We start from the raw sequence: 288358 nt of genomic DNA, 5'->3' as shown, positions 1-288358 counted from the left end.
GGAAGAGAAAGGCAGACAGCTGAAGCATCAGGCAAAAATAAAAGCTATTCATGAAGGATGTTTTGTAGAGTGAATGAATGCAGATTTGATGAGGTTCATAAGTAACATCCTGCAGGGTCAGCAGGGAAACCCTAATTAGGCAGGATGGCCTTCCTCATTATTAGAGTTATATGCTTGATTAAAGAGGTACAATTCTTCCTCATACTGCAGGAGGCCAACAGGAAGCCTGCTGCATACATCCAACCCGTGTTTCCCTGTCCCTTGCACACACAGGCACATCCCAAGTGCTGCTGTGCAGCCTCTCTTACCCGTGTGTATCCTCATGCATGCACAGACGTGCTGCAGGACACCTCCACCTCCCTCCTCTCTTTTCCCACAAGGTGCTGCTTATCATGTGCCTGGGTTCAGAAGAAAGCAGGGATCTTGCCCTCCTCTAGATGATGAAGAGGCTATTGAGCATGCAGTGGTAAGTTGACAAACGGGGGAAAACCAGAGTAATAGTTGTATGCAAATTAATAGCTCCCACTGTTTCATAACACACGTCTCCCAGCAGATGCCACAGGTAATTATGCAACTAAGGGTAGTGCTTCTGGGAGCACTCATAAAACACAGCTTTTATCTGGCTGCTTCCAGCCCATGTCTGGTAATGTATAAATAATGTTAACAGCATCCACACAGACGGTCAAAGATTGGATGTGCACTGGGTATATGCATACCTGATGAAATACAGATTTTGCTGCAAACTTGAGATATATTAGAAGAGGGGGAAAAAAAAAGGCCCTTAAATGCACCTACCAAGGTGCTACCTATAAGTTACAAGAACTTCTTTTTAGATAAGAAAAGCTGGGTATTTAAGGACTTTCTGAGTGTCCCTTTAGGCAAGCAGCCTTCAGACTGATTCAAGATAGGTTATGAATATGGGGAGGCAGCTGCTTGACATGGGTCTGGCTCCATACAGCAAGCTGACAGCTTCATATCCCAGGACACTTCAGCAATGCGACAGCTGTGATACGCAGGGAGCTCACTGTACAACAGTGTAGTTAACAGGAAAATCCTCTGTGAGTGGGGCCAACATTATTGTAAAGATACCTGTCAGTGTGATTAGGAAAATAAGCAAGAGATCAAAATTAATTTTTGCTGCATTTTGTTTCCCACACTCTCTTCTCATTCTTCCACATGTGCTTTGTACGTGTTCCAGCCATACCGAGTTACTCCATGAATGTGCATAAGCGTAAGCTTATCCCATTTTCTTGCCCACAGATCATAAACACAGTCATGCAACTGAGAATGCACCCAGTGTATTGTGAATACCATCTAAAAATGTGGTGACAAAATGGAGAAACAGAGCAGTTTTGAGGAAGGCATACAACAAGAGCATGTCTGTGGAGGAGCTAAAACACAACTGTAAAAACATGAACCACTGATATTTCCCAAGGATAGTCACAATGGAGGGGCTGCTACAGCTACTTTGTTAGCTTTGCTTTTGTTGTTCAAGCCTGTCAAAATGAGAACAGTACCTGAGAGGAGCAATTCTGCAAAGCAGGAGAACATCTTTTTGCAAGTGAATCCCATTTGTGAAGATGGCTTTAGGTGCACTGAAAAAAATCCCATTGTAGTTTATCGACAAATGTATGCAGTATAGCATGCTCACAGTGGCTACAAAACTGAGAGAAATTCGATTATCTATAAATAATTCCTCATTATGTGTCAACGTGAGGAAGTACAGACAGATATGTGAGCTGAATAGAGGAAGGAGATCAAAGGAGCTGAGCTAAATATTCAAATGCAACAGTTTGATAGAGCAAGGGAACAGACAATCAAAAAACTACCCACAGTAATTGCTGATCCACAGAATTGATGGTGGTTATACAGTTTTACTGTTATTTTCCTGATGCTAAAAATGCTGGGTTTTAATCTGAAGTTGAAACATTGCACTGCTTTCCACCACTTTTTCAAATTTTTCTGTGGAAAGCTGTTTTGTGATGCAGCTTGTATCAATTTATATAGAAATACTGAAGAGTTATTGCAATTCTATCTTACGAAATATCAAGCTGTTTTGCCACTGAACAAAGGAAAAAAAAATCTTAAAATGGGAAATATTTTACTAACATCTATCCATAATGCTTTGTAAATAAAAACATGCCATTTGGCATATCATCAGTTTGTGTTAGTACACCGTCAGTGTCACAAACCAGAAAAAACTATCTAACTGGGAAAAAACCCCTCCCAAACATCAAAGTAAGAAAGAATGCACATTCTAAAGTAAGATTTACTAAAAAAACCCCCTCACCCTTTTGAAGTTTCTCTTTCACATGTATTTCTCCATAATAGAAGAAAAAAATGCACATTTTAACTGCCAGCATTTCATGCCTCAGCAATTCTTAACCTGGTTGGCTTTCAGAAACAAAGCCGTAAGAACTGTAGGAAGAACAGGCTTTAATTGTTGTTTTACTTTAAAAAAATTATAGTCTACTGTATTTCTTAGTATCAAATTCCTAAAAAGCACTTACCCGATCACATGGCTTTCTATAAAATTATTCACAGAATTACACAGCCACAAATACCAATATACTGAGGAGCTTAAATTTTATGTTGTGGCACAAACATTTTCTAAAATAACTTTCTAAAATAGGTTTTTACAGTATTATACCCATGATCAATACCCAGGCAATTCTATAGTTCAATTTTTTAGCAGAAGTGATCCAATAATTGAATATCCTAAAGCACATTGTGAATGGTAAGCTTTTAAGGGTGGACTAAACCCAGGGACAGTTTGTATTTATTCCAGTAAGAACTAGTAAGTGCATCATAATTTCAAATTACTTAAACCCAGGAAAACTGTGTAATGTCCATCTTCTGTGATTCAGCAGATCAGAGAAAATATTAAGAACCTCCCCCTGGGACTTACATCTGTGGATGTGCTCCTTGTAGAAGTGACATGAGGATGCCCTAGTTACTGATCTCTCAGCTACCAATAGTTTTGGCCCACAGTCTGGTTTTGTCTTGGCAGAAATCAGTAGGAACCTGTTGTTTCTTTAAAAAACCTCCCCATGGAATGCTGGAAATTGAAAGGTTCTCAGTCTAGGTCCTAACAGCCCTCAGTGTCCAACCCTGCCCTTAGGGGTGAGCAGCAGCAGTAGAGTCCCTTAGCACTGAGCTCCTCTGGGATGTAGCAAGTTCATGAATCCCCAGAAGTCCCTGAGGAGCAGCAGCTCTGAACCTCACTGGGAGTACAGTAAAGTGAGAAGCTTTATGCTTTGCATGCAGGATTTGAATTTCCAGGGCTGCTTCTTTGGCTCCTTGATAGCCCTTAAATTCAGCAGGAAGCTGTTGCCTGTGTAACCCTGCTCTCCAGGACTTTGGATGGCAGTTTCTCTCAGGCTGTGTTGAAATTAAATAGTAATAGAAAAGTAATCTCTGAAAGTGAATACCAGCTCGAGTTAGAAAAGCCCTTGCCAAAATATGCTCTCGGAGCAGGCATAGCACATATATTATTGAAAAGCTTTGTTTCTATATGGCATGCCAAGTTGGCAGAAATGCATATTTGAAATTTAGAAGTGATTGCTAGGGAGCTAGTCAAGAAGAAGGAACTAGAGAGGAAGGAATTAATAGTATTTGTTTCTCCCAAAGAATAAATCTGGAGCTAGTTTGCTTTTTTATGACAATCTTACATTATTCATCTTTCTAGGTCAGAAAATAGGAATAAATTTTATGTGACACTCTCTTGTAATCCAGCGGTACAAAATGGACTCTCACAGAAAGCTGCAGTATTTTACTCTGCTGTCCTGGCACGTAGGGAGATACATTTTAGGGCCCTTTGTGGTTTGTGTGCTGATATTGTGCCTGGCAAGATCCCTGTGTCTTCTTGAGAAGGGGAAAAATAAGACAGCACAAAAATGATACAGGAGTAAAACTAAGTAACACAGACTCTGCATCAAGGATATTATTTCCCTAGGGAAAACTGGGATGATTTTTCATCCTCTTTGGATTCTGTCATATTTTTCAAAGTATCTGTTTAGCCATAGAAGTGACTTAAAGGACAAGCACTAAGGCTATCAGAACGCACTGGAGCAAATTCTCATCCGCTGCTGAGGGAATGAGGGGACTGAAGTAGGGCTGAAACAGCTGTAATTAAAAAAAAAAAAAAACCACCACCAAACCAACACTTTTATAATAATAATAAAGAAAAAAACAAATGAGCAGCATCTGATTACTACAGAGAAGTCACTGATTTACGTGAAAAAAATTTCTGAGAAACTTCACCTGCTACCCTCCAAAGCTTTTGTTATTGTTATTCCTCCTTTCTATACAAGGAGAAATAAAATTAGGCAGCCTTTTCTACCTCACAGAAATAACTTGTTGCTCAGATTTCAAGAACTGATAATGCTTTTTTACTTAAGATGACCACAGCCAGATATCATTCCCACACTTTATCACCATGCATGACATCAAATTCTGCAAGACTAAATCCAGGTTACTGGCTCTGGAGAATTAGTGGCAGTTGTCTACATGTTCACACTGTATGCAGAATGTGGGAGAGCATTAGCAACGTGCTAGGTTAGGTAATGAATATTAAGATATTTCTGCAACATCCCACAAAAAGCCTACAGCATCACCAGGATCTAAACCCAGGTATGCAAGTCTGTGTCAAAACCAAAAAAAAATTCAAGTGAAGTTAACTCCTTTCACCACTGTCCAAGGAAGATTCATCTCATGCTGATATAGTTTCACCACAGAAGGTCAGATACATTTTGAGCTAATTAAAGAGTGAGTTGTTGCACAGGATTCAGATGTATAAAAGTAGTTGGGTGTATGTTTTCAATATAATTCTCAGTACATGCCAGCAAGACATGCCATCAGTACCCTGTCTTTCCACTCTATGGATCCACAGAAGTGAGATAAGTAAGTTCCCAGCTCAGGCATAAAATATCACTTGAATTCATTACTGGCTATGCCTGAAGAGTCTGCCAAGAGGTAAGTATTAGGCTAAAAGTTATAGGACATACTAAATCCAACACAGGATTCAACTTGTCTGACAAGTACTGTAGTAGCACTGTAGTGATCTGACTTTAGATGAGGCTCTTCACCAGAAATTGAACACAAAAAGCAATTTGTCCATGAAAGAAACAGTCACTATTTGCAAAATTGCTTAAAGAAAGCTCTGTCACTGAGGTCACTGATGCCTGACCTCACCACAGCAGGTGTTTATCTTACAACAGCAGTATCAGGATTTTTTTTTTGTTTTAGCAAGTGTAAGTCCATTTAGCTTTTGGTAGTGAGTATCCAAAACAATATACAAAGCTTCTTCACATATCAGTTTGCTTTAAATATTTGTAAAATTCTGATTTTATAAAGAGGGTGACAGGTCACCACAGCACTTAAATAAATTAATAAATAAAATAGCAATGATAAAAAGCACTGCCTGGTTCCACACCTCCAGAACTGCATGAATTACATGATTCCCATGTCAAATGGAAGGAAGAATTAAAACTGGACCCACAAAATCTCCAGTAAAGAGCTGGCTGAAACCCAAACACTTATGAATTTTATGGCCTGAGGATTATTCACCCAATTACACTTCCAATTTTTGACACACGAACGGCAGAGCTCAAGAACATGAGCCAGAAATTTTGGCAGTGCTGTGGCAGTTTGTCCTCTCTCCCCAGCTGATCAAGTTCTGCTTGTCTTGAATCAGGCTGGAGAGAGCAGCTCTGTCCCCCTGTGCACCTGAAGAAACAGACAAGCAAAATATTAAACAGCTACAGATGCTGAAAGAAAAGGAACTGTTCAGTCAGCTCTTCAGGGTTTTTTCAAAGCCTTGCTTGTAGGACAAAACTGATGAGAATATCTGAAGATTATTAAAAAAAAATTAAAAAAAGGAAAAGAAAATTTGTCTGATAGGAGCACAGCTAAAGCTTAATCTATTTATGTAACAAAACAGAGGCAAACTGCTGTTAATATGCTAGAGAGGCACAGAAATTTCTGCTAATGTATTAACAGGGGACAAGCTGCTCTTCTGGAACAGTGAGGGCTGACATCAAACTGCCAGTCTGGCAACCCTTTTTACTCAAATCCCTCACATCCCTCTAAGACAGGCACTCATCACTGTTGGTGCTCCCAAATGGCTGACACACCAGAGCAGACCACGTCCTATTTCCCTGTTTTCTTTTCAAGCTACAGCACAAAACTTCTCACTCACAGTCAGTGCAGTCAGTGCATGGGGCACGGTTTCATCACAGCAGGAAAAGCTATTCCCTACCAGGCTGGTTGAGAGAGGGCACGGAAGGGTTACATTGGTTGGTAGGAGTTGGTGCTTAGTGCCAGAGGTGCCTGGATGAGGCTGCCTGGTCCAGCCTCCCCATATTAATGGGGAGCTCCCCAGCTCAGTGGCTGCCTTGTTTTGTCCTATTCAAGTAGGCAATGCCAGCTAAGTTCACAGCACAGATTCAGCATTCAGCAGGGGAAAAGGCAAAGCCCTACGAGTTTCTACCAATGGAGTAAAACCACAGCACTGCTCTGCACCAGAGCAGCATCCTTTCCATGGGGAAACCAAACCAAACTAAAGAAATCTCCTCTTTTTAAACAAATCACACTCAAAGACTGGGCTTAATGTTAAAAGTTTTTAAAGTGCTGAGGCTCCAGGTCACAACGTTCCCTTTTCCTATGAGCAAAGTACCTTGGGAGAGCACAGAGTTTTATTGCAATTTCCATATCTCCATTCATGATCAAAAGAATAAAAAGGAGAAAGAAAAGGGATTTATTTCCCTATTACCCTTAGACTGTCCCATACTGCAGGCACTGAGTCCATTCCTTCCAACAGCAGTGTACTTCCTCAGTGCTTTTCTAATGAGCAGGAAAAAGAGAATTGCAGAAGGACTGTCTCCTAGCCAGGTTTACCAAGTCCAGGCAAATCCATCAAGATATCTGTCAATTCCCAACATGTTCCCTGCACTGCAGCTCCTCCAGAGTGGAAGATAACAGCCAGCAGGAAGATCTAAATGTTTTCAATGTCATTCTTTAGGCCTACAAGATGCAAAAAATCTTGGTGAGAATCTGTCCATGTGTCTTTGTCAAAGACATAAGCAAGGGCACTTTCCAAAGGACTGTTCTGAATGTTCTGTCAACACACCAGAGGTCACGATGAGAAAGGAGAAAGGGAGAAGCCACAGAAGAACCAGCTGTCACACAGACTGCAGTAGCCTTAGTGTGGGGAATAAAAGGGAGGCCCTTGTCACAAGTTATCCCCTCTGCCACTTCCATAGCCATACTTTGTAGGTGTGCTCCCTAACTGTGTGACTTAATTAGTAACTCTGCAAAGTACACATTAAGGGGTCTGACTGTCAGGTGCTGTGCTGTGACTCCACAGCTGTGCAGTACAGAACAGCCAGGAAACATAGACAGAGCCATGTTCTCCTACAGAAATTAAAGCATATCAATAGCTTTTTTTCCAGCATCTTTTGCAGCTGACATCCCCAATCTAAGTGCTGCCATCTGTTAACCATGTTGCATCAAAGTTCTCTTGAAGGAGGCTAAAAGAACTAAACCAAATTGTACTCAAAATAGAATAATAGATACTGAAAGGAGACCACTGCAGTGCACTGGCATCCTATATCCAAGGGACTTCATTTTCAGAGTGATGTCAATGAGCAAGGGGCTGCTATGCAACTATTCATCTTGGCAAACCCTCAAAGTGTTTCTGGTCTCATGCTCTGCATTGTTCCAGTAAGACGTTTACCTGTGTTGCCCCTGCTGAACTACATTCTTACATTTGATATGCTGCTCCACTTTTACAACATGTGCCCTGGGAGTACTTGAAAAGAGTAGATGGCCACCAAATTCAAAGCAAGGTCTAATCTGCAATTCTCCTGGGAAAAAGTGAATGGTTATCTCCCCCCTTCTATTCTCCCCTCTCTCCCACCAAGCTTTCTACTAAACACAATTACATGCAGCATTTGACAACAGAGCTGATAAATTATGTGCTGCTTGAATTGAAAATGTGAAGGATAATAGGGATAAATATCAATGCATTCACAGATGACACAAACACATTTCATCACTTTCAAGGCTTTTTGGTTGTGCTCAGGAATGACTTGCATGAACTAATTCCTCAGTGCATCGTCTTAAAAAATTCTCTAGAGAAAAAATGGACTATGCCCAAGACATAGATGACAGACAAGAGTAAAAGCAATGAAAACCCCAAAAGTCCCAAAGGGAAAATATCTTAGGGACATGAAAATCTCTCAACTGAGAAATTTAGTTGAGAATTCTCCAGTTGCACTAAAACTGGAAATTGAGTTTGGATTTCAGAAAACTACAATTTATTCCCCTCTGACTGATATTTATGTGCTGCTGGAAATACTTTCTTATGACTTATCCATAATAATTACAGGTGAACACTTCTGCAACAAGAAGAGTTTTATTGTTGGCTTCCATTAAACACAGAAGTCAAGCCATCTAAAAGTTGTGGTGGACTGCTTTCTCTTGTTCCACCACTGTTTTTGAGGGAAATAGCAATTTGGGCAATGCAGAACCTGTAGTTAAATACTCTAATGTAGCTCTGTTATCATTCTCCAGTAGTAAACCAGTAAGCTTCCCAGAAATCCTTTCAGTGTAAAAACCAGACAGAAATCTCAATTTAGATGTGGGTGTTGCTAATGGAAAACACATCCTATCAGAGAGAATGCTCCAAGATCAAACCTCTGAATTCAGACTGAGGGGTATATGGGGTTTTATCACTGCTTTGAGCTTGGTTTAGACTGCTGCACATTTCTTCCTCTTTCCTGTGTGAAGAGCCCAGAACATTACTACGCAGGCTCTCACAGATGTCCTGTGTAATTCTCAATTGTGTTAACCTTTAAAATTTAAGGGTATCAAAGAGCAGCTTTCAGTTGCTGGCTCTAGATACCTCCTGCATCTCTAAGAAATGGAACAGCAACCTGCCTAAGCACAACATTGCATTGACAGACCAGTAAGTTGTGGCTTTTCAGGATACTCTCTGCATGCAATCCACGAGGATACACATTCAGGACTGCTTTTAGAAAGTTAAACAGCCCAGGGAGGCAGCAGTGGGATGCTGCCATCAGAAAAAAAGAAAAAGACTGTGTGGTTGGCAGGACAGTTTCCATTTTCCCCCCGTGTCTGAAGTTCGTGCTTGCAACTGTTCTAGTGCCATGTAGGGGAAACACGTACCCAGCAGGGGATGGAAAGAGGTACGGAGAGAGAACCACAAAGTCAACCATCTGTCCTGAAGCCTCTCAGATGGAAATACATGTGCTCTCTCCTTAAGCTTCTCTTGCTCTCTCATGACATTGCTGTCATGGCTCTTGATCCCTCTCTAGGCTTTCTGATCACCTGGAGCACATCAGGGCCTCCCCAGGCTTTGGGGGCCTGATGTGTACCCAGGTATGTTTTGCTGCCACTTCTCCCCAGCTTCCCTCAGCTGCAGGAACAGGCTGCACAACTCCTGAAAGAGAAGCTGCTCTTCACCATGAATCACCCAGAGGCAGGAAAACAGCTGCAACTACAGAGAAGTTGCATACATCCTGTGTTTTTAACAGGATTCAGTACAGGTACCCTTTAGGCCACGGACCATAGAGTTATTTTCTTGTGGTTTGGTCTTCAAGTGGGAACACAGGACTGCCTGGCAAGAAACTGCATTGCAGAATCCTTTTAGGGATGAGAATTGGCTTCAAAAGGAACAACCATCACAAGCGCTTGATTTCACAGATACAACTAATCCTGCTGGCAGATTTTCTTTTCACAAGCTGCACTTACTGGGCTGACTCTCCTCAGCAAGGAGGCACCAGCTTAGTGTTTGTCAGCAAGGTGCATCTGCAGGGAAGCACCGGGGGCTTGGCCTCGCCTGACTCACCATGGCCTGGCAGTGGCCAAAACTGGAGAGCACCCATGGAAAACCTGGCCCATGGAAACTGCCTGCAGTTATTCCTCAGGGCCCCTCAGCAAAGCCAGAGCCATGCAGCCAGGCTCTGCTCAGTGTGGCAATAATTTATGCCATGAAATTTCCAGCAACTCTGAACATACTGCAGTGCAACTGGGGGATGGGGAGGAACTCTGTGCCTCGCTGAACAGCTCGGAGAAACGGGAGCCAAAACCAGAGCCGAGCCAAATGGTTCCCTTCTCTGCAACTCAAGCAAATATTTTGAGGTCAGGAAAAACTGAGCTTTTGCTGTCTAGAGGCAACCAGTTGCTTTCTACAAATGTGTCATTTTGTATTGAGTCCTGTGCAAATTGGAATGAGGCAATTCCATCTTAAAGAAAAATGGAAGCATCAAAAGAAATTATATACCCCTACTAGCTATGTGCTGATCCAAATTAAACCATATTTATCTCTTTGAGAGTGAAAAATGTATTATTTGTACCATTTATTTATCACATAAAAATACCATGAGGTATATTTATGGCACAAATTCTTTAATTTTGAATAAATGAAAAATATTCATAGTTTTAGAGATGGAGCTGAGCAGCATAATAAGGCATTACAGTACACTTTTCACCTGTTGACATCTCTTTTTAAGGCTAGAAATTAAAATGTTGAAAATAGAAGGCATCGATATTCTTGAAGATTATATCCAAAAGGCTCAGTAACTGTATGTAAGAGGAAAATTAATGTCATAATGAACATGAAAATCTCACATTTCTAGAGGAAAAAGCTTGGAAAGCAAATGATGTGCATGTGTTCATTACAACTTAATTAGCACAGCCTGATATTAAGGACCAGCAGTAATGCTGAATGTAAATTGAAGGGTATATCTATACTTATATGTCTATATATCTATATATATCTCTCAAGTAATTGCCAATGTGATAAGTGTTGAAATAAAGACTGCTGAAATGCTCCTGGGATTTAAATGAAGGAGTAATATCTTCATTTTAAATCTTGCTTCAAAATAACTTTTGCTATTTATTTCTGAGAAAAAAAAATCTAAACATAAGTTTGATTTAAATCTTTCCTTAAATTTCCAGTTTTTCTTCACTGAGCTAGGGAAGGGAAGAGAAAGGAGGACATTTTCTGGCAGTTCTGTATTTCTCACTTGTATTTATTAAGAAGCGAAAGGCACCTCAGTGTTCATAGGTACGATGTGCAATTAAAAGTTGTTTAATGCAGGGAATAAATTATAGATTATTTGAAGTAGGTGACACCCCACAGATGTAAAGGAAGGTAATGATCCACACTGACAAGCCTGCAATAAATCTCTTCTAACCAATGCAGAGGGCAGCAGTACAAACCATATCACCAGAAACCTTGTCCCCAGGAGTTCTGCAGCTCAGCTGTGCAGACCAAGACCACCTGCCTGTCCCTCAGCAGTTGGATCTCAGGGCTGCTGAAACTCCCCGTGCACACAGACACTTTCATTTTGACTTTGGTTTACATCTGTAAGCAAGTGAGAATTTTTCTTCTGTATTGTTCCCCACTCTGTGATAAGGGTTATTTAATCCTTATTCAGTAAATACACTGCACAATATTTGTCTGATAAATGTCAAATAGAAATGACAAGAAACTAAATGACAAAACAATCCCCCTCTGTTGTTTTGCATTAACATTCTCACTGCAAATCAGACGTCAGACAATGAAGAAATAACCACAAAGTCTTAAACAAAGCTCATGCCCATCAAAATCTCAACAGGCACTTCTTTTCCAGACTCTATATGCAGCCAGTTACCTGATTCACCTTGCTGGTCTGCTCTAGGATGTTTTGATGCCATTTCAATATTTTACTGGAGCTGGCAGTAACCTACTGCCAATGCAAGTGACCCCAGAGAGAGCTATGGTCAAAACATGGAGAAGTAAAGAGTATTTTTGGCTCTTATGAGTTAAGTAACATAGTCTGGCAGAGAGATGGTGGTAGAACTCCAACAAGGAAGATCAGAACACAATTATGCACGGCCAGAAACGTATTCAGTAATAATCCATCATGCTGTCTCTGGCTGCTTTACATGCAGAAAGATCATCTGCTTTAATCTTCCCAGTTTCCAGACCCACACAGAGCATCATATATTATGCAAAAAGGTACTCTGGGTGGCACTATCGAGCTCACCATTGCAGTAGCTCCATTGTTGAAAGGGGGTTTTTTGTGTTTCCCAAACCCTCCCTCAACCAAGTCTATGCTAGGCATCCCCTTTCAGAAAAACATTTTAAAGTATTTCTGTCTCAAAGGAGAGGTTCTTGCTACTCACTGTTTCTCCTCATATCCTGCAGCCACACAGAGATCCTTGTTCCCTCTTGCTCACACACACGCCTGTGTCCATCACTGCCTTTCCTCCTGTGCTGCAGACCCGGTGAGATCCTTCAGTGCAGAAAAGTAACCAGCAGGATGCAGACCTTTTCATTCCCTCCCACTTCAACGATTTAGTAAATTCACCCTGGGATAGCTTTTTTCTGTTTGTTTGTTTTTAAATCAATTTGTACTGGACACAGTGCATGTGTGGTAGAGAAAAACAGTGTCCTTCAGCCGCATTCAGGGAGTTTTCACCACTGAACAAAAAGCATTTTCTGCAAGCAAGTGTTCTGGATAGCACTCTGTGCTAAAAGGAGGGGCTGGAGAAAGACAGCCTGGGCTCATTACAGGCTTCTCTCTCAGCTAACTCCTGCAGCTGCTGCTGCAGAGGTCAGGGACAAATGCCTGTCTGCTCACAGCAGCCTTGGGGACAGATCCTCATGTCTGTGGACTAAATCCACAGTTCTCTAAGAGCACAAGGCATTGCACCATGCTATACCGGGTGAGGAGCTGGCCTTAGCTCTTGCTTCTTTTTGTTGTGAGCCACATGCGTTTATCTGACATAACCCTAAGATTGCTTGTGAGAGCAGAGTGCGGCTTCATTTACTTCCACAGTGTTGCCTCAGACTTTGAAGGAGAGGAGAGGAATCAGTGCCTGACTCCTCACAGGCTCGAGTCATTTCTGCCTGTGCAGAAGGGCTGTGAACTCGCCCGTGGGTGCCAGTGAACCAGTCTTCCTCAGTGGAAGTGCCTTGCCAGGGGCCAGCACAGCAGCACGGAGCCGGCTCAGGCTCCCCCCTGCCTCCTCTGACAAGGACAGCCCGACTCAGAAGCTGACTTTTCTGGTTGTTGTTGTATTAGCCGGGAGCTGAAGGCTCCCAAGGGACTGTTTATAGAAAGTGCTTTTGAATCTCTGCTTCAGCATAGATAGCTCCCATTTAAAACTGAAGATGGACCTTTTATCAAAAGATGTGACAGGCTTTCTTAAGGGTAACTGTCACAGGTGGAGGTATAAAAAGAAGAAAAACCTCGTTTTCTCTATTGTTTCAGTTTTCCTGTAAGTTTACCAAGCATTTAGAGGGTGAAATAATGTCAGATACATCTGTCTTTGGCGTTTTTAGGTATGTATCACCTTGGCATCTAAGTGCTCAGGCAATATGTGATAACATCCCGAAATACTTCCACCTCCTCAAGCTTCTCTCTCATTTTTCTTTTATTTAAACTCAAATGAGTTCAAGTAACTTCTGATTTTGCATTTATCTAGATCAGAAGTACAGAAAAAAAATAGACTTCTATAATTTAAAACTGGTAATAACAGTACAAGTAAAATTAAAATCTCTAAATCAGTATGAGTCCTGAATTAAGAACAGGGAATAAATGATCATAATTTTCTGAGTATAAGAAGATATTTCAAATGATCACATCACTGTTACTTTTCTTGTGTATCCTCTGGTCATGGAAGGGAGTATCTCAAAGCCTAGTTGTCCTTAAAATTATACCCAACAATAAGTCTACCTGCACATAAGGATCAAATGTCAATATAAAATCACCACCAAAAGGGTTATTGTGCCTGAGGAGCCACTTGACTCCTAAGCAAAAAGAAAAACTAACAAGCTGCCAGAACAAATTCAGCCCCACCATGGCCACAACAAATCAAAATCCCAGCAAATATAGCTGAGATAAGAGCATCTAGTAGAGAACTAAGTTCCATAGACCCAAAACCTCTGTTTCACGAATGCAGAACAGACTGTAGCTTGTGCTTTAATAGAGATGGAGATTTCTCTGATACTGCAAAGATGACTGTCATTCAAAAGGAGAGCAGAGCATCTTCAGCTAGTCCTGTGCAGGTGAACACATGCAAACTCTTGCAGCTCACTGGATGCTGTGTGGAGACTCAGTTGGATATATCAGCCTAAATTAGGTGTTCTGCTAATGCAACCTGACTCAGAGTATGGATCAAGCCTGCTCGCCTCAAACACACACTGAGCAGCTTAAAGCAGCCAAAACCCCAATAGCCCAGATATGAACATGCCTTTGAAACCTGAAGTGCTTGAGTTTTAAACTCAGCCTATTAGAACAGAAATGACACTTGGCACCACCTTTGATTTTCATCCAAACCAACCTGAAACACACAGATTTCAAGCAGGGTTTTGAAATGGAATTGTCCTTTAGCAACTGAGTTAGCTACATACCATACACATGTAATCACTGGGGCGGGGACATCCCCTGGTAGGTGTCTGCTTACTGTAGGTCCTTTCCTGACATATTTACTGTGACTTTTTCTTCATTAAATTCTACCATCTCCCATTTCTCAGCTGTTACTGCACAATTTGTCTGGCTTAATCCTCCTTCCCATGCTTGACAAAATGGCTGCCTTGCAGAAAGCATATAAAAAGTCATGTATTTGTGATGCTGGTAACATCTTTATTTCAAAGCTAGTCTTTAGTCAAAGAAGTGTAGGTATCCTAGTAAGCTTTAACCTCAGTTATTTATTTCTGTGTCTTGCCTAAAGCTTTTAGCCTTGGTTTATTTGCAGATCAAGTGCTTCAGTAAACTCAGAGTACCACCTGGGTGAGGAAATAAGAAGAAATTGACTTCTTCAGAGTCCCCAGTTCAGTTGCATTGCTGTTTCCCTCTTCCCAGGGACCACGTCTGCTTATGGGCTGACTCAGTCCCTACCCTCTGGGCAGAGCACTTGGCTGTGTAACAGCTGCACAACTACAAGGTACAAGTGAAACCCAAGACTGGAGTTACAGAACTAAACTTCTTATTAAAAAAATACATCACTTAACAACACCTTCTGCACAGAGGAGGCAAACTGTTTCAGTTTTCAAAGAAAGTTAAATTCCACACAGAATGATTAGAATTCAGCCCTCCAGATCTCAGAGACAAGCCAACTCATGTGCCACCCAGTGTCACAGGACAGCTGCAAAGCACTGGCTGAACCAGGGAGTGGGGAAAGGGAGTCAGGGATTTTAGACTCAAACAATCAATGCTGGTTGCTCATTCTGTCAATAAACTCACTAACAATGTGCAACAGCAAAAGCCCAAGTTAACTTTAGGTTAATTATGAATATAGCATGAAAAAGAAGTACATTTGGATGTACTGTACAAATGGGAAAACAGAGATACTGGAGTGGGCATGGGTGGTCTCCCCCTATATAAATGATACATCATAAGACCCCAATTTCAGTGCTCAAAGAGAAAGATGTAATTCCTTTAAAAGGTGTTAGATGACACTAAACCAGAAACCTAGTCCACCTCAAAACTTCAACTGTTTCTCCCCAAGGAGACAATCAGACATGAAAACCTCAAGGAGAGTGCAATAAGCACCCCTCAAATGAGCAGAAAGCGATGATATTAGTAAGAGAGTGTAATGTTATAATGAGTGCAAATTTAAAAATTGTAAGGCCAATGCATGAGCGTTTCTCTTTCAGAAGGGATCTCCCCATCTTTGTTCCCTCAAACACAGGGAAAACCAGTGATTTCTCATCAATATTTGTCTGTGGTATACTCTGTGTTTGTCTGGCCTGACAGCTCATGTGGAAAAAACCCTAAGGTGGACAAAGGGTTACTTCGGTAACGTGTTTGTATTATACTCAGTTTAATATGGGCCATTTTCTTAATTTTAAGAAAAAAGGCATGGATTAAAATATGTGAGTGTAGTGAGGAAACAGTTAATTTATGCTCCACCTCCACTGTATTCACTCAAAGCCTGGACTGCCATTCTGCCACCTTTCAGTCAGTTCTCATCACAAGGTGCATACCCTGCCTTAGATGTTTCATCTCTGGGAAAACATTTCCATCATGATAGGGGGGAATACAAAGTGAGTGTTAATAAAAACCCTGGTCAGTGTGGAGCACATGATGTTATGTCCTGTATCACAGAAAGTGAAAAGTACTTTCAGTACTTTTAGTGAAAATAACAGCCCCAAGGCTGTTATTAGCCTTCATTTTACTATTCCATATATTTATGATTTAACTAAGGTACTTCTCCTTTAGAGGTTAGGGCAAGTGAGATCAAAAGAAACCTAAACAGCACCAGAAGATCAGTAACCTTTGCATCTTTCCAGACAGCAGTAAAAGTCATACATATAGTGAAAAAACTAAACAAGCTGCAAGAACTTTTATGTTCAACTAAACGAAGGACTAGATGCATTATTCTTCTAGCTAGGTCATAAGTACATGCTATTTTACACCCTATCTGGTACACAGTTGGAGTTTGCCCTCCTCTAGGAAAAGGAGTCAAGTATCTTCTGTGTCTTGCACTATTTGTGCTGAAGGGGTCAGATGTTAAACCACTCATGCTGGAGCACTGGCTGCTTGAAGTACATTCATTATGGATATCATCTTGCCAGTGGCTAGGACTTGATAAAGGTCAGTTGACCTTCCTGAGAATACTTCAAGCAGCAGAGGCAGAAAAGAGAAACAAACCCACACAAATTCACAATTCTTTTACTAGAGCCATTTGTCAGGAGATACAATAGAGTTTGTTGGGAGGAAATGTTTCCCCTGCAGAAACTCTCAGACTCAAAGCTCTAGGAAAGCACTGTTCTGGCAAAGGATGGTTGTTTACAAAGCATAACTACCAGGCAAGGACTGCATAGGGATGTAAGGATGCATGTGTGAAATCTACTTACTACCTGGCACGGCACAAGAACCTGAGGAGAATGCCTGCGTGAGTTGAGCTCTCAGTAACAGAAGAGGGGGTGCAGCTTGCTCATCATTCTGGTAACAAAATCAGTCTTCTCTGCCTACACTTGTCCAGAGCCTGCCAAGATCAGTGCAGAGACTCCCACTGACTGGGCGAGGCTGGAACCCATGGATCCAAATGAGCATTGCACTTCAGGAGGTGCATCATTTAATGCTATGAATGCAGTATAAACAGCAAAATAAAAATCACTAACAGAGTTTGGAAACAATTGCTTTTATGCAGCAGCACGTGCCCATACCAGAATGCTTCAAGCTCTGCTTAGATGCATTCCTGGTGTCTTTATACCAAAGTGAGTTTAATTCTGTCACTGTGGCATTTGGATGTCTTGCTGAAGAGCTGAGTTTAAAGAGAGCTCACTATCTGCTGAGAACAATGTGCTTCTTATGTAAGCAGAGATTTTTGTAAAGGAAGTCTTGCTTTTTCTGCAAACAGATATTCACATGCCCATCTGCACAAAAATCCAACCACATTATGGATGGGGAAGGCAAAGGGATGTACAGCTGTGGCACCACATCTGGATACACGTGCTGCAACAGACATACAAGAGGAGGGAGGAAACCCCTCAAAGTTTCTGGAAATCTGTCCTGAACTAGCAAGAGCATTCTCTCCAGCATTGGAGACTGCATATACAAACCCAGGTAGGCAATAACACAAAGAAGTGTCTAAGAAAAAATCAGGGGCATTTCCTAATTGTCAGTGAGATATCCAGGAACCGTGAGAGTCTTTCCTATTTGACATGTCTCTTGATCATCTCCACCTTCTAGCTCTTTGTTGTGGAAAAGCTAAACTACAGTTTGGTCACTGAAGGATGACAGAGACCCAAACTATCATAATAGGAAAACACACATTACAATAGCAGCAGCAGCAGCAGCAGACTCATTGTCACATGAAGTTGAGCACTCCTCCAGCATTGAAACAAAATGTTCATTCTTTACCAGGAATGCTGTATGAAATCCTCACTGTCTTTTCCTTTTTCTGTGTATGTTGAGAGAAACTCATCAATGGTTTCAATTAAAAATCACTTCGTTTGGGAGGGCAAAGACTTAAAAACTCTATTCCATTTTGCCTTATCCACTGGGGCCAGGTTTCACTCGGTTCCAAATAACAGAGCACAGTGGAGCATTTTTAAGTGTTCTCTACCTTTTATAAATAAATCTGACAGCATTAGAGATAATCCACAGTCCCTCGAGGGTGAGATCAGTGCACAGTTGCATGTTTGTATGAGTGTACACCTACCATTAGTCTGAAAAAATCAGAATCTACTGACATAATAGGTATTTGTGATCAAGGCAGAATAAAGCTTTCTACCCAGTTCCTAAATTTTTCTGTCACCGTTAATCATCTCTGTTTGGAACAGTGTTTCTTGTTTACTATCAAACAAGTGCCTGTAGACAGGCTGAGTATTTCTCTCAGTGCTACAGTACACTCATCCCAGGATTCAAACCTGAACTGTGAGAGAGATGCTCTTCTCCCTTCTCTCTCCCTCAAAGTCTTACAAATGTGCCTTTTGTAAAGCTGTCTTTCCATGACACAGACCAGCAGGGCTCACCTAAGGACCCTATCTAAGGGTCTCCTCTTTCCTTGACACAGGCTTGAATTAACGAGCAGCACCCCCCTGCCCTGAGCAAGCACAATTAATCAGCATCTCTGGATGTTGCCAACACCTGCTCAGGTGCACTGCTAGGGTCACAGCTCTGCTCTGCATCCTGAAGGCAAGAGAGCAAAGCACAGGGCGTTACTCTGGTGAAAGCCCTGCCATTTGTCACCCTGCTCCTTGCAGGTGTTGTGCTGAAGGTATCCATCTTCCTGCTTGCACTAAACTGAGCTGATAAACAGCACACCTCTGAGAGCTGGAGGAGGACAGGGAAAGGCTAAAACTGAAACAGAGTGCAGCTGATGGTATAATGGCAGCTCTCTGGCAGATGCCTTTGGAGGTTAATTACCTTTCTAAAGAGTAACAATTCATCTTTTCACCCATACCACAATATCCTGCAATGTTAATTCTCATTTTGGAGACAGGAAAACTAATGACAGAGAAAAGGTTTAATATATATAACTCTAAAGAAAGGATAAATTTGGCATAATGGGGTACTAGACTCCATCAATAAAAACTCCTACCAAAAGATCACAACCCAGAGTATTCCCAGAACATAAATATTTTGTAGGATACACCATCATTAGCAAAACCCATCGAGCTTTTGTTTCAATAAACAGCACCTGACAGGAGCATCTACTCTGAAACAGACAATATTAAACAAAATTTGGTCTCTCATTTATTAAATGGGCAGCCTTCTGGGCTCATGTCTCAGGAGTCTTCCAAAAGCTTTAAAAAACAAAGAGACCTTTAGAAAGAGGCTCATCTCATTTGCTGCAAGACTTTCCATCTGAAATACTCTAAAGAGGTGTTATGAAAGTACTGACGTTTTGGACCTGCTGAATATCGTTTTACAAAAACTGAATGATGCTCCTGAATCCCTCAGCTATACTAAGCAACTGCATACCCACCTTACTGTCTTAGCAACAGAAAGTAACTCTGTTTTTGCTGTTAAAGTAAGTAAATGAAGGGAGGAAAACCAGCTGTGAAGGGACTCAGGTATGCAGGCTTTGGTGTAGGAGCAACACATCCTATCCATACCCTAGCTTAGCAGGGGGAAGAATGGCCAGGCCTAGGCAGGTCCTTGGGCTCCCAACAGAGCCTGCTAGCAGGAGAGATGGAAAAAGCACCTAGAAAAAAATCTCTTTCACCTTCTCTGTGAAATGCACACAGCAAAGAGCAAGTAGGTATCCCAGGGTTACTCCTGGTCTTGGCAGGGGCTGTACCAGTTATCCCAAAATGCAAGGTTCCTTCTCGATTCTGTAATTACTTAATTTACTACTCATTCTAATGCCTGGTTAAAACACCCATTAACTTCTCTTCTGCTCATACTCATCTCAAATATTTTGTGGTGTTAAAAAAAGATAAAAATGTTAGCAGCCAAAACATAAGGCACCTCATGACAAAATTTCCTCAAGTCAAAAAACCATAGGCTGAACACTATCAAGTTTTCCCCAACCTTGTGGTTTTTTGATAGGTTTGTTCTGCCCTCGCTGTGCTGCTGTTGTGCTGTACAGCTCCATGGCTAAAGGGCACTGATGTGTCTATCATAGAATTGTAGAATGGTTTGATTTGGAAGGGACCAACCTAGTTCCAACCCCTCTGCCATAGGAAGGGACACCTCCCACTAGACCAGGCTGCTCAAAGCCCCATCCAGCCTGGCCTTGAGCACTCCCAGGGATGCAGCATCCACAGCTTCTCTGGGCAGCCAGTTCCAGTGCCTCATCAGCCTCACAGCAAAGAATTTCTACCTCATATCCGACCTAAATCTACCCTTCAGTTTACAGCTGTTACCTCTTGTCCTATCATTACATGCCCTTGTAAAAAGCCTCTCTCCATTTTTCTTGTAGGTCCCCTTTAGGTACTGAAAGGCTTCTCCAAAGTCTCCCTGGAGCCTTCTTTTCTCCAGGCTGAGTAAAACCAACGTTTTCAGCTCATCTCCATGGGTGCCCCATCCCTCTGGCCATCTCTGCAGTCTCCTCTGGACTCTCTCCAACAGGTCCATGTCCTTATGCTGGGTGCCCCAGATCTGGATGAAGTACTCCAGGTGGGATCTCACCAGAACAGAGCGGGGGAAAGAATTACATCCCTTGAGCTGCTGCCCATGGTACTTTGGATGCAGCCCCAGACACAGCTGGCTTTATTGCCAGGTCACATCAAACTTCTCATCAACCTACACCCCCAAAACCACCTCCTCAGGGCTTCTCTAAATCCCTTCTCCACCCAGCCTGTATTTGTGTGTGGGATTGCCCTGACCCAGGTGCAGGACCTTGTCTTGGACTTGTTGAACTTTGTGGCCAATGAAGACTGAGGAAAAAAAGTCCTTGGGGACCTCAGACTTCGTATTCTGGCTAACCAGGTATCCCATTTCCTTCCAGAGAGTGTCCGCATTTTCTCTAGTCATCCTTTTATATTACTTTTTATAATTTTTTAATAATTTTTAAAATATTTTGTTTGTTTTTAAAGAGGCAGCTGAAAAACAAAGTCATCCTAAGAACACCTGTGAAATACTTTTTTTCAGCTAACTCTAGCCTTGCTGAAATAGTCACCACAATACCACAGGCAGAATGCTTTACCTTTTCAGATGCTGGAGCAGCAGGGATGAAATGTCCTCTAACTCATGGCTGAAAATGATAGAAAAATCAATGCAAACCTAGTGAAGAGAAGGAAGTCCCATTACAAGAAAGTAATTTTCAGGCTCTCCTGTGGTAGTAGCTCCCAGAAAGAAAGACACAGCATGTGGTGGGCAATGCTCTGCCAGCTGAAAAATGTTATGTCAAATATTCCCATTAGAAATTTATTTTAAATTAAATGTGATTTATGTACAGAAGCTGGAAAGACCTGGTGTCATGTTCAAGCACTTCCCTGGACTTTCACAGCGAGCAGATTAAGGCCAGACCTGTACCGTGAAAAAAACTGTGAGAAATGAGAGACAAAAAGGCAAAAGCCAAACATTTCAGCAGTGCCTATTGATTTTCTCTGCCTCGAGATTTGTTGGTCCCTGCTGGGGTACCTCAGCAGTGCCAGCCAATGGCAGTGCCATCCCGCCAGCCTTTACCCCACAGCCTCTCTGACCTGCTGCCTCTGCACCTCTGGCCCTGCATGACCAGGTCGTGACAGACAGAGCCAGCAGCACCACAAAGAACAAACCCCAAACTCTTGTACTGGGAAAGCTGATCCACAGCTCACGTCTTTGCAGGATGTTATACTCCACAGTTTTCTTCCTTGTGCTTTTGGCACCTCTGAAGGACATTTCAGCCTCTCACAGCAGTGAAGCTCGCCTTGGATGCTGCTTTCATAACATTTCAAAGTGGTCTGACTTCCCTCATGGACTGTGACTCAATGGGTCTCCTTGCTGATGCACTGGGGAACATCAGGAGAGCCCTCTCCAGCGTTAACTCTTTCTGATTTTGCAAATCCTCCAAAGGTAACAAATAGGAGCTTTCATCTGACTCCGCAAATGGATTAGTAAGCAGCAGCTCCCAAATATTTTAAATTCAAGTGACATTAAACTCAGGTTAAACTCAGTGCTGCAGAAAAGAAATCAATAATGTTTTTCCATGTTGATTTTTCTTTCCTCTCATTTCATTCCTCTCCTACAGCTGCTGCAGGCATTCTGACTGCAGTATCCCAGATACTATACTGCAGTTGGCAGCATAACCTTACTCATGACATGCTCAGAAACAGATGTTTTTCTTCACATCTACCCTTCCTCTCCTACCTTTGGAGCAGAATAATGAGATACTCTGCAGCTCTGGTTCAGAGCATGGTTATTAAACAGCCAGGGAAAATGATGCTGGCACAGCAAACTGAGTATCGCTGAATTACTATGAAACGTGGTGATGAGAAAATAGATCTGCTCTGAAGGAGAAAAATGGCCTGTTTTCAGTCAAGAGCTCTCTCCTGTTAAACAGCCCAGCCCATCAGCAAAGTGTTAGCTAGTGTACACAGCAATTTGTAGGCCACACAGAGGGCAGCAGTTTGTGCCTAGAAGCTGTCACACACCTCCCTGGGTGGATGTATCTACCTAAGGACTGTTCACACGATGAAGAATTTATGAGCTGTGATTATTTGGGATTTGTTGTTTGTTCTTTTTTTTTCTCCCCTGCTACTCTTTAGAGCAATATAGCAAAATAATACAGTTTTCCCTGCAGTTTCCTCTGTGCAGGATGTTGATTAAAGCTCTGTAGCTCAGAGAGAGAAAGTCTTACCAGACCCTTCCTGTGTGCTCATTCTTGAGAGGCAGAGCACTGCTTTCCAAAGACACTGGCTAATTGCTTTGCTTGGAAGTTTGTTTTGCATGCCAGAGAAAACCCCTGCATCAGAGAAGGGAAAGGCTGACTTGCACAAGCCCCTGCATATGTAGCCTGAACACACCAAAATTTTGGAAAATCCCATGTCTCCAAATCAATCACCTGCAGTAGCACCTTTTATTAATTTTATGATGTTCTGTGACAAAGGAGATTTCATTTCTTTAGGTGAAGGTTCTCCCTAATGGAAGTGGTATTAGCAGAAGCTCCATGATCCTCCTTGACAGAAGCAAGCAGAAAATGGTGGGCACCTGCTTCCTCACCATAATCACCTAGCAAGGAAAGCCCATGAGTGGAACAACATGGTCCTTCCTCTTCCTCACATGCTGGCTGTGCCATTACAGCCAGAGAAAGCTGCTCAGTGGTGACACAGCATATAGAATGCGGCTTTCAAATTCTCACCCATTCATGATGCATGGCCACAGACAATGATGATTGTGTCCTGCAGCTCAGGACGGTCCCTGGAGACTGTCTGTAGCCTCTCAGGTCTCTAGGACTATCCAAGGTAGTAAGAAGGGAAGATTTAAACTTGAGTTTAAATAAGTGAATAAACTGGAAGATTTTATCCCCACTGTCAGTCGTGCAACACCAATACATAACACAGAAGGATGTAGCTGTAGGATGCAGACATCAGGATGCTGTCTGTTTCTCTCTCACCTGTTGTGGTCTCTATCACTGTATTTTTCAAGGTCCCTCCTAGCACATGCACCTTCCCCCATGAAAGATGAAACCAGCTCTAATAACAATAGGTGACTTTATAAATGCCACATGGATGTTTGCATTAGCCCCCAAACTATCCTCCTTTCTGCATTTAAACCATAGGCTGAATAAACAAAGCCTGCCTGTATCCTAGACAACAGCTTCAATGGACTGCAGCTGCAGGCAGGAAAAGGCAGGCAGGGATGAAGCATAACTCAGACCTGCACCTAACTTAAAATGGATTTCGGCCAGCTCTCCTCAGCCTAAGCCTTATCCAATGTCTAATCAATCTGGGAGCATTTCTTTATTGGTTCATAGATGGGTCTTTTATGCAATCTGCCAAGAACACCAGGCTATGTATCTCAGTTTAAGAGATTATAAATAAATAGAAGTGCCTCTTTCTGCTCTTTTAGACAGGAAAAAAAAGTACAGAAGAAAAGAGCTAGTACTGCTATGTGGCAAGTTAGATGCAAAAAGAAGTGCCTCCAAAACTAATACCAAACAAAGCCCTAAAACTCATTCTTAACATAATCATTCAAAAGACATTATCCTTTTTTCTTATCCTCACACCAACCACCAGATCACATGGTTTATTTTGCAATTTTCTTTTTGTTTTCCTAGCATCTATATACACTGCTGCTATGTTCTTCAGATGTTCTGATCTTTCTGTATGAAAATTAAAATGTGTGTTTCTATAAGAAGAGATTTGTACATCCAGAGCCTTCTTGACTCAAAAATTAAAGTTTAAGGCATGAAATAGAATTAAGGTAACAGCAATTGCTGCCCTAAAATGGTCATTCTTATAAATGAACTTGAAGACATGAAAACAGAATCCCTTCTTAAATACAAACTTCAATTTAAGATGTCCTCAAGGGGAAAAAAAACCAGGGATACAGAACTAAAAAGACCACACTATTATTCATTTGGAAGGAAAAACTGAGAAAAAAATCCCAGCTACTCCACAGACTGGAATGTTTGAGCTGGTGTGGTAAAGGCTCCAAGTGCTACTACAGCCACTTTGCAGACAGACAGTGGAACAGTCAATGGACAGACAGAACTCTTCATAAAGGCAAATGGTCAGAAACAAAAGGCAGGTTTTCATCCCTTCCTATAACCATTAGGAGAAACACACTCTGCGCTTGTCCTCTTCTTTGATTATTTTAGAAGATGATAGGCTATAACATCAGCTTTTTTCCAGATGTCAAGTTCATCATATTTGTCATATTTAGTATTCAGTTATGTGTTTTTAATTTTTTTTTTCAGTAATGGGCACTGAATGGGTTGTGTTCTGCTGTTTAATAGCATCCTGATTAAGGAGCCAACTATCCTCTTGCCTTCATTTCTCTCATTCCTTAATCTAGATTTAGTGTGTGGGGAGTCTAAGTAAGTGCTACCACTCCCTTGATAATCAGCAATTTGTTATCACATTAGAGGTGGCCAAAGTATTCAAGCTAAGAGCTGCCACTATCGTAGATGTAAGCAGAAGGCATATTATTGAATTACAAGGAAGAGGCAATGGACAGCTATAAAGGAAAGCAAACAATATGACTTTTCTCTTCAAAATCAATTATTATTATTTTGAGGAGTGAGGGAGACAGACCACTTGCAGATGCCAAAACAGAGGCGGGGGAGTAATGGATTTACTAAAACACATTTAGACATGAGGAAGAACTACACAGAAAAATGAAGGATGTCACATGACCTAACAGGGGGAAAAAATATCCAACACCCAGATTTCCCTCTCCCTCCCTGCCAAAAAACCACCGAACTCCAGCAACAATAAAACCCAACCAAAAAAACCTGCCAAACACAAACAACCCCCCAACAGCTACCAGAACAATAACCTGGACTCATGGATTAGCTGCAGACAAGGTGCAGAGGTAGGACTGGATCTGGCCTAATGTGCTGCTATGCTGAAGCCATCTGGGGACCTGACCCAGCACCAAATTAGAAAAGGCACTTCTATGGTTCTGGTTTAGAGGCTTTAAATTGCACCAGACTCTGTGGTGTGCTAAACAGCCATTCCAGCTCAGGTGGCAGTAAATGCACACCATGTCTGAAACACTTCTAATGTGGCAGGGCACCTCTGCCAGTGGCAGAGTGAAGATCAGAGTTGCTCTGCTAGTCCATGAGGTCTTTCCTGTGGGAAGGAAGGATTCACAATGATTCATTCTGAGTGTTACTTGCTCTTCTTTTTATGTGCAGGACAACATTAAAGGGCACTAAGTTTACAAACACAACTGTTGTCGGCTCAAATCTCTGCTGGGGATGCAATACAATGTTGTGTTCCTCTGGGTTCTGCCACGGAACTCAGCCTGTCATCACGAAGGCAGCCCTCAGAGAACCCTTCTGTGACAAGGCACTAAATGCTGTAATGAAGTGGGAGACAGGGAAATACTTGACCCTGGTGCTCAGATGAGCTAAACACTGTATTTTTTCCCTTAATGTCAGAATCAACATTCACATTTCCCCATCCCATGTTTGTCTATCTGCAGGTGCCAGAATCATATTAATCTTTGTTCAAATTCTCTTGTCATTTTAAATTGAACAATGATCTTAAATCATCAGGTGCCTGGATGAACTGTGCACTGATTCAGGCATCCATTGTAAATGGTAGTTTTGTGACAATAGTTCCTCTCCTGTCTTTCTTTTTGACTTTTCACCTGACAAGATCCACTTAGCTAAGGGTTTAGGGAAATAAGGCAATGTTTTCATAGAAGCACATGCACCTGTCATTTAAAAATCCTGCCATGTGGACAGAATTGGACTTCAAAACAGGCACTAAAAGTCAATTTACACCATATGCTGCTCCAGGCAAACTTGAATCGTCAGCCTTGAAGGGAGATGTGAAAGACGAAGCCCTTGCAGTGCTGGCTGAGACCCAGGTGCCCTTCTTCCCCCCATGGTTCTCCTCACCATGGGGTCACTACCCCAGGTCAGTACTGATCCCGTTGGCCTGTGTACCTCACAGCCTTGCTCATACTCTAAGCTAAGAGATGCTACCTCTATGCAGAGCAAGGTAGTAGCTGTTGCAGCCATGCCAACTTCTTTCCCTGCTGGGAAAGCTTTGCATATTAAATTCAGGCATAAGCACAGAGCTTGGTGGCAGCTCTTGTCAGCCTTTTCCGGCATGAAGCTGGCAACCTCCCAGTGCCACTGCCTTGCTGGTGTCTCCCAGATCACAGGGGTGCCATGTGTGGTCAGGGACAGGGCACTGAGCAGCAAATTGCACAGCTCACACGGCTGTGCCACACACACTCCCCAGCTGCAATCCTGCATCAGCTGACTCTCTGCAAGGCAGCAATAATTCCCTGGAGCTGTGGAGTTATACCAATGTATTTAGGAGAAGTGTACTCCAAAAGTCCACCCTTTCACTTCTCTGTTCAAGAATGTAAAGCACCGAGGTGTAATTGTTTGTGATGGCACTTCCAGATGATTTAACACTGGATACAGTAAAACACACCAAGCTTTTCTGTAGAGGACAAACTGGCTTCGTCTTAAACACAGCATCACTTTTCTCTCCAATTTCTAGGAACACATGAGAAACAAAAGGGAAAAAAAATCCTTAGCCATTGTCTGTTTATAATGTGGAACAAAGGCAAAACAAAGCACATGTTATCCAGGAATGTGAATGAAATGCTCCAGAGAAAGACAAAACCAACTGCCTGTTGTATCCTCCTTCCCTGCAGACTGACTCAGTGCCTACTGTCCTCTGTGGACAATCAGTCAGGCAGCTCCACTCCCAGCTCTGCGAGGATCAGCTGCTCTCTACAGAGTCTGACATCTCCCACGATGAATGAGAGAGGCTTCAGCAGAAATCACTCGGGGGCATGGATGCTCAGGATGTAATGAATCTGACAGCAAGCAGCTGCACAGGCTGGATCCATATATTTTGATAGCATGTAAAACACAGGGTGAATTGCCTGGGATGTCTCATGAGGAATTTTACCAGCCAAAGTTTCATTAAGCATGAGAAAGAAAAGTAATAGGAAAAATTTAAGAAACTCAACCACAAACAACCCAAACCAAACAAAACAACCCAAACCAGAACAACAAAACCACTCAAAAAAACCCCCAAACCCATGCCACCCAGAAATAAACCTAGAATAAAATCCACTCTCCACAGATTTTTTTAAAATGCCTCCAAAATTTTGTCCAGGCACTTCAATTTTCCTCCTCCTTCCTCCTGAAACACGTTTATCATGAGATGAATTTTTTATAACCAGGACTCACAGTAATTATGAAATTATGTTTTCCCAAGTGATATGAATCTTCCAGGCTAGAACCTGGAAGAGGTGGACGCTAACATCTTAAAACCTACTAAGCCAGGCAGTTAGAAATCAATCTGGTACATGTTAGCTAAACAGCATAAATGAAGGTCTAATCCAAAGCCACTGAAATCTTTCCACGATTTTTACAGATTTGGGAACAAACTTCTGATTAACCTAAGTCCCCAATCCTGCAAATATACTTTGGCAGAGGTCTGTCTCCACAGCTCCAATGTCAATCCTGCTGCTGGGTAGTGTTTTAGAAGTCTGACTAGAGTTTATGACTGAGACAAATCTTTATTGTAACCAAGGAATTAGTAAAGACTTTGTGTGGAAGTGAAAGGAATCTGTGCCCCAGGCCCTCTTTGCCTGTCTATGGAAGAGCAGACTGCACTGCTCTTGGGTTGCTTGCGACAAGTTCAAAATGGAATTCCTTTCATTAAGCATTCGGTGCCCCTACAATTGGCAGCAAAATTAGAAGTTTCCTTTAATTTACACCTGTCCTGTGATTAATGTCTCTGTACATAATCCACACTGCACACCATCTCTACACAAGCCACATAACTTTGATTGGCAATGAATGTGTGAGCATTCCAGAACAGAAGAACCTCAAATACTTCCCTTTCATCTTCCTCACACTCACTACTATTGAACTGGATTAGACTTGAGAAAGACAGTTTTGTTCAGTTCAAAGCATCCTGTCTTGAGAGGTCTGTACACTCAGTCTTGGTATGCAGTCCCTAAAAATTGACTTATTCTTACATTTTACTCTCCTTTTCTGTATATGCCTATCTCTGTAAGATGATGGAACAGTACCTGTGGTATTCATTTCATATTCATCCTCAGCACTCATGTTCAGAAATGCAGTGCTGAGGATGGAAGACCATTCCTCTTTGCTTTTTTGACCCCATATGGAAGCTTCTCTAGAGGACTCCAATATGACATGCCAGATAGACTTATTTCAGACCCTTGCCATAAACTGTCAGTGGTAAGACCTGAAAAGCCCAGACTTGATGACCTGAAAGGCCCAGAACTGAGCTATTGTGAGTCAGGGGTCTTCACCTGTTATTTTTTGTGGATCCATAGATAACTAATACCATAAATAGGCAACACTGAGTTGCCCAAAAGGTTAATGTCAGTCATTATCTTTCAGGTCTCCTTTACAGAAGATTTCCAGGTAATTGATAAAAGCCATGAGATTGTTACAAATCTGCTTGAAACTCCCTTCCCTCCAAAAATTCTCCCTAAATTTGTCAATCTTTGCCATCCATATATGATGATACTCTTCTCTTCTGATCTAAAGTACTGGCACCAATTGTAACAAGATAATTCTTTTTGCAGCTTTTTTGTGAAAGCAGCACTTTTTGTCTTTGTTAGCCAGGCTGACAGAATTGCCTCTAGACTGGTTTTAATTTGCTTGATTACATAACTTGTCTGCATTTTATAGCATGGCTTTAGGAGAACACAGAGCCTGGGGAAAAAACCCAGAGTGGACTGCAGCTGTGAAAACTCTCTCATTGACCACTGGTGTGTCTTATCCCTCCACTGCATCTCCCTGGCAGTCCCTCATCCTTCTGGCTCCTTTAGTCCTTCGAACGTGAGCCTAGCAGCAGCATTGCCAATTAGTGGAGATTAGCAGACCTTTTACCTCACAGGTTTCAGTGAAAAAAAATAATAATAATAAAAAAAAAAATATATATATGTAAATATACCAGGGGTTAGCAGCCAGCCTGCACTTTCTTTTTCACATCTTATTTTCATGTCTTATTTTGCACCATAAATAACTACCTATACTTTTATTCTGCTGCTCAGCAACAACTTACTACATTCATTGCGGTCTTGCAGTGAGCTGTGTCAGTGCCTTTGTCCCCTTCTCCAAGTGAGATGTCCAAAAACCCGTTTTGAAAGCCTATATCACCCTTCTCTCTTGTCTTGACAGCCATCTCATTGCCCCCCACACCCCCTCGTGCATTGTGCATACACATATCTGCCTTCTTTCACAGCTCTTCAGATGAGTCCTTGACAAATTAATCAGTGCCTTGTCCTCTCTGCACAAGTGGCTGTCAACAAAGCAGGTGGTGCTGTCCCTTACAACACCTTGTCTCTTACATCTCTCTCTGAGTCTGTGTCCTGCAGTTTTGTGACAGGGGCTGCATGGCTTTATATGTATTTAATAGTACTGAAGAGAACAAACAATGCCATAGCACGTTGCTTATCTGGTCACAAAGACAGTTGCAAGAAGTAGATGAATGAACAGAAATGCATCAAAACTCAATCCTGCAAAAGTCTGAGAATGATTAACAGTCTGTTGACACAGGAAAATGTCCCCTGGGAAACAGGATTTGTGAACACAGAATTTGCGAGCGCCCACGGTCCCTGCTCAGGCAGTTTTGACTTGTAGAGTGAGGGAACTGTCACCCTTCCCTGAAATGGCCTGTAGTTTTCTAACTGAACCTTGGAAATCTGGAGATCACAAAGCTTAAGCATCTAAAAGGCCTTATGGCTACTATGGATTTCCCAGTTCAGCAGGAATTCCAGCCCTTGCTTTTCCCCCACATTCCCCAAACAGAATGAAAACAGACTAATGAAAACAAAACCATGAATTATCCCAACAGCTAAACTTTCCCTTCCCTGGTATTGTTTTTTCCAATACACTCCAAACTCCAGTCTCCAGGACTAACTTTTTAAAATGGAATTTATTAATGAGAGATTTCATTTGGAAGAGTCATTCCAATTAATACCAGCAAATATCAGCAGTTCACCTTACCCTTCCTCCCTGTTTTGATCTGCTGTTGCGTAACAGACACTTGGAGTTCAGTGAAAACTGCAGGAAAAAGAAAATAGCAATCCCTTTGATGCAGAATACCTCATCCAAACCCACACACCAAGTCCTCACAGATTCACAGTTGAAAAAAAATCCCTCCATTGAGACCACTTATCCTGTATTAGCCAACACCAGCTTATTCCAGGCATCAGAGCCATCAAAGAACTGTGTAGGAAAAACTCATCCCTAATGCTCAGCTCTGGCTGATGAATCAATATCTGTGATAAGATCAGTGTCATCCATGAATGAGATTTCTACTGTGGCAAGCATTAACAAGAAGCTGAGAAATGGTGCTGTGAACTCAGTATGTCACTGAAACACCCACACCACATCGCTGAGTGGGTGGGTGAGGAAGAGCAAGCTTCACCATCTCTTTTCCGTGAATCTGAATCCACAAGGGGCTATTCCATGAATAAAGCAACCATCCATTTAATATGCAGATTTTGCTACAGCCTTGCTGCCTATATAAAAAAGGCTTCAGCCCTCTTTCCTTGCTCAGGGGGTCTGGCTACAGCATTTCTGAGCTTCCTGATCCTGAACAGGGTGAACTGGGACCCAGCCTGCTGATCTAATGACCATGGTCTTTAGGATTATTGCCAGACACAAAGGCTTTTCAGCAATGTAAGCAAAACTAAGCTCTGGAGTGACAAAACAGGGATAGAGAGCCAGAAACAGCCCCAGACAGTCTGAGAGGCTGCTCTTGTGACCAGAGAAAAATGAAGTGCAATGGAAAGCCCTTCTGCTGTTAATATATACCAGTGGCTGCTGTCCCACACCTCAGCTCCTCCCTTAATAGCTGGAAAAACCTTACTTTATGGGGCTCCAGGTCATGGTCTTTTATGGTCTTTTTCTCCTAACTAATAAGATGCTGCCCTAGATGGCAGTTGGTTTTGGCTATGCACAGGGCCAATCACCCTGGTGCTGCTTTTACTCTGGAAGCAGCCTTCTGTTTGGGACTTTGAGAAAAGAGTGAAAAAAGAAAGCTCAGGACAGGCTGCAAAACTTTTCAGTCATATTTGAAGTCTTAGCTCCTTTTCATCTCCTGCTCAGCTAAAGCTCTGAAGTAGACACAACACAAGACACCTGAATCCACGGGGATTGATCCCAATCTACAAGAAAGGCAAGAAGGAGGTCCCCAAAACTACAGGCCTGTTTGTCTCACTTCAGTGCTTGGTAAAGTTATGGAGAAGATGATTCTGGGAGGTTTTGAGGGAAACAGTGGAAGACAACACAGCCATCAGTCACAGCCAGCACAGCTTCATGAGAGGAAAGTCGTGCTTATCAAACCTGATTTCCTTTTATGACAGGGTAAGCCATCTAGTTGATCAAGAGAAGCCAGTTGATGTCCTCTTCTTGGATTTCAGTAAAGCTTTCAATGTTGTCTCTTACAGGATCCTTCTGGACAGAATCTCCAGAGCTGGATAAACACATTATGGGGTGACAATGGGGTGACATCAGACAGGAGGCCTGTCATTAGTGGGCAGAAAGGGGCCTGGTCAGTGGAAAGTTGAAAATGATTCAGCAGTGCCCTGGCAGCCTGGAGGGCCAGCCGTGTCCTGGGGGGGCATCAGGGTGGATATTAGAAAAACTGTCTTCATGTAGAGGGTGGCTGGTCACTAGAGCAGGCTCCCCAGGGCAGTGGTCACAGGACCAAGCCTGACACAGTTCAAGTGTTGGGACAACACTCTCAGAGACAAGGTGTGACTCTTGGGCATGGTGCTGTGCAGGGCCAGGAGTTGGACCCCTTCCAACTCAGCATATTCTGTGATTTTGTAATAATTCTTGAGCTCAATGAGACAGATTTACCAGAGTAGCTATTGCTAATCAGGGAGGGGAGTGGAGGGTATTTCCCAGGATAGCAGTGCTTTTCCTACAAATAGGAACCCAATCCTTGCCATACATATACCCCCGCCTGCCCTTTATGTTGTCTCTGAGAGTCTTGGTACTGACTTATACAAGCAGCTTTCACTTCACTCTTTCAGCAGTTCTTGCAGTTCAGGAGGTTTGAAATCAGCCACAGTGTTAGACAGGAACAAATGCAAATGCCTAGGGCCAGACCTGTTTAGATTTCAGCAAAAATATAAATCACCTCTGATTCTGTTTTCATTTCCTGCCTTAAGCTAGTCATTAAAACATTGAAAACAATCTGGGGGTAATCATTTTCTTCTAATCCAGCTCCTTTCCCCCATAATCAGCACTCCAGGAGAACATACGGGCTTCCTCTGTCACTTGGCCTCTGATTTAGACCACAGTAAATCTCCTGAAGTCAACAGAATTCCCCAGGAGCCACACTTGCCTTTGTTGCATGTGAGCAACCGCTGAAATTAAATGAGCACCTGCGTCGCAAAGGGGTCGCCTTGTAGGACTGTTCCTTGAGGTGGGGAGGATGTGTCAGTGATGAGGAGGTGCAAACAGTTCCACCCCACAGCCCCAACGAGCTGATGGCTGGCAGAGATGACAATCCACTTCCCTCAGTAGGCGCTTAAACTCTCAAGTGGCCACCAAGTGCTTCAGAAAACTGAACACATCTAGTTTGGGAGAAGGAACTTCAGGAGGCTCTTTCAATTTTCAAGTGTGTGTCTGTTTGGATAGGGAAGGTTAAACATTTTTCATGGTATGTTAAGCAAGGAAGAAATTATCAGGAGACCAACAAAGACAGAAAGCTTTGCAGAAGTTCACTGTAGGTTTAAAATGCAGGTTAGTCAGAGCTGTCCCCAAGAAGAGCTTTCTCAGCTAGTGTTCATTAGTAGTGTTAATTCAGGTTTCAGCTGCACAGTCAATCAGTTCAAATAGTCTCTGGCTGGGATTTCTGCTAAGATCCTCATTCAGAGTCAATTCGTACTCTGCTTTCCTATTACAATAGGTTTATTTATACTCATCCCCTACTGTCAGCAGACCCCAGCCAGATAAAAGAAGCTAACAGGGTACAACCTTTCCTCCCATCTGCATTCCCCATGCTACAATCACTGAAGTTTTAGAAAAGTTGCATTTAGAGTTTTCTCCTGTCAAACTTTCTAGAGAAAAAAACCCAAAGCCCACTGTCTTCTCCACTTGTAAAATGTGTACAGAGATAGTATGAATATTACACTGCCAGTCCTCAGCATTTCCAAATCAATCAGCTCCACTCAGAACCACAACATTCTCTGAAGCTGATACCTACAACTTTCTATTACTGATCCTCACATTTTTAAACCTTCCAGGATAAAAGGAAGAACAGCATCCTGGAACTGCTTATGTCTAATTAGGTGAAAGGAAGTTAATGAAATCTGAAATTTGCTTCAACTGCGACAACAGAAAAGCAGTTCCTAGGAAAACACAGAGCAAATCTAGAGATTCTTTGTGATAAAACTGGAAAAAGGTAAGCCAGAAAAGGTAGAGTTTAGTTTTCTTCATGAAAATCTGGACCTGGGATGTCTCCCCTTATTCCCACTGATTGGTTGGATGAATATATACCTTGTTTATCCCATGGCTGTTAGAACTGTGCAAGTGCCTGAGGGAAACAGAACTACTGCTCCTTGTTGCAGGAGTTACCAGAACTTAGATCCAGTTTTGCATGTGTAAGAAATGCCATACACTCCACTGGTCTCCAGCAGCAGGATAGCAACAGGGATGAGAAACAGCTCTCAGCATCCTATGACCAACAGCAGGATGAGCTCAGGGAATCTCTCACTGACCCTTGGACTGTACTGAGGGTTTGTCATGGGAACTGGACACATCCCAACAGATCCCATCCCTCAGGAGAAAACAGGGCTGAAAAGACAGCCATCAGCCATCTTCCCAATTAGGTTCTTCCAAATGCACGACCTTGCTGTCCAGACCCAGTAAGAGGCTGTTCTTTATGGTAACCCTTCAAATTGCGTGGGAACCTGGGAGTCCTACACAGCTCTTCACAGCTCCCCACCCCATCAAATCAGATCAGGTTTGGGGCACTTTCAGATGGGTCAGAAAGTTGAGAAACTATAATCACAAGCTTACAGGCAGTAAAACCACACATGTTATTATTCATGGCTGAATTTCAGGACTAGGCATCCTGTATCTGCTGATGGCTACTGAAGGTGTAAGGGGCAGACAGGCAGCAAAATGGCATGGGTGGGATGCCTTAGCCCAAACCCAATGGAGCAAAGGGCATGGTCTAGCCAAGGACCACTGGGCACAGTTTTTCACTTAGCAAAGTGCTGAGTGGTGCCTTTGCTATCTGTCTGGGGCAGAGAGGACACCAAATTGCACCATCTGAACCATGTGGTATCAGAGGCAACAAGCAGAACAGGTTAAAGGTGTATAATCTCCTGAGCAGGACTTTAGGAGGTGTAAATTCACAGAGATCCTTTGAACTCAATCAATGCTTATTGAGATAAGCAGTAGAGCCAAGCTCCTCTCTCTAGAAGAAGGCCCTGATTACCACTTTTCCCTCAAGGGAAACCAGTTTTACAAATGTTTACATACCTGAGTTACTGTGACAGAGATTTTGTAATCTGTGAACAAAAGCTGATTTACTCAATCGCCGTGCCCCTATTGACCTTATTGAAACATCCTCCTGGTGAAAATCAATTTTTCATTTTTAAACCAGAATATTTAACTATCATCCACATTGATTTAAACCTATTTCAAGTTGCAGTGATGTTACACTCAGAAAAAATGAGAGGCAGAAGTTATCCCTTCTGCAGTAAGCATTCTCACACTGTGCAAGCATTTCTGACTGGGCAGCTTTCCCACTGAAGGGCTTTTCCTCAGGAAGGCAAACCAAATATTTGCTGGATAGCATATGTATTATCCTAGGGGATATTTAGCTTCAAAATGATGCTTTTCCATCTCTCTTGGGTAATAATTACAGTTATGGTAAGATATTATTGAAATTCCCCCTCTTTTTTTTCTTTTTATTTTTCCTTTTGGCATTATGTGTAGGGCTTAGGGATGCATGTGGATGAAAGATTTCTGGGCAGTTGCAAGCCTCCAGCAGTGAGCTGGTGGAACTGCCTCCCACAGCTCTGCTACTCCTGTGAGCTGAAGCAAGCCAGTGCCCTTCACCCCTGGAGCTCACCTGCCTCAGAGCAGTGAACCAGGCAGCAGCAGAGAGGTGCCTCTGCCCTGTCAGCCCCTGCCTGCACAAGCTGCAGTCACTGGATATGGTCTGAGTACACCCTCAAGCTCTCTGCAGGCAGGAGGACACAGAGACCCCTTTCCAGTGCATTTAGTTCAAAAAGAGTTGTCTTTAACACCTAGATGAGTTTTTTATTACAAGCTATTTGTTATGCTTTTTAATGATGCACCAAATGCTCCAGCATCCATACTTTCTACCACATTAAGCAGGAAGTCACTGTGCTGAAACATAGTAAAGTAGTGACAAAGAAATATATAGATTTCCACTTCAGGGAAAAAAAATTAAAAATCTGTACTGGCATGTATTTTCCTTCTCTTCTTTCATGTAATGATTTTACACTTACTGACTGCATGTGTTCACATCAGATAGGAAAAAAAAATCCCCACCCAAATCTAAAAGGGAAGATTCCTTTGTCCCTTATTAACGGAATGAATGTGTAAAATCCACGTGGACAAAGTCAGCCCACTGCATTCCCACATATCTGCAACTTTATTGGCTTGTCAGCTAAAAACCAGGCAAAAGCTCTCAACCAAGGAGTCTGCTGATGAGTGCCTTGGAGATACTACAAGGGAAAATGAGACCTCTCGTCTTTATGCATTTCTAGCTAAATATGCAATATCTTATCTATCACAGGTACCAGAGGAAGGGCGACTGGCTTCCCAGGATAAAAACTTCTTTAATATTAGTGAGCATCCAGGAAAGGAATTGTTTTCTCAGTGTGAGAAATGAGACAACTCTTAAAAAGATTAGTTTATTGAAAACAGAAAAATTGAAAAATTATAGAAATCAGAAAAATATAAAAATTTGGGATCCTATGGCTCAGTAGATGGCATGCCCCAGGAGCGCAGGGATTTGAGATCTTCTGGCTGAGACAGCACTAGACCTCAGGTAGAGAAAAAGAACTTGCAGTGCTGGGCTGACTTTAAAAAAATTACTAAAAGCCCCTTAAAAGGGGTAAGGCTTGAATGCCCCAGCACCGATGCCTCCCACAGCCAGTGTGGAGAGAGCAAGAGGGGAAAAGAGAAGAAAAGAGAGCCCGCCTCTCAGCTTCTTCCTTTTTATAGTTTTTGCTCCGCCCCCAGTCCGCCCCCAGCCCGCCCCTTCGGTCCAAAGCGATTGGTGCTTTCCCTTTGATGGATCATCTCTGTCCACCAATGGCTCATCGTTGTCGGGGGGGGGGGGGGGGGGTGGTATCGGTCGAGATAAGGGAATACAATACCTTCATTAAAATTCAGGTATTCAGGTTGCCATGGAACTTGCCTGCAGAGTAATGGCCGTGGCTAAAAATAGCTGCTGGCTATTAAGACTGGGTGGGGTTTTGGCCTTGGAATCAAAATGCAAGTGAAACACCTACAAAAAGTATTAAAATACATCCAACACACCTCAAAACACTTGTAAAAGTATACAGTAAACACAGGAAAGGTAACTCTTATGGTGTACCAGTGATTTGACGCTTGAAAAGGGGCAAGTTTGTGATTTTTAACTGGGAAAATTTTAACTGGGAAGGGTGCAACTCTATTAATAAACTACTTTAAACAAATGGAAGCACTGATAATGGAACTGGATTTTTGTACCTGGGCTGATGGGTTAATTGTAACATTCAATTTAAAAATAATTAACTCAAAATTAATTAATTAAAGCACGTAATATGCAAAGACCAAGCACAAATAGGGATTTCGTATGACATCAGTAAATTCTACGGCTGTGTGTTGATACAGAAAGGCTGGCTGCTTGTCTAAATACAGGGATATTAAAAGCAGGGATCACAGTGTAAGATGTGTATGAGAATAAGCAGAACACATCAGAGGGAGGAGTGTATCTATCATCACATAAAAATACAGGAAAATAAAAGCAATAAAAGTTGGCAAAGCTGCTGCTTTGGTTTTACCACTTTGGAGCCATCATCTGCCAAAAGTCAGTTGAAGGAAAATGGTAGTAATTGCTGACCTCAAGATTCTCTGAATTTGCTCACTCTGGACTTTGCAAAAGATCATTCCCACCAAGTTCATGGAACAGTAGTATTGGGTATTCCCAGCTTTGAACAAACCAATGGCTGATTGACATAACCCTTAAGAATGAATGAGGCAATCAGGAGAGCTGCTCTTTGCCAGAAAATAGCATCTTTTGTTCACCCTCCAAAACCTAGCAACAGAACTGGCAATTCATGAGCATCCCCTCTTTTGCCAGTTCTCTGCCTTACTACATCAGCAACTCCCTCACCTCCCACAATGAAAGTAGAAAATTAATTTTTAACACACACTTATTAAATCACCATTAAAAACTACTGCTGAACTACTATTTTAGGCATCTTTTCCATAGTCCTCTTTTAAAAGAAAAAAAAAAAGTCAAATTTTAACAGCTAACCAAAATAATACAGAAGAATCTAAGGATCTTTTGCCCATTTCAGTCGGAGGGAATTAACTAACATATTCATTAACCTCTCTGTTCTCTAATTTTTGTGTAGTTGAAGACCCAGCCACAAAATAAAAGGATAAATAGCAGCTGGTGTTAACAGACTTTGTAGCCACTGTGGGCAAAGAAGTACTAGTAGTCCCCCAAGGAAACTGCTGTTATCACTCAGCCACGTATTTAGAGTGAGGTGTTCCAGAATTTGTCCAAAACCATTTGAATTGCCAGATAATTTTTTCAAGCAAAACTGTGTTTTCTCTTAACTCCTCTGAGACCTTTATGTGTCTGTATTTAAGAATCCATTAGCAGGACAAACAAAATAGGAAAATAAGTATTTTGACAGTAAGAAAGAACAGTGAAAGACATGTTCTCCATACAGTCAACAGAAAATCTCAAAGTGAACAGAAGCCTTACTCTGCAACCCACTGATGTCCCTCCCTCCCTTGCAGGTCCTCACATTTTTCTGCATGGAGCTTTCCCCAGATTTCCCAGCTGCACCAGAACAGTGGCTCTCATGAGACCCAGCACAGGCCAGCTCTGATTTTTTACAATACAACCAAATCCTCATTAATAAAGCCAGTAAAAAGAAAGACACTGAGCACTCTTCAAGTATCCAGTTCTTCGAGGCAGTTCTGTTTTAGGAGATTAATATGCAATCTGCTAAATTTTTTTTTTTTTTTTTTTAGAATCAATATTTACTTAAGAACAATAGCTCTTCCAAGGCCTTTAAGTTTATAATACCAGTTTGATGCTAATCTCTCTTAATGAAAACAAATTACTTCCCACAAAAGATCGGTCTTTTGGGCATGATTCTGATTTTGTTTGCACTGCTTTACTCCAGCAGCTGCAGCTAATGGGGTCTCTACTGATTTACACCCATGGTCAGAATCAGCTGCTTTCCATTCCCGGCAAACACAGCACATGTGGTGTTGCTGGAGCCCAAGTGATTTGGAATACAGCTGAGAGTACTCTCAGAGTCTTTCAGTGTTTTTGGACTTTTAGATCATGCTGCTTCTGCTCACATAAGACAGAAAATGAAAGCACAGCGTACTTGTGTAGCATAACTAAGCAACAAGGCACAGCAGGGAGACCCAGTTATCTGGTGCTAATCATACCCCAGGGATGTGAAGCTTATGAATTAAGGGCCATTTTAACATTTATCATATTTCTCTTCATTTAAAGGTAAAAATAAATTATTTCTATAAGCTGCTTTGATCCCTGGAAAATGTCTCCTGACGTTAAATCCACTCCGTCTGGCTCTCAGAGATTACTGTATCACACACCTGCCACTCAAAACACTCAGTCCAGAGCACTGGGTGGTCCACATCACCAACCCATTTAGTCCAGAGTCACCTCCTCCCAGACCTGGCCTCTGTATGTCACTTCTGCAAGTCCATGAGTCCTGGGCTCACCCCAGGGGGCAGCCAGAGAGCTCCGGGTGCTGGGGTGCAGGACTGATGGAAGGCTGCCTTCATGCCCGCAAGTACTCCAAGTTTAAATGTCTCCAAGTACATGAAATTAATTAAAATGACAATATGTAATTTATGACAGTCTGCTAAAAGCTGCCTTTCAGCTCTGTTGGAGATGGGAGCAGTCCAGAATTCCTGTAACAGGATACATACTGGCATGTCTCTCCCTCACCAAAGTAGAGCAAACAAAAATGTGCACAAGAGAGTACAAATGTAACCTGGGCTCTTTTGGGCTCAGCTCAATTAGGGCCATCCTATCTTCTTATCACAAATGCCAGGATCACAGGAACTCGGGGAGATGATGGCCTCACTCAGTTCAATGGCAGCATCAACAAAGTAGCATCACACACACAATGGCTGCAGGTGACAGCATCAAGCCTGAAACACTCAATTAGTGCCACTGTGTAGAACTTGTACTTAGCCATTCTGTAGGTGCACATATCTTTTGAAAACTATTTCAGTTTTTAGTTTATCCTGTCTCAAGGCAGGGGCTAAGTGTGCTAGTTAACACCTATGTTCACCTACTAGACTGTTTTATGTATTTTGGTTTATTCAGTCTGTTCTAGTCAGAGCAGTAAGGTGGCACGAAAAAGCACAGAGACAACGCCAGCGCTGTGTGTAAGATCAGTGATCAAGGTTCTTGAGTGGCTGGACACAAGCTGCAGCAGATGGCAGCTCTGTGGAATGGAAGTTTAATCTTTGAGCTCAGATATTAGAGACAGGACTCCCTACTGTTGGGCACAGGCCTACACATGCAGCCAAAAGGCTTTGTTGCACAAGCAGTGCCAGAAGGCAATTATCACAATTAGGTCATCTTTTTGACCAACTTTAAATGGACTAATAGCAGGGGTTATTATCACTTGGATCTTGTTCCAGCAATGATCTAGATCCTCCTGCACAGTAAGGATTCAGCACAAGCTGTGCAAGCACAGAGATAATTTTTGTCTAATTTTTCATAGTACTGAACTAAGGGAGAGGAACAGGGGACTGCAGCTGAGGAACAAAGGCACAATCCCAGTCCCAGGAGTGACCAAGGCTCACAAACCAACAGCAGAGCTATCTGCAATGGCTCTTTGTTTTCATGACTGTATAAGTAATGGTAATACCAGCAGTTCATGGCTGCTGCTTCATCTCCTTGCACAATTTCTTATGGCATGTGGAATAAGGCAAGGGAATACAGCAGTGCATAATTATCCTTCTCAATTCAAACTCTGCCCTCCTAGGCAAGAGCTGAATCTCAGTGTTGGGAGGTTGGCTTTTTCATTAGCAGTGGATACCCTGGAAGTGAAGACACCCAGAAGCAGAAAACTGGGCTCATTTGAATCAAGAGGGAAAATGAGCTGCTGCACTTAGAACATGCTAAAAAAAAGGACTAAAAGAATGCATTTGCACATTACTTAACACCAGGAGGAAATAAGATTTCCATTTGGAGAATGACACAGGAAAAAAGTTAAACACGTTTCCCAGGGGAACTAAGAGAATGGATCCTGTTGCACCTGCAGTGCCCCATGCAGTAGTAACCACTAGAGATTTGTCAACGCCATCTGTGCCCTCATCCTTGTGTCACCGCTTTCAGCTCTCTCTCCAGCACACCACAGCTCCTGCTCATCACCACGGGGCGCTCCAAAAAGGGTTAATGCTTTCTGGAGCCTCAGGACACAAAGTTCAGCTCGCTCCTCTCCAGGAAGTTCCTCCACCACTGCTGCACACAGGGCTCTTAGCGGGCCCCTCCTTTAGGCTGATAGTGCAATGGAACTTGCTAATTCATTGACTGTCATTAAATCAGGCTGAATGGAGGATCAGCCAGTAAATCAAGAGGAAGATCTTGTTAGTGCCTAGGTATGGTCTTTGGTTTTTTAGATGATGCAATTCCACTTCATGGAGACACAAATTGCATAGTGTGAATCATTAATATCCAATTTGGGGAAGCTACTGGAATGTAACTGCTGAGTAGGCAAATGAAAATATAAAGCTATCAGCAGTATACTAATTCTGTAGTGCTCCACACAGAATGAGGAGCAGCAGTTTATAGAAACAAAACTCCCTTGCCTAGAGGGCCAGCCTTCCTTTTGCCTAGATTAATTCCTAAGAAAAGCCTAATACTATCTGGCACTTTTCAGATTAAAGTAATTTGCTTATTTGGAAGACTGAAGACAGTTTCCTAGTAGTGTCAAGTGAAAAGACACCCTGAGGAACTGAGGTACCAAGTAAGTACCACACTGCTCCACACATCACTTTATAGTTTTCTTGAGAGCACCATCACTTGAATGCCACTGTTCACTATCTCAGATACCACTCATGTTTTGCAAGGTAAAGAAAAGACATAACAGTATACACAGAAAAATATCCTTCTCTTTATGAATCCTCTTCTCTTTATTGCTCCTGGATATTAGTAGTCTTGTGCCAGTGTAGCAAAGATTATTTTTTGACTGAGATTGATGTAATATGAACAGGTATTCCTGCATAGTCAGAGAACAACCAGAAATGCTGAGAGAAGGCTTGCTTTGATTACTTTTCATGCATCTGTACAAGCGATAGGTCAGGCAATGTCTTACTGAACATGAAAATTAAAGACTCTCCAAGGAAATATGAACTGAAATGCAATTGGGCTTTTTACTTTTAATATCCTAGTGTTTTCCATCTGTTATTTGATGTCCTGAATTATTATTTAAAGCCTGTTTGACAAACAGAGCTGAATCGAAGAAAAATTAGAAGTTAAAATGAACACAAATTCTCACAGAAGTCTCATCTGTACGTCTTCATCTACATTGATACTATGCAGTGCTTCACAAAGCTGAGGTTGTCATAAAAAAAGCATCAACCTTAGAAGAAACTTTTGCTTAAAAAAATTTCCTGATGTTTCAGGAGGACTCATTATCCTGTTTTATTTCTCATCAAAAAACATTGCAGAAGGCAGCTGTTTCCTTCTAAATTTTTACCATGCTGTACTTCAAGGATATTTCAGGAGCACTTTTTGTGGGTTTAAAAGTATCTTCTAAATACAGACACTTTTCTCACAGTCTCTCCAGACTAGATGCATGGCTTTAAGATCCCTTGGTTCACCTGAAGAAGTGGTTCCTCTCAATATCTCACACAAATGAGCCTGATATTTTTGTGCTAAGGTCTCTTTGGCACACATGTATTTCTTCCAGTACCTTTTGAGTAAATAGTTTTCTTATGCAAAAGGTGCCTGGAAAGTCTGACACAATATTGCACAAGGTTTGGAGCCAGCCTCCTCCTCTCCGAGCGCAGCACCACTCAGTTGAGAATCTACTTTCTTCTAGCTTCTTGTTTCAGGAAAATGTAACTCAAGTTAATTTGAAATTAATACTTGGGTACTTCATACTTCACTGCAAAGTATCAGGCTCCTCAAGAGAGCTGCCACATGATGATTTTCACTTGAGATGGGTACATTCTAGCAGAGCTTGGCAGCCATCCCAAAGACTGCTTTTCATGCAGTGTTGCCATTAGCCATCACACAACAAAAGGATAAAGGATCCTGCTCTGGCACATAAGATTTTCAATTTGGAAAAGCCTCAGTAACAGCTATTTAGCAATAGTGTTAATGGCCCCCAAAATAAATATCAATACTGAACTGTGGAGCTGGAAGCAGAACAGAAGCCACCAATCCTATATCATGAGATTAATGCCCCCTCTGAAAGGAACTGCACATTTTTCTTTCTTCATCTATTGTCTGTCTTTTATGTTGGCTTAAAAAATAGTAAGCCCACACATTACTTTGAGGCAAAGTAAAGCTGCAAAGAAATAAGAAAACCAGCTATTACTTTTTTGTGTGTGCATGAAATGGAATCTAACTTACAAAACCACGCACAGGAGATGACCTTGTTTGTCTTACTCGTTTCTCCAACTTTGTTTCACTTAAGGAGTATGAAAATCAAATTCTTTTTGCCTGATAACAAATAACCAACACCAGAAACCCTATGAGGGTTGTGAGTGTCAGGGGAAATTGATAGTGGACTGAATGAATTTCCCCAGTGGAACAGCACATCAATGACTCATTCAAATTGTCACCTGAGACCCCTAAAATTCAGTCCAGTGTCAAACACTCTCACTCCTCCTCAAGTAAGCTTGTTTATAGTTAGGTCCTCATTCCCTTTCTATTAACTTCAGGCTGACAGCCCACCAGACATAATCCAGTTAGTAACAGTAGAGGTCCATCACCCTCATGTGGGTTTGCCCTTCTCATGCAAGTCCTATAATTTACACAGAAATTACACTGTTGTCTTTTCCTCACTATCACTACCACCAGCCAGATATGAGCAAAGTTATATGTGAAAAAAAGAGCAAACAAGGGGTGTAGAAAAAAAATAGTCAACTGCATTTGGCCAAGAGATTTCAAATCAGCCCCTATACAGACCAGACTGTTAGCAGACTTAAATCCTATTGCACACCATGAAACCAGCTACTGATTTTAGCAGTATCCTTGTCAGTGAGCTTTAGAGGTTTAAATGAGATCTGTTTCCCAGAGCTGCCAGGATTTGAATTAGCAGTGACTATAAACTCCAGCCTCAGAGATTTACATCTCATGGCAAATGAGAGGCAGAGTCTGTGCTCCAGGCTGAGCCCTTGTGCATCCCTGAAGCGCAGTTTTGCCTTCAGGAGGACACTGAGAAACATGGAAGCAGAGGCAGAGCAGGAGCTCTGTGAATTACACACACTGAGCTGTGTTCGGCTCGTTCTGGAATTGCTGAGCTGTGCTGGGAGGAACCTCTGTGGCCACACCTCCATAAGGCACATCTCATTTTCCTTGGTGATTGGACTTCCCCCTTCTCCACAGTTTGCCATACACAAGAGATCAGTTTCTGCCCCCTGAGGCAGGACACAGACCTTGTCTCTGTGAGCATGCCAGTCAGTAAGCAGCTAAAATGAGCTCCTTTCATTCCCAGATGACCATGCCCATTCAATGACACAACCATAATTTTCATAAAAAGCAGCAGACTTTAGTCCAGTCAGGGGAGAAAACTATAACATAGAAACTAAGCTCTCTTTTAGGAATAATCTCAGTATTCTGTAGTTGCTCAAATCCCCAGAAAAGCTCACCCTACTGCTTTCATTTTCTATTTGCTCACTGTGCATGCCAGCTATAGCCAGGAACACACTCACTACTCAATCTACTGCTTGTGGTTCAGGATCAAGTGCTACATTTTCCATCTACCTATTTATGTACTCAACCAGCTTTTAAATTTTTCTCAGTTATTCCCATGCTTGGAACTCAGGGACATTTTTGGTTGTGCTCCCAGCCCAAAGGAAATGTCTAGATTATGGAAAGGCATTAGCATGCTTTGAAATTCAGACTCTTTGAGCCATACATCAACCACAACAAATTTTCTTTGCTTTTCAGTTTTCTGCCACAATGACTTTAATGCTCTTTTGACACTCTGATGGAATAGATATTTGCCAGAGTGTTGCCACTGGGGATGGATACAGCCTCCAATGTAAATTGTGGGGAAGAGAAGGCGGCTGTGTAGGCAGATGCAGGCTTCAAAGTATGTCGATCACTGTTGGACCAATGTACCTGCTACTGCACTGGGAGGCCTAAAATCAGCTTCATCCCCCTTCTGCTGTTTTAACATTTTAAGATATATCCTTCTGATGAGCTTCTGATGCTACAGAGTGCTGCAGACTAATATTCGGTGCTATTTCTGCAGTCCTTGTAAAAAAATGATGAATTTTCAGTTAGCCAAGGAAGAGCCATTTCAAAGGCCTTCTCATATATAACCTCTGAATCCTAAGCCCAGTGTTACCTTTCCTTTCACCTGTAAAGGCAGATGCAAATAGCACTGTGGAAGGCTGCTAGTAAACCTTAGATATCTTCATCTTGGTTCTTGTGAGATCCCAGGGCTGCACCCCAAGAAGAGCTTAATGCAAGACGTGTGTACCGTACAAATGCACAGCATCTAATTATTCTGGAATTGCTGGAATCTAATTATAGTAGCACTTCTCTTGTTAATACTTCCTGACCCTGTAGGTTATTTTCCCTGGGATACTGCTTACAAATTCCCTTCCTCCTCACCACTGTCCTGTTATGCTGACAAGAGCTGAGAAAAGCTCCTGCTGTGTTCAGAATGCTAATAATTGAGTGAGTTATCAATCAAAAGAGATGGAGACAAAAGTAATCAGCATAATCAGAATATCTCTATGATACAGCAAGGAGGCATTCTGAACTCTGCCTGAATGAATGGGCCAAGCTAAGAGCTAGCTAGTGCCTGAGAATTACACTAATGTGATGTGACATTTGCTTAAAGCCAAGTCCTTCTGTTAATGAGTTTCTGAGTTCTCACAGCAAAGTCACAGCTATTGTTCAAGGTTCAGAAAATCTGCAGATGGCAGGTCAGAATAATAACAAAAGTGAAAAGAAACAACAGCGAAGTGCCAGGGAAAAGGAAATCAGAGGAAGTGAAGTAAAACTTTCTAGGGGTTTTGCATTCAAAAGACCATAGGAGTGTGTCTCTGCAGACATATCTCAAGCAAGCTGACTCAGTCATCTGGACCAACACTTCACTTCAAACATGTCATCTGTCCCCATGCCTTGCTGCTTAGCTGGATCAGGCAGCAATTCATTTCTGTGTGCAGCAAGGGGAGATTCATACCCTCCAACATTAGTCATTTAACCAAGTCATCTTTTAACAGGAGCCATCAGTCATTTAGAGAGCATCACCTCAATTTGGGCAGTGCAAAGATCTTCAGGACTCAGACTTCCAAGGCGTCAAGCAAATGAAAATGTTGATTTACCTATTCATTGGCTTCCTTAAACACTGTGTTTTGTTGTCTCAGATTACACACATTACACTGTACCAGTCTCTCTCTAATGCAGCAATTTTCTCCTTCAAGACAGTTGCATTCATGTTTAGGTACCTAAAAATAAAACAAAATAGTTAATTCAGGTCTATGTTAGCTTAGTTGATTCAGTAAAAATGGCTGTCAAAAACACATCATTCCTAGGCTGGCTCTTAAAAACTTTAGCAATCCCTGAGCTCTGCTGCTGCCTCTCCCCAGTGTCCACGCTGGCCATGGCTGACTGGGTTGCTGTCCCACAACCTGCAGAGCCTCTCAGGCTTCCACCAGAGTGTCTCCTGTGTCAGGAATGAGGGAGGGGAGAGCAGAAATAGTCCTTGATGATCTCAGTCCACTCGTTGCTATCACCAACTGCTGCCTCAGGATAATTTGACAATAGTTTGACAGCCCTTTACTTGTTAAATGTGCAAAATGGATTTTAAAGCCATTTTCGTTATTAATACACACCCTTCCTCTCAACTTTATTTGAAGCATATAACTAAGAAAAGGATCCTTACATACTCTCTAGCATCTCTAGACAGCTTAAGGGTTTACCTAGACACTCTCAAGGTATCTGAAATCCTTTTCTATTCAATATGATCTATTGCTGAAGAGAGAGTTTCTGTACTAATTTTCAATTTTCAACTTCTTTCCCTCTTTAGCTTATTTATATGCTTTGATTAGTCCAAGATCTCTCCCTCTGATATAATGACACCATAAAGAGAGAGGGAAAAAAAAAGAAGAAAAGAGTAATGTGTGTGCGCCTGCAAGTGTACAATACACACAAATAAATGTAAAGAAACATTGCCATGAGTAGGCATAGAATTTAGATTAAATTCAGAGATGAATAGTGGAAAAAATTTAAACTGGATGTGTCCTGCTTTAGCCATGCCTTGTAACCATCAGGTTAATTTGCTTAATTTGTGGTTTCCAATTCTCTGCTCTGACTTTTGGAAGGGGTCCAGCAGCCATGCACCTCCCTCCCCCCCCCCAAGCATTTTAGACTTGGCTGACTTGCAGAACATGACAGATTACTCCATTTTGCAAGGCAATACTGAGGAAATGTCTTTCTAGACTCCGAAACGTCTTTAACACTAGGGCTTGTCTTCAGCCAAGCAAGTTAAGATCCTTCTAGTTACACATGTCTACATTTATTCTTCTTCTCCTTTCCTGTAATGAAAGAAGGACTAGGAAACAGCATTTCACTTTTAAGGAAAATCTGCCTTTTATATTAGGTGGATTAACTAATTGAATTAGTTATTCACACAGCACTTTAAAGATATAAGAACTTCAGGAGGCTTGAAATTATAAAATGCAATATAAAGGTGAAACCAGTTGCATTCAGTTTAGCACTTGCCAAATACTTCTGTCAAAAATAGGAGGCACACGTGCTGTCTCATCTGTCCCATCAAAACGAAGGCTGGCCTAAAGTCCTGCAAATGCATATCTTCATGGCAATCATTCCACTTGGGATTGCCTCACCTAAGGGAGGGTGCAACCAGTGCAAAGGGAATTGTGGCCCTGTGTTGTGTGTCCAAGGCCATGAACTGAGCTGTGCAGGAGGGGCCTGAAGAGCTCCCTGAATCCCCCTTGACAGTAAAAATTTCTGTTGTTGCTTTCAACATGCAGTGTCTCGGGCAGCTCAGGGATTTTTGATTGTCACCAAGGGCACTCATGGAAAACAAACAGAATGGTCCTTTTCTGGGCAAAGTTAACTGAAAAAAGCAAAATATGAAAAAGCCAAATGAAAACTCCTTAAAACATAACAGTTCACATTTAGGACTAAACCAGATTTCATTTTTGAAGTAATTCAGAGTGAGATAGTAAAGAAGAATCATTTTGTGACTTAGTTTCTCAAGCTGTGCTTCAGACATTTGTGCCTTTTCAGTATCCAAACCATGACTTTTAATATTTCCAAGTCACTGCATAACTTTTCGATAATTTCAAGTCTAAACTATTAGACTTACAGCATTTAAACTCTAAGTCTCAGATTTTGACTATCAAGTACAGTCTTCAAAGTACTATTCCCATATCCCATTCAGTGGATAGCTTAAAAAAGAACTTGCATTAGCTTCCAAGAGCTTCGAATTACTTGGGCAATTTCTGGACTAACAGGAAAAAGGCAAAATTTGTCAGACTAATGATTCATTGCGAATAATTCCCCTAATTCTGCCAGAAATAGAGTGGCAAAAACCCCCCAAACCCTCAAGCCAAACGCAGAAAGCTTATGTGCTGCCCAAATCATGCTCTGATGCGTGACACTATTTATCTGATAGTTTTCATGGACACTAAATGAATTTAGGAGTGGAAAGGAAAAAAGAAATGAGGTGACTTCTGACAAGTTTTGGAAGTTAAAAAAAACCAAAAAACAAGAGGAAAAACAACTCTCTAGTGTGTATGTGTAAAGGAATACCTGTCTTACTTCAGAATTAACAACACCAAAAGAGTTTAAAAATAAAAACGTCTTCCTGTTTGTCATGGTTTGACACTGGCCAAATATGCCAGGCACTCACAAAAGCCATTTGCTCACCCTCTCTTGCTCTCACAGCTAGGCAGAGGAGAGGGAAAAAAGATTAATGAAGGGCTCATGAGTTGAGATGAGGACTGAGAGAAGACACTCTAAGGGCAAAACAGGTTCAAATTTAAATGTATAAAGTAAATTTATGATTAACAGAGTCAGAGGACGATAATGAGAAGTAAAATAAGGCTTTAAACCACCTTTTTCCCCCCCCCAGCCCCTCCCTCCTTCCCCCTGCAGCGCAGGTAGACAGGGCATGGGGGCTTTGGTCAGTTCGTCACTCGAGATCCTCCGTTTGCTCAGGGAGAGAAGTCTTTCCTTTGCTATGCCGTGGGGTCCCTCCCCACTGTGTGTGTGCAGTTTTGATTTTCTTCTTAAATATGTCATCACAGAGGTGTTAACAACCTCTCTACTTGGGCCAGCAGCATGTCCATCTTCAGAGCCATCAGAGGTTTGCTCTGTTGGACGTGGTGGAAGCTTCTAGCCGCTTCTCACAGAAGCTACTTCTGTGGCCATCCCCCACTACCAAAAGATCAGGCCATGCCAAATCAACACACTGTTACATTTTGCATGTGAGAAGAAACAATCCGTGACATTCTTAATTCACATTCTGAAATTGAAGAACATATGCATTCATCCTATTTTGTTTCATATACCTAATTGCCCATCTAGGTTAGAAAACAGATCATGTTGAATGAGATGTGTTCATTGGAGTGTTTTAAAGCAGAAGCTTGATTCACATAGATTTTCACAGGCTGTACTTCCAAGAAGGAGATGTTTTCCTATTTACACACTGAGTGTGAGTCCCGAGGTCACATGAAACACGCCAGTAGTTGGCATTCCCAGAGGGTTAAACCACTATTAACATTCACAGCTCAGCCTAACACAAAATGCTAAGCACAATGTAACAATTAAAAGAGTCTAGGAACCACAAAACATCATTAAACCAGAACAAGCATTAAATTCCCACGTTTTCTGCTTTTATTTTTATGTTACTTGCCTTCAAAGTTGAAAAGTGTGGTAGCTCTTTGAAGTCCTAACAGTCATAATTAAAAAATTCTCTGCTCCCTTTTCTAATTGCTTTGTCTGTTCATGAAAAGTCAATTAAAAATCCCACAGATCACATTTCCAGCATTTCCAGCTTATCTGGCCAGCCCAGGGAAATTGTTTGGATATTGTGTCACTCTCTTTCATTATTTACCCACCATCCATTGTTCAAAACAAACACACTAATAAGCCCAAAAATTCAAAGAAGCCACAACTGTGGCTCAATCAATCTTTCTGTCCTTATCATTCCACCTCAGCTTTTATGTATCATTAAATCTTCCACACCTTTAACATGTAGGCTCACTATTACAGAGCAACTATATCACCAAAGTAATGCTTCTGAAAGGAAAGCATTACAACAGCTATTCCCTCTAAGTTTGTTTGTTTTTTTCTAATGTAAAGCCAGAAATTTTGGAGGAAACCAGAATTTTCACCTCAATACTTTCTAACAGTCAAAACAGTATAATTGTTTTTTAAAGGTTTTGCGTAAAACAGCAGTATCTCCACGTAGAAGTGATGGAAGAATTCAAACCTGGATGCTTATAATAATCCTATCATTGTTTTATTCCATTTTTTTTTTTCCTGGGAGATACACAGTCATGAAAAAAACCCATCCCAAAGCAACTTTTAAAACTTTGCTTTTGCACATAGAACTGTTGATTTCATGACTGTTAATTGGCAAATAAATGTTTTAAGAAGAGGTTAAAGCATTGCTAAAAAACATCTTTTTGATGAGCTCTTCCTTCCACTTTGCTTCCCATTGTAATTGGAACCAACCTGATCCAGGCAACAAAAAGAAATCAGTCTCTATCCAAAGTTAATGATTTATGGCTCCATCTACTATGAAATATTAAATAAACTTTCCAAAGCTTTAAGAGACAAGGCCTAATGAAATAGCTCATCTGAACATTTCCTTGGTGAAAAAAAAATATTCTAGATCATCCGCAAATGTAGTGAACAAAACCAGATATTTTCAAAATGAAACCTACAGAATTTCTGATTTTAACTTCATAATTTTATCAATTTCATTTGGAATATAATAAACACCACAAAATCACAGAACAAAATATTATGTTTCATGATGAATGAAGTTTGGACTTTTTTTTCAATATGAAATATTAAAGCATTTTTAATGTGATTTTCATTTGAAAAAATTTCATCTATTATTCAAAAAGATACACAATGAATTTTCTCAGATTCCCATAGCCTCAAGTGAACTTCAACACTCCCAGAGTACAAGTAAATAAATAAGGAAAATGTGACTGAAAAGAGAAGCCAGACAATTCTTTTCCCACCAAAACGAGCAGCAAAGTTTAAAACATTTTTAGGATGCAGGAAGCAAATAGGCACTATCTCTGCTTTCAGATGTAATTGAGTTGTAGTGGAAGAAGAGGAGAAGAACTTTCCTTGACACACTTAAAATAATAAACTTCTTTAAAAAGGAGAGTTGGCATGTTGCTTTCAATATTAAAATTGATCTGTTTCAGGAAAAGACTAAAACACAACACAACTACACACATACTAGCTTTCATAGCTTCCACCCCACTGAAGTAACTTCGCATCTTTTGGGAAGATGGGTGCTCGTGGTTTGGGCTTTATGCTGAGAAGAGCTTTTCCACAAGGGCCTCTCAGGATGAACGTGCTCCATGAGGCAAAGAGGAGGCTGAAGCCCCAGTGCTGCTGTTTCAGTCTGCAAAGGAGAGGCAGGTTTTGCTGCAGGTGAAACCTCTTGAAGGAAGCCAGGCTTCCCAGGGTGCTCTCTGACCACCTGATTTTGGCACAGCTGAGTACCTTCAATTAAAACAAGGACAATTAAAACACCCACTTAGGATATGGCCAAGTTCCTCCTCCACCTAGATCTGACACCAGGGCATCTGCTGCCTCTCAGCAACTCTGTGACACTGGTGTCAAAACAGAGATGCTAGTGTGAAGAGGCAAGAATGTGATAATCAATTTGAGTTACTGCCTAGAGCTTGTAATTTCTGCTCCTGATCTTGCAGAGAAATCCATGACGTTGGACTTCACACCTTAAGGAGAGCATATTGCACGAGGGGCAAATTAATTTTCAGTAGGGGCTTCCATACTGCACTGACAAGCTGCATTTTCAAGCCAGCCTGTTCTCTCTGAGTTGTACATTTTATTACCCTGTTGTTGTTGTTGTACTCCCACAGACAATCTAGAAAATAAGGGGGGAATTTCCTACAGCCTCTGCTATATTTGGAGCTCATGTGTGCTGGAGACATCAGCTGTTAGCTGAGGCCGCCTAATTTTGTGCTGCATAATGACCTTACACCAGAGGGATGGGATCCACTCAGAATTCCTTGTAGTGCTCTTGGAGATTTCATTTGCTTGTAAATTCAGGCAAGCAGTGGATGTGCTGGATGCCAAAGTGCTCTGTGCCACTGTGGATCTGTGCTACAACAAACAGCAGAGGTATCCCATTTCTGCCTTCCTGGGCTCACTTGAAAGACAGAAATCAAGTGTGGGCTTGCCATTATCTCCCCCAGCTCTCCCCCCAGTCATTAAACAAATGTGACTTTTAGCCACAAAATAGACACAAAACACAGGTGTAGCAGTTTTGCAGTTTCTAAAAAAGCAGTTTTGCAGCCAGGACTTGGAATAGCCTCCCTTGCTTATGAGCATGGCAGAGCAACTAAGCCAGCTGTTTTGATAATGAGTTTTAGTTTCCTACAAAACCCAGTCTGCTGGGCTGGCCAAACCCACGTGTCACCTATCTCTGATGTTCAGCTTTCCTTCATGGCTTTTCCATGTGCAGTTACTTCCCCTAGGTTTGCAAGGTGTGGATTCACACAAAAACACACAAATTAATGCAATGCTCTTTTTCAGCTATTTAAGGGCATTTTCACCTGTGTTTTCACCAACATCTGTGACACCACCAACCCCTCCCTACAAACTGAAGAACAAAGGGGGAGTTTTCTGCTCCTCCCGTGCCAAGGGATGGACAGGAGAAAGCAGAGGTTTTTAATCCTAATGTGCTACACACTCCCTCTTGCACAGGGTGAGCAGCAACTGCAGCAAGCTCTGCCCTGCAACTCTGTGTCCCAAACAAGCTGCTTAGACCACGCAGAACAGGCAGGTGGGAAGGGCGCCCACAGTTCCTGGAAAAGGGATTCCTTTTTAGGGCAGCAAAATAAATGCCCTCCAGCTCACCTCATCTCCTTGTGGAACACACACAGCACTAGTGCCATGGTACAGCCGTGTTCACAACAGCACAGGGCAAACGCAGCTGGGGCTGCCTGGGGTGTGGGTTTGATGCCTTCAGAGAGGTGGGACCTTCTCTCCTGCCCCTCTCCAAGCCTTGTGGCACTGCACAAAGCAGTCTGCTCTGAAAGCCTATCGCAGAGGTAGTGCTGTGTTGAGCTAAGAGATGTAGGGTCCCAGCTCCCACTTATCGCAGACCTTAGGGACAACTAGAAACTTCAGCAGCTGTCTCTGAGGGAGATAGAACACTGCATGTTGCTTTTCCCTGTCAGTCACCAAGAGACAGGAGGAGCTGGAAGGCAGAAGCTTTTTCCTACCCATAGAAAAATACATTCTACATAGAAAAATACATTTACCTGTACCCATTTTACTTCCAATCTTGCTCCATTGCCCATGGGTCAAGAGCCCTCATGCTGATTTCTTAGGAATTTTTAGAAACCAGTCCTATTAGTGTCTTAGGGACACCAAATCCTATGTACTTCTGCTACACGAAGATCTTCAGAGAAGCAACTGTACTTGCTAGTGGTGGTTGCGCCTTCAGCTTCCCCATTATCAGGTAGGAGACCAATTAGCACAGACTTTTGTATTCTCTAAAATACATAGGATTCATAGATCACAGCAGTTTATTCTATTAGATGCCAGAATTTCAACCTTCACATTTCAGCCTAGAGGACAGGCTTTAAGAAGCCACATCAAAGATACAGGACAGCTTTATTTGTTACTGTAGTTCAGATTTGGAGAAAAGAGAGCTTTGTTTGTTCCAAAATGGCATCCACAGAAAAACCACAATAGACCAGGCATGTTCTTGAAGACAGATGCAGGGACAGATAAGGATATATTCATATCAAAGAATCAAAAATAGCCTCTTATGAAGTCAGTAAAGATGGTATCTGTCAGAGAAGAACAGTCTGGCTTTTGTGCTGAAGAGATGAGTAAGGAATTTGTAGACCAGGCAAATGAGGAAGAAATAGCAGTGAGTCCAAGTGGGAGCTGCTATTATGGAAATAGTCTCTTCATGAGTCCCCAGTCAAGGTCCTAAGAACATCTGCTTTGTGTCTCCTGAGCTTAACAAACCCATCAGTGATTGCTGCCTTGCAGGCAGGAGCAGCCACAAAACCTAAAGCAAGGGGGTGAGAGGAGAGCAAGGAAGCAGCAGGAGTGAGACTGGCCCAGAAATGCTTCCCCAGTGGGAGGCCCTGAGCAGACAGCCCTGGGGGGTATGTGCTGTCCTGGGGGGGCCAACAGAGAAAAGGGTTTGGAGGGAGCCTGTGCAGTCACATCACTGTCTCATACTCTAGAGGATGTGCCAGCCCAGCCTTCCTGGAGAGGAAAAACTGCTGCTTTCTGCAGAGAGAATAAAAACCCCTGTGCAATTTTCAAGTCTTAAAACTCTGACCCCGTCCTAGACATGACTGGAAAGTTCATGGTATCCATGTCTTTTTAAACCTTAGCTGTTCTCTGGAAACAATGATCTGTCTCATGGGTACCACAAACAGCCATGGCTTGTGTCATACAACCCTTTGTCCAAAATAAGTTGAAGGACATAAATAATTTCAGCCAATGAACACCTGCCAAGTTATATCTGGTGTGGTGTTGGCACTAATCTGAACTGTTTTTTTAACTGGTGACCTGCAGGTGAAAATCTCTGCATTTCCCTGTGCTGAGCTATCCACTTGCTCAGATTCAATATTTTATGTTCCCTGTGGTGTTGGTGTTCATGCAATATTTAATGGATGTGTACAGTGCTTTGCAGATCACAGCATATCGTGTATTTCTGCAGAAGTAATGTAAACCATGACCACATGAAAGATCTGATGCCATGCTTGTAAAATGCATGCTTTTATTGCATATTAAAATGAACCCTATGGAATTAGTTATAAAACAACATCCCTTAGTGCAGACAGGCCAAGACAGTGCTGCAACTCTAGTTTTCATTTAGTGGTGTTTAAATCTGAGTGCTGTGGAGTCACCATCCCTAAACTGGTAGGTTTTGACTTGACATTTTGCTTAAATCTTACAAGAAAGACTTGTAAGGGGGTACAACAGCCATTGCTTGTTCACAAGAAGGGGGTAGCAATGAGAGTTGTGCTATGGTTACATTTTTATCACAAACCCAGGCTGTGGTTCCCATTCAAATTAGTAGGAATTCAGCAAAAATCTCTCCAAAAGCAATTTTATGATGTTGTGATTATTCTTTCATGTTCTTATTCCCTTTGTGATTATGATCATCACTGGCTCCAGGCAGCTGAAAAAGGATTTGTTCAACATCATCTGTTGGAACCACTTTTGGAGGAAAGGCAAGACTTTGATTACCTTTTTTCATTTTATTGTATTGAAAAGCATGTGCTTCTAAAAAAAGTTTAGATTTTTGCCCAAACCAATTTTTTTTTCCAGCCAGACCTTTCAAAATTTTGCATCTGACCAAACCAAAGTAGAAGATTTATCCAGTGAAATTAAAGTAAAAAGTCTGTTAGTATGTGCAAAAAGATCCCACCTTTTCTTTTTTTTACCATAGAGACCAAAAAACCCCTAATATACATCCTGGACACATTTAATTCCTTTCTATGGGGTACTGTGAAAAAAGATAATCCTACTGTATCTATGTTTGTGCTTGTTTTTGCATTTCCCTGTTTTTAATTAGCCATAAAAATTACATGTGTTTTTGTAACAAGAAGAGTTTGGTTTTGGCTTCCAGAAGAGACTATCATCAGGACTACCATTATGACTATCATTGTGAAATATGAAAAAAGACAATTTGTTTTTATTTTCTTATAAATCGATTAAGCAGCCGGGTAATGGAAATGAACAGCTCCATGGATGAGGCATGACATTACAGGACATCACAGAGATGGGATGTCAAGAATTTGGGAGAAGCACCACGGATCAGTCACTCCTGGGGGGTGTGTTGGTAAGGCTGACAAAATGTTGCCAACAAATGCTGCTTGTACGATGTGGCTGTTCAGGGATGAAGTCCAGGGGTTAAGGAATGACAAGGAATAGAAGGGAAGAGATACAGCTCCTTTACTGTTCACCCCAGTAAATCCACCCTTCATATTTCTCCCCAAACCAACAGAGTAGCTGTAATTGCAATTATTTTTAATTTTTCACCTTAGTTCAGTTACACCAAAAAGCTGTTCTCTGTTCAGCACTGACAGGTGCTTGCTTCAGTGAAATAGCACATTGTAGGCAGGAGGGCAACCCGGGCAGAACGAATTGCACTGCTTCTCTGATCTGAGGTGACAAAATCCTTTCTTCCATCAGGTTTTAATCCTCTATGGGTAACATTTTACTTACTTTCTCTGTGCAGAGAAAATGTGATGCAACATTAATTTTCCCTGCTGCTTTATCTGTGGGCAGATTCCCATTTTCCAACTGCAAAGAAGCAAACAAAAGAAAAAACAGTGAACATCCAATAAACCGTTGGAGTTAAAAACTTGGTGGCAGAAAGAAAGGAGGGAATCAAAATCTTTATCCCAAAAAACCCTATGACTGCTGGAAAAAACCCTCACCAGACAAAAAACTCACTGGCTTGATAGAATCACAGGAAGGAATGCCCACAGCATGTACGCTGTAACAAACCCAGGGTTTATACAGTACAGGAACATTCACAGCACACTTAGTGAAAATGTGTACATTGCACTTGGCCACAGTATTTGCTGCTGCACATGACAGGGAACTAATCTACCTCTTGTAACAGCGAGTGCTAAACACAGAGGAAGATTTTTTCACCCAGAGCAACTGTAGTAGGTAATAACACAGCAGAAGTATGAATGCTGATGCAAATCCTAACTGTAAGAACCTATTTGCAGTCTGCAACAGAGAGTGAAGTACAGAAGAGCTAACAAGGGCCATTACGAGGATGTCATGCTAACCTTCTTCCAATCTTCTCACAAACCATTCTCAGCCAGCTGTCTCATCTGGCAAGCACAACCAGAGTTCAGCTCCTGCTTTCAGTGTGCTGACATGAGATTTTGGTTTCCTGGAAGGATCTTCTGAGGATCTGTGAAGCAAGTAAGCACATAATCCCCCAGGACCTTCCCCCAGCCATTCAAGCAACCTGAGCAAGATGATGGGGTGTGTGTAAGGAGTCAGACAGCAGCTCTGTCTATTATAGAATAAACAACCAGCAGCTTTGCTGCCAGGGATCCCAGCAGCACCTGCGTTGGGACTGGCAGCAGGGAGAACAAGACTGCCTTGGACAGAGTTTAGGAGTGTGTCAGCTCCCATCCACTGAAGGCCAGTCCAGTGAGATAAACCTTTAATAACTTCTCAGAGAAGCTATGTCTTCAGACAGCAAGGACCCACGGAAGCATACCCATAGGATAATGGCTATTTGATGAGTATTAGCAATGATTCCATTTGATGCTAAATAAAACTTAGGCCTCTGAGGACAAACCATGGTCATATAAATGTGGAAAGCAAGATCTCTTTCCCCTTGCAGTAAAGGATCATGTAATTAATGCAAGCACAAATTAAAATTTAAATAATTGATAATATTATTACTAAAGAGCTATATATAGCAATGTCAAGAGGCCTAGAAAATCTGGCAGTAATTGAATTAAGCATGTCTAAGGAGCAGCACTAAGCAATCTTCCCACACACATACCCCAAACAAACAATGCCTGGCCCAGAGACATCCCTAGCACAGGAATGGTGTGGGAGGGAACAGAATAATGTTAATAAGGAATAGGGCCACACGGCCTGAAGCCGTTCATCAGAAGAGCCACAAGCAGCTCAGCTGCATGAAGTGAAGGTAGTGATTTGTGCCACGCAAAGCAGTGGAACAGCTGAGGACTGTAATGAGAGCAAAGGACATTTTATAACATTCTGAGTGGAATGGGAACTTCAGCTATGGGTTTGAAATGAGCATCAGAGCACCCTGTCCATTACTGTAGGGCTTTAATACATGAATAGTCAGGTAGTGCTGACAACTGGCCTACACAGAAACAAGGTGGCATTAATGACTAAATCCTTTGGAGGAAGGGAAAACATAGCAATGGCCAGAGAGAGATAATCAACAGGATGATAAGTGATAACAGGTGATAAGTCTGTTAATGAGAGGTCAAACAGCAGCTGTCAAAGTAGAAAAATTCAATATGCCTTCTCCTGTTTCAAAACCACAGCAGTACTGGCCAAAAGCTAAGAACATTCCAAGACCCCCAAAGCTCTTGTGTCTCTCGGAACACTCCTCCCTTGTTCAAGAATTACTTTCCCCTGCTTTGTATCCAACGGCTACTTTCCCCTGCTTTGTATCCAACATGCTTAATTCAATCCAACTTATGTAACATCATAAGTCTGACAGTGAAAGGTTTTTCCCTTGATGCAAGGTTCTTTCCCTGTCTGGCATTCATAAGTGATTACAGATGGAATGAAAGCTCTTGGGAATGGGGAGAGGTACAAAAAATTCTCTCATTGGTGATCATCATGAACAATTTACATGGGAACTTAGAGCAGTGCTGCTCAAACCCAAGCTCCTGTCACTATTAAAAAGAATTACTATTTAATGAGCTTCTGTTTTCTTTAATGGTGTAAGATTAAGGCTGCTTGCCACCAGGTGAATACTAATAGACAATTTTTAAGCAAATGAGGCCCTCATTCCCTTAATTTTAATAAATGATGGAATAAAACATGCTTTCTTATTTTCCACTTTGTTAAGCAGAAGCTTCACTACAGACTCCTTGCTTCAGCAATTGAAAGCATTTGGGCTTACTTTGTACCTTTCCCTTTAAGGTTTTATTTAGAGAAAAAATTTTATGATAAAAATTGAAAAGAAACATTATGGCACAACAATTAACTGCACAGAAAGCTCATTTCAGTTTAATATTCTACTGCAGTGTGTGAACTGAGGGAGAGCAAGAGAAATCAGTCCCGCTCAAAGCAAACGGGAAGCTGACAGGTGAAGCTTGGTGGTGTGGTTCATGAGCAAGTTACTGTGAGAAAAGCTGGAGGGGAGATTTCCAGCACATTAGCTGAACCATGGGAACTGCCTGTGCTCATGCCACCTCGAGAGGTAAATGTGTAGCTTGCCCCCAGGTGAAAATGGATCTTGCCATTTCCAACACAAAGCGCATCACTGGCTTGAAAGAAGCACCTGAAGGCAAATAATGAGGCAAAACAGCAGAAGATTATGAGGGATTCCTCCCAAGGCCTGTCGATAGCAGAAGGTATGAATATACTTGTTTAGAAATCTAATATGTGGACTAATGATTATTCTGAAGTAGGAACCGGACTTTAAGCACTGGATGGGTGCAGAGAGGATCTCTGAAAGCCACATAGGAATTGCAGCCTAGGGAAGATGGAATCAGGATGCAAAGGGAAATAGAACATACTCAGCTGATGGATTGGACAAAAAAAACTTTGCAGCAGCAGTTTTGGGAATAATATATTTGTTGAGAACAAAGCTAATGGCGTTGTAGCAAACAAAAATACAAAGAGAAGGGCAGAACTTAGAAGAAAGCATGTCAATTATTAGGAGGCACACAGCAGGCCATATCTTTTAAGATCTTACAGAATAAGAACCTGCAGATTCTAGAAGTAACCAATGTCAAATTATGTCTAATTAAGTTTAAATAAAAGGCAGGACTGGTATTTTTCACAGTAAAATATAGTAAGGAAGGCTTAAAAGAGGGCAATTAAGAATTCTCTACTAGCCATCATCAGCTAGAGCTGCTGGAGAAGACACCCAACAAGGGATGGTAGATTTTAATTTGGACTGATTGAATCATATATATCAGAGTGGGCTGTCTCAATCATCTACACAGGTACTGTAAGTGAAATTATATTTGTAGAGGAGAAAAAGAGTGAACGAAAGCCAGAACCTGCTGAAATCTCTGTGAAAGTTTGAATGGGTTAAGCAGTACTTCCATATTGTGCAAAACCCTAAGCACAACTACAATCAACTCTTAACCACCCTGAGCCTAAATGCCATCTTAGAAAGCAGAATTTGTACAACTGCAGCTAAATTAATTGGGCTGACAGAAAACATATGATGAGATTTTTTTTCAAAATCGAGTGTAATTACAATTCCCTTTAACCCATTTCTTCCTCACAGTTGCGTTACATAATTGCACAATTTCAAAGTCAAAACATAATAATAATTTATCATCAGTAAAAACACTCAGATGTTCTTTCAAATGCAAGTATTACAGAAACAATTACATTTTGCTTTAAAAGCAGGAACACTCAGTGCTCTGCTCATTACTGGTGCTCAGAATACAACAATCATGTTATTCAGGATACTTATTGTCCACATAGGTGCCTGGCAAATTGCTCTGAACATTTTCTAGTGCAGTTATGGACAGATTGCTTAAAGGTTGCATCCAATAAATGGAACAGCATTGTGACATGGTTTGTACTATTTATAAGAAAATATAAGCAGCTTTAAATCCCCTCCATCTAAGGGTGTAGAAAGTCTTGAGACTATGCAGTGGTTATCAACAGGTAGCTACATTTTTCCTTTAATAGTAAAGCTAAAAGGAACAAGCCATGAATGAATGACTAGGGAACAATTAAAATTACTGACATTTTTAATTTTACAGCACTGGTTGGTAACTTACAGCGTTTTTAATTAAAGGTGTTGTTTTTCTTGTTTAATTCTTCTCTGTATTAGTGCTTTAATTTAGCTGGCTGCTAAACTGCATCTGCAGGCGTGCAGAAGAGGTTGTACAGAGTGGGAAATAGCAGGGGGAATGGACAGGATTTTTGTGGGACTGCAAGCTTAAAACCTTAAAAAGTTCAGAAGCTTTCTCTCCAATTTGCAGGTCACAGAAGCCAAGAGATCCAACAGAGGTAGGACATGGATTTAGCTAGTTTATTTGAGCTTGGCTTGTGTCCATATGCTTTTCTTCTCCTTCAATACTGCATAGGGACAGCCACCACCATCTAGAAGAATTATCAGACTTGGCTCTAATGACCCTACATTCTGATTTTCGGAGAGGAACCTATTGATTCAGTTGCAACTCCAGTGGAAGATGTAATAGAAGACCAGCATGATTTTTCTAGTTGAGATTTTTTTTGTGCCCTTGGGATCCATTAGTATTTACTAATAAGTCAAAGCTATGTAAATACACAGGGTGTAGTTTCCCCTCAAATTCCATAGGTACTTTGATATGGAAGGCTGCTTGGGTAGTGTTCTGACTGTCTGCCTTAGGTTTTTGAAGGAAATACCCTTGCACAGACATAATGTGACAGATCCTTGCCCTGCTCCCTTCAAGTTTAACTGGAGACTACAGTAGTTGCCTTTATATAAACACACAAAATTAGAAGTGGAGTGGTCATTCAGCTTTACAGCACTGCAGATAACAATGGGAGAATCAGTTCAAGAGGAAGAAGCACAGAACAGCACAACACTGCTCACTCTACATCAATGAACAAGTGCAGTGCAGTGAGACTCCAGCCTCGTTTTTGCTTACAGAGTCCTTCAGAACTGAACCCAGACCCACACAACCTGAGAGACTGGGACACAAAGTTAATTTGACACTTGACTTTTTTTCCCCCTACAGTTTTGCATTTTGTCTGAAGGTTCAGAGCTTGTCCTACTAATTTTTCTCAGTGTTTCAAAAATCCTTCAGAATATCTGCAAGCAAAACTTTACAGCAGGTTTAGAAGCTTCCCTTAATTTCCAGAGCTGATTGGGAGGGAAGCTGACCCTGCAGGTATTAACTGGCAATTTGGATTAAAATGCCTCATTTAAAGAAATTACTCCACGGATGAATGGTTACCTTGCAGGAAGACAAAAGTAAACTGAAGGACCATTGAGCTGGCATATGTTTGTGTCCTGAAATAGAAGATCCCTGGGAATAATTGCAAAAAATAGCCAAAATAAACCTGCTTTGCAAAAGCAGCAGGATGATCAACAGTCATATCTGTGGTTTAATTCCAGTTTACATAGGGACCAGAGTCTTTCCTCCTTACTGGAGAGAGCTGTGAGAGCCTGTGCTTTTCTTTTAAATTCACAGACTTCAGGAGGAAGGCTTGAGACCATTTTAACAGGAAGATTAAAAGTGAAACAAAAAAGGAATAATATTCAGATGGTTTGATTTTCCTTATTCTAACTCAGTTTCCCCTTTGCACTGCAAAAGTGAGGTACACAATGAGGGAGTGACAATAGCCAGACTATTTTTCAACAAGTTTACAGCTTAAGTACACAAGGCACATAAAATGGAAAAGGGAATGCTTCATTTCCGTTTTGAAGGATGGTCATACAGGGACTAGGAGATTTAGTGATTTGTTCAGAAAGAGCCTGTGCTGTAGAGCAGGAAAACACTCCAGAAATCTCATGCTCATCCTCTCTTTCTCGATGATTAATAATACTACCCTGTTAAAAATTTAAAAATTGCTTGTCAAGGGCACCAGCTCAATATCCTGGCTTCCATCTATTTTTAACATGCATGTGAAAGGAAATGGTTTCAACACTGAAATGAGGATGAAATCCTTCACCAAGAAGGGTTGGTGGGAAGTAATTACAGAGCTATCTTTTGTTAGGATGGTCACATCCACACTTGCAGGGCTCATGGGTTGAGGAAAGCCCTATAATGTCATTTTGGATCTGCATCTTACCTGCTCTGCTCCCCAAAAGTAGCTTCTAAGGACGGTAGTTGCTCAGAGATCCTATTCATGGGGAAGGGTATCTTGGTATGGCATAACCCATGGGTGTGCTGTCAAAAATCTGTGCGTGGTCTAACTCTGCTGCAACGTGTTACAGACAGTCCTGCAACTTTTGCAACAAATGCTTCTCAAAGCAGTAACATGGCTGTAGGCACATATCTCTGTGCCCTCAGTTAAATAAAAGAAAAAAAAGGTGCCTTGTTTCTAACACAAATCTCTTGTAAACTACAATTTCCCGTGCCTTTTTTCTAACACAAATCTCTTTTAAACTACAATTTCTCATGCCTGCTGAAAAGGCATCTATTGGTTCATTTAGAAGGTCCAATCAGGTGCAGAAAATGGAAAAAATTTCCCAGGTTTCCCAACACAATTAATCCCTAGTGAATCTTCCTGATTAGCTTTCTTTTTGGCAGGTAATTAAGACCTTTAGCAAATTACTCATGTGCTCAGGTTATAAATGTCATTTATTTTATAAGCCCTATTCCAAAACCAGCAAATAATTCTAAAGAGATGCCATGGAGAGGGCGGATGGTGAGGAGGCAGTAGAATAGAAAAAGGCTGACAGCTTCTGAAGGGAAAGTGCAGGGAGTGCTACAGACAGGAAACCAAAGAGACAGGAGGGAAGGACAGCCAGCCAGGGAAAGAAAAACTGCAGAGCAAGGGAGGGATAGAGTGGAGGAAACTGCAGAAGAGAGAAAACATGACATGGAAATGGAGTAAATAATAAGACAACAAGGTTATTCCCAGTAGCCCTGCCCATAGTAGCCATCAAAACAAAAGGGGTTGCTTCAAGCTCTACAATTTCACATTAGTCTTTCCTGTAACCATCATGCCCATTTTAAACACAAGGCTCTATTTCCCTTTTCCCCACCCTCACTTTGACTTTTCCATCAAGTTTTTCATCCAAGTGATGCTTCTCCAGTTTAGGAGTGCTTCTTTATGGCACTCACAGGGGCCTCAGTCTCACTGCTTCGAAATGCTACTGGGAGACAAACTGCAGTAAGTAGGAAAGAAAGACAAGAGAGAGCTCAAAGGCTCATGGGTTTTTTTCCATCCCTGTACATAATCTGTCTTTTTTTAAATAATGCATTAATCCATTAAAAAGGGATTTAAGCCCTTGCTCTTTTTAAAGCAGTTTACACAACTGACTTTTTTTTTCTCTGACCATTTCACTGCTCTGTTTATGGTTCTTTCACTACCTCGAACTTTTTAAATAAAACACTTGAGTTCCAGAAAAGGGGGTTTTATCTCCTTAATGAATAAAATGTCTCTAATCCGCTTTACAAAACTCAAAATAAAGCCTATAAATGTATTGTGGGTGTTTGATGATGTTTGTCTGCTTTATTAGTCATGTAATACAGCACTGCAATGTTTTTTTCACCTTGGATTTTAAAGTACTCTCCTTGGACCTTAACTGCTTGTTGATGGGTTTGGGATTGCAGTGCTTCTCCCCCTCCTTCCTGCCTGCCAGACTCCACCAAGCTGGAAGCTTTGCCAAGTGCTTTGAGACCAGTGTTTTCAGCAGGGAGGTAGCATCAAACCCGGGGGTGTGTCCCACTGAGCATTACTGCTGTGCCCAACAGCATCACAGAATATTCCGAGCTGAAAGGGACCACAAGGATCATCGAGTCCAATTCTTAAGTACCACAAATTTACAGATCCTGGAAGACCCCAAAGCAGGCATGTCTTGAGCTGCAGCTCAATGCTTACAGCCAGCTTTGCACTTCACCAGCCCTTGGCTTACCAGTGCCAAGCCGTGTCACAAAGCGTATGCCATAAAATCTAAGTCAATGCTGGCTGCCTGAAGTCCCCGAGGGCTCACCCAGCCACCACTCTCTGGTGTCCCAAGCTTGGCCCCTGGTGGTGGCAGCGAGGAACTTGCTGTGGGATCTCCACACTTCCCAAGGGCTCCTGCACCTCTGCACGATGAACCAACACATTCCTCTTAACTTGCAGCAGCCTGGGTACTGGGTATGATGCTTCTTGCTGTTTAATCTTAAACTTTACACCCTGTAAGTCAGAGTCACTATTTTAAAATATTTTTCTTTTAAAAAGTAAACAGCAAAAAAATTGTGATCTTTCATGCAGGTTGGAAAGATAGACTGGATCCCCACCAACCTTACATACATTATTTTTCCCTCGGAAAACAGATAAAAGATGTGCTATAAAAAAGAAAACCCAGGCAATAGATTAGAAATATTCAGTGCCAAAACCAGCTAACTTTGCCTTCAGGGAAGGTTGTATTTCAGCAGTTTCGCAGTGTGCTCCAACTGCTCTGCATGTGCCCACCCCTTACCTGCTGGGCAGCCGGCCCCAGCTTGCTCCAGAACTGCTCAAGTCCCACTTGGTGAGAAAAAACCCCTGTGTACTGCTGGAGCCAGGACCTAACTAACAGGGCTGCATTATCATTGTAGCAGGTATTTTGAAAGCCAGCCTGAAGCCTTAAAGAAATGTTGACTTCTATCTTGAGGGTAGAAGGAATACACAGTAAGTACCACCAAATGAATTATTAATTGCTTAGGTAAAAGAAGGAGGCTAATTCCATCCTGAACTCTACCAGGATCCCTCAGGATTCTCTATAAAATACTGGTAAGATGCACACCTGATTTTGGAGACCTGATATATTCGCAGAGTCAAGCAAAGTGAAATTTAACTGTAAAAATATTGTTTCAAGAAGAATTCTATGCTGTGAGATGCAATAATTGCTATTTATTTTACTGCCTACATGGAAGAGGTGCTTCCATGATACAAAACAAGCAGGAGCAACATTTTGGTCAACCAGAAATGAGGGAACTGCCAGGAAAACCTAAACTAAGCAAAATGGAGAAAGAGGTTATACTTTGCTAGTGCCTGTAAAACCAACCAGGCAATGAGATATTCTTAAGTTTAGTTTTAGTCTTAACATGCATTTCATCAAGCTGCCAGAGAAATCCTGAGTTTTTCTTCTCCCTCTTTGATTTACTCTCCTCTGCAGAATCACTGTGTAAATCTCCAGTTTCAGCTGCCTTGGAGACAAAGTCACACGACTGAGAAATGGTATATTGCCTAAGAAAGGTAGTGCATCATGAAAGCAAACATGTCTAATACCGTGCTGACGATGTGATTCCAGATTACAAATGTGCAGTGATCGTAGGCCAAAGTTTACTGGCAGATCCTGCCCACAGCCAGCTCTCCCAAATTGCCCTAGAGCTGACCCACAGCCTCAGCAGTGCAGTACTATCCATGAGTTTGAAAAGAGAAGACCATGATCCTTTTCTCATTCTCTTCCTCACAAATTAAAAGGCCCTCAATTTGCTACACTCAGGTTTAGTAGATTTTTCACGTTTGCTGACAACAATTTCCACCTTCAGAAAACCAAAGATGAAAGGACAGTTCTGAGTGTGGCAGCTGATTGCACTCAGGCCATCTGCATGCTCTTCCTACCATTTTTACCCCTTCCTTGCTGGGTGTGAGCTTGCTAAAGCTCCTTCAGCTTGAGGTTGACACCTGGTAAGTGCTATACAAGTGTAAAAATGATTTTATTTGGTCCAGAAAAGAAGCAAGCACATATTCTGCAAGTCAGTGGTAGTTCTCCTGCTTTGTGAAGTCATAGAACACTTCAGGATCCTCTGTGCTGGCTTCCAGTGTGTAAGGATTGCAATGAAAAGCCAGACCTTTTAACTAGCAGTAAAATTCAACTCAGTTAAAGGAGGACCCCAGGCAGCAGCAGTGCCTTCTGAAAGCCATCATCAGAGAATTACTGTGCTTTCAGGTATGGCTCAGGCACTCTTTGCTGATTGTGGAGAATTATTTGCATGCTCTTCAGTGTACCTATAGCATTTATTAAGCAATTATTACCAGTTGCTTAGAGAGACCACAAAGGATCCACCCATGAGTTGCCTTAGAGCAGACTGATATTCCAAGATGACACACTGGACACTTGGTCTGACTGCTGTATTTTATGGAAATGACAGATTGCTAATCTGGGAAAAGGAAAATCTCACCTAATAAAATAACAGACTTTTCTTTCTCCTCTGCAGTCATCTTTCTTAGGCCATGAAGTGGGTCTGATAATTCCTGTAGTTCCCAGCCCATTTTGAGAGTATAAAAATCAAAGATGTTTATACTCACAAATATACTTCTGTTAAGAGTCAGGGTAAAAAGCATATGTCTATAAAGAGGCCCAACTTTGCTTCAAAAATCTTCAAAAAGTTCATAGTGTTCATCTACAGCACTTGTTTCAAGTATCAACAAATGCAGTTCCAAGAGTACAATCTCCTTATCACCAGCTTGGGAAAGTGAATGTAGTATGCACTTGCCTTGCCTTTGGCTTTCCTCAGGAAGGATCCTTGCACTAATTGTGAACACACAGTATCCAGACATGCTTGATCAAGCAATGGGAAGGTTACTGGTCTCATTCACATTTTTCAGGAGTGCAGTTGGTTTGCTAGTGCCTGTTATGAGCACCAGTAGAAGGTTCCCTGGATTCACTGCTCACACAGCTACATGTACTGTGCGTGTTGCTGCTGTACTGGGAGAGACACAAGCCAGTGAATTGATGTCAGTCATGAGCTCTGCAAGTCTCTACACTGCCCAAAGCTGCTTATTTGCAAAACCACAGGAATTTTTCCAGTTACAGATGTGAGGTGATGCCTGGTCTGCCAGCTATGGCTCTGAGCTCCTCTGCTTGGTTACCTGCTGGTAAATAGGACTTTGGGTTCTGCAGTTGTTGAACATGCTGCTGTATTTAGCAGCAGTACTAAAGGCAGACAGTTTCCTGTACTGAATATATATATATATATATATATATATAGTAAATAGATACATTACTTCAGAACAAAAATATTAGTACATCACAGAATCCAGTTTTGCCTAGATGGATTCTGGTAGTAGTGAGAAAGTACTGTGCAAAACATTTGTTTCCAGGATTCCAGTTCAGCATCTGTACTATAGAACTGTATCACCTGTCATTTTCCATGAGAGATTCTGCATCATAAAAGCTTGGAACAACCATCTAAAATGACATTATCAAAGGAAGTGAAACTTCTGACTGATGGCCATCAATAGTGGTGACAAGAAAGAAGAGTGGAGAGATTTGTCTTTGCATGGACTTGAGAGCTAATCTAAGTTATAATGATTGATAGTCATCATCTGAGCACTGAGGAGCTGTGTTTCCAGAACTCGGTGGTATAAAGGGCCTCTCCATCCCTGATCTACAGTATGGATGAAAGCTACATACTACAGGAGGAGAAGAGAGACCTCACAGTAGTTAACACATGCTAGATTTTACCCCTGTTTTATATATGTGCATTAATAGACACGTATCTACATTCATTTCTTGCCACAGAATGATGGCCATGATTATCAGCTATCAGCCTTGTAGGTATAATACAGGAATGGAAGAGCAGAAGCTGAGTTTTACCAAATTCCTCTTTAGCAAACAGCAAATGACTTTGTTTTTTTCCTGGGCACATCGACTTTATTGACTGAGACTGAAACCTGACCTAGACAATGCCGTTCTCCTTGAGAAACTCAAATCACTACAACCCCACATTTTTAACTCCTGCATCACAGTATTAGACATTATTAGTTTGCAGAACCTCATGCTTTTTGAAAATGTTGCATTAGTAGTTAGTTTCAAAATGCCTTGCAGGGGGATATAAATAGATTGGGGCATTCACTGTGCAATGAACTCTGGGATGAAACTGAACAAGTCAAAATGCCTGATTCGGAATCTAGAATGGAGTAACTAACACCAGGCACAAGTATAAACTGGGAGAAGAGTGGCTGGACAGCAGCCATGTAGAAAGGGACCTCAAATTCAAATACCTTAGAGATTACTACTCAGTCAGAAGTGACTCAGGTACATGGGGATGTGAATTGTCTGACGATCAGCAAACTTACCTGTATTGAAGGAACTGAAAACATGACAGCTTCCCTTGTTTGTCCTACAACTCACTAGAGGCACTGAGAGATGATGACCAGGTATCATCAATTGCACAATTATCAATACTATACCACAGGTGCAGCAGAGTGAATCAAAGGTGCTGGCTTAGTGGACAAGATAAGAAAAGAACTGTACTTTATGCCCTTAGCACCCCAAATGATACTTCTCCTAAGGGTGTAACTACAACACTTGAATTCAGAATGAGATTTCCTTGTTAGAGATGTGATTTAAAGTGATTGACTTACTGTTCCTAAATGCTTAAGCAGTAAATCTCTTAAAGCCAGTACTAACAGCTGTTATCTCTACCGCTCCACAGCACAGGGATAGAAATACCCACCACACAAAGGAGTGTCCCCTGCTCTGCATGACAGGCATTGAGCTTGTTGTCAGAGTGATCCTGAAGAATAAGGTGTGTTCCTTCCATTTGCTTCTAAGGGTACTGGTTGCTCCTGAGGAGCAGGGAAGGGGATGTGTGGGATGTTGTCTGTAACACATAACAATGTGCAAGAGTAATATGCTGCTCTGCTTACTGGACAGAACAAAATACACAACTTCTTCACCCGAGGTTTTGCAGCAGCGTCAGCTCCAGACGACATTCTGGTCAGAGGGGACAGTGCAGCCCCACACCTCCCTAAGGACTAAGCCAGGACTCTTCACAGAGACAGCAGCAGCAAGAAACTCTCTTACAGAAGCAGCATTTTGACAAGTGATGTAGTATGGCACAAGGTCAGTCATCTGTGTTAGCATGTGAATCAAAGAGAATTTTTAATCATCTGCTCATACGTACTGATGCCTGAGAAACTTAACAAAGACACAAAGCAGTACAATTAGCTGAGGAAAGAAAATAATGAGAGCTTAGTTGCATTTAAATGAGAGTTTAGTTGTATTTCAAACCATAACCATGGTGCAGGGCACTGGGCTCTGTCTCCAGCTGTTGTGAGGCTTTGCTCCAGCAGGTGTCCCTGTGACACCGGACCTGGCGTCAGCTTCCTCACAAGACACCTGGGAGTCTTGTGGCATTTTCCTGTGAGTCACCCCAGCTGTAACACGGCTGAAGGCATTGCAGAAGAGCTGGGAGTAGACAGAGTGTTTTTCACCTTATAAAGTCTACTTTCAGTAATTACCTCCAGGCTTGGAGCAACAAGGGCTCTTCACTCAGTACAGCCTAACAATAATTAATTAACGAAAAAGCTTAAATCGCCTGCCTGCAAAATATGTGCCATGATAACACATTTAACTGCAATGATAGTGCCTGGGGAATGCTTATGTCCAGTAGAGTACCCCACATGTCAGCTAGGGTACAATTCCTATTCCCCTGTTTGGTAAGGAAAGCTGCTTGGAAAGGACCAGGCTGCACTGGTCCAGGGAGCTGTTCCATGCTGGCCCCCCCTGTGCCTCGCCCAACAGCAGACAAATTACAAAATCCTGAATCTATCGAATTCTCTGATCATCAAGTGTATTCCATCTAAATCGGACAAAACTGCAGTTGCTGAGTCCATAATTTGTACACGTACCCCAGTGTGTACATGCCTGCTTCTTGTTTGGAGTAGCTACCTCCTTTTTGGCTGTGCTAGTCACAGTGCATTTCATCAGCAAAGCAGCAGCAAATAGAGCTCATGAAGTTGGGCATATATCCATGGTCAGGCTGCAAACATCAGGACCAGGCTGGCTGATGGCTCTTCTTGGCCTCTGCTTCCTGCTAGGTCGATTTAAGAACAGCAAGACCTGCCTTCCTGCAGGCTGCAAGGCTGGATTTGGGCACTGACAGTGCAGAAAGCAGGCTGAGATCGATGCTGCCTCCGGAGACGCTTGCTGCCAGCACTGCTGGGATGCTGCCTCAGCAAGCATAAGCCATGCTTATGGAACCATAATGTGCCAAGTTCTGGCTGCATCAAATTTGCTGTGTGTGCCCCAAATACAGGGATCTAAAGAAATGGTAAGCAGTCTGTTCATAATAGATGTGACATGCTTATTTCTTTAATGTTGAGGAAGAAATCTCACAGACAGGGAAACAAATTGGGAACAACAACAAAAACAACATGGAAAAGGAACCAGGAATGTAAGGCTAAATGCAGAACAACCCATCCATACAAGCTCTTGGGCCTCAGCTGCTCTTATATGCCTAATGATCATTTATGCCAGCTGAAGTTTTGGCCCATGGTACTGAAAAGTGTTAGGAAAAATAATAAAATGAAGACATTTAACCTAGTACATTTTACAAATAAGGCAAAGGATTTAATCTAGCTGGATGTTCACAGAATTTTAACATTTAGATTTTACACAAACAGACCATTGTTGAGAACCAGCTATACTCAAGGGACTCCCCCTCGCCCCACTTCCCCTTCATCCTTTGGGTAGATAACACAAAGTTTAATTTATTTATTTGGGAGGAACCATTTTAAGGTCCCAGGATGCTGGGGTCACAGGATAAGGGGTTCCTGTGCTTTCCATGAGGCCTGGTGCCATGTGACCCAATGAAATGAGAAAATTCTTTAGCTGTCTGAGCTGCTGTGCAGTATTCTCTATGAACTCTGACAAACACCCACAAGAGAAGCAAAAGGGAAGGTTTTGCTGTCTGTCTCAGGCACTTCACAGCCCCTGGCAAATTGCAGCAATCATCAGCTCCTACTTTATTGGTATTCAGGACCTGTCCCCATTCCCCCAGCCTCTGAGGCTGGATACAACCTGCCATTTAGCCACCACAGTGGAGCATGTTTCTCAAGCCATTACAGTGAGCTCTCAAGGCAAAGGGAGAGTCACCTCATGAATACTAACTTAGCTCTGTCATATTGACCCATCTGTGTTCCTGTAACCCAAGAAGAAAAAAACCCTTACCCTCCAGGCATCTATTCACCACGTCACGTTTTCTTTTTGAAAGCCTTTCAAGGTAAGACATCCAATTTACTGCCACTTCTTTCTCTGCAACCTGATAAGAACTGATAAAATTACTGGGCACAAAGGCTCTCATGAGATATTCCTATTTCTCAGCACACACAGGAGTTATGCAAGAACAAACAATTCTCAGCAAAAGTGTCACATCGTGGGGGACATCACGATCGTTTGGGAAGCAATGAAAAAAGGAAAGCTGCATTTGATAAAACCTCATGCAATACCTCATGCAATAAAGGGCTCTACAGGAATCTGGTCAAAGCCACCTGCACCTGATTCACAATGTTCTGTCAGTCTAAATTTAAGCAGATAGAGTATTTTTTCCCTCAAAGACATCAAAACAATTGGCAAAGCACTAGCTGTCACAATACTCCCAGGAAAAATGCATTATCTCCACCTTAACACAGAGGGAAACTCTGGTAATGAAAGGTTCAAGCTATCAAAGACTCAGGGTGTAAGGCATAAAGGTGGTATCCTGAATCTATCCTCTTCTGCCCTCTAAAGATTTTTTTTTCTTTTTTAACTCATTTTTGAACAAAGTAACTCCATCCATGCCTGGGGACTCTGAAAAAGTCTGTTTTTAGTGTGTCTACTTTTGCTGTTCAGAAGCTAGAAACATTAAATGCTCTGCAAAACACAATGTGGATGGCAAGACATTTCCCACATTCACTTGCAGTGGGCACAAATAATGGTTGAAGGGAGACAAAGTGTTGGATTTGAATTTTTTTTTACCCAAAATTAAGTAAAATACTGGATGCTTTCATCAAGCTAGTCATCACATTCAAAGGGCTGTGATGCTGAAACCTGGCATGCCTGCATTTCCTTCTCAAAAAGTCCTCACAGCCCAAAGGTGGGGCTCTGTTGTGAAGCTGACTCCAGGAGGGTAATTTCAAAGAAATTCCATTTTCCCTTTGACTGTTGGGGATGGTTTGTGTCCCTAGAGCTCAGCATACCTCCAAAAGGTCACAGGTGAGAGCTGGCAGAACAGTGTGGGTCAGCCTGGCACTGCTGGAGCTGGTAATTGGTCTGAGTGGAGCTGGTGCTCCACCTGGGCTCCAGCAGCCCAGGAACACAGCCCCAGGGTGATTGGAATGTTTTATTAACACTTAGGAGCTTTCTACTCACCCAGTGCCTTACAGCTTTGGTTAAATTAAAATGTCATACTCATAGGCCATAATATAGTCTGGATTCTGAAGGTCTTTTTAGCACAGGGGATATTATTTACATGGTTTTGCTGCTGAAGATGCATGGAAAGCATGCCTGAAAATTGAGTGCATTGGCAATGTTAATAAAATGATTACTTTTGGTTTTCCCACAACTGGTAAGGATTTTATATTAGTTTTCCTGCAGACATATAACTTATTCTATGCACACTGCTTTAAATCAGCTTGGTTAAGATGAAAGATGGGCTTTAAACTCAGCCCAACTTGATGTATGGTTTCTGGCAAAAAACCCCCAAACTTCTGCTTGCTCTAGTTATATTGGTTGACCCAGGTTTGATCACTCCTGAGCAGTTTGGTCATCAGTAAAAGAAAAGGAGTTACGGAATCTGAATAATTTCTTCGAAGTTTGGATGTGGGACCCTTACTCAGATCCATCTCTAATTCCTGGAGACTGCTTGATGTATCCTCTCACTGAAATATACGGTAAACATTAAATGAATTTTGTAACTCGTTAAAGTCTTGATAAAAAGCAATGAGAAAAGTCTTGTTTTTTAAAAGGAAAGGATGGGTATCACTTTACATTGGAACTGCTCTCCTAAGCAAGCCTGGTGTGACTTTCCAAAGGCATCCTCCTGTTTCCAGGCAACCAGGGCTGTGCTCCTGCCTCTTAAATTGTAACCGTCATTGCACTTTGCTTATTAATTCTTCAGCAAATGGAGGAAAGTTTCCATTCTCTTTGATGGCTAATGTACTTTATGGTTCATGAAACAGCCCTGGATTTGGTAGTTTCTATTTAGAAGAAGCTCAGACCTAAGTGAAAGAGCCATCCAGGACTTGGAGGTCATAGGAGGATAACAAAGTTCTGCTTGCTGCAACTATGAGACCTGGGAAAACATTTTCAGATTTTTTTTTTCCATGAAGAAAAATACATGTCCAAGTATTTGGATTGACTAAAGAGCTTTGCTAATGTTTAATCAGATGGCTTCTGGAAGGAACTCTGCTGCAAAAAAAACCCCACGCCACTTTGAAATGAAGACGTTTGGTTTGATGGCTCCAAGATGAGTGGTTTAATTCTTTTTCTATCTTAAAGCATTTCCTGCTTTGAAGGTAACAGAAATTTTAGCTTAAATCTGGCAATGTATTTAATTTGAAGAAAATGTTTAACTCATTCTGAATGTTCATACATACATATGTTATTTAATATTAATTTAAAGCCAACAAGAGAGAGCTAGTTTGGGTCTTACACAAATACCTGTAATTCCCATGCTGGAAACACTCTTCTACTTTTATTTTAGGCAATTAATTTTTGCTTTCTTCTCATGACAACACCATTGCACTGTATGAAATAAGGGAATTTGAATAAAGAAGTACCATTATTTTGCAGGAGGGAAGGAAGGAGACCAACATTTGGAACAGATGCCCAGATGCCCCATTTAGATGATCTATTAAAGTACTTTCAGTTTTGCAGTAGAGCAGCTAAGAGCTAAGTGACTTCATTACAGCCCAGCATTATGAGTAACTGGAACAGGGACCCAGTCTCCAGAGCCCCCTTTGGTGCCTATAAGGTGTTGTGCAAAACTTACCTTAGAAATCACCTGTTCTTATTTATCGGGATGCATAAAGACTTCAACTTTTATTGCAATTTGGGAGCAATGCAGAATGTTTTACGATCAAAACTAAAACTGCATGTTTGGTCTAATTTCTTATAATCACAGCTTCTTTGTGCTTTATATCATTAAATAACCTTGATTTTCTGGGATGAGAATGGGGGGCAAACTATACTGTACACAGAGATTTTTTTGGATGGTTTTCTAACCTTGGAATGATTGAGAGCTACAGAAAGAAGTGGCACAAAAACTTAGGGCAGGCAAATACATTTTAAGTTCCATGTCTCACTTGGCTCCACCTCTCGCTCACAAGCAATGAAGATTCAAGGAAGACACTGAGAAGGGGCAGCTCAGGACAGCACTGAGTCTGCTAATTGATGATACCAGTTTTCAGCAGACTTTAAATCCACAGACAGAGAAATGTAAATGGACTAACAAAGAATAAATGTAGAACCAACTCATCATCTGGTGTACATCAGAGTATTCCTAATGAAGTAGAGTACATACAGGGGTTTTGCCTTGCAAAATATCAGAAGTGGAAACCTAGTCTCAAATGAGGAGCTGCATGTTCTGAGATAGAGAACATTTGCTGAAGAGATTTACAGCAGGAAAAGACATTCTGTTTTAATCTAATACAAAGATCCAGTTAAGCCATTTTTCAGTGACATTACAGTTTGATAATTACTGAGTTGTGCTTTGCACATGCTTACATGAAAAACAAAATAAAACCTAATTTTAGAGTCCTCAATCAAGCCTGCAGTGAGTCCTAAATCTTGATGAGTGGCTCCAGTTATTATCTTCTATTTTTAAAATATTTTGATTGATTTTCCTATTCTAAAGAACTAAACTGTAAACCATTTCTGCTGGTTCCAAAGCTTTTTTCTTTTAATCAGTAAGAAACAAATGAGCTCTAATACAAAGACACAAAGAAAAGAAAAAAAAAAAAAAAATCACTCAGTAAAACCAAGTTCTCCCAGTTACTGGAAATTTCTGCCTGGAGAAAGCAGTTCCCATTGTCAAATTGCTCGATATGAATCTTTATCTGAAATAATGCTACCTCTCCAACACTGCTCACTCATATCCTTTTAGGCTATCATATCTGTCACAGTAATAGCTGACAGCCTTGGCCAGCAAGGCACGTGGAACTGGTCCCAAGGTGTATTTATACCTCTTGTGGCCAGCACATGGGTATAAGCCTGGGACCTGCAGAACAGTCCCCTGCATTGCTGAACATCCTGGCAAAACTGGGCTTGTCCTCTGCAGTAGCTGTGGGACTGCTGTGCCCTGCTGAGAACACCCCCAATGAACAGAGACCCACCTGCAGGCAGGAAAAAACACAGCAGGAAGTGGTCTAGTACTCGTTGTTGATGTCTTTGGTTCCTCAGTGAAAACCAGTCTTAATGACCTTGGCCACAGGTGTGATAGGGGACAAATCACATCCCCAGTGTGAAGCAGGCGGTGCTCCCCAGCTGGGCAAGCAGAGAGGCACTCACCAGACCTGCTCTGGCTGCTCCTCAACACACACATTTTGAGGGACAGCAAGGCTGGAAGGAAGACGGGCACCTCCAAGAAGGAGCTCAGGGGTGGAAGTTGTCTGGAATCTTGTGAGTCCCAGTGGAAATGGTGCTGAGAATATTTCTCTCTCAGGCTGATTTTTTTTTTTTCTTTTTAATACCATTAGCAGCTGTTTTAACACTTCCTAGGCTTTGCACAGGTGCCAGGCAGAGACCCACTACTTCAGCTGCAGTCTCTGTCACCATTCACTAGCACAGCTCCTGGCCTTTGCTATTTTGTCATTCTAGCCAATATAACAAGAAGTTGCCTGTAAGGGAAAGGTAAAGATTACCAAATCAGGCCATCTTTAATGCTAACGTCTCTGTGGAGCACTACAGAAGTTTGGCTGCCACCTGGCAATCAGACACTATCTGGGAGCATGAAGAAAGCTTTAGGTTCTTGTTCGCTCTGTTGTGGGACACGTTGTCCTGGTACAACCCAGTGCTTGTAGTGGGAGAGACCAAAGGAAGAAATACATAAATCACTGAGCACTTGGCTTTCCCCTGTCCCAAGGGAACGCCTCACCTGTCTGCCATGGCAGCAGTACATGTACAGCCCCAGCTGTACACCTCACACTGTTTCCCTCCCACATTTACTGTGGCATGGAGGCTCCCCATGCCTTATCTCACCAAAGGATGATAGATTTGGGCTCTGTATTTTGTAGCAAGTCCTAAAGGCACAGAAATCTTTAGCTGCCTATCATCACTAGAAAGCTTAAGTGTCCCTAGAGTGTTTGGGGCAGGAAGGAAGGAATCACAAAAAACCTCCACAAAACCCATTAAACTGAAGCACTGAAGCTAGTTTTCATCTCATTTTGAGATTTTCACTTGGGCTATTTCAATTTGTAAACCTCCAATTTTTTAAAAAAGTACCAATAACTCCACATTCCCTTTTCACAGTGTCAGCTAAATACCTGACAGATGTTAAACATTATTTGCGTTTTGGCTTTCTACTTTGCCTAGTTTATTCCAGCATACGAAACCTCAAGGACATTAAACATCATAAAAATAAACAGCACCAGTAGCAAACCTGTCATTCTCAAGAAGAACATTTACCTCATTAAACTACAGAATTTCCAAAACCACTGAAATGCAATTTTTATACAAAGAGCAGGACCTTCTCCATTAATGAAAAGGGATGTGGAGAACCTTCTCTCCTAGATCATTAATGTCAGTCAATCTGCCATGGATTTGCATCAGAGACAATGAGGAAAAACATGACCTCTTCTCAGAAAAATCTCATCAGTGCAAGAACACAGTTCTGGGACACTCACACCTCCTGCAGCAAATCAGGTTATGCACTGTTGGAACTTGTAACCAGCATGGTCACAGCAAGGGTGACAGGGCTTTGCAGCACCACAGGAACAGAGGCACATTAGTGTTTCTATGTGTTTGACCATTATTTGCTCTTAGCCTCAGAAAACAGGGATACAGGAGTAATGTGCACAAGTTAACTACCTGGAACCAGTAGGAGAGAAGAAGCTATGCTTGCCTTCTCTTCCTCTGGCTAAGCTGTACAGCTGTGAATTGATAATGAAGCCCTTAAAATTAAAGAGCAGCTGGATTCGATTCTGGAACAATCCCCATACCCAGAAACACAGAATCACCTTGCCTGTAAGTAGGAGGTAGATAAAAAAACCCAGACAAATCTTGGGACTAAATGCAAGGGGGAAGAGCTGGCTGGCTTACATCAACGGATGGAGAGCCATCTGAGGGAACAGCTTCTTTTCCTTGGAGTTCAGTGTGGTTTTGCAATCTGTTAGTGCGCCTGCATGTGCCAAAATGCTCTGTTAATGTTACTCCAAACAGGATACACATTGCCTGAAACATTAAGCCTCGTGCAAGATCACCATCCTACGTGCTCATGCTCGAGTCAGAGAGAAAGAGAATGATGCTCTTTGGGTGGCAGCATACAAAATGAGCTCGTCAGGCTCACCATAACAAACAAACATGCCTACTGAGGATTGGATCCTGTCATTAAAATTGCAGACATGCTCTGGGACAAATCCTTAACTGCTTGTTGCTTCCTGATGATTCCTTGTGTGAGACAAGCTCCAATCCGTGTTGCAGCATGAATCATAATTCACTATGCAGTTTATCCTCTGAAGCTTGTTTTTTTAACTCCACACATCCTTGCTTTTACCCTCTCCTAGAAGTTTAAGGGCTTTTCATTCCTTAGGGTTAAGATGAAGGTTTGAGCTCCCAAACTCATTGCAGACATTATTAGTTCAACAGCAAGAAATGAAATGCAGCTTAATTTACCTATTCATAGATTTAAACTCATTCTGCTTCCTTCATAGAATAAGCTGAGCAAAGAGCCAAGCAACAGTCATTGAAAAATACCTTAATTTGTGATAATGTGAAAAATATAATGAGCTGTAGAAGCTGTGTCTGGAGGTTCCCTGAGACTAGGAACATTCAGCATTGTGTCCCTCCCAAAAGGCTAAATAGTGAGGCCAAGGACCATGTGGTTTTCTCTCCATACAACAGATCACCTCCTTAGTCCTTCTGGAACCAGAAAGTGACTTGAGAAACCACTATCAAACAACAGTTCGATCCAAGAGCGTCAGACCCTTGACCTGGAGTAGTAAATAACATAAAGAAGACACCTCTGTGTCAAGATTCCCTCATGATAACACAAGGACAGCCTGCATGCATTTTATTTCTCTTTCTCTTGAGGAGTAGGGCACTAGCTCTTGTTGAAGTTGCTGGTGTTCCTACATGCTGCAGACTTGCTCAAGGTTAGGTTTCAATTCCTACTGCTGGCACAATCTCTTCCTGTCCCTGTTGGCTCTGTTTCCATCTCCTCTCTTGCTCTAGCTGCAGCGTCTTGCGCTCTGACATCACAGACTCAGCTTTCTCACCCACCACTGTATTTTCCTACTCCCTTTTCTAGAAGTTAGGAGGATGATGTTGAACCATGCTGCCTTTTGGCTCTGAAGCAAGAATTATCCCATTTAGTGTCTTACAGTGACTCTCTGACTTTGTTTGGGACTGGTCTTCTGACTCCCACAGGAACTTTCCCTTGTTATTTTCTGCATCTTTCCTGTCCCCTCAATGTGCTCTGTGGGAAACCTGAAGAGTTACTTCCACCTGAGCAAACACGTAGCTTTTTGGGCAAGACCGAAGACACCACAAGTCTGTGAAAAGTCATGAGCTTAACACTGAGGGCCTGCTTTACTGAGAATGCACAGACTTTCTGCCTTGGTCCTTTACTATCCCCCCCATTTTGCCACATTCCGAGGAAGAGAATTCCCTCTATATCAAAAGTTCCCATGTGACACTTACGTGGCTGTCCCATCCCTCCCCTTATGCAGCGACAGAAATGCTGCCTCTCGTCACCTTGTGTCCTTTACTTGGCCCCATGTCCCTGCTGACTCTGTGTGCAAAGGGAAGGGCACATTCCTGCAACTCTGTCCCTTTAGAAGCCAACACATGGGTGCAGAGGGAAGGGCTGGAAGCCTTTCCCCACAGCCTTTCCCCACTGCCATAACCACATGTGTTCCTTCTTGAGTCACAGACAAGTGAAAAGAGGACAATGACCCCAACTCTTCCTTAGACCTCCTCACTGCAATACATGTTTTGTTTGAGGTTGAGAAGGACCCTCAGGGTTTGGAACAGGTTTTCTCAGGTACCCTGATAGGTTTGCAAGAAATGACTCTAATAGCATTCAGTGAGGTAAAAATACAGAGAAAAAATAGCAAAGAAATTAATTTTACTCTGGACCTCCATGATGTGCACCTCTGACTGTAATTAAAACCAGCAGCTGATGCTTTCTGCCCACTCCTCTTCTAACAGCATCTCTCCCCAAAACCACGCACAGCCCTACAGCCTCAGCACAGGGCTTGCAGCCCAGATGTCTGCTCTGCTCCCCGCCTCAGGGAAGTGCCAAACCCATATTTGACTCAGGCCTGTTGATTTATGTTAAACACCTCAAGAGGAACATGGTTAATGGCGAAAAAAGAAATAGGGCCAAACTACAGCTGAGAGTGCAAATGAGAACAAGCACAAAACATGAGAAGCAGAGTTAAAACAGCACAGACAGAAATGGAGAGGAAGGAGGTAACAGCCAGGACACCTGACCAGAGTGCCAGCAGGCAAGGGAGGGTTGGCACCTGCCAGCTGGGTAGCAGCAGCACTTCCAGTTCCCACAAGTGGAAGAGGGTAGCTGAAATACATGTCCAGGGGCTGGTTGAGGAGCTCACCTGCACAAATTACTTTCTTCTCTGCAGTTCTCTTCCAATTTTCAAGGGAGTGCAGAGCTCTTTGTTACTGCACACTGGTAATATCACCACATACCCTTCCTCACCGAGTGTCTGCTTAGCCTCACCTCCTCTAGGCCACAATTTATTTACTTGATGTGGGGTCAGGTCTTACAGCTCTCTGCGATTGATGAGCTCCATTCAGCTGCACAAATTGAGCTAAGGAATTTACCTTTTTATGTGTAAATAGTCCAGCAAACCAATTCTCTGTTCTAGTCTGAGGATTAGATTTCATATGGTCAGCATCTGGGACTACATGTAGCATAAAGAAATCTATCAACAATTGCAAGAAATGCTGCGAAAGAGTGCTATACCATGATCAAGGGTGTGAAAGAAGGGCAGAATATACCTGCTAATAGAGGAATAGTTACAAGACATTATGCTTCTACTCTGGTCACTTTACATTTTGCATAGTTGGTGAAAATCCCACCTTTCAAGGAACAGTAAATTTTTCGCTGAGATTTCTCAAGTTCAGCCATTATTTTACAGTGCTCTGAGGTGTGTTTGTGACAATAGTCACTATCTATGACAATTAAACAACATTTCTTATTAAGCATTACAGTGAAGTGAGTAGAAGGGAGGTAATAAATGAGATATACATATGGGGAGTAAAAGCAGAAACCAGGAAAAACAAGGGGAGGGAAAACATAGCGCCAAAGACTTCAGTTTTGAAAGCTTGCTTACTCTCTCTCTCTGAGACACTGGGATTTGTTTGGGTACCCCTCTGTGTTGTGCCAGGCTCAGCTAAAGTAGATCCCATTCATTTCTGTCTATGCCTTACTCCTGTTTCCTAGGCAGTTTTTCAGCAATGCACACAGTTCACTAACAAACCTGACACTGCCAGGGCATTTGAAAACCTACCCACTGTATAACAAATAGCTGTTCTGCTTCCAGAAAGGCCAAACAGGCCTGTGATTGCAATTGTTATGCAATTACTGTGATTGCAGCTTTGCTGGACATTTTGCTGAAATGTCGCTGATAATCAGTGAGGAACAGAACTGACTTTTGACAAGCGCCAATATCATCCATTTAGGACTTACAGTCTGTCTCTATCAACAAGGCAGGTAACGTTCTGTGCTCGTATTCTGCCACCTGTGGTATTTATTCATTCCCAGTCTGAACCAGAAAGACAAATCTGTTCCAGCAATGCTGTAGAGCAACCAAACCTTTAAGGAAGAAATAGCCTGGCTGTAGGCCAGAGTCCTCTAATTAGCCCATACAGAGTACACACTAAAAAAGCCACCTAATTAGACACATGGCCAAACGAAAGCTCACACTGCTCAACACCACACAAAAACTCCATCTTTCTCTGCTTACACTCAGCACATTCATAAAAGATGCAAAATACATTCAATTTCGGAATATAAGTGGAAAATCTCTGTAAGGCGAGTAGGTATTTGAAAGATGTGTGTAAAAGAAGAAGAAAGAGAGATGGGTTTATCACATCCTTGAGAGTCTCTCTTCAGCAAGCACTTTGCAAAATGTCTCTGCATGTTTGGCAGCTCTTGTACTTGAGGGGTGGGAAGAAAACACGGAGTCCCTGGTGGTCCACCTGCTTCCTTTTAGGTACTGCTGCCTCAGGCTCTGGGATTGGTAATTACTTTATGCAGTCAGCACCAGTTGTCACCTGTTTCATGGTTTTCTCCTTCATGACTGGTGATTTGTACCTGTCAACATAACAGGCATCAGCAGGTGCAGCCACAGTGGGTGCCAAACTGAACCTGGAACTGTGACAATGATTCCAGCAGCTCATTTCGGGGACTCGATGGTCTCATTTTTTCTAACTGCCTTGAAAATGTGCCCTATTCCCAAACTGAACAAATCTGCTGTTGTGGAAGTTTTTATGCACTGAGTATGAGACATACATTTCTTTAACCATCAATGACCCTGCTAGGGGTTCTAAAGTCCTCAGCAGAGGAAGACCCACACAATTACATCAACTATTGTGATGGATACTTTCATCAAGGGCATCAGTAAAAACTTAAGGCTTAAAGATGAAGTGTTTACTCACTTTCATTTGAAACTCAAGCCAAGACTGGAATTGAGGTTTCAAATGCTTAAAAGATAGTGGTCACCACACTCTGGTGCTTCTTCCCATCATGACACAAAGCAATTCTTACATGAGTGAAAAGTTTCACTGCATTTCATACGTCCACCTGGTCTTACAGATAGGATCTAAGGAAGAAGAAATACAGTAGCATTCATGTATAGTTCCCAAACATCTATTGAAATATATTATTAAAAGGCCATTAAAAAAATACAATGTAATGAGCTTTCTCATTTTCACAGAAGGTAATGATCTGGATATTTGACTCTTTTTCTCCTATTTCATACTACTTGGATCCTTTGTAAATAATTTTTTTAACACTTTCATTGCCACCCTGTCATTAGAACCTTGCAAAAACACCAGGAAAAAAAAAAAAAGCAAGCTGAAATTCCAACCTAGTAGCTGGACTGCAGGAGATAAATCTTTAAGTGAACACTAATTATTTTGTAACTTGCAACAGAATTTATTAAGAACGTGAAAACACCATGCTAACCAGTATAATTGCTCAAGGTTTTATCGTTACATGTACAACACAAACCCCATCATGTCTCATGCAGAGTACTCAGCCACCTTTTTCCAGTCTGTTCTTCAGTGCCATTGCTCTCTACAGTGTGGATACAGAGATGCTGTTAGCAAGAATTTTGCCTGCTTCTTTATAAGCCTGTGAGATACTTTTCTCTCTCATGAAGATAGTAGCAGAGTTCTATAAACTATGAACACCTGTGACCTTGCAAAGCCTTGTTTATGGTACAGTAGAAAAATATTTTGACAATGGATGTTTTAGGATTTTAGCCAATCACCCCAGGGGGTGGCTGATCCTTTGTCCAATTAGACTATGAAGAAAAAAGTCTATAAAAGAGTTTGTAAAATAATTAAATCAATCAATCTTGCTGCACAGTTCCTGCCTGCTGGATCTCTCTCCTCTCCTCCCTATGGCTGTGGGATACAGTAATACTACAGCACTGGAAATCTGGCAATCCAGAAGTACTGCAAATGCCTTTTGCACAAGGATGAATGTTCCCCAAGATAAGGAAAAATGGTATGCAGTAACTACCTGAATTATGATTTCCAGAAGCTTTGAGATATCACAAGAGGCAATGCAAACCAGGAGCCTTGAAGTTTCTTGTTTCTCTAGCACCTATGGCGTGACAACAAAGTTCACAATGCTAAAGAAAATTCCAGCTACAAAAAGGCCTTTGCCTTTATTAATCTCTTAAGCTTCCCAAATTTGTCTACTCCTACTCCTTTATTACTGCACTTTAATTTTTGCCTCTGCTCGTACTCTGAAGCCTCTTGGAAAGGCGGACTCTATTTATTTATTTAAACACATTGTCTAGATCCAAGGTAGCTGTAAAGTAAACTTGGCTACTGCCAGAGATGGATCTGTTTCAAAATCTGAGGCTTGTGTGTTTTTTCCCCTTGAAACACTTAACAATATAGCTGGTAGTGACATTCGGGCTGACAAGCTAAGAAGTATAACAACCACCTCATTTTGTAGGTTAGAGGATTTGAAACAAGCATTTCAGAGCATTAAGAGATTACTGCTCACAGAGAGGAAGACCTGTCCCACACTCTCCTCCATTTTAGCTGATTCCTTCTCACTTAAGTGTTCCAGGGTGTAGGATCAGTAGGACACTGGTTCTTTGACTGCAAAAATTACTACCGAAAATCTTTGCTGTGCCTGAACCACATTCAATCATAGCCATAGAACTTAAAATTAGACATTGCAGGTTTAAACAACTGGATACATTATTTTCTAAACCATTTTGCAACTTTGTGCCGAGGCTTCCAGTTTGTCTGCTCTAGTAACATCACTGGATTTACTTTAGAGAAAAACTGTGGCAGGAAGACCAGCCTGCAGCCTCTGTAAGTCTGCAACTGGCTTCACTTAATGACTCATAAACACATAAACGCTGACTATTTTCCAAGCACCACCAAACAGAATGTCATGAAACCCTTCCCCTTTATTCTCAGTGTTCCTGAAGCACAGTGCTACATGAAAATTCCACTGTCTCAGAGGCTTGCTGCTCAACCCAGGCAAATCATTTACCTACCTGCAGGCTTGGGAGGGCAGCGATTTTCTTAGATAGGACATAGACATATGACACCTCTTTGAAAGAAGATGCCATCAGAATACAATCATGATTACTTTCTTTTTAATGGCATGTATTTTTAGGTGGTGTAAAGCAACAGGTTAGCTCCAGGACTCATCAAAGGCCTTTTTACAGTACATTTTCACTGAACTCTGATTCTTTTTCAAGAGGCTCCCCTATGAATGCTGCATGAAAGCTAAAAGAGAAAGACAAGGCTGATGCAGCTCCTTTTTTCCTTTTTCTCTGCCTAGCACAGAATCTCTAATCACAGTTTTTAAACATCTGTGGCTGAATTCAGTGTTACTGAAAAAGCAATGGTAATGAGAAGAGTCACAGCCAAAGTGTGTGGGATATGTCTGTGTAAGGTCCTGTTGCACTCAGCCTTATCTGACTTACCACAATTCTTGATTTCTGCTCCTATTGAGAATGCCATGGCTTACCTTTCCAGAGCACTTGACACGATCATACTGAAGGACTTTTTCATCCTATTGATTATCCTTTGGCTGTTGTTATACAACTGCTCTATGTTAGCTTTGAGAACTTGCTGTTTGAAGTCACATAATTATTTGGGCTTAGGGTTTCTTGTTCTTGCTTTCTGCATTTGCTCAGTTTCTGTCCCAGGTGTGTCTTAGTCCCTGACTGATGTCCTATGGCACAGTCACTGTTGTCAGTAGATATGAACCTCTCATGTCCTTAAGCCACTCCCATTCTGAAGACAAAGACTGTAGTAGAGAAATTCAAGGCTCTTGCCCCATGTCCTACTTAATGCCATTAAAATGTCAAAGTTTCTGACTCCTATACTTCATCATTCCAACCTCTGCTCAAGAGAGACATGTTGATTAGATCTATTTGAGAGCTTCTTAATTTCAAACTATCTTAATTCATCTGATCTCTCAACCTTCTTATGTGTTCCACTTCGACAGCCTTTGAGTGAGCTGTTTCTCCATGTGGCACTCTGAGGGCTGGGGCTCAAACAGAGGCTGCCCTAGAAGAAAATCAGTAAGTGACAGAAAGCAATCCACCAGCAGTGGCAAAGTAAAGAGGGAAAAGAAATATCAAAGATGCAGCCTCCAAGTGCATTAGAGCCCCTGTTCTGTCACTGCCTTGCCCCATCTGCTTGTACATTGGCACCTCCTTATTGCTCTTTGGCAACTGAGGAGACAAAGTGGTAGGAGAATAGGTCTGCTCCACTTCCTTATACTTGGAAAACCATAAACCCATGATGGTTACTAAGGCACTTAAAAGTAATAAAACTAAATATACTTGGTTAAGATGGCTATGCAACTTTGTCTAGAAATTTATTTTTAAAAGCCCCACTTTCTTCGTGGGACTGATGTGCAAATATTGTAGCAGTAGACCTCAAAGCAGAAACTTCAATAAAGGGTGGATGGGGTGTCAAGTGTTGCCCTTTTTTCACACTAGAACATTGAGCTGTCAACAGAAAGAGTGATCTGAGTTCTAGAAAAGATTCTCAGTGGTGCAGCTTTCCCTGCAAATGAGTTCTCTGAAGGATAGCGTAAGAGCCACTCTGGCATGTGAGGTTTCCTTTCCCTTACTTCGAGATGTTGTAAATCATTAACTGTCCCTGAAATGTTGCTACAGTTGCTAGGCAGAGGCAGTTAATTTATAAAACTTCCATGTTGCCAGGAAATCCAGATTTAGGCATTTAGAAGAAAACCATTTAGAGCAAAGAGGGTGGAATGCAAAGAGGAAAGAGAAAATCTAAAATATACTTAACACTATGTTTTTCTCCCAAAAAATAATTATGCCTAGTGAATTTTTTTAGAATCTTTATATTATCACATATGGTACATACTTAATTGGAGGCAGCTGAACTGACAGGAATAATAATATTCCAAAGTTGCTGGGTATTCTGATGTGACATCAGTAGATTTTTTTTTCCCATTTAATAGATCATTCTTATTTTTTCCATGCCATATTTTTGCAGACTATTTATCCTACTTTTTATTTTTCTATCTAACAATGTTCCTGGCAAGTTTTTCCAAGTAGCAGGCTAGCTGATTTACTTTGCAATGTGCCATGTTGGGCAGTACACCCAGCAGCTGATGCTGTACTGCATTCATTGCTTGCACCTTGAAAAATTACACAGATCTGAAAATCACTCCTTTTACTGGGCTGCTGAATTGCAGGTGTGTCTGTCATCATACACCCCTGAGATATGGAAAGCAGAGAATTAATCTAAGAATTTGAGTGAGAAGCTGCCCTATCTTTAGAGGAGAAAAGTCAGTTTCCCTGGATGCATGCTCTAAGTCTTTGCTTCTCATTTCTGAGATGCACAAACTTTTGTTTGACAAATTTTGATTTATTTTCTTCCCCCCTTTCTTCTATTATCGTTAAGAGTGCAATGTACAGCCAAATTAGACTTCAGGACTCAGAAATTAGATGTCTCTCTCAATATGCCTTCTTTTTCACTTCCCTGCTTTTTATCCTATACCATTACAATTGCATGCTTGACAGCTTTTTCATGTTGATTTTACTGAATGTGTTTGTAAAAGAAAAACAATTATTTTATGTTAAATATAATAATTGGAAGGGGGAAGGTCCCCAACGATACCCTTCACCCCACTAAATATGGAAATAAGTTATTTGTAAATGTGCTGACAATTACTTTTCCCAGAGAAAATATTATTCTTTAATTCTCTAATGACAAAATACTCCATGAGGCCTTTTGCTGTGACTTTTATCTGACTACAAATTCTGATGACTGGATCTTTACTGCACTTCAATAAAATAGGTGCAGGTCTTTGTGCATAGCACCAGCCAGTGTTATTTTAAACTCATCATTTAAAATGGCCTTTCAATTGCTGGAGCTGCAGTTGTTTTGAGGCATCCACATTCTGGAGGGCTTCTCATGCTTCCTATGGTGGCAGCAGTCACTGGAAAATAGAAGTTGCTTTAAAATAGTTTAAAAATAATTAAAGGATCATTTAACTTACATTAAGGCCAATGCCAACTCACTCGGTACAGATTTTATATGTCAGCACCTCTCGTCCCACAGGCATGGACAAACAGATGAACATAACTGGAATAGAAATGCAGAAAGACTCCTGATGTGTTGACTGTTGATCCACTGTGTTCCCTCTGCATCACCAGTCTGATATACAGATCTGCTGTATACTTCATACTTTTAGCCCTTCTAGGCCTAAAAACAGTATATCGAAAAAAACCTGCTTTTTCTGGACAAACTTAGAAATACTAAAAAAAAAAAAAAATTAAGTCAAAATCAGAAATATTTTGGCCCAGAATCAAAATATTTTGTTTTGGGAAAGTTTCACCTAAGACACTGCACACCTGCCAGAGACGTTCTATCCACCAGGATGGCCACTGTCCCTCCTTGTGTCCTACACTTGCCATTCACAAGGGCCATCCCTTCTCACAAGATTAAGTGAGCTGCTATGACAAGTCCTACCCATGGGACACAGTGGAAGGCAGATGTAGGGAAGGAGAACACCTCAACACAGAGAGCTGTTGCCCCCACCTTCCTTCTGCTGTCCCTCCTTTAGAAAAATATACATAAAGTGTTAACAGACTGGTTTTCCTGTGACGGGCAAGAAAATACATGTCCAAAAAATATTTCGCTTCAAGAATTTCCCCATTATCCTGCCTCCATCCCAGTCCTGATTAAATTCACACACACAAAGTAGCACTCTTTATATTATCAGGTATTTTCTATGAGCCATTTTTATTCCTTTTATCTTCCTACTTTTCCTCAGGAGCAGAGATTGTTGAACTGCTATTAAATATTATTTCTGGATGGAAAATAGGAAGAAAGGTTGATTTTCATTCCAGCTGAGCAAAACCTTTTAATTTGCAGAACCTCCCAAGCCACTCTAATCAATTAGAGAATACATTTATATTTTGTTTTGATCATCAACTAATTTTGATTCTTCCAGTTTGTTGATTAAGCTCTGATTAAGTATCTGCCTGTGACAACATCCAGCCTTTAAGTGGTGTCATATTGTGAAGAATCCATTCAAAATACACATTTTCTAACTTTTTATGACACCAATTTTGAAAGCAATAGCATAAAGAACAGTAAAGAAAGAGAGTGATCAACAGCTAGCAAACAAATCCTATTCACAACCAAAAGCTTATTTCCATGTGTTGTGAATATTTCTACTTGTCTATGGTAAATCAAGGGGTTCAGCTCAGGGATTACTGAATGGAGAAATGAGCAACAGCCTGGCATACTAATAGGGAAAACCTCCACAGGGCACTCCACCTTTTCTGTACTACAGACCAAAACAGATTTTTTTCAAACAATGGCGCTGTGAAGAAAATTCTCACTGAACTAGCACTTTAGTTAGATATATTTTCATCAAAGAACATTCTGATTAAGCAAGCTTATCTCTATAAAATGGCTGTATTTTAAAGGAAGACAAATTAGTTAGGACATCACAAGGACTGATCCATGACTTGCCCTATACCATGAAAGAAATATTAAGAACTCTAGTTTCTTTTTTCCCTCTCTACTTTAATCTCATCTTCATTCAGTTGCATTCCTGATTTGTGACCTCTTTTTTGCCTCTGCATTTTCTTTTTTTTTTTCTCACCAGAAAAGAAATAGGAAGGATGGAAGCATGAGGAATGTCTTATGACTAGGTCCAGAAGCAGCTCTGGACTCAGCAGGGCCCTGGCTGTCATCCTGCTTCCCATGATACACGGAAGACCAGCAGCACCAGACCCAGGATCCCATTGGAAGCGTTCCCTTTTCCTCACCGCTCTTTTCTGCCTTGGAAGATAATGCTCAAATTTTGGGAGATGGTGAGGGCCAGAAATGTGACACCAGAGACCTGAGTTGGGGTGAACAGATGTGATCTTTCAGCAAAGTGGAATAGATACCAGAGGGCAGTAGGGCAGGAGATTAGGTGCTAGCTTGGAATACGGTCCCACACATAAATACAGGGCCGAGCTCTTGAAAGCATTTCTTGATAGTGCCAAAAGGATGGGACGGACACACAGCGGTTGTACAGGACAGGAATATGCTGCTGCCAGGCTGTGAAGTCACAGCTGTATTGGATTTCTGCCTGAGGGGGGAGGAAGGTACAGCGAGGGGATCTTGAAAAATGCAAATGTACTTTAGATTTAGAGGAACTCTGCTCTCAAATAGCAGGGCCACACTACCACAGAAATACCTCAGGAAGAAGAGTCGATGATTGTTAAAATCATCAGACTGCAATGCTTTCTTGGTATACTCTTTGATCATAGGGGTATAGACACCCAGCTCCCAACACAGCCCAACAGACTCCTCTTTCCTGCTTCTTCCACAGTTGTCAGTTTTTCCTGTCAATTCACTCACTCAAAGACAGGTCTCACCTACCACATAACTGGAATGAGCCCTGGGTTCCACACATTAGTCCCTCTATTTGATAGAATTGAAAAAAAGAAAATGGGAAAGCTAAAGAAAGCTGATGTTAAGGGAAGACGGGTATTTTTTCTTGTAGGGTACAGGGTTAGAAACTTATTCTTTATTGAGGTAAAATAGGTTTTGAACACCTCTGATTAGCTGCACCTTCCCATTTTACAATAGTAAAATTAAAAACCAGCAATGCAAACAAAACTCACATGAAGAGTCATCATAGGAGCAGTGTGACACACCTGATGTATGCACATCTCCTCCACAGAACAGCATATTCCTAGGGGACCTCTCTTTAGTCTTGTATCTTCCCATAATCTATCATTTCTGAATAAATGTAAACCCAAGACATATTTAAAGCATTCACTGTTTTGAGCTGGCGGTAGGACCTGCGAATTTACCTCTCTGTCTCTGCTCTAATTATTAACATTCTGAGTTGCTTCACAATTAACAACTCTTCCAGGTGATTTGTTGGGAGGCATAAATACGAAAAAGTATTAGCTTTATAAATAGCAAGATAAAATATAAATAGCAATAGATCATGGTTTTGTCATATTAATAGAAAGTGAAAAAAATTCTTATCTCAAGTTTTCTGATTATTTTTCTCCTAAAAAATCTTAGACCTATGTGCAAAATATTTACATTTGTCCCTACTAATGGAAAGCCATAATTCTTCTATAGTTGCACAGTCTGGAGAAGAGATCTGGTCTATTAAGCAAGTGATCTTGCTTGAAATACTACCAATTCTGTGTCAACCCAGGCTAACAAATCCATCCATATTACACACAACCAAAACTCCCATCTGCTCAGGCAGTGAGCAAAAGCCACATGCATGCTCTGTGAGATGCTGCCTCCTTGGTGTCAAGGATGCTGTCTTGATGCCAAGTTACACTATTTGTTTTATGCTGCAGATACCACCGTGAGAAGTTCAGCCATGCCCACCCAAGAGCACTCTACATCCATGTTTCTCATGGGGTTTAACATGGTGCTATAAATAATCCCTGTGTCTGATGGTTCTCATATCCCTCATATCCAAGCCCTTAAATCCCTAGTACGGATCTGGATGCACCATGCCTACAGCAAGTCTATCTCAAAGGAGAAAAATACTTTTTCCAGGGCATCCCAGTTGTGACTACCACCCATCCCTACTTATGACTATGGAATAGCTGATTCCAGACAGACTGAATGAAAAAGAAGACCTGTAAAGAGTTTCCCATTCAAGAACTGTTGCTTAAATGTAAACTGCAGTTCAAGAGAGGCTGGATTGTGTTTTCCACTATTGGTTGGATTGTCCAGTCTTTTACAGTAAAAAAACTTGGCTTTCAGGAACTAAACTTGGCCTTCTGCAACTAAATCATTTTGCTCTAAAGGCTGCCTAGAGACTTTTACACATCCTCAGGTAGCAATGACAGATTTCAGTCTGCTGCAGTTAAAATATTTCACTTCAAACATGCTTTTAGACAGAATGCCAATATCTGTCATAATCAACTTCAAGCTCATGCTGAGTATCCTTCTAGTCTTTGCTAGTCCTCCTGAGGACTAGGTTAGACAGTTCTCACAAGAAAGAGTTTCCATTTAAATGTATCAACCTTTCAAATCTCAACCAGTAGCTAGTGTATAAGAGAATAGAGACAGTAAACCCGTTGGTTCTGTGAGTGTATTCACATCAGTGAGGCCACTCTGGGTGTGCTTTCCTCTTAGTTAGAAGCTGTGGATCTGCAAAACAACAAAGCCTTAACTATCAGTCCAATTAAATATTAATGAACAACATTCAGTCCAAATATGACACACCACACTGAATAATCAATTCCTTGTGCCAGTCTTGATGATGACAAACTTTATGTTTCTGTTAAGACATTTTTGTATGTTCTGCTACATCCCATATTTTATGTTAAATTATATATGTTTTACAGGCTAGGTAAGAAATCTAGTGAAATTACATAAGGCTGATCTCACTGCAAAAGACCAGGTATCTTCTCAATTATAAGTAGTTTGCCTATAAAACCATTATAAATAGGCTAGAGCTAGGATTTTTTTTATGTCTTTACATGTAGCATATTAGAAGTTCATAGTGTCATTCGGATGCAACTTTTATCCTGAGGCCATTGAAACAGGGAACATCCAATGGAACAATCAGAGAAGTCTTCAGAAAAGACAGAGGTTTGAGGGAAACACTGGATCCCTTTAGGGATACAGGCATGACAGCTTTAATAGTGGGAAGCTGTCTAGCTGATCTCAAGTTGTACTGTGGAGACTCCTCTTTCTACACATATCCAGGGGAACATGTCAGAAAGTGCCTCCACAGGCCTAATTCTATGATGTGGATTTTGACACACATACTGTTCATAGCCATGGAAGTAAAAGCTCCATAAAATCGAAGGAAGCAGAGTGTAAATTGAATCTAAATGGGCTCCAGCACAGTAAAAACATAAGCATTTCTTAAAATCAAGTTTTCTTTTCAATCCCCTCAGTAGTTTGTACTTGCATTTTACTATGCAATTTTGCTGACCAAGCAGTCTTAAAATAAGGCAGTTGAACAGAGCAGCTTCCCATCTTCTAAAGATGAAACAGAATAGAAATTGGAGATGACTATCAGTTACTCACCTTTGCTGTAATTATGGTGTTTGGCCAGTAGCTTTTATTGAGGTAGGTTAGAATTTATTGCTCATCCGAGATAACTGCTTCTTCTACATGAACTTTCTGAGGTTGCACTGGCCATTCAAAGGCATAGCAAATTTCCCAGGTGCCCATTTAAGAATATAAAGAAATCAAAAACTGAGTATTTCATGGAACTGTAAAAAAACCCAGGCTTTTAATCCGCTATAAAATAGAATACTGGTTCTACCCTGAATGGTGTGAAAAGAAGCTTCTCCATAATTCCATCGCAGAAGCAACTTAAAAGTTGTAAAGAAAAAAGAAGCAAATGTACGAAAGAAGAAAATGTCTGATTCTCTTACTGCGACACAGAAATATGGCAGTATTGTTAAGAAAAGATGGTAATTCCAAGCATTACATAAGGAAAGCAAAATTTGACTACCAATCAGTGGAGAAAACAGAAAATGAGTATCTTAATTCACCACCATTCCTCGCATGATTTCACTAGAACTGTACTTACCACTTCAGCAGAAGTGGCTGCTGTGCACACAGCAGATGCCAAGTCTACTTCTTGTTTCATGGAACGTGAAAGAATTATTGGAAGAACTGACAAAGTACTTCCACAGAACAGTTTGAGAAAGAGCACAAGACGACCCAGTGAAAGTCCAAATCTAATCACTAAATCATCCTGAACCCGCTAGAAATATGCAGAAGTCTCTCAAGAGCAACCACGAGTTATTTTCTAAGTACAAACTGAAGGCAAACTTCAAAAATTAAAAACAAACAATAAGCATAAGAGCACATAGAAATGAAGATCTTACGGTGGTTTTGGTGAATAAATGCTCTTAGGCTTGGTTTAATTCTGACTCAGTCACTTTCTGGGTTTTAGCAGATTCTACAGTCCCCTCTATGCACCAGCAGAAGTGTCTCCGACACGTTGTACTTTTGTCAGGTTGTCTGTCCCTGTTCCTTCTCAGCACTCTGCACTGTGCCACACATGCTCCTGTGCTCTGGGAGCTGCTCTCCCAACAGCATGTTCAATAGCTCAAAGGCCAGAAGAGTCTCCCTTCCTTTCCAAGGAGTCTCTCATCTCACAGGCATTTCCCTTCTGAAGAACAAAACATATAGATAAATAAAGTACATATTGAGCACCATGATATGGAAAAAACAGTTCAATATAAGTACATTTTTCTGTATATTTTTCCACGTTTGCTTTTATCTTAGAGGTTCTTTAAATTTCTAAATAATTTAATTAATTTGTGATGATTTTAATTAAACAACAAAACTCCATATATATATCTATATATTTCTATACCTATATATATATATCTATATATCAGTAATCATTACAAATGAAGTACAGATACTGAAGAACCCATCATTTTTTGTGTACTGGTACTTTACTCCCTGCTAATGGCAGGCTCATGCAGAGATGTAGGATGGGAAGGAAACTTAACCAAATAGATAATTATTAGTACTTAAACTTTTCTTATATTTGCCACAGAGACCAGATTTGACATCTTTATATCTTAATTAAACACCAATTTAGGAAAAAAAAAAGAAAGGATTTATTATCCTCCCTAACCAATCTGATCATGGTTTCTAACATTGAAATTTGCTTTGGTTCACCACCACCAGTGGAATTGTTCCAGAATTATATAAAACATTGTATTGGTAGAAAATACAGATTTCATATAGCAACTGTGATTGAGTACAAACACTAAATGTTTAGGAGGAAATGCTTTTCTTAAAAAATGTTTAGTAAGATGTCCTCTGGAAAGAAAGCCTTTTCATTCACCTTCTTAGCACCTCTGCCCAGCCACTGCTGTTCTTCCAGGCTGTGTAAAGATCCATACCTGGACAGACAAGACATTCAAACCAGTGCCATCACTGAGAGCAAGGCAGGCATGCTTTGGTCATCGGGCTTTATTTGGCAGATGACAGCTTAACAATTAACACAGGCACACATTAGAACCACGTGCAGAAATGCTGCCTCTCTAGTGATGGAGACTTGCTTGGAGTAGTGTGGCAGGAGAGAAGGCTTAGGAAGCAGGGAGAGGGAAAGGAAAATGGGCTTCAAGCTTGTTTCTGCTGCTGTGTAATAACAGCACACACTGCTACTACTGAGTAAGGCTGTTCAACATGAAAATCACTGTTAGATTGCAAGGTTAAAACCCCTGTCTCTGAGGCAGTAATGTTGTAACAACTGTTCTCAGGACACAGGGAAGTCACTGCTCACAGGAGGAGGTACTATATTTTTAGAGCAACTGGTATAGTTGGAAAGAATAAATACATTTTCCCTTGTACCATGTACCTTATTACTTCTCAGATGGAATAGTGTCCTTTCTCATTCTCTCCTTCTCTTATTTCCAGCTTTTAGGCTGTCATTTTAATGTACTTATCCTTCCTCTCCCTAAAGCAGGGCTCTTGGCCTTAAGTCTCCAAAATATTGTCTTATAGTCATCTAACAATTAAATAAGCTACCAGATTTAGAATGCAGTTACTATAACCCATTACTTTTAGAACATCTATAAGACTTGCATGATTACCTCCAGATATCCCTTCCAATCTCAACTATTTTATGATTCTGTGGTTACAATTTATAATCTTAAAAATTCATGAATCAAGACATGGTCTGCTGAGAAAAGAGAGAATGATAACAGATCTAAACAATTCATTTGCTTTGCCATTCCTTTTTAGGGCTCTTGACACTACTGTTGAGGAGGAAGGAGCAGATGCCTGGCAATCAGAAAGAAGTCAGTTAGTCATCTTGGTTTCATACTCAGTCCTTAAAGGTTTTCCAAATTTTCTCTCCTTTAAAAAACCAAAGCATCTCAGAGAAATACATTTTCATATGGGGGGTTGGCAGAAGGGATGGCTCAGTTGAATTAAGCTGAGAAGTCATGCACGGGGTTTCAGTGAAAACAAATCAAGCCCTTAATTGATGCAAACTTATTTGGGGATCACTAAATATGTAATGACCAGAATCAGATTATTTTGGACCACGGCCATGTTGCTCCCTACTGTTGGTGCAGTCCTTTGAGCAGATTGCTGAATTACTGCCGTTCACAGCAAACACTGAAAAACAACTTCTCCCTTTAATGTTCATATGCTCAGGAATCTCCCAACCCCCAGCACAGGGCAAGCAATGAGAACTAGTTGTTTATCAGGGGTTTTGATGGGGGAAAAATGCAGTGCCTCTTCTGTTTTCTGTTTTTTTTTTTTTCTGGATTAAACTTAAAAAGCAGAGCTTTTCCATTGTTGTTTGTTTTTCTCTTAGAGGAGTCATTAAAACTGATTGCTCTGGCTGATTTACAAGAACTCAGGTTAAAACAATAAAGAACTAAAATGCTTACTGAGACGATAATGCAATTTGCTTTTCTAGTTATATCATTGCAGGTGGGCACAGCTCTAAGTCTGAGCATTCCCATAGAAAATATCCTCCAAGCATCATGTTAATAGACAATAGAAAACAGTCAGAACAGTTTTCACAGAAAGGATAATTCCTGGAGGCAGAATATTTGCTAGCGAAATGAAATAAATTAACTTTTAAAATTAACACTGTGTGACTTATGCAGATATTTAACTAACCCCTTCACCTCCAGTTAAAAATAGTTTGCTGCTTACAGGAAGTACAAACTACATTAACCCTTTATGCCATCAGATAATTTTATTACTCAAAAGTCGCAAATTATAAAGGAAAAGAAACCATGTGATCTGAGAATTTCTATCCCATTCCTCAACTTAATACAAATGTGCATAATTGCAACCCTTTTCAAACTGATAATACTTTATTGTCAATCAAATCCACGCACATCTCTCCAAGAAATACTCCAAAAAAATACCTTATTACTTTAAAGCCAATGATCCAGCAATCAGCAGATGCCTGATGGGAAGTTGGCAGAGAATACTTTACCTGCTTGACTAGAGCTGTGTAGCCTGTGACAAAATTTATTGTTACAGATGTATCTCAACACTCGAATAGGAAAGCCACCCAGCTGTGGATATTTGGTGTAGTCTTTCCCCTTTCTTTAGCCTCTTATTGCTAAATCCTAGGAAGGAGCAAGAAAGACTCAAATGGATCAGCTGGTGCATCCACCCGCCCCAAATCAACTAAAGCATTTCTGACAGAGAGTTCTGTAACCACCCTAAAAACCTCCAGTGAGTACACCTCCCCAGCCTCTATATGCAATCTATTCTAGTTCTTAATGATCTTTGTCACTGGAGCATTCTTTCTACAAAGCTCCTTCTAAATCTGCTTTTGTTCCAGTTTAAGCATATTACTTTTTGTCTCACAACTTGAAGAGAACAGTTTGTTCCTCTTCCTCCTTGCAGAAACTTTTAAAATATTTAAAGCCTCCTGTATGTCTCAGTTGTCTTTTCTTTGGGCTAAAATCCAGTTCCTTCCATTTTTCCTCACAGGCCAATATGATATCAGACAAAGCAGGTAAGAGGACAAGACAGAGAATATGAGGCTGCATTCTCTACCACTACCTGGGATTTCAGTCTGAGGAAGTTAAAGCAGAGTTAAAGAAGAGTCAAGGCACTTTCCATACAGAAATTGAATTATGCTCACATCTGAAAACTTCTTCTACTTTGGCACTTCCAGGAGTCTTATCAAACAAACAAACCAGCTACCCTTCAGCAAAGTGGCAAAGACAGAGTCCAGAAAGGCTACAGGCAGCTACGACTACCTCTGAAACAAACTATGAAAGAGCATCAGGAAAAGTTTTTTCTCATTTCTTCTAATCAACCCAAAGATTCACATTTACATGGTAGAAAATATTTCTATTAGGAGAGTTTCTTCTTACGATATGGCAAATATTGTCCAAGTCACCAGGGCTGCTGGGCTGATCTCAGCAATCACTGGGTCCATCCGAGGTCTTTTCCTGCTCAGTGTGTAGGAGAGTGTTAACACTTTTTCTGACATTTGCTGAGATAAGCTCCAGGTTATCCAGCATACTTGGTGCTATTAAAGTCATGCCTGTATTCCTGATTGCTTTAAAATTCATCCTGGGCATTCCTCATTGAGAAAGCAGCACAACAGTACTGCACATTTGCAAATAAACAATTATTGTGGAAGATCAGTTTTCAAAATAGGAGAAACCTTTTACATCCATTTTAATATGAAAGCAGACTGCATTACCAGGTTTTTGGTCACCTACTTTGTATGTATTAGAAGTGTTACTGATGAATTCAGTACGTCCTACAGTACCTGTGCCTCAGAAAGGCAGGGGCAAACAGAAGCAGAGCTGTACCTCTGACAGTGAAGCTGTGCAGAGGCACTTTGTTTAGCAATACAGTGCATCCTAAAGAATATGGGCTGCATGCTTGCTCACAGAGAGCTGGACAGTATTTAATGCCCACTACAAATGGAGGATGCAATTCCTCACTAAGAAAGCAATCTCAAAATTAAATCTGAAGTTGGATGTACGTGGCCAAGGCCCCTTATGTTTCTTTGCTGAGGGTCCTGAGGAAGGAGACCATTACCATGATGTACTCAAAGCAGTGTAGAGGAAAAAAGCATAGCTTCACAACATCTGATAGAGATTAGAAATGTTTGGTTGCATTCACAGATCAAACAAGTTATGAAATCCATAGCTATTTAGATGACTACTGAATTTGGAAAAAAAAAAAATCAAATGTACCCTATTTTTCTCCCAATAAATTGAAAATAGGTTAATTTCTCTAACTTTTCTATGTATTTACTCTACAAGGGAAGGTTAGAAGATAATTTTTAATGGATGTAAAACAGTGAATATGTAGGAGAGCAGCTAAGCCTCATAAGAATCCTTCTGATAATTGGGCTTGCTTTAATTATACAGATGAGAAGCCAGCAAATAGCATTTCATATGCAGTCTTTGAGAAAAGAAATGCAGTGCACAGTCCTATATACTAGAATTTTAGTATCAAAGGAAACATATTAATCCTTGCAGCCCCAGTCTATTTATTCTGATTTTTATGACTGAAAAAATATTGATCTGTGACAGCCAGTGAAACTAGTAAAGAATAAAAACCCTAGTTTTAAATCACAGAGGATGCGTTGCATCTCTGTTGCAGCTATCCAGCTGGGGATACACTGGATTCCTTCTCTAGGTAGGGGAGAGGACTCTGAAGCAGAGAGCCAACAAAGAATTTCCTTAAGGTCACCCTGAGGCAGGGACAGAGCCATGCTGCCTGAGTTTCAAGCCTGTGTTCCTTTGACTACTAACATCAGGAACATTGACATCAGAGCAGTTTGCTACTGCGCCAGGTGACACCACTCTAGGATCAGTACAGGCAGTTCACACAACCTAACGAGAGCGAGCAGATTAATTTATGTCATCAGTATATGTCAAAGTGTAAATAAAGCAGCTGCAGGATAAATATGAAGCAAAACCTCACATTCCACATTGGCCTTAAGCGTCTTGCTTTATAAGCAATGCTTAATTCAGTGTTACGAAGATTGGGGTAATTACCTTTGGGGCAGAGATGTCTGTCACAGCGAGTCCTTGCTCGACCCTTGACGGATGACACTGACAGGCAGTTGGCATTTCAGGACAGTCCATGCAGCACTTTCAGGCTGTACAAGTGGAAGAAAAAAAAGAAAAAAGAAAGTAATTACAATCGCCAGAGACACAAAGCTCCTTCTGCCTTCATCCTTATTCTGTGAGCATTCCCCCTTCACCTTCCACATTATTAACCATGTTTTTAACAGTGGAATAGAAGCTAGCAGAGAAGCCACTCATCTAAGGCAGATGGGAAATGTCAGGTTGAAATCACAGGTTGGAGTGTGAAAATACAAAAGAACTCATGGCCTTTACAATTTTTTGGTTTGATTTGTGAATAAAATGTGGATACCTATGGGAAACATTCATTCTCCAAATGGCTTTGGCTAGTATAACTCTAAATAAATATATAAGCATGCCATTTGTCACTTAAAAATTTGGTAGTTGCATTCACATTATAATTGCTAAGTGATATTTGTGTTCAAAACAACACATTAATCATAAGAGACATGACCTTTAGAAAGATAACATTCTTGCTCTTTTTATTTGTTTGCTTTTACCTTGGGACAAGATACTGCATAAGTTAAGGTAGGTCACACTTAATACAAATGGAAGAAAGGAGAGAGTCATTTAAAACATGCCACCTATAATTTTATCTAGGAAAAATTTAGTTATATAGAATTTTTCCTATAAGGTTATACTGCAAATCTCTAAGCCAACTAGAACTCAATCCAGCTACTGCCATAAAAGACAATTAAAAATGCCTCTATAAATATAAAGGGGGGGGGGGGGCTAAGGAGAATCTTCATCCTATACTGGATGCAAGGGGAAACACAGTGACAAAGGATGGGAGTAAGGCTGGGGTACTTAATGTCTTCTTTTCCTCAGTCCTTAAGAGTAAAACCTGTTGTTGTCCAGGTACTCAGCTGCCTGAACTGGAAGACAGAGATGAGGTGCAATCTGAAGCCCCTCTAATCCAAGGGGAAATGGCTAGTGCCTGCTACAAGTGTTGGGATGAGAGGAAATGACCTCAAATTGCATTAGAGGAAGGTTAGGTGGGATATTAGGAAAAATCTCTTCACCAAATGGGTTATCAAGCATTGAAACAGGCTGTCCAAGGAAGTGGTTGGGAGCTATTTAAAAGGTTTGTACATGTGGTGCTTAGGGACATGGTTTAGTGGTGGTCAGAATATCTGAGATGAAAAAAAAAAAAAGTATACAAATTAAAAACAATAACTTTCATAACAAGTTTTTTTCCATGTTGTTTCAAGTTTTTTACCTTCAAAAACAAAAAAAGAGACACCACTGAAGCTGTAAAGACATTAAAGACTGCATAGCTCCAATATATCTACAGAAAGTTCTTTCTGTTTTACTCCCTTCAAGACTCTATATCATAGAGGTCATTTCAATGAAAGTCATAATGAAAAAGCCTGAAGAAAATATGCACTCTTTTACACTTGTGCACATGCATGAACATATCTATAATTCATTAAAACTTATGAGAAAAGGGATCAGAAAGGAAAAAAAAAATGAAGTTCATTCATATCAACCATCCAAGCTTTTTGGTGTGAAGGGGCTTAGATCAGTACCCTGCATTTGCAAATTCCATCCCCCATAATACAATTACGTGATCTGTCAGAAACGAAATTGAATGTCATGAAATACCGCACAACTCCATAAATAATTAGCGTTTCCATTTTCCAAAGCAAATTGATAAAACTGGTATTTGGCTTAGTTTTCGCACTCCAAAAACTGCTGTTAGGCTTGTGTTGTTAATTCAATCTTCCACCACTGGACTGATAAAAGCAGAGATTTTCAAATTGAACCCTTTTGCCAGCAAGAAGGGCAGGTTAGATTTAGAGGAGTTACAGGAGGTTCAGAGTCAACGAAAATGCCTTTTAGGAAAAACAAATAGGATGAGAATTTTTAAATTTACTTTTTTTTTTTAAGACTCTTCTCAAACTAGCAACTCTGGTTTTTTAATTCACTGAGAGGAATCCAATGGTTGTGTGGAATAAGCCATGAAACTTTCTGCCCATATATTTCAGCAGTCCTGAATTGGGCGTCATTTGCACCAAAGGCATTCTGCATTTTTGTGATACAGATATAATCCTCCAGAGAAACCCCAAAGGAGTACAGACCTCAGTGATCAATTGATTCTGAAAGCAGATCTTGTCCTTGCATTTGAAAGCTGTAATTCTATGACAGATACCCATCTGTGCATCTCAGTCACACATCAACCACATCAACTTAGCTTAAGGTCAGATATTTCTGAAAAGCAGATATTCGCTTCCTTAGTAATTAAAAATAGAAGCAAGCCTAAGCAGATGAAGATACATATTTAGGCAGTACTCAGCAAATACTACTTTAGAGTACATGCAGGAATCAAAGGATGGTTTGGGTTGGGAGGGACCTTAAAGATCATCTGGTTCCAACACCCTGCCATGGGCAGGGACATCTTCCCCTAGACCAGGAATCTTAAGTGACTCCTCTGACTATTAAGCCTTGAGATTCTGGCAAGATCGCTGATGATGTCAGCTGAGCAAGGCTGGCTGCTTGTTAGAAACACAACAGTTTAAAACAAGGCAATTGTCAATTTTGGCCCAGCCTTTGTTTCTGGAGAATGACATATAAATTAAGAATAGAACTGCTCAAAAATCAAAACCATCCTGCAGGGAATATCATACTCATTCATATGGAAGAAATGAGTCTTGGCTTATTTCAGTCTTGTTTGCCAGGAAAGCAATTCAAAAATCACCCAGATTAAACCTTTATCAATTTCAGCTGTCTACATTTCTATTAGTACATTGAATTGTTTTGGGACACAGACTAATGAGAATATGACAGCTATAATTTGAGTTTGATTTTGTACAATTTGCAGGTGCTTCCAAAGAATCCAAACACTGATTTGGACATTCAGAGAGAAAAAAAAAGAGAAAAATAAATAAAGAAATACACACTTAAAAATGCATGTAAGGTAGTCAGATTACTGGGTTTCCCTCTAACAGACTAATTTAGGTTTGGACTCTAGATCTTTTTATTTATCTTTCACATGGCATATGAAAATGGCAACAAAAGGTAGTTTCCTCTCTACTGGAAATTGAATGAAGATTTTTATTACTGTTTTCGTTAATAATCATGTATGACATTCTGTCAAGAAGTAAAAAAAGACACAGACATATATTCTAAGAAGTCATCCAGCTAATATATCAATATGCTATTATTAATATACAGCATCAGACACAAGTTTAAATATTTCACACAGTGTGAAATTTTAACCTTACTTTTCTAACAGAATATGCTAAAACCAAGCAGATCTCATCTCCTTGAGTGCAGAAAAGACAAGTGAACACACCAGAAATAGCAGGTATTAGTGCCTGGGCCACGTGTTGTTCAGGAAGAGGCACTGTGGTGTTGACTGCAGTATTTACATGCCTATGTAGGTTACACTGGTCTAAAATAGAAATGCTCACGCAAGTAAGAGAATTCATATCCTGAGAAAGGTGACACAGAAATGTCTGTCTGTGATTTATTGATTTTTAATGCCGAGTAAGGTCAGCTCAGCAGCAAGCAGATATCCTGTATTAACTATGCCTTTCTCTTAGGAATACACAAGGAAATTTCTGGTAACCAGATAGAAAGAATAACTTGTTAGGTTCACAGAAACTGTGGATTAATATGGTCACTACAGAACCATATTTTCATGATTAAAAACACATTTTCAAATATTTCTTCAAGCTATAGAGATCACCTGAATATGTATGAATATGGAACAGAGTCCATACTGCCCTCATTCTAACTTGCACACTTGATTAACCCAGAAGAGTTCACAAATATGTCCCATTTCCCTGTCATTATATCTCTCTGTCAGTCTTAGCAATGGCTTTTAAAAAAATACAGCAGGGAAAAAAACCCCACAAACCCAACCTAACAGGAAATACTGTGGTTACACCTTTCTATAGCCTGTACTCCTACTGTCTGCTGACAGCACAATGCAGACCAGATTCCCTTGCAATATCTGAACCTTGGCTGTCTGTCTTGTTAATTGACCACCAGGAATGACATGTAGGGTTCCTGAAGATTAGTTTGGAAGCTGGGCAAGAAGCCAAGAAAGTTGTGTGGCAGCCACACCAAAACCCTGCCATGTCACAGCCCTTCTACTTTTCCAGAGATTTGGTACGAGTTAAAAGAGTACGAGGAGTACAGAGTGAGGTTCAAGAGCAGTTCAGATGTAGCAGCAATGGTCTACGTGCACCATGACACGTAACTCATCCTTTGAGTGCTGTTACTAGTTTTCAAAAGAAGCAATGAAACACTGCTGGTTCCAAACACCGAAAAGGAGTATAAAACCCAGTGTGCCATGAGAACCAAAGCACCATCCAGGGGATCAGCAGATCTAAATGACTTTTTGATGGTAATAATTGCTGACTGACCTTTCCCATTAACTAACTCACATGTCTACAGCAGACACTGGAATATTCATCGTGCCCTAGCAAGAGGTTAAGTGGACAAACTCATCCTTTAGAAAGAATTAATAGTCGCCATTTATAAATACAACTGTTTTTCAGAAAGATACTTTTCCACAATGTTCTTGAGGTCTCTATCAGCTCAGATCTGAACAATACCACTGAAAAAGCCGTATACTTATGTGGCAAAACCACCCCAGAAATGGGACTTGAGTAGAACTGGACAGAATTACCATGCAACTGAGACACTAGGCTGTGGCTCATTCAGTGGTTCCAACAGTAATCTGGGACTCTGAAGAATTGGGGTCCACTCTCCTGCTTTGTAGCACATAACCAGTGGAGTCTGATGAGGTGACTTTCTGCAGCTGTGCCTAAACTTCTAGTCTGCAACATGGGAGTATTGTTCCTTACTTCTCAGAATGGAAAAAAGATACATTAGGCAATTCATTCTGTATGCAGTGGGACAAATAAAGCTTCTGGGTGTATACATTTTCCCCTGTACCTCACTTGCTACAGGGTATCCATCTTTTTTTTTGTGTGTCTCCATGACATCTATGCCGGAAAAAACCAGGATGTGTAATACCTAGTTCAAATAACAGTTGGCCAGCCAATGCCTCCTTCCTGACTTGCACACCAGCTGCTTCCAGCCATATGTACAACAACTCAATTCTGCCAACTTGACCCTTAGTAAACAATGATTTATGGTTTTCTACTCTATCTAGCTTTCATTTTTTTTAAATCAAAGTGCAAGATTCACACTGTGACATTATTACCCTTTGAAGCTAATATTCTCTCAAAATATTGTCCCTTAAATCAGGAAAAGGATGAATCTGATACCTCCTGGATCTGCAGAGTGGGAAGGTTAGTCACAAACAGGCAAGAGTATGGGGATACAAATGGAAAATAAAAGAAGGATGCACTGCTTATAAGGAGATTTGAAATAGGAGAGCATTATCCATCTCAGGTATCAAGATATGTACTGATCATTCTGGCCTGAGGTTACAGTGAAAGAAAAAGGTTTCTCAGTCAGGTAGAGTATTTCCCTTGTGGGCTTAGTCTGAGGTGTCCCATTCACCTTTTCATCATTTCATCATCTTGGTTCTTTTGGGACCATAATGGAGGACACATTTAAAATCTGCAAGGAATCTAAGGATCTCATGAACTTATATAACTTTGAAATGCACAAGGCCTTTTCTTCTCTTCTAAGAAAACATAATTCCAGCCAGTTTAATTGTGACAATGTGGACTTTGGCACCTCAGGTTGAAATTCTGGAAACCTCCTTTACACATCCAGACTGAGGGCATATGGGTCATACCAAAAGGACTTCTTTTGGAATGGCTTGTGGGCATGGAAAATTGGCTGAAGAGTCCTAGGACAAAAAGAATTTGGATCCTGCATGAAGACTTGCAGTGGGAATTCAGTTTAAGCATGTGCTCCTAGGCAAATGACAGCTTTCCTAGTATTGCCATTATGCATCTTTTTCAGTCCACTGCAAGAAAAAAAAAAAGATACTGAAGCTGGTTTTAATTGCATTACATAAAATACATGATTACTTAATTTATTTAAATACAGCTGTCAGCGCTCATGTTCTTACTCTTTCTGAGATCCTGAAAGAGACAAAAAAGTCTCTAACACACTGAAATAAAGGTCAGCACTTTATTATATCACTTTGTCTTTGCACTGCTCTTTCACCCACAATATCCCTTAAGGATGTTCTTTACTAATGTTTATCTGCTACCCAGTCAATAATAAGAAGACTGTGTAGATATAACACGATCGTCTTCTCACCATTGCTTAAGCTGCTACTGCTAATCTAAAGTGAACGCAGAAATTCACCATTTTCAACACAAAGCCAGGTTTTTAGATACCACTAAGCACACAATTTAAGTGAGCTACAGTTACAAGACCCTATACTAGAGATCATATAGAAACTAGAAATACCACAATGGGTAGATCAGAACATTTGCTTGCTGGAAATACTTGGCTTCTTCACAGAATCACAGAAGGGCTGGCAGGGAACTATGGAAATCATCCAGGCCAATCTCCTTTACTCAAAGACTGCAGGTTGCTCCAGACTGAGTCCACTGAGGTTCTGAATAACTCTGAGGAGGGAGACTCTGCAACCTCCCTGGGCAACCTGTCCCAGTGTCTGGTCATGCCTACAGCAGAAAGTTTTTTAAATGTTTAAATTTCCTGTGGTTAGCTATCTGCATTCTCAGTTCAGAACTGTGTCCATGTGAGTCTTGTCATTTTATGTTGTAAAAAGTCTTTTAAGCCAATTAAGACACAGCCAACATGTGCAACATAATGATAGAAGACAACCAGCATCCTGGGATCAGCATTAGAGTAAGTTTTCTGAGCCATACTTTGGTGAATGATTTTAGTGGGTTGACACAAGAACTGCAGAAGGTAAGCTGATTTGTTTTGTGGTGTGTTTGTGGCAGTTTTTATTTAGAGGCATAAAAAGAAGTTGCTGGCAGAAGCAAATTAGGTTTGATTAATGTCTACATTTGTCTAGTACATACAAAAGCCACAGGACCTTCAAACCATATTACAGCTGTTCTTGGGCAGCTCTGCAGAGAGTCGTGCTGTAGTCAGAAACAGCATGACTTAAATGCACTAGAAAAGGGTTACATCATTTCATAAAGATGCTTCACTTAGGCTTGTTCATTTTATATTTTAAATCAATTGTACTTCATGCTGGAAAATACATCAGGACCCAAGTGCTCTTTTTAAAACAGCAGTGAATTTCTTAAGAGCAAGGAAAGACAAATCATTGACTTTAATGAAAAACAACCTTGAATCTGATCTGGAAAATAATTCCCTATGAAAAAATAATTGTGCTGATCCTACCAAACAATTACACAGGTGCTTCGCCTTATTCATAGCAAGCCCCTAGATAGCAACCTCTGTCCTCACTATACAGAAACAATTCCAGGTGGTCTCAGTACCCACAGATTGCCATAACCCACTGTCCCAGTGTGCCTGCACACTCATAAGAATGGACTGAGTGCTTCTGTCATCCTTGGAAGACATGGTGCCATCATCTAAATAACTTCAGTGTATATGTCTCATATGTTTCCTCTCAGAACACCATAAACAAGAATAAAAAATAATCTACTGCCAAGACAAGTCTCCCTTCACTTTTTTTCTTTTATGTACTTTTCCACAAAGGGATAGGAGAAGCACATGAGTATTAGAAATCCAAGAACTTAACCACTTTGAAGTGTCTTGGGAGGAGGCCAGATAGCATAACTAATTTAAACCTCTGTGGTCTATTCAGACTCCCTACTGATCTCAGAAACCTGTGTTATTTTCAGCTATTGCCCGTCTTTGAAACATTAAGCTCTGAACTCTGAAACATCTTTTCATGTTCTTGGAAAACACATAGTATCAATGCTACAAAAATTTAAGTAATTGATCTTCATCATGTTGACATTAATAATTTTATATAAAAGCAGTCATTATTTTTCTTTGCTTAACACTTCTCTCATTTCTTCTGTTCTTCACTGAGACACTCAATGTTTTAAGCCATATCACCTCACCCTCTTCTCCTTTGTCTTTTCTCCTCCTTTCTTTTGCAAGACAGGTGCATTTTAATAAATCTTTTAATTTCTATACATAATCTCGTAACTGTGATCTTTCCCATAGTAGTTTACTGGTCCTAAACTCCTTCCATTTTGGTGTTCATAGCTTTCTGATACAGAAATACCCTGGGAAAAATGCAGTTTTCCAGACAGAGCCATACCGGAGCCAAGTCAACATAAATGATTAATTCCTATTCCATAATGCATGTATCCACAGTACTACTCAAATTCTTTCTGGCCATTGGTGCTGCTTTGTTTCAAATTTCAATTCCTCCTCCTTTATCTAATAACTCCCCATCTGCACAACTGGTTTACAGATTTCTTGTGTCACTGTTAATTATTTGGATTATTTTTTCTAAAGCTGTTTTCCTTCATTTTTCTGAGCTGAAAATCACTTTCGTGAATTCTAACCTTTCTATCACCTTTCTAGCATCTTTAGCCTTACCTTCTAAAAAGGAAAATAGCCTTTCTGTAAACTCTTCAAGCACTGAGTCTGATTTAATTCCATTTGCACCTGTTCCTCACGCAGCCATGCATGATCAATACCACCAGACAATTGTATGACCACAAATTATATCTAGTGTGGACCTGTCATGTGGATAATTGCTCTCCAGCTCAATCATTTTTGATCTCACACTGCTATCAGTAAACTTTTTTGAATATGCATCCCATATATTTGTATTTATAAATAATATAAATGTGCTACTTTACTAGCATATTATTTACATTATAAAAACATACATAAAAAATGAAAATGAAAAGTTAATGGGGTAAAAGTGAAATAGACACTATTTTAAAAAATATTATACTAATGGTACATAAAATATTCTCTTCCACACCCCAATAGCTGGGAGTGCACTTTGGAGTGCCCTGCCCTAGCCCTTGTCCAGGATACATTTCCATGTACATTTCTGAAGAAGTGAGAAAACAATGCTCAATATCCCCTCTGTTTAAACAATACTAAGAGTTTGTGACAAACTGAGGAAAAAGAGACCATTGCTCAATCTAGCCTCACTTATCTAGCAATACTGCAGGATTGTTATTTCTGGTTTTAGCTTTACATTAATTGTCTTCTGCAGCTGAAAAGAGGTCTTTGTAGTTCCTCATGTGAATGAATTAAATGAATTGGGATGCCAAACTCGACATTTTTGTTGTTCTTTTCAGCACATCATAACCTTGATTACTTATAAATGAAGTGAATATGATCTAGATGAAGATGAATAATCATTGCTAATAGAAGAAATGAGGTGTTGTGTTCAGGAAGTTTCTATTTTAATTATGTTTCCCTTCAATAAGTCCACAATAATTCAAACTACAACATATGAGACACTTTGGTATATTTCATTTTTTATAGCAGCTCCCATTTTGGAGAAGCTCAGTTTTAAAAAGATTTGTTCTGAGGCTTTTTTGGTTGGGTCTTTTTGTTGGTTTGCTGGCTTTTTTTTAAATCTGACATAGGCCAGGACTGTTAAAGAAGGATAATAACAAACTAATCTCTTTGCAGTAAACATGATCAACACTGTATCTAAAAATATAATGAACTGAGGTGGCAATAATTCCAGACTTTCTACCAGCTTAAGCATTAATATTTTTACACTATAGACTGTATTTTATTTTCAGCCAATGTTTATTTTGAATGAAATGCTGTTCACAGATCACCACTGATATCAGACCAGAACTTCAGAGCTACGACACTTATACTTCTTAGTTTATCCCTAACAACCATAGCATTTCATAAGAAATGCACATTATAGTTACCAGACATAAACAGCATCCAAAAAGATGACAGCTTCCCTGTTCAGTGTATTTACTGAATACCATTATACAGTGATATCCCATTTTGGTTTAACTACTGATTTTCGATTGTTACAATTAGTGTACATCTCAATTCATATAGATATAACTTCTCTCGGGCGGGGGAACCAAACCACCAAATCCACCACCACTAAACCAAAAAAGGTATGCTAGAAACTTGAATAAAAGACAAACACAGTCCAAATCATAAAATAAAGAAGACCAGTACTGTTTTAATTAAACCAGTATTAAAAGCATTTTGTGATGCATTTCATTCTGAAGAAAATACCTGTCAGGCATCCATAAATCTTCCTTTCAGTGCTGAAAGGAAAGGAAGCACAAAATATGTTTTGTTCACCTGCTCTTCATGAGACTTTTCTTCTTTTCATAGATCAAAAGCCTTAGTTGGATTGTTTGTCTTTCTGTTTTGCTGCCACTGCAAACGTCCTTCTGTGCTCCTGATAGCCTTCAATTAATTTCTCTGGGTTAGATAAATATTACTCTTGAAGTTGTCTCATAAAGCTGTAGACTTTTTTGTGTGTCTCCCTGTATACACCTTTTATTGCCTGTTGTGCCTGTCATACTAAGGAATTAATTCCTGTGGGCTCACCCAGGATATAAATCCAGAGAAGACCACAAAATTACATTGGGACTATTGTCTGAACAGGTGAGTCTACTCCCAGGACAGGAGCCTTTTTCTAAAGAATGGAGGAGTAATTCAGATCAAGGCTTGATATAAATCAACATGGGTAACAATGGCCCCTGGAAAGTGGAAGTGTTGGCAAACTCACTGACCTTCAGCCCCTTGTTGAGACATTTACTCTCCAATATCAGCATGGAAGCATGCAGCTAAAATTCAATTCCTTTTCAACTTGGACAAGCTTTGAATCTCTTTTTAAGTGGGTGAAGTGAATTTCTCTAAGTGGTTTTGGTAGTGGAGGTGAACAATCTTTGAGCCTGTTCTAGTTTGAACATCAAGGGAAATAGGATACAGACACAGACAGACCCCAAATTCTTCATAGGTGTTACTGCCCAAGCTGGTACAAGTCTGTTGATCTGGCAAATTCCCTGATGAATTTGCAGGACTTGTAGTGTACAAGCTGACCTGACCTGGTGCTTATTGAGAGACTACAAATACAGGGCGTCATTTTTTGTGCGTGTGTAAAACATTAGCATAATGTAATTCAGGAGATTCACACATTAAACAGGCTGGGTGTATGAAACAAGGTTACTGCTTTCCAGAGAAATCGATGGGAATTTTGCCACTGACTTCAGCAGAAGCAGGACTTCATCCAAAGCACATAATTCCATGTCTATCAGTGTGTACACTCATGGTGGCTTTCGACTGACAGAGTTTGGAGCTCTGGCAGCATGCCAGGTGGGACTGCTCTGCTGCCTGAAGTGACGTGAGCTGGCTACTTCACTAAACACATGCAAAATTTGTTGGGGTTTCTTTTAACACACACCAGTTATGTGCCCTGCAAGTCATTTGTTTGCTGTTAGCTCGGGGCAGGCTTCCCACATAACATTTTTAAAGAACTACCCCAATAATAAAAGGTGTTGAAAAGAGACCTAATATTCTGTAGCCAATTTCTCAGACAAATCTGCTAACAGGAGGCCACTGCGTGCTCAGGAATACACCTCATGCTCTGTGAGAATGAACACAAACACCAAATCGATGATGGAGAAATAGCATTGGCAAATCTACAAACTCATCTGTCTACATTCATGTATCAATCACAACCGTGGTATAAATATTCTGAGCATGAATCTGTCACCACAATTTCTAGATGATTCATTTCTTTTTGATGGGCTGAGCCACAGTTCTGGAATTGAACATCCCTGAACTTTAGGATATTAAAAATTCACATCAATGTTTTTATAATATAGGACACTAATTTTTCTTCAGTTGCAAATTTATGCTTTGGAGCATTAGATATATTCTGAATACCTGCCAATGTCTGCTCTGCTTTCTTTCTTACTATAAATGAATATTTAGATTGCCACAATGTGGTGATGTGATGTTTTTATTTTATTTTTGTATGTTCCTTGTACCCTAATGGTTCATCCCTACCTTTCCCACTTCTATTCCCAGTTGGTCAGCCCCAGATCCAAGCCACTCCCCCGGTGCTCCCAAAAATGGTTATCCCCTCCCCTTGTTCTGGCACCTTCCCTATCAACCACCAAAACCCCTCCCGGAGTTCTGGACTGTTCTGTGCCTGTCACCAAAGCCCTCCCTAATTACCCTTATATGTTCCCCATCAATCCCCCCAGACCCTGCCCCTTCTTGGAAATCCCCTAAACCTCGATGCCCCATTGGGGCATGTGACCCCTTTCCCTCCACCCCTTGAGACTACTGGTCCACATGAATGTCTATCCCTGTCCATATCCCTCCCCAAAGACCCTATTGGTCCCCTGTAAAGCCATCCCCCTTGTATCGCCTCCCTTTATAAGTTGTTGCACAGATTTGATGTGGACTTGTGGTCCTTGGACTTCCTTTGGGCAGTCGACCTGAAACGGTATCCAAAGGCAAGCCTCCCCGCAACTTTCTATCCTCTCCCTCTTTGGGGCTGCTGACAACCACAGCACCTGGAGCTTCAGCTCCCCTGGGCAGAGGTGAACTCCGGAGGAGCAGCTTTAAAGCCTCGAGCCTTCGGCTGCTCCCCACTCCTGCCGCACACCGCAGGTGCTGGCCGGGCTGAAGAGAGCGGTCACTGCGACACCCCAAGGCAGCCTTTGGACTGTAGCATGATGCTTTGTTACTTGTTAAAAGGAATGCTCCTATCTACAGAGAACAGTGGAGGAAAAGGTTTTCCATCAGGGACAAAGATGAGCTGCTTTCAGTAAAAAGTATTTGTTTATAGGGCTTACAAGGTAAAATACTTCCATTTTTGACAAGTCACCAATTATTTGCATGACAATAAGTAGGGGTGGGCACAAGCTAATTCTTAAGTGTAAATGAAAAGTGCATATACAAAAGCAGCATTGAAATAAGCCCACACTCTGAAAGTGGACTTAGATGATGGACTAATTCTCTCTCCCTTTTTTTTTTTTAAATGCAGTTTTCAGAAGGAAAACTCTGCCTGCATAAGCTACAAAAAACGTGGAATGCTTTCATCACTGTACCCAGGAAACCAAAGAAATACATATTTTACTCAAAAAGTAGATATCAGTTCAAATATTCCAGTCTTGCCTGGTCAGTGGGAATCATGAGTTTCTCTGAAACATTTTTTAAAGTGTATACTCTTCCACCAAAAAACAGCTATGCTTTTTTTTGAAAATAAAAATACCGTCAAAGGATAAGTTTAAAGGGATGATCACTTCTGCTGCTTAGAAACATTGGTTAACGTTGTTCCAGAAAGCTGAATTCCAGCTACTGTGCTTGGTATTGAAACTCCAGACATCATCAGCCTGAAAGAGATGTGAAGAGCTAAAAACCTCAGGCTTCCTTGGAGAGGAAGATCCAGCCTGTCCACCACAAGACACAAGGTGCAGCAAAGCCAGCTGGAACTGTGCCTCATTTGTAAGGCTCGTGTAACTCTGGCACCAAAGAATCTCCACCATTCTCCAGAATGTTAACCATGCTCTTTGCATCTGACATGAACCATTGTTTCATGTTCCCCTAAGTGTCATGGTTTGCACATGAGAGATTTAGAGCTGAAGTAAAATTACAAATTAATTATCTTTCAAATTGAGCTTGTCTTCCCCAGGTTAGATTCCGTATACATCTGAGGAGAACTGTGGTTGGAATGGTAATATAAACCATATTGCCAAAATCCTTAACTTCACTAGGTCTGATAATTCAAAGTGAAAAATGCTTCTTCATGCCCTTCCAATTTACACGGGGATTTTGTAATCACCTTCAGTTTATTTAAAAGTGCTTCTTGCTGCAGTGAGCATTAAAAGATAAATTCTAAAGAAAAAGTATATGAGAGGAAATGATTATTGAAGCATTAAGAGGCAGTGGTAAGGCTGGTAATTAAATTTGCTCAGTACCTCATCGGCCTCCCCAAAAAGCAAAGTCCAGTGCTCTCAGGAGATATGTAGGCACTTAAGCACATCAGAATTGCATCTTCCATCTCATGAACATTTACCTCCTTCTAAATGTCACTCTTGGAGGGGGTAACCAGAAAAAATGTCACAGAAGATAACATCCCTCGTGGACATGAGGCAATAAAACCATCACTAGCTCCAGGTGGAAAATCATTATTTAGAACATCAAAGAAGCCCTTCACATACTTCATCTGTGAAACAGTTGCCAAGTGTCTCCAAAAGTCAGCAACTGTTCAGTGTGCAATGGTGGATTTTTTGGTTTTTTTACATTATTTTAAAAAATCCATTGCTTAAAGGAAAACAGGGAAAAGAAAAAGATTGGGGAGCCCCAAATTCTGTTTTTTTAATCTCTTGTTTGAGAGAATATTTAATTTTCTGATTAAATTTCCTTACATTTCAAAGAGCTCATTACCCCAAAAGGGTGATTTTGGAATGATAATAAAAATTAAGATTGGTATTCATTGAAGATGTGAAGCACCACCTGAATACTCAGCAGCACCCCTAACACTAAGCACAGATGAGCTGTACACCACATTCGGTGGCCCTGGGAAGCTGTTGGAAAGAGGTTAGAAATAGATAGAAACTTTCCAAAGCAGTTACAGTTCAAGTCAGTTTTACCAAGTGTTCAAATGGAAGTCTCTGAATTGAAAAGTTCTGCACATCTCAGAATGAGAAATGAAACTAGATTTTTGTGTCTGCTTCAAACCTAGTGGTATCCCAGTGGGAGGCTTGTCAAAAAAACTGATTAGGATAAATGCTCATAAATCATGACTAACCTGGTTGAATTAGCTCTTCCCTGCAGGCTTGTAAAAAGACAGAATTTTATCTGCTTCTCAGAGAGCCAGCCTAGGAGGCATATGATACCGGCTTTATAAATCTGTGCTGAAGCATGGGACAGAATAATGACAGTAGGATAATTATCACCATAAAATTAGAAATGCAAACTTCCCTCCCTCCTTGCTGTAAGAGAAATAGTTGACTTTTTCTCTTACGTTTGTCAAAGATTTTAAACTCTGCACCTGATAAAGTACCATTGGGCAAGAGCTCTGTAGATGAGCAGAGCAAGGTAACTACGCCTTTAAAGGGAAAAAGATGGTTGTGAAATAGTTGCCATTTGGATATAGTTATATATTTAATTAATTAGTGTTACTTGCAAGTTGTAGATAAAATGAGAAAAGGTGAGGAGGTATTTAGGATGAGATGCATCCCCAAGTGCTAAAGGTGCTGGCTGGTGTCACTACAATGGTACTTTCTATTATCTTTGAAAGGTCATGGTGATCAGAGGAAGCTCCCTAGGACAGGAAGAAATCAAATGTCATTCCTATCTTGAAGAAGGGCAAGGAGAAGGATCTGGGGAACTATAGGTGGTCAACCAGAACTCAATCCCTGATGGAGTGAATAATCCTGGAAACTACTTTTAAACATGTAAGACCAAGAAAGTGATTTGGAGTAGTCAGCATGGATTTCTGAAAGGGAATTAATTAGAAAAGCAAGGTATCTGGTATCCTTCTTAAAGGCTGCTGTAGAAATAAAGGGAGAAAAAAGGGAATACTTTACATTAACTGAAAGAACCCTCAACCTAACAGTAGTGTAAGTAGACAAGTCAAACGTGGAAGAAAATATAATTAAACCACACAAAGTAAGTGCCATCAGAGTAATCACAAGGGTGGTTCATCAATGGCAAAATTATGCAGAGTACAGGAGCTCTTTTGCCTTACGCATGTAATCCAAACCAAAATTAACGTAATTTAATTAATCTTTGTTTTGAACAATATCTCTCTCGCCCAAAAACAACCACTGAAGGCTATCAACACTAAAGCACCATGACCATGATACTGATGTAATTATCCCAGTGCCACAATATGGATGGGAGATACATTCCTTTAGTAGCTGCCCTTGTCAACAGCATGGATGGAGCAGAGTCCTCATAGCAATAGCACGGTCTGTTACTCTCTTCTTCATCCCAAAGAAGGCTCACTGACTCCTTAATAGCCTCAGAACAAGTAAGAACAGGATGAGATTAACAGAAAAGAGTGTAACATGGAACCTGCTCCTGCTCCCATTATGGAGCAATTTTTTTTTTTTTTTTTGGTTGGTCTAAAAGCATTTTGAGGAGAAGGGAAGGACAAGGAAGGCTTGTGGAGTGACCTCTGCTTTTTCAGGCAGAGAATATGATTTGCACACATCATTCTAGCAAGAGAAGTCATAAAGATTAAATTGTGGCACTTGAATATTTTTCAGTAAAATACTACTCCCAGCAGTGCAGGACCAATTAAACTAGAGTTGCATGGATGAATTTGCTAAGTCCTTCTAAGACCATTCTTAGTGGCATGAAGCCAGTACTTATCTCCTGAGACTAAGTCCTAATTTTCAAAGTGAAATGCATTTTTTATTTGTAGACAGTGACCAAATCACCTGCTGTAAAGTCAAGCTGTGGAAGAAACCAAGACCCTTTTGTGAGGAACTGAGTAATACAATTTGAAAGTACTAGGGTGTGAGCAGAGCTATGAGGACTTTACCTACCCCTTCCAAAGTCAGTAGCAAAATTCATGCCTGCTTCAGTGGTCAGAGGCATTGGTTCTCAAGTCACAGAAGATAGTGAAGTGTAAGCCATGCAAGAACTTCAAAAATTTTTTTTCCATTAGGGTTTTTTAGTCTTCCATTTGTCCTCATTTACAGCTCATAGGACCATTATAAATCCAGTGTTAAAAAGGCAATAAAAATATGATATTTTGCAAATTCTGAAGCAACAGAAATAAAACGGGTTCTATTCTAAAAAATGTTACCATTATATTTTCTGAATAGATGTGGTCAAGAATGGAGGCACTATAGTGAGACAGAAAGTGACTCCAAAAATGTAATAGCTTATTAGAAGCTAAAGATGTAATAAAAGTATGGTATTTAATCTTAATTACAGAACTTGTTTTAAACATATTTTCTTCCCATTTGATCAAAAGCATCCATAGAAAAGAAATGAATTATGATATAACCCAAAACAGCCAATTATAACAACTAAGCTGCAGTCATTTAGTTCAGTATCACAGCTTTTTGAAAGCTCTCCCCAGCCTAGATCTAGATTACATTTGAAATGTAAAGTTTTTTGATTAAAGCGGGTGATTGTTAACCTCCCACTGCTATACCGCTATCAGTGAGTGTTCATCTTATTTTGGATGCCAAAAGAAAGGGAGCTGCTGATGCCTCTCAAAATCTGCAGAAAATGGCACCTTTTTAAAAATACAATTAGATAGGGAAGAGAAAGAATAAGAGACTGGAGGTACATTTATAAGTGACAAGAGAAATAAAATAAAAAAGTAATTTTATATTAGAAACAGTAAGGATGAAGTCATAGGCTTTCTTTGAGGTTAACTCCCTCAAGTCTCATAAAACACAGGCTTAACATATTGCCTGGGTTACACAGAACCCCATGCCCAAACCAAACCCAGCTCAAGGGCAGAGCCAAGACCACTTTTACATCTTCAGCACAAAAACCTTATTCTTGGCAACTATTTTCTGCAGGAATGCTACAGGCTAAAAGCAAGAGGCAAATTACAGGCATGTATTCCTTCAGCTTCCCCCTCCACCCGCGCACCTGCGATCAGTAACAAGGCTAACGCTGCTCACATGCTGCAGAAGCCACGAGTTCTGTTTGCACAAGCCCTCCCAGCTGGGGAACAGCTCCTCAGCCTCCTCACTGGCCAGGGACCGTGTTTGTCACCTTTCACCCTCACGCTGTTGGACACTCTGCGTTTGCTGTTCACTGTGCAAAGCCACGGTGCAGCTGAAGAACACCACACATTAAATTCACATGGATTAAACAATGGGGGCATCCCACAACACTGCTTCTTAGGGAGCTACAAGGAGCGTTCTCTAAACTGACAGATACACAGTTGAGAGTTCACGAAACATTTTTCTACACAGAGTGTAACAGAAGCATGGAGTGAACAACCACAGACATCTGAATCAAGTAACTCCTTCCCACCAGAACTGACACTTAGCTATACTGCTGATTAAAAGCTAGAGAAAATACGAGTTAAAACAGCTCTCTGTATCCTAGAAAGCAAACAGCCGTCAGCTGGCTCACTGTTTTTTTGGTTTTTTTTTTAAACAGCTAATTCCCAGAGACTTCATAGTTACAGATCACTTACATAATTGAGTTCAAAATATCTATTTCCAAGCATATATATAAATAATAAAGCACTTCTTGGAAAAAGGAGGTCTTTGAAAAGAGGAGTTACCAGAGTACAATGGTTGACAGGAGCCAGCAGTTTGTCCCTGAAAGAGAGGAGATTCAAGGCTCTCGTACTTTAAAGCAATGATATTCAGTTGTACTTTAGGATAAACAGAGATATAAAAGTTGCTTATTCATACTAGGAAGCCAAATCACAGAAGATTAAGGTAATTGGTTACCCCTGATAAATTATGTAGTCCAGAACAGTTCAGATTTGCTGGCATGATGCCAGATAGTATTTATTTGTGTGAGATTTTGAGACACAGGAATTTTGGTGGATATAACAGACTCTCATGCTTTGCCCTGTTTATCTGGTTGAATTTAATTAATTAGGCTTGCATATCAGTGATATGCTCTGTATTTATTCCCCTTGCAAATGTAACTCACTTATATACAGACAATGTAAAATGTGCAGAGCTCAACAACTTGGCTTATTCTTTATCTTTTGGCTTTAATATCTTTTGGCTACTGCTCTTTTCCAGACAAAATTGCCCTGCAATGTATTTATTTAGGAACTAAGTGGCATGAAAGGGGTCATAAAATTGCTTTCAATTTGGTCAATGTGTATTCTCCTTCACCCAGGAAATTCCCTCTGCAAATACTTCTATATGGAGCTATGCCCTTATTTCAATTCTGCTCTCCTCTCAGATGGGGATGGTTCCTGTATGAGAGGCACACCTGGCTGGGGAGGCAGCAGAGCTCTTCCTGGAGTCATCTCCTCATGACAAAGGCCCACTGATAACACTAAGCCACTGTTAACCATAAAACCAGCTGGGCCTTCAGCCTTTTGGGCCCTTCACTGATTAAACATAGCCATAATTTTTTTGGTCGCATCTGGATCATGACTTGTTCAGATCATCCAGTATCTTCAAGATGCTAAAGCAACACAGGCACATACATTCATGTAGTAAATTAAGTAGCTGGTGAAAAGTTGAGAACAGTGTGAAAATGGTGAAATCTGATGCTGTGATTTAGCCCCAGCCAGCAGCCAAGCCCCATGCAGCTGCTCCCTTACTCCATCACCAGTGGGATCAGGGAGAGAATCAGGAGCATAAAAGCCAGAAAACTCAGGGGCTGAGATAAGGACAGTTTAATAGGGAAAGCAAAAGATGAGCAGACAAGCAAAGCAAAATAAGGAATTCATTTCACCACTTTCCATGAGCAGACAGGTGTTTAGCCATCCTCAGGGAAGCTGGGTTTCACCACACTTAATGGTGACTTAGGAAGACAAACAGCATCACTCTCAATATGTTCCCCCTTCCTCTTTCTTCTCCCTCCTTTATATATTGATCATGATGTCACATGGTCTGGAAGATCCCTTTGGTCAGTTGGGGTCAGCTGTCCCTGCTGTGTCTCCTCCCAGCCTCCCAAGCACTCCCAGTCTCCTCACCACCATGGTCATATGAACAGCAGAAAAGGCCTTGGCTCTGTGTAAGCCCTACTCAGCAACAACCAAAACATCTCTTTACTAAAACCTGGTGTTCAGCACAAATCCAAAACACAGCCCTATACCAGCCACCACAAAGAAAATCAACTCTACCCCAGTCAAATCCAGCACACCTGAATACACACCCACAGTTACTTCAAACAAGCATTTAAAGATAGTCATGTGAAAAAGTAATCATTAAGGACTAAATAGATAAATGCCATTATTCAAAGCAGATTAATTAATGTGAAGTGATTTTGGCCACCCAGTGTATATTTCCTACTTTACCATTCACATTCTGAAAATATCAGGTACACAGCTGCTGTTTGGGTGGTCAGATATTTGTAACTTACTTCAGGGCAAATCTTAGTGTCCATAATGTTCATTGGCTACACTACATTGCTGTAAGAAACCCTGCCCTTGGCACTAGGGCCTATTTGTTTTCCTGATATTTCAACATCCCTTGACTCTATCATGTGGTCATGTGGTATTTCACAAGGGACTGCATTAGGCTAGCATTCTTTATCTCAAATAATTTCATGCTATGCTGCCATTTTTCTGGTTGAAGTTGTTAGAGATCTATTTAATAAATATTTTGGGAACACAGGAAGTTTACTGCTGCTGTTTAATAGTCTAATACTTTCCTTCCTTAACACAGTTTGGAAACCATAAATTCATTCCTTTCAGTCACTCTTCTCCAGGCATTCTCCAGTGGCACTGAGTTGCAATTTCATCAGAGATGGAAGTGTACCTCAGAGACTAAAAAGTGCTGAGGTTAGCAGAGCAAATTTATCATGAAAAGCCCTTTTTCCGTGTGATGCCAGGCAAACTTTATGTTAGCCACATGGCTGCTGGAGCAATGCAGCTGGCTTTATTTAACAGCAAGCATTCAAAAATCAGCATGTCAGCACTCTTCTTTCTTTCCAGCTCCCCATCCTTCAGGGGAGCCTTTACATCAGTCTGAAAAGTAGGGTTTTCTGAGTGATGAAACTCTAGCAGTACATTGTATCAATTTGCAGTAGTACAGTAGATCTGGAGCAAAGCTATCGACTCTGACTTAGAACCACAGGATGCCATGTTAGTCAAAAATACCACATAGATACTGCACAAAAGAGAAGCACTACAGAAGTGAGAGAAGCAGATGAACATGAATCCCTCAAGCAACATCTGTATCCCAAGCCTGCTCATTCACAGACCACAGCAGAAAATGTGGTAGTAGTCCCTGAACACATTATTCACCAAGCTGAGTTTGCCCTGCTCATTGGTAGTGATTTCTGCTACAAATTGCTTGTCATGGTGTCTAAATGGTGTTGCTGTCCTAGTGGCGAGATATTGTGAACCTTATCATCAAATCCAGTTACACACCAGAACTATGCTTGCATATAGTTGGCCTTTTGTCCTTCGTGTTTGAAAAGTGGTTGCTGACCCTAATCTGTTGCATATGGTTCAGCAAAACAAGCTTAATATATCAGTTAGTCCAGTGAAAACTACCAGTGTTTGTATTACAATTGGCTGCTTACAGAAACTACTGATTTTCCTGTCTAAAAACAGTACCAGCCTCTAGAGGAATTACTCTTGCTACAGCTGAACACATTCCTGAACATACAAAGCCTCCCGAACATGACTTTATTTCTTTAGCGTAAAGCAGAGACCCCTCATGCCCTGCACAGCTGCTTCTGAGCAGTTCATGATCTGTGACCCTGCAGCTGCCCCAAAGTTCTACATAATTTTCCATACAATAGGTAACAAAAAATTTTCTTTCAAAAACCACTACTCAACACACAGGTGAAATAATATGTGTCAGTTTTCTCCAAAAGGAAATGTATAAACAACTGAAATTCTCTTCATAGTCACCTATTTTGGCCAGAAGCCTAATGGTTAAGCTCAGTCCATATACTGTCCTGCTGATCGCTGTAGCAAACAGCATATGGAGGTGGATGCACTTAATCAAGCCACCCAGCAATTTGACAAGGCCATAAGGAAATACTTGGAAAGATGGAAGAATGTGAAAATACAGTATGTTGGCACTATTGAACTCATACCCACACAAATACAGTGTGTCTGTAAATTTTGGGAAGCCTAGAATTTTGCTGGATTATGGCTGCTTTTATCCTAGAGAAAAAAAGTCAACGTTGAAGATGAGGCCCTGAAAAACATGAGTCCTAAGTATCTCAAATTTTAAAAAGCAACTTCTGATTGTGGAAAATTAGAAGCAGAACTATATTACATCTGAAGAAAGTACCTTTGTATTTAGGCTGAGGGCCATCATTCATGTGTATGGATTTTAACTGTCCTTTTTGCTTCATCAATATGTTTAAAAAGGCAGGATTTTCCATTGAGATCCTTTGTAGATAACACATTGTTCTTCTCCCACTCAAAAATATTTTTTGTTTTTTAATGCTTTTTCCCTTCTAACCACCAATGAATCAGAAATCTGACCTCCTCCATTACCACAAACAACTGACTTCACATTACTCTACCTGAAACTGGCAAGACTTTCATTCAAGCAAATAACTCCCCAAGGAAGAACTTTAACTCCAGGCAATGATGGTGGCACATAAGTTCAAAAATCTTACATGATTTTGGAAGTTCTGCTTCATGTTTCAACTGTCTCAAAGAAGCAATAAGCAAATACCAATCATTTACCTACATAACATTCTTTTTCACTGTTTCTCTACATAAACGGGGTTTATACCCAAGCAGTTGTAACAGGTGCAAGAGACTTTCTGCCATGTCTGTGCACAAAGAAGTCAGATTACTCCTGTGCTGAACCAGTTTCTGTAGCAAAACACGTTTGTGTGAACAAAATGCATGCATTTATTAGTGATTGTACATTAAAGAAATTTTCATCTGCCTTAGGTACTATCTATGTTTTTAAAAACTCCCTCATCACAGATCTCAACAGACCTCAGGGTCTACTAAGCGCCTAGATTACGAAAACAAAGAGAAAGAAAAAAAAAATCAGGGGCTTGTGTCCCAGATTTATTTCCTGGCTTTCAATGTCTTTGTTGCAGTTTCAGACATGCTATGCTCTTCCAATTGCTACTAGCATTATGGCTGTAGTTAGAAATGTCCACAGCTCTATAATCTCATTACATGGCTAACTTTGTGGAGCTAAAATGCAGGTTAAGCCACTACCTCATCTGTCTTCCACCTGAGGAACTTCTATAAGGACAATTAAGAAAATGGGAGTCCCAAAATATCATGAGATTCTCACCCATGAGGATATTAAACCCATGCAAATAACTTTCTATTCCAAATACATACTGAATATATACTTTATTTCAGAAGAACATCACGTTGCCATTGGCTAGTTTTAATTTCTGGTTTATCTTTCAGAATAATTCACTCTGCAAAAAAATGGCATGAAAAAAGGTCCATTGCCTCAGAGGTTTTACCAGTCTGGAAAAAGCCATTGCAAAGTAAAACATTAATTACAAAACAGATTAGGAACTGCTGTTTCCTTAGGAACATGCAAACAGAAACCTCAGTTGCTTTTACAGTGCCACAGCACCAGGTTAAGCAGGTTCTTGGGGAGCTGCACTACCCTCTTTGGCAACCACGGACCATATTCACACAAAACCACTCCAGAATGCAAATGTCCTCATCCTACAGAACACTCAAACGTCCTCCTTCCCCCAAACCATGCAAAGGCATCAGAAAGTAAAGATTTCAAATAGAACTTATTTTGCCAGTAAAATTTAGAAGCTAATCACAGAAACTACTAAAAAGCAGCAAAGAATCATGGCTGCTGCATGTGGTGGGAAGCCTCTTCTGTTTTGATAAATCTGTCTCCCATTGGAACAAGGCTGCAACCCTGGCTGCTAAAACACTTGAGCAAAATGGCACTGCTGTTTTCTGTACACTCCACAGGAGCAAACATGAATCTAACTCACAGCATGTCCTACTGTGGCCATGTACATGGCATTCGTAAGGCACACAAATCTCTGGAGAGCTTACAGGTACATCAGGTTAAACACTGGAAGCGTTAGTTCACATCCCAATTTTAACTAAACTCAAGTTCTCACTGGCATTTGCCATACAGAGTCCTATCCAGACTGGCACAACAATCTGTTATAAGCTTAGTGTAAGAAATGTAGGGATGTTGCAGACCTGGAGAGATGTGCGCAAATTCTGTGGACTAAATTAAATTCTAATTTATTACTACTTGGGACCTGTTACAGCTGTGGTCATTTCTGCATTAAAAAAGGTCACTGAGAAGTGGAGCACAAGCACTGAAATGAAGGGTTTTGCTTTACTTTTGTACAGTACAGGATTAAACTATTCCTTTTTAAACACTTCACCCACTTTAATCCTCCAATTTACAAACATTCCAACTTTCAGGTCCACTCCACAATCAGTGTTTGAAAATATGTCCATAGAAATAAAAAAATAGGAGGCTAGAATTACAAGCCAAGCCTGCCTCTTCTCAGTGGTCCTTGCCTGATGGAGAAGCACATATTGTCAAAAAGGTTCATTATGCCATAATTATTCAGTCCCATTGACATCCTCCCTGCCTCTCTAATAATAGTAAGAACTAATAAGGCAAAATATTTGATACTTACTTTTATGCTTCTAGAAGCTGTTTGGTTTTTTCCCTCCCTGTGAAATGCTGACTTTTGTTTTGACAGTAATGACTGTAAATTTGCACGTCAGACCAACACAACACCCAGATCTGTGTCTCTTACATGAGGTTTCAGCAGCAGCACCTTGCCTTTTGCAGTGTCCAAATTACTGTCCCCTCCCCAGCACCTCAGCAAACTGTGCCTCACAGCCACCCTAGCCCAAACTTACAGAGAATAAGGAATGCAAATTATAAAGGAACTGCTCCTTCTGGACAGGATGTCAGCATAGTTACTAATGTGAATTTACTTTTAAATGCAGTAACTTGTTATGCATTATCAAAACTCAGGTGATACCACATCCTTGATTTCAAAGGACAAATCTGCTTAAAAAGTGAGGCCATAACATGACCCCAAGTTTTTGACAGCTCTGTCCCCTCACTTAAATTAATCCTTTGAAACTGAAACTACCACTCTGACTCAGCTTTTCAATTATGCTTATTCACATCCTCTCCGGCTTAATAGACTTTTTGTCTTAAAATTTAATTAAAATTTTTAAAAAAACTGTTGATTTTATAAACATCCATTTATCTCCCATAATAAAAGCACATAAAGGTTAGTATCAGACAGTGTCTTAGATGTATACAACCGCATTTATATGGGCAGAGAGCAGAAAATCTCATATTTGACTTTATTTTCTGTGATGCAATTATGGACTGGACTTTGTTCACAGAAGCAGTGTTGTTTTTGGAACTTCATCTGAACAGCAAGAGTCAGACACTCAGTGGTTTGACAGCTCCCCCATAACAGCCATATGCCAGTTTTAGCCTGGTGGTGACAAAGACTCTCTGTTTAAGCCTTAGGCATCTATGAATACAAAGCAGATGCGTGTAGCTGCACCAGACACAAAGTCCGTCTGGAGCATAGCTTCCAAAAGGCAGCAGAAGCACTATCTAACAGTGCAAATTTACTGCATAAAATGAAAAGACAGGTCAAGTAAGACAGCAAATAACTAGGAGAGGAAATCTGGTTATTTATGGAAGTTGCAGTAAGGTAGAAAGTAATTTTTCTTCAGATCACCACATCAAGTCCAGTCCTTAAGAACATCCGGTGGGAAGATCATGTGATGGCTCAATCCTCTAACAGTGGTGACACTCCCAAACATGTTTTGAAACAAGTCAGTGGGATAACATGACAAAGCAATCTCTGCCTTTATGTCTCAAAGGCCAGCTCTTCCATACAAACTCCCTGCTTTCAAGGGTATATCCTATCTTGTACTTCAGGGCTGAGGGTGGTGAAATGGGGAAATTGTCCCTGTTTCTCATAGATCACACTATGTTAAAAGCTTTCTGAGATAAGTGAAAAGAGACTGAATGCAGTCTGTAAGTCTCAGGAGGAAGGTTAAAGTCTGGTAGATCGTAAGCAGACTTTAGTAACCATGAAACTAGAGTGAAAGGGTTCCTTGCTGCTGCCTGTGCTCAGAGAAGGATCAGTCCATCTCTCATCTGTGGATGTGGACTCTAGCAATTCCATTTGGACACAATACTGTGCCATATGCTCTATGATGACCTTGCTTGAGCAGGGAGGTTGGACCAGGTGACCTGCTGTGGTCCCTTCCAACCTGACCCATTCTCTGTTACACTAATCTGCAGTAGGGCAGGTTCTGGGAGTGAAACACTGTTCCTGATCAGCAGAACTGAACATGAAATTTCTGCATAATCATAAGCCTCCCTCTCTTACCACCATGCCTTACATATTCCTTAAGAATTTTGGTTTTAATAGCATGGCATGTCACTCAAATTGTACCACTTATCTCAATTTTTAAACATCCAGTATGAGTTCCCATAATGAAGACACTGTGAGAGACAAACCCTTCAAAAACCCTGAGGGGATGTATGAATGAATACTGACTATGTAACTTGCTGTATTTCTGAGCTAAAATTCCTCTAGACTCAAGTTTTGAGCCAAAAAACAGACACCGTCAGTAGGGGTTTTTAGCAATGATTACAGGAGTTTGGTTCCTCACCAGAGAAGCCAGCACAGGACAGGACTTTCTGCCAAAGGACTGGTCTGAATATCTGTTTTGAATCCACCAGTAGCTGGTCACAGGGAGAGTAAATAAACCCAGCAGTTGTTTGCTACTGCTTTTGATAGAGACACAAGTTCAAGATGCATTAGCCATCACACCAATTCCATCTGTGCTCTGCTGTTTGGCAAAATCAACCAGTAATTTATCATCCTTCCAAAAGAACACGGCAAAAATGATAGAGTGATCCTTACTAAGTATGAGAGGTAACATCGTCAACTAGAAATGGGGAAATTTCAGTAAGCGTTTTATGGAACCCACTATGCTGCTGGACAAAGGAGATCTCTTAGTTCCCATCTTCATTCTGTGAAGCTCAATAAATATTAAGACTAAATAGGGCTAAAAACCTGCCTGTACATCAGACAATTATTCAATTACAAACTGATATTTTCTTTAAATCGCTTAATCAATCTCAATTATCAGTTCCCAGAGCTGCTAACAAACCTCTGATTTAATAGTGGCAAATGACAGAACTAGTATGATACCATATTCTGTGTTGTACTGAAAGTGGATGGAAAGTATATTTCAGGGAATTACATCTTACCTCTACAAACAAACAAACAAACAATGAAAAAGCCCTTTGTACAGCAAAGCTTAAAAGCACTGAACCATTTCCTGATGGAGTTGCTTTTCTAAGCTATGCATTGTCATGATCACAGAGTCTGCTCCAAATCACCAAGGTCTGAAGTAATTCTAACTTACATGTCTTTACAAATGTAAAGAAATAAGGATTTTCAGAACTACTTAAAAGCTGGCAACCAACCTAGTTACTCCACTTCTCTGTCTCCAATAGGCTGCTATCAGAACTGTCAGGTCTTGAAAATCTGAGGCAGGCAATTGCAGATTAGGCAGTTTCTTCCCAACATCTCAACTAAGGATTGTCCTGTTCCCTAAGGCATAAGAAAAATACATCTGCTTTTCAAATTTCCAGCTTTATTAATCCAACTAATTGGCTGAAGAAAGCTGCAAAGGACATAACCTAGATCACGCTGTTAAATCCTGAAGTCTCGGGGGAAATGCACTGCAGTTCATTGCAATTCCTTTTGGATATCATTTTATGATAATATAATGGATGTACATGCAGGGATGAAGTACTTTGAAGAGCTCAGATATAAGCCTGACCCTATGGAAAAACAATTACCAGAATCATGGCCTAAATACTAACAGATAGAAGAAGTTCAACACACCAAATTTTCTCTCATTTATGCAATCAGGTAGAAAACGATCTTTCCTGAGACTGCAGGGTTTTCCCCCAGGTGCTCTTTTATAATTTTTTTATCCTTGAAAATTCTCAAAGAGAAAGTCTAACACAAGATTACCAAGATACTGATTATGAAAAGATGGTGTGTGGGAGCAAGGGCATGCTCTGTTTTTAAATAGAGCTCCATTTGCTTGTTTTGTGCCTAGAGGGGAATAAAAATGAAAGCTAGTAAACAAACAAAAGAGAACTTCCCCCCCTGCTATTATTTCGTTTTAGCCAAGCTGATGAGATGAGTCCAGCCAGGCTCTGCTCATCCACCTTTTCTCATCCATATTTGTTGTGGGAATACTGATCAACCAGGAGAGGCTTTGAACTTTGCATGTAACACTTTCATCTAAAGCTTCCACTGTGGCTTTAAAGAATAAAAAAACCACACATATATTTAAAGGAAGAAAAAAAAAAAGGGCTATTGCAACAATCTACTTTTCTTTTACCCCTTTGTGTAAACAGCACCACAATCTTTTCACCATTTAAGTAAAAACCGATCTATACCTGAAGGATTTCCTGACTCTTGGGATGAAAGAATTTAAACTGATTTGAGAAAAGACAAGGACCATCCAGAAGAAAAGAAGTTGGAAACAACAGAAGAAACAATGCTGAGGAAACTCCTGAGCAGACAACCAGCAGGATTGTCCTGGGAGGCAATTTGCACTCAGAACACCAAAAGTGACTGTAATTGGATGATCTTGGGAATTATGAGTGCTCTCTCTCTAGCAAAAGCTTCTCAGTGAAGCAGGATATTTTTCTGTCCTGCTGACAGATAATTCAGGTAATATGGAAGTTACTCCTGAATTACCACAAGGGTGTGATAATGAGAATGCAACCACAAAACATTATATAGCTTGAAAATTAATCTGACCCCTGCAGCTGACATGGGCTACCACACAAACATGTACAGCTTCACTCCTTGCATTTACACACACAGACTGATGGCAGAGAACAGCACACCACTCTGCCTTGAGAACACCAAAGTGGAAAACACAAATAAATACTGCATATCTATCAGAAATCCTGATGCAAATACGAATTTACTTGATGATGTTATTGATACCTTGCTGAATTCTGAAGTCATGAACTAAGGGCCAGCATTAATAAGTGCTCACACACATAAATAAAAAGGCAAATTTGCTATGAAGCATTCTGTATGCGCTGGTATTCTGAGAAAATGATCAAGAAAGAAAAAAACATCATGAGGACAGCCTTGCCTTTTGTTAGCAAATAGAACCTTATGTTTTTCAATTGGATTTGGTTTGGTTTACAAAATATAAGAACATATCTAATGAAAACAAATTATGACGAAATTTTCTGATTTCCCAGGTATTGGACATGGGGTTTTTATTTCTTAATTTTCATTTATTCATTAATAATATTTAGTGGATATGTTGAACTTTTGCAAAAGAAATGACCTGAAAAGAGGAAAGCCTTAGGAAAATCTAAAAGAAAGTTTTCACTAGTGGAAAATATTACTTTACTGCTAAAACTTGTTTCTCTTTATTAAAGGGTTACATCGGATCCATGACACATTTGCCACATGTTCTGCTTACTGAACAATGGATCCTATAATGGCACGCTGAGAAATGGAACTTGAATCACCTTTATTGTAATTCTGACTTTTTTTCCAGAGTCCTGAGTGACTTTGGGCAAGTTTTCACTTATTTTTAGGCCTCAGTTTTCCCCATCTGCAAATAAGAAAAGTTATATCTCTTCTCTTTTCCAAGCACCCCCAGATCACTTAGCTATTCAGATGACATTTCATTAAGTATTATTACCACTACTCTCAGTTTTCAATATAGCTAAGCCAAAAAAGTGAGATAGAGCTGACATTTCAGTAGCAAACTCATTTTATAACAAATTCTGCTAAAACATTTAAGTACATGACATAGATGAAAGCATGTGGTGGAACAAATTGATAGCAAATATACAGACTAGAAATTATATTTGGACTAATCAGTATCCATTTTTATATTTACTCTGCAAACTTTTCAATAAATGCATTTTACAAGTTCAAATATGTATGAAGTTGAAATTCATACATGCAACTATTCACTCAAAGTATCAAACAATATAATGGATTGGGGGAAAAAAAAAAATCCCATTTTAGAAAACTGATATAAAACACCCAGGGCTAAGAAACCTGGGACCATGAGATGAAGGTAAGTAATTCCATAAGAAAAAAAGGTCAGTATTATGGCACTGGTTTGGGAAAGAACGGAGGACATTAATTATTTACCATTCTAATGTAAATGCAGTAATAGAGAAAACTGATCTTGGAAAATCCACACATGGGAAATCCAATGACGCACAAAGAGACAGAAATTTAAAATATAAATTATATATTCATATTATATAAAAATATAATATATAAAAATTATATATTTATATTATTTACTGGTATATATATTATATACACTGGGTAAACTGTTTCATGACACTGATCTTTTACTAGTCTGAAAGACCATAGCATGACATTCTAGGAAAAACAATTCTCCACACTTGTGTTACTACTTGTATATCCCAATTAATGTGAAATAAATTATATTCCTTTGGCATAAACCATCCAAGATGACAGTCACAAATAATTTTGGAAGAAAGACTATCCACTTTATTTGACTAATAACAGAATTACTATTGATTTATAAATTACATGTTGTCTGCATAACTATTGTGATTTTTATTAAATGCACCTTTACAGGGAAAAAATATGAACTCATGTTTTCATTAATTATTTGAAGTTAGACATAAAAGCAGTCAGAGAGTTCATTAATATCTGGTTTTTGACTTGCTGGACAGTGGGGAAAGTGGGAAGGAAGTAAAGGCGTGCACAGTTACAGCTCTGACAGAGTTACTCAGCCAGGAGAGTGAGTGCCATTAATGACGGGATCTCCCGTTGAGCCACACGAGCATCCTGAAGACTCGGTACATGTTTGTACTTTAATAACCTGCAGTCTCTGCTGCACTCCTACAACAGAGCCTTAGGGCAGCTCCAAGCAAGTTGAAAACAAAAGCTCCTGTGCTGGACTGTACCCAGGCTCATTAACCTTGCCTCTGAGCAGGGTTAATTAGATCAGACTGGGCCTCAAGCTAACACAGAGACTGTTCCGCACTGTGCCATTTCCACATACCCTTGTGATTCAGCTGCATCAGTGCGAATGCAACTTCCGAAGGTAACAAATTTGATTATTTTTTGCCTCATAAGATGGTTCTTCTTACTGGTGGAAAACCACCATCTGAAAAATAAATCTCTCAATTTAAGATTTTTTTTTTAAAAGATCACCAGTTTTCTCAACAGATTTTAGGTCCTATAGTTCACTAAATACATACTGCCCCTTTCTATTCGGTAGCCAAGCTCTGTCAGGTTGCTCACAATAGGGATGATACCACCTCTATTTCCTAAAAGGAAGGGACAACTGTACAGAAATTGTTGGAAAGACAAGTGCATTAAATATTACAAGTATCCACATGGCAGCTGCAGGGGCTACAGCAGCCCTACAAATAAGGAAAATGGTTCTTCAGATTAGTGGTTTAGTTACATTCTAGACAAGAGAATTATTTAATAGGAGGGAGTTAATTACAAGTGGCTGTATTGGTAGACAATTCTAGCCTCAGAGAGGGGATTAAATGCATTCATTGAGTGTGTCTATGTCCATTTGTAGACATTTGCTACTATTATCTGAAGAAGTTAAAATAACAGTTGCAGTTTATTTTCTCCACTGTAATCGAAGGACAGAATTTACTTTATTTTTTCATTCCACGAGGATCTCTTGGACTTGAAAATTTAATTGCTGCACTTTGATAGACAACATTCAAATCTTTTTAATCTTTATTCTGTCAGTAAATTTTCCTGCAGCAAATTTCCTCATAATTACAGTTTTGATTAAAGTAAGCATTTCCATAGTTTTGATGGCTTTGTAAATCACAGTTACTGACTGCTTCTCTTAAGGTGAACAGGAACTCACTTTGTAATGAAGTTTTACTATGCAAAATTACTGAGCAATAATGTAATTAATATTTGTCTTAAGTCATCTCTCATGCTTTAATATAAATACACAGCCAGGTATCGAACAACAAGCCTTATACAGTCCCACATGGAAAGGAACCAGGTAGTGACTTCACTTTTGTTTTAACCCTGTAACCTGGAAGATGTGAAATTTGGAGTTGCTAAGTAATATAGTGATAAAAATATGAGCTAAGAACCTCAAAAGCAACCAGAAGTTACTGCTTTTTGAAAAAGGGTTGAGAGAGGATGAATACCTTACTTTTCTTTCACTCTCATATAAACCCTGCCCTCCCACACGTGCTTATTTGCAAGCATGTGACCTTGCTCTCAATATTCCAGCTATCATCAATTTGGAACTGAGAAATTCTCTTTGAAATTGTCACACAGACACAGATTAGAGAAGTAACATACAATCACATTAAACTGAGGGGAGAATGCAACAATTCTTGCAGATTTAATTGAAAAAACTCTAAGTAAGAGAGTAGCAAAATTCCCTGGGATTCTCTGGAAGTTCATTTCCACAGTGAGACCCAAGAGAGACTTATCTGATTTCCTCCTGAGTAAAGTCCTATAGAGCCTACAGAACTAAAGCAAATAACCAGTGGAATAAATCAAAAGTGGTGAAGTGTCCATGTATTGACACCTGAAGTGGTGAACAGTAATCTCCCAAGAAAATTGACTCAGCTCTTTTTAAGAGTAGCTGGGCAATATTGTAAGGATAGAGGTCTAATTGTGTAACCTAATGCTTTCCTTTTGAGTTAAAAAATATAATCTGTCAGTATAATAATGCTTTTGCAGGTCTGAAACCCAAGAAAACTGTACTTAAATACTATGCAAAGAGAATTTATTGTGCATATAAACTGCTACTTTTTTTGGGACAAGATCTGCAAAAAGTGAAGATCCAAACTTGTACCTCAAGCTACAGAGATTATATTGCTCTGGATCAAAGGCAAAAGCAGGCCACCCATGGCAGCAGGGCACTACAGGGAAGTCATAATTCCTAACTTCTTAAAGTTTGCTAAGTAAGTTTGCCAAGTGCCAAACTTTGGATGTTGTTTTAAAATTTGCCAAGTACCTTATTCTACCTTAATGATCTAAAGTTTACAAATAAAATTTTGTTATTGAACCTCCTGAGAACTTTGTTGTTACTCCCATACATTGCCCAGAGAAATTAAAACAACCTTCCCCTAAAACTCGTTGAGTGGACCAGGGCATGAGATAACACCACAAAAACCAAACCACAAGCCTCAAAATATATGCCCAAACATGTAAATACTTGCAAATACATTTAAAAAGGCAAATTATTATTTAAGCACAAGATCACTGTAATATTCATATATTCAAATATTAGTACTTGCCATTTGTACATAAAACTACAATATTAATGACCTTTAGCCATGTCAAATCCAGAAAATCACCACTCTAAAGTGCAATGCCTATTTTTGCTTCCAGAAGTGCTATGTTGGGGTTTTGGGCCTTTGAAGACTCTTATTCTGGAACTGCTCAGTATTTCTTAAAGTAGCTAATTATATCTGACTCACTAAAATTTCTTCTCAGCGCTCACATACCTTGGACTATTCTTACTGCTCTCCTCTGGTCCCACTCTGCTGGGTCCAGAATTTTCTAAGTGTGGTGTATAAAACTAGACACAGAACATGATCAGAGGCATTATTAGGGCTGAGTGACATGCAAAAGTTTTCTTTGCATATCTCAGACTTATTTTTTAATAGGGCACACATTTTATATCCCACCAGGATATTTGGGGCCAGTGCATTTGGTAGCAATACGAGGACAATGACGGGCTCCTTATATACAGAGCTTCTGCCTGGCCCATTTCCTGTCCTGTGTTTGGAAGAGGGAGCCTCTTATTGAAGTACTGCAGTTTGCATTCAGCCTTTTTCAATCCTTTTTATTTCAGATGATTCCAACATTTGGCCAAGATTATCTTATATACTTTCAGAGTGCTCAAGGCTTTTCCCTAAAGCTTGTTACCATTTGCAGATGTATTAAGTGCACTCTTTATTTCATCATCCATGATATTAACAAAAAACCCCACAAAATAATAACAGACTCAGGGTGCTGAAGGAAATACAAAACATTTCTCTTCCTACCTGTGTATGTTGATGCTGTAAGCTAAAATCTGTCATAGAGTTAGTAAACAACAAAAACACAGGATAATGTAAAGCTAATTTAATCTTTCAAAAGGCAAAACCCCACAATAGTGCTAAAAAGCACAAATGACTCAGTCTTCCAGATACAAGATTGTTGCTTTTAAACAATTATTAATCTTGCCTGAATTACACAGCATGGGATTCAACCTGTGCATTGCTATTAATTCCACAGAGAGAAGTCTTTTATGCGTAAAAACATGGCATTTATGGTGCCGGACCTTTCCCTTAAGATGATTCAGAAACTGCTCCCTGACCACTAATCAAAAATGTCTGACATTCCTGTTCTGACTGACAAACGTTAGAGCCTGATGTTACCCACAAAATCATCCAGAAATACATCTGCACTCTTTTCAAAAGGTGAACAGTTGAGACATCAGGGCACAGAATTTGTCTCTAAGTAGGTTTGTTTTGGGGAGATGGAGAACAGGGAGAACAAACTATACCATTCCTTTCAGGAGGAAGGGCACTGGGAATAAAAAATTAGGAAGCTTCTCCTGCCTGTTCTCGTGACACAAGATCAGTGCATGTACATGTATCAATTTAATTTTCAAGGCAGGCACTTTTTGCAGGCAGCAAATCTTTTGTAATTAAATCAAAGGGAAAAAACAAAAGAAGAGAGAAGTTAAGTCTCAAAATTCTTATCATTTGCTAGGCAATTGAGGATAGAAATGACTTTTCTTTCTCCTTAACATAATCTGTTGCTTGTCTACTGTGACTATATGAGAATTCAGCGTACACAGCTTAACTAATTCAACCTCAGTCTATAGGGACATTTAAGAGTGTTAAACTATTAGAGCAGAGACTCATCAAACAGAACAGGGATTAGCATCCTTCCTGGATATTTAACACTTTTGAAATACTTCTTTTACCTATATAGATTGCAAAATTTATGATTCAGATGGAATAGGATGAAATTATAGACACTGCTATAATTAATTTTCTGGTGGCATTAAGAAAACCATTGCATTGTTTGCAAGAGATACAAGGTTAATGCCACAAAACAGACGACCTCTATTTTTCTCCTGTGAAGAAATATGATAGAATCATAGGATCAAAAAATATCTCAAGTTGGAAGGGATCCATTAGAATCATGAAGTTCAACTTTGTGATCCTCACAGGACTACCTAAAACTAAGCCATATGATTAAAGAGCATAGTCCAAACACTCCTAGAACTCTGATGGGACTGGTGCCATGACCACTTCCCCAGCGAGCCCAGGAAGGACATTGACTTCTTGGAGGGAGTTCAGAGGAGGCCACCAAGATGATTTGAGGGATGGAGCACCTCTCATGTGAGGAAAGGCTAAAAGAACTTGGATTGTTTACCCTAGAAAAGGAAAGGCTTTGGAGTGACCTAATTGTGACCTTTCAGTACCTGAAGGGAGCCTGCAAGAAAGATGGAGAGAGACTTTTTTATAAGGGCATGTAGTGACAGGTCTGCATATTCCAGAAAATTACTATTGCCTTTATAAACCCATGTTGTACTGGGAGCCTCTGGCTCTTTCTGGGAGCAGTGAGAGCTGTGTGCTAAACCAGAGCTGTCTGTCACACATTTGCAGATGACCTACTTGACAGAGGTGCCAGAAACACCAGGGGCTGCACTCTCATGCCAGCAGTTTTTGCACGTGCAGGATGAAGACTGTCACCCAGTGCCTGCTGTCACCATCACACAGGACCTTTTAAACTGTCCCCTCTCCCTCTGCTCCTGTAGTGCTCCAGAGTGCCCTCAGCCCTGAGCCTGCCACTGGGGACCACCAGTCACAAGGCAGCGGGGTCGTACCTGACTCTGCCTCCCAGGGCCCGGGCTCTGGCCTAGGCTGTGGGGATTGATTTTATCAGCCGTGTGGCCATCTGACAGCCCAGCTCTGGCCTAGGCTGTGGGGACTGATTTTATCAGCAGTATGGCTTGTGACAGCCCAGCTCTGGCCTAGGCTGTGGGGATTGATTTTACCAGCAGTGTGGCTTGTGACAGCCCAGCTCTGGCCTAGGCTGTGGGGATTGATTTTATCAGCAGTATGGCTTGTGACAGCCCAGCTCTGGCCTAGGCTGTGGGGATTGATTTTACCAGCAGTGTGGCCATGCGACAGCCCAGCTGGAGGCCCTGAAGGCTCTGCCCGGGAGCCAGGCTCTGCCTGCTGTGGGAGAGCCTGGGACAAACTGCACAGCTTAGCAGGCGAAGAACAGCACGACAGGAATAAGCAGAGATGAATGCACATGACAAGAGACCGTAAATGCAGAACCAAAATAGAGAGCAGCAATTGCTATAGCCTAAAATGCCATCATTAGTCCCAGCCAGGAAGCTCTAACAGCTATAAGGATAGATTCAGACAAAAGATAAAATCAACTGAACGAGGAAAAAGCAACCAAAAAGGCCCCACCAAAAACTAGCGAGCAATATAAGATCACTTGGGAACCTGTTGGTGCCATTTTCAGGTAGTCATTTGCTAAAAACAACAGAGAAAGAAGAGGTGCAGTATCTCTGGAGCACAGATGTGGCTCAGCCTGCCTAAGCCCTGGATCCTGCAGTGCCACACAGCCAGCCCAGGCGCACCACAATGGCCACAGCCACAGGACACTGTGTCACTTGTTACTGCAGGCCGCTGCAGCGCCGAGACATTCACCTCCCGAGGCAAACGACCTCACACAACCATGTGGAACAATATCACCATCTCCATTTTGGTATTAAATAGAAAAATTCTTCATCAAAAATCCTCTAATTCACCAGAGCAATAAACCATACAAGTTGCTGTGAAAAAAATCCCTGAACTCTAGTTCAAAGGAAAATCTCAAGTAATTCAGTTGCAAACAGAAAGTATCAGTCGTTCAATTTGCTGGTCCCAAAGTAGGCCAAGTTAAGAGTTCAGAGCAATTCCTTTACTTTCAGTCAAAAATTATTCCTGAAGGAGAATATTTAATGCATAGTATAAAGTGTTTGATTTTTATCAGGAGCTTTAGGAATTTGGCTGCAACAGTTTGCTATGAGATGACTTTGAACAACGCTATGGAAAACCATCTCAGAATCTTAAAGGAGCACTTAGCCTTTCCCTGAGACGGTCCTTTAAAATGAAAAACTCCTGCCTGAAGATCGATTAAATGACCACTTAATTAGATAGGGGAGTTCTATTGACAATATCTGACAGCACTGGGAAAAAAAATGCATGTCTTTAGGGAATTTGAAAAAATGAAATACCTTGTGTTTCCAAGATCCATCTGTGGCAGGAAATGGTGTTAAGTGCAGCTTTAGGAAGTAAGGTGTTTTAGACTACAATGAAATTCACAATGTAGTCTGCCTTTATCAGTAATAATTAAATGAAAAATAGCCTCCCAATACATGTTCATATTAGTCTAAAAAAAAAAAAAAAATACTACTGCATTAAAATTCCACATCCTATTTTCATCCAAATTAAAGAGCCGAATGCACTCTTCTGGCTTAGCATGCATAAGGGATAGGCTGTCTTATGCACTCTAAAAGCTTTCCAAATCTTCTCAGGTTAAGATTCAGGATTTCAGCCTGCACTTCTATTCTTATCAGGATAAAGTAAGAAGAAGAGCACAATCCTTTTCATAGAGTATCATTTGAAACGGAAAAAAAAAAAAGAAGGGAGAACAAAACCCCCAGTATTTTTAAAAGCTAATAGTTAAAAAACCAAACAAACCCCTAACTACAAAACAGTTCTTGGACTCTCCTACTCCCAAATTATATAATAAATATGCTTTACAATTACTGATCTGCATGACCTTTCAAACCACACCCAAAACACTTCTCAGAGTATCAAAGCTTTCTTGATATCATCATATAAATGGCAGATTTCCTGGTAAAAGGAATCAGCACTTTTGAAGGTATATGTACAATAGTGTGTGGGGAGCAAGAGAAAGTGTAGTTAGGAAATGCCAGCTTCAGCTGCTGGCTACTGAGCTGTCAGTTCACAGTGCTCCTGCAGCAGGGATGCACTAGACTGGAAGGGGCGAGTGCTCCATTACAGATAACCCAGCAGGGCATCACAGGAACATCAGTAACATGTGTCTTTCTAAAACACAAGTGGTCAGACTGGACTGTGTCTTCCAGAGCACACTGAGGGGCACGGGCAAGTGCCTTGCAGCTCCATTTCTTTCAGCTGTCCAGGAGGACAGCATGTCCCTGTAGAGCAAGCTCAGATTGCTCTGGGATATGGCATCCTGAGCTGTCAGGGGGCTCTTTGAATAACTCTTCATAATCTTTCCTCAGGTGGTTTTGTCAACTCAGTTGCTGCTCTGAGTATTTCAGAAGAATAGAATGAATGTCTCCCCAACCTGAGCCACAGTTGGTGACAGGGCAGTTTTCTGATTTGAACCTAACTGGACCTTCTCTTCTAGCTGAAAGTAATAGAAATCCCATGCAGTATTCTACATAGAAAATTAGTGAAACAAAATGAAACAAAAGAAACTTCAAAAAACTTCTGTGAAAGTAAGTTTCATCCTTTCTGGTGTGTTTTTTTTTTTTTTTCTTTTAAGAGGCACTGGTAAAAAAAAAATAAGCCATCTTAATTATTGTCTAACTGCTTAAAATTGCATCATCTCCTGAAAAAAACACCTCATGACATGCTCAGTTCCGTTTGGCACAATGGAAGTGCAGAAGAAAAGAGACCTCATTAAATGCACCCCTTGGTTTAGGCAGATGGGAGTGTGCTCAATAGCATTTCAGCCCTGATCTCACTAGTTCCTGCAGAACAGATGCAATATGTAATTTACTATAGATGATGACATTTGAGACAATTCAAAAATCACTGATAAGATGAAATTATATCAAGCTAGATACAGCCATCTGCTAGGATTTCAAGGATTCACCTGATAGTCACTTTTCTCATTATTTGAGCTTCAGGATACAGAGGATTTCCTACATATACATTTGAGAGGGTGGCATGTGAAACTGCATTTCTCAGGGATCCACAAATGTGTTTTGTTCCATTGTTGGAACAGACCTATAGCCATTTTGCAAGTCTAGACACTCAGCCATGAAAACGTCTTTTGTGGTTAGGGAGTTCTACCATATTATTTATAACTCATACTAGAACAGTATGAGAAGGTCCTCCAGGAACTTCTCCAGTGTGAGTCTATCTATTCTGAATAAGACCATCTGCATCCTTTGTCCTTGCTGTGCTTTATTGTCAATAGGCAAAACAAGGAGGGCTACTACACAGTACCAAATGACATTATTCAGAGCTTTTTAGAACGTATTATACATGGAAGTCCAATAGATGACTAATTCTATGCACAGTATGTTGTATTCTCCTTCATGAGTATTGCAAACTTCTCTCAGAGAGGCAGCCCTGAGCACAAAGAGGCTCCTGCCCAAAACACCAAACTGCTAAAAATTGCCTCGGGACACAAAACTTTCAAATACAATGTTCAACACAAATACAATTATTCAACAATAAACATTTAAGTAGCGAAAACATGGATCTTCTGGCTGACAAATCTGCAAATAATCTCTTTTGCCCACTATATCCTCCTTTGTACTGAGCAGCCTCCAGCATAGAGGATTCACCAGATTGCCAGGACTGCAGCAAGGCCTACGCAGTTCACTCTTTCACCAGTGCCACTTGCAATACAGAAATACAGAATACACTTTAAAATGATTTATTATCAGTACTGAATCACCATGCCTAGTTTTCTGTATTTACACCTCTGCAAAGTAATCGAAAAACTGAACTTCTCAAAATGGATCATAGCTGAAAAATGTTTTTCATGAGAGTTTTGTCTTTTCTCCTTATCAAAAGGTACAGGATGATTAATTTCCCCATTTTCTAGTTACTTTTTGTATGAAGAAGGTATCTGACTCTAGGAGCTAGCAGACAGAAAAGGATAACAAGATGCAATGGCTGGAAAGTAGTGCTAGAAACAGTCAGCTACACTAAGGATTTTTTTGCCCAGGAGGTAATGGAATTACCAACTGCAGTTACTCATCAATGGGTGTAGAGGATTCCCAATGAATTTCACTCTTTTAAACTGGGAATTTACGTTTCTCTAAAACCCTTTGGTGTGTTGAGTGGGTTTAGTGTGTAACTGGATGAAAAAAACCCGTCAATTGCAGGGTTCGCAGTAGGTCATCAGAAACTTACCTTATCTGGAAAAAGCAGCTATGAAATTTCAAGCTGAAATTATTAAATTGTTAAGGTGGTCTGACTGAAGTGTACTTATACTGTCAATAGAGATAAAGCCTGAAATGCATAATTTTATCCCTCTGCTAAATTTCTTAGGTAACTTCAGTGAAAGCAGAGCTACTCTCCTTGTGCAGCCCTGTGCACACACTGTCACATTGGGGGATGGAACACAAATGACACCAAGAGCTGCTGGCAGAAGCACTCTAGCCCATTCGTTCCTTCAGGAATGCAACAAACAATGTTTTTAAAACACAGCTTTAACGTCATCATAGCCAATGAATATTTACATTGCTCAATTTGAATTTTGCTTCAGTTCAGCACATATTAAAACCACTACATTCACAGACCGAAAATCCGAAGTCATCATTATATAAAACATCCATAGCAGCATCTCAATCCTTACGTTTATTACAGGGAGCAAACAAATCCTAAATGATTTATAATTTTTTGATTCAGTTTTAATGATTCCTTTATATGAGGTCTCAGTTTCAGATCTGATAACAATTAGAAACTTGTGTACACCCTATCAGTTTTGCCCAAAATATTTTTTGATGTGAAGATGATTGACATCATTAAACATGATCTGGCCTCAAAGTCAAGCAGTCTGAAATATCAGGAAGCTAAAATGTTGTTATTAATTTTCACATGGAAGCAATTTGAATGGCAATCTCCATATAGATTCAGTGGACCTTGGTGTTGATAGATAGTTGATGTATCAACCTTGGTGTTGATAGATAAGCAGATGCCATAACACTGGATCCTGCACGACCTTCAAATGCTTCATTAAGTGACCAGGAAAACAAAAAAGTACAAGCTTCTCTTACAGCTGCAACTCCACACTATCATTTATTATTCTAATGTTGGATGAATGCAGAAAGCATCAGCCTAACTCTGGCTTGGTTTTGAACCATTGGTGCAGGGACTATCTTGTGCACATCTGTAGCTCAAACAAAAAGCACAGCTCCTTGATTAATCTTAGCACACAGAGAACTTCCCAATTTCACAGTACTTTCAGTGTACCTCAGTGCTTTCTCAAGCCTACAGTGAAAAATGTCTTAACATCATGCACAACATCACTGCATTTTCATACCTTTCTTTCATACTCTAAGAATATTTAATACTAGTACTGTTTGATTACTTTTAGAGTAAGTCCTCTAAAAACTTAAAAATGAGCACTTGAAGAATTCACGTACTCATCTTCCCCTTTAATTACATCTTCAAGCTAAAAAGGCTGCCTTTGTATACATACATTTTGCAATATTCTTATATAAATGTTTAAATAGTTGCTGAAATTCAAAGATGCTTGCAATTATTTCAGTCCATAGCTTTAGAGACAAACAGGAACAGCAACTTCACACTTTTTAAAAACATTCTGGATAGTAAACAGGCTCTTTCATGTAAGGTTTGTGCATGCAACTTGTACTTCAGTCTTCACTGAGTAGCAGAAGCATTTTAAAATGTCAGATTCTAATAAAAAAATTAAAATGTACCTTCTTGCATATTCAGTTCTTGGCAGATGTCACAAGAGTAAGTGGACCAGGTTAGTAGTTAAATTTCAAAAATTGCAACACTTTCCCTTACCTCAGTGTTTTTTCTAAACATCTCCTGTCCGGCCTAAGAGTATGTGAAAACATTAAAGGCTATGTCACAATATTAGCAAGCTCAACAGCAAGGCTTGTGAAATAACTGCCAAATTCAAACATCTCTAGAAGTGGATAATGGATTTAGTTCAGGACCTTTCTCATCCAATTTTAAAATTATAGTTTTCAGATACTTAACTATGGCAGTATGCTTGCATACATGGGATAATTCTTTAATTTAAAAGTACTGTACTGACTAGAAGTGCTAACGACTTGATAGAAGAAAGTTCTCAGTATCAGCAGTACTGCCTAGCCTTAAAGGAAGTTGTTATATGCTGTTTAAATTACAGCTGAAATAACTGTAGCTCACGTTGTACAAAGCATTTTCTAAAACCTCTGCTTTGATGCATTGGGACTCTAATACTGAGTATATATATCCACATATACTTCATTCTTTGCACCTTACCTTTACCTCTAGGATTGCTACTTAAAACATGTAAAATTGGCCAGCAATTTCCAAATCGATAGAGAGGAAAAAGGAAGGTGGACTGCAGTTTGATTTTACAACATTCTTTCCATTCCTCTAAGAATTGCATGGCACATAGCACTGTGTGTGTGAGACATTACTTTCTCTCATTGCCTCAGACCTTTTTTTGCAGGCTTGTCTCTCAGCTGGGGCCGATCAGACTTCAGTGCAGCAACACATTTCATACTGGCCAAAGGTCTGGCTTTCAGCTTCTTTCCTAAAGCTTTCACACACTGTTTTTTCCTTTGGGTGGTTGCTACTCCTGGTCAAAATACATTTTTAAACATTTTTATGTCTTTTTGAATAAGTTTTACATCCTGTACCTACCCAGACATCTATGCAATTCCACTCCCCTCACGGTTGCTTAGCCCAAGGCAACACATAATCCTGAACAAACAGTACAGCTTGCCTAAGGTACCAAGCCACAGGCAGAGCCAGAGCAACCAGCCTTTACCTCCACTTTTGGGGGAGAGTACAAGAGAAAGGACAAGACAAAAGAATTGCTGAGTACAGAATAAAGTTCCTCAAAGCAGCAATTTCCTTCCAACTAGGTCCCAGCTGAACAGCATGGAAGAGGAATCAAGCTCAAGGCTCCACAGGACAGGAAAGCCGGGAGGTGATTCCAGCTCAGCTGCAGGTCCTTGGCCCCTCACCAGCAACAGAGCACAACCTCCAGAGCAGCTCGCTCTCCTCGTGCACTGGCAATCACTGGTTAATGCATGTAAGCGGTAGGGGAAACGTGTTGTAAGCACTAAAATCAGCTAATGGGATCCTGACTACCTGCTGGGAATGGGCTTAACAAAGGACACGGCACTCGAGAGTAATCACTTTTCACAGAACTAATGGCTGGCTTCCAGACCTCGAATCCATAGCACAGCTGCTTCTCAGTTCACTTCCTCTTCTACAGATGTTTCCACAAAGGCATGCTGGAATTAGAATGAAATGGTAGTGACCTTTCTTCCTATTGCTTTTGACACCATTACGTGTCACTTAATCTGCTTTCACATTCAGTCTTCCTACACACACCCTCCTAATACCAGACACTGTAAACTGTGGTATCTGCACCGACTGATGAATACATGATTGGTATTTTGGGTTCATTTCTGTCCTGAGGGTTTTAGTGTCATAATTAAGTTCAGCACAAGGTGACGGGAAAATAGTTTCCATGCAAGTAATCATGCTTTTCCTAACTGAAAAGAGCTACAGGCACTCTAAATTAATTTCCTCACATCTCTTATTCAAATCAGTTGACATCTGAATTGTTTCCATGTACAGTATTCAACTGCATGTTGTCTGGATAAGATTTTTTTTTTCTTCTTTTCTAAAAAGGTAGTATTATGTGTTTCTGCTGTGTTTAGTAATATACTGGATAAGCCTCAAAGCAACTTGAAATACGTTAGCTTAAAGCTAAGTAGGAATTTCACTATAACGAACCCTGGTTTATTCTGATCCCAAGACTTCCAACAGTAATGGAAATCTTCAAACTATTATCAAATCATTATAGTTATTGAAGAACAAAACTATTGCCCCAACTCATTCCAAGTAAAATTGATTGGTTGTAGCAGAACTGTGGTTCTCCTGTGCTTTTGGAGGAGTTCCTGGATCAATAGTATCACGCAAGGCAGAAGAGACACACTGCTGGGAGTTTGACATGGCCTCCAGCTATTGCATTTCATGGGCTGCACTAAGCCCTGCAACTTTGATTGCTCTATTTGTAATACATCACAATGTTATCACTACATTTTTGACTCCCCCTGGAGCCTGACCCTATGTTTAGGACAGGATAACAGCCAGAGAAATTTCTTCCCTAAATAGTTGTCTAACATTTAAATGAATAAATTGCAGACAGAATTTCCCAAATGCTGCATTTCTCAGTATTACCAAGCACCAAAACTTTATTACACTTTTGTGCTGGTGATGTTCTTCCATTTTTGAGGTATAAGGACAGCTACTCCTCTCAAAAGTCCTGTTTCTCAACATGATGTAGGACATTTTAATTCTCTGGAACATATCAGTGCAAGTTAGAATGGAAAATTTCAACAAAGCACATTTGTGTTTAACAATCAGCAGAGAAATCACACCAGGCACCTTCCCTACTCATTTATCAAAGCATACACAATTCCTGTTTCATGACAGATGAAGCGATAAATATTGAGTAAAAAATTCATCTGTATCCAGTACATTTTAATAAATAAAATGCATCAAAATATCATGGCAGGTGTGTGGTGTTCTGACAACATTTTCATTATAATTTTTTCACCATTTATTTCCTCAGCTGAAATCTAAAGAGAGCCTTGGAAATCAAAACCCACAGTGATAATTTGGTCAGCCACAATCCTAAGGTTTCCTTTTATTTAATGACATGTAGCAGAAAAGCACATGCTGGACATAATCACAGACACTTGAAGACATGTGTCTGGCCCACCTCATTCCTGGAGCAGGGAGGAAAAGATCCGTGTTAAGCCTGGGTTGTTTCTTGCCTTGAAACACAGTGAGCCTAAGGGGGTTCAGCTTAGGCTCACAGTAAACAAATCCTCCAAGGGACAGACAAAAATTGGTACCATTTTCACAAAGCTACAGCTCTCTGGGAGGCAGCTGTAGCTCAGCAAGAAAACTGCCTGTGTCCATCACAGCATGTCCATTGAGAACTGAAGGGCTGGCAGGTCAGACTGTTACACTGAGCCCTTCGAGCCTGTAGCTATTGTTTCAGATTGTCCTGGCTATTTGTAAGTGTTTGGGCAAACATTCCACATTTTAAAGGGTTTATGAGGGTGAACTGCCAGTAAGAATAGAAAGACTGTGCAGCTACAAAAGGCACCAAGGCATCTGTATCAGCCTAAGGAAGCTATACATTGTGTCTGATCTAATTTTACATATTGCCAGTACATTAATTTATGAACAGGCTCATGACTATCCCTGGGCAAGGAGGAAAGGTATGTTTTTAGTTGTGATTTGGACCTACCTAAAGAGCTTTTGTGGTGGCTGTGGGTGTCACGAAACAGCTACCATGTGTAGGGAAACCATATGAAACTGTTCCTTCAGACACTGATGACCCTGTCATCAGCTATACCGTAATCTATAAGCAGTTATTAGTTTGTTTTATCCTGCACTCAAGGGCCTTATTTTGTTAGGCCATAAATTCAAGTCTGTCGTAACTGCTGGGGATCTTTTTGGTGACACCAAAGGGCCTTGGATTTATCCTTCTGTGGAAAAGTTTAAACTTACTAAAACAGCACTGGTGGTGTTCCCCTGGGCTTCCAGGTGATGAAATCCATTTTGCATAAATTCTTTCTCAGTCTCATATGAAATTATTTCATATGGAAATGGTGGAAAATAACAAGTTTTCAATGAATACGGTATTCCTGTTGCCTCTACAAACTTTTAGCCAGAGATAGTGTAAAAGATAAGGGAAGAGGTGAAAGAACCAGATTTTTCAAAGGGGAATCAGATAATCAGTGTTTTACTCCATCAGATGTGAATGCAAAAGTCTTATCTGTAGAGCTAAGTGGCATAAATATCACAAAGAAAGTAAATATCTTAAAATTACTTTGTATAACATTGTTATCAGAATTGTTTCCTATAAGCATAAAAAACCAGCAGTAGCAACAAAGATTAGCACTCTCCCTATACACCTTTCAAAAGCTCCTTAAAAATCTTGTTATGAATAGACACTGAGTACTGAAATGAAATGCTCTCTTTCTAGATGGGTGTTGTCAACAGCATTCCCTGATCAAACAGATAGTTCTTCCTCCCTTAACCAGAAAACCGCTACTCTAGCAAGAAAAATGCTGCCGTTAAGGCAAGTAAGGACAACCCCCATTCACTCGGTGTTCCCCTCAGACAGGGCAGTGCTTCCAGGGTTAGCCCTTCATGTAACAGAGCCTGTTGTTTCTGCCTGTCTATATAATACCTAAAACTAAAGCCCCAGTCTGTGCAGAAGTCAGAGATAACAGAGATGAGGCTATTTGAGTGTTGCCATAGGAGCAGGTTGGACTCTCTTGTCTGACAAAATGCACGTGTACACCTGTGTAGTTCATAGCAGAGGTGAGCACGTGTGCAGTTCCTTAGTGATAATTGGAGTACAAGGGCCACTAATTACAACGAACCTGGTGGCACATGCAGAGTAACAGAAACACAGCATGGACCTAATGACTTCTTCCATTCAGCTGTGAAACATTTAATCCACTACCCAGATGCAGAGGTAGAGAAGGAATTGGACTGCATTTTAAGATATGATGGAGATTCCATACAGGAAGCTTCCAAAGCAATGTAAGGCAAAGACAAATTCACATTTGGTTAGTTTCCTCGTGTCTAGCACATTCTTGTTAAGTTCTTACCTAAAAGGAAGCATTTATTTTTGAGACTAAATAAAAAGAACAAAAGAAAGAAATTGGAAAACTCGTTTTTCTTGCTTTGGTTTTTTGCTCTTTGGGCAGGCACAATGCCCCTTTACATTCAAAATCCAATCACCTTTCCTATGTTGATGAGCAGCCAGTATTTGCCAGTATTTTTCTTGCTGTTGATAGTAAATATATATATATATATAATTTTTTTTTTAATTTTTTTTTTTTTTGTGGATCAAAACAATTCTAAGTCTTCTCACAGTCATGGTTTTCTTTGGCTATGCCATGCCTATGTGAACTTCACTGAAAACATTGAAAAATGTAGGAAAATAATCAGTAATCAGCCTTTTCTTTATGGAATAGGATGGATTGCTTTTCCTGTGCAGACCCTTCAGCGGTGAGTTCAGATCACTGGGATTTCACATTCTTCAGTGGGACCTCCCTTTGACAAGGCAGTCTTGTTTCTGATCCCACTGGAACAATTATGCCTGAGGCATCAGTACTGACACCTTTTAATCTCAGCAATCTGTACCAACATCCTCTGCTTCTGGTTCATGAAAGGGTATTTTGCAATATTGGACTTTGCTACAGTTTCATGAGTAAAGGGTGAAGAACTTGGACTACTCTCATATAGACTGTTCTTGAGAAGAAAACAGTAGAAATTAATTTATTGGCAGATCTAAAATTACAGAATCTTCTTTGGCATTCCTCATGCCGTATGAAATTAATAAGCACTGAAGGCCCAACTGAAGCAAATTTTTCACCAAAAACATAAGATTATGAAAACTTATCCTCGGACAGTACTTTTGGGTGTCATGCATCAATGTCACAGAAACCGTACACCTGGGAAAATAGCTAAAATACAGTACAAAAACCATACACACCTCTTGGGGTTCTACTTCAGGCAGTTATTAGAAAGTGAAGACCAAGCTTGGGATCACATTTATCCATTGCACCAGGAGGAATTTCAGCTGTGTGTAAAAAGGCTTTAAAAGGAAAGAATGGCTTTAGAGAGATGGATTTATTTATCTTGATCACGGCATATCTACATATTGGCTTGTGCTTATTTAACAGTGAGACTCTGCAGTCGCTATCTAAGCATAAATGAAGTTATGATGATACAGCTTCCTTCTTCTCCATGTGGGCTATTTATCTTACTGGGAGTGAGCCTGGCTTTATTGCTATGCACTCATTTTGATTTCGAGCAGCACATATGAAGTACATTTATGCAGCCTATGGCTTATTTTTAGGGAGAAAATAATTAAAAAATAAAACATGGTCATCTTTCAGTTGATTGTAAGAAGAATTGCTCAGCATTCAATGCTCATACATAAGAAACTGAACCAAAGAAAATGCTTTTTAGTCTTGAGATTTTTAAGTCTACCTGCTCCAAAACAAGCACGTGTAGGCTCCAAAATTCACTCTGTGTTAATCTCTTGTGGCTTTAGAATGTATTTTTTCCTCTTGCATGTGACTGGTACCACCTTTATTTCAAGTTAACAGAAGCAAAGATGTCAAGGTCATGCTTTTCCAGTTTGCTGAAGAAATCTAATGCTGTGACTATCTAGGCCAGCTGCTAGTGGAACTGGACTTTTAAATATCTTATAAAAGCATCACTGCATATCTAGTTTAATTCCGCCCTGCAATTTAAAAGTCTAATGCAGGCAACTACATGAAAGAATTTCTCATTCAATCAGCCTCACCTTGTTCATATACAGAAAAGCATCACATTTCTTTAAAGCGATAGGGGAGGTAAGGCCAATGACAAAAGGCTTTTATTCCTTCTGAAAGGGGAAAATGGAGCAATAAGCAAGAGAGAAAGTGTCTCTCTGTCCAAAGAATGAGACCTGACCTGCAAATGGCAAGTGAGCATTTATACCTTGTATGTGTCTGAAGATGATTTAGGATGATACAGAGGAAAGAATCAAAGGACAAACAAAACAGAGGACTCTATTTCGACTTTTATTGCTATAAACACTACCAGCAATGGCACTATGCCTGTCAATGGATTGAGCCTGATACAGCTGCTGGCTACCAAGGCAATTTCAGGGCATTCCACAGCTCAGCTGAAGAGCTTTAAAAAACTGCAGCAAAAAAAGACGATTGAGAACAAGTATACCCCCATGTAGTCCATTACCATCTTCTTTCAGCTTGATTGCTCTCATAGCTTATATTAATCACATTGCCTACAGTCATTGTGAAAAGAACAATTAGGTTATGAAAATAAACAGTCAAGTGAAGGCTTAGCTCCATTAGTCTTTGGTTCTGCCAGACACACTGCCACTTAGGGTCACAAATTAATTGTCTGTTGCTTTCTTCCCCAGGAGGTCACTTCCGCTGAAGAATTTCATGGTACTAAAATATGTATCCAAGAGATTGTAAGAGTCTTTGTGTCCCCATATAGCTTAGAGGAAATAAAGAAACAGCTGTATGGACTATCTAAATCCAATTCCCACTGGAGAAATACCGATGTTAAAACAGAAGATCTACATCTTTGACAGTTTCAGGAAAGGAACACAAATTATTTGCTATAGCATTGAAAGCACTCACAATGTTTTTCCTATAAGCAATAGGCACTGAAAGAGAGCACCTGCTGTGTCACTGCACATCTTAAGTACAAGCATAAAAGACCAAAGCAAGTGGTGTGGGATATTACCATTGCAGACTGAGTGTTTCATGGATTAAGAAAGGTTTTATGTGTTGCTTAAAGAACATTGTGGTTTGCATTAAGTGGAAGGTCATGCATGGAGCATGGTGCCATGTAAACACACAGGCAAAAAGCAGAGACAGCTGAAACAAAGATGATACAGAGAAATATCAGTGGCAGGGGAGGGGGTAGGAAATACAGGCATGACAGTGCATTTAAGCTGAGAAGTAGTTGGAGAACTTTTTCCAAGGTCTGAATTTGAGAAACAGTGAAAATGAAGTGCCAGCAAGCAAGTACAACAACTAAGGATTAGGAATCAGGACTGCAGCAATTGCAGATCACTAAAACTACAGACGAAATGTTCCATCAGAAAGTGTCATTCCAGAACAGATTTGATACATCTTGACAGCACTGTATGGAGAAAATCCAGTCTGTTTTCAGCTAAGAGGACTTTATTTTCTGTACAAATCTCTGCCTCTGTGCAACACCCAGAGAATGCCCAACACAGGAGAATACCCAACACAACAGACCACTGGAAAAGGGTACATGTTAACATTAATCCATTCTCTCAATGAGCTAACTCTCATCTTTGTTTAACAAGGCTACCTAACACAATCAACAAATGATGGAATAGAGCAACTGTTCTAGAACAGCAACATAGAGATGTCACTGCTGAATTCCCAGTCAACACAAAGACTGCTCTGCAAAACTGCATGAAACAGCTTTGAATGCAAAAAACATTATAGAAATATAAATGGTGCCGGTAATGTATAAATTTGCAGGGTCAGTGAGATTTTAAAGAACTCAGTTAAACTAATGAATGTTCCTGCAGGGAAAATAGAGTTCACAAACATAAGACACTTCTGGATGTAGCCAGAGAACCTCTCTACCAATGGAATTCTGATATTGACCATCTCCCTTCTCGAAAGCATGCCTTGAACAGAGTTCATTCCAAATTAACATTCAGGAACACAGGGAAGGAAAAATTAAACCAGTAAAGCTCAAGCTTAATCAAACAATTTTAAAAGAATTGAAGATCAATTCAGTAGGGAGAACTCAGCATGAACGGTAGTCAGCAGAATACACACACATTTGTATTAGTGGTGGAAGTGAAAATGCTTCCTACAATTATCAGCATTTGTTTGCACAAAACATTGATATTATTATCAAATATAGGCTGAAACACATTTCCTCATAAAGCTTCTTATATGATATCAAAGATTGAAAGCTGAAAAGTAATAGTTTTCATGGAGCGAAGTGCCATTTCCACATTTTAAGATCCACAAAAAGAACACTTACCCTTGACTTAGCTTTGACAATGTTCAACTTCATACGTTGCCTCTTTGCTGAGAATTTTGGGAATAGTCTTTAACTGAACTCCACTCGTCATTGTCCCACAGTGTAAAACCTCTGCCAGTAGGAGATTGTTTGAAAATACTGCTTCCCAATCACCTTTTTAGTACAATCAAAAATGTGTAATTGTGATATGGAAAGAAATGAGAAGGCTACAGTGCAAGGCCAAAGCTCTTAGGCATTAACTGATGCCTGGAATTGCATTCCTTCCAGCTACACTTGTCTCCACTTACGCTCAGTCCTGAATTCCATAGTACTAAGATCTCCACTTAGAATAATCCCATCAACATGAACGGGATTTTCCAACAAGATATATTTCCTGGAGGTTGCCCTCTAAACAGAACTCAAATAAAGTAGCAGTCCTCTTCATTGTCAAGATAAATCTTTGATCTGAAAATTCTGTAATTTGACTTCAGGCCACTGATGTCCTTATCAGAGGTATCTTTTGTAATGTTTTGTAATTTGCCTTCCCAAAGCATTCCCCAAGTGCTGCACCTTTGAGAGTTCTGATGGAGAAATCCATATCAATAAAGGATGAAAACCCCTTATCTGTTCACCAAATAAAACGTCATCCAAGTAGTAATTAGAAATTCTTCAATCTCAGACTTTTTTATTAATTACAAATTAATGGCATCTTCACTTCTTCACAGTTACAATTTCTCTACCACTTCAGTGACAGTAAAGAAAGAGTTTCAATATGTGAAGGTTTTGGTGGAGTGGTTGAACACTATTTAGCTATAGGTAACTTGACGAGTCAACTGGAACCTTAATTTTCTAGCTTCAGGTGTGTACATACCACCAAGCTACTCCCAGCCATCTACTTCATCTTCCATGAATCTCAAGTTAACTCTTTCACTCTTCACCATGTTTATGGGCTATTTTTATCCCCAAGCTAAAGCAGAACCAAAATAAAACAAGCCACAGCACTTACTAAATTGTGAGTGTTTTGCTTATCAAGCCTCTACAGTCATGCCAAAGTTTCACAGATAGTCCAATCATACCAAAACTAGGAATATTTTTAATTGAAATCAGTCTCCTAAAAGAGGTTGTACTCAGAGCTTGAAAAGCTTATCTGGAAACATAGGTGGCATCAGTGGTGCATACTGTCTCCTAAGCTATTCCATTTATTTATCAGGAGCCAAGTAATTTGATTTCAGCAATACAAATTTCACACTGCATAAGACAAGCAGTTTTAGAATTAAAACTGGTTTAGAGGAATGCAAGGATTATAGGAAACCTGCACGTGGAAGCTTACAAAGGATCAGAATTTCACTCTGGGATTAGCATTTCTTCTCCCACATGTTTGCTCTAACTGAGAGTAGCTGCATGTCAAAGCAGAGTCTAAATCCAACCTTGAAGCATCATGACCTGAACATTTATATTTTTACACAGAAACCTGAGAGCTGTGGGAAAAAAAAAAAAACCAAAACAACCAAGTGAGATTTTGACAGAATCTGACTTCGAAATTAATTCAGAGCATATAATTTCCTGTACTTTTTCATAATTTTTTCAAGGACAATGAGCTTCCCTGCAGGGTTAACAGGATCTGCCCTTAAAAATAATTTTGTCAGCAGAGAGTATACAATTTTGGCTGCTGCTTAGGATGAGTTCAGTGCTAATGCACAGACCTCATGGAGAACATTCTTAACGTTATTTACATTATTATGGTCGTGGACACAGAAAATTCTAAAAGCACTCCTGAAGACACTTTGAAAGGCATTTTTACGGGGTTTACTAGGACAGAGCAACACACCATAAAAACATCCCTTTAATATATTGCGGGGTAGGCTAGAAAGTATATTTCACATCTGTAATCAGATGGGATCACATGTATTAGTGTCAATTAAGCATGTTTCTTTGCCCAAAAGCCCTTAATCTGCCATGCTTTTCAGACACAAACCCTCAAACTTAAATTAAGATTGTAAAAGATGTAAGATCAGTGAAACTGGTATTTTTGACAAAATGGTCCTGTGCATGTTTTATTTTAAAAACACTGCTATTTTTGGTGGTGGGAATTGTGATTAATTATTTTCTTCTCAGATTACGTCATTACACAGCATTCGAGTTTTGTGGAGATCAGGATAAACTAACTGAGGAAGACAAAAGAAATCAGTTGTCAGTTTTTCTATTTTTTCTGACTTTAATGTGTTTTGATGGCTCTATACAAGCTGAGTACTGCATCACAGACAAAACCACAGCAAAATGTGAGGCTGTGTCAGTTCATGCATCGTTTGCAGCTCTAGGCTCTGCTTTGTTTTCATAGTAGGACCCCTTTTTAGCCAGCAAAGGAAGTGAGCAGAGCTCATGCATGTGATGGAAATAAAATCACCTTCAAAATCCCAAGCTGTGTTTTATGAAATGCAAAATGAGCAACACTGCATTGTAACAGAGCAAAGACACACAAAACACCTCAATGTTTGCTATTTTGGGGCATTTTGTTCCATACTTACTGGGCTCCACTCATCTCTATCAAGGGCAGAAGAGATGCTAAAAGTCTAGGATGACTCTCTGATGGAAAATGCATTTCTCTTATCCCTTCCACCTCGAGCCACGGCATATAGATTGTATTGTGGAGTCTCACACAGGTTCCTGGTGCCACCCTGCATATGTGCCTGCAGAGAAATCAGAGGAACTCTGGAGGGTCTACACAGTGGGGAATGCTAACAGCATTAGACCAAGGATTGTCCTCTTAAGGCAAATGACATGGTCACAGCCCACAGATTCAACCTGTTTGGCCTTCATGCCTCCACCAAACCTGAGCAGTCTACAAAACATGTATGTTTAAGTTTAATTAGCTCAGTTTTAATAGAACCTCATTTATATTCCAGTGGTGTTTTGTCCTTTGTATGGCTGTCATCAAGCAGTCAAGACTGAGGGAAATGTTTTGTATACTATTGAACAGATTATCAGCTATGGCAATGACACCTGGGCAAGCAAGGCAGGGAAGGTAGAAAAGCAGCAAAAAACAGTAAAAGGGGAGGAGCAGATGCAGTTAGTACAGCTCACCAGGCCCTTCAAAATCTCCTCCAGATACATGTGCTCTAGGGGCTCTGAGGGTGAAAGTACTAATGTTGATTTAATAGATAGAATATATCTACAGGATGGCAGGTGCTGTGCAGTTCAAGTCATGGGGGACTAGCATGGAAAGGATGCTGCAGAAAAAGCCACCAGAACAGAGGAATTGTCTTGTCTGAATTGGAAGGTAACAGAAATGTTTCAAATCACCTGCAAACTTAGAAACATATATGCATATCTCTCTGCTCTAGGAGAAGCTGAGAAAAGTAACTGAAGCAATGCAGGCTGATGTGGGCATTACTCACAAGATACCCTCACAATTATGACTACAGAAAGCCAGTTAGTCTGACAATTCTCGCAGAAAATCATTCTTCAGGGTTAATTCCTGTTTATTATAAACATGCACTGCCATTTCAAGAAACTGCCAATTCCAGGCATAACATTTGTTCTTTCAAAGGAGGGAGAGTACAAAGTAATTGTTCAAAAAAAGTTATTTCCATGTCATCAGGTTTGTATTGTTGTTGTACTACTGTAAGCAAACAACGTAAAATTACGGGCTATTTTACTGCAACTTTTTTACCTTCCCTTTCACAGTCACCAAAATAAAAACAAAAACCTCCTTCCGTTGTCAGTTCATAAATGTATGATTTTATGAGTAAAATGTCAGCTCAGAGCAAAATGATGCAGTTGCAATGAAACCACTACATTGCCATGAAAAGCTTACTAGACAATCATAAAAGTAAAAACGGCTTCACATAAAGCCAAAAGTGTTTAATTTGCTTAGGGTTTTTTGGTTATCTAAATGGAAAAAGACCAATTTGATCAGATGAGACCATGTCAAACACACATTGGTCAGCTCCTAGAGGATGTTTTTACATCAAGAGCATATGAGAGCAATCTATGATGAGTGTTTTCTTCATGTGAAACAAAATTAAAGATGAAAACAGCAAGGAAGTGTTATTTTCTTTTAAACTTGTAGCTCTCCTGGCTTCTCTCTGCTGCTGCCCATTCCCAGACTAAGTGCACCAGTTTTGTGCTCTTCCTGTGTCCAGATGGGCTGTCTCATCCCACACATCCTGCCTGCCGCACAGTTGCAGCAGGCACAATTACCATCACTGCCACTCAGCTGCCGCTCTATTCCAGTGCCCTGCCCAGTTGCCCAGGCTGGCAGGGCCAGCACTCACAGGGACACTCAAAGAACCCCAGCAGCCCCCGTGGAAGGACACACCCTCAGGGACTTCCGCAAATTCTGACAAGCCTCTGCTGAATGTGTAGAAGATGATGTTTTTCATCCTTGGCATCAGGCCACGTGCAAGCACAGCCATGATGGTAAATTAGCCTCCTGCCAAATTTTTAGTCTCTGTTTCAAAACACTGGGGATTCTCAATTAAACTGTTGTAAGAAACTATGCAGCACAACAACATATTTCACCCTATCTTATTTAAGCAATACAGTTGAATCATATTTATTTACATTAAGTTGGAAATTTAAGTTGAGGAATGTGTCTAACAGGAGTTGTCGACCTGTACACACAAAGTCTACAATGCAACTAAACTCATCATCTCATAAGAGGAATTACTTGGGAGCTGCAAGTACCCAGAATTTCTACCAGATTTTGTGTTAGAAAGCAGAGTAGAAATGTCAGTCACTCACAACCACCTATATATATATTGAAAGTTATAGAAAGAATTCATATTTTGTCAAAGTGGATCCTTTGGTCTTGGAGAACAGCACTAGTACATTCTGCAAGTAAGATACCAAGGTACAGTGTCCCAGGTTTGAATTAAGTGTGTAATCTGTCAGCAAAAAATAGTGTCAAGAGGCCACTTTAAATTTATTATTTTTATTATAGTTTTGAAAAGTGCCATTAATGCAAACCTAGTTTTGTGATGACTCCCTTTACTAAATATATTTTTTAAAAGATATTTTTCTTTGTGAAGAGGTATAATGGTCTGGGTTAAATTAGATTTTTCCAACAAGAGAAAAACAATGTTATGGCTCAAGTACTGTGTTTTCAAAACAAGTAAGAACAGAGATTGTCTATGTATATTTGCAACTGTATGTTGGTGCATAAGAGACAAATTGAAAAAATAAAGAGAAATAAACTTTTCTTTTACTGTTCAATTTCTGAAATTCTGGGCTATAAAGTTATCCAGTTTACAGTATTTAATTACTTTTCCCTCCCAAATTGAAAACTTTTGAATCATTAACCTCTTCCCTCCTCTGCAGTGCTCCAACATACACCTGCACAGTTATGTTAGTAAGAGTCAGAAGTGGATTCTGCAAGGAACCAGGCTCTTCACCCCCAGTGGCCTTGGGAACAGGCATTCCTGTCGGCAGGTTAATCCCACCTCACCACAGCATTGGACACACTGAATTCCTGCAGAGACCCAGGTGGAATCTCTGGATTTGCAAGTGGCAGGCTATATGACTTCATGGGACACCTGTTTGAGCTAATTAGTCTATTCTGGGTCTGCATATGTTAATTTAAATAACTAAATCCACAGAGTCTTAAAGCCTACAATGCCTTACACCATGTAAACGAGTCTAACAGTTCTGTAATTCCATTCACTTCTTAAATTCTGCTTACTGTCAGGCATCTGTCTGCCATCCTTTTCCTGTCCTCACTTTAATTCATCTCTTAACAGGCAAAACCATTTCCTTCGTCCATTACGGAGTTCTTGGTGTCAGTGTTTCTAAGGAAGTAATTCCTGTTGATACACCATGGCAATTTTGCTGTACCTCTCCCCCAAACACATGTTCATTGTACTGGATGGACAATGTTTTGAAGAAACCAAAGCAACACAACTTCAAAGGAAGCTACTATTGTTCATCATTTACAGAACAAATACCACTTGAGTCTGTAAAAACAAGCCTATGGAATCAAAGTGGACCAGATGCTGACTTCATCAGTTGATCTTTAAGACTCTTTTCACCATTCTTCGGGTTTATCCCCATAAAAGTGCCAAGATCTTTCCTTTGAAGTCTAGTGCTGAGACTGGAAATGCAGCAATACTTAACTTCCTTTCAGGAGTGACTCAGAGGGCCCTTCCCTCTACAGCGTGTGTAGGTTTTGGCTGACATTGCTATTGATGGCACAGTTTTCTAATCTAGGGAATCACAATTTAATTAACAAAAGTAAACCAGCCTCTGGGTGGCAATCACATTCCACCTTCTTCATGAACAGGTGACTTTAAAGACAAATTTCCTGTCTCATGGTTCATTGTGCAGGAAAGTTCTTTCAATGCCAAGATTTGGACACAAACCTTTTGAGATGCAAGTCAATGAAGTATTAAACTGAGTTACTGAAACATGTGAAAAACAACTTTTTACAAATATTAAGCAGACTTTGGGTGCTCTGGATTGATTTCTAAGTACAAATGCCTTGACTGGCTTTGAGTTTGTACCAAAAGCTGACGGTTCCAGAAATAAATTTATATACATTTGATTATAAATAGGTTTTTTTGCTTTTTCATAAGCTGCTCTATGAAGCTAAACATGTTTGTCTTGTCCTACCAGGTCATGTAGAATAGCAGAATCCACCTTATATATCCTAACACTTGCCAGCATAATCTGCACATTCCGCTAACCTTGCTATCTTTAATTACACACAGTATCTGGATTTCTGCTTACTGCACTAGTAAGGGTATCTCTAAGTACTTCTGCTACAGCATTTTTCACTGAGGGGAACTATATTGAGCTCACAAGGGCCATTTAGTGGCATTCACATATTTGCATGAAGGCAACTTGATGAGGCCCATTGGTTAATGGGTGTCCTACCACACACATAAAAGATGGTAGTTTGCTGACCATGACCCCTCAAGTGCTTTGTCCATAAATTTCTACAGTTGCCCTGCACTTTGGTCAGCATAAATAAATAAAATCATGGGAAGTTTTTATTTTTAAAGCAGTTTATGAAGGTATTGCTGTCAAATCCCTCCCACTGGTGAGTAAGGAGGAGACAGGTCATTCGGCAGATGCACAATGCCTTTGAGGAGCTGTTGTCACATTTTTATGCATTGCACATAAAACCTGAAGCAAAAGGCATTGCTGAACTGCTAGGTGATGTTAATTGAGGGTATTCCAGATGGGAAAATTGCACCCCACCAGTGCTCAGTGCTAAAGCACCACCGGCCCAATAGTCCTTCAATTTTTGAAAAGCATGTTTGCCTTCCCTTGCCAATAGCCCCACTTAGGCATAAATGACCAGCACAGCAAGCCCAGCACTGACCAGAGGAGCAGAGAATAACCTTTGACTTGTACTGATTCAACAAAACCAAGATTAATTAGATTTACAATAGAAATTACTGTGATTAGTTCAAAAGTATGTAAACTGATATTCCCTCTGTGGCTGACAGAAGCAGAGCTGGACTTTTCCTGAGGCTACACCACAATCTATTACCTGGCTACATATAGGAATATTATATGTTATCTGTTCCCGTTTTGCTACACCACATCACAATCTTCTATTTCTTCTGCTGCTACTGGCTGTGGCGAGTGGGACTTCCCTGGGAAGAGTGGGAAACAAAAGAGAAAGTAGGTTTGCCTACTTTTTATTTTCTAACAGCGAGAATAATATTGTCAGCAGACGTGTGAAGGTTTTAGGGTGTGCATTCCCTAAAATCCAGGGGGTTTACTCTTTATAACCTCTGATATAGCAACAAAAACACCACCACAGAAACAAGATATCTTTAGCTACTGGTTCCTCACTATGTGCCATAAGAGTCCAATACTGAGGTGGATGGGCATTTTTCTTTTCAAAAAACAAATTAATAATAATTTTTATGGGAAAGCTTTAAGAGCTGCAGTGGCACAGAAGAGTCTCCTTGCTGGTCACTGCAGTGCCAATGCACTGAAAGTCAACATCTACCGAAACAAAAGAGTAAAGTGGTAATATGGGAGAGAGATCAAATCATACATAGTCAAGTTTAAAGAGCAAATATTAATTGTACTGTAAGTAGTTGTAACAATTTGCCCATGGAAGTGAACCTAGAACTTCTCATGTTTAGAGGCAGGTAGGAGAACTGTTTAGAGATTTAGTTGTTATTAAGGTACTCATTTGTAAGCACCATCTCGTTGGATACCATACGTTTAAGAGTAAATGTCAGGCACACCTTAGGCCAAATCTGTTTGGTGTTTTCCTTAGTATAATTGCAAGGAACTGAATTATCAAAATCATGGTGTCACTGAACACACAAACTCACAAACCAGACTTTCTAGAAATGAAGGATGATCAAAATATTCCCTTGGCTTTTCAGAACCTAGGGTCATATCTGCCCTTTTGCAGGCTTTGGGAGTCACTCAGCTTTTCCATGCCTTAGGACACTGTCTCTAGAAAGCAAAAACTGGAGTGATAAAATGACAAATAGACATGAACATCAAGATGTTCAGATCATTGGGGAATTGTGGATACAATATTGCTGCTAGCAAGAATTTTCTTGCTTCTTTCTAAGCCTGTGGGATACTTTTCTCTGTCATGAAGAGATCAGCAGAAGTTCTGTAAACCATGAACACCTGCGACCTTGTAGAACTGTTTATGGTGCAGTAGAAAAATATTTTGACAATGGATGTTTAGGATTTCCAGCCAATCCACCCAGGGGGTGGCTGATGCTTTGTCCAATTAGACTATGAAGAAAAAAAGTCTATAAAAGAGTTTGTAAAATAATTAAATAAATCAATCTTGCTGCACAATTCCTGCCTGTTGGATCTCTCCTCTCCTCCCTATGGCTGCGGGATACGGTAATAGGGCATCTAAGTAGACCTTTAGAAAATTCACATATTCCACTGCCTGGTGCAGTAGGAGAGTAAATGGGGCACTCTGCAGTTTGACCTGTGCCAAAGTGTTTTTTGTTGACTTTGGACACACTGAACTTGTAAAGCTTAGGAGCTGCTTAATCATACAGTTGAACACCTTTCCCACCTTCCATGTTTATGTTGGATTAACCATATATATTGAAGTACAATCCTTCATAGTGTCAAGACTATATTGAAATGCTGGAGGGCTAAAAGGCAACAAAACAAAATCTGAGAAGAACATTTGTTTTGCACAAAGTAATTTGTTAGTATATTGAGAGTTCTTTTCAGCAACATAAAACTCTGCCTTTTGGACACCACATGGAACTGCAAGAAAATGCCAGGAGAAAATTCTAAGAGTTATCATAAATAAAGCACTTGTCATATTGCCCATAAGTGCAGAGGTCTCTCTACTTTGTTATGCTCCAGTAATGGGCATAATGGTTTTATTTCCATAAAACCCAGATCCTATTATACTGTAGCTGCTTCTTCTTAAGCTCTTAAAATTACACTGGCTTCCTGAACTATCATGTTCAGAGCTGTCTGAAAAAAATTCCAAACCAAAACACAAACATTTGTTATCTTTTTATGAAGTGAATTATTTGCATAATGCATTTAGACTGGGAACAAAAAAATATTTAGAGTAAAAGACATTTCTTCCTGCAGAATTGAACTCATTGGAGTGTCTAACCAAGGAAAAAATGCATTTCTGCTGCTGCTTAATGGACATTACCAACAGGCGGTACAGATACCACGGTTCCCTAAATGATGAAGAATTTAAAATAAGTCACCTTCATAAAGTTATGTTCAGGAAAGAGATTGTTTGGGAAAAAAAATCTTTTTTTTTTCCTGAGGGAGATTTTCATATGGTCTCATTAACAGGAGAAGAAAATAAAATATATTCTATTTCCATAATTCATCTCCTCACATTGCAGTCCAGCCAAGCAGCACTGTGGAACTCAGATAAGAAATAGCATGAGCTGAGGCTGTTGGAATATCCTCCTTAGGGCCTACATCACTACATTTTAAGAATATAGGAAGCATGTTATTTACTGAATATTCCAAAGCACACATTATGTTTGTACAGCACAAGAACTAGAGGCTCTATATCAACAGTTCATTCAGCTTAAAATATTTTGAGTAGTTCCCCCTTACCTTGTGTCAGGAGATGTATCTGATACAGTAAGTGGCCCATGAAATCACTGTCTTCCTTTTAAACACTCATGCATATTTGCAGCAATTTTTCCCAACTGTATTCCCTTCCCAGACTTCTCTAGAATGGCTCAAGAGTTCAAACTATAATTAGCTGTATTCATTTTGAACTCTGTAGCTCCTCTGCTCATCGAATAATCCTTCACAGAGCAAGGAAGTACCTAATGAGAATGAGAGATTGCTGATGACAACTCTTGGACAGTTGCCATCCTAGAGTAGTGGAGCAGGAATTGGGTCAAAAAATTTCTCATTCCCTTGTGATCCAGTGATACAGAAAGGAGGAAACCCCATTGGAGTCACTGAAATCCGGTGAAACTTCAAACTGCAAGGTTTCATTATCACATTCTGGTGAGGGTAAGGTGGAAGAAGATGAAAGCATAATAATGAATATACAGACTACAAGTACCGGGGCAGAGATCTGATAACTCCTCCTCTGCATAGCACAGAATGCATTGCTGTCCTCTCCAGCTCTTCAACAGCTTGCTCAGCAAAGACCTTCTCCTACTATTTTTTGTTTGTTTGTTTTTATAAGAATTCAAAGGACACAGTAGATACACCATTCTTTTTATATCGTGCTATGGAACATGGGCATTTATTGTTTACTGCCACAGAGAGAGCTAAGGATCTGTCTGCCCTGTGAAAGCATTGAAACAAACCCAAAATACAGCTGAACAGTGGCAGAGATGCAAGGACACCACAGCTTGAACTGACTAGAGCTAACTGAATAAAAGACTGTATTTCAAAACCAGCGCAGTATACTGATTGGTCTTAAAACCTCAAGGCTCTCTCAGAGTCTCTGTGGAGTTATTTCAATAAGCTCAGGGCTCTTTTCCAAGTAAGGTATTCAAATCACAAGAAAAGGCTAAGAACAACTATGGCAGTAGGCACTGACATCTTGTCAAGGGCTCTGACCAGTCAGAATAGGAACAGATTGCTTTCTCACCGCTGCAGACAGATTCTGGGAAGGTGAGGGGGAGACTGGCCTAGAAAAGCATTTGTTGTGTGAATGGTTTGAGGGTCACAGTCACTATCACAGCTGAGATGGCAGGGATACACAGCACAAAAACTGAGGAAAGCAAGCAGAATGCAAAAAAAACCCTACCAAAATAACCCAATCAAAACAAAAAACACAACCAAAAAAAAAAAAAACAAAAACCAACCACCACCAAACCAAAAAATCCCAGCCCAGAACAAACAAACAAAATCCAAAAAAATAAAAACCAACACAAATGCCAGCTTCCTGGCTTGCCTGTATCTTGTTACACAAAAGTCAAAGTATATTTCTACTGGGTGAGGTATGGGGAGCAGTGTGGCAGAGCTACGCACCCCTTTCTGTGTAAGTTGTTGTAGTCGTAACAGGGTTTCCACCAGGAATTCAGTAGAAGTCATTACCTCACACAACTGTAGTAGCACCTTCTGCATCATGACAAAAACAAAACAAAAAACCTATATCCCTGAGCATCCACACTCACTGTCAGCTCCTGCTGATCACTGAGCTCCCTGCTCTCCCTTCCCTCTACCCTCCTTTCCAGCTGGATTACATGGCAGCAAATTTGCAATTTCATTTCCTATATTTTTTATACGTTGTAAAATCCTATGGATGGAATATTCTGTTGGCCTTAAAACTTCTATTATTTGTTATTCATTATTTAAATGATCCCATTTTCTTATAATAAAGCAGCAAGTATTGGTCCAGCCCCAGGAATGTCACACATCCTGATCCCAGTGTGTTTAAAAGCAGGAAAGGCATCCCTAGATTTCACAAAGCAAGGAGATGATGTCATTCAGTTTGTAGGACTGAAACACTCAGGACACAGAAGGTTTTAACAAGTCTAAGCACTGCTTAGGCTTTTTTAAAATCACATTTTCACAACACTTTTGTGATTTAGTAGCCCAGCTTCTAAATCTCACTGAAGCTCATGGAGACATATAAAATATTAACAACTTACAAACCAAACTAAAACATTAGATGCTAGATAAATGAGCTATCTATATTCCTTTAATTGTCAAAACCATTTTAAATTAACACACTGCTGTTAAGGCTTCCAAGATCATTAATAGTAAGCTCCCACTCATTTCCAGACTCTGAATTTAAATTCTTGGAATTTAACCTACATTTTCACTTGTCTTTGAAACACACAGTACCAGAATTATATCACACACTTCTAGGCTGTGAAACACCTTTTAGTGCAGTTTTGCTTTACATATTTGCTATGTGATAATGGAGACAGGGTTTATTGGTTTAGTGAGTCTTACACTCAGTGGTTACTTACACTTAGTGGTTGAGATTAACAGAATCACAGAATCAATTATGTTGGAATTGACTTCTGAGATCATCAAGTCCAACCTATGACCTAATACCACCATGACAACCAGACCATGGCACTGAGTGCCACAGCCAGTCTTTCCTTAAACACCTCAAGAATGGTGACTCCACCACCTCCCTGGGCAGCCCACTCCCATTTCTCATCACCCTTTCTGTGAAGAATGTCATACCTGAGTATTAGAACTACCTAGTTTAGAGATCTCTACTGAGCTCTTGATCTTTAGATGTGTCCTCTTTAAATTTTTAAAACTTGCATGTGAAAGCATTTTATAAAATGCTTCCTCAATAGCCTCAAATGCAAGCACATAAAGAAATTAGATACGAAAAAATTTCCTTTGTTATTTTGAGAAACAGACTGAAGTTTTACGCAAACTCACTACAATAAATATTCCATGGAAAAAATGTCATGTGCTAACTTTGATTTTCATTATGTCTGTAAGGTTTGTATTATGTTTGCAAGGGACTGAGATTTTTTGAGTTTGGTAACGTTGTTGCTTCTCATTCCAGCCGTGATCCTAATACATGTTTAATGCCCAAGTCCAATCCCTCAGCCCAGCAAACATCATTACTGTCTGAGATTAGGTTCAAGTTACCGTATAATCAGGCTTGTGCTCAGCTCAGAAACAGTGACACAGCAGAAACCAGCAGGGCACAGCTTGGAATGCTTTTCAGCTGCTGCGACAGCAAGTGCTTCTCGTGTGCCAGGGCAAAGACAAACAGCAGCACTCAAACCAAGTGGTGGGAAAGCTGGGAAAGTTTGTACGAAGGATGCTGAACACCAAAGCAAAAGCTTTGCTGGAAGACGGAAAAGAATAAAGTTCCCTGAATGCAGGAGGCTAATACAGGAATATAGAGGCAGGCTGCTGATGGGAAGTGTCTGGCTACACTAGCAACAAATGCTGAGTGGTGTATCACACAAGAGTCATTGAAATGGCAGCTTGGCCTCTTCATCTGGATACAGCTTTTTCCTGGATAACTTCTGACCTTCTTTCTAGTTTCACTTTGGAGTAAGGCTGGGCCCTGTCTTGCAAATGGTGCAAAATGGCAATTCATTTCATCACGACATTCCAAAATATGACTGGTGATGCTGAAAGCCAGCACTGTGCACATCAATCACAGACCTTTAGTAAGAGGAGAGGAATCACCTCCCAGCAAGAGGTCTGAATAAATTTCTAACTGATTATTATTGCATCTTAGTTGCTTGCCCTTAGAGAAAACCACAGAAAATGTTTCCATTCTTCTTCTACATAGGCGGAAGTTTTATAACCCTTGAAAATGCTTCAGAAGAAAAAGTTTCTCCTTCATTGGTAACTGAATCTCCAAATAAATCTACAGTACTCACAGTCAGCTGCTGTGAGTGGAAAGAAAATGATGCCTATTTCAGCCTGGAGAAATCCTGGAAATAGGAGGATATCCAAATGGTAGATATAATGGTTTGTACTCTAAGCAAATTCAAATCAAATGTATTTGAGGATAAAACCAAAAGCTGAAAATTCACAGTGCTCAGAGATCTCATTTACTAGGGAGTTCAGACATCAATTAAAAAAGGCCAAGTTAAAAAACCTCTTCCAGCTGGGCTTTGGTGTGGAGGTGCCAGCTGACCATTTAAGCAAGGCAGGGCACAGAGAGCTCATGCTGTTAGGTGCTCTCTAATCAAGAGGGATGGGAACACCCTTGCTGTCAAAAGGGAAGCATGAAGACTAGATGCTGCATGAGGAAAAGTAACACAAAACATTCTCATCTCAATCAGAAATGTTCATTGTAGTTTTCAAAAAACTTTCCCCTATGAAATGTTGTAAATGTTGTCTCATAACATGCTCTCTTGTTTAGGGTATTGTGTTACTACCATGCAAGAGAACAGACAAGTAAGAATATACACTGTAGGTTGCAATAACCACATTGTCAATGACTTTGGTTGGTTTTTTTAATAAATAGCCTCCAACTACCACAGTGAAATCCTGTTTGGGGTTGTTGAGATTTTATTCTACCTTTTTAGGCCTAAAAATCTCATTTAATTAAGGCCTAGAAATCTTTCTTTCCAATTCCAAAGTGGAAAAGTACTGAATTCCCCTCCACTAAATTAGAAACCCTAGTCACAGCTGAGACCTGAGAAGCATTTAATACTCTGTCCTGCAGGGTACTGTACATTCATCTTAATATTGTCCCACAGACAAAAAATACTGAAATCTGTATGTTTGCATCAGGTGATGCCAGCAAAAGCAGTTGGGCATCATTCAGGAGCATCGTGCAAGTCACCAATCCAGGAAGGAATATAATCATGGAGCAGCAACACAAACCTCATTCACACTCCACAGGTTCCAACAAGATATTGATTGTTTAGGGTGGACAAGACCTCTAAGGTTATTGAATCCAAAATCTTCAGTTTTTCCATGCTAAAATAAAACCCCACAGCTCAGGGGTTCAGATTCTACAAATCTATCACTGGAGATGTGACTGCTAGATGCAGACACTGGAAAGAAGCCCCTTTTGCAGTTCACAGAGAGTTAGAAGGTACATAAATAAGATAAAAACAATGAAGTCACCATGAATATTGTGATACTCTATCACAATAGAGTAGTCTATTTGCATAATTAAATACAGAAGTCTGTGGAATCTTTCTGTTTAAGGACTGCTTTTAACTGTGCCCAAAAATATAGGTTAAGAAATAACAAGACAAACTTCACACTTTCATACTTCCTTTGAAAACCACATGTATATAGTTAAAAAAAATCCCATAGAAAAGATAAGGCTTTGGTACCAGTTATTTAAGCATCACAGATTCATGATAGTATATGTTTGGACAAGAATGAAAAATTGAAAATGCTTAGAATATAACCAGTAGAGAATATTTACCTATGCAATGAAAGAAATTATTTCAATATATTACACAGAGCCTTATCAAGAAAGAAAGCAGCTAAAACATTAGTCAAAAATATTTTAAAGAAGTATTTCAAAAAATTTCATTGCATAGGACTAGGAATGCTCCTAGGAAATGGGGATGTGGCAGATGGGCTCAAGTTCACTGTACATTTAGAGAAATAGTTGCTAAGAATAAGATGTCCCTTAACTCTGATGACATTGACCATTACTGTGGAAGTCCCCAAATAGAACAAGTAATTTGCATCAAATTATTTTTCTATTTGTACTTGGCCTTAAGTAGTTCGAAATATTCTAATATGTCACAATTTAATTATTTGAAGACCCATTCCTACAAATAATCTTCCATGATGGGATTATTGAGGAACCCTTCATCTTGAGTATATAAAGCAAAAATCAAGCATTGCCATTTAACTTGGATTGTGCGTTGTATTTTTTTATATATTTATAAGCATAATCACTAAAATTTGTGTCTTCTGATTAAAGACTCATCTGTATAAATTCATAATGTGATTTTGGAAAATATTCTTCATGTGCATATATCTGATGCTCTGTACAGATACACTAAAATATTCATAGAAAGCAAACAGAAGAATGGTCTGGACTAAATGTTGAGCTTTTTTCTTTGGTACTCTTTTATTCCAGTGGCTGCAAGTGAAGTTTTCTGGGGTATTTGCTTAGATTTATACTTTGCCAGCAAAAGCCAATGCCCCATCATGGCAGGACAGCAGCTCTGCTGGGACAGTGCAGTATATTCACTAAAGCCCATCATCCCAGGTTATGAGTGGAGCCAAACTCTTTTACCTGAGGCATTCTATCAAGTTTTCCTGTGATCACTGTAGGTGATTATTGCACAAGAAAGGGTCAAACCCCTATTGAAAAGATATGGTGAAACAGGGTTTGTTTCTAATAAGAATTCAAACCAGGCTGCATGCGATCCCTTCAGCCACCTTGCACAGGACCAGTGTTCTGAGTACTAGCAAGAGGTGATGGTGCCTTTCAGCATTCTCACTGTGCAAACATGCAGATCTAACTGTCTCTTTGTTCTCTACAGTGGCAAACAAAATGGGCATCTGTAAATACCCTTTTAAAATGTCCAGACTAGCACTATACCTAAATATTGTCCCCTACATTACATGAAATTTAGTTGACTTTTCCCTGAAATTGTCCTTATCACCAATCACACCACAGCTGAATCTACTGAGCGTTATGCCTAACATCATGTGCAAAGAGACTGTCAGCTTCCCATCATTATGGATATAGATATGTGGATAGAAAGACTGTAATCCTCCACAATGAAAATTGCATTTGATTTTTCCAATGAATCTAGGAGAATCTTTCTGTCAATGCTGTGACTGAAAGCCATCCCAGTGAAAGCCTGACAGTCCCACCATGAATTTTATTTCATTCTTATCCCAATCAAAAGAATTAGCCTAGAAATATCTCAGGTCAGATCCTTATTAAGACAAGGAAACATTGCAAATATAGCTAAGCAGAACCAGCCCTCCAGGCTGTTGTCACCATGCTCATCAGACAGACACTCTTGTTGCACAGAATTTGGGCTGCATCGTTTTTTGGAGCAGCAAAGGAACCTTCTGAACCTTTGTTCTTACACCTGACCCTCCTTAGAGAGGAGCTTTTGCTTACCTGCTGCAACTCGTTCTGCCATGTGTCTCGCTAAAGTTGGTACTGAGTCGCCACAGATATAAGGATACGCTTTCCTGTAAATCAGGGTGTCAGGTAAAGCCCACAGGCAAACAGTGCTCTAGGAAATCAGCAAAGGTTTAAGATGACACTGTGATACAAATGAAAATCTAGACAGAATTTTTTAAACCAAGCCCCCCCTGCCCCTTGCACCTTAGATTTTAGGTAATATTTCTTCTTTGCTCACTGCTAAGCCCATCTGCTTATATATGCAATCTTTCTGTAAGTCCCTTGTTTAAGAGATCCTCTGTTCCCGCTGCAATCATTTCCATGGCAACTAATTTTCATGTCGCAAATAGAAAGCAATACAGGTTCAAGAGGTGAAAATCAGAGGCATATTGAGATAAACTTTTAAAAAGCTAGAATCGTGCACCAGAAAAATATGGGAAAAAAGAAAGGAACAAATTATGTCCGTTTAAATCCACCACTTGCTATATCATCAGTTAAGTTTGCTGTGATACAGGATTGCTTTTTGCCAGCTAAAGTGTGCAATCCATGGTGTGACTATAGTGTAAGATGTAAACTTGCAAATGCCTGAATGTGAAACATTTGGGCACAGATATGGTAGCCAGGAGGGCGACTTTCCTGCAGAGGTTCAGATGTGAACGTGGCCCCATGGAGCACCGAGCCTCAGGCTCTGGTCAGTCCTGCTGTGGTCACTGGACATGGTGGTGACAATGCTTCTCACAGCACCTCAGCAAATATTCACTCTTTTTCTCTGACCACCTCAAAGGAATACAGGTGTAGCAACTTCTTCATTGCTGAACCCTGGATGCCCAGAAGTATAACAACCTCGCTTCAAAGGAAAAATTACTTTCTGTATGGTTTACCCTTGAGCAGATTTAGTATAGGGCATGATTATTGAGCTCTCCTGCTGCAGGTTTATTTTTTCAGAGAAATTCTCTCCCTAAAAACCAACAATGCTGAATAACCTACCCAAAAATCTCTGGAGGTAGTCAAAACTTCACTAGACAAAGGCCCTGAGCAACCAGAACCTGAACCCTTGCTGAGCAGGAGGTTGGATTGCAGCTCTCTGGGCAGCTCTCCGGGCAGCTCTCCTAAGAGACAAGTTTTTGCAATTCTATGAATTTCAGTGTGCTGGTGCCTCATTGAGCACAAATCCTATTTGCACACTGAGATGCAGGACCAAAACAAAAGAAACAGAGCTGAAACTCATTCCCCAGTGCTACATCAGTGCAGCAACTATAAAGCAGGTGTTCAGTAGCAACTTCTGTTCCAGAAATTATAACATATGCTTCTCTTATGTGATTAATATTGGTATTTCCCTATCTTGAGTATATCACATTAGTTCACTTTGGGTCTATATTGGACCAAGGCAACTTTATTATACATTAGGTATTTTACATTATACATTAGATATTTGCTTCACTTTTTTTTTTTAGAGAGAAGGCCAGAAAGTTGTATGTGATCACATGTCCAGGGCAATACCATCTTTCTAGAAAATTCATCATATTCAGATATTTGTGTCCTCTGTTATATAAGGAGAATAAATTTACAGAAACAAATCATCAGTAAACCTTAAACTGGAAACTAGAACAAACTGACATGTTGTCCTGGGTTGCAGTGTATTCCATTACCCTCCTCATGAGCCGTTGAAATCAGGTGGGGCAGTGTTTCCTTGCCTCCTTCCCCCAGACTATCTTTCTGTTAATGGCCCATCAATGTCCTGCCGCATGACTCAGAGATAACTCCCTCCGGACTATCTTCTGTTAATGAGCCTAATCAACACTTGGCCTCATGACTCATTACCCCATTGTGAGATGCTCCACCCAGAGGGAGGAACCAAGCATCCCAGCGTGGATATAAGCTGAGGCTGAACACCAGAGACACCGGCTTCCCACTGGATTTCCAGAGGACAGGAGCTACACAGCCACCACTGAACTTTCTGAGGAAGAGCAGACCCTTTTTTCTACAGGATCACTGCTTCAGAGGACTGCAGCCACCATTCTACCAGACTGCTACTGCCACCCTGCCTAACAGGGACTCAGGTTGTATCTTGACTCTGTCAGTTTGAACCAGTGTTTTCTTTTAGTTTTTTCTTTCCTTTTCTTTAACTTCTCCATTAAATTGTTATTCTGACTTGGTGCCTCCCACTGGTTTGTTTTCAAACTAGTACACATGTTGCTGACCTCAAGAACTGCTGATGTAGCAAGCAGGAAGAGATGTTTGACAGAAGAACCATCAGGAACAACAATCATAAAGAACTTGAATGGTCTGAAGGAAATATTTCTTTGCACTACTTTCATGTGCAGTAGGCAGCTCAAATGACCTCCTGGTGGCTTAATGTGTTTAAGTCACACCGACTGCTTTAAGCTCACATATTTAATTATCAATGGAATGCTCTTCTGGCATACAGGCTAATTATGCACTTGTGGGCCTCTTACCACAGGATTGTTATTTTAAGTCACAGAATCAGTTGGGAAAAAGCTTAGGGAGATAAGAAATTACGACTGACCACAATCTATGTGAGAGGGAACTAAATCCTGAATTAGTCATATAGACCCAAGAGTCAACACTTGCTAAAATTATTATGAGATCAGTATTCATTTACCAGCAACTAGAAGAGTCAGACCTCAGAAAAGTATCAGAGATGCAGGGGAAGGAAAGTTGTAAAACATGAGCTAATGCAACAGTCTTTCTCCTCATTCCTGACTGCCCTCAGAAAGCAAAGATTGCCATGTGGAAGCAAAGAAGCAAAACTGCAAACCCATGGAACACCAAAAACTCAACAAATTCAGATAAGGCAATCTCCTGCAAGTATAAATGTCAGAAGCCAGCATAATGATCCACATTAGAATCTAGTATTTAATTTCTTGAGAAGTCAAGGTGGATTTCATAGTAAGAGCTGTGGCTTGGCCGTTAAGCCACAGAAACTGTAAGACTGCAATGTGCCTCAAGGCAGAAGCATTTCTCAGCTGTCACTGTCGTGTACTTCCTCCACAACCTGTCACACAAGCAAGCTGCTTATGTAAAATGGCATTAGGACACAACATTTGACTAAACACATCACCTAAGTGAATCCATTTAAATCCAAATTTAACACCTCTCTTAAATACACAAAACCAAATCTAATAAAGGGCTGAATGGAGGTTTTGGCAACTCAAATTTGAAAAATGCATAGAGGAAGACGTTAACTTCTCATTTTATCTCAAATTAAGGAGCCTAATTTTCACTGCAGCACAGAAGAGCATGAAATAGAGCAGCGAAGACATCTTTTTAAAGCATAACTCCATGCAAACTTGGGAGGAAGGTGGAAGTGGCACTGTAGGAAATGCAGTCACTGCACACCTTTAGATATAGTACCAATTAAAGTCTAAAAAGAAAAGAAAAAAACCATCTAGCAGCACTGATTCATTCAGTACTGAGAAACTGCATGAGAAGTCTTTAATCTCCAAATAGCTGTGACCAAAACTCATTAGGTGATGACAATCCTTAGTAAAGAACAGAAAAATCTTAGTCTTGCTATTACCAGAGAAAGCGTCAGATCAGAGAGGATCAAACCAGCATCTTAAAATGGCTCGTCCCCAAAGTCTGAGCAGAAATAAATTGGAAAAGCATTTAGAAGAACTACTTTTTGAATGCATTTTGATATCAGGATCATTGAACCCAAGCACTTCCTTTAAAGTAATTAAAAGCAAAATTAATAGCACATTTAAAAAAAAGCATTTAAACTTGAGTTGCTGAAATATTGTTGAATATTTCTGAATCATCTTCAGGAAAATAAACGGCTAAAATTTGCTGCAAGTGATAAAAATGAGATCAAGAAAAGAGGTTACTTTGCAGATCTAGCATTTCTGAAAATCTAGTTGTTGAATTACTTGTTTTTCAAATAAATTGGGTAGGCTTTGGGGGTTTTGTTGCATTTTTTGTTTGTTTGCGGTTTGTTTGTTTGTTTTGGCATGGTTTTTTGGCTTTGTTTTTATTTTCATTGAGGGAAAGTCAGAGAAGGCAGAAAATCTGTTTGCCTTCAAGTACCAGACCTGGTAATGGGCAATTGCTTTGTACCCTCTGCAAAGGCCTATGCTGTAAACCACTGTGGTTTTATGGGGGAGAAAAGTCAGAGCAGAGTCTACTTTACTGATGGTTGTCTTGTCATCATTGAAAAATCTCATCTTGGACTATATTATTTAACTCAATAATTGAATTATTATGAATTTGTAACTGTTATGGAAAACAACCAGCAAAATTAAATTCCAACAATAACTTGCACATTAATTCAGTGCTGAGTTTCAGGAGACCAAAGAATTGTAGCTATTGAAATAGATTTCTCCAACACCTTGAATGTGAGCTTTTGCTACTGATTCCGTCTCAGGAAAGGTTCAAAGTCCTGTTTTGACTGCTTGACTGACTATATTGTGATTCATTGGCTCCATACACTCAAGAAGATGTCAAAAACTGATGTTGAATGTAAAATTCTGGGCACATCTTACTTTACTTTTCTCTTTATGCATCCTTCTTTGCTTTGCAAGAAAAGGTTCAAGTGTTTTCCCTTGACTGGAATGAGGGAATGGTTATGGAAAAGACAGCATAAAAGGATGGACACAAAATGTTTCCAAAAGCATCCAGGAAGCAATATTAATTAATTTGGCTACTTGTACCTTGGCATCTTCTGTTCAACATATGCCAGCTTGAAGAAATGCTTGCCAAGCCTATATTCCATTTTACCCACTGCTCAAAAAAAGTTTAATATGTAGCAAGTCTTCTCCCATAAGAAAAGTGTCATGAATATCTTAAAAAAAAATCAATTTTTAAAAGAATATCAAAACCAAACCCATTGATTTAAAAACCAGTTTGTGTGTTACAACATCTAAATATCATTTAGATTATTTCTTACTAGCTGACAAAAAAGAAAAATGTGAACAGTTTAAAAAGCCACATTCAATTATTTTCTCCTTGACCATGAAACTCAAAATACCACATTTTTATCTGTTGACAGAATTTAGAAAAGATTAAAATATTGCTTTGTGTGTTTGGGGTGTTTTAGGATATATGAAATTCTCTAATTATTTTCAGTTTGAGACAATCTGATTCAGATGAGCCTGTCCCTCAGTAACAGATACAGTCCCTGCCCTGCCTTTTCATGAGATGGCATAACTGGGAAAAAGATTTGATTGAAAACATAGTGACCAAAGAAGAATTCTTCAGAGCAGTCTTCCCTTTCTGCACCTTCTTGAATAAAAGCAAGCATGGATATTCTCTCACTTATCCAGCCAGACACCCCCTCTGTAGGCACGTGTGCATGCCCTAAGTAACACCCTCCCTGTCAAACTAGATTGCGCAGGTAACTTTCCAGTTCACAGTACTTTCTACAGGGTTCAGTTCCAATTCAGCTCTGAGCAATTCTGCTTGCTTTTGAGACCCAGGAAACAATGCTGACCTTGTATCTACAGCCATTTCTCATTTTAATTAGTACATTTTTATATGAGACATCTGTGGCAATCTTATTTCTCCGTATTTTGTTCTTCAGTTCACAGTATATGTTCTGTGCACAGAACTTGAGCACTACAGGTGGGAAATGAGACACACTGAGCTATTGAGAGTGCAGACAGACACGCAGACCTCGTTACTACTGCTCTTAATCCTCTATTTTTGTTCTAATGACTGTGACATTTAAAAGGACATGGGAAGCAATTTGGTTGATGCACAGCCTCTAACTGCACATCGATATTCTGCTGGTTGGGAGACCTTGGTTTAACTTGCAGGACTTTGTTCACCTTTGGGTCACTGTAACCCATACAATGAACCAAATGCACAAAAGCCCCAGAGTCATAACCATGCTCTGCTTTTTCTTGTTGTTGTGCCCATGACCCCAACAGCAGTGAGAATAACCTCTGCTACAAACATCTATTATGTGTATTCTGCGTGCTTAAAATAGTATCTTGACCAGTCAATAAATCATACTTGACACAGAGGAGAAATAAAAAGTAGAGGGAATTTACAGAAACATCACATCTTCCTCTTTAGAGGTAGACAATGAGCGGGATTCAGTTTGATACCTCCATACAGGGCAATTAATACGTAAAACCAGAGTGGCTGAGCCAAGCAAAAGGTCACGTGCCCTTGGAAATAAGATGATGGTGAAAGAGGACAATAAAATAAAAGAAGCCAGGTGAAAGACATCAAAACATCATTGTAAAGCAGAATGCAAGGAGCAGAAGTAAAACCCTGATGGCCACACAATGCCACCTAGCACACAATGTAGGGGGTAATCCTGGCACTGCATTCTGACACCTGCTGTGGTAAATTTCAGCACAGCAAAAGCTAGATTTGCTTAAAGATATATAACCTGAGAGGGAAATAAAAACAATTTAAAAACACCACAGCAGCCTTGAGCTGCTGTAGTCCCGTAAGGTAGATTAGCACAGCAATACAAGCTCACACCCTGTCCTTTGGTGAGACTGTTGTATGCTCCCTTGTGAATGAAACAGAGAAACAACTGAGGTCTTAAAACAAAGTCCTTAAATGAAGGCCTTAATTGCATTTCAGAATACATTTTATGTCAGGAGTCAGTGGACAGTCTAATGAGCCTTGTGAGACCTTAATATGGTTTGTGTAGAAAGCAGCATTTATGACAGAATCATTTGTTGGCAGTTTCTCTGAAAAGGCTGTCACAAACAGGCAGGTTTATCAACTCCATGGCTTGGTAACCCACCTACCTGCTGACCTGGAGTCTTGAGAGCTTACACTTGGATGGGCACTGATATTGGCACTGGAAGAAAGGCGGCATCTCCTAGGAGGTTACAAGATGGCACTCTTGTGAAATGAGATGGAACAACTAGAAAAGCTCTATGCTATTAGGCTATAAGACAAGATCACAAGAAAAATAATGGGATGAGCTAAAACTGTCCAGTGGAGAATAAACTGTCTTCTCAGAAGGTATTAAAGCAAAGCTTAGAGACTTTTCAGAAAACTGAGGAATATGGGAATGAAGATTTGTCAATTGGAAGGGAAAAAAAAAAGGGCAAAACAAAACTCTTGTGGACAAACAGCTACAAACAAGGCTGAATTTGTACACCATGTATGACACTGATTTCATTTTTAGTGGAAACTGAGTTTATAAGAAACCCAAGGTATCTTCCACTCCAAATTGGATGAAAATCCAATAAACAGATATGCACATGGCATTTATAGTTCCATGTATATTTGAAATGCAGCCAGACAAAAAAAAATTCAGTTCAGGTAAAACACTATATATGAATAAGTATAAAAATAAATCCAGATTCAAGAGCATAAATCACTGTCAACCTAGACAGGAAAGAAACACCCTGAAATGTGAAATGTGAAAAATACATATGCAATTTATTTTAGATACTTCCATAGGTTTCTTTTTCTGTATTTATTTTTCATTTACTTGTATACCTTTTAGCATACTGGCTGCTCTACTATGTAGTCATTTACATCGGGGTATCTGCTCCCATATTCAGTTACCTGAACAGCTGTACTTAAGATACTTCATCTTCCTTTAATGTAAAACAAATTAAACAAAAGCTTTTGATGTAAAGACAAGACATTACTACATATAACTAGTGTTTCTATTATAAACATTAAACAGATCTTTATTATTGCAGACTAGCAAGTAGGGATTTTTCTACTAGCATCATCTGCTATGCCCTTCTGTTAGTTCTTTTTATACTGTGAGCCCAAGTATTATCCCAATAACTACTTTCTTATGGAAGAACCCTGACTAGTGCTGTAGAAGACACCAAAACTTCTGTAGAATTTTTAAGTCAGAGTTTAGATCTTACAATGGGAAAATCAGTCTTAGTTTGGTTCTCTGCATTCTTTAGTGTTTAGTCAGTGTGGAGACCTGCTTTTGTTGGGGTTTTGTTTGGTTGGTTTTCATTTCTTCAGGATTTTGGGTTTTTTTTAGGGTTTTTTGGGGTGTTTTGGGTTGGATGTGTTGTTGTTGGGGTGTTTGTGTCTGAGGTGTTTTTCAGTTTGGGTTTTTTTACTTATATCAAGATATCTCTGTGAACCTGCTGCCACACAAGCCAATATAAAGCAATTTAGGCTGGAATTAGATTTCATTACAGTAATTTGTGCTAAGGTGATGTTTCTTTCCTGACAAACAGGTGTGTCTGCAAGATGCACAGCATTTGCCATCAACTGGGTAGCTCCATGTTGCCCTTGGTGCATCTGGGAGGTGAGCAGGTCTTTTGCCCAACAAGCAAAGGAGAAGTTTTGTGCTGTTCTGCTGTAGCTGATATTGAGGCTCAGTAGCCAGACTCCTGCACCTTGTTTGAGAAGAAAGCAGCATACAGTAAGACCTTGCATGTGAATCATGAATCCCTCCCTTAGCTTATCAGAGTGGTATCAGTTCTTGCTTGGCAACTGATGCCATTTTGCTGCTATCTGTCAGCAGGTGCTTGAGTAGTGAAGGAGCAGCGTGGTTTATCACTCTGTATGGACACTGGTAATAAAGTGAGCTAACGTATCCACCAAAGTCCAGCCTCCAAAATGGATCAAATGGCATAATTGAGAGAGGATTTACAAGCCACAGAAGACACGCTTTTAGGCACTTTACTGAGCCTTATCTAGGCTGCTGCAGTAATATTTTTATGCCAAGCCCTTTATTGCAGACTGTTTCAATGCCCTTAATTTAAAGAAGCATCTTCCTGCTTCCTATTGGCATAACTCAGCTAGTCAAGTGGCTGAGAGCTAGGTACAATTCCAGCATTAAGCACAGGCCACTCAGAACAGCTACTCACCAGCAAACCCTATAGAGATTTATCGCCTGTCCATCTGCTCCTGGACCAGTGCAGGACCAGATCCCTGTGATTCCTCTGATTTTTATTCAAGAATGTTTGCTTCTTTAGAGGTGAAATGCCTCAATACATGCTCCAACAGCAACAGCCACAAGCAACTTTTTTTTGACAGAACACATTATTAGTTGCAAAATCCTAATTGAAAGAATATCTGCCCTATTCTCTTATTTTTCCAGATGTGTAAAACTTGCTACGTGTTTCCTCGTCACCATTTAAGTTCCCTAAAAAAGCTATTCCCAGTGGAAGTTTCTAGTAAAAAGCTATTTTACACCATGCTTAAAGAACAGGGAACGTGACATACAAGTTCCCTGTAGGGTGGCATCCACCTGGTGTTCCCAAGGCCACTGGAAGGAGAGAGGCAGCAGCCCAGCCATTTTAACCTACATTTCTTCCTTGCTCCACAGCATCCAGGTAGTGGGAACAGTTTGCAACATTGACTGCTGCTTCCCACACGTCAAAAGAGTTCCCTTTCCTCCTCAGGTCCTAGACAAGACGAGTATACCCAACACATCACAAAATAATTGATATATAAGGGTACAGAGATGTCTCAAGGACGCCTGACACAGGATCATACAAAGAATAAAACCATGCCTTAGCTGCAGATACAAATGAGCCTTTTCATAAAAGAGACAAGCAACACAGAGATTATTTATCAACCAGATAGGTAGGGAACAAGGAGAACTAGGGGAGAAAAGGACATGTGAGGTCGAGTAGTATTGCCGCTCTGAAGTTCCTTCTCCTTTCTGACTTTTCTGTCTATTTTTAAAGACATACTTTTATTAGGTAGTAAGGTCATGGTACAGCTCACATAAAACTTGTAGAACTTGCAAACAAGGACACAGTGCCTGCTGCTTCACATAAACTGAAGGTTAATTGGGACTGAGGTGAAGCAATGCAACAGTGCTAATAAAGAGGTTTGTGTTTTTTCTACATTTTATTTTTAAGTCCACATGCAAAAAGATCCTCACAAGCACCAAAATTATGGTTATGGCTCTGCAAGTATGAAAGTTTTTATACAGAATTTTATACAGAAAATACCTGTATTTTCTTAAAATAGTAAACTTAGGAGTGCTGAAACTTTAGAAAGGTATATCACATTTTACTGGAAAATAGGAAAAATAGAACCAGAGGAAAGAAAGGGAGTGTAACCAGAGTGTAGCCAAAAAGAGAAAATGGCACTTTTTTTAAACACTCTCATTAATTCTGAACATTTTCTTTCTGCAATAAATAAATATAATAAATAAATAATTTGTATGTTTCTCTAGTAAAGAAATCCAAACATTTGTAGTTTCTAAAATAAGTTACTGGAGTTGCACAATCATAGAAGGCCCGGTCTCCATCTCAGTAGATTTCATGCTGACAGAATTGCCTCTGACCCTGATTGGGCACATGAAACAGGCAGTAAGTTATTTACTTTTGTCTTATTTAGATAAAGGGATGACAATGGTTGGCTAAGAGGACTTTTATCACCATATTCTGAAAAATCTGCCTTTTTAATCACATTTTTCAACAAGTCTCACTTACACGGTATTTTTCCCCCTTTGTCCTTGAGCCCAATGCAGTTAATGGTTTGTTCCTCATATCTGTAGCTGCATTACTGAATGAGCTATGTGAGTGAAAGCACCTGTTGGATGGTCACCCTACATCAGCATAACTCATGGAATTGTGGCTGGATAAAACAGTGCAACTTTGGGGATGCAACTGACTCCTGAAACGATGGCAGCTGGCCAAGATGAAAACCACCAGATAAATTGCTTCACAAGTTCAACACCAAGTAGTATTTGATCATTTAGTTACACTGTTTCCCATTATTTACCTCATATCAGCAACTGAGCTCTTAGGAAGGGCGTGCTGAGTGACTTCCGACGTGGAATTGCAAAGCAGAAAGAACAAAAAGAGGACAGCAACAATCACTATTGCCTTCCCCTCCTGCCCCTGATTTCACCAGGATCAATACCTTGCTTAATAGGGGCTGCTTTAACAAAAGAGTATACAATCAGAAGACTAGGAAACAATCTTATTTAGGGATCAATGGCCTGTATTTCTGATTCTGAAAGAAAAATATTTGAATATAACTCAGTAACCAAAAGAGCAAAGACATATGCCATAATAAAGTAAGAGGGAAAACAAAGCATTTGAAGAAAAGTTGTGTTGTACATATATTTCACTTTCAGTTCACTCTCTTTTTTCTCTCTCATCTCCCCACTGACAAGACTTTGATATTAATGGCAAAATATGTGCTTCACTAAGACAATCCTTTTCTGGCTTTTCAATCAGTTCCATCTATGAGTCATGCCAAGTTCAGATTTTCGGTAATACTGAGGAGGATCCAGGGGAAAATCTTACCCATTATATTAATTAATCAGGTCAAAGTATTAATGCAATTTTTCCAAGGTGTTTCAGGAAGACTGCTGGTGAGAAATGCACTTTTGCCACTAGACTAGTATTAACAGTGCTGAACCAGTCACACCTTCATATTTCTGATTTCCTGCTGTTGCAGAAGCCAACCTCAAAACAAAATTTGTAATTTGTGACTGGTGAAGAAACAACAATGCAATGCAGTATTATGTCAATTAGTATGTTTCCCCAGCAATCCAGATTAGAATTCAGTGATTCTATACTCCTGCCACCTTTGCTACCTTTACTCAGTCTAGTGTAATAACAACATATGCATTTAAAGTGTTATCTGTCAACTCACATCTCTCAGAAGCAGAAGAACTTGTTGGTTTGCTGCAGCCTCACCTCAAATCAAGGATACCATGTCCTTCTAGGGGACAGAGTATAGTCATTACATAACTTCATCTTGAAGGCTTTCTCGTCCCTAATCCTTTCACTCCAAAACAGAGTAAAGGAAAACTTAAGAGCTGAGCTATAAATGTTTGCAAGGTCCTCTAATACATGGAAGCATCTAAGACTGTTTCAGATCACAAATATGATGTCAGTGACTGAAGGAAACTTCTGATGCAGCAATGCTGAAGGTTTGCAGCCTCCTGTAGCAGCACTATACAAATTTAGCAAGACAGGGAAAGAGTCCTCATTCTGGAGGCCTTACAATCTAAAATGCAAATGGGGAAATTACTAGCCACAGGACACACAGGCAGCCAATGCTGAAATCCAGATTAAAATTCAGTGCTCTCAGTGCCCAGTTTAATCTATCGCTTTGTCAGAAAGACACATGAGACCGCTCCGCTAAAATCTGTGCAGTGGGACTGTCTGATTCAACACAGAAGCCTTTGCTTTGAGGATAATTGCAGAATTGCTTTGTTTTGTCTTCCTATGTAAATCTGCCATATGGGCCTCGAGCTACTGTAATGAGAGAAAAAGTTGAGGAGTTTGATAATTCTTGGTTTTAGAAAGAGATTAAGGTCTGGCAGCTGGCACGTATGAAGCAGAAAAATTCAATCTAGCATGCCCAGCTGCACTGTGGAAGTAAGATGAGCCAAAACAGTCTCTCTGCAGACAGGGAAAGCTTGCTCAAGAATTGCCAAAAGTGCTCAGGTACAGAATGTCACATAAAATTAAGAAAAGGGAGCAGCAAAATCAAAGAGCCTTTCAAAAAGGTGGAAGCAGGTTGAGACATGAAAAGCACAATAATGGCTCCTGTAACAAAAATGTGGGTACATAAAAGAAGATTATCTTAGTAAGGAAATTATCTCTTTGAATGACTATGGATAGTCATTAGGAATTCATTAGATAGTGTAAGAAAATATACTCCATAGCTTTGCTGTCTAAGCAATCTTCATAACTGCACACACTGTACAGTGCTCACAGTGTAACTCTTTTTGACTTGTGACATCTAAGAAATTCAGCCAGGTAGAGCTCCAGAAAGGAAGCAATACCTTCTGATCCTCAAAAATACTACATATTGCAGGAGAAGACACAACAAACCAGCCTTCAAGACCATAAAATCAAGATGGGAAGACATGAAAGACTTGGGATGATAACAATGGCGAGATTATGTAAAAAATATAATGAAAATATGCATATTTAGACATACCTTATAGATTATGTAAATATGTTTATATACACTTGTATACCTGCACGTAGTGACCTAAACTGTTTGTTTACTTGATTCTAGTCCCACATGGCTGAAATGGCCACGATGCCTGTATAGTTAACTCTGCATTAAAATACAGTGAAAACAGTAAACATGGATTCTCATACTGTAACTATTATGCCAAGGTCTGAACTCACTAAAATTGAGCCACAGAATACAAATGGAGATCAAACACAGAGTATCTCAAACAATGACACCTTGATCAATTACCAAGGCATTCAGTAATAGAAAATGAGAGAGTTCTTGACTCATTGCCCACCCAAGTGGTAATTTATAATTAAAAAAGGATTTTACCACATGTAGAACATGGTGCAGAACAAGAATCAATATTCATATAAAATGAGGTAACTAACTAGCTTAGTGACAAAACCTTTTTCTCAATATACTACAAAGCTGTTAGGTTTGGGTTTTTTTTAATTTTGTATGCTTCTTCATTTCTTAACTTTAAACTGAGATTCTGTGTTCTGTTCTATATTTTTATGACTGAAAGTAAGACACCATTTAGTGTCATACATCATTTGGGCAGTAGGTACCACTGTGCTTTCAGAGTTCTAGACAGACAAAATGAAAAACGCAATCAGACCTCACGCTAATAGAAAATCTATTGGCTTGTGAGACTTGTTAGTATTGCTTTAAACAAAACTATTTAAAATTAATTTCAATTCCTAATTAAATGATTGCTGGAACAGAAAGCAATGAAGTACAAAGGTTGCTATGACAATATTTATGCTCCCACTCAGGGAAGATCCATCTTTAAACTTACAAATAAGTTTTGCCACATAAAAATGGTTTGATGAAAACCTGTAATTTTTGCTTAGTGAAAAAGAAGCTAATCCTTCAACTGGTATGAAGCCTCTACATTAAAAGTCTGAGCTAATAGTGTAAGGTTGCTAATAAGTTTATTTGCATGTATTTATTGGCATCACTGATGTATGCAACTGCACAAATTCCACCTGAAAATATCCCTACAACTGTTTAAGTGTTGGGGTCTCCCTATAAATTATGACCCTTTAGTAGAATATGTTTTCCCTATAAAGTCAGTCCATGGCTTCAGTTTTATGGGTTTTCACAGCAAACACTTTCATAACTTGAAAGAGGATAGTGTGGATACAGATATATGTACATAAACATGCTAATATTCAAACACATACAGATATATACAAAAGCACAGCATATACACACACACTATTGACAAAAGCAATTGGGAAGGTGCAAAAAGATCCCTTTTCACTGATTTTTTTTTTCCAAATTGTGTGTTGCCTTTAAAAAGGCATTGCAATATTCCTTGATGTGTTTGAACTAATTGCTCCTGACAGAATTTGATCCTTTTCCTTTTCTCATACAAGTCATTCCTGGAACATTATTTCTGCTCATGTACTTCGCTGACTTTTTCCACTTTGAAGAGTTATTAACAACAGCTATTCACCTATAATCCAAACCACTGTTTGCCCAGATGAAAAAGGGAATTGCAGACTGTAGAAATTTTAGGAAAGAATGCATTCTGGCCTCAAGGAACCATGAAGACATATGAAAAATCCATTGCATAGGCTGGAAAAATCAGTCCCTGGCTGCATTACAGATGCAGGGCCCAGGAACTCTGATGTTTTTGCACAGCCAAAAAGGCTAGGCAAAAAGTAATTCCTTCTTTTCTGGGTTGTCCTGAACAAAAAAAGCTGTAGTCCATTCAAGATTTCAATAGATTCCCGATCCCTTAAAGGAATAAACAATTTGGTTGAAATAAAGGATTTTTCCATCCTGCTGCTCTTTTGGAAATGGTATGGTTAACTATTATTCCCCGCTTAACACATGGCTATGGAGCAAACCTTGCCCTGAAATGAACACAGTGTTCTTCAACACATCTCATACACATGAAGGGTAGATACATAAAGCAAAGCCTTTTAAACAAAGCTGTAAAATTAAACAAATATGTCTCAACTTTACAGACAACTTGCTAAACTGAAAAAAAGAGCTCCGAAAACTTTCTTTGATGAAATTTTCAGTTATTGCTCTCTCTGCTGCTCTTTGTGGATGAGTTTCATTCTGTTCTAGTGTAATCCATTAAAGTTAGAGGAGGGAAGTACTGGTTCATTAAGCAGCTGAGGAGGTGACAGTACTGAATTGGAGCTTCCAAATCACGTTTGTGTGCCTGTTAAATTGAAAATTCTGTTGCCAAATGAAAATAACAATCGTTACACAGGAGAACAAAGAACAAGAGAAGATTCTAAGACTTTGAACCACCTTCCAGAGATGCAAGCAACTTTCTTTGTCTCCTGAACACTGGTCTGGGAAGGATCTCCACCTGGGCTTACTTGATATTGTATTTCAATTGCTTTGCTTGTAAATATAACCCTGACAGAAGAGAACATTAAGCACTGAAGACACTGAAATTTACAGATTGATTTGCTCTAATGAATCTCTTTTTTCAAGAGAAGGTAGGGGTGGAAAACCCCATAGTTTTTAAACTTTTTTAAACTGGTGTAAAGGATTTCTCAAGGGGGCTTGCTCAATTAAGTCTCTGAGGAATAAGCTTTCTCATTATATTGCTTTGTGGGAAGCATCCAGGTGCATGTAGAAAGAATCCAAGATCAGTTCTGATGGTACACCTGAAATGCAAGTATCTGGTTATGTTACAGTACTCCAACTCCATAGATATGCTATATTCTCTATTCCTGGCTGGAATGGTATTTAGTGAGAGGAATCACATTATTCAAAGGGTCTTTTCCCATAGAAAAGTTTATGAAGCTTCCATATTAATTTATGAAATCATTAATAGCCATTTCTCTGCAGGTTTTTTTGTTCCTTGTACCCACCATCACGAAACTCTATGGCAAGGGAATAGCTCACTGAAATTTGGAATTCACTCAACCAGCTCTTTTCTGTTCTGTTCACTGGTGGACTACAGCAACAACAAAAGAGAAATGTGACGTTCCTTCAGTTTGCTCTTCGGTTTGGCAGCAGCCTGCTGGGCTCTCTAGTGCTATTCCCACCTGTGTGCCAGGCTGCAGCACACATGAAGCAAAAAATGTATTTCCCAAGGAGTAAATGCTCAGTGTTTCACTGGCAAACCATGTGTTTCTCAAAGATAGCGTAGCACATGCTGCATAGCTTCTTTGTAAGCACAGGTTACAACACAGACTCACCAAGTGGATTTTGGGATAGGACTATTTCTTATACTCTCATAGTTTGCTCAGTTCAGTCATGAAAGGGATTTTTAAAGTGCATGTAATATTACAGCAGTGTACTCCCCACAACTTTTATTGATGCTCTTTGTTGTGGTTTAATAAACCCTGTCAGCAAGGAAGCCCCACACAGCTCCTGCTCACTCCCCCTGTGGGGATGGGGGAGGAATCGGAAGAGTAACAGAAAACTTGTGGGTGGAGATAAAGACAGTTTAATAGTGAAAGCAAAAGCTGTGCACCCAAACAAAGCAGAATAAGGAATTCATTCACCACTTCCCGTGGGCAGGCTGGTGTTCAGCCACCCCTGGGAGAGCAGGGCTCCATCATGCGGGTACTTGGGAAGACAAACACCATCACTCTGAACATCAACCCTCTTCCTTCCTTCCTCTTCCCCAGGTGTATATGCTCAGCATGACACCACATGTTACGGAATATCCCTTTGGTCAGTTGGGATCAGCTGTCCTGGCTGTGTCCCCTCCCAATTCCTTGTGCACCCCCAGCCTCCTCACTGGTCGGGTGAGGAGCAGAATGGCCTCAGCTCTGTGTTAGTTCCACTCAGCAATAGCGAAAACAACTCTGTATTATCAACACAGAATCCCAAACTGAGCTCCTATCAGCTACTGTGAAGCACTTAACCCTATCGTAGCCAAACCCAGCACACATTTTCTTCTAAAAATGTTGACAAGCTTATGCCTTTTTTTTGTTTGTGTAAAGCTTGCAAGAATCCAGTGACTTCATTCAGAGGAGTTGCCAAACACCTGTATTTCCTCTAGAAAACAGTAGGAACTGCAGGAAAGGAGTGTGTCTTCTGAAAAAAATTCTCCTCTGCACAATGCAATAGCTGCTTTGATAATGCCAAGTGACACTAAACCCCAGTGACTTAGGTGCTTAGAGAATCTTCTCTATGCAGGTGGATCAGCGGGAGGCAAAGAAGCCCTCCAACAGTTTTTGTTCTATCCCTTTTCCATGTTAGTTAAGCAGCTTACATATTTCAGCTTCCAGATCTACAAATAATATTCAAAGCCAACATGTAAAGGAAAGGGTTGTTTAGGTGCCTTTCCACAAAGATTAAATTAAAAATTCTCCATCAAAAAAATACAGAGCCTCTAACCCTCACCACTAACCTAAGGTTAGTAGAAAAGCTTAGTTAAACACATGCAGTAATTTTCTTAATCAGCCAGCACTTCAGAAAGACAGATGCTTCTGTTTATGTTGGTCTATTATCAAGTCCTTTGGTGTCTGAATAATTCTTACCCCTATCCTGAAACTTCATTTACATAAATTTCTTCTGTATTATTCTGCCTTTTGTGACAGATAGTACAAGTATTTTTTTTGGTATTTGGCACGGTATTTTGTGCATTTCCTGTATCTTTTATCCAACTGGAGTGATCAAAAATTAGGAATAATTACACCTCATGTATGAAAATCAAAAGCTGTATAAGAACTAATTCTAGTCTTGAAACTTGTGCAGGAAACCCACTGCTGTATCCGGTTTTTATTTACCAAATGTCATCTGTTAGAGCTTTCTAGAGAGGCTTATGCAAACAATGTAAATCCCAGGCTGGCTGAGGCTGCCAGGGACCTCTGGAGGTCATCTGTTCCCGCACTCCACTCAAGCAGGGCCAACTAAAGCTGGCTGCACATGTCCAGAACGCTTCTGAATATTGCCAAGCATGAAACCTCCCCACCCTCTCCGGACAGCCTGTGCCAGTGCTCAGTCACCCTCACAGCAAAGGGCTTCCTGGTGTTCAGACAAAATCTCCTGTTTCAGTCTGCACCCATGGCCTCTGGTGCCATCACTGGGCACCACTAAAAACCTCTCATTCCTCTTTGCACCTTCCCTCCAGGTATTTATATACTCCGAGATTTGCCTGAGCTTTCTCTTCTCCAGGCTGAACGATCCCAGGTGTCCCAGCCTTTCCTCATGGGACAGATGCTGCAGTCCCTTAATAACCTTCGTGGCCCTTCATTGTGCTCTCCAGTATGTCCACAGCTCTTGTGCTGAGCAGTCCAGAACTGAACACAGCACTGTAGGTGAGGACACTGGTGCAGAGCAGAGAGGATGGAGCAACTCAGTGCTGTTACTTGTCATGTATCTCTAAGTTATACAATACCAGAACAGCTAGGGCAGAAATATGAAAGCTTCAACTTTGAAATCATGCATCTGATTCCAACAATACTGCCTAACAACAACATCCTTAAGAAAAAAAAACAGTAAAACAAGACAGATCTTGTTCCATAACATGTAGATGCCATATGTAAGAGTCTTTCATATTTACATTCTTGTGTCTAGTTAAACTAATTAATTACCCCAAGTCTCTCTTACTGGTTGAATGAAAGACTGAGAACTCAATTACTATAGTTTTGATTTTAATTTTTCTTAATGATTCTGGGCATCAAATAGACCAAGGTTTGACTCTATTGGCTCCACACACATAAAAAAGGCTTTCCTTCATATCCTTAAGTGCATTTCACACAAAGCATCATTGTGATTAGTCAAAAACTAAACATGATTTTAGAAACTTTCATGGCAATAGCAATGGTTTATTTTTTGACTATGCTCTCTTGAGCAACAGGATGCTGAATGCCATCCTTTTCATCTTCTGTGGCAAAGCTTTTCTATAATGTTCTAGTGAAAGTGTGAAAAAATGCAAAAACTTCTGGAAGAAAAGAATTAGTCTTGAGAGGAAGACTTTTTCTGTTCTCCACATCCCATTATTTTATTTATTTCACTTACTAAAAATACAACCCACAGCCACTCTTCAATAAAGCAGTAAATCAGGAGAGATGTGCAAAATTTAGCTGAGTCTAGATTTAGATAAATTACTCCAGCCTACTTCCAGATTGTCCTGGGTTGCAGTGTATTCTATTACCATCCTCAGGAGCCGTTGAAACCAGGTGGGGCAGTGTTTCCTTGCCTCCTCCCCCCAGACTATCTTTCTGTTAATTGCCCATCATTGTCCTGCCGCCTGACTCAGAGATAACTCCCTCCGGACTATTCTCCTGTTAATGAGCCTAATCAACACTTGGCCTCATGACTCGTTACCCCATTGTGAGATGCTCCGCCCAGAGGGAGGAGCCAAGCATCCCATCGTGGATATAATCTGAGGCTGAACACCAGAGACACCGGCTTCCCACTGGATTTCCAGAGGACAGGAGCTACACAGCCACCATTGGACTTCCTGAGGAAGAGCAGACTGTTTTACTACAGGATCACCGCTTCAGAGGACTGCAGCCACCATTCTACCACCCTGCCTAACAGGGTGTCAGGTTGTACCTTGACTCTGTCAGTTTGACAGTGTTTTCTTTTACCTTTTTTTTCCCCTTTTCTTTAATTTCCATTAAATTGTTATTCTGACTTAGTGCCTCCCACTGGTTTGTTTTCAAACTAGTACACAGATTGAACCACCATGACCCTCTTAGTGTAATACCAGCTCACTGTGTATCTGTTTTAGCAAAAATCTCACTAGGCATCCAACATGCAAGCAAGTTTTCCCCTTCCATTGAGTGGCTATTTAAGAAACACAAATAACAATAGAACTGCAATCCATTTCTGCCTATTTTCTGAATCATGAGTAAAGTGAAATAAATATAAAACAGAGTGACTAGGCTGCACGTAACAAAGATTACACAATGCAAGACGTATCGATGTTCCTTGGCCACTATTTCTGAAGTGCTCCAAAACAATTAATCCTAGAGAACAGGTTCCCAATCTCCCTGAAATCAAGCACTTTCTTCTACTAACACATTATCAAACCACAAAATGTGGGCTCATCAAATTAACTACTAGCGGTATTAATCTGGTAAAGAGCTTGCAAGTCTTGCTGCACTGACAGGCTTCTGTCACAATTATCAGATAAAACAAGAACTACTTATACAGGTATTACTATCAGGGTCGAGTGGGTGTTTTGTGACCAAAACTTAACTGAATCAACCCCATTTTCTCTTTCATCTTTCAGAGAGTTCTGGGTACAGCCATCACTAGCCTACTTCACAGTCCTCACTAGAAACAGTGGTATTCTACAACGTAACAAAGGACTCTTGCAATATTTGAGCTTAAGGACAAATAAACTTGTGGAAAATATTAGTTTTTTCTGCTATATAAGCTAATACAAACTTCTGTGTCTCTGTTGAGAACCATTATAGAATCATAACTCATAACACACATTTTTATATTCACAGTAAAGAGTACATTCTAGAATCTTCTTGTTTAAAAGGTACTGCAAACATGTAAGACATTGTTACATGGCTCACGAGCCTTCATATTCTACCAGTGCCTAATACTGCCTTCTATTCATCTCTACATGCAGTACAGAAAATACAAAAGAAACAAATTCCTTCCAGCCTCCAGCTTTAAAAACTAATTCACATTAAAATATGACACTGACTTGTAGTGGGATAAACCAGGTGAAGCAAACTGCTCTAGCCAGTCTTTGACAGACAGCTTCAATCAGCCTACTTATCCTCCATGTGGAAGGTGCAATCCAGGCTGCTGCCAGCTGCTTCCCTAAAAGGTTCTTCCTCATTCTGTACATCAATATTGCTACAGCAACAACTCATTCAGTAGAAGTCCACTGTGAAACATGTTGAAGACAGATAAGGATACGAGAAATGTGCTTCTTGCCTGTACTTGTACCATTCTGTTCCTTCTCACAGGTAGCACAGAGGAACTGCTGTTCTGGTCTGAAACTCAGGCAGAGGCAGCAGAGGTGACTTGGGATCAGCTTGCAACAGCTGGAGATGGCACAGATCCACCCTGCCTGGGAGCATAGCAGGTAAAGGTAAAGCCTGACCAGTAAAGGTCAGGCCACACAGGAGCCCGTATTTGCCAAAATAGGCAAGGCTTCCTCTCCTGATCAAAAGGAAGCTGTCACAATCCCATAAGGGCCCTAAAGGACATATAAGCCTTCATTTTTATTGTTTTGGGGTTTGTTTTGGTTTTTTTATTGTATTACAGAACCTTTTCGGCTGAGACCTTTCCTTTAAAGGAAAAAACCAAACAAGTCCCCACAAAAAACCCCCAACAAAAACCAAAATACCCCAGACAAACAGAAAACTGAACCAACCAAAAAAAATACACACTAAAGTAGCTCTCACCATATAAAATACATGATGTATAAACTGCAGTGCCTATAAATTATGCTCCAGCACAACAGAGATCAAAGGTTGCTGCAAGGAAGTCCAATTGAGCCTGCTTAGAGTTCATGTCAGTACTCAGAATTACTCAGAGAAAGCCTAGACACTCTCCACTGACACCCTCCCATTTTCACAATATGACTTTATATATCTTTACTCTCCCTACAGTCATCCTCTGACACGTTGTCTGCAACTGTCGTCTTAAAACACATGTAAACATGACACATATATATATAAAAAGTTGTTAGGGATGTAAGCAGCAGTGTGGGATGACATCCTATCAGGGCTCATCACTGACATCCTGGGGGACATCCATCTCCCCTCACTCCCAGCAGTGTAGGTCCTATGGCAGAGCTCATCACTGCAGAATCCCTCTGTGGTTAATGAGGAAAAACAGGCTGGTTTTGGTGATTCATTAAGGACTTGAGGATGGTAAGTTACATACCCTAAAATCACCCATTTCGTTCTTCTCAGTATACCAACTGCAAACTTTCAGGACAGACAGTATCTTCTTTGTACCATGCCAGGCACAAAAGAGCTTTTTGACATGGTGGTAGTAAATAACAATGACGAAGAGTGTCAGCTACAGTACCAAGGAAGCAGTGAGAAGCCATACTGACAACCTGGATAAAAAATACCACTAAATCAGAAGACCACTTCCTTGTGGCAATGAGTCAAAACTAACTGGGTGTTCCCAGCTGAACTTTTGTGGAGATCAAACTGTGCTGAAAGACACCATGTGAGTCAGCCAATAATTCCTCCAAATATATTTTGGAGCATCCTATCTTCTTTAATATCCTCACTAAAAATTCTATCATTTTATTTCCTCAATCATAATAATTTTTCTCTCAAAAAAAAAGAAATTATGATTCACCCTTTTCTCCCCAAGTAACTTCTGATTGTATGAATTTTTATTCTGCTTCAGAATTTTTTTCCCTTAGAGACAAAGAAACCTTAAAAACACAGCTTTACTGACTTTATAGTATTTTACTTTGCATTTTCATCTTCTCTTTTTTGATAGTTTTTTTTTTGTTTTAGCAGAAATATCTCTTCAAAGATTTTGCCCCCAACTGTACAAACTCATCAGTACCTGCAAATAAGCTGAGGCATTTAAAGAATTGAGAGTTTTTTTAAAGGAAGGCAATAATTTATCCTGATAGCAATTATCATCTTCCATTAATGAAATATTTCAGGGTTGTAATATACAGCTTTAGATGCAATAATCTGTAAAATCCTTAGATGGCATAGATTTGCTTAATGCCACTGAAATAAATGAACCTGCACAATTTTCTACCAGTAAAATCTTGGGACTTAAATTTTTTGCAGTGAGCTTGCTGGTCAACAGCAACAGTTGTTGGAATTAAAAATTCTCTGCATCAGTTCTCCATGGTATCAGAATATAATCAGCAACTCTAAAGCAGCGTAAAAAGCAGAATCTAAAATAACTGTCAGGACACTGGCTTCCTGCATTATTCATACCAATATCAAAGGATAGAGTCTAACAAAAAAAATACCTAAAGACTAGCACTGTAAAACTGTGTCTCATGTATCCTCTTTCAGCTCTTTCCCATTTTTCATGAATGGAATATCACAATCTTTTAAAATATGTTCAGGGAAATTATAACATAGCTGACTCATATTCTGAGATACACATTTACTGGCTGTACCTTGTCATAAGCCTAAAGACTGTAAATGATTGGTCTTCAAGAAAACTCCTTCTCTGACAAATTCTTAGCACTGACAAACCAGTGGATTTCTTTTTCTAGATCAATTCTGAGCTTTATTCTTTTTCCTTTTGATATTCTTGAAAATAAAAGGCAACATTGCTTTGGTGGGACTTGAGTGTTTTCTGTATTACAGAGTGATGCATTGGTACAAGATCAGATTTCCCAAGAATGTAAATCACCATTCCCCATTCCAATGGATCTTGCAGTTACAAATATCTCTGTGTTGTAAGGTAGTCATTAAGCACATGATGCATAGACAGCTTTTTTTGCTTTGCTTGGGCAGGGGTTGTGGGAAGGGATGGCGGGGGCGTGGGGTATGGGTGTGTAATTTTTCCTGCAATCTGGAATGTCAATTGGTTCTATTTTTTGTTCTATTTGATATCTATAGAGCTTTTTTGTGTTCTACCTGTGGAAATATACAGTCTAGACTTCTGCTGGTATTCTCTCTCCCTTCTTTTCCTCACTTGTCCAGTTTTCACCAGTTTCCTAAATGTACCACATCCTACAGTGTGAAACAGAAGCTCTCTCTGCTCTCTTCATTTTATGCCAGACTTATCCCCAGCAGCTTTCTGTTGTTCTTCCTATATGTTCCAAGATTTCTTATTAGCCACAGCCAGGACATTCTGCTGTTATGTCACTGCATTCCCTTCTAAGTCTTAAATTTCTCACCTGGACTGAGCACACACACAAGAGACTCACTGTGTTGAGCAAAGAGATGAGGTTTTTTCTAACTTCATGTTATTGTCCAACTGATATAAAAAAAATTTTGCCTACCTACCTGTTTTGAGGACTCTAACAAATGTATGCAATGTCACACAGGAACATCCAACAGAGATATTTGGGTCAGGCTTGCAATGCTGAAAGGGCGAGCAAACTGTTAGAAAAGAATAGAAGATTCAAGCCTTTCTTACTGCATTAGGAAGAAATCCTTTACTGTGTGGGTGGTAAAGCACTGGAGCAGGCTGCCTTGAGAGCTTGTGGATGCCTCATCCCTGGGAGTGTTCCAAGGCCAGGCTGGACAGGGCTTTGAGGAACATGGTCAAGTGGGAGGTGTCCCTGCCCATGGCGCAGGGAAGGGAGGGGGAGCATTAGATGATCTTTAAGGTCCCTTCTAACCCAAACCATTCTATGATTCTATGATGGGAGCTGCTCTACCTGCTTGCCTCCCATAACTTCCAGGTGGCCTTTCAGCCAAGGAATACTGCTTCAGCCTGTTTTGTATCTGGGTGCAGTCAGAGGGCTGAGTAATGAATCAAATCAAATCTCAAGCTGTATCTGGCACATTCCTAGCCTGTGACTGAAAGCAGCAGTGAGAACTCCTGCAGTGATACATTTTCCTATCAAAGTCTACTGTATGCTGTATTGTGTATTCCATTAGATGTTCAGTTACAAACTATTCCCCTGGACTTTTTACGAAATGGGGGGATTAAAAAAATGTAATCACAGAATGACCTGAACACACTGCACATACCACTCACTCCCCTCCTTCCTGATCTGATAAGGACCTAGAATTCTTTGAAGTTCTGATGAATTTTAAACCCACTAAAGCTTTCTGGAAAGCTCTAAGACCAACTAACACATGCCCTGGGCACCACCTAAGACGGGACATTTTGCATACTTTATTTTGCTTTCAGAAATATGACTACACATACAGAAAAACCCGGGCAGTGCCTGTCTGTCTGGAACTTGATTATTCACCAATATCAATAGGAGAACTGCAAACTTCAAGATTCCTTTAAGATTATGCAGCCTCCCCGAAGGAAACTTGGCAAAGTGTCACTAGTTTCAGGGACTAGAAGGTTTGGGATATCCCAGTGCTAAGATAAAGCCTGAAGTGTTTTCCTAGAGGCTGATAACAAAGATGCTCCCAATTCTGCATAGCTTCCCCAAGCAGACGTGACTCTGAACCACCAGATAAAGCAGCACTCCAAGGCTGTAACATCCTTCACATTAAGATGCAGTGATGAGCAGGTGGAGCAGAAGACCCAAAGCAGAATCCACGGTGTAACCCATCAAGCATTGCAGAATCTGAATCCGGTCAAACTCCCTACAAAATGGTATCTAATCCTAGATCACACAGTATCAATGAATTTTAAATGCTAATATTTTGCCAGCATGGAGCTGATGAAACAGGCATATTTTAATGAAATGGATGCTGCAATGCTCACGCAAAAGAGGACTTGCTATTCCTGTTTCTCAGAGTTTTGCGTACAAAGAATTTTAATACATATGCATAATGCCCTCCATATTCAACTTCTAGACAAAATATACTTTCAAAAATTCAGTACATGTATTTTATCCAAGTGATCTACTCCAGATAATAGAACTGAGGCCAGGAACAGTCTAATTTCCAGTTGTAAAGTGTTATTAGTATTTCTGAACTACCTCAGATAATACACTAAGCAACATTCTAAATAACAATTCAGTCGTAAAATTTTACCTTACATACATGCACAACTTGGTTTTGGATGAAAATTGGTTTGAGGGAAGCAAAGAATTTTACCTGTAGGAAGCTGGTGCATGGTACAGCTGCTAGGAGGGAGAGTGTCAGTACCACAGCACTTCTCCCTCTGCTATACAGGACAATTAGAAATAACGATACTGATTTTGAGTAAGTCCATAGTCCTGTCCCATTACACTGTCTTGCATCATTGCAGGAGAGATCTGATAAATGTCTTGCACTGTTTCACACAATATCCAAAGTGGCAGAAGACTGTTATGGAAACTGAACACGGTCAAAACATAGCTGAATTATCTATCACCTGTTTCCTTACCACATCAGTGCAGTAGCAAGGATATGAGGCAGAACCAGTTCTATCATGGTTCTTTTCCTAAGAACTCACAAGAAAAATTACCAACCACCACACACCTTGCTTTGATACTGTAAAGATGTGCATATTTGGGCTCCCTTTGACGTTGCAAAGCCTTTGAACTAAAGGTAGTGTAGCCCTTGAACACAGATGAGAAGCAGGCAGTACATGCTAAGACAGAGGGAACTGTGCTAAGAGTTTGCACTTTTTTTGTTTCTAGATTTTCAGCTACAAGTAAGTGTATTAGATAGAAAATAATGAGTTGTTATTTCTTCACTTCAAATTCAATGCTGATATTAATTTAACCCTTTTTCAGCAGTAAAGGTGGAATACATCATCTCCAGAGACCCCCTTGCAACATTAACTGCTCTGCAAGTCTAATTCACTGCTTTGTAATAAATACTGATATTTTTCCCCAGGTCAGTATATTTAACTAAAATTGTTACATTACACATTTTATACTGAAGAGACATATAAAAACCAAAAAGAAAGCAATATTTCACACCTTATGTTTCTGCAGTTCAGGCAATTTTCTCCTTAATTCATGGCAAATTATTTTCTACTCATTATCATGCCTGTTTTTCCACTACCCAGTACTGCTGTGGTTCTGATTACCTTACCACATTTCTTTGATGCTGTCTATCAAAACTAAGATTTTTAAAGATGTGTGCCCATACTGCTAAAAAAAGGACAACTTTGCTAACTTAAGCATCAGACTTAAAAACCCAAGTTGCTAAAAAAATTGATGGAGCTGCCCAAACCAAAGTATTCTAAATTAATGATGTAAGGCATTAGCAAGTAAGTCGGAGCCAGAAGAAGCAATAGGAAGACTTATCCCCTCTCTACAAGAGCCTTAGCAGTCAGGCCCCTTTGAAATTTTCTTTTCTTTTGTGTAAGATGTAGTTCTTGGGAGTTCAAATACAAGAGGTTATGTTTAGCCAGGGGAATGAAATGGCACTACCTCAAAGCCATCCACAGCCCAGGTGGGATTCTTAGACTGAAATCTCTAATGCTTACTGTGTGGATAAATACAAAATGACATGACATCCTCCAGATCAATTTTTAACGTATTTTTATGTTAAACCCTTTTTAGAAAAATGGGAGTAAAAATAATTTTCTATACCTCAAGTCAAATAAGTGCTCAAATAACCTTGCTTATTTCTGAGATCTTTAAAAGGAAGATCGTTGTATATTCCTCATTCTTACTGATGTCTACTGTCCTTGCAATTAAAAAAAGAGATCACTGAGCATCATGAATAGCAAAGTTTTCCTGTGATCTTCCTGAAAAGACTTGAGAGGAAAGCACACTTTTGCCTGTTCTGATGCACACAGTTGCTCAGGCAAAGCTCAGAACCTAAAACATCACATGAAGTAACGAACAGATATCTTAAAAACATGTCTCTTTTTTGGTTTCACAGCTGATCTTTGCAGATGACACAAATGGCCAGTCGTAGTTTGGACCATACTTAGATTTCTTATGTTTCCATGCTGAAGTGCAACACACCCTTTTTCTGCACAGGCTGAGCACAATACACGTATCACAACATGCTCCCCTGAAAACAATCTGGTATAGCTTTACATTACTTAAAATCTTTTTTTAAAATGCTATTTAAAAGACTAAATCCCTCCAAGGTGTCTCATTCAGTAGCTTATTACTACTGTTACTACTTATTAAGTTTCAGATTCAATCTCTTTTTATATCACCACATTCACACGATATAAGAAAAGAGGCTAAGAATTGAGTTTCAAAGGCTGAAACAGTCTATATTCAATTTTTTTTGGTAAGAATTCTCTAGAGTAACTGGCTGTCTTGTGAGGGCAAAGAGGAGAAAGGCAGGTGATGCAAGATTGCACATAATTCACAGGGGAAATTCAAGAATCTTAACGTCCATTTTAGTTCTCCCTGAAAATGCTGAATGATGCTGCTGATGCTCAGCACTGGGCTTCTGACACCCAAAGGGAAGTTCCAGCCAGCCACATTTTCTGCCAAAGACAGCACTGGGATATGAAACATAGTCAAAAGCAAGAAACATGATCACACTGCCTCTTCCTCTGATGGCACTCCCATCAGAACATGTGGGTAGCTATCTGGAGCTAGGTGACTTGTTCCAGGAGTTTGGTGTTAGTCTTTAACTAGTTCATGTTCACAAAATTACACTCTTTCCTTGAGCTAACCAGCACATAAATGAGTGAGATGAGAATAAGAGCTTGTGAGGGGCACTTCTGGTTTTAACAATTTTTTTCCTTCTTTTAAAAACTCCATTCACTTTCACTAAGTTCCACAGAACATTTTGCCATTCCTCAGTACTTTTTATACTGCCAAAGCACTATACATTGAACTAATTGCTTTGCAACCAGAAAGGTCAACTAAGGACTGGGCTCCCAAAAGCCAGTTCATTTTGGTTTTTTTAAAATGTAATTCATGTGATTGGAAATTTTCCTTTGTAAATTTATTCTTAATAGACCTCTTATTGCATACTCCTCATGAATTACTATTAATTGTTCCTCTAAGCTGCTCCAGACATCAGACAAGCTGTTTTCATTCTGTTCTGAGTCTAATAGACTAGGGAAAGCTGTGATTTACAGTGTTCAGCTACACTGAAACCATTAGTCTGAAGAAGTTATCCATCTGCACTATTTCTGCTAATATTTGTTTGTGCTGCAAAAGTAACAGATGAATTCTATCCTCAGTGTGAGCCTCTCTGCTGTTACCTACTGTCCCTCTCAACTCTGTACACTACTGTCCTCAAACTTTCTTTTCAGAGCTTCTTTCATTTTTTACCTCATTAAACTTGCTGAATATGGCAGCACCAGTATGAAAAAAACTAATAGGAGCTCCCATACAAGCTACTAACAACTGCAGTAAAGGAAAAAAGTCCAGATACACACCAATATTCTGGTGTTAGCTTCTGTACAAACATAAGCAAGGGAAGCATAAATTCCACAGGAATTGAAGAATTAAATTATCCCCAGGCTACATGACAGTGAAGGCTATTCTGTGTCAAAAGAAGACTGCCATGAAAACATGAACTGCAAGAAAAGTTCTCATCACATTTTCTGTTGTAAGGAAAGTCTTCAGGAAAGGTGGGAGCCAGTGAAAGCTGAATGCTGATGTAAAGAGGTTTATTGATTAAGTGAAGTGTGAAGATTCATTAATACCATCCTCGTACAATATTTGTGTTTTAAAACAAATGGCTCAATGACAGTTTCCCTTAGAGACACAGAACTGCATGCATTAAAACTACATGATATAGGGAATTGATTTTGCCAAGCTTTTCCATGATTTTTGGCCATTTTGTCAGCCATATCCTTCTGGTATCTACATCTTCAAATGTTCATGAAAATAACTTGCCACATGAACTCTCCCCCTTTGCATGTAGGGTGTATGGGCATGGGGGTTTTATATGAAAGGGAAGAAAATCCCTCATAGCAGCAACATGTTTTTGGTTTTAATCTAGGTGTAATACCCCTGTTTTTCCATGCTGCTTCCTCATAAGACACTTAAAAACATATCAGAAACTTTTAAAGTTATTTCAGTCATGAATATCTTCCACAGTACAGTCATGCTTACGAATTTTATAGAACTGCTGTGATCTGACTGCAGAATTCATTTTTGATTAATCAGACCCAAGGTTTTAATAATGAAACAGCAGGTGGGGTAACTACAAAATTAAAACTTATCAGCCTCACAGTAATACAGTCATAAATATAAGAGTTGAAAACAGCTCATTTGCATTTTTGAAAAACATTCTCAACAACTTACTCTGCATTTCTGTTCCCAGAAGAGGGCGATGTTTCTGCCAGCTGGGAGGTACTGCGGGCTCCTGCTGCCTTTCATGGCTTTCAAGGGAAGGCTCATCCTATCTCACACGGCTGAGGGTTATCTTTCCCTTGGGAAGCGGCCACTGCCTTTCTAGAAGCAATTTCTGCAACTGTGGGAGCTTGTTCAGAGACCGCACACTTGCTTTGATCAGCTGCTAAGCATTGGGTATTTCCCATTTGAGGAGAGTATCTGTAAAAAAATGGTAGAAGAGGGTTGTCATAACGTTGCCATTTGAATGATAACCTTTTGCTCCCATGAACACCTCGGAGCCACTTCTGCCCTTTCAATTAGCAGCAGTTCAACATTTGGGATATACAGAGTTGTCTTTTTTTTTTTTTTTTTAAAGCAATCTCTTCCATGTATTTTCAGGATTTTGTAAAAAATAAAAATTAAGTCTTTTAAGTCTTCAAATCCATCCTCACTGTAATTTATACTGCTCAGGCTTAAACGGCCACCAGATTGACATTGTGTAACAGTAGCTGACAGCAATTAAACTGGGGGCTAAAAAGCTGTGCTAATGACAACAGAATCAGTCTAGGTATTGCATCAAAGTTTAAGATGTTTTCAGAACAGTGACTTTTTTTTTCCTAGCTGAAGGAAAACTTCTGCTTCAAACAGTCATTGCAGAAACATTTCCAGGTCTAAACTGCTGCATCACAAATGAAGGCACTATGATTTATTCCTAGAATTTGTTCTCTTCTACCTTTTTCTCATTATACATAATGCCAACCCAGAGAAAAACGCAAGCAGAGTCCAGAAAGGACTCTGTTGAATACTTTTCCTTTTATAGAAGAATACCTACTACATATATACATACACACATAGATATAAATACCCTCCTCTGAGATTTCCTCCTGAACTAACCAACTTTTAATGGAAATTATTATTCAAAACCAAAATAACCTATTCTATGGACAGACTATTAGTTGATCCATAGCAGGGCTGAATTTCACATATATCAACTCTCTGCTTTCACCCTCAGGGTTTCAGGAAAATAAACAAAAGCTTTTGACAGCAAATTGTTTACAACACTGCCTTATATAAAAGTTAAACAACTAGAACATTGGACAGATAAGATTCTTTAAAAAAACAGAAGAAACAATTTATTTGCTGAAGAAAGCTAAGTACTAGGAGGAAAATGTACTGAAGCAGAGACAATAAAAGGATAATGGAAAAGTTAGGCAGGGTGAAGTAACACCCCGAAGTCATGAGATTAGAGATAGAAAAGACTTGGCAATGCTCTTTGTAAGTATTCAGAATTGGGACTGAAGTCAGCATGGATCAGCTGATTCCATATAACACAGCAGCACAGAAAAAGATCTGTTCCTTACAATATCTTGAGTACTCCTTCCATAATCCAATTAAAAAAAAAAAAAAAACCACCAAAATGAAAATAAAACGAAAACAAACTGAAGCAAAAGAGAAAGCAGAATGAGCTTCAAAGTAAAGGACCACAAGCAATAGAACCAACCCATGCACTTTCAGGAATCAAAAGTTAATGATTCAATGTGTTTACGTGGCTTGCTCTAATCCCATAAAGCTGATGATGAATGATCGACAGTTTGTCAAGGGCCTAGACAGCCCCTGTTCTGAGCAATGGAAAAGCACGGGAGCAGTCACCATGCCAGGATATTCCTTTTATGGTATGAGAAGGTTTATGTAATTGGTGGACTCTGAGCTTCTAAGAACTTTCTCTTAGAAGGGAAGAGTTAGAATTCTTTGCAAATTCACCCTAAAATATTCTTCAGAGTTAGAGGGATTATATATATGATTGACCAGACCAGCAAAAAACCCAGGCTCTCTCTTTTTTCAGGAGACAGAGCCACTGCATTGACCCTAAGACCCTGCTGTAAGTACTCATTAACTCAGCATGGAGCTCATGTGTCCCATCAGCATCCTGGCTTGTCTGCCCTCCACCATTTCATCACCATGACTACTAATTTACTGAGATTAAACAGATTACTCCAACCTGCATCATACCAGTGCTCTGACCAACTGCAATTGCCCTGCCAAATCTGATCCAGCTGTAGACAAGCCAGAATCACAGATATAATAGAAAACACGTGTAAATTCTGTTAAAAAGGGAGGAGAAAAACAATCAGGAAAGGCAGGGATAGTTAAGAAAGTTTTGTCTACTTTTCTTCAATCACAACACTTCTATATAGGATAACTGATCCAAGAACCTCTCTAAAGGGGTCTGTAGGTAGTTAACACCTGTAATTAACACAGGTGTAGGTAGTTAACACCCGTAATACTGGTAGGTGCCATGGATGGGCACAGCTTAGGCTTCATTGAAGAGCAGTTCATTGTGTATATATTACACAGGTGTTTACACAGCTGTTTCATATACTGGGATCATGAGAGTGGCTATAAACTAATGTAAGGTAAAACAAGACAGCAAAACCAGACAGCAAAATCTTCAGGTGGGACTGAGGCTTGTGAAGGAGCAGCTTGTGGTTTGTCACGAGTGCAGCCATGCAAAAGAATCTGCCAACAGAGGTGGAAAACAGAAATGCACCCAATTTTCCCATTTCATGCATTTTTGAGGAACTGAGAAGTTACATCTGAAGGATGTAAAAGGTCCTGCATAAAGAGGACCAAATGAATCCAAATCTCTGTCTAAGTAAGAAAGTTCATTTCATTTTGAAGAATTCTGTTTAGTTCTAATGAGTTCTGGATGTAGAGATGGGAGAAGTGACTGCCAGATAGAATTTATTTCACACTGTCTGAACTCTTTTTCCCCAGAGAGCCACATGATTCTTACTACAAAGGGAAAGAATATTAAGAAATGGAAGGAGTTTCATCTGTCCATTGTATCATCCTCATTCAGTGTAACTATTCTCTTTTACTTTGAACCAGGAAGAGAATTATGAAGGAGTTTTTGTTAAAAAAATTTTTAAAAAGAAAAAAAAGAAATATGTATATTCATTCATAGCATAACCAAGATAGATGGTGTTTGAAGGTAAAAACCAACCAATGCCTGACTAGGAATGCCCATGTAATCCATCATTCAGCCTTTATCATTTCACCCACATTCTTTCAATATTGTCTTCAGAGACTGCGAATAACCCAACATTATTGATTAAAAGGATAAGGTAACTCCGAGATGAGAAAACAGTATGTAAACACCAACTCATTTCACACAGATTATACACATGGCAGTAGCTGCCAATAGATTTAGGCTATGCAAGAGTCACAGAGAACAAATCTAAAGCCCCCGTTGGATTTGAATTGCTGATGAATGCCTGAGAAGCTCTCCTTTGGTAGAAAAAAGTCAGTCTGCTTAAATGTTTCCTATCCTTTCTAAAGTAACAATCAACCTAATTTGGGAAGCATCTGACCAGACCTATCATGGAGGGGTTTTCAGCCACTGGGAGCTGGCAGAAGGGGGTTTTACCCCTCGTGTACCAACACAAAGAAGCCCGGAGGTCAACGCTGAAACCCCTCTGGAAGGCGGCACTCAGTGCCCAACACACAATGAAAATGGGGCGGAGCTCCTCACCCTGAAGGGGCTGTATCTTCCTGTCACTGTTCAGCAGGCACACAGGCAAAGAAGTAAAGAGAGGAGACTGTCTGTGCGCCTTCCACACAGGTTTGTTCCAATGAAACGACAAGGACGAAGAGGCCAATTGGTGGGAGGGTCCAGGGATCTTATACTGGGTACAGAATAGGTGAGGAAAGGGATCTCAGCCAATGGGATAGAGACAAACAGGTGGGATTGACAGGAAGGGAACCAATGGGAATAACACATAGGAGGGACTCAGGGAAGGATCCAATGGGGTGTCAAGGAACACGGAACTTTCTAGAACTAATACATATTCAAGAAGGAAAATTAATATCCATAACTTCATACCTAAAACAAGAAGACGAAATATTAACCAAACAGGGGAAAACATGCAAAAGGCAAAATAAGGGAATCATGGGTTCTCACCATGACTGAAAGTTACATGCTATACTTGGGTTGCTGACCACCAGAGCTGGCTGTCTGAGTTGTCCTCAGGACAAAGAGTAGGTGCAGCCACCTGCACCGCTACACTGTCAGAGGGTACAGAAAGATACAGAGCAGCAGTGCCACAGGAGATTCTGATTTACAGGAAAGCATGAAGAGGTGCCAGAGGAGACTGTACAAAATTGCAGGCAGCACTGGAAAATTTTTGCCTGTTCACAGGAAGAGAGCACTCTGGCGTTGAATGACAGAAGTATTTTTTTCAAAATAACATGGAGAATCTATTATAGATCTGGAAATTAAATTCAGACCTCCTCAGGCCCAGCCCTGAATCTAAAGCTCTGTTGCTTCACATGTTTGGTATCTTTCAGGACTGAACATTTCCAATGCCTCCAGTTTCCATGTTAAAACAGAGATGTAGCTTAGAATAAAATTTTGAGTACCTCACATTCTATCAAAGGCCATTGTCAACATAGTTCCTTTATATCCAGATGGATACATCCCCGTGAAATATACAGAACATTTATGTCATATTTATGTCACTACCCTTCTCAAGACAAACTGTGTCTTTCTGGCTTCTCCAGAACATAAAAGGTATTTGTCAAAATCACTTAAAACACACCACACACACCATGTTTGGTAACTACTGGCAGGTTTACACATCCAAGTGCTACCCTGGCAGTTCTAGCTGGGCCACAGGCCCAGAGAAAACACCTACAGCATTCAAAGATACTGCACTAGACACCCTGAGAACCATGTTCCATTTGTTCAAGGAGGGGAAAGATAGAGGGAATTATATTTACATCCCCATAAATAACAATTGCACTAAGTGTTCTGAGTACAACATGAATGGAAAGATCAAAAAAGAGAATTAACTCAAAACTAACAGCATTTCACTATTGAGCATTGCCAAGGGAACACCACAGCCTTGCAGGCAGGTTCACAGTTCACCCTTTGACTCAGGTGGATTTGGCACCACAGCTTGCAGCAAAGTACATAAGAAAAAATGCACCCGTGACCCTCAAGACCAGTGTCATTTTATAAGCAGAAAGGTGTCTGTGGATATCACATTACAGATGCTGTAAGAAGTCTTTTATATCCTGCAGCTGAATAGTCAAGCCTAATCACACATTTGACCTTTACAAATATACAAACAGGATGGCAGGAGAGATTATTTTAATCAGATCTGAATGCATATGAGAGGCCAACATACAAATTATATGGATTATGCAATTATAGTTCTATCTAACATTTCAGCAGAAACCAACAGATTCATGTTGCAATTGCCATGAAGCACCGTAGCACTCAGATTATAATTTAAAATACATTTTATGAAACACACAGACTTCCATTGGCTAAAAAACTGCCATCTCAGATTGGCTTTTATAGATAGGACAGCACATGTCCTACTGCTGTGTGTCAAAGAGAACTTCACAGGCCCACTGATCTTCGCTGCACAGAGAGGGTACATTTGCAATTATTTTTGTTGCAAGATTTTTCCCCATCTCTGGGCAGGGTGGGGAGCAGGAGCTCCAAAAAATGGTATAGAAAAAAAATACACATTCTCAATCCAGTGGAGTAACACAGAAAAAACATAGAAAAAGTGCTTGTTGAGCTAGCTCTACCATCACAAACCGTGATCTCAGCCCTCATGAAAGCCTCCATATTCATGTTAGGAAGCAGAATAGGTGACTACTGGATATGCTCAAGGGTGACCTTGGTGCATGAAGGACAACGTTGAAGAAAAGAAACTAAATGAAAAGCAAGATGGCAATCCCTGCCCAGAAACAACCAATGAAATAAATAATTGAACCAGATGATGATTCTGTTGATTCCATGGCCTCCAAGAGCATTATAACAAACCATTAACCGTGGAAGGTAGTTCCCACAGGGATGGAGAGTCACTGGGCAGTAACAAATCAGAGAAAACAGAGGACAGGATTAGATTTTAGTCTTCAGGCTGATCTCTTGGCTGTGCTGGAAAAGGCTGAAACCCCTGGTGGGTGAAAGCTGGAAAGGCAGCCCATTTATGGGCTGGCAGGTCAGGTAAGAGAAGTAAATGTATAGCTACATTGAGTTAAATGCACATTGAGTTAAACTACATTGAGGCTTTTACTTTCTTACTTTAATCAGGGCCCTACACGCCTACCTAAAATCCTCCACCATGTTCCTGGAGATACACCTTCCACATTTTTTTCTGTGCTTACCCTAACATGCAATATTCCTGTGGGATCACTAAAAGTAGCATAAACCACATATTACCTGTTGTTCCAGACCACAAATGCTGATTTTACTGCTTTGCTTCTGCTTTTGATCAAGCTAAACCTGAGTTCACTTTTGACCCCTGCCTCATTTCCAGTCCATTTTAATGATTCAATAGCACAAAGCCCAGTAATTTTTCTTTATTTTTTAGGCACACAGAAATTAAATTACTTTCTGTAGCAACACTGTGTAAGTGCTGCTAATATTCTGGGAGACACAAACTGGCAATTAAATAGATTTTTATAAAACCGCCATTTTGTTAGATGAAAAGGTGGCTAAAAGAATAAGGAGAACATAATTTCAAATGCAGGTTAAGGGAAATGTAACTGAAACACCTTTTTTCTTTTTTATTTGTTTCTTTTTCTTTTAGACTTTCTATATTGAAATACTGACTTATTGTACTAGTGGAAGAGGAAGTGTATTAGCTGTAGATACCACACGCATTGGATCTGAAATGAAATAAAAGGGGTTTAAAAGGATAAAAAGGAAACATACATTACTCGGGGAAAAAGCCACTGATGGATAACTGTTATTGAACCAGAAAGAAATAATGAGGCCATGGCTAGCAAGTGAAAAAGATGGGTTTAAGAATGATAATTTAAAAGACAGTGACACATTGCATCCGGATCCTTCTCTTCTTTCTCTGAGAATGCAAAAGACATAATAAACAAGAAAGGAGGAATTCAAGTATGTGATTCTAAGAAGAAACATGAAGTAAATTGCAGTGTGAGACCTGGTCTAACCAGGAAACTGACAGAACTGCTTAACTTCCAGGATAAAATATATAGAAGGGATAGATTCCTACAGACAGAAAAGGGTGCAGAGATACATTGCAGAAGGAGGAGCAGTACATGTCAGAAGAAAGGAAAGATATATGCATGCTAACTGCAGGAGCACTGCCAATTTGTACTGAATTGAAAGATACATGGTTGGAATATTAGAGGAAATTGCAGTAGAGCTCCAGGGCAAGATAAGAAGCCAGACGTGGCAATGTTTAGTAGGGGAAATGAAAGAAAAGTTAGAACAGTGTTCAAGAAGGGTTTGTATGATGTGTATCCCAGAGAGGATAAAGATTGCAGAATGATATTGAAAGAAAACGTTTTTCCTGTGATGCTGAGAACATGTTCATAGCCACTTCCTGCTTGACATTAAAAAATGAACAGAAATCACATGCTTAGCAGGTAGCTGACCAAAATGTGATGAAAGCCAACAGAGTTTGAAGACATAGTTACAAGATGGCACTGCAAATTTATTTCATTCCCTTAAAGCAAATATTTCAGGCATATAGAAAATTGAGAGATCTGTCTGAATCAAATCCCTTTTAGAAGAAAATGCTCAGAATACATTTACATTTCAATTGAATCAGCACTCAGGAGCAAAACAAAGTAGAGAAACCCCAGGGCAATGTTAGGAAGGGAAAAAAGAGTTGCAGGGACTTTCTAGCTCTGAAAAAAAAAAAAAAGAAAAAAAAAAATCCACATTCTGTGTGTTCTGTCAGTCTTTATTGGGAAATGGGACCTCAGATACTGGAAACACCAGTGGCAAAGACAGAGGAGACCACAGAACAATAATGCTATTGTGTAGGGTCAGGGGAGCACAGTGGTGGTGATAGTGGTTGTCTTTTCAAGTATGAAACACATTCTTTCTCAAAAAGATCCAATCTGACTCTGAACTCACTCTGATACCAGAAAGGTTTGTATCCGTCAGTCTAGGCCATACTACCCCTGTTAGCAGGGCCCAATTAATATTTTTCCACTTCTAGATTGATCTATAACCTGACAAGTTATTTGAGGATGCCACAGTTTTATTTGAGAAGTCGGACTAACACTTCATTACTGGGTGGTTTGTCAGACCTTTTGTTTGGTATTTTTCCCCTCCCTTCAACACATTCAGCCAAAATAGGACAGACAAAATAGACAGGGCAAGCACCAGAGAACAAAGCTTCTCCATTTCTTTTGATCTACTCCACATATGAATTTCCCAATTCATATGTGGTAACAAGATTTAGAATATCTGATATTTAGTTACTGACCAAAACATACACCAGTCCATTAACACTGTCCTTTTGTGGTCATATAGTGCAGTTTTAAGTCTGGACTTTGCTATTGAGGAGCAACAATGTCAAATATTTTAATTTAATAAAAATAGCATATATTTACTTTCTTGTCAAATCAAGAATGGTTTCCCCTTCACATGTTAGAAAAAAATTTGACTTAATTTTTTCTTGCCTATCTTTCTGCAAAGCTGCTTAAAAAGCTGTCATCTGTGATCAGCAGTGATGCTAGCTATATTCTTATGCCACAGTTTAAAAAGAAAAGCAAGTCCTCAGCCTGGAGCAGTCCACCTACCAAGTTGCCTTGGAATCAGGAATCTTAAAAAGCCTGAAAGTTTCACCTTTCAAGGAGCAATGAGAACAAGTGCCAGAACCCCCTAGTTTGTCATGTTCTCTGTTGCTTGTCAACCTGCCAGGCAGCTTGCCAAAGGCTGAGGCAGGAGAGCCAGCTAGAAACCCAGCAGGGATCTGTCAGAGCCCTACCTCAGCTTTGCTGAGATGAAAATGTCTGTGCAAGCCATTCTGATTTCAGCATGCCAGCAAGTTCTAATGCACAGGTATTGGTTACTTTGAAAGAATGGACTATATCTGAAGTTATAATTTCCGATATTCCTATGAAGAAAGTATTTCCAAGAATTTTCCTGGTCAGCCTTACTCAGTCGAAGTCACAGACAAATCTTCTTCCCCAGGTTACCTTCAGATATGGAAACCTGCACTGCATTGTGTGAACAGATGCATCTCCTGTGTAAGCCAAACATCCTTTTCCTCCATCGTATTTTCCATAGAAGAGGCTCTGAAGTCAACCCAAGTAACTCTGAAATTACTAATGCTGCAGGATTTGGTTCTGTAAGAGGGCTGGCCACTCATGAACAATCAACTAAGCTCATGAGCTACACCACTAATCACTCAAAGTTGGTCTGAGCCAGGGAATGCAACCTCACCCTCATGATGAAAGGCAGCTCAGAGGAGATGGGAGAACCAGGGAGCTCAGGGAGTATTGTAAAGAATGACCATCAGTTATCAAAGCAACCTGGAATTATCTTGGTGCAAGGAGGGCTTGGTGTAATCTTTGGTTTTAGGTGCACTGCTGCACCAGTGGGCCACTAGTTGTGCACCAGCCTTTCCTGAGATAAGCACTTGCTCTTTTCACAACTAGAAAGAAGAAACTTAATGAAATTAAGTGAGACCACCATAGAGCAAGAAGTTTTTTAGTTGATTTCTATTTCTTTCAAATAGCACAAAGCTATTGGGGAAAAAAGGATGTGAAGTTAAAACACACTTTATTTTGCCAAGAGGCAGTAATGATGCAAAATGTTATTCTATACTTCTGAGCAGGCACTAAGCATATTAAATTTCTCAGATATTTGACCAAATTTACAGTTTCAGTACTCCTGAACAGAGCCTCTGTTTTTCCATTACACTAACTAGCATATACTCAACATGCCAGAATCAGCATTCACCAAAAAAAGACTTAAAAAAAAAAAAAAAATTGAAAAACATGAATTTTTAAGAAGATGAAAACCTATACAGAGATAAATGTTCTTAACAATTCCAAAGATATGTGACAGCATGAAGTGGAGCGGGTTGATGAAGAAACATTGTAATTATAAAACCCTGTAATCTGGAACAGGATTCCTGTGATGGTGTAATTCTGCTAGTTTTAACATTACATTATGTAGCTATGGTATCTGATTAGGCAATTTACATGGAGTGATTTGACAGGAATTTTAAAACATCCTTACTGCTTTATATATCTATTAGAAAGGAACATTTCTATTTTACTGTCTATGCAATGAGGCAAGGAATCTTATATCTTTCAGAATATGAATCCAGCAGACTAGAATTTAATTACAAAGTACTTGCTACAGAGTAGAGACTCAGGTGAGATTTTTCTTCAAAGTCCTCCAAATAAATGATTTTTAAATTGGAGGGATTCACTCTTTTAAATGCCTAGATTTTACTAAATCAGTCCTCAGACTGCTCAAGATTTTCTGTTTGTTTAAAGCTCTGGTCTCCAATTTCCATTTACTTTGGCCTTCCTTTATGTACTAGTTTGAAAACAAACCAGTGGGAGGCACTAAGTCAGAATAACAATTTAATGGAAATTAAAGAAAAGGGGAAAAAAAGGTAAAGGAAAACACTGTCAAACTGACAGAGTCAAGATACAACCTGAGTCCCTGTTAGGCAGGGTGGTGGTAGCAGTCTGGTAGAATGGTGGCTGCAGTCCTCCTGAAGCAGTGGTCCTGTAGAAAAGGTCTGCTCTTCCTCAGAAAGTCCAGTGGTGGCTGTGTAGCTCCTGTCCTCTGGAAATCCAGTGGGAAGCCGGTGTCTCTGGTGTTCAGCCTCAGATTATATCCACGATGGGATGCTTGGTTCCTCCCTCTGGGCGGAGCATCTCACAATGGGGTAACGAGTCATGAGGCCAAGTGTTGATTAGGCTCATTAACAGGAGAATAGTCCGGAGGGAGTTATCTCTGAGTCAGGCGGCAGGACAATGATGGGCAATTAACAGAAAGATAGTCTGGGGGGAGGAGGCAAGGAAACACTGCCCCACCTGGTTTCAACGGCTCCTGAGGATGGTAATAGAATACACTGCAACCCAGGACACTTTAACACCACTATAATAACCTATTTTGTTTTTCCATTGCTGATTCTCCTTCACAATCTGCCAGAGTCCTATTTTTCATTAGAGGCTCCTTCTCCAACACTCCATAGCTGTGCTCCTTATTTGTTTTATCTTTTTGCTTTTCTCTAACCAATCTTACACATGTACAATATTCACAACTACTTCTAAACCTGCATCTCACAGTTCTATTATCTATTTCTGACTTTCTTCTTCAAACTAATGTTTATCCTTCCTATACAGATATCTCCTCTAAGGGAGCACAGGTACTTTCAAAGGGTTGATGTCATCTGCTTGTGTACAGGTCTGCCTCATGCACTGTTTATATATTGAGTGGGAAATTCAAGCAGAGCAGTTAGGATAGGAAGAATTATCTTGTCATTTCCCTATCAGCTGTTGCCCAACACCTTAGACTAGATTCCTAGATTTAAAATGAACCCTATCCAAAAGTACATTTACGCTAGCAAATTAAACAGTGCCAGGAAAGAGGCCATCAGTGTTAAGAAGCATTGAAACTTGCTTTGACTGTTATATTTTTAAGTCTCAAATGGTTTTTTCATGTAGCAAATCACACCCCACTAAACAATTCCCTGGAGACAGCAGATAACAAGGATCATTCCCAGAAAAAAACATGTCAGCTTGAATTTTGCCCACCTGTTCCTTATGCTGGAGGGTGAAACAGTTTCATAATGCAGACGTTTTTTTCCATGCCAGCTGCCCTCACTGTCTGAAAATGGTCCAAAGCACATCTAATTTAACTGTAGAGATGTAACCAGTAAGGCCACTAGTATGCACTATCAATCCTGACATTTTAAATGACTGTGGAGTTTACTCAGGGGCAGGACAGAGAGAAATACAAGAGTAATTTAGAACAAAATAGCTAAGTGGGTCTTTAATTATTGAATCCTCAGGCAATGTCATTTGGGATCAATCAATGAGGGAGTTTGCACTGAACATCACATTAAGATCTCCAAGAGCTTTATCTCCAATGTTAATTTCCTTTATACAGTTTAACCATTAAAAGTTTATTTTTAAATGTTTACATGTGGAACCAGGAGATAGCCACAAAAAGAGCAAACATGACTGATGCATGTGAAACTTTCTACCTGAACTTTGCATGGGAATTTAGCATTCATGAGACAGCTGCCGTACATCTTTATTGCTGCTGGCATACTGATAGCACAGTGCTATTTCACACTGACAATGCAGCACTTCAGCAATCCAGTATTCAGAGAGGTTGCATGGATTCAGGTCAGGACTGTAAATCCTATCTCCCAGGAGTTCCATGCTGAGCAGCTGACATTTCAGCAACTTCCCCCTTCACCAACAGAGAGTTTAAATAATAAGCCCAGCAAACAAACCTTGCAGAACAACTACTATGTCCTTCCCTTATTTCATAAGAACTCGATGAAATACAGAGATCTGATGAACACACACAGCCTTCCAGGCAAACTAAAAGTGCATACACCAAGAGTTTGACACTCTTGTTCCAAACCAGTAATATGTAGGCATGGAAAGACCTCAGAGGAAAAATACATTCCATGGTGTTTCTGCACAGCAGTTCCACAAGTCTCCAACACTAGACCTAGAAGGGTCAAACCCAGTTATTTACAACCCACTTTGCAATGCTTCAGAAAACTCAGGTTTCCTACAGCATCTAGGTTTCAAGTTTTTTGAAGCATTTAAGGCTTCCAAAACATTTTTCCAGTATTTAATTATATTAATAACTGGATTTCCAGCTGTGAAAAGTGATCCATACCCCATGATCTGGCACTATGCAAGACCTGAACTAGGCAGTGAGGAACCCTGGACTCCTTACAGGGTCCTTACAATGATCCTTCTGCTGAATCACATTCAGTCACTGTAGTATCACTATTTTAAATTTTGTTGGTAAATAGAGGTAATTTTTTTCTTTTCCCGAATTTGACATCTCAAAAGGTATGGTCCCAGCTGAACAAGAATCACATGCCTGCATTTTATCTTAGCACAGTTTATATACCACACTATTGAAAAGCAAACCTTATGACAAGGAAGAGGAATGTCTTCACTCCTCTCTCATCACAGTTAAAACAGTTTCATCTTTTTCCCTTAGAGAGGTTCTCATATCATTCTTATTTCTATAACATTAAATTGTTCTCAAGTAATAAAAGAGATGAAGCTACTGTCTGTTTGCACATTCATTTAGCCTCACCTTTCCCCAAAATGAAAATCCTGACTTCCGACTGCAGAAGAAGAAAAAAAGAAAAAAATAAGTCACAGTTGCTTTTCCCTTAAACATCTTTGACCAATGTCCAAAACCCACTAACAGATAGTTCCACCTCTAGCTGCATCCAAAACCCACTTTCTTATTAATTCAAAAGGCATATGTTGAGAGATTGCTTCAGGAAAGACTACGGAGAGGAGGGTCACCCTCTCTGCTCAGATCCTTCCGTATCAAAACCTTCATGTGAGGTCGAAGTAATGAGCTTTTTAAACTACTTTGGCAACTGAGGCTGAAAAATAAATAGCTAAGGCAACGTGAAACAGGTGTGGACAAGCAATTCCCCCTTTTGTACAATTTTATACCAATGTGGAGCCCTCCCTCTATAAAATAAGCCCTCAGTGTTGTGAAGTACCTTGCAGGTGGCAGTCACAGAAAATGGACCCAGAGCTGTATGCAATGGCACAGGTAAGAATGTGTTGGGACTTCTACCAAAGGTCAAAGAACTCAGGCGCAAACTTGAGGGAACCAGAGAGGGAAATTTCACCAGCCTCCCTGGCTGATGTCCTCTCCATGACAGAGCCAGGCTACTTACGGAGCAAAGCTCCCACTTAGTCCCTTGGAGACTCATGACACCTTCTCAAATGAAGTTTTGAACAGCACATTCAGATGCTTATCTTTCAAAAACCTAATACTCTAGATCTTGTCAATGAAACCCATAGGGAAATACCAAATATTAATTAAAAGAGGAAAAAAACAATGGAACTATCCTAGAAAGAACTGAAAAAAATTCTTCATTTTTTCCATTCAAAAAGAGATTTGCCTAATTCAAATGAATACCAAACTAATTACATTCAAGGCTTTAACTAGATTTTGAATTTTTATCATTGCTAACTGATAATGACTTAGGAGAGCAATAAAATTTACATCTACTACTACCTGTGTTTGAGAAACCCAGATAATTAACAATGAAGTGAACACATCATTTAAATGAGGAACTATGGAAAAATTATTCTAAAATAATGAACAAGCCTAAGCCTTGGAAAATTGAAACTGTTAAGAGTCACCCAAAAGCTGAGGTAACTATACATGATTTACATTAATCAATGGCTAAGAGCAGAATTCAAGGAAACCCTCAGGAGGTTTGTGAGAACAGGCACCAACAAACAACTTGTTCGTGTTTATCTGAGTGATTCACTCCGAATTTGCACACACCATGTAATAAGGCCCTTTTGGATGGCAGAACCATGAAAGATACCACCACTGTTCTGACAGTTTCAGGTGGTATAACAATGTAGGATGGGCATAACTACCTAGGATGAAAACAAGATGCTTCAGAGCATGATCTACTAGTAATTAACAGTTTCCTTCAGCAGCTACATAATTAAGATTAAAATAGCCCTCTGAGGGATCTCTAAAACTTTATAGCATAAATAGTTAAAAGAATTTTATGTTTAAACGTATGCTAAGAGCAGGAAGAATTGTATTAATTCTTAATATAGTTTGATTAAATGCCTGATCTTCAGTAATGTTTTACAAAACGTGGATCTGCTTTAAAATCCAGCATGATACACAGGTTCTAAAGAAGTAGAATTCCAGAGATAGGAGACTGTATTGGCAGCTGGAACTAGCCAGGAACAGAAGCATACAGGATAAATCAGCATGTCCTCAGGCTGCTGATTTTTCAGTGAATTAGAGGGAAACTTTCTATTCGTACATTTTGGGCTTTGGGCAGTTTGCCATTAAAAACAAAACCAGTGAATCAGTAAAATTTATGTCCCACAATCTGCATGATATTCATGCTAAATCTGTCCTCTCTCATCATGCCAGCTCCTTTAACACTGCTGCAGGTGTCAACATTGTACATGACTGGCACAACTAAAGACAAACTGGCATTTGTTTCTGTTTTTGACACAGGATCCACTGCTAGACAACAAGAAAAGCATTCAAGCAGTAAATAAGTCCTGATTGCTTGACTTACACCAAAAATATGAGAAACCATAAAAGCTCAACTTAAAATTTCATATTCCTTTTCTAACTAAAACTTTCACGGTGCCTTCAGAGTTATTCTGAACTGTTTTCAGCATAAACTAGCATGAGGGAAGGATTCCCTTTTGGTCAAAACGCTCCAAACTGAAACCTCATCGTGTTCCCACTTTCTCCACAATTTATGTTAGTTAGGAAGGACCTTCAGCTAGTCATTTACTCACACGGCACTTGTCACCTTGAGTTTGGGTTTTCTTGATCTTTTAAACCTGTGTAATGCTGACTTCATCATACATATCTAATTAATGATGCGTTACTACAATCACCTCTCCATAGAAAAGAATGTGTCGCTTTCAAGTCTTGGGATATTGGGAAGGCCTCTGGTAGATGAAATTCTTCCGCTTTCGTTTTGTTCCTTTTTGTTTCTTCTATGATTCAGTTTGAAGGGGCAGAACAAGGAGCAAGCGACATTCTGCTTGAGTACTGTTATTCATCCTCTACTGGCTGGAACTCTGCCCACCAACCAACATGTTAACAAGTGTCTCCATCATTACATGGGCAGTTATTGCTTACATTAGTAAAACATAAGGCACCAGATTTTATTCATTTATAGAAAACTTGCCACAGTAAGATGCCATTTCTTGTTTGGGACTTCTACAAGGCACTCTAAGAAAATTTTTAACTTCATTGCATCAACAAAGCATTTTTCATTCTTTCCTAAACAACTCACTGTAGAATCAAAAAGATTAAAGATTGCTTTTTTTCTTTGAAGCTAGCATGTAGCAATGAATAAAGATACAAACAACTGTAGAAAGGAAAAATGCAGAGAGAATAAAAGAGTAGAGGTCTATGCCAAGAATGTCAGTATGAAATAAGACTTCAAATATCAGTAGAATTCCAAGTCGTATTCTCCTTCCAAAATTTATTACCAAGTATAGTAAGTGGTAAGCAATGAAAATACTGAGAAATGTCAAAGCTGGATAACACCTTTTTGTCTCCCTGTGGGCTTTTTATTTTTTTTTAATTGAAATCCACCACAACACTGGATTCCTAGAAAATAAGGTCAAAAGCAAAAGAAAGAACTGTTCTTTTAGCCCATTACATTTATTTCAAGACCTGCTTTAGGCCTAATATAGCTTACCAAAACAGAACCAAATGTTTAAAGTTGGGGGGGTTTGTCAGATTTTTCGGCATCTGCTTCCTTCATATGCAATGATTACAAACAATTTAACCCAGGACTGCTATTTAAACTGGCTTTCAAGTCTACTGGCTTTACAGTACACTTGATGTAACAAGACAAATTGCGAGCATCCTCCCACAGTTAGCATTAGAAATGGAAAATGCCCATCCTCATCAATATTTGTACTATATGAGGAGGGAGTTTTTGAATCACTACCCTTTGAGCTATGCCTATATTCCAAATGTAATTGTCAGATAGAAGAGAGAAAGCCCATGAGATCTCACTAAAACCAAAGATTGCTTTAGAGTGCTATTATACAAGTTGACTCTAGAAATGCAGCCCATTTCCTAAACCAGTTAAATACTTGACACCAAAAGACAGAAAAAGTAAATCAAGCCCCATGTCTAAAACTAAATATTGCAGAGCATATATATATGTCAAATTTAAAAAAAGAAAGAAAAGCTGATTTTAATTGTTTCCATTAAAAGAATTTTGCAAATGAGCACAGAAAAGTGACTTGTTTTTGTTGCAGATTCCTCTACAATGCAGTGGAAAGAAACAGTTAATCACTCCCCTCTCAGTACCCTGGCAATTTTCAGAATTTTAAGGATGTAAATAACAAGGTTCTGGATGTAAATAACAAGGCTTAATACATCAGCTTCCCTAATTCTCCATCTTATGGAGTTAGGATTTTATTACATCTCCCCAAAAAAACCCCACAGATATGAATTTAAGAAATTCTTTTTAGAAGCTATTGTGTTAGTAAGCCCATTCTAGGTAAGATGCTCTGGTGCTTTATTCGCTGGTTGTAATTATGTATGTAATGTATTATATTATGTAATTATGTAAATATTGCAGCACTACTGAAACTGAAGGAACTGTTAATTCACAGTCTCAGATGAAATTGCACTGCTTTACACTTCTAAATAATCACCCAGCCTAGAGCAGATAATTTTACCTGTGCAATTCCAACACTGTAATATTGAGACAGTGAGAGCACAGAACTCCTTAGATCTATCTCACAAATTTAGTCTTACAGTATCCACTTTTATAATTTCATCCCCAGCCTGGATACTTAACTCCTAACAATTTCATCAGCAGAGCTTTTCCTGTTTTAACACAATGACCTGTTTACAGTCATACATACAGTCACCAAGATAGTCATTTTTAATAAATTCCCTTAGTTTAACACATACATTGGGCATTTTGCTTGCAGCAAAAACACTATACAACTCAGCACCATTTGCCTATGGGGTCACAAAAGACAACTCATGATGCTGACAGAGCTCAACAATCTCCAGCCTAGAGATGTCCAGGACCCTATTTCATTTCTGTTTATGCTAAATCTGCCTGTCTGGGAGTAGTTACAGTTATCACTCCCTTAACAGAGTAAATGCTAAAATGTGTATTCATTTTACCATTAGGTTTCAGTGATGAAAGAGATTCTTTAAAAGTAGCAGCTATCCCGCTGCTTCTTCACCCCATTATATCAGGTTTATGACTGTAGCATTATTGACATCAAAATGGGCAATCAGACACTACCTTCTTCATCTACCAATAGTTGCTTTAATTAGAACTCAGTATATTAATAATAATTACCTGGTAATGATGTTCATCACCTATATGCCATCATTTTCAAAGCAGTGCATACATACCACATTAAGCAATTAATTCGCAGAACAACTTTATGTGACACGCAAATTCTATCTCCATTTAAAAGACAGGAGAGCTGTAGCTAAATGATACTCCCATGAAACATCATTTAGAAGTAAGATTAGACCATGAATATGACATGTATACTCATGCTTTCATCTTCTGCCAATACAACACAGCTTTCAAGGTAAGATTTATAATATAACTGTGCTAAAAGAGGTATAATTTGCAAGAAAAATAAAACAGAAAATTAACAGATAATGTAGCTCAGCATATTATACTTTCAAATCATGATGGAAACCTTGGGCTATGTTTCAGACTTTTACACAGCAGAAATAAACCACCACCATGATTTCCCAAGTATTCATTACAATATTCACTCCCAAAGTGACAAGTTCCATGGAAACCACCACACTGAATTTAGTTTTCATTTTCACTCCTTAGTCATTCTAGTATTAGAGACCTAATTTCTGAGCATATAGGGATTTTTAAGGTGTCTGAAAAAGAACACCAAAATATCATCACTACTAGAAATGATAAACTTGTTCTGTGAATCTGTATTACCTGTGGGATACTTTGATACTTTTTGGCTAGTTTTAAGGGAAGAGGAACAGGGATCTGAGTGAGGCTAGGATAACTTAGTTACCATAGCAATACCCTTCCAGGAACAAGACTTTGTTTGAAGCTGTTCCAGGTTCTGTTCTTTTTTACCAGATGCTCCTCCAGCAGTGCCAGACTGAACAAATTTTGGTTTCCTAAGTGTCAAATATTTGACAGATGATTCAGTATTTCCATACTAGAATTGATGGCCAGGTTTAATCTCATCTTTTGCCTCTATGTACAGGAGGCAAACAGCTGGGATTAGCTCTATTTGTCATGTCTGTACCATGCAGAAATAATTGACTTGCTGTAGTTTCTTGGTTCAGGATTGAGGGTTTCCCATCTGCTTCATTTACATGCTGCTTCATTTGTGGATGGATTCCACAGTTAGGCAAACTAAGACAAGGGTTCACAATTTGGTTTTGCTTTTTTCCCCCTCTCATCCCAATATTATACAACGTGCTTTAAAGTTGAGTTCTACTATTTGTGCATCTCAAGTCACCACAAAGGAGTCCTGTGACTTTGAGCTTGATTCTCCTGTCACATATTCAGGCTGCCATGACCAATAACTCCAGCAATCTTCATTACCAGCAGTAACCATAACTACCTTGTTTTCCTCTCTAGTATTTCCATAACCTTAAAATATTAAGAAAAATGCTTCTGGCTAGGAAGGAAAACTAGGAAAGTTTTCACAAGGAAAACTATAAAGAAAAGGAAGCGGGAAGCTGGACACAAATTTCTTCTAAACACCTGTAAGCAATGTCAGGCGTTTCTCTACATAAGTTCTCTTGAAACAAGTAAGCTGTGGTGTTTAGTTGGCTTTTAGAGAAGAAAGCCGCCACAAGCTCTGTACCTTTCAGATCAATTTACCTTTTACTACTTTACCTGGCAGACTATTAAAAGGCAACAGTGCCAGCTAAATTATCAAAGCATGTTATAAGCCCTGTTCTTCATGCAGTTAAGAACACTGCTGGACAGGCCTTTAACTGCTCTTGTCCTTATGTTAGACACTTCTAACCCAGCTGTGTGGAGCAAGGTGACTACAGGATGGGAATTGTACTGAAGACAGTTAATGTCCTTCAAAGACTTGTTGAGCTTAGGAATAAGGTTATGGCTACAGCCCTTATATTCCTTGCTTGAAGTCTCTGGCTGAAATAGCTCATCTCTTGCAGGAGAGGCTGACAACAGCGCTCAAGCCTTTGGGAGGCCTTTTGCACTATGACTGTTGCAGCTGTGTCTTTTCTTGAGTGAAATAAACTGTGCTCTAACAAGACTTCAGTCATATGATCTATACCCAAATATTGCATGACCAAGGCAAGTGCAGTACTAATGATCACATTAATGAAATACAATGAAGAGACGCTACAGAAAAATCACAATTCATTTGAAAATACATGTTTTTAATACAAATCTTAATTCATAAATATAAATGTAGCTATAGAAATGCAAAGATGCCCAGCCTGTAAAATGAGAAACAAGACAATGCCAGGTAGGTGACCATTAAAGAGAAACAGTAAGTTGATGTACCCACATCTATAACACCTGATCCTGACTACTCCAACACTTAATTTCATCATATTTCCTTCACTGAAGCTTGCTAAAGCAATACTCCACAACACACCAGAAAACCAACTGTTCAGTAGGACTGATTTGTGGCAATACCATCACCTTTCTCACCGCTTACTTTGCCATCTTTCTCCAGAGCATTCAAAATGCAAATGATTGAAGAGGGAGAAGGAGAAGTGGAGGATGGGTGAGGTGAAGAACAACCAAATCCTTTGTCTTCAGAATAGACAAAAGAAACATTTCACATAAAAACAGATAGAAACTTTACAAGGAAGGCAGTTTTTGATTGTTGCTTTGGGTTTTTTTCCCTGTCAGGTAATCTGCACAGTATCACAGACACTGTGATAAAACAAAATACTTGTCCAATGAAAAAATAAACTCCCATAACACTTTATTCATAACTTTCTTTCTTACATTGAACCAGGCTTATCACAGTGATACACAACAGTTGGAAATAGACTTCATTGTTTGAGTCATCAGGCAAACAATACAACAAAAAGCAGAAATTTACAAGAAACTCAGCAAGAGCTTCTTTTAACTCAATTCAACAACTTGTAACAACAGCTCAAACCACAAGAGGAATACAAATTAAATCCCAGAAGGAAAGCCAGCAGGAAATGTTGGTACAATTATTTGCTATGTGGGCCTTGAAAGAGCCCTCTCCCAAGTCAGATGCACACCCCAGTGAAACACTACAAATAGTCCTTAACATTTCTAGGTCAGCATGGCCTTTCCATGCTACTTGAGCTTGGAGCAGTCTCAAGTATGTGTGAAGAGCTGGGTGTCAGCTTATCAGTAATAGTCCATGCCTGATACAATCTCCATAACAGACTGTAGAAGACCTACAAAGAGATTTTATGTATTGCCTAGAGACTCTAAAATATGATAAGTAGAAGAAATTGCAAGTTGCAGATTAGTTAATGCTATTAAAATGGACAGTCATCCTAAGGGATAGTTTCACACTGAAATGTTTAGCAAGTTTGTTTCTTTTCAGCTGAAGCGAGATCTAGCAAAACCCTGCGTGACATTAGGATAATTGGGATGTAGGAAACTTTCATTAGAATGACAATCCAAGAATGCTTTGTTAAAACACAAAACTCTATTTGCATTTCCTGCTCATAACAGTATTGAACACAAACCAGATGTTACTTTCATATTCAAAATTTGGAGACTTTGTTTGAAGTAGTCACACATTAGGATAAAAGTTCAAAAAATAAATGAAGAAACACAAAAAAAATTCTCTCCACCACCTGACAAAACAAAAAAAAGGTCCTATTTGGAATTCATGCTAGGAAACACTTGCAATGAAGTTACGTGGTATAGAGGACTTGTTAGTCTGAGTACCCAAACTCTGTTGGTACTTCAAAGAGAACCGAAGCAGGAAAGACTACAATGGACCACCTGGCTGCTCAAGTTGTTGTCTTGGGGTGACTGTATGATACTGTATTCCCTACTGTCTGCCCTATGCCAGAGATGACCACTGTGCCTTTCTGTGTCTTTAAAACTGGGTCCGAGAGGAAGAAAAAAAAAGCCAGGCGAATTCTTCAGAGCAGTTTGTGCCCAAGGACCCTTCACTCCCCTGCATTCTTGCGGCAGCAGAGCGGAGGAAGCACCTTCCTGCTTTTTTCCCAGCTCTCAGCTCCTTTTCTCAGGAGAGAGATGGAGAGTGTGGGGAGAGATAAGATAGAATTGGGTTGCGGGCTGTGGGACGCACATGCAGAGACACATGGCAGCACAAAGGAGCCCATGGCGGCACAAAGGAGCCCATGGCGGCACAAAGGAGCCCATGGAGGCACAAAGGAGCCCATGGCAGCACAAAGGAGCCCATGGCAGCACAAAGGAGCACATGGCAGCACAAAGGAGCACATGGCGGCACAAAGGAGCACATGGCGGCACAAAGGAGCACACGGCGGCACAAAGGAGCTCACGGAGGCACAAAGGAGCACATGGCAGCACAAAGGAGCACATGGAGGCAGACAGAGGTTTGTCTCCACCAGACCCTGGGAGGAGGAGGTGTCACACGGCAGAGCCCTACGGAGAGGAGCCTGCTGGGAGCTGACAGACCAGTGAACAGCCAGTGATCATCCCACAGAAGGACATTGAGAAAGCGTGCTGCTGATGTGGCAACATGGGATAGGTCACATAGTGAGAATTACCATGTAAGGACATACTGTGCCTTGAAAATATGTATAAAACCAGCTCGTTTCTTTTGAATAAACTATTCAGACTCCCTGCCGGTTTGGGTCCGTGTCTCCATCACTCACAGGAGAGTTAAAATTCTTTGCTTTTCTTTTGCTGGCCTGGTAGCTGAGGCAAGAACTCTTCTGGAACTGTTCAGAACACCAGAACCTCGCTGGGAGGCCTTTCCACAGAGGCCCAGAGGGGCCCACACTGAACCCCAGCTCTGGAGAGGAGAAAGCCACACCCACAAAGGACTCTGAAATCTACCCAAGTTCTCTCCACAGCAAGAGGTTTTATTAACTAGCATTATTCTTTTTTTCCCCCATGCCTGTGCACACTTTACTTTTTAAATAAATAGGTTTTTTTCACTTTCCTCTGAGGAAAATTCTTTCCGAACCTGGTGGGGGAGGGATGGCTGTAACCTACCTTCTATCAGAGGACATTTATTTCGGACGTTGCTCTGAATTTGTCTCAAACTGGGACACCTTCCTTCACTGGCCTCGCCCATGGGTAGCTCAGAGGGGTCAGACAGATTTTCCTGATGCACCAGCACGGGCAATGCCCCCAAACCCACAGAGCCCCAAGGCAGGGAGTGGGGGAGCTCCGGTGCCCGCACTGAGGGGCAGCGCGGCTGGGACTTGCAGCTGGTTGGCGCCCTCACAGAACAACAACCTGAGGAAATTTAAGAGCCCCAGCCAAGATATCCCAGAGAGAAAAAAGCAAACAAACAAAACCCTCAGCAGCAAATTTGCTTTAATTCTACCGGTATGGACAGTGCTACTCCTGGGTACCACCTCCAGTTCTCCCAAGGCATTGCGAACTCCCAGCTATTACAAAGCCTCAATCACCCTCACTCAAGAGCTCGCATTGCTGCTGCTAACTAACGCCGCTGCTCGGTGAACTAAAGCGGAGCCCCCAGAGCATCGCCCATCGCGCGGCCGAGAGAGCACATGGCGCTGCGGGAGCACCGCCCTCTGCCACCGCCCAAACATGCAGCCTGTGGGCAGGGACTGGCACAGACTGGCCCTGCTAAGCCTGTGCCCACGCCCATGCCATGGCCTCGCACAGGACTCACCAAATAGATCCTGCGGCCACTGCCTGTCCCGGCCCGGAGGGGGGAGAGGAAGCGTTGGCCCTGGTGGCGTTTAAATAACCCGCCAGCGTCGTGTGCCCCGCGCCGCCATTGCTGCCCAGGGTACAGCTTGTGAGGGTCTCCTTGTCTGGTTACTGGCAGAAAATGCTAAAAAGTCACTAAACCACTAAACAGTAAAAAGGTTTTAAGCTGACCGCGCCAGCGTGTTTGGTGTGGTTGGTAATAGAGCTCTCTGCCCTCAGCCTTTCAGCACCTGCTGGCAGAAGAGCTCCGGTTTCCTAGCGTTGGGTGGTGGAGCAGCGTTGCGTGAGGAGATGATGGCATGCATTCTCTGGAGCGGGATGAACTGCCTGGCATTCCGTCATGTAAACGCCAAGCCAGCCTGTTTGTCAAAAGCTAAAGTGTGTGCAAGAGGCTGACTGGCTGAAGGGGAACAAAACTATTTCACATAAAAGAGAGGAAAGAGAGCTGCTCCAAAACTGTCTGAAGGCAAAGAGGATCTCACTGCCAACCCTCATCCAGAGATTAAGTAGAGCTTGACAACACCTTAAGTTGTTATGAATAACCATCTGACCATAAAAGCTCATAGCATTCACCCATTAAATGTTCCTGTAAAATAGGAAATAACAAAGTACAGAACTCGCTTTTTCTACACCTCCCATTGTGCTGCTGGCAGGGCAGCTCAGGCTTCACCAGCCGCACTTGGGGCTGAGGGCACTGACATGGTGGTGTTTCCCTGGCACTTACATTTTTGATCTTCTGTCGCTATTTCCCTTGAAGGAGAAGTCCCTTACCATGGAAGCATGTGGCATGTTTTAGGTATTAAAGGAACAAGATTTAGGGCCATGTGCTTGAGGACTTCCATTTTATGTAACGTTTTCCCGATATTAAGGCATCACTCCGTCATAAACCCTTTTATCTAACCTTGTTGATACTTATGTTTCCCTACATAGAATTGCACAAGCTCTCAAGTTTGGCTGTGCTACGCACACTCCGTGGTGTGATGGCCTAGGTCTGCCTGGTGCCTGGGTTATGCTCAGAAACTGCCAGTGCTCATAGAGGCTTTTGCTGCCCATTCCATTTGCTGGGCAGATTCTGTGGCACGCAGACTGCACTGGCTTAGGAGCTCGGAATTGAGAGGGGCTTTCTGACTGGCAGGGTCCTGGCTCCAAAGCTTTTTGTTAAAAATGCCAACGATGTCTGTTGTAGACAAGTCCAAGCACCATCACGCAGCAGAGGAGACACACTGCCTTGTGCCCAAACATGCTGTGTTTTCACACAAATGAAGCAGTAGTAATAGAGTCATGGGGCTAATAACATCCCTATAAAAGCAGTGGCTTTCCTAAATAAAGCTCCCAGGTGAGCCTGGTGTAATATATGACTCAGTCTGTAGAAAAGGGTAGAAAACAAACCTTAATACCTGCTCATGATCTGATGCAGAGACAATTCCCATTTGGCTCCATATCTGTGCTTGGCTTTATGCTAAGTGGATTAGCAAAACACCAACCAAACACATCTGAATTTCATGCTCTTTGGCTTTTCCTGTCAGCTTACTAACACATGTTCTCCACAGAATTCAGATTTTCCTCTTCTGTGAAAAACATAATACATCAAGTGCAGATTACTGTGTGTACCTTGCCAAAATCCTACCTGTAACTGAAGCCAAACTACAATGCTGCAGAGGTTAGTAGAAATAATATGCAAAAGCCAAACAGAATATCTAAGTAAATAAATAAAAAAGTCTTCCTGATCTCCCATGGGTACCCTGGAAGAAACATGGGGGCCTGAGATTAACATGGTATAAACACAGTGCTAATAAAGTCCTCTACTACAGTTCAAGTACAGCAGGAAGCTAAACATTAGCAGGACAAACTAAGGGGACAAAGATTTTCTTAAAGAGGGCATTGCTTATGAAACAAAGCTAGTAACCCACTTGTCCTACACTGTCCTTTCCACACCTTTATCTTTTCAATTAAGTCGCTTTAATTATATGCATCTGCTGGATTTGAATGTCATTATTTATCCACAGTCCATCTCTCCAAATACAAACCATCAGGCTCATCTTTGTGACAACACTTTCTCCAGAAGTTTTGGGGATGGTCCAGCCTGCCTAGCAGCACAGTGAGCCAGGCCTTTCCCCTCAGAGTAGAGTGGTCCTCCAGCCTCCTTCTATTCTCCTACAATGAAAGGATGGATAAGGAGGTAGTCACCTGTACTTGAACTTGGCACCTGTTCTCCACCCTACAGAACACACATGCAGGGAGTGGGTGATGGATGAGCCAGCACTGTGCAGATCAATAGATGTCCCAGTCTCACGTCCCAGCACTCAGATGCCTTACAGAAGCACCAGTCCCAGGAACTTCTGGACACTGAGTGCTTCTAACCAACATCTTTGCTATTCTATGCTATGGTCTGTTTGACCATTGCATTTGTTTCTTGGTTTAGGAAAGAACCAAGGGAATTAGATTTGAACACCTGGGTTGACAGCCTTTTCCACAGTAGACCTAACATTTCTCAGCTAGAAAAAGTGCTGCTGCTTCAAGAGGTTTTTTAACTATTCCTAAGCAATGTGTATGTAGTTTATTAGTATTTGTACTGAGAGTTCTTAAATCTTTGTGTGGAAATAGTATCTTCTTCCTGCAGCTTTGCATTCAAACTACAGTGTACTGAACTTGGGTTTGGTCACTATATTCAGCAAAAAGACATTCAGCTGCTACAGAAGTACTAATAAGGATTGACCACTGGGCTGACATCTAAATGAATCAGTGTATTACACGAGATTGTTTTACTGGCACAAACATTAGTCAGAGATTACTTTCTTGTAATTCCCTGGTATTCCTAGAGGATGATTGATATCCAGTGTCATCTCACTTAAACTTGTGTTTTCCTTGCTCTCCCATGTTTGAGGGACTACATGCTATGTACCACAACAGAATCTGCTAATAGCTGATTTTGGACCTATGGGCTCACTTAAATAGAATTACAAAAGCAAACTAATTGACATAACTTGAAAGAAACTCTCTATGGCAACATTTGAAAAATTTTGAAGTATTCTTCTTTTGGATAACATGCTATCTTTAGAAGACCAGATTTCTTGGAGAGGAAGAAGAGAGAGAGCAGCCATCAGACTTCAAAACATTTCTAGTATTTGGGATGAGGGATTGCATTAGGAAGCCTGATGATCATGAAATGCTTCATGAATATTGTTTCCTCTTCTCTTGTAATCCATGCTCGTTTCTTTCAAAAAGCTTTCCCTTCAGCCATTTACAGTAACATAGTGGCACCGAAAAAAAAGCTCAATTAGAGGTTGCCTATTCCTGAATTGCTTTCATATGTTTGTGTTCATCATGGGCATCACTAAACACCTTTTTTCTCCCTTGCCTCATTACTGTTATCTCTTCATTCTTCCTTCTGTCTTTTTCTTACTAATTAGACACCTTTCACCTCCCAAGTTACAGAGCTAAAGTGTTGTTTAACAGCATCTCCTAATTAACTCTGGATTATATCCATGGCCATTCCACATAGTTTGTAGAGTACCTGGGACAAGGTAAAGGGGCTCCCAGGCTCAGAAAGTATGTGTGAATCTTGGACGATGCTCTTTTTGCTCAGAAGGGCAGAATCAACAGTGGCAGCATGCAAAGGGGCCCATGCAGAAGCCAGAAACTGTCCTGTGTGCCAGAAAAGGGATTAAAAAACCCTCCCAATTGTGCTCTTACTCTAGTCTTGTCAGGGTTCAACTTTAGATCCTGCCAACTGTTTTGGGATAAGAGGGAGAACTCAGTCACAGTTTCTTCCTAGGCACTAGAGGAATTAATACAATCTTTAATAATCTATGCAAAATAAGGCTCTGAGGTTTTATCCAGCACGCATGCTAAGCACTGAGTCTGGATCAGGACTCATGTTCCTGAACTGTACATTAATCTGCTCTTCTGTATGGTCATCGTTTTTAATAGTTAATGGGGTTTTGCTGCTCATTTAGAGAATAAACCTTTCTGTTTGCTGTCTTCTTCTCCATTGCTTCTCTAAAGCTGTGTTGTACCTCAGCCTTTCAGTCAGGTAGCCTGGAGGGCTGAGTTTTTGAATGCCAGCTGCACACTGGGTTTTCTTTTAGGGTGGCTCTGTAACCCTTAATTGTGTCTGAAAGACTGTATTGATTCCCATGTGCTTTTTTAAGGTATCATACGGATTAAGAGTGGCTCTCATTTTTCATTCACTTGCTTCCAATTGGGAAAGCCTGCACAAATATTTTTCATTCATTTATGCTGAGATCATGTCTATGAGGAAAATACGTGCTTCATGCACAACTCACCCTAATTTCAGCTGACATAGCCCCTTCCCCGGGTGTTTCACAAACTGCAGCCTCATGCAGTTAGAAGACACTTTACCAAAGCAAGACAAAGAGTCATTCACACACAAATATAAATATATGGAAACTTTAAAGAATTCTGTAGAACCTAATTAAAAAAAAAATTATTATTACGGGCTCATTTGATAGATGAACAAACCAAGTACACAGGATAAAAATGATGCCACAACACACATTCTTACATTTCTTAGTAAGACTGACATGGTCTTAGTAAGAAAAAAATCCTAATTTCTTAACCCACTCCACTAACTGAGAGATCAAGAAATCCCAGGCTTAGATGTGGATGAATCATTCTACAGATACAAGCCTTTTGAATTAAGTCTTCCTTAATTTACATCAGTAAGTTCAACTTTGAATTGCTACTCTTAGGGATATAGATTTAGGTTTGGAGGTATCTGCTTGCATTAGTTCAAGTGAGTGCTGGCTGGAAAGCAACATGAAAATCCCAGAGGAATAAACATCATCCACTGATTAGTCCCAACAGTAGTGTAGTTGTGGGAACTTGTTTGCACTAGTGGGGTTCAAAGCCAGCATTTTCCTTCAGTTCAACTCACAGTCCTTCCACCAGCTCACAGTCTCTCCATGATCACTCCCCTGGAATGGACAAAAAGGGAAGTGCCATCAGATACAGCCCAATTTTAAGTCAAAACAAATCTGTTCCCCCCAGAGAACTGCATCACACGAGAATTAGCCTATGTAAACCCCCATGAGCTTTCTCTCTTTCCCATTAAAAGTAAACCTACCTCTTCACTCTGAATTCCTGTCTTAAATCACTTCCTCATCATTATTTTCACCATTATCACTTTGCAGTTCTTACAGCATTGACTTATTTTGGTGCCCATCATGCCCAGGTGCAAGAGCTGCTCTGTTGTACTGATAAAATGTCACTGGTGGTAGCCTGGCAGTGAAACAGAATAGAGAGGGCCTTTAAAGTCATTCCTGGGTCACTTCCAGGGATTAAATGGTATTTTATGGCTCTTTTCCTTGATATTACCTACAAGCCTATAGATTGTCAAGATTTTTCAATAAAACCATTCTGGACTGGAAAATAAACTGAAACCCCGATTGCTCATCCCCCTAGGATAATGAACCGTTCTGCTGGCTGAGCTGACTTCACTGGAGTTCAGCCAGACAGAGAGAGATAAAAGGCTTGTATCCCTCTGCTAATAGTTCTGTCCACTTCTACCTTCATACTGCTTGAAGAAGCAGAGGACTGCCTCTCACAGTGGTAGATTAGAGCTAATGAAAGAAATGGAGAAAAAATAAAAAGGTTAAGCAAGCAACAACTGAAAAATATAATTGTATTGATAATGAAAATAATTACATTAGTAATTGTACCTTGCACTGCTTTTTCACTTTTCGTATTATTAACTTTATCTATGCTTTAATCGGATTAATGATATCATCTACATATTTTAAATGCCAAAAAGACTTTAATAAAATAGTCCCAGAGGAACTAATTGGTGGAAAAAAACCCATCCACAGTTCATAAAAGTACCAGAATACACTGAAGGCACAAACGGAAATACACATTCAAGAGAAAAGCAAGGCAAATGAGTTAAGAAAACCAATTCCTTTTACAGAGGGAAATACATTTTTTAATGAACTGCAAATCTAAGTATTTCTAATCTTCTACAGCCTTTGTTGTCAGAGAGATCAGGTTCTGAAATCATGTCTGCTTTGCATTACAAATGCAAACGGTGCTTTCCAATAGAGATAGTGCCAGACAGCACAGCTTCTCCCCAGTCCTTGAGTGTCATCAGTGGAGGTGCCCACGAGCAAAGCTGGGATCGCACGTCCCTGGCATGGCTTGAGGTGGGACTGCGGTGCTGCTTCACTGCGGCACAACTGAGGCCAGGCACTTCTCCACAGCTACAGCAGGCGCAGTCTCAGTAACTGAAGAGGCATTTTCTTGCAGATAAAAACAAACCTGAATTACACAAGCAGAATGAGGGAGCACTTCTACAGGAAGCACAGAACGAAAGAGTAGTCCAAAGTGTCCAGGGCTTGTGGTGAGAGAGGAAGAGATGCCCTGTGCATAGTAAACACTGGATTTATGGAAATGAATCCCAATCACTTGAGGGGGAAAATGAGTTTTAAATTATGTTTCCATATCTGTTCCCCAAAGGTTTCAAATGGCTTTTTCAAAGGAAATGGCTTGCCTTTGAATTTTCTTCCTAAAGTCATTTGGTGTTAGATTTAGCTACTCATTACATATGAAATTCAAGATAAGGAGGTCAGCTTCTGGTGGTGGTCAGCTTCAGCTTCTTCTCTGCGGCAGCAAGTGGGGTTCCTGAAAAGAAATAGAGCTTTATTAGAAGGATGGTGCTAGGAAATTTAGCTTTTTGCTGACATAAACAGAAAAATATGTAAGATGAACTTTAAAACAAAGACATTCAAAAGCTCATTTTCCCTTTGTCCTTAAAAACATCCTGCCAGATTCATAAAAATCCATTTTAGTTTATGCTTCCTACATTACTAAAAGGAAATAGTAGTTCTAAGCTCTATCACATGGGAGCTTGCATAAAAGAGAAATTTGACTTTGCCAGAGTAACATCTTCTGTCTGCTCTGCATAATGCATTCAGTTCAGCTGCACGCCGCTCTTTCTCCTGGCAGTCAACATATGCAACAGTGTGTTTATGCAAGTTTGACCTTCCTTTTCTTCCCTGTCTCATTTCTGTTTTCATGAGCACCGTGAGCTGACAAAGTGAAGTACATTTTTAAGGTCTCTCTATTTTGAACAGCCTTGAAAAGAAGACATCTCTTTCTCTACCACAAAGCTGTTAAAAATAGACCAGAAGTATTCCTTCCCAGCACAATCATAACCCAACAGTTAAAGCCCTTCATTTGTTGTTCATGCAGGTGAATAGAATCCAACACACTTGTGCTGTGCCCAGCAAAGCCGCTGTGAAATGCAAAGTAAATTAATAAACCTGCCCTCCCTGCCAGCTGGGTAAGTGATGGCTCTGGATGGACCCTAAGCCTTGAAAGTTTTAAGGGCAACAGTTACCATAAACCCCTACAAAATTATAACCAAGGTTGGCTTACTAATTTTCCTTCTTTTCCTATTTAAAAGAAGAAAATAGTTGCTCTAAACACAGCTGATGCCATGCTCCCACGTGTTTAGCCACCCTGTGGCCCATTTGATTTTAATCTAATTTGATTTTATCAGGGTTTCAAATTTTTTTTTCTTTAATCTACACCTGAATGTCCCCTTCCCCTAATAAAGTTACTCCCATTAATTAACCCCCAAATTAGAATTAATTAATTTCCACCAAGTACATTAGTGTAATACTGGCTTCACAGTTCTTTTCAAAGGCATCTTTAGTGCAACTCAATTAAATTAGCTAAATAAATAATGGAGGTTTTTTTTCTGACTATTGAGCCAAAAATTAGCTGATAATCAGTTATGAAAGGAAAAGCCCAGCTGTAGCTTTTCTAAAAATCAACATGAAATAATGAGAAAGGTTTAATTTCTATGTTCACAGAAACATAGTTAAATGTTAATGTTTCCTAAAGACAAAAATACATGGAAAAAAGATCACATTCCCTGCAGACTGACTCATATAGGGATTGGCCCATTTGATCAAATCAGTTGGTTTTCAAATCGTATCATTTCTTCAAAACATATTTCAAAGATGGATGGAATAGTCAATACTACAAAAAATATAGGACATTACAAATGCCAAGGCCACTTTATCCTAACTGTAGGTTATTGATTTAATTGAACCTCCAAACCCAGCAGTGCTAGTTTCATAACACTGTCAGTTGTGGGAACCTGTTATCAGTAGCTTCTGGCTTTGCCACATTTCAGCATCATATTTTGCATAAGCTTTACTTATACCAAGAAAAATTCTTCTGTCATTTATCAAGAAGATTCTGGGGAGAAAGCTCATAGGTTAATCTGTAACACAAATATCTTAAACTTGCCTAATTGGGAAATTTAATATCCCTATAGTTTGACAAGTAAACTTAAAATATTGTGACCTATTAAGGAATAGGAGAGCTGTTTCCACTGGACAACATACTTAAAACCACCTCAGTTTCTGACCTGTATTGGTATGTGCTTTCATGAGAGAATGTTTAGTTGCCTACTTGTACTTTGTTGGTATGAGCTGTGGATTCTGGTCTGAGGGGTGTAATGGCACCTCTATCATTAGTGTTGCATTTGTGCCAAAAAGCATTAAGTGTTTATAGTGAGACAAAGAGCTGAAGAGGTCTTATGGTTTAAAAGGATACAGTCTGCTCAGGAGAACAGCATTTTAACTCTGCCAAAACTAACCCCTCATGGGGATCGTTGGGCAACGAATGAAAAGCAGTACTTACCGGAGGCCCTTCTCAAAGTGCATTCCATTCTTTGTGTAAGGGATATCCAGTTCTGTTTTGGAAAATGGTTACTTGAAAAGGAGCCAAATGGCTGATCTATGTCTTAGAAATTGGATAGAAACAATCTTTGCATCTTTTAGTATTGCACCTTTATCCTAACCTTCAATTCCCTATATGTAAAATAAAAGCAGACTTATCTCATGGAGGTGGTGTGAAAATAAAGACATCAGTTTATGTTAAGTGATTCCATAAGTATAAAAAAGACACATCAGAGACAATAGACACATCAGAGTTACTCAGATTCCATAGTAAAAAAAAGAAAAACAACCAACAAAAAACTCAACCAACCACAAACAATTGACTCTGAGGGCATTAGTAAATTTTTCATCCACAGAGAGTCAGAGTGGTGCAGCAAATAAGGCACTGAGGTCACCCAATGAATGAGAAAGATGTAAAAAAAAATTAAATAGCTAGCTACAGAGTGAGTGTAGGTCACGAGAAAGAAGGTCAAGAGCAGGGAATGAGGCAGGAATCTGGTGGAAGAATAAAGCACGTTGACTTAAACTGGGAGTTAAATGGATGCAGTGATAATTCTGATACTCCCTCATCTCTTAGTAAATTCATTTTACATTATTTTCTTTGCCCTATCATAATAATGTCAGCAGGGCTGTTTTCCGTTCCGCAGATTTGCTTTGTACAAGAAACACATTCTATGCAAGCAGTTTTTAACAAATAGGTCAAAGAAAGTATAATAACAAAGTTGGAATCAACAAACGCTACAATTATATTGTACTTCAAGAATAATAAATCACTCTTAGAAAGGCTTCAGCATATATATTTTATTTTTTCAACTCATGAATCTACTGTTCTTGCAGCACTCTGCTCACCAGTTTTCTTTGTTCATGGAGAGTGTGAATAGGAAACAAAAAGATAGAAAACCATAGCTGAATTATTCATGGTAATGATTTCACACCTAAACATTATGTGAAAAACACTAACTATGCTGTTAAAATAAAAGGTAGCTTGACTTACTAAATGATTCTGAGAATGTTTCACTTCTGAAAAGGTTTTCTGTACTTATTACTTGATGCAATGTGATTGAGTATTGCAAAAGTTTAATTCCGAGGTCTTGGGTGTTGGAAGGCATTTCCAGGCAGTGGATTTGCATTTATATTCCCTTAGAGGATGTGGACAGACATGCAGAGATCCTTAAAAAGAACGCAGCCTAATGACAGGTAATCTGAATCTCCCCTGGAAAATTTTGGGGAAGTTATAAACCCAGGAAAAGAACTGGAAAGCACTAGCTTGGAAGAGCCGGCATGAGGCAGTGATTTAAAGGACCTGCGCTTAAAATCCAGTCTGGGGCCCAGCCTCATAAGCACATGGCCCACCTGAAATTGGATAAAACAAAACATGTGGATTTTAGCAACAGAATGGCAGTTTCACATGAGTAATCTTAATAACAGCTGTGAAAAAGTTAGTTCTAATTCTAATTGCACTGGGAGCTTAAAAGATGAGTGGGCTTACAGGATACAATCACATCCCGAGAGGCTGTCTGTATACAGCAGAGAGCATTTTGGGGGTTTTTTATGGTTGTCCAGACCTCTATGTTTCTCTTAACACAGCTCTTTCTACAGAAAAGGACATCCCTGCTTTGTTAGTGGTGGTGATCAAAATGTCCTGCAAGTGCAGTCTTGCTCCTTGTTCCCAGTTCTTAAGGTAGGGTGGGTACCATGGTATGAAGCTGAAACTAATGAGGGGGTCCCTCCAGGTGGGACTTTGGTGTCTGTGTAGCACCACAGCTCCTCACCAGCTCTTTCACACCATGCAGTCAGGAGGCTGAAGTTCTATCGCTGTCCTGGTGGCATCTGGAACCAAACCAACACCACAGACTCAGGGCTGAAATGAATGCAATGCCAGTTCTATGGTCTTCTCTGTTTTATCTTCTTTCCCTTTAATGAATCCTGGAAAATAGCTCATATGGTGTCTTTTGGCTTTTAGCAAAATGTTGTAGCTGAACTATTTTCTCCCTCAAAAAAAATTACGTTTTCAATGGCAAATTTTAACTAATTGCTGGTTTTGCTGTTGCTTCAGAGTCTTGTTTTTTGTTTGATCAGTTCAAATATTTATCTGTGAGTGCCACTCAGGAAGCAATTTAGCCCATCATCTCTTCTACAGTTAAGTGCCACAAATGTGGTTTTAAGCCAGAGGTTACCACCACAGAGTAAGTAACAAGCACAAGTGGCCATTTGGCTCAGGCTGAGCTCTTCCTGGGATGTTGGCTCTTGCTCAAGGAGCAATAATTTGGCATCCCATGAAAAGGGCAGCCTTATCTTACAAGTACAGGACAGAGACGTGTACTTAGAACTCTACCTTTCCTGCTTCAGGCCTGGAGACTGACTCTAACCTCCAGGTACAGGCACAGAACTCAGATGACTACAGACTTCTCAATTCTGTAGATAAGATTCTTCTGCTGCCTTAACATTTGACCCATCTTCTGTTGTAGACCATCCCTCCTCGCCTTTCCTGTCCCAAGAAACTGTGTCCACATCCCACAGCTGTGCTTCCCTCATTCTCAAATGTCTCTGCTGATATTCACAGGAGAAAGAAGGAAGTTCATTTCAGCCAAAGGACTCCTGCTGCTCCTGGGAGGGTCCACCACCTGTGAGACCTGACACCCTCACTAGCATCCCTTGTAAGAGTAGGTTAGATACGGGGCAACTCTTCAGGCTAAAATAGCTGATAGTTTGCAAGCTCCCACCCTTCTTCTCCTACCTCTGTGCAACCTCCCCTCAATGCAGGGCACAGAACCTTCTGGGAATTTTGCTGGACATATATGTGGGCCTTGTGTTTGTGTGAGGTTTGGATCCATGCTCAAGAGCAAACCTTCAGCCTTTTAAGCAATTAGACTATAGCTTATGTTCCTGTATACTAAAACCTGAAGGCTGTTTTCCTTTAGTTGTTACTCAGGCTGCCTCTCCTAACACTGGGAGCTTGCCTTAGTGAGAAACATCTGAGGGAAAATAAACTTGGTACTTAGCTCACAGATAGGGCTGAAGGACAGCAGAAGAGTGATGCAAAACCATCTCATTGGAAAAATAACACCATTTGAACAATAGCAACCTCTATAGGCTCCCCTAATTTATGGTAGGTAGATATACATGTGCCATTTGAGTTTGGAAAAAAATTCCTTCAGTCTGAAGCAGGAGGAATTTAGCACTTGCAGTGAAATATACCATCAATTTTGTTGTGATTGAAAATGAAAGAACATTTCCTCTTTATGTTTCCTTTCTGTCTTCTTTGTTGTTATTGTTTTTTAATAAAATGTTCAACATGCATGAAAGTGAAAAGAAAAGAAACAAGACCTGCATTTTAGTCTTTCCTTCCTGCTACGTTTAAAAGAGAAAAAAAAATTAAATTTCATCAGACAGACTCCAGTCCTTTTTTCTTTGCCTTATTGTGTACAGCATGTTTGTGTAAAGGAAAAAGAAATCTTTTCTGAGACCTTTCAGCTGAAAATTTGGGCATGTAAATGGAAAGCTGTGAGTTTTGTTTTAAATTTGACATCACAAAACGAGATGTATACATACCGTATTTGACATGAGAGAGAATAAAATGAGTCAGGCCTCACTGTGGCTTCCCATTCAGTGATCTAGGAGAGGAAACAAAGGTGACTTCCGAGCTGCAGGCAATGTCACGCTGTAGGGAGCAGTTCCATGGCAGCAGCTTAACTACACCTGTGACAAAACGCAGAGTGCAGGGTTGTTTTGCTTGAGAGGGGATCAATAACTCAGACTTTGATTACTTAAAAAGAATGCGGGGGTGGGGGGAAAAGGTGAAAAAGCTAACTGAAATTTGGAGAATTTTTCCATGGCAAGACAGGAATGAAGTTTGCCCAGCAACAGAGGCAGTGACTGTAGTGCCCTGCAGCGGGAGGGTGAGGCTCATGTAATCACCATGACTCAAATTTCTCCTTCAGAGGCTGGGTTTCATACTCTCCCCAGAACTATCTCTAACATGCCAAACATATAGGTAGATATAGGCAGGATCACCAGGAATGCCTGAGGTACTTCTGCTGCAGCCTCAGTACTGAGGGAACATCCCAGGGCCTGAAAAGCCGTGCTGAGGTAGCTGTAGAGCGGACAATAGACACATCAGAGATACTCAGTAAATATGTATTGAAGTAGCAGATCAGATCTTCTAGTTGTAGATCAGAAGCCTGAAAGCCTTTTGAACTCCAGAAGGAGAAAATAAGAGATGCTCTGTGATGTTTGCTGCTTCTTGTTTTCTGAAGAAGTACAGATCTCAACACATGCTGAGCCAGCCCAATCTCACGTTATAAATGATCTACTCATGCAGGGCTCTGAATGCATGTCCAGATTTGGGAAAGACAGAAAGTGGGGCCCTTGGTTATTTATAAAACTCCAAGGAAGCTTTACAGACAGGACTGCCTGCAGGACATTAGCCCAAGGCTTGGTATTCCCTGAGCACATCCATTCAATCCCCCTGCAGCTGGGACTCAGCTCTACTTGGGGTGAATGGAAGGCAATTAGTATTTTCATATCATCTTAAGTCAGGTGCTCAGAATTGATGGATGCTTGTCTGGGGATTCATATTCCTTGAGAGAAGTTATTTTAACCAGGACGAAAAGACAGAAATTTGGTGAGGCTCAATTATTTGCCAAATGATTTGTTTACTTTCAGATGTGTGTGATAACCTTTGCAGTAGGTGCATATGAGAACATGACATTTTAGATTAAGAGGAGCATCATTGTGTTTAGCTGAAATGCCTCTTGGCAGGCACTGAAACGAGTGGCTGCATATTTACATGCAAAATGTCATTTATATAAATCAAATCTTGAACACAAATACCTGGAGATATTGTTTTTCTGTTTGCAAAAGTTCATCATGATATTTTGTGTGTTTTGGAGTGTAAGGCATAAATTAATCATTTGAAGCAGCATTCAGGAGTTGTAGACAGTCACTGCTCCTATCTTGGGCAGCAGGCAGAGAAATGGCAAAATCTGTTCCTCAAACCATGGATGATTTTAAGATTTTATGCCAGAATGTCTACCGTGTGAGAATGTCTTGCAAATAGGGACTCTAAGCTAGTTAGAAATAAACTAGTTAATACCTTAAAAAATAGCTGATCACTCTTGAGAGCTAAAAAACAGAAAAGAAAAAAAAGGAATATCTTAAGTCAAAGAAAATTATGTAAGAAATAATTAAGTACAGTGCTACTTAAATTCCTCACCTGAGATGAGACCCTCTGCTATGATCTGTTCTGTACAAATCTCTTAGGGTTAACACAGAGGAAAAGAGATAGATTTGAGTCAGGGAAGGACTAAAGAGGATGTTTTTTGTAAAGTATGTGGATGCTTGAAGGTGAAGCTGGTGGCCTGGTATTTACAATTTGTGAATTTTTAGTGGAGTTGTCTCCACTGGCTCCATTAGTTGACTCTAGACATTTGATTTGATGCCTGTTTACTCTGAAAAGGTTTTATAGCTGCTATTTGAGGAACATTCCATATGGATTCCATGCCTATGACAGCATCTGCTCCTCAGCTGAGCAGAACTTGAAATTTAGCAGTGTCTTCTTCACGTGAACATTTCAGGTTTTGTTTCTCCCTGAGTCATTCATTGAAAATGGACTCCACCAAAGTACTGTGCACTACTGAGCACAGCAAGGTACAGAACAGGATCTCTTTTGTCTTATGTCTGTAATTTAAAAAGTCACCTGTGGGTTTCAGAGGTAAACCACTGTTGAAATTTGTAGTTATCCTTAATATAAATATAAGCTCCTTCAGATGACCACAGTAACACTTCCCTATCCTGAATAGTATGAAAGGGAGGACAACAATCCTTTGGAATTCATCCCAAAATGGAACTGACTACTAAACTGTTATCAGGAAAAAGGAAAATTAGCTTTCTCCTTCCATGGAGGCTCCTCTTAACTGCCAAAAAAATACAGTGGAATAAAATACTTTCGTATCAAAGTCTCTAGAAGTGACTGCAGTGACTGCAAGAGAAGTGGCTTGCTCTGTGGAACTCTGTCCTTTCAGTCTGAAATGTCACAGGTGCTCAAATGATTTCAGTCCAAGTTAAGAGGCTTTATCCTCCTAAAAATTGCTTCCTGTGAAATACTCAACAATTTCAAACTGGATCCAGACGTTAGGAGATGTTTAATCCTCCCTGTCACCTTTTAATGAGGAAAAATGGAGAACTGGGATGCATTTGAACAGGTGGCAAAGAGTTACTACAGTCTTAATTTCCACTCTCTGAGAAAGCCCATAGGCCTGATATGAGTGAGTTTCAATTGAATTTCCACAGTGGAGTCAGTTGTTATTTTATCCATCTGACATACGGTGAGATTGTCTTGTCACGGTTGTTTCAGTCACGGACATCCACTCTTCACTCTGCTCCATTTGGTTTCACAAAATGTCTGGTTTCTGCAGCAAGGCTGGTTTTGCTTTTATTTCTTGAGCTAAATTGCCTCTTACTGCCTTAAGCAATTTTACTTGGAGAAGCTAGGCACACAGGGATAAGGGATACCTCTGTTTGCAGGATGCTTTCCTCATACAAAAGATTCAAATCTGAGACTAGGTGATTTTTATGACATTTTTACATCCTTTTTTGTGTGCTTGTTCTGTTAGCTACAATGTGATTTTTATCAACAGATTGGGGATCTCCCTGTGCTATGTTTTGTGGGGAGAAATAACAGCTTTCATTGACCCAACTGATACAGCTGGGGAAAAAGAAAATGTTTGCTTGGGCCCATCACCTCTTTTCAGATCTGAAAAATAATTTGCATGCTTTCAGGAAGAGTCCTAAAGAGAAAGCTTGCAGCTGTCTCTTATCACACACTGTTCCCAGCTTCAGAACGTATGAACAAATGTATTGGGAGTGATGAATAATAAATTATCTTTATCTCAACACAAAATTCTTTTAGTCCACAAAGTCTCGAGACACTTCACAAAAAGTAATAAACTTCCTATAAAGAATAAGGACCAATGTGCTGCCACCTCCACAAGGGGAAGTGGCAAATCAAATATACACAGGCACTCTACAGAGGACAGATACACGCTGTCACGCAGAGCGCTTGTGCACTGAAGCATGCATAAAAGATAGGAAGAGTTTTCAGGGTTTTTCCTCATATCCACAAGCACTTGTCTGTTGATGAAAAGCAAACTGGAAATGAAAGATAACCAAGGAGAAAGGTTGCATTATCATGATTTCTAAACTGAAGACATAATTAGATTTAAAAAACACAGTAGCCCATATTTTAGGTGAACTTCAAAAATATAGTGGGACTGACCAGCTTGGAATTTGCCCAGAACACCAATTCTGAGACACTTGCCTGTTGGGAAACCACCCAGTCCTTTCTCTATATTTAGAAGCACAGGAGATGCAGGAGGGCAGTGTCCTCTCAGGCCAGGTTCTGGGCATTTGCTAAGTGCCAGCTCAGGAGCCTGCACGCAGGAATTTCCTGAAAATGTTACTGCACTGCAGTGCCATGTACTTGTCATGCAAATTTTCCTTTGAGCTTTGTTCTGCAGTTCCTTTTGTCTTTGGGGCAGCTGATGTGAACTGGGTTGAAGATACAACCCTTTGTGCCCTGTGGCTGAGGAATTGGCTGTCTTCACGCCCCAGCCTGCTTTTACACAATTGCCACCATGGCAGAATTTTAGAGAAAAATGCTGTTAAGGTGTGAGAAAACCTATGAGCTAAAGGCACGCAGGCTAAGAAAAGCAAAACAATAGGCTCAACAGTATTTGCTGAGATGGGGTTACTTAAAGCTCAAGGATTCAAGAGGAAAACACTGACATGAAAAGCTGTAAAATCCTAGGGAAAGAAAAGCAAAGAATAAGAAGACAGCAAATCTGCAACATCAAAGATCAGCCTACACCAAGAAGCAGAGGCAGACCCTTCCCTCACTTGACTTATGACCCTGTTCAGCAGAGACTCACCCAGAATCACAGGAATATACATGGCCATGTAGCATAATAGTCCCAGGTACCCACTGCATGTATGCACCAAAAAATAAATGTGGACTCTGAAGTTTTTTTCTTGCTTGCAGACTCAAGTCATACCCAAGCAAAAGCAACCAGAGGCAAAAGGCTAGCGAAGAAATGAGCCTTTTCAAGAAGGATATCTATTTCCATCCCTCTTACTCTCACTAATTCCCTAGTATTCATTCTCTCTGGGAATCCCAGACTATCACTGAACTCTGCGTTCATGGCAGCTGGTCATGGTAAGGCAAGAATGCTGCTGGAGATACATTAGTCAAGCCTTTCCTTTCACCTTCCTCTTGGCTAAAGGAGCAGGAAAAAAGAGCAGACATAGGTGAGGAATCCAGCAAGATGAGGTAGTTCAGAGTAGAAGTAAAACTTAGTACTAGTGCCTTTGGTATGATGGTTGTGAAGGCTTGTGTGCTTGTGTTGATCCAAATAGACTACAGCCATATTTCTGTTTCTGAAAGGAAAAGCAGGAAACAAGGTGCTCCCTGAAGAAGGAAAACAAATGCTTTTGTTCCCTTCCAGAGGTTCTTCCCCCCAGAAATTCAGTAGTGCTGTATGATTTCCATCTAACCCGGGCAGTAGGAGCTCAGGCATTTGTTGCCATCACCTACAGGCTTCCAGTGGCTCAAATAGGAATTAACTGCATAAGCAGGGCTGTGGAGAAAACCTGTGCTTTAGAAAATTGACACCACTACCTTCTGCAGTACAGGAGAAACCTGGCTGACAGCCCAAACTGGTAATCCTTCAAGCAATGCAGATTTTCTAGTTCAAAGTAAGTGTTCCTTTATTCCCATTTTCATGCTTTAAAAGCCTCCCTTTTAAAATCAGGGTTAAATCACAAACAAACAAATGCTAATAGAAAAGATCACATGCATAACCCCTACAGTGTATTTACCTATGTAAATAACATGTAATTTTCACTATTTAATTACTGTTTCATGTCCCATTTCCTGCTGTAGTCTATATTTAAATTGCATATTTGCCTCTACCTACTTTCTCATAATGTGTCTTGATATGAATATTCATACCACCATTGAGTGGTTGATTACTTCTGTGCTAACCTTGAAAATACTTCCCTTGCAGCACAACGAAGAGCTGGGTGCTGTGGTTGTATAACAGCAAAGAAAAGAAAATGCAATAAATAATGCTCAGGCTGTTTGGGATCAGACTGTATTCTCCTTTGTTTTTTCCTCAGCAGGTATTTTTTCCTCTTCTTATAAATTAAGCCAAGTTACTCCTGACTATAGTTCCCTGAATTATAACTCTGAATTTCCATTGAAAAGGAGCAGTGCAAGTAATAGGCAATGCAGAATTTCTGCCCATGGTACAGCCTTTTCAGATGGGAGAGAAAAACATTTTCTCTTGCAGCTGGATGCACATTTCTTTTTAATCATGTGAAATTTGAAAGAGCATTTTTACTGCTCTAAATAAAAAAACAGTCTGGAGGAGTTAACTGAGGAAAAAAGCAGGGAGAAAGACCAACAGAATTAAGCCTGACAAAATAACCTGGAACTAGTCTGAATTTGAACTTATATCCGTTATGACTGGTTTATATAGTGAAACTTTGATGTTCAACTTATATTTCAAAACAAAGGCTTTTTTCTCTTTTTAGGTAAACAGAACAATTTAATTTGGAAAACGAATGAAGAGACATTTTTCAACACTTCTCTGTTCCATAATTCAAGATATAGGGGGAGAAAGAGGATAATTGTCCCTGATGTCTTTTGCAGTTTAATCCCTAGGATGGAATGGACCATGGCGTGGCAAAGCCCGTTTCCCCCACACAGACTGTGGAGAAAGTTTAGAGTCACTCTGGGCCTGTCAAACACAGCCAGATGTTTCCTGGGCTGGGTGACTCCCCATATCCAGGACCTTTACTTGTGACAGAAAGACAGTTTTGCAGGTGGTGGGAAAGGGAATTATCTTATGACAATGTCATATGGACTCCTGGCTATGGACAAAACAGTCTGCCACTCTTCTAGCCCTCATCTACCTGCTTTTGAGTGAAACCTGCACACCTCAAGTTTCCCCATGCTGCTCAGTTAATCTCTTTGAGGCTGGTTTAAAGATGCCTCCAAAGCAGCTGCTGCTCAGCCTTGGAGCACTGAGCTCACAGCCAGGTGACTTGTCCTGCTTTTTTTTTTGAGAAGAACACATTGCTTTAGTCTACACTGCTTATACCTTCACCTCTAAGGGTGTCTCCTAAGTATCTTCACACCTAAGGCATCATTCCCTGACAGCTTTGCAGTTATGACTCAGTGACTCCAGAGATTTCCAGCCTACAGAAGAGTGAAAACTGGTCTGAGGTATGAATTTACTTCTGTGAGAAGCCAGGGGGTGTCTCCTGCTGAGACACGATTTTATTTCATGGCCTCTGCTGGTTAATCATGCACTATGGAGTGGTTAAAGAAGTGAGTTGCAGCTGCTGAGATAATGCAAAAATTTTAGGCTGATATGGATCTTCACCTAATTAACGTGCAGTGACTGAGGGTTTCCCAGCTCTGTTGTCTCTCCTCTTTGCTGTCACCCTTACTGCCTGTAGGAGGCTCTTTAGATCTGCCCAGTGATGCAGCCCCACAGAGGCCAAATACATTCATTCATATTGAGAACACAAATGGACACAGTCAGCATGGCAAGATTTTGATACGGCAGCCTTCCTCTGGATCCTAATTATGAGATTTGCTACAGCACTGGTTAAGGACCAGGCTAAAATGTAGCCCCACTATGCCACACACAGGGTTTTTGTGGAAGGAAGGGTTCCAGGGGACAGCACTCCATATTGCCAGGTGACAAAGGAGCACTCACAGTCAGAGCCCGCTGTTGAAAATCAGATTTAATCACTTCATTTTATAGACAGGTGAGAGCATTCTTTATTGAGAATCACTTCTTTCCCACACAATACTTTTAAAAGAGTTCTACTAGGACATAAAAATGTAAAAATACTATTGCCAAAGTTATTAAAATTAGATTCTTATGTAATGTCATTTTTAATCTATGCAGGCTGCGTCTTGCTCTTTTACACAGTTCAAAGTTGAGATGGACAAACTTCAAGTAACTCTATAAGGAACAGCAGGAAACTATAAGATCCCAGAAGTGTTCTGAGCTTTAAATAAGTTTCATCTTTAATGATTCTGTTCTGCCTCCAAATAAACTGAAAAATGATAGAATCTAAAGCTTATTTAGGAAGTTGCCATAGTAACAATTAACTACCTCTAAGCCCTTCAGCTTTATTTTATCTTTTTTTCACTGAGGTGCCCTAAATTACTTGAATCCTGAATTGCTACAGTAATATATCCATGTCTTTGAACTAAGTGACATGGTTTTGCTAGAACCCTCATTATGTGGATATTGATTGAATTTCTAATTGAGACTAGACATCATCTTGCTGACAGCATCACTGCAAGAAACCATGTAAGAGCAAGGAGGATTAACAGAAAAAAAACAGAAAAAAAATAAGAATGTTGTGTCTCTAGGGAAGCAGCTGGGATGATCAAACTGAGGAAACAGTGAATGAAGTAGAACTTTAATGATTGAGTTTATAGGGACAACAAACCTCCTCTAGATGCAGTGCCATTTATTTCAGCTATTACCCTCTTACACTCTATTAAATAAAAAAAATATCAGAGGAACCCAAAGAGACTGATTTTGACCTGTGAATTAAATAATTATTCATGATAATGTAAAGGGCCTATTAACCCTAATTATTCTAATTTAGGTGCATTTTCCACTTACTTTGTCCTGACATGAGCAGTCCTGATACTATAAATTGTTTTGTGGAATGTTGTGTCCTATATTTTCCTTTATTACTTTGTCTGTTGTCATTTGACTTTATCCACAAAAGACAAGCATTTGCCCCTATTTCTTAGATGAGACTCAAGTCTGTAGCATTAACATGTGCTCCTATTCTCATATCTCTTCTACATTCACCTCTTTCATATCACTCCTGCTTGATTTCTGCATAGCCCTTATTTATTTATTGTTCCAGAAAAAGGAGTTCATTGTCATCTTGTGGGATTTTTCACCATAAAGACAGCACGTTTCTAAGTTCCCCAGTGAAAGTGGGACAAAATACCTATCCATGGCATTTTTCAAAAAGGAAGTAGTTTTTCTTAGATCAGATAACTATGAGCAGTAACTGATAAAAATCGAACTTTAAAGGAAGTGGAGCAAAATAATTCCCAATTTCACTTGGTATGCCTTTACTAATGTCCGTCCTAAGGCAACAAGGAAAAAGCAGATGACTTTACTATTGCTTTGATGAAAACAATATTCATCTGGATTACCCTTAAACTTGTCCTGTGGTTTAATAATCACTTTAACTGCAGACAGCATAAAAGGAATAGCTCAATACTGGTTTTGTATTATTTTCTCCATTTCTGAAAAGAATCTCTGCAAGTCTGCTGAATGCTTTTTTGATAATAAAAGAACAATATCCTAAAGCAAAGATGTTAGCTTCATCCCTATATCTGACAGGAAGAAACACAATCATGCAATGCAAATAAAATCTGGAACAAAAGGGTAAGATGTGGTCATTTCTGAACCAGAGAAAATGATTCAGCAGCCGTAGATTTTTTTGTCTGCACTGCAGTTCTCAGAATTTTCATAATTTACATGACTAAGAGATGTTTGGCTGCTCAACCTTGTATTTCACAGGGAAATAGCATCTGGGTATTTGGACTGTTATACTGACCTTGGAGAGCTTCCTGTATATATTTTTCTGTTGCAAAAATACCTATTGGTATCACATAAAGCAAAATAGCAGTAACACCAGTCTTCAGAACATTATATAGCATGAAGTAGACCCAGTTCCTGGGCCATGCACTGTTCACCCTCAGCATAGGACAGGACAATCACACAGTTCTTCCACAGCCTGGCGGAATGAGTGGAGTTTTCAGCCACAGCTACACTGTATCTTGAAAGGTATCAATTTGAACACTACAAAAAGGTATCTATCACCCTCACACATTCCAGCCAAATTGCCCTTCTCCCTTATAAGCCAGCTACTGGTTTCTATCTCCTCTTATTGTTTTGCTAAAATTGTTCTAACAGACTGTGCCTGCTAGGACAGGATAGCTGGAGGTGGCTGGCTGCGACACATCTTGAATTACAGGTAAGATGGATGAGTGGAGGAGGGAGAGCCACTGGGGCTGGGGACAGTGTCAGTGTGGCACTGGCTGTGGCCATTACTCACTGACTAGCAGCAGGCTGCCTTACTGACAAGGGGTTGAAGTGGGCTGGCAGGGATAGAGAGTACAAGCACTGTCTCCTCAGTGGGTGCTCAAGGCATGCTCAAGGAAATGTGGGGCTGAAAGCGGCTCTGAACAAACTGACCCCATGGCAGCCGGCAGGTGAGTGAGTGAGTGAGTGAGTGAGTGAGTGAGTGCCCGCCCTCTCTCAGCAGCACTGGGACAAACATCGCTTCTGCGAGGACAAGTCAAATGGGAACAGCTGGAAAGGCAGCTTTAATATACACTACACCTATTCAGCAGCAATTTTCAGAAACAGTTTCTAAAAATACCTCCCCTTCTCCCTGTTTTTCTTCACAGAATGGACATGCTGTATTTTCTGAAGACGTCTCACTTTGGAAGCAACTTCTTACTGTGGGTACTAACCTCACAAGCAGCCACCATGTCTTTAGGCCTTGGTTCTTGATGCCCTCTAATGCTCTGTCCTTCTTCTCCTCTGCTCCTCTGGCTTGATGGGAGGGCTGTTTGCCAGTCCTTTCCTCTGTGTGGCAGCAGAACAAACAAGCATCACAGCCCCAGAAACTGCCCACACCTTATTTTCAAGGAAGGCTGTGGCAACTCGCAGCAAGGGTGTGTCTCCCTGACTCTGCCTCTGTCTGCTCTGCCTTTCCTGGACAAGCTGGATGTGGCCTCCACAATGTGCCCGTCACCACATGTGATGCTCAACACAGAACCTGAATGTACAAACATAACACATGCTTTTTTTATACATATGCTTCATTCGTTCAGCCTTTTTTATTCAGACACATTGATTCATGCATTTACTTTCCTTGGAGATATTAATACCAGCTCATACATAGAGAGTGAGAAAGGAAGTGGCAATAGCATTGAAATTGGCCTGTAACAGATGTTCACAAAGATAGTCATAATGTCTGCCTGCCATACGTCTTTGTTTCTTGGGTGATGGGAGTGGTAGAGAAATGGAGGAGAAAGAGAGAGAAGGATTGTCAACCTGAGGTGTACGTCTGGAAATGAAACAATTTTGTACATTCACTGCTTCTGTCTGGAGAGGACACATCTTAAAACTATGAATTACACTCTGAACCTGAGGAGAAAAAGCTGTACCTTTGATTCCTTGCAGAAATGTGCTGAGGTTTTTGTACAGTGAGCAGAAAGCAGAGTGTGCTTTCAAAAGTAGCTGGAGTCAGTTACAAAAAGAACCAACTGTTAGAGTCCAGCTGGAGCCTGGTGCTGAAAGGCAAAATGCTCAGTAAAAACCTAGTTTGTATCTTCAATGAAAACAGTCAATTTTAGACAAATACACAGGTATAATCTTTTGTTATCTGTGAAATTACATTTGCATAATACCAAGGAAAGCATTTATACTTACTAGACATAAGAGATGCAGTAAATGAATGACTAGTTGTCAAAAATCCCAAGTGATGGCTGGGATCATTGAAGTATGGATTTACTTTCTCTTTTCCTTCCCCCTTGCTCCGTTTACTTCTGCAGTTCTCAAATCCCAAAATAATGGGACAATACCATCAACAGATGCCTGGTATCTACACTGCAAAGATTTTTTTGCTCTCTAAGTTTAATTATGAATGTCCAATATATGTGAGCCTTGTGAGGAAGTTCCTCTTCTATGTGATTTTGCAACCTCTTTAAAAAATGAAGTATTACAGTGGGAAGAGATATATTCATGATTCATTAAAACTTTGGGCACAGATTCGGTAGAACACTTCTCAGATTTGGGCTATATGCCCCTCCCTGTTCAAAATGTATCCATTCAGACATATGCTTCAAGATCATAAAATTCAAAAGGAATTAAAAACCTGCCAGAATACTTTCCGAAGAAGGCATTCTTTGGGAGTATTGTGCTGGGGACTCTCAAAATAAAAATGCCTGGCTGTCACTTAGTGTGGTATTTGTAGCTTCACATCCCTCAAAACGATCTACAAGGTGTCCCACTTAAGGTCCATAGTTTTTGGAGCAGAACTTTAGTAACCAAGTGTTTAAGAACATTTTTAACTTAAATAACGGGTCTCACAGGAGTCAAAGCATCACCAAATACTAAAAATTAATGACAGGGTATAGGCATTAATAGCTGCTTAAGAATTTTGCTGTGTCCAAGTCTGAGTGTGAGGAATTGTATTGCTAACCAGGCAGGGAAGTTTGTTTTTGTAGCAATTTGCTTGGAAATTGTCTTTTTAAATAGAGTTCTCTGGCTGAATCAGTAAGTATTTGACTTAGTACCTAAAACTGCATACCTTAAGAGGGTACTTAATCTGCTTTTAACAGCTAGGAATTTCAGTATTTGAACAGCCATTCTGCAAACTGTAGCCCTTTGCTTTACCTCAGAGCTTGCAGCTCAATATGCTGACATGGAGATAACATGCTGCTCACATGTACATCTCCATCACTTACCTTCATTTCCAAAGGCATCCCCAGCTGAAGCACATTATCATGCTGTGCTCATGAGTTAATGATCTGAGCTAGGTTTGAAGCAGTCACTCCCACTTAGGCACAGCCCAGAGCATTTCTTCAAAAATTCATTATAAGAATCCGCATGCCATTTTCCATGTGCTTTAAATCAAGGCTTGCACACATCTGAGCTCATCCCAGAAGGGGGCTCAAGTAATCTTTCGACACTGACATCACATCCCTGTGCACACTGCACAAGTTGCTTAGTAATTTCTTGTTCATATTTTCACACATATAGATTTCTATTCACATCCCTAGTGACTGTGTATATATTGGGCTAGACAGATTGCCAGACTCACCTGGGAGGGCATGATTTATGTTTGTATGGATAGCCTTCCTCCAAGGCAACAGTAGTTCCCAAGACATTACAGATATTAATCTCAAAAAGATGTTGCTCCTCTCCCTGGGGAATCCTGTTTTCCATACTTCTTTGCATGGTAAACCCTACTATCTATTAAAAGTGGGGAGAAGCCCAAGGGAGTGAGTGAAAACTGATCCACGATGGACTTGCTGGATTATTTTCTCTTTTCTTATGGTTAGCCTCCACAGTAGATGCTACCAACTTCAATTTAATTCACTATTCTGATTTTCATGCTCCTTAGTTACACATAGATGGTAAATAAATGCTTCACAGTGAATCAATTGAGTATATTGGGACTTGAACTACACATATTGCTAGATATAGATAAATAGTAAGTCAAAACTGATGTAAGTCAGTAGAACAAATATAGTGGCAAGATACTGTTTTTAACTACATAAAAAACCAGATCCTAAATCATATTGTATCTTTAGTTATTTGTCTTGGGTTGCATTGAGGGAACAGTTTGGAGACAGAAAGTTTCTCTCTTTTCCTGGTTTACCTCCCACAGTTCTCTATATTGGTGAATGACTTGGAATTTATATTAACAGCTGCATGGCAGATAATCACTTGAAGAGGAGATGGAGGCTGGCAAATTTTCTAGAACAACAAAGGTAAAAAGATTTCCAGCTCAGCACACTCATGAGATTCTTATATTGTACCTGGGAATCTTGGAAAAGATAAAACAAAATCCAAAGCAGAGTCTTGCTACGGTTTCTGCTGAAAGGCAAGTAATTTTTAAAAATCGTGTAGTGTTTACGTGTAGCGTTGGTTACCTAAGAGCCCCTTTACAGACATTCCTTTCTGGTGCTGCCTTACAAGGGTATTATGGTTGCTGTTGGAAGAAGTCAGGTAAAATTCCACTGTTCAATGTATTACGGTTGATAATTTCTCCTTTTTTTTATAAACAATAATTATTTTAATATGCATATGTATTCATCATGGACCTTTTTCACCCCTCCTATTTGTATTCCTTAGTGTCAAATACAGTTTAGAATTATGCTTCTAACTCTCCCTATTACAGAGCACTCCAGTTTCCTCTTTTTAAATTTGATTTTGGCAAGCTGACTATACTTCAAACTCACTTTCCTTTTGATGTTGTACACTGTACAAAATGGGCCATTCCATAAAGTTTGGGTTTAGAAGGTTTCACAGTTTGCACAAAGTAATCCAGACAGAACAAAGAAGTAACCATACAGAATTCTGATGGCACACTCATGAGTGGATTTTCCCCTGTGGGGAGGTTCATATTTCATACAAATTCAGAGGTTCCAGTAGTATTTGAGATATCAGCAAATCAGAACTTTGCCAGAAATCAATCAATTTCACTGTGAATAACAACAGAACTGGAAGCAGCTCCCATAAGGCAGAGAAAGTGAAGAAAAAAACCAGGGGAGTGAGATAATGTTAATTGGATCCTTGACATGTTACCACTTCCTGCTGAGCCAAGTTTCAGATAAGACATTTGAATGTGGATAAAATGTGATAAGCTAGTTTTGGATGAGTTCTACAGAAATTACGTTTCCTCATCTACCTACATATCGTTACTCTTTACCATTAAAAACACTCAGTCTAGATGTATCTACAATTTAAATATTTGAGAGCTTACTACGGACTGAAGTGTTACATAGCCTCAGATTTCTCACCTCTGCCATAAGCTTCTTGAGGAACCTGAAGAAGGAGCTGTTAAAAGCTGCAGTGGGTTGTGTCAATGTGTGAAGATATCCACGTACATTATTAAATACACCTCTGAAGTACATCTTCTCCTACCCAGAGAAATTCAGTGGTGAGAGGGAGGGGAACCTCATGAGAAATCATTCAGAGGATCTGAGGCAGGGTGAATATCAAAGGAATCATCTGGAGATCAGTGCAATCATTTGTAAAAGATAACCACTTTCTGTGAATATTTACAACTTTGGAAAAACACTATATAGATTATAGATCAAGGAGAACTTCTGTTCTGAACAGTAAGAATAATGAAGGTCAGGACCTATTATATATTATGAGATATCATCATGTATTAAATCACAGCCTCCTTAAATCTCTTAAAGCAAAACTCAAACTGTTTTGTTTGACAAAACCTCTATCTTTTCCCCCTCAACTTTATTATCTCCATTCTCCTCAGATGGTCCAGTGGTAGGATAAAATAATACATGATGCAATGACTAAAAGATTGATCCAGACAAATGAAAAAATCAAATACAGAGCATTCTTTTTTAAATTATGAGAGCTTTTAAACATTTTCTGCAAGAAGATTCAAAAGAGATTATTTGGTCCATGGCTTTTCCGCCATGGCCAAGCTGAATATCATCATCAAAACTTTGCTCTAGCTCAGCCAGAATTGATAAACTTGTTTAGGGCACTGGCAGGTGAAAACCTCTGGCCTCTCTTATATAGCAAGTCCAGTTTGATATCATACACTCCCTTTTTGGTCTTAAAATCTACTAATATGTTTTCAACCATGTCAAGTGCAGTAACTTTTTGTACAAAATGGAATCTCTGTCACCTTTATTCTCTTGCCAATGTGTACTGCTAGCTACAATTTAGTCTGGCACGTGAAGGATCTAGAGGACTAACTTATCACTCCTTTTTAGACTGCTGTGTGTTAATTCCAAGAGACTGCCCTCTAGCCAGCCCTTGCATTTCGTTCACTACATCTTGCATATAAATATTTTACTGAGCTCCAGTATAAAAGTTTGATAGAATTTGAACTGAGGAAGCATGGATGAGACAAGGATATTCAAGCTTATATTTGTAAAATAAAAATGGTTTTTATCTTGGCTCTCTTACTCAAGCAATTGAGACGAAAGTGTATTTGGTGCTCTGAGTTTTGCAGGGAGAGGGATTTTATATTCTCATAATAATCATGAAACACATGTTTGGATATTAAGGGAGATCGTTAAACTGTTCTGAGCCATAACTTTAGGAAGTCACACCTTCAGAGCATCCTTTCACTAATACTGGAGTGTTTAGAGGCCATTTTTTTTGTATAAAATTATACTAATTAACTAAATGTCTCTGTGATAAGGTTTCTCTCATTTCACAGTGAGCAGAACAGTGGAAGGAGCTAGAAAAGATGGTTTAGAAGTAAATTGGTTATGAAATTCAGGGTATTTTGTTGATAGAAAGGAAACAAATTATGAGCTCGTAGGTAGATAAATATACTCCAAGCTTGAAAATATGGATTACTGAACTGAAAAATTATATCTTCTTGACTATAATTGCATAGCCCCTAAAAATAGCAAAAAGTGTATTTGGAGTGTGGTGTTCCAAGAGTTTGAAAATTAACGATGAAGAAGTGATGTAATTTGGGACCAATATGTTCCAAGATATCAAAATGTGAGACATGTCAGGATTTTTCTAAATAGAAACTGAAAAATGCTGCCCGCCTTGTAGTTACCATCTCTAAAATAGCCAATGCTATAAATAGCAATACAAGTTTATGTGCTATGTCTCCCTTTTAGTAGAAGTTCTAGGTATTGGCCTTGACACCATGCCCATACTTCTGTCACTTAACTTTGGAGTTTTTTTCCATTTCCAGAAACAAGATGCCTGTAGTGCAAAATTTGCCCATAATAATCCCTTAAAACATGGTTTATTTTTATCCTATAAAGTAACTTTAAAAATTCAAGTCACTATACTTCCCAAACTGCTCAATGCTGTTAACATTCTTCTTTTAGCTTTGCATCATATACAATAAGCATTTCATTTGCCTAATGAAAAACATATTTAAACTAATGAGTACACAGTGTTTTTATTTACATATGCAATTAAAATTTACCACTATTAATAGCTGACAGAGGGGAAGAGAAAGTGTGATTTATTCCAGTAAGAGCATACTCTTTCAAGAGGACAGCACTTCACAGGCAGCATTAAAGACAGAGTTTTAAAATTGTCATCAGTGTGGAAATAAACAAAATTCTGGTGTGTCCTAGTCCCTGTGGTCCATTCCTGAAGATGAAGCCAGCAGCTCTTTATGCCTCCCGAGATGCACCAGAATTAATCATCCCTTTACAGACCCCCAGCCCACACTTCTCCCCCATTCCTAGGGCTCCCTGGAGGAGCGTGGGTGGGTTCTCCCAGCTGGACCGATCCTGCAGTTTGTTCTGTGAGAGCAGAGCCACGGGCACCAGTCAGACTGGGCGCTCCTCAGAGCCTGGTGGGAGCTCGGCTGAGTAAAGGAGTGTGCTGCTCTGCAGATCTGCAGGAGAGGAAAATAACACCAAATGTACACAGAGCGAGGGAGGAGAAGCAGGGTCACTTGCTGCAAATGGCACAGGAGGGAGAAACCTGGAGGTGGGGCTGCCTGCAGCAGGCAGTGGCTATCTGACACTGACACAGAGCTGGCCACAGTGAAATGAGATTAATCAAAAGGAGTCAGAGATACAGAGATCTTTAGCCCACCCCATTCTTCTTAGAAACAGAGTTCAAAGACAAGCATCAGACATCAGCTATCACAGAATGGACAAACATGACAAAGGGTGCTAAATCTTCCACCTTTCTGCCATTATCTCTCACAGATGTTACAGAGCTTGTCAGGAGAAAGCAGATTTCTGCTTCGAGCTGCACCACGTGCAAATATGCTCTTGCTGAACAGTGCTGCTACTACAGCACACTCTGTTCTAGCAAGCAAGAATTTTATCAGCAGCACTATAAAGGCACTCAAATTCAATCCATCCTTATTGATATGAACTGATACACATTTTTCTAAACATTTTGTGAATGGTGTAATCATAGCTACGACATGGAAAATATTAGTAATGTACATGAAAACAATCTTACTGCAGCTTTACAAGCAGCAATAATTTTGCTTTGATTTGAAACTTTGGGTTGAGTTGCCCATTTTTTAATTTAAAGGAGGACATATGAAGAGACAGCAGAGAAAAGATGAAGCTTTAATAATAACACATCTACTGAAAAGTAGGATTTTTTTTTTTTAAAAACTGGCATTTTTGATCAAAACCTTTTCAAGTGGAAAGTGAAACCACAGCTGAAAAACCCTGACTGCAGAAGCATTACCTGCTTATCGCAGCTGAATGTTGGTTCTCTTGCAGATGGCTGGCTGCAGTCACTCCATATTTATGGCATGTGCTCCTGTGTGTGGTGGGAGAAGGGCTGGCAGTGCTGGTACCAGGGCTGATCGAAGTGATCATTGCTACTTTGCTTACACAGACAGATACTCACATGCTGCAGGGCAAAAATGGGTTGAAAGGCTGAAAGGATGTGGAAACTGCAAGCCATAATGTCTAAAGGTGAGCTGTTATTGCAGTGACTTTCCCAGGTGGAGAGCTTTGAAAAAAGGCTAATACACTGAGAGGTGCCTCTGCAGTTCTGAGGCAGAGGTGTTCAATGACATTAGGCATAGTTTTGCACTCACAATCCTGGTGCAAATAGCTGGACATAACCATGGCTAACCACTCCAGACCCCCAGCTGGATCACAGAGCACAACCACTGGGTGCTCAAACACACAGTGTGGGTGCAGATTTAGTGCCTGTGACCCTGCCGTGTCTCCAGATGGGGCTGCTACAAATGGAGCTGTACACTGGGTGGAAATGCAGGATTTTCTGCAGAAACTTGTCAGTTGTGAAGTTCATTTTAAGAGCTGAATCAGTTATTTACTACCTATATTGTGCTAACACTCAGCTCCGAGGTGCTGTTGCTGTTTACAGCATACAAGGAAACAAAAGGAATATCCAATACCAAGAGGAGATTCACTTTTGAGTTACACAGGCTGTAAGGAAACAGGCAGATGATAGAAAACAGGCAAGCAAATCTGTAAACATAGACCACAGGAATTACGAAGTGCTGTGTGCATTATAAAATCAATGCTGTTATTCACAATGCTGGAAGACAGATTCAGGAGCCTACACTTAGGTAACAATTTCTCCCTTTCTTCCTGTTCTGTCTTTTTATTCATGGCCATAATGTATGTGTTGGGGGGAGAAAAATCAAGAGGATGGCTATGTAAAAATACTGTACTGTGTAAAAGATGCTGTAAATCTCTGATTTGTTTGTCTCTTTCCAATTGTGCAGAACCATGAAGCATGAGCAGGGTTGTCAGCGCCCACAGAGTCAATATTGCTGTGAAAGACTAAATTGTATTCTTTTCCACCTTCTGCTACATTAACAAAATTGCTTGCTAAGTTCTGATTCTAGGACATTTGCAATTTGTAGTAGCTGATGATGATGCATGAAGCAGAAAGAATGTGTTGATTTTTAAACTGGATTCAGTTGTTACAGGAGGAATATTTTGAAATTATTATTTACAAACTCTTAAGAATCATAGTGGAGTGCCCTAACTATATTAATTATGGAATATCAAGATGTTACTTTAAGAGAGTTAATTGTCTAACTAATAGCTGCATTACAAAAGCAGTTATTAGATTGTTCTAGAATCTCTTGCCCCCTCCCCCAGCAATTAATTAGTCAAAATTAAATAAATGGTAATGTTATGGTTAAATGACTCAGGTTCTACATGGCTGTAGGTGATACAGCTGCAGTGCCTTAAGTTCTACTGACAGCCTGAGCTCTCAGAAGAAACATTAAGCAGCAACTGAGTACATGTTTTATGCCTAATGATCACTGAGTTCCATTAAAACATATGTGTACTGGGAAGAAACACATCGTATGAATTAATACGAAATGGCTTTCAAAAAGAAAAGAGCTACTCAGCCCTGTCCTTCCTTTTCTTTAAGCTTAAGGATTCTTGTTAGTGTTTTCCCCTCCTCCCCCCAGAAATTCCTTGATGGTTTTGCCTTTAAAATTCAGCATAGTTTCACAAGACTCTTTTCCAGAACAGCACGTAGAATGTATTGCTGAAACGGAAGGATATTGCACACAAAAATAAACTGGCCGAATAATGTAGCTGCTCTGAATTATTCACAGCTATCTAGCAAGCATTGTTTGCAATGGAGCAACTAAGTAAACAGGATGGAAAATGAGTTTTGGCATGATTCTAGGAATTAGCATTCTCCATTTCTATGGTAACATTGATAAAAAGTTGTTGCTAATAATAATGAAATACACGCAGAATGAAAATAAGTAAGCTAAATAGAAGTCATCTATTGTAAGCCTAAGTGTTTTTCCCTTTCTACTGGGAAACACGTGTACAAGCTTGCACACATCTCAACTTTGGTACAGCACAACTAATGTGTGTATTATTAGCTCAGTTTGCCAGCAAGTAAAGACAGATGTTTGATGAATGCGTATTGACCTAGGGTAGCTATAGGAAGACTATTAACAGAGAAAAACCTGTGAAGAGATTGTGTTTGTTTCACAGGCATTTTGTAGAATCATAGATTCGTTACCAACCACTAATGAATCCAGGGTGTATTAAAATTTTTGGTAGTTTTTCTCTGACAAGCATGCCCAATGATAAAAATACACAGAAAGAACTTTCTCAGCTGAGAAAATGTGCCTAGCACATTTATAGTCTTAGGTAGAAAACAATTTTCTTTACCTCCAGCTATTGATATAATGTATTATATAATTCTTATCAGTACACATATACATATTTATATCTTTTTATAGTTTTATAGATCTGTGTCTAGAAAAAAATATTTTTTGCCTTACCAGGGTTTCTCAAATCTCAGTTGCAGTGGAAGGAAAATAACAAAAAACCATAACGCAAATCTCACCATCCCTTCCCTTAGCAGAAAACTTGTGAAGGTTCCTGATGATACAGAGGAGAGAAGTCTGATCCCATCACCAAATAAATCAAAATCCATTACAGGGAAACAAGGAAGAGAAGGAGGGATGAAGAATTATAAAACCTCATCTGTTAAGCTTTGCCTCAAATACGATCTGAATGTGCAGCAAAGCTCTACCAGCTTTACATAAGCAGGGCTTCTCATTCATTTTCACAGGGTTCTGTATTTTTAAGTTCTAGAGAAAAGGAAAAAACACTGAAAGTTGTCAAATATTTTCAGCTTCTGGGTGGAACTGAATTCCTGATCTGAAAGACAGATTTAGCAAGGTTTCCGGGGCACACTGAAAAATACAAATAATTTAGAGACAGTGTGTGGGAGATGAAGCGTCTAAGTGAACCAGCAGCATCAAGAGCAGCCAGGGGAGAGAATTGTCTAAATCATCTGCAGAAAAGAGTAATACACCTCCTGCATGTGTGCTAGGGGAGGTATAAACAGCTTTTTGCCGAAGAAAAATACATTTGGATCAAAGATACAGTGTGAAACATAATAAAAGCTGCTGAAAGCAGCTCCAGCCAGTGCTGTTAGTGAGTGAGTGTGTGTCAGCCTGTGCTCCTCAGGTGCCCACTGCACCTCCGTGTGCTGGCTTGTGTTTTTGCTCCTCTTCCTTTGGGGGTCAGACCCCAACCTTCACCTTAGATGTCCTCAGGTCTATACCAGAGTTCACACTTGCACTCTGGATAACAGAGTTTGAAAACTCTGTCCACAGTAATTTTTTGTTGGATAGAGGACTAAAATCAGGAGGCTCCTTTGAGAGTTCCAGCCAGGAGAGTGGCTGGACTACCACTGTAGCTCCCAGTGGAAAGCAGCCTGCTTGCCTTGCAAACCAGACATCCCACAGAGCTGCTCGATTCATGGTGGAAAGTGAAACATTGCATAATATGCACTCATTTTGCACAGTTGCAAACAAGCCATGAGTTTATTTAATTCTGCTGGCTATTCCAGTAGGTAGCTATTAGCAGGAATCACATCTGATGGTCATCCAGGTCACACCAGAGTGGACCTGCACCAGGGGCACCACCTGTCTGGACATCCCGGAGCAGTGAGGGCCTGCGGAAAGAGGTTGTGAGCCCTTGGACCAGATTGGTTTTCTCTAACAAAAGGACATACACGCACCAGTGATAGCACAACCTGGGGAGGAGCGAAGGCAAGGAGCAAGGTGAGGGTCTTTCTTATCAAAGGCTTGAGCCCAGCAGTTTAGACCTTAGAGATTAAGAAACATCAAAGACTAAAGCCATTGGAGACCAAAGTACAGCACTGGAGTCTTGATATTGTCACTTGACTAATCTGTTAAGTGTTTGCTTTTTCAGTTGTTATCATTTAGATTGTCATGAACTGCTTAACTAACAGGTGCCTGCCTGGAGTTTGGAGGTTTGCCTTGTTTCTCACTCTAGCAGAACATCTCAGCCATCACGGCTATCCCCCAGTTCCCTTATCACACCAGCTGTGACAGTAGAACATTGGAGAAGCTTTATTTCCTTCTGACCCCTATCATTGAAAACCAGCCAGTTAACACAAGTGGTAAGAAAATGCTGGCAGCTCTGGGCTGCCTTGAGCTGGCCGTCCTGGCCCAGGCATGTCAGTGGGTGTCAAAGCCTTGCGAGGATAAAACTTGCAGCAAAAGCAACTAATTAAACATGTTTAGTCAGGGTATCAGCCTCTGTCACTTCCCACCACATATCAGTGCCATGTACTTAATTTCTCACAGTTGTAAAAGGAAACCTTTCTACTTTTTTCCTGAGAATGCCATTTCCTAAGGAAGATGTCAGGAAAGGCTCGGGAACCCATGGCAATAAATATCTGAATTGTTTGCAACCAGTATTACTATGGGATTAAGCTCATTTGGGGAACGAAACACAAAACTGAAATAACAATCTTTAATTTGTTCAGGGAAAACATTTCAAGAGACCATCCAAAATGCTCTTTGGTGAGGGATATGCAACATCATTTAGATGCCATGTATTTCACACCAGTTATTTTGGAAATTCAAGCTGTAATTTTCTCTAGTCATAGCTGTATACAAATTAAGATAATTAAAAAATTATAATGCATAAAATATGGGTCTTTCAGGAATGAAGAAAACTAATTTGAAAGGTAATTTTCATAAAAATTAAATAAAGAACAGATTAGAAGATGTGCAATCCATGAAATATTAAAAGGTTTAATTTAGGTACTTGCTATAGGACTTCAACTTCAAAAAATAATAAAAAAAGGTAATTTCAAAGATTGACTGGCCTCAAAGGGTGAGAGACAAACATTTGGAATATTAGTTCTGACAGATTTTTCATTTTGTTGTTTCTGCTTCATCCTTTTTCAAAATGCTAATTATTTGTTTCTTTACAGAATATTTTAGTTTGTTCTTAGAATTCTGTATGAAGAGAGGATTGTATTGAGTTCATTTACACCCTAAACATGAAAAGACAAAATCCCCTGCCTTTTAGTGTCACTCTATAAGTAAGGCAAACTCTATTCACACGACAAGTCCTAGCTGGTGCCTTAACTGCTCAATATCCTTAGTGAATCTGGCTAATTAACAAAAACCAAAGCCATGTCATAACCTCAGCACTATTTTTGTAAAGTACTGAACAAAACCAGACTAACAGGATTGTTAGGTAAAGGTAAAGCAGGATCTGTCACTTACCACTTCTGCATTTTTTCCCCAGGACTTCTGAATTTGCTTCTTTGTACAAGGTGACTACTTTTGTCCATGTTTGCACATCTGTCTACATACTGATCTATAAAAAGTGTTTCTATTTCTATAGATAACAATCACACTTTAATACTTTACTAGTACAGTAATTTTTCTCCAGAGTAGAGCTGTTTATTCCAATTATTTACTCTCCTAAGCGCACCTTTCTCAGGTGATTCTTACTAAATGCACTTTTTTCATCACTTCTCAGCTGTACTTCTCTTGACATGTGAACTCCTAAACCTCATGCATTAAAAAAATTCTATTATTACATCAGTACTTTATTTATAAGCACAGACTGAAACTGGTACAGGATTTCCTTTTCTCTTCCTGTAACCAGTGCAGCCAAGTCTAGATTAATGCTGGGACTTCAGCATAGAAACACAGCCACAAATCCTAACATCCTAAGTATTTTCTCTTTTTAATCAATTTTGCCTTTAGCCAAAATTCAGGTAATGTAGAAATAAACCTGTCAGATGTAATTTCACTTCTCCGGTCCCTCTGCTGGAGAGCATGGAGCCATGCTGTTCATAAGTGTGGGTATAACTGCTGGGAAGCCTCTAGCCAAAGTCCCTTTTCCAGTGTATCTCTCCTTCCATGTTTTAATTTAAAAAGAAAGTATTAAACTAATCATTTAGATGTAGAACTCTTCCTCGTACTCAGAGGGAAAGCAAAGATTTCATTGCTTGGCTCTCGCAGCACCCTCTGGTCATCCCATTAAACACAGGTCCCAGAACGGGACATTTTTAAGCATGCATTGATTCACTTTACCAGAACAATTCTTTGCCATGATTGCTTCTCTCATATCATTTATCTCTTCAGCTAAAAATCAGTTATTCACCAGCTGAGATTTATTGGGCCTGACCTCTGCTGGAGCCAACACCAGCAGTATTACAGAGAACCCTTGAACAGTTACAGGCCAAACCACTGGGTAGATGGAAACCCAGAGAACTGGAATGGCGTGCCAAAGAGTTAGAGAAAACTGCTGGAGAGATTTATGAATAAAACCTGGGATTCAAGGAAGGGATCAGTTCACACTTTTATCAGGCTACTCACATGAGGAAAGAAAAAACCCTGCTCTTCTAGGTGCATGCATGACTTGATCTGACAGGGTTGTTTGCAGTTCTGCCTGGGATGTTTTTTGTGTAAGAGCAACCACAGGACCAAAATCCATGACTGTGATTGTCACAGCAAGCGCTGCTTGCGGAGCCTCCCGCCCCGGCACTTGCGGGCTCTGGGCCGTCACGGCAAGCCCTGGTGCTCCTTACAGAGACTGCCCTTCATCCGGAGTACAGCAGAGGGGGAACAGGCAAAAACCACGTGAAAAACATCACAAACCTTTTGAACTGGTTTTTCCTTGAAGTGTGTGCCTAGCAGTGATTTGTAAAAACGCTGAAGAGGCTGGTACCGCAGCGCGGTCTCTTGCTGCTGTACCTTGCACTTTGGCACGTACGTCCTGCACTTTGCCAACAGCCCTTTCACACAGCTTAATCCTTATCCAGGCCAATCTTAACATGAGGATTTACAGGACAGACACGTAGGATTTCTCAGTTAGGGCTATGTCATATACACAGATTTTCCCAGGGGTCCCTTTGAGTCTCCTTTATGAGTACAGTACAAGGCAAAGATGCAATGGCAACAACCAGAGTTTGGCCCAGTTTATTCACCCTTAAAGAAAAGCAAGAAGCTACAGAGTGCACTGAATGACAAGAAAATGTTTGTTTACTGGACTAAAGCCTGGAGATCCTTCCCTGGTACAGATAATAGAAGCAGTTTTGTGGTGTGCCAGCCAAGAAAAACATCCGTTGCTCAGCATGGCATCCAGCTAAACTAATCTTTGTTTTCCACGGGAGATGTTTTTTCAATAATTTCTAAGAGCTAAAGGACTTCATTAAGAATCATGCAAGCATTGATCCAGATGTTAAACCTCTCTGTACAACGGGAAGCCCTCTCAGAAAGCAGTAAAGGATAATTGGTCCATTATTATCTGGTCTTGAGAAAAGAGAGCAATATCGCCTATTTAATGTTACTATACAGAGGAATTTATTTCATTGTGTACATGCTGTTCGAACACATTTAATTATAATGGTTTTGTGTAATTAAAGTTCAGGTAAACATTAAATTTCAACCTCTTGTAGCCCTGAAATTCATTACTGTTGCTAAATCTTATCCAAAGAAAAGCTTAACACATGAGAAGTGAAACAGAGCTCCTTTTTAAATAACCAAAGCCAAGCAAAAGTAGTATTTCTCAGTTGTTCCTTGTAGACTTTTCTTTAGTTCTTATTTGTATATTAGTTTTCTATCAGCTTTAATCTTGGCAAATGATAATATTGTAAAAATAATTCTTAGGCTGATAAACACAAGCACACAATGTTCAACAGGGCTCCAGCAGAGACTGAAGGCAGTGTGAGACCATGATTTCTTGCACACTGAATTGTGATGTGTCTGGCAGCCACTCACCACCGGTGGGATCCTTCCCTTACGGTGAGAGATCCTTAGACGGAGGCATCCTTCTCTTAAATAGAGAAGGTTGTCCACTGATCACATTAAAAGTCCCTGATCCCTTGCTGAATGTTGCCTTTTCAGAAATCAGGGCATCCCTTCAGTGTGAGGGCCTGGACACTCACTCCTTGGAGCTCAAGATTTTGTCTGAAGATGTCCTTAAAAACCATAAGGGATGGCATGGCCAGAGTCCAATAACTAGATTTGATACTGTCTGTAATTAGACTTTCATCTTCACTGCTTCTTTATTAAAAAAGCAGAAGGATAATACATTTAAAATTAATGAATGAGAAGATTAAGGGACTGAACTAATGTAAAGAAAACAAAATTGTTTTTGTAATTTGTAAAACGTGCCAGACTCTAACAGGCAGTTTAGAAATGCTTATTAACACAGGCAGAGAGAGACAGGAGGGAAAAAGGTACAGATCTAGAAAGGCTATAGATGTAATTATGGGTGTCCTCAGAGTCTGACATATTAGGCAATTTTGAAACAAATTCGTAATGAAAATCCTTTTAATGAAACATATTAATGAAATCCACATTGATATTATTGTTGGGATGTAGGCAGAAATTCACTTAAAAGAATTACTTCCATGCCAATCAGTTTTTCCAATTTAATTTGGAGCAGCCTGAATTTACCGAAAAGTACAAAATTGATTTATTTCTAAAGATCACATCTTGTAGAAAATGGCATTGTTCTGTTTGTGGAGGGAATTTGCCATCATTTCTCTCTGTTCTTGCAGGTCTTGGATCAATGCAACTTCAAGCAAGAGCCTTGACTCTGGCCTTTTTCCTGGAGAGCTCTCTGGAGGCTGGGCTGTGCCCGATGCAGGGTCTGGTGAGGGGCAGTGCTGTCTCTAGCTGTGGGACAAAACTCAGGCTGCAATCAGGGGTATGCTATTCCTTCACAGCAACAGACAACAGAAGCACATTTAAAATTTCTGTAGTTAATCTGGCCTTTTAGATTACTTTTGAAAGTGTTTTTTAGGTGAAGGCAAAGCAAATGCAGAAGAAGTCTAAAAAAAAAAAATGTTCTGTTAGGTTTTGGGTTGGGGAAAAAATTCTTTGTTCCTTGTGGTTAGACCATCATCACCATTAAACTTGAACTCTAACCCGCTTCTGATTCATGCAAAATAAATGGTAATTGCTCATAACTATAAAAATCTAAAGGAAACCCATTAACACTTCTCCCATGTCATGTCTAACAGGAAGAAATAGTATTGGGAAGACCTTCATACATCAGCAGTGCCACAGTAGATTCAGGGAGCTATATCACTCAAAAAACAACTCATGCAAATACCATGAAATGACCACGACAGCCTTCAAAAGTGTCTGAGTGATGAACTCAAGTATCTGAACTCAAGCTATCAAACACCTCACTGATGCCAACACCCAGGTAGAGGCTATTTATGTCAATGGCAAGCTGTCAGCACATTCCTGTGTTGCAGTAACAGGAGGTACCCTCCTGAGCCTTATGAGAAAGAATCATTTTCCAGCCCCCACCTTTAAAATGAAAACCCAAACCAGAAACCAAGCTGTGCCCTCTTTGCACCTGTAGATCTGCTACAGAATTAACACAGGAACCATTAGCTAAAGCAGTAAAAAACTCTCTAAATAATCCAACTCTATATTGAAAACTGTTTTTTTTGCAGATGACATAGATCCTGGAAGCAGTTAAAAAGCATTTACTAGAATATGCATTTGCAAGCAGTATTTCCTAGCTTTCAGAAGTATTCTTGATTATAGTTCTGTCCTCTATAGTAGGAAGTGGGTATGTTATAAATTGCTAGGGCAGGGTTATAAATATTATGTTTTACTATTCAATACAACTCACTTCTACTTCAGGCTGCACACTTACACACATGTTCATTTTTAGCCTGCAAGCAGTCATCCAGAGACACCCCCTGCCTTAGCTTATCAACTGAGGCTTAAGTTTGATTCACCTGCCAGTGCCCTACTGCCACTTGTGGCTTTTTTGGTTATTACAATAGGCTTTCCAGTTTCTACAAAAAAGAAAAAAATTCACGTGGCACATATTTTGAAAGAGAAAAGCACATTTGTTACCATAAGGAATACAAAAAAACCCTCCTCCACTTCAGACATATAAACTGAATTTCTATTAGAACATTTTCTTCACCTGACATACGGAGCTGCAGCCAGAAGGGATATTGATTGCTCTGTACAAATGCTCTGGTGTTGGTTTTAACAATACTGTCAGCCTGCTTCACCAATCCTGCTAATACATTTAGCAAAACCCCATCTGTAGTCTGTCATTTACACAACCACTACACATTCACTATTTTAAATTCTCATTCCATCACATTTATACGGTTACTTCCATAGCCCCCCTCACTGCACACAGATTGCCACATCCATTTGAATTTCTGAAGCAGGCAGAAAAAGCCTGAGGCAAGGATTTTAGTGGAGCAACACACACACCCCCTATAAAGGGCTTTCCCTTTTATTGGAAACCCAGCTTCACCCCTCCATCTCCAGTAGCTTTTAAACACAGCTTTTGCTGAGCAACAGAGCTCTGCCATTCCTGCTTTAAAGCTGAACATTTGGCTGTGCCAAACCAACCCATGTTCAGAGCCAGTCCCTCGGTGGGGCCATGGCCTGCCAAGCGAAGGGACACAGACTCTGCCTACCTCTCCTGCTGCCTCCTGTCACTCCCATCCTGCAGCCTTTTCTTCCTGTGCCACATGACAGGAACAGTGACAGTTTCAGAGAATTATTTCCTCTGCACAATTCTTTTGGGAAGCATATGTGTAATCAACGTTTAAAGTGGGAATTATTTAAAACAATCGTTGTGAGGGTTGAGGATTCAGTAATTATTCTGTGCGATTAGTCCCCAGGTAGTGTGAGACTACATTCCCTGGTGATCTGAGCTATGGAAACATTATGAGTGCCTGAGAGAAAATAGTTCTCCCTAAAAGAGGTTGGCTACAAAATGCAATCACTTTGCAAAGGGAAGGAAAAGGACTACAGGTAAAAGACAGACCAAGGAATTTGAAATTATTTTCCTATCTTCTTTTGAGTCCTCTGTCTCTCCAAGGAGAAGCAGACACCTGCCATGAGGTGAAGAAAGTGCTTTTGCTATGGGAGCCATTGATAAGAGCACAGAAACTGCTATACAGTTTGACATTATCAAATCAGAACAGAATGGTTTCATGCTCCTGAATACTGCTACCATTTCCTCTTCAGTGGGCAGCCATCACTTCACAGACTATTTTCCGTATTTTCCATGTGAAAACTTCATTCTAAACATCTCAGCAAAGAAAGGCTTCTTCTTGGAAAAGACTGTCTAAAATTTTGTTTGAATTGTTAAATTAAAATGTGCTCTCCTCCTGCTCTGCCTCACTATTTATGACAAAGCAAACATTTTTTCCCTGGGAGCTGAAGTCAACAAATGGTAAATCTTCCTTGCCCCACTGAAGAAATATGGCAAGTGGAATTTAAGAGTGTCATGAGAGCCACTAGCTCTGTGCCTTCTAGGATGACACAGCGTGTTCAGTGTGACGCCTGCCAGTCAAATGCATGGCATCTGCCCCCTGAGAGCAGGCCCAGCACAGCTCTTTGAATCCCTAATCCCTTCTGAAAGCAATTTCTGGTCTCCTGTTTGTTCTAATTGAAATTGGCAGCAGAGGTGAAGCATCTCCCCCTGGGACCTTGTCCCTCCCAGACTGTATCCTCCCATCAGAAACCGGAGCTAAGCCTCAGAGAGCAGCAGAAAGGTGCTGCCTTCCCGTGTGGGGATGATGAAGTGTCACAGATGAATCAAGTGACATGTGGGTGGCTGTTTGGGAAAATGCATTTTGTGTAAAGTGTAGATGCCTGTACTTGGATGAGTCGTGCCCTGTTGTTTCCAAATCAGTAATTTGAAAGAGTTGCTTGCACGCAGGACTGACAACATCAGCTCCTGAGGTCTAGACAAACTCTGAACACAGTGTGGGACTTGCTATTAACTTTATGCATTTTTTTTAGCACTCCATCAGGAATCTCATTCCCCAGCAACAGCCAAAGAAGATTGGTGGAGAGGACTGCAAGGAGCAGGGTCCCATAGCAGGACCCCCTCTGCACCACATTTAAGGGAGACAAGAAAGATCCAGAGGTTCTTTAAAGAATATTGGTCACTAGGTGGGAAAAAAATATGTTTCCCAGAGGAATACATCATTTGAATACCCTGAAACTGTCTAATTGACCTTGAGAAGAAGTAATACTGGAGTTAATTAGGATTGTATTAAAACTTTAACCCTGACAGTTTCATCTGTTGCTTCAACTTTCAAGACTTTTATGTTTGAATTACTTCCAAAAGCGTGCAGGTGATGGCCTGTACTTTGTCACAGTTCACAGGGTAGGCAGAAACTTAAACAGAACCATGTTCTTGCAAGAACATTATTTTATCTGAAGTGCAACTAACAGGAAGGTCATACTCTACCCTTTTTCCTCCCCTCTCTCCCTTAAACACCTTATTTGCTACAGCTACAGAGATTTAGAAAGAAAAATCAGGGCATCATATAATGATTCATAGCCAAGCACAGCAGAAGCATTAATCATTTTTAACTCTAAAAGCATATAAACTTCCAAGGATGATCAGTCAATGCAACACGTTTATATTTTAGGTGGAAATCAGATTTAGAAATGGAACATCCTGAACCTCTGACCAGAGAACAAAGTATATGAAATGCCACAGAGCCGTTTTCAAAGAGCCCAAATGCATGGCTTCTACTCATGTAAAGAGACAGCCTTTCATATAGGCAATCCTATTATTTGCAATTCAGTTCATGGTTCAAGAAAATATCAGGAAAGATGAGTCAGAGGAGCAGAACAGAGCCACACATGCTGGGTCTGCCTGTCTCTCTTAACAAGAGAAGTAAAGGAGGGATGCTGATGCTTGACAGAAGAGTTGAAAACTTGGAAGAGACCTTGTGTGATTCATTCTTCTGTCTGAATAGACCTTGGTGATCTTTCTGATGATTCTCACATATGTTCCTAGTGGGTCTTCTGGAATTAGAAATGTTGAAAAAGAAAGTACTGAGCGTAAGCTCTGTCCTGGGATACATGGCAAAAAGAGAACATCCCTAGGAAAAAGAAAACCCAGCAGTGACAAATACCAAGTGCAATACTCAGCAGAGGACAAGGCACACTATATGATTTTTTTAATATGTGTAGTAGCGATTTATAAATGAGTCTGGCTTTCATTGTCTGCAGTGGATGATGCAGTGATAAAGGCAAGTGCCCACACTACCACTGGGCACTGGGAATTCAGTGTGTCCCTTTTGACATTCTGTATCTCCCTCTGTATTCCTTACAAGAAAATGAAATGCCTTCATTTTCTCCATATCCTCTTTCACAAAAAAACCAAAAATAATTTTAGTCTGACAAAAGGAAAGCCTTGACCCACAACACAACCTGAATTTCTGTGTAAAGTAGGAACTATCAAAGCTATTATATACTTATGGATTTCCCAGGGATACAAAATTCTGTAACTAGTATTAGGGGAGAGGGAAACAGAACAAGTAATGGCAACACCCTTTCAACAACAAAAAAAAGTGATTAAAAGAAAAGCTTAGATTATCTTTATATCAGTAGGTTTCTGATAAAAAACCCACCCAAAATTTACAATTACCTGCCATTTGTGTTATTTATCTTCAAACAATGTGAAGAAATAGATTGAAAAAGCAAACTATTTTTTTTTCCCCTTTTTTTCCCTTTTAGGTTTACTATATCAGTAAGCTAACATACCATGAGTCATAATTGAACTCTAAGGCTGTTGTATCTATTTAGTTGTCACAACAGCAGCAGTATCTTCTGGGAACAAGGCAATAGGAAAAGAATTTCAGAGATAAGAAAAGATTTATTATACTGTTGATGCGACTGTTTTGCATGAAATACTAGAAACTGAACTAGGAACAATGGAATTTAAAAGAAGTTTGAAAAGGAGTAGCAGAGAAGTGGCTCAGAAGCCTTAGGAGCATATTATATTGTTGAAAGTGTTTGTTGGTACTCCTGAAGAAAAGATTTACTGGGAGAATTGATACCCTGTAAACTGGGGGCAAGGCGAAGTCTCCAAGTTTTCTGAGCACTCCCCACTAGCTAGAAATCTTGCTTTTTGCTTTCAGCTCTGCACAGTGACAAACACAGAGGGCAGCATCTCAGTAGAGCAGCATCTTCTCTACTCCAGAGATGGACCAATTGCTCGGCATGCAGAGCAGGGGCCCGCCCACCCACAGCATTCCCCACACTTTCCATCATCTATGGAAAGTCAGCTTGCTTCTGTTACCGAGGAGAAACTCTTACAGGATAACAAAAAGCCACTAATACAAGATAAGAACTGTTAGTGGGAAATCATTTGTTGAGGCTGAGAACTGCCTTGGCAGCCCTGTCCTGCCAGTGTGGCCTCTGGGGAGAGCTGGTTCTGCTTTGCATTCTAGATAACACTACAATTTATCACTTTTCCTTCCGAGATGCAGTTCATTTATCCCTGCATGGTAACCTGTCATCTGTGCTCCTTTTTCATTTACAAGAAATAAAAATATGGTAAGATGGTAAATATACCATCTTCTAGGATGTCACTCCATACTTATTAATAATACATGACCAAATGTGAGAATTATTTAAAGGAAAATCAGAAATTTAGCATAACCTTTATCATAAAACTTGCTAGAGAAAAGGTCAGGATGGTTGGTGCATGTAATGTCCAGGAACCTCTATGTAGCAAAGGAATTTAGGACAAATCATGCCATTTGTAGGGTTGCAAAATAGCCAAACCCAAAAAATCTAGCTCTGACAGCGTGTTATTTCCAACAAGGTCTCTTGTTGGAAGCAGGTTTTGTGGTACAACTGTGGGTCAGGCTAGGGATATATGGAAGAGTTATAGACCCTTTTTAGCTCAGAACCACAGACCAAACTGTAGGTCATTATTACTTTGCAGTCCAGGGCATTTTAAACTTCTCTGATGATTCTAGGAATTAAAGTTTCTAAGATTTAGCCAATGACCTGCATAAGTGCCATCGATAGTCATTAATTCCAATTAAAATTAATCCCACTCAAACAGTGGTGTAGCAAGACAGGATGGCAAGAATGCCAGAAAGAATACCATTTATCAAACAACTAAATCAAAACAAAGTGACATAAAAATTACTTCACCAGTTGCACTTCATATGCCTGAAAGGTGCACACTCAAATATAATTTTCTGCATTTATATGGAAATCAAGATTGCCTCCAACTGAACGGGTTATTGCATTCTGCTTTAATATACTGACCCTTGGCTTTGTGCTGTTATGAGCTTTGTCCCAGACAAGCCTGCGGCGGTGGAAGTCGGCTCTCGAGGCAGAAAACTCCTAAATATCTCCACTTGGGCACCAACTGGTAAAAAAAAAGGCTCCAGAAACTTGCAAAGAGGAGGTTTCCATCAGAGAGAAGGTGGCTGAGGTACCTGTGTGTGAGAGGAGGGATAGGAAAGTACTCTGGGAATACCTTGGGTGTCAAGGAGCCCCGCCAGGGATGCCAGCAGCACAGGGGCATTCCAGAATTCCAGCAGCACGTCGGCATTCCGGCATTTCCCCAGCATTCCAGCACCCCCCTGCTCAGCAACCAGGTCTGTGGGCAAGCAGCCACACAGCTCAGCTGATCAACAGCCTCCTGTACACAGCCACCTTTCTCCTGGGATTCAAAGTGAGAGTCCTTGTTGTGCTTGCCAAGAGAAGTCTCCCTCTGATTGCTAAAAGCTCAGATGAGCTACTTCAAAAGAAAATAAGCATTTGTTGTTCCCTCTCTAGCAAAAGTGTATCCTGGAACCTCAGGTTTATTATAGACTCTGGTATTTGTGCTCCAGCTCCTAATAACACCCACGGTAAATGGGCATTAACATACAGAAGAACACGAGCAAAGCAGCCAGAAAGCTGAGCAGTATGCTCAGGAACAGTGCCATCAAGAGCTTTCTGCTGTTAGCAGGTATCTCTTGAGTGATTTCCCAGAATTCTTGCTTGGAATTCATCAGTCTGTGATGCCCTAGAGAGTAGAGGTGCTAGGAGGGCTGAGTACATGCTGGCAAGCACAGCAGAGGTGAGGAGGACAGAGAGCCCAGCCCTTCCCCAGCTCAGCTGGCACAGGCAGTAGCAACATAAGCCAAGAGAGAGCTTGACAAGGAGCTGTTGAACCCAAATCGCCTGAAAAATTTGCTCCTTTAGCCTCACTCTAGAGCATCACAGGTAGTAAGTATCTTTAGTGAGGCTTAATGAGACTTAAAAATCTCATTATCTTCTTTTTTAATTCCCCATTATTTAAGCTTCTTATTGTGATCCTGATCTCTGCTATGATTTGTTAACCCACACCTTTTCTCTTCCTAATCCAACCATGAAACAAAACCCAGGCCCATCTGTTGGGGTTTCCCTCTCTGAGGCTTAACACTCAGGGAACAATTCCTGTGCTCAAACACACTTAGAGGGGGGTCTCCCATGCAGGGAAGCTGTTCTAGCACGTGGGAATAAGCTTAATTTTTCATCTGCAGAAGTCCTATCAACTGTAGAGTTAAGCCGTGCTTGAATATCATAGCTGAATATAGATTATGGAGCCCTCACTGCACAGTTACAAATAAAGGATCTTCAGCACAAATCTTAGAAGTTTTCTTAAATCAGTTTACAAAGGAAACAATGCTGTGTGTGGCCCACAAGCAATGATTTTCTCAGCTTTAGCAAAAGTTGCTGAGTATCTCCCTGTATCTACCTTGGCTGTTGCCTCCCCCCCACCCCTACGTACATGCCTTTGGAAGATACCTGCCTAAGTCAGAGGAGAGTGCCAGCAGCACGCTGCTGGTGCACTGAAATATGCTTTTATTTCTGACTGTTCAAATTGCATCTGCAGGAAGCAGCTGGACAAAAATAACTCGAGGTGTACGAGGCATTTGGAAATGAACTGACATGTTGATTAGTAAATCTTGCAAGCCTGTGCCAACTGGGTTGTGATTATTTTTTTTAATAACATCTACAGTGTTAATGAACTAAGTAGCAATTCCTCCCATTGTTAACCTTCTCCTTGCAGCTACACAACACCGTGAATGCAGCTGCAGTTATGGGGTGTCCATATATAGCAGGACAGCTACAACAGCTCCTGAAATGTTGTCACATCCCAGAAGGGCTCGAGCCTTTCAGCAGCAGCCACATCACGTCAGGCTGTAGGCACTTTTTAGCTCTACCCACTGCTGAACGAGGGCTGAGAGGGCAGAAGATCTCCGTGTAAAAGCCAACCCAGTCTGTCAGTGCCTGGTGTGGAGCTGTCCCTCTCCCATCACTGACTGAGGAACCTGAAGGAGTGAGGTGCAGCTTGCCAAGCTACACCTATGAAATCATAAAGAGGCTTCCCAGAGCATGCTATCCATTAGTCAATCCACTGTTTTGCTTCATACTGTAGGAGTTTCACATGTGAGGGAAGTTATTTCTAGTGCCATGTGTGGTGCCAAAGTGTTTAATGATTGCCTGGGTTCACCCACCCCACAGCTCTGGATCAAGCCAGTGAAATTTAGGGGGTTTTTCTGTGTGTCCCTCAGCCCTAAAAAAGCTGAGTACTAAAGGGAAATATGCTTATAAGATTTTTTTATTTTTCTTTTTCACCTAAACCACATAATATAATTAAACCAGTAAATTATCACAGAAGCACATACCTACTTAAAAAGCTGTTATGGGACAGGGAAATTAAATAGCCTTTGGATCTTCTTTACAAGTTACCTGCAGGAGCATGAGCAGGGAATAAGCAATGACTGATACATGGCCTTTGCTTAGCTTTCCAGGGCAGGTTTTGAGTGCCTGGCAGTACAAGGAGCAAGTGCCTCCTTATCTAGGCTGCACTGGAACCATATCAATTTTTAATTAATTGATGCAAAAACCTGGTTTTCTGTGAGGTTATTATCTTGGCTTGAAAGTAAATCAACACAAACTACATTCTAATATAGCCTGCTATACAAGACCTGACAGTTTGCACTGCTGTAATTAGAGGCTTCCAGTGCTTCTCACCCTCTTGAAAGAGCAGTTCCTTTCAGGAGGCCTGCAAGCTTCTGCATATAGCTTACATGGGCTCCAGAGTACTGTTCTTTCAAATAATCAGGAAAGGTGGTTTTAAGCACATGGCTGCACTACCTAGGAAATGTATTAAGTGACCTGAACTCAACTTTAGCTATTAACAATTCTTCTCGTCTTATTTATGGTGTTACTGGCCTGTGAGGAGACAGAAAACTGTACACTATGCATTTGTTTTTATTATGAAATAATATTTTGAAATTTTGGATTGTGAAGAACGCTGCTCCATGGGCACCTGAGTGCTATTTAATACAGGCACAGCATCCTCTGCAGACTTTTAAAGTGAATCTACGCTTGGAAAAAAAATCTCAGGAGAGGGGAGTCCTCATCTGTGATCAAAATTGTGAATGTCTGTACTGTAGGCAGAACAAACTGACAAATGCACACTTGTATATACCAAAAACACATTAGCCAATATTTCTGCATGAGAGAGTGTCAGAGGCCTCAAATTTATAGCCAGGCATTAAATATAGAGAAGAGATTTCCTTCTCACCTGAAGCTATCTTTGACTGATTTACATCCTGAAGTATGAGCAATAGATTCTGCCTCATACTCTGTCATGTATCCTTTTCACTTATATCACTGAACTGGCACTACAAAATACATGGTGGAGGTTTTGCCTGGTGGAGGATGAAGCCATTCTGCTGCAGCTTTGAGCCACAGGAAATCACACTTGAATTTTAGAGGAGGAAAGAATTTGATGCCTGTGGAAGATGATGCTTGTGGACATTTAAAGACTTCCCCCCCGCCAAAGAAAAAGAATATAACTCATAAACCATTGAATACAGCATCAGGTTTCTAGCTGCTCTGTTCAAGTCTTAAATTAATTCAGTATTAAGCCATAGGTGGAAAAATCCTCTGCTCACTGCTCTGGTTATGGAGGGAGCATCCTGCACTGGGGGGGGGGGGGGTTTAACCTCCTCCTCTGCAGATTCACAGCCCTGGCCAGATCCCCCTGGATTCTACACAGGCACCCGGGGGCTGATAGCTCTGGGGAGCACAGGAGAGCTGGGAAAGGGGACAACGGCATCGAGACTTGCTATTTCCACTGGGAAAACATTACATAATGGGGATTAGCTTGGAGCTCCTGCTTCCAGCCCTTGCAGCAAGCATGACATGGTTCCCCTGAAATAATTTGAACAGCATTTCCCTGGCACAGCAGTGACAAAGACATTCTGACTGCAGCTCTAAGACACCGTGCATCCCTGTTAATGTCTGCTTTCCTGCAGACAAAATCCACCTTCTCTGCTCCTTCTCTGCCAAAGTACCTGAAGAATTGACTCATCATTAGAAATGGTAACCCACAGAGAACAGCTGAAAGCAATTCAGAGTTCTTTGTAATTTGAATTCAGTGGGTCATTCCTCTTGAAGTCAAATGATGACATTTAATTTCCACCTGCATGTTCGAATTGTGGGCATGGAGTATTCCAAAAACGGGAAAGAAATCCGTTTAATCTCTTCTCTTCCCTCCTTTAAATGTGCTTAAAATAATGCTCAGTTCATCAGGAAGGAGTCATTGTTGCGGTGAGTAAACAGAAATAAGGATAGATTTATGTATAGAATGGCTACTAAAATTTTATCTGTGACACCAAATGAAGAGAAAGGATACCTTCGACATGGAATATGCATGCCATGTAAAAAGTAAAAGTAACAAATAAGAGGCATTTCTTGATACCATCCTGGTCTTACCCAGAATATAAAATAAAATTAGTCTTCAGACACTTGAAAGAAATGCATTTGCTTTTCTAAATGCATTCAAAATATTTTTGACATGCTTTTAAATCTGAATGTGTGTTAATAGAAATGTCATGCTTCTTTCAGTTTAACAATATCAAGACACTTTTCTTGTACTTAGGCAACACTGTCTTAAGAAAGAACCGTTGAAAATATGATAAACAAGAGTATCAAACAGAATTACCTAGTAAATAAAGTTTATTATTTATCTTTCAGAGGTTTTCAGTGTGACAGACTGCTTTATTTCTGTGCTTTGTTTCACTTTTCTGCCTTTCAAGTGGTGAAGAGAAAAAATAAAATAAATAAATATAATGCAACTGCCAAAGACTTTTTTAAAAAAGAAAACTGCTGCAGCATTCTCATCTTTAAACAGACAGCATGTACCACAGTTGGAAAATTTGTAAAGAAACATGAGATGACATGTAAAGAAATTTGACAAATATCTTCCATCTCAAAGCACTCTGAAACCTGATTTCCACAAACATAGCTTTGATACCTTTGCAGCTGTAGTCTTCCCTGATAATTGTATTTGACAGAAATTCCTTTAGAAGTCAAAATGAACCTATTACTCAGCACATTTTCTACAAGGGGGACAAAAAAGCAGCTTTTACTAAACTATTCATTTTTCCTGCATATTTTCACTGAAATGCCTCTCTCTCTACATTTGCACAAGTATTCATAGCCTGCTCTTTGTTGTGCCATTTGGTCCCTGCCTGCTGCAGAAGGGAGGATTCTGCATTTCCACTGCTGGAGTCACTCCAGGTTTCTACTCAGAGAACAAACACCACACACACCCACCTCAAGTTTCAAATGCTACCTTTAGCATTATCCACACAAACTGTAGCTCACATCCCAGGGGAATACTTACAGATAACTGTCAGTGCAAGTGGCACACTGAGCTTATTCTTGTTTAGGCTCCTTCTTCTCTGCCTTAAAAACCTGGAGGTTTTACATTCATTATCGTCTGGAAGAAGTTGCAGACACCCATCATTAAATATTCATTCTAGAAAAGCTTCAAAGAGGAGGAAAACTTCTCTGGCTTTTCTTTTCCCTAGCTGTACTGGCTCTCCTGATGGAATTTGAGAGAGGTTAGTTTATTCTGCTTCTGGATACTCTACCTATCATTTCTTTGATTCTCTGCAACAAATTTACAGTCATAAAATGTTTGAAATTGGCCTCCAGCCAGGACCTGCCAAGGTTTCCCCAGGTGAATTTTCCTCTCCATTTAGCTGATATATGCCAAACAACACTGCACATGTACACAAACACACACCAAAAAAAAAAAAAAAAAACAAACCCAAACAAAAAACCAAACCAAAAATCCAAACCAAAGCAACAACAACAAAAAAAAACCACCCAACTACAAAAACCCACCCAGAAAACTGTAAGCCCCAAGAGACCAGTACACTTTGTTTTTCTAAGCAAGCCACTAAAGTCAGTGTACCAAACATCAGTCCAGATATTGCAGTTGAGCTGCACTGAGATGGTCCTACAAGGTGTGTGCATCACTGGTATCTGAGTCAATGGATGAGGTTATGTTGGCCTCCTGCTCTCTGATGCTGATTCACCTATTTGGAAGCCACTAAGGCTGGCTGTGTTTGGCCATGAAGGAGAGAAGTGTTTCTGTGGTCCCTGGGACACAAAAATCAGCTGTTGCTCCACCAAAACCATAGCCTGCCACAGGTGCCATTATGAAGGGAGAACCCCTCAATTCTCATCTTCCTTTTTTGACCACAGTTTACCCATGAATTTCAGTAACAGAAATTTTTGTCACCGTAGTGTTTAAATGGCAACACTGGTTGTCAAAATGTGACCTCAAATGGGTTTTTTCCCCTTTTAAAATTAATGCTTTCCCCTACTTGTATATAATCCATCAAATGCAAACATACCACACACTTTTCCTGGGCCTTTCTTAAAAGTAGTGCTATCAAATCAGAGTTAAATTTTTGTTAGCAACCATAGAAAGTACATGCGTGAACAGCAATTTAAGCATGAATTGTAAGTATGAATTGCAATCACCCAAAACCAGGAAAATTTTAAAGTGAAATAGAATGCAGTAAGATTTAATTAAGAGCACATTAAAGCATTGCCCCCACTTTTAATACCACTCTTCACTACCACTTTCAGTAGAAAAACAACTCAACTGCCAAACTGCTGAAATAATCCAACTATTGAAACATATAGAGGCAAATTTTACTGTTTTAACTTTTCTGTGCACGTTCTTTACTTTTTTCTCCTGTTCCTCCCCTCCATTCCCTGATTTTGCTTTCCCTGCTCTCCAAAATTCACTTGTGCAATTTTTCCCAGCAGGCACTAAGTGCAATCCTGTGGCTGGAGAGCTTCCCAAGAGGAGTGGTGGGGGAAAGAGAAACTTATGTTGTGAAAACTGAAGCTGTGGATCTCCAGGAGTTTCAGCAATACCATCAGTCTTTCTCTGCACCCTGAGATGTAACCTGTCCACATTCCTGAGCTGCAGTATTTCACTTACAGTCTCCTTACAGTCCTATTAAAAAAAAACACAACTAAGTTTTCTATCACTTCTTGGGGAAAGTAACATTTTTATTGGGCTTTGGCCACTCAAAATACTTAGAGGGAATCAGTGAGTATATATACAAACCCAGTGTGGACTAACAGGGTGCTAAAAGCACATCTGACCAAAACCCCATCCCTGGAGCTTCAATACGCACATGCTTTGAAAATTTCAGTTGAGTCTTTGAGGCTCTATTCCCTGCCTGCAGGAGCTCTATTTTCTGTGTGGTGAGTGGTAAAAGTCTGATTGAACAATTCATTAGCACCACAGAAAATTTTCTGTTAACTACTGAAAGATAAACTTTGAGTGGAAAATAATTCAGACAAGTAACCTAAAGTCCATCCTGGTTTTCAGAAGCATTCAAGCTTTTCTTTGATTACTAACTGGAAAGGTAAGATTATTCTTCAGCAGTGTGACTCGGTGATGTCCTACTGACAGAAGCAGAAGAGGCAATCATTCATATCCGTTCCAGCTATGATCCTGATAGGAACACTTGTTCCTCCCCAGCTTGCCATCTCCATATCTAGCATCCACATAGTAATATCTCCAGTGTGCAACATCACTGGTGAGCCATGAGAATGCTTAGAAAACACAGAAGCTGAGTCTTTTTTATTGTTATTCTCAGTTTTTCCTAAAGCTACTGTAGTGAAAAAAACCCTTAATACCACATTTCCTATATATTTTTTTTTAAAGTGTGCTACATGTTAGATATCCCAAGACACAAAAATTTATTTCTTGGACCTTCATTTTGCCATATTGTAATTATGAAAATCTACAGAAGAGGTTACTCAGGCTTCTCTTCAGCCTATAATTGCATTTAAACCTTTAAAATGTCTGATAAATCAATCACCCTGAACTGCTGAAGAGCAGTAGCCACATTAAAAAGTAATTAAAACTACTTTTTTTTCCTAACTGGAACTCCCACAGAGGACATTCAAAATATTAATTCCAAGAACATTAATTTGGGATAATTTTTGTTGGGTATCCATGGAAATACACTTTTAAAATACACCTGTAGTATCATTGTGGTTTAGTGCATCTGTTCTTTGAAGTCCACAAACCCCATACTTTAAATTATCTTGTTCAAAACCCAAGTGGTGTGTTGCTCACAGCACTGCCTGGAGTTTGTGTGTGGTTGTACCAGAGCACACAAACTTCAAAGTCTGGGGAACACTGGGCAGCAAAAGTGTCTGCCTGGGCAGGGGGAGGGAGCATTGCCAGTGCTGACCCGAAACAGACCCCTCACACCTGCCAAGATGCAAGAGAACTGCTTTATTTCCTCTGTTCTGTAAATAAAATAGAGATATATGTTTTATTTTCTCACTCTGGGGGGATCTTTTGCAAGGCAAGCAGCTTCCATTTGATCTGACACAGATTTCTGCTTGAGTCTCTACCTTCAGGAGCCTCAAAACTTGTGTAGGGGCACACTGGCTTCTGTATCCCTGCCTTTGCAAATGCTTCCCTTGAGCTTTGAAGACATTGCTCCAGCCAGTTTCTCTTCAAGCAGTTACACATCACCTTTAGGAGCTCACACGTGGGCTGGGATCACTGAAAATGCCCCTGAGAAATAAGTGAGGGTGGGCAGAAGGAAGAGGTCTGGGCTAACCAGACTGGGCTCTTTTCTTAGAAGATATAAGAAGGAAGAAACTATTTGTGGGAACACAGAATGAAATCAAGGTATTTCTGCTCTCAAACTCAATTAATTTGGGTTAAGTTTTACAAGTGTCTGCAGGTACTAACAATAAACATGAGTTTGTCAAATACTAACTTGTAGCAGTCCAATTTCCACCCCAAACAGGAGAAGAGGCCTTGAAGGCAGGAAAGCCCCAGCAGAGTACATACATTGATTATAATAAAGATTTTTGTTACTCTTACAAAACACAGAAAACATGGGCTAAATGAAATCACTGCAAAATGAAGGCTGAATGGTAAAACAGTACTTGGTAATTATCAAGTTTTCATTGTTGTAACTGGGAGAGACACAGGCTGAAGTATTCCTTGGTGGAAGGGAGCAGCGAGGGCAAGGTGGCTCCAGAACAACACACCTGGGGAGAGACATTTGTAACAGTCCTCAAATACTCACAGAGCTACAGACAAAGTGGAAAATGGAAAACCTCTCTGCCTATCAAAGGAGAAGAAACCAAATTAAGTCTTGCAGCAAAAGCATTAAAGAGTTAGAATATGAAGGGAGTAGAAGGGGTTGTCCAGTGAAATTACACAAGCTTTGAAGAGAAGTTTGACGAGCACCCATCCAAAGTCCTGATTTTACTTTGGCTTCCTATGGTCCCTTCTCAGCCCTATTTCCTGAAACTGCAGCATAGACTTCTTTCCTTAACCTTAGAAAAAAGGATGACTTAACAGGTGTTTATACTTTCAAGATGTAAGTACTTAATATGAGTGATGCTAAAAGTGACCAAAACCAGATCATTTCTCAGCATCTTGGCAGTCCTTCACTAAACTTTGCCTTGGCAGGATGATGTTTATACATCTTTGGGACTCCTATTTCACACACACACACACAATTTTTATTACAGTCAACAGCAGATTTGTTTTCAAAGGTTTCAGTGATTTTAACATGTACAAAACACCCTGGTTAAAAATGCAGCATCTCTTTCCACAGTGATCTGTAGAAGTAAATACTCATTATTCTTTAAGCAGGTTAACTAGAGAGCACACACATGAACTCTCTGAAATTCCGCCATGTTGGTGAGAGGTTAGTATATGCCTGGTCTGTTATCAGGTTGAGACACCTGATTTATGTCTGATACAGCAATTGTTTGTGATTCTCGCTCAGCTTTTTGTACCAGTGCTTAAACTCACTGGGCTGATGTCATTTAGAACATGCTAGGGAATAGCATGTCCCTCTCCATCTGCTCATTTTGACCACAAAATTAGATCACCTAAACCAGATAGTAGTAATAAAGAAATCTAGAAGGAAGCATGTTAGGAAAATAGAAATAAGGCAGAAGCAGAGAAATCCAGCAATTTTCTTTACAGCAACAAGTTAGTTCTTTCTTCAGGTACAGACACAACAGCATAATCACACTCTCCCTTTGCTCAAAAAGCTGTTTGCAATACCTCAGAAATCTGGCTGACCTGCCCTGTACTTATCCTTCTCAATCCTGCCCACAGCTGGTGACTGCACTGCCACAGAAATAATTGAAACAGGATTAGGAGCTACCTTGCTCTCTGGGAAACTCCCTCCACATCACTCTTTCAGCAGACACTAGCTCCCATGCACAAGGTCCAGGGCAACCCCCGAGTCCAGCTTCTGGCTAAGCAGAGGCCAGCGTGGCTGGTGGCAGAACCCTCATCACCAGAGCTAGGAGCTGCCGTCAAGGCACACAAAGATTATTTACTGCTGACAAGGCACCAGGACCCATCAGATGTGCTTCACGGCTGCTTTGGGCACTCCTGCAGTCTGCTGCTGCAGTTATTTGCTACATTTAGAAGGTTTGATTGTCCTCCTGCATGGCAGCAGAAGCCTGGACTGCTCATTTCAGGGCACAGAGGCAGCCCCAGCCCCACCACCAGGCTTTGCCAAGACTGGCTGCCATCCCCATGCAGCCCATCCTCTGCAGCTCGTCTCTCCTCTCTCCAGAAAGTCACAGGTGCTGCTGCTTCAGCGATTGCCAAGCACACAGGCACTCCAAAACACACTCTTAAAACAATGGTGCCACCATAAAAAGCCTGTTAATGGTACCAAATGCTCCTTCTAAGCAACATGGATAGCAACACCCCAGTGGGAGGAGGGGCCTCTCTCAAAGCCCATCTGCAGGGTCTGAAACAAAGGTGAGCAAGAGAGACAGGCTATCAGTAATGAGGAGTAATAGAAATGAAATTCCAGTGTGTGCTTTGAAACAGCAGCCACAGCAGGAACACTCCTTTGATGCTAAAGCATGTCGGCCCAAAGAATAAAATGGAAACTTGATTCAGTCTCTTCTACTCATGGAAGCATAAGAAGCCTGATTCCAAGGGAGCACTGCTGCAACATCTGCTGTGACAGCAGGGCCAGGAGAGGAGCCAGGTGCACAGGGCACTGCACAGCCTCAGAGGGTGCTGGCAGCATTGCTGCCACGCTGCCTTCACCAGCCCTGCTCACTCAGAAGGGCAGAGAGGTGGGAGACAGCACAACTCCCTGTGCACCAAAGAGACAGAGCTGTACTAGTGCAGGAAGCCTGATGAAATCCCCTCTGCTAACTTCAGGCTTCAAATATCAACTCCACGTACCCTGTGATGGCAGAGAATACTGCTTTGACTTGGAGGAGCTCTTCTCTATACAACAAAATATTTTAACAGCTGGCAAGCCACTTGTGTGAATCTGAAGAACACAATACTCTGGGAAATATCCCTCTAATAATGAAAACAAGTATTCAAGACCTCAGCAACCAGTACATATGGCACCAAAGAGCCAGAAAATCCCTGGAAGATTTGGTTCTGGAAAGATGCCATCACAGCTGGGGAAATGCCTTTCACAAAAAGCTGATCAGGATTGACACAAGTGCTCCTGCCCTGCAAAGGGAAGGGATTATGGCTGTTAAATCAGCACATATCTTGGTCTCAGGTGGTCTCCCACATCTTTCAAGATGACAAGAACATGAATTTCAATATGAGAAATAAGGTAGGGGAGCCATTTCTTGTCCTCCTGTTCAAGAACCCTTCTAACCCCTTTATCTTTGCTTTTCCCACTTTCATTAAACTCTCCTTTCTGCATCACTTTCCTTTCAGTCCTGCCTATCATTAAGCTCAGTTTGTGAGACATAAAGATAAATAAAAGGCTTTAGTTTCAAAGTAATGTTTTTCCATGCATTCTGAAACTAAAGTGAAATTCTGTGTCCCTCCACACTGTTTTGTGTATTGCTGAGGGCCCTCCTTGTTACTTGTGGTTGCTGCTTCTTTGGGACTGCTGGGGCTGGGAATGATTGCCTTTCCCATGGTGGTTATTGCAAAACGACAAAAAACATCCTCAGCTGCCTTTCCCCATTCTCCATCTGAATACAGATGAGGTCTTTGTCAAAAATCACCACGCTTGCATTACAAATCTTCAAGTCTCACTCATATTCAGCTGAGAGCTGCTCAATTTCCCCCCATGTTCAGGGAAGTATTTTAGGAAAATGTTTATTTAGGTTTTTCTATAATAACCCCCATTGAGAATCCAAGGCGAAACCTGGATTATTTGACTAATTAGATATAAATTCCTTCAAGATTACTGATAAAACTGCTAGTACCTGTGTCTTTGATCAAGTTCTGAATTCTTTGCTAGCATTGTGAAGTTAAAAATATGACTTTTTTTGGGAAAAAGGAAAAAAAAAATCTGAAAACTAGAGCAAGAGGGCTGCTTTCCTAACCAGGCATAATTTATCTTCAGTTTGACAGAAAGCAACCCCCTACCCAAGGTCTCTGGCTGGCTGGGTTCATCACCTCTACAGGTAACTTCCTATATAGTTTATGGTTATTTTTGTTGCTTTTCAGACTCATTTTTAGGCTCCTGAAGCCTTCTTCAGGCTTCACTGCTGCTTGTATCTTAAATGGCCTATTCTAGAGTACTTACAGAAAAATCCTTTTTTTCCCCCCTCTTTACCTGCCCCAAATACCCCAGGGGTACACTACACATGAATCGTGTTTCTTATTATCTTCTTATTCCAGACAGAGAAGCCTACACATTAACTTCCAAACTGACTCTCATTTTAGTAATCTTGCCCAATATTGCTTTTCTCTCAGAGCACATATCAACTACCTGTCCACTCCACCAGGCATTGCTTTGGGATTTTGCATTGTTTAGATGCAATTTTTTTTTTCCTTCAGAAAACTCCAACCCTTTCTTTTAGATTTTATTTTAAAAACTGTGTTTAAATAGTTCCTTAGGTTTTGTAATCATGGATAAACAAATCATCAACGATCAGGCTTCTGCACTCTCTGCTTTTATCAACTAGTTTTATGCAAATACTTATGTGCTTGTAATACGAAATAGTAATTTTTTTGAATTACACAGAAAGTTTAATCTAAGGAAAAAATCACATACTCTCCAGCAAAATACAGCAAAAGCACCAGGGCAGATCATGCAGAGATAGTGTCAGGGACCTCTGACACCTTTCTAATGAGCAGCTCCAGCATTAGTAGAAAGACCACATCCAGCTCTTGCTAATCAGTTGCTAAAGTAATGATGGTTTCAATCACCCTGATGAAGTTGATGACAATGATTAAGCTGGCTACTTAAAATGTCTTCTTGATTAAAGTGATATTTAATCCATAAATCATGAAATCCACTCCTGCTTGGCTTCATGATGCATCTTTCATGAAACTCAGGTGGCAAGTTCTCCTCTCTGGTGACAAACCCCTTTGAGTTCTCCCCATTTAATTTCACATGAATGGATTGAAGGAGGCTTTGCTCACCTAAGATATCAAGTGTTAGACAATCAGCAAGTATTCAGCTAACACCTCTTCTTGCAGGCAGCAGCAGCCCAACATTTTACACTTCTAAACACAAGAAAGAGAAATTCAGCCTTTGGCATTGTGAATTTTGGACTCCTGGCAGTCTCAGACATCAAACATACAGTAAATCAAAATCTGATTTTTCCATCATCTTCAACTAGATAAAATAAATTATTTATAGCATACAAAAGAAATCTAACAGATGCTAATAGGGAACACTTGCTTCCTCTTCTCAAACATGCATGTTATTACCTCAGTGATAACCTAAGGGAGAAAAGGAATACTCTTATCTTAGGGTATCCACAGCTATTGCTCTGATAGCACTGACTGAAATTCTCTCTGTGCACTGTTATTCCTTCACAATATTTGTAAGACATTAGTAGAAGCAGTGCATTTCATCAGAAGAGCACTAAATGGAAAGGTTTCAAGTAAAACTTGGGTTGTAATTACTTCAGGTCACCACGGCCATATAAAAATAGTACCTTATTGAGGAAAGGAGTTAATAGCCCAGTACAGTAATATAATTAGTGATAGCTTTCTAAGAAAGGTTAATCCATTTAATTCATGGAGAGAAAAAGCTCTATGCCAGAGAATTTAAACTGCATTGGCTTAATTAACTAGACAGGAATAAAAAGTTCATTTGATGTGAAATCAGAAGTTATGTATCTATACCTTGCCAGTCTACATTTACAGTAAAAATTATCACCAATGAATTTATAAATGCTCTTCAATTCAAACTAAGAAATCCTGCAGAGAAAGGCATACCCTACAGAGTCTGGGCCAAGAAGCTGTTACAGCCAATGGTAAAATGCAGACTGTTAAGCAATCAAAAAGCACCAGATTTCCTGAAGACTTGGCCAAACCCACAACTATCTTTCTATTTTAAAGAGAGAAACTCCTGAATAGCTGTCACAGCTGTTATTCCTGGTATAAATCACAACCTAGAATAGCAGCTCTATCTTTAGAAAAACAGCAGCAACCTGTCAAGCATGATGTGGAAAAAGAACTGGAGCACGAGACAGCATAGGAGAACCACCGAGAAGGACAACTGGCAACTTCATGTGGGACACCAAAGAGAAAGCAGGGAACATACTGCAGCTGGAGGGATCTCTATTATCTGCTGGGGAGAAGCCATATTTTCTCCACTCCCAGCAGCCCAGGTCCACTGCATTGGAACATGCTCTGAAATAGGAGAAGTAATGGGAAGAGACTGTTACAAGTGAGAGATGCAGAGTGCAGCACAGCAGGCACGTGTATGCCTGCAGTAACCAGTCTGAGGGGAGAATCAGCACCATCCCAGGCTACAGGAAATAGTTTTAAAAGTTTGCTTTCCCTAAGTTAGTTCCTAAAATTCAATCCCTGTTGTCTTCTCTGACCTGACTTCAGGAGAAAAAGCAAGTAAAATAACTAACCAGATCTCTCAAAGTGAACAGCTTTTTTTTTTTCTCTCCTCTGTCTTCTTTTATTCCTTAAAAATAAATCAGCACTGCTGGAAAACATCATCTTTCCATTGGATTAGTCAATCTATTTAATCCATCATTCCTAGCCCAAGCCACCTGGAAGTCTGAAGACTTTGGAGATACAGCTGTGGGTCAAGAACACCCAGGCACCACTAATCACAGCCCACCTGCAAATAATCCCTCTTGGATTTTGCTCTCAGGTGATTATGCTGAATAGAAATTTATATTTGGAGCCACCTTTTTTTCTGGTAGATAATTATCAAGAAGTCTTATTCCCAGAGTAGATTCTCCCACCTAGTTTTGCAACCAGCTTGCCTTTACTGACCTGGAAGTATCCATCTGGCTTATCTGAATATGGAGCACATTCACAGATTTTGTCCTCCAAGTCCTTGGCACACAGATATCCCAAAATACATCTTCATCTTAAGTGAGACCCACCCTTTCCCCAGGCCTTGCCTTCCTTCAATTCCTCTGCTGCCCACTGCCAGAGCCTCCCAAAATGCCAGCCTCTTCTTGGCATCTTTAAATCTCAGTCAATCTTATTGTAACAATGCTTATAAATAACAAATTAAAAATACAATGACAAACTTGCCAGAAGAGGGTAAAACCAGGGGTTCAGTGTTTGTTCTTTTGCTGCCTGCCCACCTCTAATTTCATCTCTCACTGTACTGAAGGAGAAAAAGTGAAGAGAAACAAGCTTTTGACTTAAGGTTAAAAAACATCCATAACCTGTAGACATAACTGCACTATTTTAAGTACTAATAAATTGGTAGCAAACACTTTTTGGGAGGGGGAGCAGTGCTACACTTGAAACAAATTAATTTCACCATCATCTTTGCTTCAAGCTGTACCGGGACAGAGGCATTTTGCAAGTAAGCAAGCACTTCACTGTGACTTGTGCAAGTCCTGGCAGAAAAAATACTTACAGTAAGGCTTATTCTTATTTCACATAGTACCTACAAGCATTTTGTTAGTAGGTGACTGCAGAGCCTCCCATTAGCAGTAAACATAACTCTTACTGTAGCTTGAGAGCTACCTGTAGGCATCTTTAACAGCTTGCTTTGGATCTGTGAAGGGTGTGAATTAAAAATATTTAAGTGATTTGAGGAAAGTTCTTGCTGTGCAGAAGACTGCCTAAGCAAAGTGGTTTCAGGTATTAGGATACAGATCATCACAAGGCATTCCTGATGCTGTATGATACCTGCTGCAGCCTTGCTTCAGAAAGCACTCATAATTAATGAGTCTTTGGCAAAGGACATACCATAAGAACACGAAATTTTAAGTAAGTATCAAACATGACTCTTAACAGGAATTTTATGAGCTTCTCTCCTCATTCCTATTTGTTATATCTGAAGTTGCACCCTTGAAAACTCACAGTGCTCCTCTGCACACAGGATGTTTTATGGGATGGTTGGATAGCATGTAGTGCCTATCATGGCATAAACCATGCTCTAAATAAGCTTCAGATTTTTGCATTCTGGAAAGGAGCAAACAAAAGTCTTACCCATGTGTTTGGGGGAAATCTAAGGAGATTTTCTCTTACCAAGCATATACATTTTCAAAACAATCAACCATAGCTCTAAATGGAGTAAATACCTTAATCCCTGCTCAGACTAATAAACTAAGTTACTATGCCATAGAAAAAATAAAATACCTACTACAGGAAATATTCAGCACAAAGCAAAGGGAGAAAAACAAACAAACCAACCCAAATGCCTCCCAAAAAAAGCCTCCTACCAAAACCATACCTCCAGAGCTGCCTCCTCCCAGCAAGACAGGAGCCTTCTGGTGCAGGCACACCAGGAGAAGAAACCTGAGAGGTGGGGAGACAAAGCGTGTCCTCAGTGGTTACACTGCGACTGCAAACCACGCAAACAGCTCCACCCAACCAACACAGGTGTGGGCTGCCCGTGGGTGAGAGCCTTATCTGGGGCAGCATTATACAACCACCCAAATCTGCCCCAAGGAAAAGGGAAAACCTTCTTCTTAGCCCAGAGGACTTCAGCATCAAACTCATCCAAGTGCCTGTGCCCCAAGAGTATGAGGTGCCTGAAAGAGCAGCTTTGAAAGTAAAACTCTTTTTTTGCTATTTTGTAACATCAGCGTGCTCAAAAGCACTTGGACCAACACTGCTCAAGCAAGGCAGATTGCAAGCAAAAGTCAGGCATAAGCAGAAGCCAAGTGCCAGATCCAGAGAGCTATTCTGGACCACAGAGAGAAATAAAAGTCAACAGAAGAAGCCCAAGTGTAGCAGGAACATGGGGATCTGCAGGACAGCATGCAGGAGTGATGGGGGAGCTGGACTGAGCTGGAGTGGAGCTGGGGAGCACCCACAGCCCTGCACCCTCTTTCCCTTGGCTGGGTTCAGGGTGCTCAGCACACCGTGGGCAGAGCTGATGGTGTCAGCGTCCTGCAGAGCCTCGGGACATTGCTGAGGGCTCCCTGGCATTACCAGAGAGGCATTTAGGAAGCACTCGAGCAGAAAGCCTGCTTGGGGTTTGGATGATGAATAAGCTCCCCATGGAGTGGTTCAGCACAAACTTCTGGGGCTGTGCTTGAAAACATGACCCTGAGCACAAGGGGAAGGGAAGAACATCCCTGCAAATTAGCATGTGAGGCTGTGAGGAGGGGTGGGCACCGCATCCGCTGTGGCAACCCCTGGCTAGTCGTGGGTGTGTGACACTGAAATTCTGCCCCATCCCCATGGCTGCTGCTGTGACACCTTCACTGTGTTCAGGTAAGAAGCTATTTTGCAAAGAACTTGTGCTTTTTTTTTGGTGGTGCTTCAGAATGAAAGATGTTGCCATCTCTGCCTCTCTTCTCAGTTGATCCTCCTGGCGAATGTGTTATTTTGGATAGTTCAGCCTTTCTACCTGGTTCATTTAGCCCAAAGCTGAGAGTGCTGCAGGCAAGACTGGAAGGACTGACTTCAGCAGCAGAAGGCTTGGACTTCCCAGGCAGGTGCCTCTCTGTGTGTTGAGACGCCAGAGATCCCTGTGCCTTGTTGTCTCCAACTCCAAGCCCTGCTGATCCTCCTACCAGCAAGGCTGAATGAAGTGAGCTGGTGTCTTCAGAAGGATTGGTCTCAACCCTCTTTGTGGCTTTGAGGACAAATAAAACCTCTGCTTTGAGCGAGAGATGGCTGGAGACAGCAGGAACACACCACTTGAGCAGGGGAAAAGGACTGAATTCAGGAATGCCATAAAACTAATTCGTGGCACTAAATAGCAAAATTACACTGTTCAGCTTCACTTACACAAAAGGTAAACCAGCCTGGGTGTGGGGAGTATAAAAACGAGTCAAAATACAGATTGATTCTGAAATAAGTTCTTTTTTTATCCTTTAGAACCATGGACAGGAATGTACAGCTCCACAAAAATGGAGGCCAAACATATCGAACCAAAACATTTCCTGGGATTCTGCGTGACAGTTTTTCTAAGGATATTTCCTTTCAACCACACTCAGTCTAAAAGCAGCTCCATTTGCAGTTAAAGTAATCGTGGTACACTTTGCACACTCCTTGAAACACAATCTTTGTCATAGGCACTATGATTATTTTTCTTCTCTTTTTATTTGTTTTTACTGGTGAAAAAATAAACACAGGTGAAAATGAACACCTTTTTTCCCCCCTACTTCAATGTGTTTAGACTATGTGATTAAGTGGATATTTTCTCCAGCTATTTCGATGAATAAACTTTAAGTTGGAGCATTCATTTCTGTGATCTAAAAGAAAGTTTGTGTATGTAGCTTTACATATATATATATATACTCAGAAGCCCGAAATCCAACTCAAGTATTTATCCATGATTTTATTGACAAAAAAATCCATTTTGTTGAAATCAAATAGTTGTCTTATTTCAGTGAATGGTTCAAGACTTTCGGCTGCAAAAAAGGTTTCACAAGACTTACCCTATGCATTGAGAACACTGACTTCATGTTCACATTAGGTGCTGTTTCAGGCATATCTACAGATCAGTTTTAATGTAAACATAATTTTATGTGATATAGAAAAGATCTAGTGACCAATAAAGGAAAGCATGAAATCAGGTATAACTCTGCAATAGGAGTTCATTTATTTAAATGAAGCCTGATTGATTCTACTTGTTAAGTGCTGAGCAAAAAATCTGAAATACTGGATTTGTGGCCATTAAGATTAGTACTGGGAACCAATCATTCCACTTTATTTCTGGACATCTTAATGTCCTGGTTGACTAAATAGGGAGGACTGAAAAATTATTTAACCAGTAAATCAGGCACATGATTTGCAAAGGCAACTCTTCCCTTGCAGTTATTCCAACTATCCCAGCTGGATATTCACAGTGAACAAACCACATTTCCATCACCTCTGTTCCGTTTTTAAGTGCTTTTAATACAGGGATTTGCTCCAGGCCTCAGCAGCAGCCAGTGAGCAAGGAGCACATGGCTCTGCCTGGTCTTCTCTCAGCTAATTAATGAAGACAGGCAATGTGCTGGTGCCCAGATCCTACCCACAAAGATGGAAAGTTGCCCATGGGCTACAATACCTTCCTAGAGCACAGCCGTTCCCACAGTGATGAGTTCTCTTTGCTCTCTGAAGCCATCTAGAGACAGCTTTGAATTAATAGAAATGCAAAGCTACTCCACTACTTACCAGAGAAATTGAAATGAAAATCACAACTTTGTTGCCAATCTGTAGGAGGCTAGACAGGAGCCTTATTTTAAAGGTACTGTGATTTCCAGTGTGTTTTTCAAGTTGCCCAAAACCTTGGGAGAATTTTTCACTTTTAGCATTGGAGGCCTCCCCTACTGTAAACCCTTTTCCCTGCCTGAAGAAGGGTCTGAGCTTGTGGGATGCTTCCTCACCACCCAGACCACTGCCTGCAAGGCTTCAGGAAGGGCTGGTTTGCCTTGTTTGCCAGAAGGTGATGTGGGACTTGGTGAATACCCACATCTCTGGCAAGGGGGTGTCACAGAAACATCCATCAAGCAAATGAAACCAAGATGGAAGTTAAAGAGAGTGGCAAATGCTGTCCTGGTCACTCTGGTAGTCCATCTAAGATATTACAAACCACAGACAAACAGTTTATACACACTACAGTCCACAAATAAGTGTGACCAAACCACACAGTCATTTTAGCATCACCTGTCTGTGCAAATACTAATGGAATCAGCTGAAAAGGTTTTTGGTAATTAGCCCTTATGCCCCTGTCCCTTCTACAGAGAATACAGAGTATATCTCTTGCCTTAGCTTTGCTTAATGTTTTAGGTGTTTTTGGGAAGATGGGCTGTTGGAAGAAAGAAGGTTTCTTGGGAAGAAAGATTAGATAAGAAAGCACATGGACAAAACCTCTTCAGAATAACCCTGCTCCCCCAAGGCAGGTCAGAATTTTAGGGTTGGTCTCTTAAACAGCTTTGGAAAAAATCATACCATTGTAAACTGAGGTAAAAATGCAGACAAGCTGAATTTGTCTCCATGCTTCTCTATATAACATCCAGAGAAGCAGCATGGAAATTACATATAGGAGATAACTTTGTTAAATCAAATTGATAATGTGAACAATCAGCTTGATCATGCTAAGATCTGAATGCATACAATTGCTGCAGAACAAGCATGGAGAGCTTTGCTTGTACTCTTTCTTCCCTGTGAGGGTGGGGAGGTACTGGAACAGGCTGCCCAGGAGGCTGAGGCTGCCCCATCCCTGGAAGTTTTCAAGTCCAGGTTGGATGGGGTTGGAGTAACCTGATCTGTTGTAAAATGACCCTGCCCATGGTAGTGGGGGTGGAATTAGATATCTTTAAGGTCTCTTCCAAACCAAACTATTCTATGATACATACATGATTTTGGACTGCAAGAGCCAGCTCTGATCTTTAGAGTTGGAGGACTGGACACCACTGTCAGCACTGGAGCTGAGTGACCACGACTCTGGCAGACAGATCCGTGATGACAACTTTAAGACTTTGGAAGCAACTTCACCTCTGCAATAATCAAGGAGAATATACAATGAAGTTTAAAAAAAAAAAAAAAAAAAAAAAAAAAGAGGCTATTTGGAATCAAACTGCTTTAATGATGTTCTGAAGTTACCCTGATGGGCAGAGACATTTCTGCTTAAATTGCCCCAGCTCAGGTGGTGGGAACTAATGAATTAGGTCAAACCATGGGCCACAGCCTCAGAAACTGTAAATCAGCACTGCTGCTGGCACTCCATATAACCTGGCAATACCTGGGAGAATCCATCCCATCAATTTTTAGCTCATATTATTTAATTTTGATTTAATGAGAGGAGCCTTCACAGAAGTCAGTGCTGACACCTGCCTTTTGGCAGAGTCACTGGTGGAGGAGCTCAGACACCCTGTGGGTCACCTCCGGAAAGGAGCAGAGGTTAGCACTGCACAGGCAGAGACCTGGGGTTTATTTCAGGCAGCTCAACTGCTGAGGCACCATAAATATCCTCCTTTGGGAGCCTTCACATTAACCGTGCTTGCCGTGAAACAGCTGCCACTTGTGCAACACTAGAGTCTGACCTGAAGTTTTATGTAGTCCAAGTATCTTATTTACCTTTCTAACCCAAAGTTATCATGGATGTATACAACTTTTTAAGGACAGTTTGAAAGAACTAACTTGAACATATATGGTTAGCATAGTTCAGGTTGGAACATCATCTAGTTCAACACCCCTGCAACAAGCAGGGACATCTTCAACTAGATCAGGAGAGAAACATAAAACACAGGTCTTACCCATCTCCTTTTGTCATGATTTAAATCTAAATATTTGTAATTTAGATTTGCAACACCTAATTTTTACAAAAATACTTGAAGTAATACATGTATTTCAACGGTTTAAAAAAATCGCAGAAGAAATTTTTCTTTTTTCTTTGGAAGACTCTGCTTCCTAAATTAAACACTTCAAAGCATTGCAGAATTTGGAAATCCCTAACTTAAAAAACAAACTAGTGCTGATGACCACAATTTCACTGAAATGAGAAAGATCTGAGAAAGAAACAAAAGGCAAGTTTCTCAGATGATGTGACCTGGCCCGACACAGAATCCATCCCTCCTCATGGAAAAAGCTGTGCCACAGTCAGGAGAAGCTCCCTACCCTATTCTCCAGTCATTCCCCGTGTGTCTTGCTGGGGTGGTGAGGGTGGTGATGCTTCTACCACCTGCTGTTTGCCCCATCAAGAGCAGTGAAAGTCTCAGCTGTTTCTAGAACACTGAAGTTCAGCAGATGGCTCTAATCTTAATAGCAATCGGTTGATTTTTGAAAAAAAGAGTCATGAAGCATTCAAGTCTCTCTTCTTGTCTTTTTGGATATTAATTTATCCTTTCCTGGGAGAGATCAGAGATAATCTAAAGCAAGTGAGTTTAACTTGAGTCAGAAAGCCAAAGTGAATCCTGAAATGTGTTTCTGTCCTGCCTATGCTGAGGTATGCAACGTATAGGAGTAAATTTCATGTTATGAAAGAATCATCTTAATGTAAACAAGGGAAACTCCAAGCCTGGATTTCCAGAGAAAAGGTCTTAGACATATGACTTATGAACCAGCCTCACTGAGTCTTCATCTCCCTGGTGCATCTGGATAACCTTCAACTACTACTGTTTATTTCAGAGAAGGCAAGGGACTAGTTTTTAGTTTAGAGTATGAATTACTAGTAGTGTTCTTTTATATTCCTCTACTATTATTTGTAATTTTTTTTGTTTCCAAATATTTACACAACAGGAAGCTCTTGTTCCATATTCCTTCAAAGCAAGACGTACATTTAAAAATAGTATTTGTCATGTAACTCTTAATTTTATGACCTTTGGCATTATTTATGTTACATAATTTAATGTGATGCATATTAGAGACCTTAACCTTTGGAGACCTTTTAGTAGTAAGAAGCAGAAAGTCACATCTGATGCTAGAGTTCAGGACATTTCAGATGACTTCTGGTCTTTGGTACACTAAAAGAGGTCTGAGGCCCTGGTCTCTAATCTCACAGTACTTCCCAGCGCTGGGCAGGAGAACTCAGAGAGTGGCTGACTCAGAGAGTGGAAATGTTGATAGTGGCACATCTGAAGGAATGGCAGGAAAGTGCCTTGCAGCACAGGCTGCATAAATCCTTCTTCAAGGGAGAGATTTCCCATCAGGTCAAACCAAAGCAGACAAATGTTAAATGCATGAAATTATTTAAGGCCTTAAATTTATTCAGTGTCCCAAATGTCAGGCTGATACTCTTGATTCTGAGGGTAAGGTAAAACTGAACATGAATAAAGGAGCTGAATTGTGTCAAATTCAGTGATTTCAGCCAGACCAGAGCAGGCGTGGGACAGCACAGAACGGGGTCTTGCAAAGGAAGAAATAAGGACCAGGGGACATCAGTGCCCAGTCACTACAGTGGCATGGTACCGACCATGGTCCCCCTTAGGAAAAAAAAATTAAATTGCATGTAGGTCTCCTGATGGAGTTAAGAGAATGTATTACTAAAAGCTACGGTACAAATACAGGATTTCCATACCACTGACATACATTATATCCCATGGTTTATTTACATACTTCAGTCATCAGTAATTCCTCTCCATTATCACTATAAAATATTATATATAGTTTCTTATATAAAATTTTTAAAATTGTAGGTGGTCTTGTTGTATTTTATTATTTATCTGGGAAAACTTGCACAAGAACAGCCTCGTGGGGTACTAGAAAATCACTCCTTGTTTACAGGAGTGTTGATCAAAGAGGAAAGTGCTCAATCTTTTCAAGCAAGGAAGAGTCAGTGCAGGCTGTCAGTGAGGTGTGACCACCCTGTCTCTGAAGCACTGGAAACAGTGCTTTAATAATACAGAACCAAAACATAATTAGATTTGTTCCAAGGAACAGGGGCATTACAAATTTAGGAATTCCTGCCTCTTTCCCTTTAACCAAACACTACCGCTGTGTTCATTAATAAATCCAGATAATTTACCTTTTCTGGCAGTTTCAACAGGTAAACAACTATACTGGTTTTTCCTATTAAGATGAAAGCACTCTTACCCCCTGCAGCAGACACTGGATGACTGTTTCCTCCTCCACTGTGGCTTTTCTAGTTCTAGGCTACTGCAATGACTTTCCACTCAATAATACATTCTGTATTTCCTGCAAGAGACTACCAATTCCCATGGCACAATCCTCTTAATTGCTATGAAATAAAAATGACCCCAAAACCCAAACACAAGCCTACTTTATTAGTAATTTTACTGCTATTGTAGCTATTTCATTTCTATATCATGTTTGCACTTTGCTATTGGAAACACAGAAATCCTGCTTGATACCATGATTTGGAAGTGCCAAGTCTAAACCTAAAAACTGGGTGTCAGTTGTTTTCATGTGAGTAGACATCAAAACAAAGGAAGCACAGTCTCGCTGTAAATTCAGCAATAATGCAGTACAAAACCAAAAAAGTTTGCATCACTTTATATTTTCATCAAGACAAAAAACTATATTATTCTATGAATAGTTGTAAAATAAAATTTAGATAAAATCTTGTTCTCTGTAAGGAAATCTAACAGTGAAGCTTTTAGACCACAAAAGAGGAGACTTTGTGTGTCAGACAATACAGATAATGGGTTCATTGACCTGTTAGGCTGCTGAAATAAAATAAAAATAAATCACAAAAGCTGAAAAATCTATAATAATATTTGCTTTTTCCCAATCTCCTTGAAGATGAACATTTTAAATTCA

The 288358-nt window shown here is 40.3% G+C and overlaps 2 protein-coding genes and 2 long non-coding RNA genes across 4 annotated transcripts in view; all 4 read right to left on the bottom strand.

The window, feature by feature from the left end:
- The window catches only part of GHITM (growth hormone inducible transmembrane protein), a 47068-nt gene extending 34854 nt beyond the window's left edge, over positions 1 to 12214 (bottom strand). The window contains exon 1 of the mRNA XM_042033225.1: positions 12196 to 12214. The gene's annotated coding sequence lies outside the window, so the exon portion shown is untranslated. The remainder of the gene's footprint in view (positions 1 to 12195) is intronic.
- A 43442-nt stretch (positions 12215 to 55656) lies between these two features.
- LOC121667253 lies at positions 55657 to 199082 on the bottom strand. The gene is made up of 4 exons (XR_006016987.1): positions 198976 to 199082; positions 195414 to 195662; positions 98780 to 98883; positions 55657 to 56575 (listed from the first exon to the last, which is right to left on the bottom strand). It is a non-coding gene; the product is annotated as an uncharacterized LOC121667253 (long non-coding RNA).
- A 23677-nt stretch (positions 199083 to 222759) lies between these two features.
- LOC121667066 lies at positions 222760 to 257202 on the bottom strand. The gene is made up of 4 exons (XR_006016901.1): positions 251128 to 257202; positions 248574 to 248741; positions 223926 to 247755; positions 222760 to 223776 (listed from the first exon to the last, which is right to left on the bottom strand). It is a non-coding gene; the product is annotated as an uncharacterized LOC121667066 (long non-coding RNA).
- An 11238-nt stretch (positions 257203 to 268440) lies between these two features.
- Positions 268441 to 288358, bottom strand: part of NRG3 (neuregulin 3) — a 370457-nt gene continuing 350539 nt past the window's right edge. Inside the window, exon 12 of the mRNA XM_042033732.1 lies at positions 268441 to 288358. This exon is cut by the window's right edge and continues 4924 nt beyond it. The gene's annotated coding sequence lies outside the window, so the exon portion shown is untranslated.

This window comes from Corvus kubaryi, unplaced genomic scaffold, assembly GCF_017639235.1.
Source record: "Corvus kubaryi isolate FWS band 111438036 unplaced genomic scaffold, C.kubaryi_AGA036_p1.0 37357, whole genome shotgun sequence".
NCBI lineage: Eukaryota > Metazoa > Chordata > Aves > Passeriformes > Corvidae > Corvus > Corvus kubaryi.
Note: the sequence above shows the minus strand (reverse complement) of the source record. Positions and strands in the feature narration are given on the sequence as shown.